The following is a 288358-nucleotide window of genomic DNA, read 5'->3' as shown; positions in this document are numbered from 1 at the left end:
AGTAGAGAAAGTATTCCAAATATAGCATACACTTTAAACTGATATATATATATATATATATATATATATATATATATATATATATATATATATATATATATATATATATATATATATATATATATATATATATATATATATATATATATATATATATAAAAAAAAAAAAAATAAAAAAAATATATATATATATATATATATATATATATATATATATATATATATATATATATATATATATATATATATTTTTTTTTTTTTTTTTTTTTTTTTTTAAAAGGTGGGCCTTTTTTTTAATGGCTGAAATATGTTTTGCTGCTGGCCCCATCCACAGCAGTGCAGAGCTGGTATTCCTGCCTGCTTAAATCTACTGCAGGTAAAACACAGAATATGTCATACAACCCTACTTTAAAAATCCAAGCTATCCCTTTAAATAGAGCTTAATTAACCTGTATGTGAGTATTATTCATGCAGAACTAAAAACATATTTTTACCTGTTCATAACCATTGGGGTCATTCCCATGTTGTTCTGAACCATGACCTTGTTGATGCCTTTCAAGGCAACCATCTTGGCTTTCATGATGGGGTCAGTGATGGCATCAAAATCTGAAAATGACACATCTTGTACTGTAAGAAATTGCACAAAAAGACTTAATTATCTCAAATAATTAACTTATATTGGCACAAAGGAGTTGTAGGTTATATAATTTACCAATGTTGGGGAAGAAGGTGTCACTGGAACGTTGTCGTATCATGGCTTGCATCTGTCTCTGCTGCTGTTGCTCCTGCCTCTCCTGGTCAAGGAGGTCCTGCAAAAGGAGTGGCTGCTCTTCTAGCAGAAGAGGACGGTGTTGCAGACCGTGCTGACTTAATGCCTGGTTCAACATTGCCTGTTGGGTCAGGGTCAGACTGCTCTGGTCCACTCCAGGGGCTAGCCCCACCTGCTGGTCTCCCCCAAAGCCAGTCATAGAAGCCTCTCCAGCAGAGGTGTCAGGTATTGTTTGGCTCATTGCAAGTCCGGATGTATGCTGAGTGTCAGTGACTTGGTTCTGCTGGGGCATGAGGTTACCGCCTTGATTGACAGATTCAACCATTGAATTTAATGACTGCTCTTCGGGCTGCTGCTTAATGAGTAAACTAGACAGGACTGGGGTGGAGTCAGAGAGAATTCCCTGCTGGTTTGAGGTTAAGGTGTTTACAGCGGCTTGCTGGTCTACCACCTCAGGGGGTTTCTGGCACTCTTTGACCTCTGTTTTAATTTCTTGCCTAGATGCCAAAGAAGCAGAATCCTGACTCCCAGGAGCTTCCAGTTTGATTTCAGCTGAAGCGTGCTCACCTGTAGCATCTGACTTATCCGACTTTGCCAGTATAGATGCTGAAGTAGAAGAAGCTTCAGTTCCAGCAGTGCTTGAGTTTTTGTTCATATCTGTGGTGTCCGTATTATCATCCATAGGATCACTGAGATCCAGCTCTTCATTGAACATGTCTTTCTTGATGTCATCTAGGTCAGGGTCTGTATAAGCAATGATGTCAAATTTTCCAGATGTTAGGAAGTCATCAAGGTGTAGGTCATTTGTCTCCAGATCAAGGTCTTTACCATCTTCAGGATCCAAATTCAGGTTTTCCAAGTCAGCATCCACCAAGTCTTTTACCTCTACATCTTCAAGATCTTTGACTGCTGATTCTTCTGCATCCAGTTTCTCCTCCACAGCTTCATTAGTGGCCACTGAGACAGTATCAGCCTGCCCAGCAGGGGGTGCAGTCAGTATCATTGATGCTGCCATGTTCTGGGTCTCATTTGTAGCAGGCTGACTCATGGATCTCATCAAAGGAGATTGTTTAAGCGTGTTGTTTCCTGACATTTGGGATTGCTGATGAAGATTGTCCATGCTGGCAGATAGTTGTACATGGCCAGTCTGGCTGGCCATGGGGTCTACCATCCTAGGCCCCTGATTAAATGGGAATCTGGAATCAAGTGGCCCTTGAAATCCTGGTAGCCTTTGAGCCTGTAAGTTGGGATCTATGTTGCATCCATGCATGGCACCAGGGGGGAATGGCATACGTGGCCTGTTTTCTGCTGCTCTGTGTCGTAGCTCAATGAAAGGCTGGCCCATTATGTTGTGCTGCTGCACTGGCATACCACGTGGTGGAAAGTGCTGGGGCAGCCCCATAGGGTTACCTACCATAGACTTTGACATTTCGGCAGACATGGACCGTCTCATTTGAGGAGGGACATCCTGCATTGGATGTTGTCCACGGGGAAAGAACTCCTGGGCCCCATGAGGTCCGAGAACACCAGGTGGAAATGCAAACCTAAAACAAAATTAAAACATGTAAATAGAGAGGAAGAGCATTTCTAGAAATGTGTAGTGCTGTGTTCAAATACAGCTTATTTGAAAACAAAAAAGTGTAATAAAAAGTATAATATTGAGGACAACACAAACCTTGGTCCCTGATGTCTCAAATTAGGATCCCCAGGATGTGGGCCCCGGGGGATTTGTCCCTCATTAGGGAAAGGGACACGCTGATCCCCTGGAAAAGGTCCAGGAAACCTCATTGGCCCTCTCATGGGTCCTTGTCCAGGATAAGGTGGGGGAGGCCGGCTGAACATTTCCCCCTGTTGCCCAGGGCCCTCCTGAGGCCAGGGTCGTGGTGTTCCAGGAGTCATGTTACCAACAGGTTCCTGAGGGCCCCTCTCCTGTCGAATGGCAATCCTCTGTTGCTGCTGCTTCAGGATTAGTTCTCTGATTCGTTGTCGCTAAAAACACAAGATTACAGAAATGTAAACTTTTTTAATGCTCCACCTATAGCTTACAATAGTGCTGCATTTTGAGCTGTTCCGTTAATTCCAGGCTATTAATTCTACATGTATAAGGTCAATTTATTTTACTGCCAATGATATTTTCAATTCTGCAAATGCACACAAGTACACCCATTTTTATTTCCTTTATCTCACATGTACTGACGTACTACTGCATAGTTGACAACACATACAATAAAATTCAAGACGTTAAAGATAGGAATACGATCTTAATCTGTTTTCATGTAATTAGTTGTATATATTTATCAATATCAAATATTAAGATATAGTTACAAAAAGGTAACCCATATCTTTATTGAATATGGGTGAATATTAGGAATTAAAGTAAAGCTCAGTTTCTTTGCAGCTTGCGCTATTTTTTAGTCATCATTTCTATCAGTAATGTAAACATTAAGCACACTAACATTTCTGTGATCTAGGAATGTGTTACCATTGCTAGAAAGGAATAAAACGTACAACGTAACAGGAATTTTTTTTAGAAAATAAAATGAAGGAAAACATAAGATTATTATCAAATCTAACGGTTGTAAGCGTCCATTTGAGTTTCTGGTTCACCTTTCACCTGTTCTACAGAATGAGGGATTCTACATAATATGGCTAAAATGGTGGTTTGTTTACAGCCTGTGTGACCATCTGACCAATTGTGTTCCTTGCTTGTTGAATTTCCAACGAATGCTTTGACATCTGATAGCAATAACGATCAAACTACAAAAATATGAACCGGGTTTTTAAAAAAATCTTTCAATATATTGTTGTGACTAAAAAAGCAGTGCACCACTGCACAAATACAGTTTCAACAGTAATTTATGAATTAAGAGATTATAGAACATAAACAACAGTATTCATGTACCTGTCTGAGTCTTTCCTCGCTCTCAGCAACAGCAACTCCCTGAGGCTCAGAGGACACACCAGGCATTTGTGGGTTGTTAGACAATTGGCCCAGGTCTTGAGGGGGAATTCCATTGTTACCCATACTTGACTGATCTTTAATTTCCATTTTCTCTGTTGACTGTGGACGTGGAGTCATGGGGGCTTGTTCAAATGGGTCATGGCTGGGTGTCTGATTGGGTCTTCTGGAGGGCGACTGAGTAAATCCATCTTCTGGCATATTATGATGTTTTGGTGTTTGTGCGCCTGGATGAGGGAATGGCTCATGAAGTCTGCCTTGAGGTGAGGAGAAGGGGTCCTGGTTTCCCATTGGTCCTGGCCTTGGCCCCTGTCTGTTGAGCCCATCAGGGCCAGGCCGTGGGGTCCCTGGAGGCTGGGCGTAGGGGTCATTAAGCATTGGTCTGGGGGTCCCAGGCTGGGAAAACATATCACTACCCCCTGGCCTTGATGTACCGGGTGTACTAGTAAATGGCTCAATTGGCCCCCTCTGGCTACCTGGTGACTTGGAAAACCTATCTGCCACAGAGGGCCGTGGAGTACCCGGCGGTTGAGCGTAAGGGTCCACTGAGTGGGAAGGTGACATCCGCTGTGCAGGGTGCGTCTGATGAGAAAATTGGTTCATCCCACTAGGGCGAGGAGTAGATGGAGCCTGTGAGTAAGGGTCTGAGGATGGGCTAGGGGTATTTGGTTGACCATAGTTGTCATGTGGACGTGGGGTGCCAGGAGGTCGGGCATAGGGCTCAAAAAATTGGCGAGGTTGAGCACCGGGTTCATTGATGGCTCTAGGGTTACCTGGAGACTGACAGAACAGGTCAGTAACTGCCTTGTTGGGACCAGATGGTTGAGCAAATGGGTCATATGTGAAGTGGTCGGGCCTTGGAGTGGAAGGCGCATGAGCGTAAGGATTTCTAGACATTTGAGTCATTGGTCCTGGCTGAGCAAATGAGTGTGTTTGAGGCTGATGTTGGACCATTCTAGGAGGACTGGTGAAGTTGTCATTTCCAGATGGTCTTGGGGTATGTGGGGGCTGTGCATAGGGGTCAGCCTGCTGATTCTGGGAGAACCTGTCAGTAGGATGTTGACTTGGTCGATTGAAGGGATCCTGAGCCTGAGGAGGGGGCATAGGTGTTTTGAACAGAGGGACCGAGCCAGACTCATTACTTCCAGGAATTGGTGTTAGTAAAGGCCTTGAGTAAGGGTCAGACAATATCATCCTGTTCTGGGCCATGCGCTGATAGGCCTCATTTCTTATCATTGGCCTGGAGTATGAATCTCTGCCTGGAGAACCCATTGGGGGCCTTCCTTGAGCAGCCTGACTTGCTCTGGGGGGACCCATTGGCTTCAGGAAAGGATCCATATCCCCAGCTGGTCTTGGGGTGTCAGGAGGTTTGGCATAAGGGTCACTGCTCATGGATGTTGGAGAGCCAAACGTTTCATGAGCAGGAGAAGGCCTCCCTTTGTCCTGCTGTTCCATCAAGGAGGTGGGGGATTTACCAGATTCCATAGGCATTCTACGACATGCATTTGGCCCAAGAGATGGTGGTCTTGGGGTCCCAACCATCTTGGCATATGGGTCCCATGGAGAAGAAGGTCTGGAACCAGAGGAGCCTGGTGAGAATACCTGTGGGGACTGAGGTTGAGAGGAAGGCCCAGATGGAGGAGGAGGAGGGGGCCGTAAGAACACATCCTCTGGAGGGCCCAGGGTGGGTGTCCCTGGTAGCGGCGGCCTGGTAAATCCATCTTTAGAGTTGAGTTGCTGCATTGGGGACATGCTGCCATTGCTAGGCTGCGAGGCTGGGCTCTGGTTACCACTGTTGTTGCCATCTCCATCTGATTGGCAGTTGGTCTGCTGCTGCTGCTGTTGCTGGAGTTGCTCATTCTTAACTTGCTCCAATTTCTGAGTGGCTTCAATTTTGGCTTGCTGTTTACTCTTCTGCCTCATTTGCTGTTGGAAGGGTAGAGTGAAAAGTGGGATTAGATGTCAAAAAGGATGCAGAAAGTATCAGTCTCATGCCAAAAATGAACTGGACCTACTAACCACCAATGTCATCAGGGTTAACGTGGAGGATAGTGCAGTTGTTTAGGGAGCTTTTACTAAACCTCCTGTTAGCTGTCTTAATATAAAGTGGACCTGCCGCTGCATTCCCTGACTTCATTGCATACACTCTTACCTGTCTAAACTTCCACTCTTGTTCATGCTCTGACTCTTTTGGTTTCAAAGGGTCTTTAAACAGCAGTTCTGTGTCTAGTGGTATGTTGGGATCAAACACCTCAGGGGGCTGTTGCTGTGGATGTTGCCTCTTCACGGTCTCATTTGACATCTGGACTTTGTTGATGCGCAGGGCAGCTCGGTTATCTCTTGCCTTTTGCTAAAGAGTAAATCAATCACAATGTCAAGGCAAAACAGATCAGACATACATACTTCATCAAACAAAAGATGCCAAAAAATAAATAAATAAAAATAAGTTACCTGTGCAACTGTAACTCTCAGAGTAAACAGGGAGAGTTCTTAATTGAGAAATCTCACTTATACTAATCCAAAACTGTGTATGTAACATTAAATTCTCTTACATAGCATTTGTTGCAATATCTCACAATATCTCAAAATGATTTACAGCTTTCATTAAATGTCATTAGAGCCCATATTTGTGCTGAAAACTGCATGATAAAAAAATAAAAAATAAAATGTTATTGCCTCCATATTACCTACATATATGCAGGGTGAGGATCAACCAGCATTAACAACCTAATTAAACAACCCAAAAGAAGGTCTAGCAAATCAAAGTGGTGGTAGAGTGAAACCTACAACTGACACATAGTGTTTATCATAGATATCATGGCTTTCAGTTTGATTTTAAATTTTATATTTTATTTTGATTGGGTAGGCCCTATAACAATGACATTTGTCATAGAATAGGTATTCTATGCTGCTGGATTGCTATTTAAACTCACACTTTATACCCAAACACATTGGTTTTTTGTTCCCTCTATATTCTGGATTCCCTATTGGACTCATTTACTGTAAATCACATGCAGTTATTTCCTGAGGCAAAAGTACATGTCTGACCATAACTGTAAAGTTTAAGTGAGATATTGAAAGAAATCACTATTAAAGAGAACCGTAAACATGTAACCAGTGGCAAATGCAAGATACATTTTTTAATCAAGACTAGGTATTTGAAACTGGCCTCTACAAGATAAAATTACTTCTAGTGAACTTAATTACTGAGACCATAGTGAGTTCTAACACTGATCAGGGCTTCCTATGTTAATTAGTTCATCTGTGAATGGCCGGATTTCAAATTGCATTGGCAAGAGGCAAGAGGCCAGATGCGATACAGGAGTCTGCGTTCTGCATACTAATATGTTGGTGTGACTAGTAGTGACAGTTTGATGTCTGGCATGCTTCAAAGTGTTTAGGTTTTGAGATATTTAAAGAAACTGGCAAATTCAAAAATATGAGTGATCTTACCACATATGGGGCCCTGTCTTGTGAACTAGCTTTCCTCCAAAGTTTTGCAATTTGCTTTACTCTGGTAGACCAATCTGTTGGAAGAATAAAAGGAGTTGTCATTCAAACAGTCTTACAGAGCATACTAGGTATTCTTTCAACTGTGTGAATGTGAGACAGTGCAGTGGCTACAACCAAAAGAGATAAGCAGAAATAAAAATGAGAACAAAATCACAAACACCACAAATGTGGACAAAGGGAAGTCATGTTTTAAGCTTTAGAGACATTTGCCAACCTGGGTATTCTTCTTTGAGGTTAGGGAAATTGACATTGGTATACAGGACAGGCGCTACAGTGGCTAGCTCTCCAAGTGTTTCTTCCTTCTCCCACTTGAGTGTACTCCTTTGGGCATTTGACATGGCTTCAGTTTCCCCCTCAGGCAGAGATCCAGGGGGTGTAGGGCCAGGGCCATGGGCAGGGGAGGGCCATGGACCAACTGCCTCTCTAGGCATCTGATTAAACTTCCTATCCCTGTAACAACAAAGGACAACTACTCTTGAAATATTCTTTAATCACCACGCTCTGGTTATATAGATTTAAAAAAAGAAAAAGAAAATTAATCTTGCAATATATAATAGTTTACAATAAGGTAGCAGTACATTACCTTGGATTGTCAGTGAAAGGCATACGGTTAAGGGGGGGGAAATTTTCTGGGATGCAGGGCCCTGCTCCTGGATTTGCAGGGAAGCGTTGGTTTGGTCCCATCATACCATTGATCACTGGCATCCTTGGAAACATGGGATTCCCTACACACAACATTTTACACTGCGTTAGATGCATGGATTTTCCAAAACAACAGAAGCCCAGCCCACACATGACAAAGTGACTAATGATTTACCTGTGTTGGGGTGAGGCATACTAGTGCCAGGTGTGGCAGGGAGGGACCCTGGACCCTGGGGATGAGGCACCTGTGGTGGTGGAGGTGGTTGGCTTGTGCTGGGGCTAAGGACTGCTGTAAAGAGATCCTCCACATCCTTGCCCTCCAGCTCTGTAACAGCATAATGTATGTATGTGTATATATAATACCCATTAAGGTAAGAGTATGAACACGTTAAAATTTCAGAATTCATTACCCATGTGCTCTAGACTGATGCCAAATTCTGTTTTGTTTTTCAAAATGATATGGCAATAAGTGAAATGGGCACTCAAGAATGAGCAAAAAAGTTAGCAAAAAAAGGAGTGACCATTTCAAAAGTTTTATTATTGTTATTGCTGTAACGACACTGCATTAGGAATTCACTTGTCATAATGAGCATAGATAAAAATGTATCCAAGACAGGAATAAATTACAAACCTGGAATTTTGTAGAGTTTGCTGAGAATTGATTCTGAAACAAGGAAAGAATAAGAAAAAAAAACAGATTATTTGTCTTGTATGAGGTTTTAAAATAATAGTGTAAAACAACTGCAAGTATCTTCATGACAACAACGGATATCAAGTCTCCCACACTGACCATCAGTGACCATCTTGTCTAGCTCTGGGCTGAGAATACCGTCCAGGGGTTCCTCTGGGAGGGTTCGAGGTGTCCTCTGGCCAGCCTGAGACTGGGTCGCCATCAGGGAATTGTCTGCCAGGGGCCCAATGTCCAGACCAGCTGTGGAAACACATACAGACATACAAAAACAAATCTTAACATGCATGCACACACACAGAGAGCAACCAACAAAAAAACTCAACCAAGAATGTGATCATAAATATAGACTTGAAGTGAGAACATGTATATTGTCTTAAGAGCCTGTGGAATGCAATCAAAACTGGACAGTATATGATTACAGCTCCTTGGGGTTCCTGTGTTGTGTAAAAGGAGTGTTTTGGGAACTGTGAAAAGACAGACAAGTCATACTAATTCTCTGTAAAGAAGCACAAACACTTGAAAGTTTGTGTTGCAAAATATTGCTCTAACCTACCAATTATATTGTTCCTTCTTCATAAACAACTATTAACCATGTTGAGAAGAACTATATAAAACCTTTGTCACATTATAAATCAATAATCCAATCCATCTTTAGGTTACTTGTGTAATCCTGGTTCTCTGAGTACATTTTACATTTATATTATGTCATTTGACAGATGCTTTAATACAAAGCAACTTACAAGCGAGGCAAGGCCATCACACTTAGTAGCAGAAGCATGAATGAGATATCTTACTTCTGGATAAGGCACAATTATCTCGTTATTACATTACTGATCAAACCTGCATTATGTTGGATTTTATTTTTGTTGTTAATGTCTAATGTAGTTTGCTTAACTACACGACTATAATTACAAACAACTGTTCCATACTATTGTAGTATATACTTTATTTTCCATTGTCTTTGACAAGAACATTTTTTATTGACATCAGGTTGGTAGCAACCATTACTACAACCAAAAGATCTGCATTAGAGTAAAATCATATTAGCCCATACAGCATTGAAGCTGAAGAAACTAGCAGTTACAATAAACGAAGGGCATGTACTGCAGAGCTTTTTGTTACCCAGCCACAGGACTTAGAAAAGAAGACCTTCACTGTCTTCAGGAACTGGAAGGACGTTTGCCAAGACCTCTTGTCCTGAAAATTGCTTAGTTCTAAACTGCTCATTTCATGAATGCCAGGCTGTCCTTGATGATTTGTTTCAGTCTTATCTTGAAGACCTCTCCTGATTATGTGGGTATGGATTTGTTCACTTTTTTCTTCAAAAAATATCACGTGTAAAAGGGTTTACAAGGCTCAAAAACAAAGATTGACACACCAAAGACATTTCAGTGAATACTGTGCACTGGGTTAGGTAAGCACTACACAGTGTGAGTGTTACAACAATCTGAAATGGTTGAGAAAAGTATGAAGCAGCTTGTATACATGCACACTCAAATAGACACACACTGTAAGAGAGGAAGAATGCACTAAAGCAAGGGGATTAGTAGGCCATAGCACCCTTACCAAAAGGAGGAGGTGAGCTGTCAACCTGGAAGGGGCAAAAATCAAGACCTACAAGAACCCAAAACCAGATAAAATGAGTGAAAAAATAGTGAAGACAGAACAAGCACAACACGCTTTGGACAATGCAAACAAAAAAAACCAAAGATGAACAACAAAGTATTGTTCAAGAATGTGACATTAAATAAATCTTCCAAGCGGTGAAAGTAAAATAAATTTGCTGTCTGAGGAAATTTCTGAACTGGGAAGAAAAGATTTAGTAAATCCACAGCTAGGTGAATAAATTCTTGTAGCTGTGACCATCTGTGAAATATATGACGCACCAGAGTCACTGCTTGGCTTTCCGAGCATTCCCAAGATGTCTGCATCAGTGTTCAGAACATCAGATAGATCAACTAATGGTTCCTCAGACGTCTCTGTAAATGGGAAAAAAGGAAGAAACAAAAAAGAAAGAAAACCAAAGAGTCACAAACCATAATTGATGGTGATGTTGAATGGACATGAGGTGGGACTTGGAACCATCTATTTAGTAGCCAGATGTAAAATTTGTAAACAACAGTTGAATTGACTGGCCCCTGAAAAAGCTAAAAGAAAAAACTTCCAACTCAGAACAGAAAAGCACCCAATGTTGTTTGCGTTTTTTCACATTGTCCAACTGAATTGAGAGGCAAGCCTGTTGTGGTGCTGACGATAACTAGTGGAGGCAATTACGGATAGCAAACGAGTAGTAGCTGTTGCTGGATGCATGGAGCTATGCCAACTGTAGATAACTATCTAAAAAAAAAAAAAATTATTAAAAAAAAAAGATCTGTGAATTTACTTCACAACGGTTAGACTAAGGACAGGTAATACAGTGGTTGCATAGCAACAAAGTAAAAAACAGTGTGATCGGGACATACACTGACTGTGACTGACTTACTGCTGAAGATATGAACCAGGGCTCTAAAGTGCGACCAATTTGGCACCATTTTCTAGTTTTTGATTGAGGTAAAATTAGATAACTGTGGGTCAGTAAAAATAAATAATTAACATTTTGAATCTTCAGTCTCTGAATTCTCCTCACTGAAGAATGGCACAACCAAGTACAACTGACATGTGAGCAAAAATGTATTGAATACTTCTATCCTGCACAGATTATCCACTCAAGATTTTCTATGGCCATAACATTACAATTATTGTCCAGTGCAGGAAAACTCAGTTTTCTTTATAAAGATATTTAGTTAAAAATTACATTATTGTCAGAGGGTCACAGTTGCCGAGGTTACAGGTTTTCATTCTTATAAATGCTATGGTTTATTTGCTATTTCTCAGTTTTTCAGATTCGCAACACACTATTTTCTGAACAGCAGAATCTGCTCCTTTCTAAGGAGTCGACAAGTGAAAATACTGCCCTGCCCATCTCCCCATTGCTGTTAAAATCTAAGCAATCACACATTTCTGTTTTTTCCTAATGCATGTTTCTAAGTCAAATATTGCACTAGGAATGGAAGCAATGATCTCTAGCAAAGATATTGTCCAAGTCAAATATCTGTCCTTTCCATCACTGTCAAGTACCACTCATGATACTATACTATGCTTGTTTATCAAAATAAATACAAAAATCACAGAACTGGTTACAAGATGGTATCTATCAAGATTATCAAATGTACTTCAGCTGTGATGTAAAAATAACCTTTTCTTTTATTTACTACTGACTAAAATAAGTTATACAAACTTAATATTCAAGAACTATATCTCTACCCACATAGAAATCTGCTTAAATGGAGTGCAGGTGGTCTACTATGAATAGATGTTTGGCAAAATATAAACATGTGGATTCATAGCAAACCATGTTAGAAATGGGTCCACCAGTCTATACTGTTACCATTCTGTTTCAGGTATTTGGCATTTTGTTTTCTGGCTGCACAAGTCGTCATTCAGGTCGGCACAAAGGGGCATTGCCATCTCGTGTAAAATTATGAGAAAGATCAAGAGAGCAATAGACAAAAAGTGCAAGAGGGGCAGGCGAGACAGAAGCGAGCTTGCAGAGAGAATGGAAACAAATATAAATGAGAACTAATATTTTGGAATTATGTGTTTGGTGCAACAGTAAAGTGGATGGGACAGTAGTCTCAAAATCAAGTATGAATGTTGTATGAATGTGAAATACTATTTGAAAGTCTTCAGTGAACCAGGGTAATACTCATTTCACCTGTTTGCAAAAGGTAACATGGAGTGAAGACACAAAAATGAAAAATAAAATAACCTGTTATCTTCCAAAATTAAAATAAACTCAAGATAGCCTCGTATCAGGATTTTACAGTTCCTGAAGCAATTCCCTTCCAGTAATCGAATTGTTTAGGTTGCTAAAAATAAATTGGTCCAATGCATTGCTTTGAATAAATCCAACATTACATCCCTTTTCGACTACTGAGGTAATAGTATACGTACGTGCCGCTGCTGGTCTGACAGGAAGGGATGCTGTTGAGGTGCTGAGCAGAGGATTTGATGAAGGGTCCAGGAAGCTGGTGGTGGGGTGCCTTCTCTCCACTTGGTTTTGCCCTTCTTCCAATAAGCCTGATTCCACCCTCTGCTGCCTGCTCTGCTTGCTTTTGTCCAGTAGGTCCTTTCCAAAGAACGCCTCCTGAACATGACAACACAAAACACTGGTCATTTCTCTGTGTTGACACTTTCCTTCAAGAACTGTCAGCTTACCTTTCCTAACATCATTCTTGGGAAATGCACCATGTCACATCGAAATTATTTAGACGTACATTGAAGGCTCATGGGAACTGACTGAAGTGAAACTGAAGCTCTGAAACTAACAGTCATGTTGTTGCAGACTTTACTTTTGTCAGCACCTACCTACCCAACCACTTATACCCACAAGTCATCTACTATCCTCAACGACATGTAACTGCAGCTCCCTGCTGCACAGAGACATTAAAAGCCCAACGTGTAGCTGTTTCAATAATTAATGAAATGTGCTTCACTGTGTCGGACCTTTAAATTAGCCCGAACACCTCCCTCTTCCCCCTACTGTGGTGGGATAAAGAGCAGCACTGACAGCTGCCTGTGGCTTAATGCACATCACATATCTATGTTTTGGCCAATACAAGGTGACACTGAGATACTGGCTTAAGATAAGGAGCCTTGAAGTCATATCCAGTTAAGCTTTTGTACATCAATTCAGAACCCAGACAGGAGCCATTTAAATAGCATGATCAGAGAGTTCCTTCAGGCTCTCACTCTTTCAAAAAAGCTCACAGAAGGGGCACCGTGCACCAAAGTTCTGTGAGTGGTTCCCAGGCAATGTACTTTGAATTCCCACCCTTCCCAAGGGTGAGATAAAACACATTTTATGAAGATATGGCATGACAAGACCAGACAATCTGTGCATATGAATGTGAAGCTTGCATAACAATAAAACAAAAATAGATTTGATGAAATCAACTGATGAAATACGGTATTTTAACGAGTGCAATGTTTATCCCTTATGAATGAATGTGTATTTTAGAATATGCAATACTTAAAATGAATATTCACTGGTAGAAAAATGTGGTTTCTTTGTTGGCAAACGAACCCTCACATGAAAAACTGTTTATTATAGCTGATTATTTTGGATCAACATTTACAAAACAGGGACAGGCTTTCTACTTAAATCAGTTACATTTTTGAACTACTAGGGCATCTGTAGTTATACTGGATACTGGAGATACATCAATATACACTGACAAAGTGTAATATTATATATCTATTTATTTACATTCTTACACAACGTTATTAGTTTACTGGGCATGTATGCTATCAAAGAAGGTGACAGACCTGCAGGTATGCAGGAAAGGCTTCCTCCAGTTTGGTTTTCTTCTTTCTGTAGCGTTTCTTTATTTTTTCCTGAACTTCTGGTCCAGGAGGTGTCTCATCCACAGGAGTATCAGGCAGCGCCTCTGTCCATCCTACTACAAAGTACAAACTTTTATTATAATCGAGTTTTGCTGTGTCTTCAAAAACGGTAAATATAAAGTACAAAACATAATAGGGAAATATCTATCAGAATTATTTATGTGCATTTTTAGTGGTATACAGACCATCGTCTTTTCCAATATGATTCTCTGATACAGAGCCAGAGGAATCCTTTCTGCAGAGGGATCGTTTGGCCTTGCCTGGACCTTGACCTGGACGGCTTCTCTGGCGCACCATGAAACCACCAATTCCTTAAAAGGAAAAGTTATTAATTTATTACTAACAAAATTAATATAAGAAAATCAATACATGAACCTATAATGAACCCCACATTAGTTATAGTCAAAGATGTGATATGATTTGAGGAATGCTGAGTTTTGGGTGTATTGTTCAATCAGTTGTCCACTGCATATAACATGAAGGCTCCAAAACACTAGATAGAGTCCTCTGTACATCAGAGGCCCTGAGATGGCAGTGCTTAGCTACAGCTACAGCTACAACGTCGGGCATGTACTGCACCATTTTACGCTTCAGAGGAGCTGTCTCCTTCAATCAGGTGCCCTACCCGGCCGGTACGGTTTCCTCTTCCTCTTCTTGCCGCCGTCGGCCCCCTTGGAATCGTCTTCTGCTGGCTCTCGCTCTAGGCTTGAGTCAGACTTTGCGTCACAATCTAGGAGCTCCGCCTCTGCAAGAGGGAGAGAGCATTGATGATGAGTGACAGCCCTGCGGCAGAGAACACCCCAGCCAGGCCCCTCTCCCTCACCACAGCGGTAAGGTCAATTCTATCTGAACTTCACTCAGTGGAAGGACATTAGCCTGATTGAAATTATGTTCCATTTCATTGGGCTGTTATTTCCGGTGTGACTTTTTCTTTTTTAAGCTCTTTCTTTTTTATGACCAGATACAGCTTTTTTCATGTCTCACATGAAGAAGGTAGAGCTGGACTTTGGATGTGGATAAGTCAATACCAACTAATTAGTGGTATTCAGATCCAGTGGGCTGGATCATACAGTAGCAGATCACAGTATTCTCTTCAATTGATCTGTATCCTTTATATAAAGCCCAAATGATTGCTGATACTTTCCTTAATTGAGACAATTGTGCTCAATATATGGCAGCTTTTTAATAATTAGAACACTGAATTGTGGTCGTAAAAGCACAGCACAGCGTGTCAGCAAATCACACAGTGGTGCTACACATTACATAAAAACTGGCTTAAATAATATTCACACTGCAAGCATCAGTGAGCGTAGTAAGAAGTTCCACATTTTACTCTGTTGTATTTTGTTCATGCTGCAGATAAAGAGGCTGTCCAAATCTTTTCCAAACCTATCTGCCACATCACTTATATCTCTAGATACAAAACACACGAAAACGCACAAAAATACAAAAACAATTTAAAAGAAATCTGTAATTCAGGCCACATTCTTTAAATGCACAGATAACTATCAAATGTATCTAAATTGCATCAGGTTTTAGTCATTTGAAGAGTGAACTGTGCAGTTGTATGAAGTTGAAAACATCAAAGCAGAGGGCTACAGAATTAAATAAGTCAAACTGGCAGAAAAAAACCCAGCCTGCAGTAAAAATTGGTGGTGGGAAAAAACACACAAACACCCAAAAAAGCCAATATTGATAGTCCAATTCCCAATTATACTGAAGGCCAATAAACAGTCAAAGATGAAAGAGGAAGCTTGTGTGAAAAGACAAGTACCTCTGTTGTCCTCTATGTCTTCATCACGAGAGTGTTCTGAGAGAGGGTCTACAGGGGCCTGAAGCACTGCCACACTGTTCTGGTTAATAATTTTCAGCTTCAGCTTCGGCTTGGATTTCCTCCGCCGTGACGCAGTAGCAGACAAGCTCTGGAGCTGGCAAAGCCCTGACTCTGTCAGACAAACACCATCCTGGGTATAGGTCCTTGACAGATCTGAAAAGACCAAATCAAAATGACAGCTTAATTGAGCAATAAAACCATCTTTAAGAAAGAACAAGAATAAGAGTCTACAGCTGTTCTAGTAGCTCTAGTAGCTCATGAGGCCATACATGCGCTAAATGGTAATATCTGCGTGCCAGCATAATTACAATGATAGTGCATGTTGAGGGTCAGCAGGTATATTGTTTATGATTTTCACCATCTTAGTTAGTACTTAGTACTGTATTAGCATGCTAACATTTGCCAATTAGCACTAAACATAAAGCACAGCTGAAGTTAACAGGAATATAACTGCAAAAATATGATTGTAAAAAAAGGTATTGGTCAAAAAATAAATTGTTTATTCGTCAATAAAACATGAAGTCACGCCAGTGGCATGACTAAAGTATTTCATTGACTGTTATTTACATTTCATCAATTTGTGAAACTGTGAAGCTCACCCATTTCTTTAGCCTTTGTGACAATCTGTGTCATGACTACAGGCTCAATGGCGTCTCTGGCCTTGGTCACAACTGCAGCATAGGACACACAGAAGCCAACAAAAACAAACAGGAGAACAAGAGGATCAAATGTTAAAGTTATGTCAATTCACACACGTTAAATCTATTCACGCAAAAAACACTGGAAAAAACACATTCAGAGTAACCTCTGTGCTCCCACCTTTAGTGGTTTTGAAAGTTCGGCACATTGTGCAATCAAAGCTGCTTTCTGCAGCTTTCTCTACATCTTCTTCTGAATGGAGACCCTGACAAGTGGCATGAAACCATCTGTAGACAGAAGAAAAAGTTTAGATGAGAGCCCATTATATTAAAAAAATTAGCAAGCCTCTTTTGTTGACAGGTTTTGTAGAAACACTGCATACCTGTCACATTGGCGACACTGCACGATAACGGTGCCTTCATTGTAGTCTACCAGGCAGATGGGGCATGTTGCAAGGCTGGCACAGGGGGCACATTGGGTGTAATTATTCTGCCAGTCACACCTTAGGCCTGGAGTGGTGGCGCCACACTGGGTACAGGACACACACCTGCAGGAGACAGAGAGGACAGAGGTCATTCTACCCAGGTTACTACAAAGAGGATAGATCAGATTAACTGTGCTGCAAAAATCCAGCCTACTCACTACACCTTCAACATGCTAAAAGTATGATGTTATTTCCTATTTGTCTGTAACTGTTAGAGTCATCTTCAGTTATCCCTTATTCATAATATTTAAGACATTCATGCCTTAATGGAACTGAATTGAGACCAATTTTAAAATGGCGGTGGCTTAAAAAGCATTATAAAGAGAGACACTTATTGATTAGAAATAGAATGTGGTAAATTGGCCAGAGTTGCTTGTACAGAATAGATAACAGCTACAGTGTAAAATAATATAAAATTGTTATATACTTTACACTAACTTAACACATATCAGCTGAATCTGACAAGAGACACCAGGTGTTATTTAAAAGCTGAAGCAACGTTTGAGAAAAATTACATTACAGAATTACTCACCATTTGCACTTCCAGCTGTCCTTGGGTACGTTCTGCAGTGGAGGGTCCAGGCAGTAGGTGTGATAACTGATGTCACAATCATCACACAACAGCAAGCGGCCAGGGTCTGTGGCCTGGCCACAGGCTTCGCACACTGTACACTCCAGACAACGCCAGCCTTTACTCAGCACCACCTTGGTGATCTGAGAAAAATAATGATACATTTGTTGGTGTGCTGTAGTGACGTACACCAATGCACGTGATAGGATGGTATTTCTCTTATGTACTCAAGTATATGTGCAGTGTACTCAATAATGAGCTTACCTTTATGCCTACACAGAATGGATGGTAGCACTGGCCACACTGAGCACATGCCAAAAGACGGCCTTCTGCACCTAGGCCAAAACTCCCACACACCACACACATGTCCTGAAGGAAAGAAAAGACACCATGAGATGCCCATCTCATGCAGGCAGTTCACTTTAGATGGTGAAATAAGGTATTGCTACAATAGTTCCCAGTCAATTTATTTTTTCCTATTTTCACAATTAAAACAATTTAACTTTCTGTGTTTAAAAACAAATAATCTGGTGTCATTTTGTCAAGAAGAAAAAAATCTGACAGCTGCTCAATCTTAAAATGAGTTTGCCTGTCAACACCCTATCACATGAGGATCAATATGTCCTGCATATTCATTTAATGCCACTGGCACTGTAAATAGCACTCTACCCTGAATGCTGACAGAAGGACATTAACTAAACCTGTTAGCTGTTGAGTAAGAACAGTGCAGCGGTGCTCTATCCTAAAACACAGATGTGCATAAAAGCATCTTGAAATGCAAGGTAAAAGTACTGCAGGACCATTTTGGCTCCTTTTTTAATTAGGATGAATGACAGAACAGTCTGTTCCCTTCTAGGCAATTCAACTGGTACAACACATATAGTATGAGATATGAGATATCACACTCCCACATGGCCCGACTGAACGCACCTCTTTTCACACTTTTAAGCCAGATGATCTGTGGTGATGTATTTGACGCCCCACATGCACATATATACATCCGTCACCAGAGTCATCCGTGAGTTCTTTCGCTTTTCACTTTGTGAACAACCCCTCTGCTAACTATAGCTAGTTGGCTCTGTTTCTTCAGTTGGCTACTACTTACTTGAAGGTAGCTTGAAGGTAACTTAATGGCCACTGTTGGTGTTAGCCACTGCTGCCTCTGTTGGTGAGTGTGGCTATCCGTAGAATGCTAATTTTATTCACAATTTTGTGTCTTGGAATGAGCAACAAGCCTAAAAATGTGAAGAAGTCGTCTTCTGTCTGCCACTGTCCTCAAGAGTGTGGCCTCTCTTTGCATGAAAAGGACTAGCACGAGGCATGTCCCGTCTGTCTATGTCCACGCCAGGAGAGCATTAACTTAGCCAAGTCCTGTGCGTTTTTTGTCAGCTCCAGCTCTCCACCACCAGAAATCAAGTGTGTTTATAGTTGTTCTAACCCTAACCCAATTGGTTCACTACGGAGGTAAGATTACAAAGCATATATTAATAATAGTGTTTATATAGTGCACCCTGTCAGCGTTATAGGTCGCTCGCTTGTCATTCTGACAGCAGTGACACAACAGGGTAACAAGGCTACCTTGGCTACGCTGGCTAGCTTACAGTCATGAGCATGGTTAGCTTCTGCGTTATGCAACCCACTGAATATGGGCAGTAGTGTTTCCCTCACTGGCCCCGCATGCAAGTTCTAACTCAGCCCATAGACTTTACATTGTGATGATGTCATGGATTTTTAAATCGATTTTCTCGGCTCAAGGAAAGTTTTACAAAGATATAAACTTGATAGATATTCTTGATTGCATTTTGAGACGTCTCGTCTACAATGGAGGTCTATGTGGAAAATGCTTTTTGGGTCACAGGGGGGTTTTTCTGAGTGGCGGCGGCCTATCTAGTTCTTGTAATACCTCCATGGTTCTATCGCACAGTCAACCACTGGGCTTTTCAGTGAATCTGCAGAAAAGTTTGCCAATCCCGAGTCAGCAGTTCTCTTTTCTTGGGTAGAAAAGTGGAGCATGTCCGTCAGAGCACAGAGTGGCTGCCTTTCCCCACCGTCTTGCTCAATTTCAGTTGGGACGCAAATTGTGTTTCTAGATGATTTTACACCTAAAAGGTATAATGACATCTACGTTTGCTGTGGTGCTGCTCAGGATATTAAAGATGCCCTTGTTTTAATGCTGGACTCAATCTCATTGGCTGTGTGCCCCAGGTCACCTCCAGAGGAGGCTAACAATAACCCCTTCTTGCATGTTGGCTCTCCTCCCTAGAGGAGGAGAACCGAATTTACTCTGCCGATATGTAGGGTGTCTTTGCACAAGGTGGGTCCATATGCCTCCCTGAGGGGGTGGGGGGCTCTGTGTGACAGTGCGGCAGTTAGAGGGGTCTGGATGTCAGAACAATGCAAGCTTCACATGAAAAACCAGGAGCTGCTAATGACTTTCTTAGCTCTAAAGCATTTTCGTCTGGTTCTAAGAGGCCAGTATGTTCTGTTCAGGATACAGTGTTTCCCATACATAGACCAATGTGTGGCGCGGCGCCACAGAATCAACACCGAGCGCCACGAATTGATTCTGGGTTTTTTTTTTTTTGTTAAACGCAATTTTGAAATATAAATATCATTCCACACACACACACACACACACACACACACACACACACACACACACACACACACACACACACACACACACACACACACACACACACACACACACACACACACACACACACACACACACACACACACACACACACACACACACACACACACACACACACACACACACTGAGAGTGACTGCGCGCGCGTGTGACTATCAATGCAGTGCTTGTGATAGCACAGTGTCATGATAGATCTGTGTTGCTGCTTATTAGACCAATCGCACCAAAGTCTTCTAAAGTGTAGGAGCAGTTCACACTACATAAAACTAGAAAGAGTGTGCTGCATCCTGCCGAGGTCGGCACGAAGCGTGCGTGCGCACGTATGCACGTGCACAAAAAAACGACTGGTTTACTATCGCTTTTGCGCGTCATATCAATGATATAATGTCACTGTGTGGATCATTAACCTTGTCGCAGTGTGCTCCCTGGTTATAGTTAGTGAACTATCAGCTTCTACCTGCTCAGATCAGTAGGAGATGAGGAGAGCAGCAGCTAGTAGCTATAGTAGTAGCCTAATGATGGTAAAAGTAAAACTGGTAACTACAAAAATAAACCATTTTTATTATTTATCTTTTATTTATTGTTCCAACAGCTCAGGTCGATTGAACAACAGAAAATATCTATTTTTGTATAGCATACAAGCATATGTATGTTATTTTGTTAAAACATTAACATGTAAATTATTATTTATAATTTAATATTATCGTTAGCTGCAGCCCCTAGTGTTGCTAGGTTACCGACACACAGCACCGCTGCTACAACGGCAACACCCCCTCCCCCTGGTCAGAGCCCCTGCCCCTCAAAAGGTCTGCTACCTGGTCTGTGGGAAACACTGGGATAGTCAATACAACGAGGGACCTGTTCACTTCACCCGTTCAGTGTCCTGCTCTCTGTGATGCAGCGTTAATGTTCTGTCTCTCAGAGCCACCCATGTCACAGGCTCGAGGCAGAGTCGAGGTTCAGGGGTAATGATGACACCTTCTCCACAACTGACTTTTGTGGAGAGGGTGCACTAGCAGGATCTGTCTCTGATCCTGGTGGCCCTTTGGTGGCTGGTGATGTCTTGTTATGCCGAGATAATCTGTCTGTCTGCTGGTATTAAGACCCAGGCAGCTTCCTCTCTGCAGGCACCTCCTTTCTCAGCCGGGAGGAGAGGTGATTCAACCACGCCCAGAACTGTGGCAGCTACATGCCTTTCTCTTGAGAGGTCCAATCTATTAGTGAAGGGTTTGCCCCCAAGTGGGGTGGCAATGATCTAAAGCGCAAGGGCATCATCTACCAGAGGCCTATATGCCTATAAATGATGGGCGTTTGAGCAGTGGTATGGACCATAATGTATTCCCATTTCAGTGCTCTACTTTGGATGTTTTGATGTTCCTTCATGAGCTGCTGGATAAGGTTTCTCCTTTTCCATGATTAAGATTTATTTGGCGATTATATCTGCCTGTCCTGCTGGCTTCGATGGAGTGACGCCAGGCACCCACCGTCTTGCCATGCATTTTTGAAGTCCTCTGGCTGAGGTCTGTGGTTGGTCCCCTCACAGGATTTGGCTGTGGTATTTGAGTCTCTTTGTGGTTCCCACATTTGAGCCCACCGAGTCTCCAAATATGAAATTTGTTTCATACAAGACTACTGCTTCTCGCTTTGACCTCTGCAAAGTGGATTGGTGACCTTCATGCTTTATCTGTGCATCCCTCTTGTGCCCAGTTTACTTTCAGATGTCTCCAAGGTTACACTGCACCCAAATGCGCTGTATTTGCCTAAAATTAATCCTGCAGCCTATAGCTCTATGGCTTCTGAATTCTTGAGCTTCTTCTCCTTGAGCATCTATGGAGCAGAGGAGTTTGTATGCCCCGTGTCTTGGGCGTGTGCTACGCACCTACATAGACTGCACTCAGAATGTGCATTTTTGTGAACAGTTGTTCATCTGTTTTGCTAATCTAGCCAGGGGCAAAACCCTGTCTAAACAGTGACTTTCTTACTGGATTGTGTAGGCTACCTCCCTGGCTTACAGCGACAGAGGTATTTTGTTGCCTCATGGTGTGAGGGCACAACTGACTAGAGGCTCCACTGCACATTTTTGTTCGGTTTTATTATTTGGATGTGATAGTACTTTGTGTGGCTCATTCTTTTCTTTTCTGCTGGAGGTTTGACTCTAACTTGGTGGCTGCTTTGAAGGGCGTGCATATATGTCCCACACTATGTGTGTTGTACTGGGTGAATCAGCTGAAAGCAAATGTTATGACTATAACTTCTGTTCCCTGAAGGTGAGGAACGAGGTACACCACTTTGTTGCTCTACTAAACAGCTGGGTTTGGTGAAGAGCGGCTATCGAACTGAGGGATGACCGTAGTGATTGATGTTTGTGCAGGTGGGGCCTCACATGTATCACCACAGATCACCAGCCTTAAAGAGGTGAATAGAAGTGTCTTTAGTCAGGCCACATTATAACAGGTTGATTTTTCACTTGCGCCATTCAGGGGTAAGTGCCATGATGAACAGCACCTCAGTGGTAATGTTTAATTGCTTAGTCTCTTTAAATAACCAGTTATTCTAAAAAATATTACAGAATTTTAATCTCCAAATAACTATCCCACAATGCTAACTTGATAGTTACTGTTGTTTAAGATATTGATGAATATTTGTCAGAGTCTGTCAGTAGTCACTTATTGTTAACAAAATTAAATCACAACATGAACATTATCTTGAGGATGGAAAGTAAGGCAATTCAATTTCAATATGTTCCTTTGTTATATAATGGACCTGAAGGCAGTTGGCATTACCTCCACAGGAATTAATGATCTCCAGACAGAGAACTCTTCAAACACAGATTTAATTTCAGGCCATCCAAGTGAATGAAGAGATTTGTGGGTGATGATTTAAAAAGGGAAATACAACAGGGCAACTCTTAAGTACTACAAAACAATCACCTGTTTTAGTGTGAAACTGTCATTGCTGGAGAATATGACCACTGTGTTATGCATGGCATTCTCTTCCTCATCCTTGATTGGGTATTGTGTTTCTATTGTGGTGATCTGTGAATCACAAAGGGAAAAAAAAAAAAAAACACAAAATAAACAAGTGCAACATAAGCAGAATCACTATCATCCTCTTTCACAATCCACCCTCGGGTGATACAATTTAATATAACTAAGCAAGACACACTATAGTGGATTAGTTACTACTGGCTATTCCGACATCTTTCATGAGTGCTACATCATCTTTACTATGAAACTAAACAAGCAAAAGGTCAACTCTGTCATTAACATAACTACTGCTTACTACCTGCCATTCATGTCTTAAGCCACAGGGAAAACAAACACTGCTTTGCATATAGTGTATATATTTCCAAATATGTTGAGATGTGATACAGTTGATAGTCCTTACCCCAGGGTTGATGCTAGGACTAGCTCCATTTTTGCCTCTGGCTCTGCCACGTCCAGCTCTACCTGACAGACCAGCCCCTCTGGGCCTCCTCCTACCTGGGAAGCCTGATCCCCGACCCTGTGGAGGCAAGACAATAATCAGAAAATTGAACTGTACCTAAGGGATAGATAGACACGCTGTAGAGGAATGTAGGGACAATGATCACTCTCCATGTTACAAGTTGAAATAAGAAAGCATGAGCTCTTATTGTTTGCAATTCCCTCTCGTACATGCTGGAACGTCATCATTTGCTCAGGGAATAGACCAGGATTTATAGGTTTGCCGTGGGGAAGCTTTCGTGCCACTCCCCACTTTAAGCTTTTAGGTCTGTAGTACATCTTTCTTGACAGTAAAGAGTGAAGGGGTCATGTTCATCCATTTCTAGAGGTAACGTAATTCTGTGGAATTGTTTGTATGGATTCATGCTGCCATTGTTCAGGAAATGAACTATTAAAATGTCAACAGTTAGGTTGATGGAATCATTTTTTCTCTACTTTGTTAACCACACTTGCATACAGGGAGTAAGGGATTTACCTGGTCGATTCAGGTGTTTTATGCTTGTGTTTGCCATGGCTTTAAAAATAACTGTTATATTCAAACATTGATAGAACATATTTCTGTAACCTTAACTTTTTGGAAATCTGTAACATCAAAAATAATATGCAAGTATGCTTATCAGAGAAAAAAATTATTCCATCAATCTGGTTCTTGATATTTTATTACTAATGTGTAATTGTAATTACTAATTACAAAATACTGTAATTTGAGAGGTGCACTACAATTTCTGCCAGCCAGCCAGCCAGTGAGAGGGTTAAGGAAAAGCCTCTGAGCTGTTGTTCTAGCTATGCGAGTTCACTGCGCCTTTGGCACATTTCCAACAGAAGGCCTAATCATGACTGTCACACTTCAGGCTAACTGAAACTTGCAGCACCTGCCCCAAAGTCTCTTTCCATTTACTCCACATTTGGCTCTGATCCCAAACCAAGGCACCACCCATCCACTGTGCCTCCTGATAGACTGTATGATGGTATTCAACCTGGGCTGGACCCCTGCTACAATGCACAAATTGACCCTTACCCAGCTTTGCAAAAAGTGATGACTCACCATGACAACTGACTGCAATGGCTATTTCTTAAAATCAGAATAAAAGAAAATAAATAAACACAGGAACAGGTTTTTCTAAAACAGAAAAGAAGAAAGCACAGCATTGCATGGCTGACAAATAGGAAATGGGGCTCACTCATTCATTAGTAAAAATCCCTTCCCAGATATTTTTGTAGATTGTGTTATGTCTTATTACACCATACCCTTGACCTCTAAATTCAACTGCAAAGGCAGCAAAAACCATTGTCAATATCATTCACTTGTACTAAGTGAAGTCATTCGCTCATTCATTGGCCTTTGAGTCTCCTCCTTTCATTAAAGTTGTAGTAATTGGTGTAGACTACGATATACATCACAGTGACGTTAAGGAACACTCAGGGAGTGTACGTCACTAGGTTAAACAGAGGTCTAACAAGGAAGCAGCTGCTGCCCTGCTGTCTCTGGTGAGCTACAGTATTTACCACTCTGATGCTCCAGCCGGGGCTGCCAGAGGACTGCCTGGTCTTTGGGACGTCCCACCCCTCTGGCTGGTCTGGAGACCAGGACAAGGGGGAGCTCACACTGCTATGGGGACTCCATGCACCCTAAGGTAAGGGGGGGTGGGTGAGAAAGTGAGAGAGAGGGAGGGAGGAGGACGACAAAATGCAGCAACTTAAAACAAAGCCAGCGAAGAAATAAAACATACCAAGAAAGATGTTAGCGAGATGTAGTGAGCCTCTACAGTAGCCGCTGGGAAACCACTCAGTACACACCCATCTATGCCGAGATTTGAGAGAGCATTTATCATATAAAATATGAACAGGTTAAGTTATTAAGTTGGGTTTTGTTTAAAAGCCAATCCTTGTAGTTCCATGCATATGAGTTGAAGAGGCATGTTTCTAATACACTCTTTGTAAATGCAGAGCAGTTAGTAGCATTTCACGCAGCAGAACTTGCCTGGGCATCATGACACTATACAGCAGCCTCTTGCTGTGACAACTGTGTATGTTTGGCATGTTGACAAAACAAGGGGAATTGCGTCAGCATGGCAGCACATAAGCGAATGAAACAAAAGCATGCTGGACTAAAAGGGAGCTGCAACATTCAAATTTCTGGAGTAGATTTCCCCAGGCCTTGTGTAAGAAATTAGTTTGAGCCATATAATGTTTATTTAAAAGATGGGATATATCTGGGGGAAAATAAACACATTTTGCAAACTAAATTAGTCTACCCTCACCAGCATCATTCATAATATATTATAGCCATGGGTGAGATTCAATTCCCATTATTATTTGTCTGAGAAAGTCTACATTGTCTACAGTCTACAGTGCCTGCAATAGCCTCTGTTATAATTCATTTGTTTTAATGACACTGATAACAGGAGATTAAAAGTTATTTCACAGTCACAAATAAGCCACTAAAGTTGATAATGTAATATGGAGATGACTAGGACATGGTAATGGATATGGTCATTGTTGTTGTATGAATGCTCAAGTCTCTATAGTCCAATAAGATCCTGAATGTTTGCAACATGGACATGAGATGAACAGAGTGATGACAATGATGGCACTGAGGTGGGATATGGGGAAGAGTCTCAGTAAATGTTTTAGCCAAATTCTTATGGGAAATAATTCATACTTCAACTGAGTTCCGCATTAACACGGTGAGTAACTAGTCATGTTTTGCACAAACATGTGAAAGGGGCACAGAGAGTGGAAGAAGAGCATCATTTGCCATGCTGTCCTGCTATCTGCTATTCTTGCAGAGTGTACTGCAAGCTACAACTTGTCTGAGAAAAAAATATTTAAAACATGTCCATACTGTGCAGGCTGTGTCAACCAACCCAGTGACACCACACAGACTAATCCACCTTCATAGAGCAGAGCCTAGAGGACATGTACCGTACCCACACTTCATATAAAAGAACAAAAGTTATAAATACAAATTTTTAGTCTACACGCCATCGACGTATTGGGCTGGGACAGTGAACAAGGCAGAATAAGCGGGACAGTGACACGAAACAGATCACTGGTCTTCTGTGACATGATGTCCAGGTTCCTACCTGTTTTACTCGTGGCCTCCCAGGAGAAAACTTCCTCTTAGTGATCGCTGGCTTTCCCATTCCAATCTTAGGGGTGAGTGGTATAAGGGTAGTGGTGGGCATTACACTGCTGTGGTCACCCAGTGTCAGGTGAATCTGAGTCTGGGGTGGTTCTCTGGGAGATGTACCTCGGGCCAGAGGTGAGGAGTGAGAAGGAGAAGTAACCATCTCGACCAACCTTTCAACAGTTGTCTTGAGTGGTTTCTCCTCTAAAGACAGACTGGGAAATGACAGATTAGGTTTGCTGTCTGGCGTAGTGTCCATCTCCTCTGATGTACTAGAGGCTGCAGGCTTAACAGTCTCTGCCAGATTCTTGTGAAAACTGCCCTCCCCTCTCTCCTTGTTAAGTTCTTTTGGAGCAGTTTCCATTAAAGAAGCCCTAACTACATCCATACTCGAAGGCTGGGATAGTGAGACTTCCATTGGTTGGTCCGTGAAAGGTACTGATGCAGTACTTGGTTCTTTGGTGGTTGAGATGATGGCCTTAAAAACCTTTGTGCTGGGGTTGGCCGTGCCCTCTTCAGGGCAGGCCTCTGTCTTTGCTGGCTTGATTTGTAATGTGGTATCCTGTGTCTGTAGTGCCTCCATAGAGAGCTGGGCTGGAAAAGACTCTGACTCCTGGCTGGGAGTCACTGTAGATGCAGGACTCTCTGTAGATGTGAGCTGGGTTGTTGCTGCTGGTTTTGTTTCTGGAGGAGCAAACAGAAAAGCGGTTACAACAGCTGATATGTATATTTTTAAATGACATAAAAAACTAGTAGAGAAAACCTCTGTTGATGTGACTCTAATGGTATTTCAAGTGACCAACATTGGGTGGCCTACAGGTGGCGCTGGTGTTAATTTCTTTGACCTTAGGAGGCGATACTGAAAGCTCTACGGATCAGCAGATCTAACCTGCTGGTGTTACATTTCCTTTTGTAAAAGCAGCACAAATTGGCATGTTTGGAACTGATGTATCACAGATGATCAACAGCACTTTTACTCCGCACTGCTCATATAGCTTGACTAGCAGCACACTGATCAGCTGTCATATTGTCATCATTTTATACCGCGAAATTTTGAGCCACAGAATATCACTGCAGCCTCTACCTCCAATATTTACAAAGACCATTACAAAGACAACATATTACTTGACAATGAGCACTGAAGTTTTTTTTTCATCTACAGTAGTGATGTCTGTTAAAAAAAATACATACTTTCCCAAAATAGCTATAGTTCTCCATTGACATTTTTTTTTCATTATGCTGCATTTGGTATAGTTAAAGTAACTAGTGATCACTGGAAAAATACACAGTGTGAGCAAATTAGCAAACCCCCTTCCAATCCCTTAATACATTGAGCAATGTGAAACCTTAAGTACAAATTCTGTAAATCCTCATTTAAAAGCAAGAATTTAAATAAAGGCTGAGTCTCAAATAGATGGGGGGTGTAGTCAGCACAAACAAAAGGCCAGTCTCTACTTAAGGACTAATAAAAAAATATTGAAGGGGTTGGAATGTAGTATACATCAGCTCACATTGTAAATTTAGTCAAATGTGTATTTCCATAGCACTAATTCCAGCAGTACAATACAGGCATGTTATACTAGCCACTCTGCTGCTCTCAGTTTATTCTGCTCTCTTTTAAAAGAAATAATGTTGTTGTTTTTTTTAAGGGAAGGCTGTAAAGGGTGGACTGCAAGACATGTAACTTGAAAAGTCTGGAGGAAGTCTTCTGTTTCATTCATGGTAGCTTAACATCATTTGGAGAAAGGCTGAAGTGGAACGACTGACATGACTCTTGCTATACTGATTGAATTAGTGCTGGGGAAATGGACCTTATACTGAATGTATCGACACAAAAGGTTAACATGGAGGAAAGAGGGGAAATTGGAAATAAAGGTCTGTCTCTGATATAAGCCTGTCCCAAATATAAGGTTCTATTTGTCACTGAGGTAAATAAAATCACGTCGCTATTTGAGTGATTTTTTAAGTATATGACACAAAGAACAGCAGGTCTCTACTTTGCACCTTTTAACTAATCACAAATAAAATTTGGATTTGGAAAGCTGACTGAGTCAGCAGCCTTGTCTAATGCTACCTAGAAACAATGTCTACTTGACATTTTAATCATGTGAATAGACTGTGAGCATAACATTTAGTACAATATTTACAATAGCAGTCACTGTTATATTAATGCAAATCAATATGAGTTTCAACAATGCAAATGAAGTAATAAATAAATAGGCTCTATACACAAACCTGGTTTGATTTCTGTCAGGATTTTGTTGACAGGTGGTTCAGTAACCTGCCTCTCAACAATGTCTGCTCCCACAGAGACTTCTAAAAGAGAGAAAAAAAATTAATAAAAAAGATTATATATAAAAAGGTATGGATGTTTGTGTATTACAAACGAGTCTGGAAAGACTGAACACATTAAGATGAAGTGGTAAGGGAATAAAATAAGTGGACCACAGGGAAATATTAGACTTAGATGCCTAGCAGTCAAACTGACTTCAACACAAAACATTTCTGCTTGCATGAATTCTAAACCACCCATCATCTAAAACTAATGGTAAAACAAACAAGATTTTACTATGATGTGAATCTTTAAGTTGTGGGAAGAATGTGAATGTCTTCTCCCTATAATTAAAGCAATGAACATTTTCTATACTAACACAGGCAATAGTTCTTTATGATCTCTGATTTAACACTTAAATTATTTTGTTGCAGATTAACAATTATCTTTTAAACCAAGGAATAGAAAGGGCAATTTTATAAAAATAATTAAAAACGACTATAGTTTAAATATAACTTATAGTATAGGATGTAATATTAATTTAATTGCTCAGATTTGATGACCAAGGAAGTGACAGAATTGTTAGTGGAATGGCTTTTGAATAACAATCAGTCACAATGCTTAAAAAGATAATGAGGCAAACCTATATGATAGACCACGTTTTGGTATTAATCTAGTGCTTCCTATCTTCTTTCTCTGTTTGGGTTTGTAGTGTCTCCTACCCTCTTTCTCTCTATTTGGTTTTGTATCAAAGACATCAATGCACTTGACCAGTCTGGTATGAATAGAACTAGTCATTCATGGCTATCACACATCCACACATCGAGCCAATATTCTGCCAGACAGTACAGATAGCCTAGTCTTAACGAAGCACCCACCATTTCAATCCACAAGTTCCCATGTCAGACTGATCCTGACACACACATGCACCTGCTAAGCATCTCTGCCAGGGAAGGGAGTAACCATGACAACCAACATCCCAGGGTCTGTGTGCTCTGGGCTCATGACTGTGCAGCTTGCAGGTGCTCATCCGGTGCCGATGCCAGAAAGTCAATTAGGAGATGGGCCTCCAACCATCTCCAGCCTTCAACTATTGACCGAGCTGAACACACATTCTCATTCATATTAACACCCTCCTTCCTATATCTCCTACAGTGAATGAGGTGATGGTTGAGATAAATACACAGCTTTGATTAATGCAGCAAAGGCCTCAAGTCAGGTCTAACTTAAGCTCCTGGAATGGATCTAACAGCGTCTGTCAGTTGAGTCACGGTAAGCCTGTTATTAAACCCTGAGTGGTGGAGAATCCTGGCAGGTGATAAACAGCTCTGGTTAATGACTTTAATTACATTACATGTGCAGGCGTTTGGCAGCACAGGCATGATCTCACATAATTGAAGCCAAAATTATTTTTTTTTAGTAAGGATAACAAATCAGCAAATATCTAAATTTCAGCACATCATAAATATAAACGTAACTTTGTAACCATTTGTCTGATTCAAACGGCTTCAATCCAAATCCAAAACAACTCCCAGGGGCAGAGATCATTATGACAAATGTATTGACATAACAGGTAAAGCTATACTGAAGTTTACTTTGAGGTGTTTAACATAAGCTCTTCTTAAATAAAAGACGGGTCACATGTACACTCAACATGTCTTAAAACCGCAGTGGGGGAGCCATTGCCTTGCCAGCTAAATCAAATGATGAAGCAGTTCATGATCACGTGGAAAAGCTAGTAAAATAGGGCCACATGTGTTTGGTGAGCAGAGGAAGTAAGCTGTGTGAGCAGTCATGAATGAGCCAGCGTAGCTCCAACGCAGGTTTGCAGTAGGGATATGCTGATCCAATACAGATGAAAATCACTGGTTAAGATATCGAGGGAAAAAGTATAATGTGATACAATCCATTACTCTAAACTATCATGTAAATGCTTAAATAAATTTGAGCTATGTGCCATAAAGACAGACATGTAATGACTAACATGGATTAGAAGCCTGTGTCATGTGAGTGGTAGCTAGAATGTGAGTGAGACCTGTCAGCAGTGCTGTCATCATGTCACCTGTGGGGAGTTATTTTAAGCTCAAAGAAAAAAAAGCAAAACAGCACGGTGCAAAGTGAGTGTTTCGAGGGGTTGCAGCATCGCTGGAAACTTCAGCACCATGAACTTGATTACTTGCACTCTTACACTTGCAGAACCATCAAGGAAATAAGTATACTTAATTTAAATGGGCAGCGTGAGAAATTCGCTCCAAACAGCAATAAAGCAAAGCTGATAATGGAGAAAGTCGATGAATTTATTTTGCCGGATGACCAACCCCTTTCTGTTGTTGAAATTGTGGGCTAAAGATCGCCAAACTGGCATTTCATCTCCAGAATGGCTATCCCAAGCAAGTGTACAAATTTATTTCGAAATGCTTGGAAAACGTTGCCGTGGTTAGTTACCCAGCTGACATCTGGAGCACTGATATGTGTCCAGTGTCATTATTAAGTCTGACAGCACAGAGGATAGACTCGAGTTTTACTTTGCAAAAAGCAGTGCTGCAGGCTAAGCAGTTTCGTGGCTCAAACACATGAGGGTTCATCACTACAGCAACGGGGGAAATATTAAAAGCATGGAAAATTAAGAAGAGGAAAGTCCATGTCATTAAAGAGACAATGTCTGTAACTTAATAAAAGCACTGGATCGGCTTGGTGTTGCCAGCTTGGGATAATTTGTGCACATCCTGCAACTTATTGTGCGACTGCTCGTACAGCACAGTTGAGATGATGGCTATAAACAGAAAAATTGTGGATCACTTTGGGCATTTGTCACTTGTGTATTCATGCTTGGAGGACATGCAAGTGGAGCTAAATATTCCCAAGTATCTGCAACAAGATGTATGAACGAAGTGGAACTGTACATATTACATGATCGAGGGCCTGAGAATCAGGTCCTGTGTGCAGAAACGCTGGAGTTTGACCTGCCACATTTACTGCAAACTAGTGGGGGTTGCTAAAGAAGACCGTCACAGCTCTAGCTCCTTTACAGGAGAGGGGTAGCTCTTCATATATATCTGATGTCATCCCTGTGTCAGTGTCTTTAAACATGTCCTCACTCGAGAAAACGAGGCAGACGAGGGAATTAAGACCATGAAAGGCACCCTCCTTGAGGCTGTGAACAGACGCTTCAGAGACATGGAATCTGAGCCATTATTCTTGGTTGCAATGCTACAGGATCCAGCATATAAAGACCGGCATGTGATGTCTCTGTTAACTTCATGTAATATGATTATCGTGTGTGAGAGAGCCGGAGTGGGGCAAAGAGAGAGAGAGAAACACACAAATCCCATAACTGTCAGTGTGTCTGTGAAATGTTCACTTTTTCACATCTAACAGTATTTCATATCGAGCATCAGCTTTCATAATGGCATTAATCACTTGATTATTTTAAATGTTAATTATGTGTATTTTTATCGTTCCAAGAACTTCACAAATGCAGAAACCTCAAGACTTGGAAAGGATGGATTAATGGCAGAGGTAAGAAAGATGGAAGAAGTGTTGTGGAAGACTACATCAGAATCCTCAGAGCCAGCAGAAAGGACTCCATCTGAATCAGCCGCCTCAGAAGCAGCAAAGAAGACTCCATGGATTGGAGGCTGCATGAAACAGCAGACTTGGAAGTGTTTTTGATGAAATCCCTGAGGAAAGCACAGTAGAACCTAGTCCAGAGTCAACCACCACAAGTGCAGCCCTACCTCAGCAAGCCAACTATTCAGTATTCAAACAATCCACCGCTGTACTAGACAGTCAACTGACCTAGACTGCCGTCCCTGGTAGTCATGGCAACTGAATTTCTTTGTGAAGCTTAAGCGTGGAGAGCGAGAGGCTCCTCAGCACAGCCTCCATTATTATTGATGAAAGGCGGAATAGGCTGACAGCTGAGAAGGCTGAAATGCTAACCTTTCTAAATAAGAATCTGCCTCTTATGTTAAAGTGAAACTTAAAGTCAAACATGTGCAAACAACAAAAAAAGATGAGCTTGCACTGTTTCTACCCTTAGATTAAGCTAAGTTGATATCAGATCAGATCCAAACAGTGTCGCTGACTGTGATGTCTTGCTAGCACAAGCGAATTGAAGAGTGTGTTCCGTTAGGTCTGCCTACCCTCTCTGGCGGATGGAAAACACATCATTAATAGTGTCACTCATGATTTGAATGCATAACGGTTAAGTCGCCAACGACACCCAGTTCGTAATAATCATAATCCTGCAAAAGCAAGAGCTTCCATCAGCAAGTCATAGGCTCAATCATTTTAAATCTAAATTATAGTTATTTAAGTTACACTCTACAATGCAAATTGTTTTTGCTATTGTGTCATTAAGGTATAGGCTACAATGAGTGCTGAGTTATATCCAGTATTATACACCGGAATTATGATTCCTTTGTTATTCTTTAAAGTTGCACTTTAAATGTCATTTTGAGTGTTTGAATGATGCTGATCAATCAAAAAGTTGTGTGTAAGAGTTTAAATAAAAAGAAGCAGCAGTATTGCATAACTGAGTCATGTTATGGGCTGTGTTTTTCTTCTTTTAAGGGAGGAGAATTTCAGTTTGAGCATGATTTTTTTCAGATGGCTAGGTTAAGCTAAGTGTAATTAACAGCGTAGTTGTTTAAGAGAGGAAATGGGATCGGATTGGTTTCAGCAGGCTCATGGTTGCGGTATCATTAATGAAAAAGTGGTATCGAGTCATTCCCAGTTTGCAGACAGGGGATCTGATATCATCACCATCATGCTACTGCAATCCATTCTTTTCTGCCATTGGAGGCTGCCGTCTAGACAGAGTGGGCAGCGTAGCTACAACTGGCATCCACAACTCACCATTTATTTCCTTGATACCGCACTCCACTGCTGGCAGACCTCACACAGACCAGAGTGGAGATGGAGCAATGCACTCCAAACAAACAGAAACCAGGATCATATCATTTGCAGTGTTGATACAGCCGCCATCACATAGAACCACAGAGGCAATGCAACCAGAACAGAAACAATAGACACATGTAATGACAGATGGGGTTAACTGGAGGGTGATCACTTGTGCTTCTAAATGGCCGCTAGCTAGAGATGTCCATGAGCCAATAAATATAAGTCCAGGTCAAGACTACAGTCTCGGAGTTAAGTTTGAGTCAAGTCTCAAGTCTCCATAATTATTTCGACTTGAAAACAATAAGATCATTTCAAGAAATTACACTGTAGGGGAGTTACGTCATATTTAATTGTTCTCTTAGGGTATGAAGGAGCCACAATTATAGTTCCTTTAAACACAGTTCTTCTGTTCAGCAAAAGGTCTTTGAAGTACCCGATTCCAAAAGCCACAACCTATAGTCTGATTCCTGTTGAAGCCTGTTGTGTTTTGATTTTAGCGTCACACACCTGTTGCTGGCAGACACATACATGGAAATATGAAAGACGATTGTTGCCTTAGCAACCTCTCCCTCTATTATAGGTACAATGTGTAGAATTTAGTGGCATTGAGCAGAACGGACTTGGTAGAAATGAAATATGAAATTCATAATTACATTCAAATTGGTATATAATCAGCTGAAAATAAGAATCATTGTGTTTTCGTTACCTAAAATGAGCCCTTTATCTCTACATAGGGAGAGGTTCCATGGAGCCTGCCATGTTTCTACAGTAGATCAGAACAGAAAAACCAAACAAAAACTCTAGAGGGCCTTTCACATCTTTTGTGAGTTTCCTGGCCATCGTAGGTTCTCTTACATGCTTGGAAGGGGAGGGAGAGGAGAAAGTGTATTCACTTGGTTGCAATCTGCACCCTCACTGCAAGATGCCACTAAGTCCTCCACACTGGTCCTTTAAGTATCATTAACAAGTCTGGCCTAGACTGAAGTCAATAAAGATGAACTGCAAGTCAACTGTCGAATGGATGTACAGTTGTGTGAGCATCCAACTTGCAACCTTAAGTTGCACTGTGTAATAATAATTATAAAAATTAAGAGCTTTCAAATATCAGTTCCTCATTCACACTAACAAGCAGCACATCCTAGATGCCCAGGGGACAGAAGGGAAAAACAAAGTACTTTTAATTTTCAAAAGACGTAATTACAAAGACAATGGAGTTGCTTTAATCTGCCGCTAGTAGGACACCATCTGGTTATTGGGGAGTCCTCAGAAAATCCTCCAAATAAAAGAGTGAGCACTTTTCTCTGGTCTTCATCCAAACAACTCTCTCCAATCCTTTCATCAGCCAGAACTACAACTTTCAAAACTTCATCACAGCTGACACTACAGCCCAATTTCGTGTTGCATGGCCAAAACTTTCAACTGCTTCTGCATGGCTACAGACTGAGAGAATAAACCCTCAAACTCTTTTTCATTTGTAGTCATATAACCTGGTGTTTGTAGATGATGCGTGTATGACTATGTAACGATCAAAAATTCCTAGGCTTGTCCTTGCAATACCAAGTTATGATTAATACGCTGATAAAAACAGATTCGATCCTCAAGAGGTGGGCATAAAGGAAAAGCACTTGAAGATTAAAAAAAGAGAAGGGAAAGGGATCAGAGCTGGATCATTTTTTGCAACATGGACCCACCAGGCTTTTGGGCTGACGTGGCCAGCTTCTCCTCCTGGACGGTAGCCTCAACAGGCTCTGGATCTGAGTGCAATGGAACAGCAAGTAATTCCGGTTTGGGGTCATTGTGCATTTCAGGAGGCAGCTGAGTGCCAGGTTCTAGGTCTGTGTGCTTTTGAGCCAGCTGTAGGCCAGTCTCAGAGTCTGTGTGCATGGAGGCTGGCTGAGGGCTGAGCTCTGGGCCGGTGTCCATATCCTCTGCCTGTAGCGTCTGCTCTGCAGCAGGAGACCTGCAGTTGGAACAAACATAGTCCTCTCTGGGGTGGATTTCTGCTTGGCCTGAGTTCTGACGCTCGCACTCTAGGTGTAGCCATCTGAAAGGAGTGCAAAGGAATTTCAAGGTTTGTTCAACGGGGATCTCTGTGCAATCATTAAATATGACATATTTATTTTTGTGGTTTCCTGATAGAGTGTCAATTTACCAAAGGAATAAAATAAGGAGGAAAAAAAACAAGATTGATCCATTTAAAAAATGTAGAGTAAAGCGCATCTTTACCTCTTACAACTGTGGCAGAGGATTAGGTCTTTGTGATGCTCAGGGTCCAGGATGCAGGCACACATAGGACAACACAGAGCAGGGTCCTGGTTTTGGACGCAGTTCTCACACAGCAGGCTGGTGTGGTGCCATTGCCCGCTGGTTCGTGTTCCACACTGGATGCATACTCTGCAGTTCTGAGGAGCGAAGGAAGCTTTTTTAGTAAATTAAGTTTAAAGCCATTCAGAAGCAGTGCAGTATGAGGTGTATTAGGCTTGTTCAATGTTTCTGCTTTATAGATTCAGCACTTCAGTCACTGAATGGAATACTAGTATGAAACTCGTCCATGCTGATCGTGAGCATGTGAAGCCTATATTCAAGACCATCACTGTTTTCCAGCTGGTAAAGCTTAGTTAATGGGGTAGAGCTGAGGACTATAACTAAAACATAACATCTCACTATTTCTAAGCCTTGATTATATTGGTTTACAGTGGATTTTTCTAATCAAAGGAATCATGCTGATTAACCAGTTTTTAATAGATTTAATTAGGGTTTACACATAACTGTGCTTACTGTACTTCAGTCAAAGTTGTGTAACAAATGGCTGAGACTTGAAATCAAAGCAGGCTGTCAGTAATCAAAACGTGAAGAACGTCTATTAACTTCATGATGTTTTTCTGGTTCCTCTTACATATTTGTGGATCTTTTTAAACAGATCTCAACTACATAACGCCCTTTCATTTTCCATCCTCTCCTTAGAGTAACCCATTGCACACTGGGTACACAGACAGTTTTGTTGAGCACAGAACCACAAAGTGGCACAAGCAAATAAATAGGAGCTAGACATTTAAATGAAATATCCACACTGACAGTGTACAAAAGCAAGCCGAGCTGCTTTGGCTTCTGCTCCAGGAGTGTTTCTCTTAAAAAGGTAGAGTCAGTTATTCTGGAGAAAGACTTTTTATTTGAACTAAAACACCCAAACAAATACACTCCGCCCTTCAAGCTCCTTCAGAAGCTCCAAACTCCTGCGCCAGCATGGTGGAATCTAGAGCAATGTGTCAGCTTTAGATTCACATCTGTTCCTCTAGGGGGAAAAAACCTCATGTAAGCACAACAATCCATCCACGCTCTCCACCTCTCTGCGGCCTCCCCACTTCTCATTCAACCTGCACACAGTGTCCACAGAAGCAGCTGTCTGTCAGCTGAGTGGACCGAGGCCGGACACACTGCATTCAACAGGTTGACTGATAGCAGAAATTTACTGAGCCAAAATAATTTCCACGTTGGCTCCTTAGGAAAAAATCAACATTGTTTGTATTTATTGATTAATTGATATGGCTAATAAATTCAAAACACTTACATAGCAGGACATTTGTGTGATTCGAATAGCTGCTTTCTCAGATTAAAAATCATTAAATGTGACAGAACTGTGATTATGAGGTGATATTCAACCAATTTGAGAAAAAGTGATTTGAAGGATATTTCTCCAGAATCACTGACTCTACCTTTAAAAGCTTCTGTTCACAATATTTGGACTTTTTGACAAAATCTCTCTGCCAGAACACTCACTGTAGAGACACTCCACTCAACACTCACAACATTGTAGGACAGAGTAAAAATTTAAAGAACCATTAAAAAGAACTATAAAATAAATCTTCGGTGTGAGCTATATTTTTCATTACGGATATTTTACTAACTTATTCAGCTATCAAACATAGTTAAAAGGGTTTATGAATTTTTAAGGTAGACTTACTTTAAGTTAAATGTACTCTGTGACGCTGTAATTTGAAAAATTGAGTTTTCAAGTATTATTTTGATATTTGAACTAATATCTGTTTCCTGTAAACTTCAACATGTGGTAAAATTGCATGTATTGCTTTTAGTTGTTTCCAAATGTATTCCTTGTTGAAATGGGCATAAAGCTTGTTAATAAAAAAGCATATAAGCACTGACCTTCTCGCAGCAATATGTTGACTTTGCAGTTTAGTTGACAAACTAGCCAGTCAATTTCTTTTTTCATGCACAGACGCTCAGTCTGCCATTCTGGTGCATATACAGACAATATCAGGAGGAACAGAGCAATAAAACTAAAGAGTGACATTTTTCATTGATATTTAGTTCAGCAAGACTACACTCAGAACAAAACTAACAAGCGACTGCGGACAGAGGTTGGGGGCGGGCACTCAGAAGAAGCGAGTGCCAAGGACGTGTGTGGGTAGTGTTCCTCCTATGCCGAGTCAGATAGAGAAGTCAAGTGTGAAGACCTTTCATCACTAGCTGCCTCTATTGCTGTGGCCTCTTTCAACCACTGCAGAAAATTGTGTGGTGTGTTAACCCGCCGTCCGAGTGACAAGCATGGCAGAGATGCACTGAGGCACACACATGTACACACAAATGGGAAGCGTTTAAAAGATCAAGTGGAAGTGTTTTAAAGATCATATGGTGTGATTTATTTCTTAACTACCAGAAGTGCAAATACAAACCACCAAAAAGTAATATTCTAATGAGGATATTTTTACTTAGTGAAAGAACAAATATTAATATCATGAATATCTTTTCACTGAATATTACACAGTATGGGGATTTTGTTGATGTTTGTGTCACAGTTTCCTGTAAAAATCATACCTGCTGGTGACAATCAACACCATACAATACATACCAGCCAGAATAACCCATATTTGATCTCGTCTTATATACAATAAACCCATGAGCACCATATGAGGTCTCTCCTACCTTACATCTCCATCCGTTGGTGGGAAGAGTCTCCATGGCAGGTTGCAGACAGAAGGTATGATAGCCTTTGTCACACATGTCACATACCAGCATTTTAGTGTCCTCTCCTGGGTTCCTACAGAGAGACAGATAAGGTTGTATGAAATGGGACAGCAAAGGATTTTGTAACAGTCTATAGTCTTATTAATTGTTGCTGCACGACAGCAAGAGGAACAGTTTCTTTGTTCAATTTGTTGTACTTGGCAGAACAACAAAAAAACGTTTTTTTAAAAAGAAAACTGTATGTGCACGGACTTAATGAGAATAGGTCGAAGAATGGTGAATACAGTAGATACATACATGCAAACAATACATGAAACAAGTGTCCAGTTGGCTTTTTTAGCACAGCAGTCCCACAATCACAAATGTTGACCTTTGCTGACGCAGAGATCATGGATTACACTCAACTGTGCACGACAAACTGCCCAAAGCTATGTAAGATTTAATGTGCAGTACAAAGGACTGCAGTCATGTGGATGATGATAACACTCCTGTTTCTCTTTCTCTGTCTTTAAGTCTCCCACTTCATTTTTTCTTTGAACTTCTCAGTGGAGGAGTTGCTTCCATTTAGTTTCAAAGCCTGGCTTAAGCACATTAAATGCTTTTAGACTTTACCATCATTCGTTTGAACTAATTTATGCTTTTATTAATATCTATAAAACAAACAGTTGTCCAGATATGTTCATTCCAAAATTGGAGAGGAGCAATCTCCTACTATGTGGGGAAAAAATAATACTGGGGTTTTTATATGTAAATACAGAACTCAAAGCTCAATGGACAGTGTTCACCTAGGGCAAACAGGCCTGTACACAAACAGGGCTCCTGCACTGTTTAAATAAGGTCAGAGGTTACAAGACTGAGCTTGAGGGTGCAACATCCAGTTAGCTCCTCACAAAGCACAGAGGTAAACAAACCAGCAGTGAGCACCATTGCTGGTGGCTATAGAAAAGATTATTAACAGGAAAAGTAAAAGAAAAGCTGGAGAGGACAAAAACATTTCATGATGGCACATCATTTAGGTGTGGTGGGGAGATGACTTACTTGCACGTCAGGCAGATTTTGCACTCAGGGCACTGCCAACCTGCCCTCCTTAGAGGGGTCACAGCCATGTCCAGGCACATCCCATGGTAATGTAGACCACAACTGGTGCAGAAGAGCTGGTCCAGTAGGTCCCCCGGGCTATCGCATAGCACGCAATTTACCTCATCTACAACTATGGATAAGAAAATTCAGTCCGAAAAATTAAGAGAGACAATTAAATCACCCAGTACTGTTGGTACAATGTCATTATGCCCAATCGTTCATTTTCACTAAAGTAAATGATTTTAGTGTAGCTTTTACACACAATGTATCACATTCTACTCAACTCACATTTGTTAATGGCCAATTCATTGTGTTCCGGGCAGAGGAGCGAGAGACTCCTGATATCCTGAAAGGTCCCAGCTGCCCCCGCACAGGGGTAATGGTAGAGTTGAGCACATCCTTCAGCACAGCACTTAATGGATGCTCCAAGGCGCTTACAGTATGCACAGTGCTGCAGGGAGAGAGATCACAAAATATGAATAAAATGTCTTCGCTCCCAAATAGGACATATACATTTGTTGAACAGCCAAGGAAATAACATCTCTGAAACATGTTCACAGCATTTTTTAGGACTGACTTAAAGTCCTTTATCCTTTAATGTCTCTTTGGGAAAAAAAAGAGTCATCAAGTTTCTGATCCCAGGATCGAGACCCTTGTTTAAACCCCGTTTAGCCCCCTGATAATCACATTCCTGACAGAACCTCACCCAGTCCCCATTTCTCTCAGTTCTATGAGTGTGCTCTAATATCAGCTCTGGAGATCAAGTGGAAGACTTGCTGATGAGCTACATGACCAATGGGCTGCAAACGCAATCGGAGAGCTGTGAGTTGTGGCATTGCTAATGCTAGGAGCTAAGCTGGCATGAGAACTCAGCCCTGTTGAGTGGCGTGACCTTTTCCATTTCACAGCTGAGAGATCCACGCTGCCGAGCCGACCTTTACCAGCCATTCTGATCCATCAGCTTTGCTGTGCCTCACTGAAGCAGTAGCTCACTGCTGCCCTAACACATTAAGATGGTGTTAGCACCTATTAGTCCATGGATGTTCTCCCCCAACTCACCTTTGTGCTCCCTGAGTCAATGGCTCTGTCCACATTAAGCAGAGATTGTCCCTCGCCCTCACAAACACCTTCGGACCACAAGGCACAACTCTTATGTGCCCAGCATTGCCCTGTTAAAACAAGACAAAGGGTTTGATTATGTACGAACAAAGACTTTTAAATTAAAAAAACAAGATATGATTCTGCATTGTGCAGAGGGGATTCATCAGGGCCCTCTAGGCCCCCAGAGAGGGCCTAAGATTTTCTAAAAGATAATACTAAAAAAGTAGTCAGCTCTAGTTATATTTTATTAATTCATAATTTCACAGTACACCTCTAAACAATGTTGGAATGTGAAGGGTTAAATAAAAGAAGCTTGTTTGTCTCCCTATCAGAATTTTGCTGCCTCTGCAATTGCTGGGAAGAAAATGCTCTAATGTCAGCTCTGTGATTGGTGGTGCAACTATAAATGTACAGAGGGCTGAGCAATAGTAATTCAATTACACTAATTTCCAAATGACAGTAATATTGACCAATCACATCTTTCCCCTAAATGGGTGGGCTTTGTTATCTCAAATTTTATGGCAATTTCTACCCGCTGTAGTGGACACGAATCACAAGCTAGCGGGAAATAAAACACAGATACACTAAAAGCCTGTTGGTTCACAATGGAAGCCATGAGTAACGTTACCGCTAGAGAGGAGGACATTGTTGCAAATGTATTATTATTTGTTACAATTAGTATTTTAATGAAATTTGAAATGAAAGTAATGCAATCATCAAAGGGTAAGTTAGTTAAAATCTAATAGGCCACCATACCAAATGATTTTATTCTGGCCGCCGCTGTTTTTTATTGGGGCCTCAGTTAAGGTTTATTAAGGAAAATGGTCTCTATGGAAAATCACTGGTCAATCTTTAAATTAACTGTACATTTACATATTGACTAGTAATTCAACATAATGACTACTTTCCTAAATAAATCATAAAATATACTGTATATTTAGTAGGCTACCGTGCCAATCTAATATTATTTATTAACAATATTGTTTGTCTGTGATGGTGGGTTCCAAAATGCCATGATCGCTGTTACCTGTCCATGGTTCTGAAGTGACTATTGCTAATGTTTTCTTGGCTGTGTACACGCTGTCATGATGTGTAGGCTTACATGAAATTTAGCTGGTTTTGTGTGGTAGGAGGGTGGCTGTCATGCATTTTGCACCCTTAAGTGCACACAGAGCTTGTGAGATAAGGCAATTATTTGGAAGGAGGATTTGCATTTTGCTGTAGAAATTAGCTGGGGGTTTTTTTGTTTTGGCCATAACTCTAACTCTGTCTGTGTGTTGTTTACTCGTTGCATTGCTAAGGAATAGTGTCATCATTTTTGTTTCAGAGCTGTAATTGTCATTGTACCTTTTGCAGTACTGTAGGAGAGGACACAGTAAGCTAGGCTGATGGTTTGCCCCCCCCCCACTAGAGTGCACTCTAGTCTAAATGCCAACTCTCCACTAGAAGGGCTAGCAATGCTTTGTAAAAAAGGAGTAAAAGGTTGAGTCTGTTGGTCTTACCCGACTCGAAGAGAGACTGGACGTTAAGATCTTGTGGAAGGCCGACATAAGAAAGCTCATCCCAAAATCGACTAGCTGGGTCTGGTTCTCCCTCGCAGCTTTCAGACCCGCTGGAACAAAAAGAGGTTTGCAGAAAAGCAGGTCAACACAGGTTTTGAAAAAAAAAGGAGCACAGCTGGAAGATATACTACGCAAGAGAAGGACAGTCAACTTAGGAATGAATCAAGAGTAGACATAAAGATAGAGAATGATGTGCAGTTTTTACAAAAGCAGAGAGATGAAGACAGAGAGAATGAGCCGGGGGAAAATGTTAGAGAGCAAATAAAAAGCTGTGGGGGAGGGGGGAGAGGAGGAGGAGGAGGAAGAGGGCCATCTTGTTTGGCGTGTGCACAAGAGGCTGGCTGTTCTGTCTCATAAAATCTGTTGAAAAGGATGTGTTTCTCAGAGTCCCTGGCTTGAACTAGTGAGCTGCATAGCATGCGGAAAATGTGGAGAGGGAGCATTAGCATTTAAAAAGGACCCAAGTTCCAGTAAACAAATCACAGGCCAAAATCAAGAGACCGGTTTCTGTAAGCATGATGGCACACTCATGACAAACAGCCTTAACACCTAATTGTTGGAGCCAAAGTTTCATCATCAATTACGAAACGATCTTTTCCCACCTCATCACGTTTCTACAGCTCTCTCCACCATCTCTGCTTCTCTGACAAATCAATAAACATTTGCTTCTCCTGCCCTGTGCCCCCTCCTCTGTCTCTGTGTGGCACAACCGAGGGTTGGACCCAATCACAGTCACAGCAGTGACACAACAGCTACTGGTTGACTTGGCATGCTGCCAGACCCATATTACTCCCACTGCCATTACGTCACTGGGAACCCAGAGAGACGCCCGATTGGTTCCAAAGGACCAAAATAAATTAGGCAGCTGTCCAAAAGAGTCCGACGAGGGTTCTTTGTTGGCACAGTATGCACGCATGCGCGTGTGCTTGTACACATTAACACACTTAAGGTTCATGCGTAACCTTCATCTGATGTGGCATCCCTGAGCCTCAGGGCCATCACAGACATTGTGCCTGCTAAGGCAAAGTGATAATTTAGCCTTCAAATGTAGAATGACAATAGAACCAGCTAACTGGAAGCCCTTTAGCCTGTGAGGTCTCTGTGTGTGTATGTGCTGGTTAGTATCGGTAAATGTGTGGACATAGGTTCCTTCCAACTTTTCCAAAAGAATTTCAAAAACACCAGAGCAAAGATTTTTGGTCACAATACAGAATTCAACACAACTTTGGTTATTTCCCAGTTTTGAACTTGTACTGGAACTCAAGACAACAAAGGCCCAATGAAGTGATGCCATGAGCAAATTTTGATTTCATGCAGCTCATTAATTTACTACAGGGACTCTTTATAAATGACTTTACTGCTCTGACCAACAATGACAGTCAAACCATTTGTGACAACGGTGTCAGTCAGGCCTACTTACTTCGTCTTTTCCCTCTGTCCTGAGGTGGTCTCTCCGGCCATTTTTGGCTGAGTGGTTTTATCACCATCACCGCTATCGCTTGTCGAGCCTCCTCCACCTTTTTGGCTGAAGAGTGCGTCAAGCTGAGGTGTGATGCTGAATGCTTGCAGCTCCCCCTGACCCAGTAGGCTACGGCCACCGCAGTAACAGAAGGCACAGAGACGCTCACTGAAACAAAGAAAATGGGTGGTAGGGGGTGTTTAATTATATATACCTACTGTGACTTAATACAGTGCCACATATGTCACCATGAATTAAGGCCTCCTTCTTCTGGAACTTACTGCGCCGCAACATACATATTAACACATAATGCCAACATTTGTGAGGCAGGCGCGCACAGTTTCCACACATACTTAAAGCTATAAAGGATGAACAATGGTGGGCAAGTAGCAGGCTAGTCTCATTGTTACTTGCACTTTAACCTTGAACCATTAAGGTGTGGGTGTAACAGGGGACATTTTTGCTACAATACTGGTCCTTCCTGGTTATAATATGATAACATACCCCAGTTTGATTTTAATGAATGAAGGCCCTGCCCCGCACTCTCTTCCCTTCTTCTGTTTTTTATTTCTTACATCCATGATGTCTTCTATTGATAAAAGCTGAAATGCCCCAAAAAACATTTGGATGCTGATACAAGAAAATTTCCTGGAATCTTATAACAAAGCTCTAATGGGAACCAAGTGGCGATAAAGGATACACTAAAGATGCTGTTTTTAGATGTGACGGTTTAAAAGAGAGTCAGTGAATAAATCTCAAAAGACTCTAAAGATCTCTAAAAAGGTTTTGTAAAGAATATTAAAAGACTTTGCACAGTTCTTTTTTTTTTTTTTTACTTGATAAACCTCAATCATTTACTTAACATCTTTTCCAACCTATGTTCTGGTATAAATCCTGAAAATGAGTTTATTACATAAAAAAACCTATGATATGATTTATCCCAGCTAACTTCTTTAAGTAAGAAAATAACTGTACATGAATACACCACTTTTCAAATCAATCTTCAAATCAAAGCACTGTAGACACATCAAAGAATGGCAACACTCATGTCATGTTGAAAGAAGCTCAATAAGAAATTCAGGTGTATATAATGAAAACAAAATCCATCACCTTACACAGATCATTTGGTATGTGGAAATCTTGAGAGGGTGGAGACAAAAAAAGTACCAAGAACGGGAAAGTTTAGAATTAAAAGGGGTGGTAAATATTGATCACATTTTTAAGGATTGCGATGAGCTTGTTAATAAGATCCCAGGAGATGCTGCTGCTCTGCCTTCCATCACTAACATCGATAGCCCAGACAGGCCAGAAGATTGATTACAACCTTTAAAAGAGTGGCACCTGGAAAGGCAGCACTGCCTCTGCCAGCTTATGACTACATTTAAATCCATCCATGTGTATGTACACAACATGGCACAATATGGTCATATTGTTGAATCCTAATGCACAGTTACATACAAATGCTGGCAGGCATACACATTTACACAAACAGCAATTGAAATGGGGGACATTCGTTCAGGCAAACTTTGGTGTTTCTAACCTGCTTTTGACTTCTCTACTCGCTGGGACAGATGGTCCTGCTGAATTCTCGGCTGGAGGGCTCTGGGCCAGAGGGGAAGAGGGCTTGTTCTCCTCTAGCACTTCAGTTGTCTCCACTTCCACGGTCTCCACTGGCTGGATTTGTGTTTCTGATGGTAACAAAAAAAAAAAGTCAGTCATTACACCCCTCCAGTGCATTTGTGAGCACTGCAGGCCATTCAACAATTGTCTCTATGCCATTAGCTGCTCTTCATTGCATTGCTAAATACGACTGTAAAATCATGAAGGCAGATTATGACAGATACAGCTTTCATAGGACAGGTTGAGTGCATTTTAGTCAGTTTCCTCCAGGTCAAAAACCCGGCCTTTATTAGTGAGATGGATGGTAAAATATGGGGACCATATGCTCAAGTTCTGATTACCGTAAACCCACTGAGAGAATTGAGCTCTTGTACAGAATAGCATTAACAATAGAGGCTGAGAAAAAAACAGCTGAAGCAGAATTACAGCAGAATGTCTGAGGATGTGGGGTTTAATATTAGAGGATGAAATTTTGCCGAAAATTAAAACTGAACTCTCAGTTTTGTAAATATCACAAGTAGGGATGCAGCGATTACCTGATTTCACTATTAACTACAATTGAAAACGTCACAGATTTGTAACCACAATGTGTTTCTGTTCTGACATTCAAAAAAAAGGGACATTATGGTAAATTCTTTTGCTGTGAGCAATGGTTATACTGTGAGTAAAATGTATCAAACTGAAACTAAAACAAACCTGGTGTACCAGCTTAAAATGCAGCAACAAGTTCAGGTTCACAAAGTTCCACATGCTGTCTCGAGAGTGACTCCCCTTGTTTATATTTGAGAGGGGCTACATTAGCTAAAAGAGACGAAAGGTGCTTTAGTAATGGCTGGGGGTCCCAACATTGTGGTCCATCAGTGTGGGAGGATTTAGGATATATAAAGAATGGTCTGGGGGTTGTTCAACAAGACTGATCTCAAATTTGTAAGAAAAGTCACTGCTAAAGGATTCAACACTTCAAACTTTCTGCACATTCAAGATCACCATCCAGCTATACTGCTCAGTGAAGGTAATACACTAAGTAATAACCAAGTTAAAAAAACAACAACATTACTTTAGTGGCAAGTTACTTAATGAAACATTTAGTTGGGGGAATTCAATATAGAAGTGTCACTTACAATCAACAAGGAAGCAGTGATTAAGAGTTGGGCTTTCAGTGCAACGTAAACCAACGACAACAAATCAGGAGAAGGGAACATTGCAATGTTTATAAATTAACGCTCACCGCAACTCAATTTAATGCACTCAAGGGCTTCCGTTCAACTATTTACATACTGCTGCTTCCTCTCATCTGTGTTGTGTAAAGGCTGGTATGGTAGGTAAATACTGCGATGTGTAAAACACTAACTTCACATTAGGATCTCGTACACTCCTAGCTCTATCCCATGGGACCTAATTCATTGCATTTCAGTGTTTGATACCACTATAATTTCTGTCTTTCACTTTTAATAAAACTACAACAAAAAGTAATATTAATAAGGAGATCAATAAAGTTCATATTCATCTTATAATAATAATAATAATAATAATAATAATAATAATAATAATAATAATATATTTTAAATAGTAGAGATCAACTTTGGCATGGACTATTTATTTTTCAGGGATTTTTTTAAATGTATTTTTTATTTCCTTGTAGCCTCAGATGGACTCTGGTACTGCTGCAGTTCACTGTTGCAGAATCTTTGGTAAAGTGCGTCTTATTCTCTCCCTTCAAAACAAACATGCTCGTGTAATTTTATCCATCTGTAGCATTGTGAAATAAATTAATGCATAATAATCATGGATCTAATTTATTATACAATCTGTTCAATGAGCATGAACATCTAAAAAAGCACCATTTCACCTGCTGTGTTTCCTGCATGTATAAAACAACCACAGTGTGTTTATTAAAAATGGTAATTTCAAAATATTCTTTAGTAATGAAAAAGAACCAGTAAGAGTAAAGATTAAGAACCAGGCCAACAAGAGTATGAATAAAGATAAAAGCCTAACATCCTACTGATTTTGGGAGGATGAGCAGGTTTTACATATTTATTACTTTGAGTTTGATCTTCAGTGATTCAGATTTATTCATTCATTTATTTATTTGTGTATTTATTTTTATTTATTTTTTTCATGTATTTATATATTTATTACCTTAGATGTTCAGATCAACAGCTATCCAGTTTCTAATAAAGTCAAAGACTGTACATGACAGTGTAAAGTTATTTCAGGGGGGAGGGAGCATGCAACATTTTTATTCACATTTCATTGAGATGTAATTAGGCTAATACCATAATGAATCAGTGTCATCCAACGGAATTACACAAGGGCAAATTCAAGCTCATTACCTCCTAATAGCCAAATGCACCTGCCAAAGACTACTCACAGTCTTGGGATATGAGTGATGCACGAAAAATTGCGTATCACCTTTTTTCCCTATGAAATATTTAAAAATAAGTTCTAGTGTGATTGTTGAGTTACATCCCATTGAGATAGGATTTATTATAATGAATATTTAATATGTCACCATACTAGCCTTTTAAAAAGGTAAATGTGTTCAAATATATGGTTAGAAGTAGTATGGAACGCATGAAAAATGTAGGTTATGCTACACAACTATAACAAAGCAAGGTTATGCTTACGATTAACAGGGGCATTATACTAACCTTTACAACACACACATATTACTTTGCTTGACTTCAGCTGCACACATATTACTTTAAAGACAGAACTGTATAGAATCACAGATTTCATTTTGCAAAGGCCTGGAGGCAGAGAGTCACTGAGGGAACCACCAGGGTTTTAGTGGACAGAGGAGTAGACTGAAAGGCAAAACCCAATTGAGTGTTTGGTTCTTTTCAAATGGAAAATCATATTGTAGGAATTTTAAAATTCAAAAAATTGCCTATTGGTTACATAAGGTAAACTACAATTAATAAAAGACAAGCTAGCCATTAGCAGAATCCCATTCCCCGATATCTCTAGCGTAGCAACAGGGCAGCACTGATATGTATGAGAATGGGAGGCACGGTCATGTGATGTGATGTACACACATAAAAAAGCACATAAATGGGTCTGGAGAGACTGATGGGATTTTAAAAAGCTTTTAGAGGGCATTAGCCTTGGGCTCTTTCCCACTGCACCTCAATGCCAATCTCAGAGCAGGAGGAGAGATGGAAGCAATAAGGGGAGAAAAAAAAATACACACCCACTGCAGCTACATAGCTCAAGCTAAACCCTTTCAATTATAGCCCTGAAGTAGAAGCATGGAGTGCCAAGAAAAAGCTCTCATCCATCCTTCTCCAGGAGAGGGAGTCTCCTCTACCGCTACTGAAATATCCTCTGAAGCACTCTCTGCACGAGGCTGTCTGGAAGTGCAAGTTCAAGTCTGATATCACTCCCAGTAGAACCAACATGTACATAATGGATCAAAGAAGGGGGATTGTGCAGTCTCACCTGTGTCCTGAGGGCCGATGGACTCTGTTATCTCAGTCCCATCCATGCTGTCCTCCTCATCCACAACAACCCTCCCTCTGGTGCGACCCCTAGGGTGAGGAAGAGACACAAACAAATAATCAGAGGCAGTGAAAAAGAACGAGACAAATGCCTGGGTTTTCCTCAGAAGGGGGGGCTGCCATTGCGGTCATGAATTAGTTAAATATAGTCACAGCTGTCACTGATTTTTAATGGAGGCACTCAAGCCGCTGGGCAAGGCGGAGAGGCGGTAGTGGGGGTGGGTGGGGGGAGTACAATACAGCCTGGTAGTATGTGTTGTTTAAAGATTGAGCCAGGAAAATCTGAACCGGATAGGGAATTAAAATAAAGTGCAATAGCCAAGAATTCAAGTAACATTGGCTACAAATAAATGAACGTGTCCTTGTAGGATGATTAAAACAAATCAAAATGAATTGATGCTCATACACCAGGACTAAGATGTGCATGTGGATTTTCAGTGCAACATGGGACAGATATCTTAACCATTAATACCTGGGACACAATGCCTCCCTCTACCTTGTGCATGTGATGTCCATACAGACAGTGTTGCAGCTGCGGCACCTTTTCTTTATACATAGAGTTTGACTTTGATAATGGCCATCAATAGAAAGGAAAAGGTAAAGAAGTGTGTGCTCAATTGTGACAAATAAATGATATGTGAGGCTAGAGCTGCCGCGGTTACCGCAGCACCATGCGAGGCAAGTTGAATGTTGCTTCACTGCTCAAGTGATGGGACATTAGTTTTTCTCTCAGGCATTCTTGACAAAGAATGACATGCCTGCCAAATGCTGACCAATATTCCTGCTATAAAGTTGGCTTTTTAATGACAACATTGGAATATACCACTACAGGAATAAATGTGTTAAAGACTGCATTGGCCTGAATATAAGAATTGTTTTACCCCCTGAGGAAATGTGTCTGAAATGTGACATATATTTGGGGTCAAGACAATTACGTCTTCAAAACATCAGATCTTCTTTTTAAATGGATAAAGTACTGGTGTAAAATCGACTCCTACACATAGTGTTGCATTATAGGTTGTTTGTATGCTTAATGTTGCTAAGCTAGCGAGTGTCTTAAAGTCTGTTTATGGTTAGTCAGCCCTAAAAATGTATGGTTAGTCCAGTTTAACCTGCAGGAGTTTCTGAGTTTCTGTGTAACGTGTTTTTCTACCACAGAGGAAATAGATTCATGATGAGTGAAAACGAGTCCAAACCGCCTTCCGACATCTCTACTGCAGAAAAAGAATATGTCAAGCTGCCAAATACCACTGTGCCTTGAGATAACTTTGTTGTGAATTGGCGCTATACAAATAAAGATTGATTGATTGATTGATTGACCGATGATGAGGAGCTCAAAAAGACTAACAGGTTGTCTTATAAATGCAAACTGAGAGAAAATCAATTTTGACTGCTTCCAAGAGGGAGATAGAAGAGAGTGAATCTGTAACTATACTATGACTTATATTATATTCAAAAGTTTTTTTCAAAATACAGGTGTTGGAAAAGGGGGGTCGACTTACACTCAGGGTTGACTTACATTCAGGCAAATTTAGTGTTTAGGAACCAATTATTTTATGACATCTCAGTGTTTCCCATACATAGACCAATGTGTGGCGCGGCGCCACAGAATCAACACCGAGCGCCACGAATTGATTCTGGGTTTTGTTTTTGTTTTTTTTGTTAAACGCGATTTTGAAATATAAATATCGTTCCGTTTATTCATCTCAGCATAGCACTTTCTCCCTGTTATTCTCGCACACACACACAACGAAAGTGTGTGCTGCATTCTGCCGAGGGCAGCACGAAGCGTGCATGCGCACGTGCACAAAAAACAATCGGTTTTCTATCGCTTTTGCGTGTCATATCAATGATATAATGTCACTGTGTGGATGATTAACCTTGTTGCAGTGTGCTCCCTCATTATAGTTAGTGAACTAACAGCTTCTACCTGCTCAGATCTCACAGTCAACAGTAGGAGATGAGGAGAGCAGCAGCTAGTAGCTAGTATGGAAGCCTAATGATGGTAAAAGTAAAACTGGTAACTACATAAATAAATCATTATTATTATTTATCTTTTATTTATTGTTCCAACAGCTCAGGTCGATTGAACAGAAAATTCCTTTTTTTGTGTAGCATACATGTGTATGTTTTTTTGTTAAAAGGTATCAGACATTAACATTTAGTTGTTTTGTTTAAATTATTATTTATAATTTAATATTACTTTAACAGCTCAGGGACGTCCAAGCAGCAACATGTTGTTTGAGCACTTTTTTGTTAGTTTAACTAATTTGTGCCGTTAGAAAAAAAGCAGCTCTGTGAGGTGAAAGCACCTTTCTTTCTGACGGGCATGGTGGGGTCTGGTTGGGAGTACTTCTGTCTCAGCTACATACAATCCTCACACAGGACAGGGTTGTTTTTTTAGTTTTTTTTTTTAATTGATTATATCGATTATTCCGCCTGTTTAAACCTCTGCTGTCACTGCTCCAAGCGAAGAAAATCCCTCCAGATTCCCCAAATGAGCCATATACAAACTAACTGTTAGGAGGGAAACAAACAACAAATAAGGAAAATAACAACAACAAATCATCCAGTGGAAGCAGGCAAAACTATTGGCAGGAGTCCTGGTTTGAACTAAAGTCACAGACAGTGAGCAGAATTCGAGAAAAGAAGTGCGTCACTGATTCCCCACCAGAGAGGCTGACTGCCCAGGCATGCACTGTGTAAACTGACCTGCAGTGACAACACTATATTTTTTTCATGGCTGTGACATATTCCACAGATAAAGATATTGAAACTATAGTAAAAGGTGTAATACTGCTGATATGATGTCAATATGAGTATCAACAGATCATTCTAACTTAGCAGAGAATCGCACATTATGCAGCTGAACCGCTAGATGGCGCTCTGCTGCAGCCGTTTATGTAACGCAAAATATGCGGCTCACGCGGGTTGCGCGGATGCTCTAATCTGTAAACATGGGCAATGAAATGAAATGCAAGAGGTTCTGCGAAACGCGTGCTGCTCACACATGTGTCCCAGGACTTAAAGTCCCTTGAGGGATGACAAATCATTAATGTCTAATGCTTGAGCCGAATTTTAAATCAAAACACTGGCATGAATTATTATGTGATAATAAGTCTGTAATTTAAGATAACACAGATATATAACCATGAATGTACATGAGTCATGATTGGTATCTTTAACAGACATATGCTTAGGGCTGTGATGTATATCAAATCCCAATAAAAAGGGCATTATTCATTGAAATACTGTGTTTCCAGTGTAAATTATTTCAGTTATATACAGTATTAGCTCCTACTGTACAGGATGTACACTAAACAGTATGTTTTAGTCCTTAATGTAATTGTTTTGAAATGAAAATGACATGATTTTGTGCAACCTTAAGTAAATGAAACAAAAACAAAGCAAAAAAAACGTTCAAAGTAAGTCCATGAAAAACAATTAAAAAGAGAATTATCCTTCTGTTTTTAATGATTTATAGTAGAAATAGAACGGTTGACACATACTTTTGGAAAATGTCTAAATACACTGACATGTCAGCCAATTAACAACAAAAAACACTGAAACTCCAAAAGTGATGTTACATGTTAGTAATGAAGTGATAGTTGTGCTTTCAGGACAGGAGGTGGGTGAAAAGGTCAATGCTCTAGTTAATTTTCCACTGACATAATTTGTCATCACATGCACCTGCAAGACCATCAAAAAAGTCATTTTGACAGGTCTAAGTGACATTAACCAAATTATTTACGGCTGCACCACGATTTTGTCAAAGACAATTCATTAGTGTCAGAAATATTTCACCCAGTAAAATGAACATCATTAAGGTTGTTGTATTACGTTTTCTAAGCAAAAACCAGAGGATGGTAAGAATTTGGATTTCTTGCACGTAATACTACTAGAAGCTAATCAATGTGTCCCTTTTTACATAAGTAATAATACTGCTTTACTTTAAATGAAAGTACACGGGGCGCGCAGGTGGTCGAGTGTTTAAGAGCGCATGCCACGTATGACCCTGGTTCAAATCCCGGCCAGAGGACCTTTGCTGCATGTCACACCCCCCTCTCTCTCCCATGATTTCCTGTCTATCCACTATCAATCAAGGAGTCTGTGCCTGATAAAAAAAAGGTAAATTGTAAATGAAAGTACACAAAAGAAAGTATGTAATCACATTACGGCTGAAATATACCGGGCATGGACACAACACGTCACTTGGCGGGATGGAGCAGGTTTTTTTGTTTTTACACCTGCTACACAAACTCCTTCTTTGTAGCATGTGGTTACGTGTCATTGAGTTTTACTAAGTGATAATTAAGTCGGCTATGCTGGGTCTGGAAGCGTAGACTATTTGAACTGGTACTGAAATAATTAAATCCATTTTTTTTAACTACAGGATCATAGATACACATTGATTTGTAGATTTATGTGCAATGGAAAAAGTCAAAAGTGTACACTTCTGTTGCCTCTGGTACAATGCGATTTATTTTAATAATTTTAAAGTAGTACTTGTTTTTCATACAGTTCTATTTAGTTTTTACCCATTGCCATGTAGCTCCACGTAAAGAGAGAGAGAAGAAGAAAAAAGCCACGTAAAAACAGAGATGAGCAGTGTGATACCCGCGTGAGTGTGCACAGATTCCATGGTCAGTAGCAGTTTCAGTTGATTTTAATGGACGTGCTCTGCTGTGGCAGACATGTCGATCCACGTCTGTGCCTGATGTATTTCTGCCATTAGATAACGTGAAGGCCCTGCCACGAAAAGCCCCTATTATTGTACAGGTCTGGTGAGCCGCCAGACCAACAAGAACATTTTATATGACAAAAATAAATCCAAATATTGATAAACTTGGAACTCAATGGCATTTGGGAGCCCCTGTGCAGGGCTGTTCTGAACGTGAGTCGACCTAGTGCCATTGCCTGGGAAACTCTTGGTAGCGAAGCTCCATTAAGGAATAGAGTAGGGCTGAAACGATTACTCAAGTAATTAGATTACAAAAAATAATCGAGGCAATTTTTATTGAATCGAAGCTTCGTTTAATTCATTTCATTGCATTATATGACATGCTCTGCTTGTGTTTTACACAGATGGTTATTACTGACGCACATCGCGTCACTCTGTATGTCATGGAGCAGTTTACTAGAGAGTGAAAACAATAAAGTGTGTGTGGCTTTAGTCGGGGGTGACACGGCGCACGCGCACACAAATACACTAGAAAATGATCGGTTTTCTATCGCTTATTTACACGTCATGTCTTCTTTTTATAACGTCACCGTGTGGGTCATTAATCTTGTTGTTCTAGTCTGAACTAACAGCTTCTACCTGCTGAGATCTCAGTCAGAAGTAGGGCCTGAGGTAGGAGGAGCGGGGGAATCTAGTGTACCTAATTTGCATGGTAGCCTAATGATGTAAAAGTTAAAAGTGCAATAAATGGGTTTAATTTAGATTTTTTGAATTGATTCGATTACTCGATTAATTGATGAAATAATCAGTGGAATAATAGATTACAAAAATAATCTATAGCTGCAGCCCTAGAATAGAGCAGTGTGTAACGTGTGTGAAATGAGTGAGTGGTTGAGTGAGTGGCAGAAAAGTCACGGTGGATGTGAATGGACGAAAAGGTCAATCTGGCAGTGAATGTACAGTACAGACTACAGTGTATCAGTTAATAAATGCTGCAGCTTCTCAAGACCAAGAAAAGTCATGTCTATTATTTTCCCCCCAAGTGCTGGAAAAGTGAAGAGGGTTAGCTCCAAAGCTAACCACAATGGCTTAGCTTAACCTGAAGACAATAAACAGAGAAATAGAGAATGGAGAAATGTGTGGCTGCTGAGTTCACGCTGTCCAATAACATCCAACAATTAAAAAAAAAAAACAACAAAAAAAAAAAACCCAAGACTCATCAAGATTTTCTTTGGTTGGCTACAGCACTACAAATGTGTAGCACCAAATATTAAACTGTTAAGTATTAAAAGCTGACATGTTTGGTCAGATTTGTAGTCTTATTCTTTCATCAGATAATTCTTGATGTAAATGAAAATTTTGCTAATGTTTTTACTTTCATTAAGGTAAATTTCTTGTCTAGCTGCTTGTGTTAAGACATATACAAAACACAAATACTCAATTTCTAAAGTCATTCACTTTTATTTGAGAACTCTTGATTCTTTTGTTACACTAAAAATGGTTTTCTATTTAAAAAAGTGTATATTTCTCAAAAGGGTATCAAAATTTTCAGTATCCATACCAAAACTCAGGTAATTTATTGGCACTAGTATCGAGGAAATTTCAAACAACATCCAGCCTTTTTCACAGTAACTGTTCAGTTATATAACACAGTTAGAGCAATAATGACCTTTTTCATTCAGTTTTAAAGTGTTTGACTGCCTTGTCCATCTGTTAAAACACTAAAATCTATTCCAAATGCAAAGTCAATTCCCGATATCGATATTGAATCAGCATGTCAACGGTGCAGAACAAGATTTTGTAATGTTTTTAAACGTTTCCTTACCTCTACTTTAGTGACATTTCTATGGAGCACTAATGCCACTTTAGTGCAGTTGGTTAAAAATTGCTTTTAAATTTCAATATTTGTTCATACTAGAAATAAACAGAGGCCGTCCAAATGTTGTGCAAACCTTCCTGCAACAGCAGCTACAGGCTGCCACTCCTTTCTTCCAGACGGTACACAAAAATTCTATAGGACACTATTCAAACACATCTACACATTAAAGTATCTATATCAGAGAAATGTAAATATTGGATCAGAACAATGTATTGGCAAATGCTCGTTAAGATGTTTATTGAAATCCTAAAACAAAAACATAAAAACAAACACATACAGTGATATCCCTTCTTATATGTCTACCTCCTGTTGAGGGACCCAAAAATATCTAATTTCTGGTTAATTTCTGTAGTGCCTGTAATCTTTAGTTAAGGGACCATAATCTGAAAAACTCCAACTGTAAAATAAGACAACCCAGTCAATATGGTGTGGGCCAGTTTGCTCTGTACTCTTATGATTCAACAAACCATTCAGATTTGACGTGCCCTTCTTACATCACTTGGGGCTTCCCTGAAATTGTACTGCTACCCATCCATATCTCTATCTGAGACTCCACCTACTGTATTTCCTAAGGTCCACCATTTTTTCTCTTGAACACTGGGTGGGACCCGGCTAAACTAAACTAAGCTAAGGGCAAAAAATATGTGCGTTTTACGTGGCTAGACTTGGGGAACAGAGCTACTGCTTGCCAAAAAACGACTGCTGGGAAGAGAGAGACGTTATTTTGAGTGTGGATGGAGCAGCTACATGGTTATCAGAGCTCTCATCGATCTGCACTCAATTAAAAGCATTTTAAAAGTCGTTTGCTTGTCATCTTGCAGTCAGACCTGACAAAGCATGGATTCAGACTTTTTACAAAGGCATAATAACGTATTATTTTGGCATCCATTTGATGTATTTATTGCAATTAAATCACAGTAAAAATGTAACTTTATTTTGGGTTCATTCAGGCTGAGCTTCATGAACTGTGCTGGTTAGGGACTAGTTGGTGCCTGCTGTTACTCGCTGGCTGTTTGGGGGCGAATAAACATTAATGATCCCGTAACGTAAGGCCTTTAGGGGTGTCTGCTGCACCATTTGTGAGCATTGCTAAGTTTTCTCCATCAGCCATGTTTCTCCAGGGTTCAGGCTCAACAGTTGCCATAGTAGCCGGCACACCTCGCAAAAGAGGGGGGGGGGGGGGGGGGGCCATTCTGAACAGGGCTGTTTAGACAGGATGAGAGGCCTGCTGTGGTCTCTGATCCTTGTGGTATTTTGACCAAAGTATGTCAGATACATTCTATTAAGACCCAAGGGAAGAGTGTTAATTTGTGGAAAAGGGGTACACAATGTGGCCACTTTAAATATACATTTTTTCCCTGTCATCACCTCTTTGAAGACGTCACTACTAACAAGGACCAAGGCAAGAAAAAAAGAAATTTTTAGTCATTATAAAGAAAGTATAACCCTTTCCACATCTTATAAAATGTGCCCTGTCAGCAAATCAGACAACCACATCTACATTTCCAAACGTACACCTGAGTGCCGACTCATACAGATGCGCACACACACAGCACATACACCCCTGTTTTACATACTGTATGGAGAGATCTGTCAGTGTCAGCATCCTCCAATGGGAGCTCTGTTAACCTAATCTTGGAAGCACCATGTGGAGGGGATAATTGTCATGGATACAAATTAAATAGCAACATCAATTGTTAGCATGCTAAGTGAGGAGAGCAAACACAGCCCAAATGAGAGCAGTGGGTCTCAGGGGTACTCAGGAGGATACAGGGGGTTGGAAGTGAGGGAGGAGATGGAGGGGTGAGGGGGGTGGGGTAATTTTCGGTGCCACTGGAGAGAGAAATCACAATTGGCTGGATGCCAAATCAACCCCTCCCTCTAAACGACTTCCATGTCAAGATAAGGAGCAACCCTATAACCCAAGAAGAGAAGAGAGCTCTAGCGAACCTTGGCTTAACTCACAATATCTGTAAGCTTGAATCAAACATAAATATCTTTATGTTCTGATTATATTGTATTTTAATAACTGTACAGCACTTTGGTTCAACTGAGGTTGTTTTTAAATGTGCTTTATAAATAAAGTTTGACTTGACTTGACTTGACTTTATAGAGTGAAAAATAAACAACATTTTTTTTCATTTTACAGATAGCTTAAAAAGGTGCACACAGTAATTGCTAAGCCAAAAATGGGCCACCTTTTTGTAGATTTGGATTATACCAACATTGAGATTTGACAGAGAGACTATGACAGAGTGTGAACTTGTGAACTCCCATTAGGAGAAATTATTTTCTGGCCCAATAACTTACGATTGAATGTGATATTTGAGAGGGAAAAAAACAGAGGAAAATTGACTGCAACACCTTATTTTTGTGTCACATTTGCACTGTTTAATATAGTCAGAGTATAATAAAGTGTATACTTATCTTAACACACATTTGTGTATGTCAAAATATACTATTCATCTCATTAAATAACATACATGTTGAGACAAGGAAAAATAATCAGAAAAGCCTATAGATATGTAATGAGTTACACACATGGGTCATAAGACATAAGTAAAATATCAGAGACATGTATAGCTAGGAGCAGCTACACACAAAGCATAGCGACCCAAGCTAACCTTGAGTAGGATAGCAGAATAAGTAAGCATTTTATCCAAAGATACAGAGTACAACCCCCCGCCTGTCTCACAGACTTCACCTCACATCTTCACTGAAAATCATTTTACCTTCTATAGCTAAATGACATTTAAGTAGTTTTCGAATCCAGAAAGAAAACCCCAAAGCAGAAATTAGCTGAGTGACATTTTCATCTGTGCCAACAATTTTATGTAGGTGAACAAACTAGTTGGTGATGACGTCTTCTAGTAGATTGCTAAATAACACACACACAGTCATCATACAGTAGACAGCTGCTCTAAAAAAGGCGTCAGATTGCAGAAATTTCAGCCCTGAGAAAGCTAGTTTTGAGCACTGACAAATGCTCAAGACTTATTCAACCCTATACCCTGCACAACGTATCCCCCCCACAGTCCCACCACAGGGAGAGGGAGAGAAAAAAAAAGGAAAAGGTGAAAATAATGCTGTGGTAAGTAGTCCCAGCTCAGAGGGCGCTGCCTGGAAAACCTGACAAGGATCATGCTGTTCTGGACTGGACTGACTGTGTGGACAAATCTAGTAAATTCCAACAACCAGGCTTACAAGAGCAATTTTATGACATATCCCCCTTTTGTCTCGGACTAATTCGTTTTAACACATGACACAGGTAATTTTAATATTTATACACACTGCTTATATCCACTACAAGAGGAAACCAGTTGATCTGAAGATAGCTCTGCGAATTTACGACTAAATGACTACTACGACTCTGTGCTGCCAAATACGTAGTTTTAAGCCATCAGCCTACTGTTGTTTAAATCAATGGTGTGATCAGAGTTTAGGGTGTAATAAATTGGCTGAAACCGTACAAGTGCTACAATGTGAGGGCCATCTACAAAGCTCTGATCCCTAACAGTTGGTATTGAGGAGGCTCTAAAGTATATAGGATGCTCTAAAAGCATTTGAATTCATTGTTGAACCTCCTGGAGAGGCGTTTAACTAAATTCTATGGAATCTGAGATGGGATAAGTGATTGCAACATCAATATTGAGCAAAATAACAATCATTTTAGCCATGATCTGCATCTTTATCACAAATCTGTTTTTATACAAGCAACTGCAATCTTCCTCCTGACCAATAAAACAAACAACTCGAACGCACATCTCTGCTGGTGGTTTGTTCTTGACCGTTTCATCAACATGAAGCAATTCAAGTCTGTCCCAGGTCATCCTTCCACTGTGGCATTAACCTATCGTCTGGATGCTTGCAGATTAAACGATCCATTGGGAGCAGGGTATTAAGATTGATTGAGAGGACAGACTAAGGAGAGAGTTAAGAACCTTGCAGGCATTATATTACAGAGCAGCTCTAAGCTGCATTATATGTTGCTATGGAAGTCACACAGAAGCCAGGCGCCTTGTACAATGCTTCATAACAATTCCTCTACTGGCATTACCTGAAATCATGCTGCTGTGGAACTATTAAAATCATTAAGACAAAACCCAGGGCATTTATTCAGAAAGAGCTAAAAGATGATCATTGTTTCTGTGATGTTAGATAAAAACATCAAAAAATATTTTGTATACGAGAAATATCACATTAGACATGTCATGTATAATTATTTGGTTACACCACTTGATTATTTGAGTTCTATTTGACTTTATTTGAAGTCTATACAATCTTTGCGTTCCAATGACCTGCAACCCTGTTAAAAAAACATCCTTTTAAAAATATTCTTCTTTGATGCATTTAGAAAAATGTTTCAAGCCCAAATTGTCTTCATCAGAAACAGAGGCATTCTTGCACACAGTCCAGCTGTCCAGCCCACAACTTAACCATTTTGGTTCACGCTCAAATAGCGTCATTTTCGGCTGCAGCTGTCTCAGCAAAAAAACAACAACAACTGTACACAGGGCTTAAAATTAACACCCGCCATTTGCTAAATGCGAGTAAAAATATCTTTTAACGAATAAAATAATTAGGTTGCTCGCCGTTGGCTGTCTGCTGAAATATGCCTGCTTCACTATATAACTTTCATCATTAATGCCATAGACAGTAAAACACACACAGACTACAGCTACAGCAGGTCTACTGATCTCGTTTCGAATTTCAACATTCGTTTTCGAACATTCGAAAACGTATCAGAAAGCGAACAGAGCTAGCTAGTAGTAAGGTTAAGTTAACAAGAATTTTTGGTGGTTGTTATCTCAAGTTTTCAAGTATGTAACGACACATTGTGAGTACAGCAACCAGCAAAGAGAAGAAATGAGGAGAGCTGTGGAAGTACCGCTACACCAAACAGAACATCTAATGAGAAATGGCGTTTCACTGACACAGGAGTGAGGAGAGATTGGCTTTTATACAACAGCAGTGCTAACACCATGAGTTGCAGCAACTGTGGTAGGACAAACCGAACATGTTCATTGTTGTTGTCAGAACAAGTACTATGAAAGTAGAATATATTAAAGACCACGAAAAATCAAAAAAATCAAACACCCACGTCAGCGCAGTCAAGATTTCCACGGCGGCAGTGGTATCAATAGCTTTAACATCAACTGTACAGGGACTCACCGCTATGAACAACCCGACTGCAGCGAAAATAAGAGACCTTTTCCGTACAGTCCATGCCTTGGCTAAGCGATCCAGACCTCCCTCAGACTTCGTGTGGATGTGTCAGTAAGTACTTTCATTTACTTATATCCGCATTAGACAGTTTTTGTTAACATGGCCCTTACCTTAGTAGTGATGTTTATCTCTGTTGGGCCACCTAGCATGACATTACTAAGCAGCTAATGTTAACATCATGTTAGCAATCGTTACCGTAGCGTTAGTGAGTCAACATAACAGTAAACATAGTTACATTAACAACGTATCCTGGTAAGGTTACCTAATCACTATTTGTATATCAGGCTGACAAGATGTTGTGTGTGTGTGTGTGTGTGTGTGTGTGTGTGTGTGTGTGTGTGTGTGTGTGTGTGTGTGTGTGTGTGTGTGTGTGTGTGTGTGTGTGTGTGTGTTTACACAATTTTAGTAGATGGGATAGCAACTAATCATGGATCATTTCCTTGTCACCTTTCCATATTTCTCAGATTGGATGAACAAAAGTGTGTTCAAGTGGGGGGATCATATCAGAATTCTGTCGAGGCAAGGGTGTTTCTGCACTACATTGCACAAATTGAAAGACTGGAGGTCAAGGCTGGATGCTGCCATTGCCATTGGCAGGTAGGTCAAAAAGTTAATTTTATACCCTGACTGTACAGTACCTAATCAACACCAAATGGCAAACTGGCACATTTAGCAAGTAGCTTATGAACATAGTCCTGCGTTTAGCAGCTAAGAAGGCAAAATACTTTCCCCTGGCAGTTGGTATAGACCAAAAACAGCTACATTTGTTGTTGTTACATGACTCACCGACACACAAGTGCAAATGAATGTTTCTTCATAATTGCTGCAACTGTTTGCCAAAACGTTATATATACACCATATTAACTTAAAATAGTGAAATGCCAATGTTGTTGGTTTACACTGGAAGTGGGCGGAAAACCCAACCCCTCCCAAAAAACAAAAACAAACAAAAAAACAGTTAATGCAGGTTGGAATTTCTGGTCATTAAAATGAACTGTAGATAACACGAAAAACACTGGAATTTTAGAAATGCAACAGCATTTAGATTAGAAAAACGTTTCAACCCAAGGGGAGTGTTTCCATGACTCAACTTATGAATGTGTCATGTCCAACTCCATCTCCAATGGTGCCCATTGCCTCACCCTATATCAAAGGACCACGTCATCCTCCATTCAGAACAACACAGATCACATCAGGGGGTCTATCTATTCATCCGACCCTACTTCACCAACCTCCTCTAGACCAGGGTTGAACGTGGGTGAGATGCTGCCCAGCAATGGTGAACTGGAAATAATCCAGTTACACCAATGTTTACATGTAATTTAACCAGCTAGCCAAAGGGAGAAAGAGACAGCAAATACTCCTTTTTACTGTTTTATTTTCTAACAGTAACAACTAGAGTGACAGCTGTCTCATGAATGGGTCCAATGGGTTATAATCATGGACTTGACACCTGGCTGCAAGACCATTGCTCAGGCCCAAAAGAGACATTTAATGCTTTTTGTGATTTTCTGTATTTTATACACTATTATGAAGTCAAAAATCTATGTCAACATGGTCAAGTTCCAAAATGTAAGATTAAATGCTCCCCACAAGTCAAAAGCCCAGGCTTCAAACTGCTCTGAACGCTACGTCTACGTAAAGTCTTTTTTTACCTTGCCGACAAGCTCACATCAGCTCATTGTTTATGACTATAAACAGCCATCTGTTCACCTCTGTCCTTTATCACTAAGATTTTTCCATGCATTGTTTGCGTTCTCCACTCCCATATTTCGGAAATTCATCTCAAAAATGAACAGATATATTTGGGAAGTTGACATTTCAAGTAAAGCACAAGAAAAAGCAGTGAAATTGGATTCTGTGCCATAAAGAGGAAGGAGCTAAAGAGTTTTGTACTGAAAATCATGCAAAAATCTCCAATTAGTGCCTCCAATTTAAAATATAGACGTGTAAATGTGTGTAATTTATAAAAATTCGAGAAAGCTGTAATCATCAAGATAGGTGCATTTCTTTGGAATATGAATAAATATTTCTTTATATTAGGTAAAAACATACTTCTTTCTGTTCTTGGATGTTGATGAGGGTGGCGCCTGGGGAAGGGTGGCGGCAGCATCCTTGCGCGGCCTGCCACGTGGTCGCTTGTCAGCGTGGGCAGGACTCCCTGTGGATGTGGCCCCTACACTGCTGGAGGATGGTGAGGGTCCCTGGTCAGAGGGCTCCACAGTCTTATCCTCTGATGACATTCTGAAATGAAAAATGAAGAGAATGAGACAATCGTAAAAAGGTGTTTCACTGCAGATAACCTCAGCTTGGAAAATGAATTATTTTCAGACAGAAGAAAATCAGGTACTCATTTTCAGCTCCTTGGATTTTAGATTGTTAACAAGCTTTCAGAGAGGGGAGGAAGGAGATGGTGTGATGGGAACATTCAAGTCCATAGTGTTTGAAGAACATGTCATGAACCTTTCTTCATTCATATATCCACAGAATGTTTAACCCTTTCTGAGACTTGGACAAACTGAAGTGTCAGGACAGAGTTGAGGGTTTTCCCATATCACATACAGGATGTGGTCGGTTCAATAGCTTATATGCAATTAAGCACATTTGAAATGTAATTGATTTTAGTACACTTATAACCAAACTGCATTTTTTCCTTGTGATCATGTGTCACTTTGCGGCACACCCTGTTAGTAGTGGAAAACACCTCGTTGTTTTTCTCAATCATATTCAATGCAGTTTATAGTATGTGCCAAAGGTGTTCTGCCATTTGTCCACCTCAAGCATTTCTTGCAGATTTAGTCGAAGCACCTAGAGTTAAAAAATATTTAAATCTGACCAGAGAAACGCTCATCAACTCAGCCTTTTCTTTCTCTCAAAGTATGACTCAAAGAGTGGCAGCAATCGTTTCTCTTTACTAGGGACGTATCAATGCACCGTGGCATGAGTTATCGCAATTAAAAAATATAACTATATTAAATCAAGTCAATTCAAATCATAATCTCCTGAGGATGTAGATGTAATTTACTGATGTTAACACAGAGGGCGCAGTCAAGCTCATTTCAGTTTGCTTGGCTGACCTGTTGTTGACTCGCTGACGCAAGGGCCGAGTTTTTGCAAGAAAATTAACGAGGATGTTAACATAAAAAGCATTCCGTCTAATTTTCAGTCAGTTGTATGGCATCAGATCTGTGGTTCCTGTACGTATGAGGATGTGAAGATATAACTTAAAAGAAGCCCTGCAGAAGACTGACAGAGTCACGATAACCACAGACTGCCAGACAGCAACATAACTATACCAGTCCACATCATCGACTGCCAGAGGGAAATGGTGAGTTTTGTTCTGCAATCAAACGCTGACCGAGATACTGCTGCGGTGTTGAAAGCGGCTGTTAATGAATGGGAGCTCACTGCCGTTGTTGCAGACAATGCTACAAACATGGAAGTAGCAGCGACGAGCGAGTCCGGGCTGGATCTGCATGTTAGGTGTTTAGTCCTCACTTTGAATGTCGCCACCCAGGCGGGACTGGGGGTTCCCCAAGTTAGCCGTATAACTGAGCTGTGTGAGAAGAGTTGCAGCTTTGTTTCACTGCCACCGTGACAATGGTGTCAAAACAAAAACTGCTCAGACTGCCACTGCATAAACTTATGATTGACATAAAACCCATGTCGTTCTGTGGGGCAGCCAACTCACATGTTTTTTTTAGGGTTTTTTTAATGGCTTTTTATGTAAAGTTTACGCTACACCTCATCTTTATGTTGTTTATACAGTTAAGATATTCTGATTTAGGCATGCTTATTTTTCAATTTAGTTTAAAGAGGGCAGATATCTACTTGTTTAAAAAGCAACATTTTTGAAGTATTTTAAGGTTTTTGATGTTATATTTTTGCATTTTGCACTGGAATTAAAAAGAATAAGGGAAAAAAAGTAAGAAACAAGGAAATCATTTCAGAATTGTTTTATGTAAATTGACATCCTGAAGAAGGAATAAATAAGAACTCTATTTGTTTATTTTCATTCTTTCATTGTGTAATATACTGTGAGCGTATCAAACACTGAGCTCTGTATCATCTAACAAACTGAATTGTGTGTTGACTGTATTGCTACATTCCTACTCTTTACAGAAAACATTGATCAATCATTTTAGTCATTGTTGCGACAAAAAATGCTAAAAAAAAAAAGTGCTCGATTCAGCTTCAAAAATAATTTATTGTATTTTCTGTCATTTGTGGTAGTAAACTGAAAACATCACTTTTGTCTCTGGGATATGGTCATTTTTCACTCATTTTCTGACATTTTATAGACAAAATGACTTAAAGAATAAGCAGTAGATTCATCGAATATGAAAATAATAATTAGTTGCAGCTCTAATCCCCATACAGTCTCTGTTTGAATTAAGCCATTGTGGGCAATGCTGCACATCAGTTAAAGAAAGGACTGCTTCATGGCAACATTGGATTTACAGGACTTATGCAAAAATGTGATGAAGCACCTTGACTTTTCACTGAAATGTTACATACAGGAAACAGTGATCCATGAGTTTCCCCACATCATCTAATCCTCATCCAAACTGAGGCAAAGATCGCATGGGTTGAAAATGAGAAAAACTCTGTTACTCTACTTCACAATTGTAAACAGACAGGAGCAACAAGGAGAGGGCCCTTTGGAAAATAAGAGTAAATAATTAGGCTCCTTGTAGGTTTGGTTATCAGTTTGTTTGAATGTGTGTGGAAGGCAAAAGCCAAATTATCTGCTGTCTGTTTGCGTTCAAAAATGCAAAAACACTTCAGCACTTAACTTACCACAAATATAACCAGAAGAAAAAAATATTTCTATTGTTTCCGAATAGTTTGGTCATTAGATATGACTGTGTTAGAGTTCACTTCAACACTTCAAAAACACCACTTGCTCCAAGCTCCAGGAAAACTCATGCAACTACGCATTTCTCTCACATATCCTGATGCAATCAGATGTCTAATACAGGGGCTGGCCTTTCTTCCATAACGTGTTTTGGATTCCAGCCTGTATTACTTAATTCAACTCAATGAAGTCTCCAAAGATCGCCAGGCACAACAACATAATGTTTACTGCTGGCCATCACCATAGCATACCACGGCATAGGTTTCTGCCCCTTTTAATGCAATGAAACCCAACTGTACAGAGCTCTACACTTAAAGTTAAGTCGCCACAATCCACCGGCAGTAGATATTCCAATAGATATTCCCCTTATCTACTGTTATGATGCTTATGGTGCAGAGCGTTGGCCAACACATTGGTTCAAAATCTCCCATAGGTGTTCAGTTGGGGTGAGATCTGGTGCCTGTTAAAGCCATATAATATGAACTTAATCATTTTAATACTCTAACCATTCAGTGACCCCCTCAGGCTCTCTACGTATGCATCTGCATTTTTATGTTTCTCATGTATTCAGATTTCTATGTTTTCCTGTGTTGTGCAAACTGCTTTAACATGTATGCCTTGTAACCATTAAGTCTTTCTCAACACAGAAATGCAGTGAGACCTTCTGTGCTGCAAGCAAGGCATGCAAATCAAGTGTTTTGTTCATCAGTGAGAGCTAACCTGTTGCTTGACAAGAGGTTTGTGGAGATTGTTTAGTTTTTTGCCGTTTCCAAGCTAACTGTATACTACCTGCCCACTGCCCAGCACGCAATGGAAAATGGGCACCCTGTTGATACTGAATGCATTTCTGCTTAGCTTTTTATTGTCCTGAACTGTTTTTAAGGTTCAAGTCCTTTTTCTTCCATCTTATGTGCAGAACTTTAATGATTGTGGCAGTGGACTACAAGCACTGGACTGTAAACGCTGTCAAAACGCTGAGTTCACAGCAGTGCTGAGTATCATCCAGAGTAGACAGACACGGACAAAGGTCTGCTGCTGCTGCTGCTGCTGCTGCTGTTGTTGTTGTTGTTGTTGTTGTGTTGCTTTAGCTACACAACACAAGTGGCGTATACAAGGACAAAGATAATAGGAGGTTGCAATAGCACAACTTTTACTTTTCTCAGGTATTCAGTAAGTCTCAATAGGATGTTCATATTGGTTTGTGTCTGTGTGGATGTGTAAGTACACAGCCGCTAACATATTAGCTATAACTGATTGATAAACCCATGATATATCAGGGCTATGTTTCTGTGAGTGGATTTTGGAGTAGTCAGATACATTTAACTCTACAACCTCATAGAATAACTTATGACCATTTCTAAAAAAGTAAACAAAGTAATACTACTCAATGGTAACAGTTTAATTTACACAGTGGCACTACTCATCCATCATTTCTATTTCATGATTGTATAGTGACATGAAAGGTTTTATGGTTAATTGAGTCTTGTGACCAGGCAGTGATGCAGTATTACAGATGTGAAAATATCATTACACCCTTGTAGAGCCTTGCTGTGCTTGGTTATAAATATGCTCTAAAAAATTGTTAATGATTGAAATTAAACCTAATTGATATAACACATTCATTTTTCACATGTTTACAGTTGTGTTCTTATTTTTTTTTTTTTAATATGAACCACCCCATGTGGCAAAAGAATAGACAAACAGGGTATATGTTTTTGCCCCGCATCAGTCATATAGTAAGTAAAGTACTTCAAAATACCACCAAAGCTTGTTTTTTTTGGTTTTTTTACCCCCAACAATATTAATTTTAACAGTTACTTTTGTCTTCTTAAAACACTGCAAACAAGGCATTTATCTTGTTTATCTGTGCCATAATGTATCAGACTAAATGATGACTAATCTTTAGTATGAGACAGAAAAAAAATAAACTTAGCTAGTTTTCTTTTTCAGTAAAGCAATCGACCATGGTTACTGGTTAGCCTTATTTGCCTCATTGCATTTTGTAACATTAGCAATACGACATTTGTACATTACAATGTCCGTGCTGAGGTGTTGCTGCCCCACATTACATGAATTTACTTCTTAACTAGCAATGTTACATTAAACCATTATTACTTAGACATCAATGCTTTTGGAGGTTAGGTGTAGTGGAACTGACACCATCTTTCACTGCCTATTCAGGGTAATTATCTTTTTCTCTTATGTCTATATTGGCCTCCACCTACCTCCAGGCTCTTTGGACAGATGGTGGTCCAATAACACAAGAAATATAAGTCATTAAAAGGGTTAGACGGTCAGTACAGTTATTCTGCCACTATGAATTTAATCTCAAATCCTTAAATAAGAAAAATGGACTTCCACTGTTCCCTGAAACACTGCAAGTGGTGGTGTAATTAATTGGATAAGGACAATTTTACTAACCAGCTTTACAACCAGGTTAGCATCAGCTGATAGTGATGAGGAAAAACGTTGATTGTTGGGGCATCTGAGGTTAGGATCCGGTGACTACTAGGCAGTCACGACCACCACGGGCACAATTGGAGAGATGCTAACGTTAGCTTTTGTTAACTCAAGCTTGGGCACAAAGCAGTTGCACACAGCTAACGATAGCTGCTGCTGCTAGCCTGTTGTGTTGAACTCTGTCGCCTTTCTTCGGCAACCACATACAAAAGTAACAAGAGGGGATCGCGTGAATGAGGCAGAAAAAAGGCAGAAAGAAATGACACCCGACGTTCATGTTTGTCTCACAATAGCAGCTTCGACTTGGCTTTGAGAGACATTAAGGCAGACAACTTTGAAAGTGCCCCACACAGCAAACAGGTTAACCTACCTATGGTTGCAGTTAGTTGGCCAACTCAGCGTACCAACTAACGCCTACGCCAAAACACCAAACATTGATGCTTCAGCCTTTTGTTTCCTCGCAGCTTGAGTTAAATGTTGCAGACTTGGGATGGTGGTCAACTTAACGGGGAACCACAACTACACTATCCGTGAGACAACTTCCAACTGGGGTACAGGGCAGTGGATGAGCATTAAAACACACACACACACACACACACACACACACACACACACACACACACACACACACACACACACACACACACACACACACACACACACACACACACACAAAGGCTCGGTCTATTCAATGAAACGGAACTGTGTTAGGGAACTACAATGCTACACAAAAAGTGAAAATGATACGCTACACAATGACGTAAGCTTTAGTTTAGGCTTTTCGTTGCCGTCTAATGTTAGTTGTGTGTGACTGTCGGTCGAGTATTTTGTGTTAGGAGGTGAAAATAGTTAACCACCGCCACACATCTCATTATATAGCATCCATGAGCCCCTCTATTGAATGCTCCGTTCTGTTGAATAGTCTGAGTCATGAAAACCAAGGCGGCGACAAACCCCCAACATCAGACTGGAGATGGATAATGTTGGCTCAGCTTTGGTTCAGAAAGGTGCATGCCAAACAACTCTAGCTTACATTAGAGACAATTAAACTTCTCATTTAAGGCTTACCTTCCAGCCCTATGAATAGCGAATTATCCTCTTCATGTCCAAAATACTGGAGGGGGGATGAAACGTCGCACTTTTATCAACCAGCTAGCTAGCGAGCTAATTTGAGCTAGCTAGCCTCTCTCCAATGAAGCAACACCGCAGTTCTCAAAAATGCATAACGCATATCATGATATTCCGACGTTGCAAGGTTATTCCCAACTTTGCCCATTTGATGGAAAAACAGCTGATGTAAATCCAACAGAAAACCGCTTCACTGGCACATGCATTTGTATGTGTATGTGTGTATGGAGAAGGGGGGGGGGTCACTTTCCTTTCTCCAATGACAGCTGTCGTCGCACGAGTTCGGGTTATATAGCTAGTTGGTGTTAGCCACCCAAGTCTACGGCCAACAATTTTACCATTAACATTTAAAAAACAAAGCCCCAAAAAATCCAAAGCCGTCGCAACAGTCAGCACTCCAAAACTGAAACTTTACGGTGGGAATCCACAAAAAATGTACAGCGACGCACAACGCAAATGTTGGGTGCCGACCGCTTGGTTTGGCAACTGGTCCTATTTTCTTCAGCTGCGACAAGCTGCGGGACCGAGCGCACAGTTAGGACTGCCACGCAGTAACCGCCGCCTCCCAGGACACGTAAAAACAAACATTAGCTTTCTAAAAAAAACAGCACTCCGCCTGCCACACTGACCGAACTGCGAGATGACTATGAAATATCACAAAATTAAGTTGAAGATGACGCTTCGGTGTACTCCATAACGGTGGCCATATCTAATGATAAGTGGCACCGAAGCACAGCCCCCTCTAGGCTCCTCAAAAAGTAGATCCACCTCCCCCTTCCACAACTACGACAGACAAACCCTCCTGGATCGGTGTGACTCGCCGCCAAGAAGACGTTTCGTGAATGCAGAAAATGTTGAATAACATCGATGAGAAGTAATGGCAAACACACAACGCAAACCATTTGTCAATTTCTTCAAAATACTCTCTGACCCTGCGGAGGGATATGGGCATTTAGTAAATAAAATAATGACTAGGAGGGCTCAAAAAGATGGAGCCTGGATTGAAGCCGGGTTGGATGGGGATTGCCAGCCCTTAATGCTACAGCTCATGCAAATCTTTGCCAGCAGAAGCAGCAGCAGCAGCAGCTGTAGTGACTCCAAACAGGCATCATCAGCCTTCTCCAGTGGAAAACACAGCGATAGATTAACTTTAATACGCGGCGTGGTGGTTCAGGGCTCGTCCTGATAGCACACACTCAAATAGCACACAACCAAATAGCAAGCTAGCCTATGACAACGTCTCCTCTCTCCCCCTTTTTTCTTTCTCAGACAAACACATGGGCGTAACACTGATGCAGGCATTGCAGACATTAGGTGTTTAGTGGAGGTGGTTTGCAAACTGGCAGACATACTGTACATGCAAGGGTTAAATTTCGGAAAAGCCCCCAGGGGTCGACTTCCAGCGGCTATACATAATATGTAAGAGCCAGTTGGTGTTGCGTATTTATTTGCATTAATGCTGTTTTGGGGCTTTTGTGCAGTTTTAACTTACTGAGTTTCTTCGAGTGTAGCGGTCATAATATTGACTAGAAATAAACACAGCCCTATTCCTTTAAATGGTAAGCCTTGGCACCTCTTACCTAGACTATGAGCGCCTCCTGCTGGACATTATGACACAAGACAAACAGTGTATGCAATTCATTATTATTTTTTAATTAATGTGAATAATGTGGAGACAAGCAAAGCAAATCATGTTGCAGAACTGATGGATGAGAAAAGAAAATCTGTATAAGTAAAACGAGTGGAGAAACCTGAATGGAGACGCCTCCAGCTATGTGGCTCAGTCAGCAGATATCAAACCAAATACACACCAAAGGGAGACCCTTACAGCCTTCACCATCGTCATCATCATACATCATACATCAATTGAGGGAATATCTTTTGGGAGAATCGTGATACTGGTCCAAGTTTCAGAGACTGCCCAACACGTACAATAATACGTTAGTCAGGGTTTCTTTTTTCTTTTTGTATTACAGTCTGTAATACATGTGTTATGTACAACATGCATTACAGACTGTAATAATAGAACAAGAAATAACATGAAGAATAAGGGGTCAAGGGTAGTAAACTAAACTATAACTACTGAAATGAAGGAAAGTAAAACAGAGAAAAGGAGGAGCAAAGGAGATTTTAAGTAAAGCCTACTAGTGTATAAAATATGTCATATGGGCAAAAAACACTGCAAGTATACTTCAGCAGCTCCTTTCAGTATGCTGTGGCCTTTCAGTAAAAGCAGGAAATACAATAGGAATTGGCCCATATATGTTACAGAATGAAGCAAAGTGCCTAAAACAATATGGTCTTTTTTCTTCTTTTTTCTTTGCTGTTCTGCATGGTTGAAAATGAGGGTTGGGAAATAAAGAAACCCAGCAATAGAACTTACTTATTTCAATAATAATTGGGTTATGCACAAAGACTGTTTATTTATCACATAATTCGTCAGCAATGTTTCATTAAGAGAAAAGAATAGGTTATTAACATCTATAAAGACTGTGTAGTCTTTATATATGTAGTCAATTATTTAATGAGACACTGTGTAGTATCATGGACAGCTTTGTGGCATCAAAAGTCACATTTCTGGTCAGCAGTGCTGCTTGACAACAGTGAAGCGTGAAACACTGCACATACAGTTGTCACTTTCTAAATTATGACCTTGGAGCTGGTGTACTTTTACACCACTAACCACCATTGACCTAATTACCTTGAAACACACAAAGCTGCTGTTAGGGTTGTGACCCTAATTGCGGCCCTTATTCCTACATGGCAAAGCTAATACAGACAGGTAAATATAGACTCAAGACTATTATTACTGCCAAATGTGACTCTATACTTGATATTGAGTTGAGAATTGATATTTTTGTAATAAATAATTTTATGTTGGAACTGGAACTCAATTTATAATACATAATTATAATATATTATTATTATTAATATCATTTATAATATATAAAACTCAATTTGTAAAGATTTGCCTTATACTATTATATGTTTATTTTATTCTCAATAGTCCAAATGGGCCTTTTTTCACAGCAGACATTTTGACTTGTCATAGTAAGGAATGCACAGATGTTACTAATAACATTAACAATGGCTGTGTCTATTGTGACAGTGAGCCACATGCACAATACCAGGACCCTGAAACTGAAACTGAAGCAGCTAAATAAACCTCAGCCATCATTATTTTTATTATTTGCACGTGTGCTTTTTCTTTTTATGTCAAAATGTCTCCCATGATAAAGGCCTTTTACAGCTAACCAACCCTTGGCTTATTTCATATTTATGCAACAATTAAACATGACAAACTCCAAAAATGGATTTGTATGTTACAAAAAGTTCCCATTTGTATTTCCGGGTATAGATTTATAAAACAGTCCTTTATATTATAAGTGACCTGTATAAATTACAATGTAAGACTTAACAACTTCTCATTTAAATCACAAAATCAACACATGAAAACAAAGACTAAACCAGCACTCTTTTCTGAAATAATATTAAAATGTTATTTGTTTGGGGTATATAGGAACAATTTTGGCATATTACAGACAGAGGGCAGTATGACTCTATTTTATAGAACACTTGGGTCACTTAAACACATGGAGTAATCAGATCAAATTGGCCATTATTATTCAACATGAAAAATGCAGTCAAACTGTTTTTCTCTCCCTATTCCTCTTTTTTTAAATCTCCTTTGCCAGGTTGAAAAGGCCAGTGGAGCAGCACTGAACCCAGTGAAAGAATACAAATTCAATAAGCCTATAAGTATGTCCTTATACTGAGCTTATGCAAGTACTAAGTTTAGTATTTATTGGTTGATGTTCAGTCATGAAGTGGAAGGTAAATCCATATGAACTTACTTCACCTATGTAAACATTTCTGAGACTTTCCCCACTTTTTGTGCTTAACACAATATTTATGATTTAAATTTATGATGTAGATTTATGTAATTATTAGCAGACAAATGTGTTTTAATACAATGAGTGATTTCAGCAAAATAAGACATAATTACATGCTGAGTGGATAAATGCTAAAGGAGCTCTTTCCTGGATGTTGAGCTTAATTGATGCCCTTTGGCTATCAGCATTAAGGACTAATTTCAAGAGAATACCAAGGCACTGTGACTGCAAGATAAAATAGGCTCTTTTGAGGGTAATGACCTATGCAACTACTAGCCATGCAAGCCATCATGTGGGTGTTAGTAAAGTCTTGAAATGCAGTGGTTCAGCTAGCTTGTCTCACAAATAATTGCTTTCTGTTGGTGGTTGTTTTGGATTTGGATTCATGCCATTCATGCAATATAATGAACATTATATAGAAATGCTGTGAATTGTCATGTAATGCATATGTGAAGCATGGGATAATGCACAACCCACATCTTTAAAAGATGTATACTGGCACTGAAAACTGATGTGAACAATGCAGTCAGACTCAAAATCGTCTGAAGAAATATCAGATCATTATTTTGCTCCTGTGACAAGAATAAAGTTGCTGATAACATCAGAGTTCCAGGTTAACAACCACCTTACTTTTCACTTTCCCTGTATATTTCTTACAGGAAGCTTTTAGTGACAAAGCACTGATGCTGCTCAGGGTAGGACAAAAAGCAGCTGTATTGGAAGTTGCAGAATAATAGGACAGACAGCTGGCAGGTGAGCAGATGGATCATATTAATATAATAGAGGAGAAACATGAAACCAGATGCTGGCTGGGCTCTTTGTCTGTAGAAGAACAGGTATTGTCTAATTCAGCTCATATTAATTCACTGCACAGCCAACTAATTATCTTCCATCGTTACACACAGAACACATTTCAAAACTTTAGTATGTTGTTAAAAAATTAGGCTCAGTGTGAGTGCTGAAAACCACAGAGAGTACACAAACTTCAAAAGGATTCAGGAAAGGGAATCTGTTTTAATCTTTAATTTCAAAGAGATAAAATGATAAATATTTCAGAGACGAATTTGCATCATAATTTCCTCTGACAACTGGGAGTTTAAACTCAGTGTGGAACGACTGTTACCTTTAAATAGAGAGTTTTTTTATGACAGTCTAATTAAAGAACAAAAATTTGAACTTTTAAGAATTAAACTTCTTGAAGGAGTTTATCTGATTGATGTACATTAAACATGTAAAACTGGATGAGTGGATGTGAGAAAAAGACAGAGAAAGACTGAGTGATATCGCAGAAATCAAAAGTCTTTGGTCTTGCAAAGCTTTGAGTAAAGTGGATAAAAGTGGAAAATTAAAGTTTTAGGTCTCAGCAAAATTAGCAAATGTACCCAATGTATTAGAAGTTATGAAGGTTTGGTTTTATTAAATTATTCAGTTACAATTAATAGGAATTCGGTACAGGCATACACTTCATTAATTGGATCAGCTGTCATCAACAACACAACAGATCCACATTAAATACATTCTCATCTTTATAAAATTCAGGTTCTCATCAGTGACCATTCAGTCTTTCATGGTGGGCTGCCAATTCAGCTTTTGTGCCAGTTCTGACCTCATGTCTTCTTTTATAGTGATATATAAGTGATATGATTTCATGCGGTGAAGTTAACAGATTCTAAATTTGAGAAAAATTGAGCACTGATTTGGGGTATCAACCCTGAATTGAGGAATCAGAGGAATAAACAAATTAATCAATGACTTGATGAGGAGACAGTGGTTGAAATGAGGGTCATTCACCTCATTTCAGTGGTGCCTGGCAGCTCTAAAATCCTGAAATGTATTCTTTTCTCTTTTTAACTAATTTAACACATTTATTCTTTAACACTATTGTATTCAATTACTTTGTTCTATATCAGTTTCTTCTGATATTGTGTGTGACTTTCAGTCAAAAGGTCAAGCTGACCTTTCTGTGTCCTTTTATAACACAGGGGGAAATTGATTGCGGCACAGAATTATTTTTGAACTGATAAAATATTGGAAAATTAATCAACGCTTTGCAAAAAAAAAAAAAAAAAAAATTGAAGCAAGGGGGATTTGCTATTCTTCTGACTTTTGCACAAGCTTTAATGTATAAAGGCTTCTGAGTGCAGTCCCTACTTGATGAAGAATTCTATTGCCCATGGCTGGAGGAGCTAATTAGAATCTATTTATAATCATAGGGGAATATATCCAAAGAGCTAAGAGAGTGAGAGGAAAGAGAGAAGGGGTAAAGGGGGGAGTTGGTGTCATAAAATCAGTCTGCATGCTGTGATATCAGAAACCAAGACGTTCACATCCAAGGAGCCAGCCAAAACCAAATTAACAGGTTCGCACAGACACAACAGAATTTCTATCTTTTCTTCAGAGTCTACAGGGAAAGGAGAGGGGCAGCAATTTGTGTTTGTGAGTGTGTGTATGTGCGCGTGTTTGTGGTGTGTGAGTGCATGTGTTTGATGGTTTGCACCTGCAGGATGACCAGATTTCCTGAATAAAACACTTGATATGAAGTGAAAATGATGCCATGAGCTGACAAATGCATGAAGCTTTGAAGCAGTCAGATGAAAAAACATGTATTTTTTGAAAGTGGAAGATTTTAAAGTGGTCAAATTGGACCATAATACAACGCAAGGGTTACATTTACAAGTTTTAGAAACTCCTCCTAACAGCCTTCAGTAGTCAAGTCTTATGTAAAGCTCTCTTGGGGCAGTACAGAGAAGCCTTTCTCACGAGGACAAGAAAAAGAGAAAATGAAAAAGCAAAGTGTTCAAACAATCACAACTAATTCATCAAATATAATATAATGATACTTTTGCATATTAATCAGAAAGATTTTAATTCTGCTCTGTGCATCTCTCTGCGCTCAGCAGTTGCATCATCAATGATTTTAACCAGGAGCAGGCTCTGCTTCACTACTCTGTGCAAAAAACATGACTGTGCTGTCAGCTCTTGTCTGTTGCCAGACACTTATGTTTATGCAATTCTATGACTGAGAGCAGATGCAAACCAACGAGTTCAATGTGCATCGCCCATCACCCACTTATATGAAGGCATTAATAGTCTGATTGGATTTTTGAATCACTAAAACAAGCATGCACATAAAAGTAGGACACCAGCATGAGCATACATGTCAATACTGGATACAATAAAATAGAAAACAACTTTGTTCATCAATATTTATTTAAAGGCATGGACACAAAAATAGTACAAAATGAAAAAGCCTCTGATCCACATATAACATCCCCATGTGCTCAACATTGATCAATCATTCATTGATGTGACAGGATGAAAACCAGCATATATGAGATGTTTTTGTCTGCCTGTATTTATTGAGCATGGGCTACTTGACATTCTTCTCTGACACATCATCTTTATGCTGTCATCTTTTTTTTTCCTTTACTCAAACTGTCCCTACGTTCCACAGAACAGAGATTTTGTCTCTCTCCACTTTTTTTTGGAAAAAGCAACAAAGAGCTGGTAGTGGGCTTCCTTACAGGCACACCCAAGAGGCCTTATTAAAGCCGAGGTTAAATCCCACTCTACTGTCTTACACTTCATACTAGTATCCACGCTACAAGTTCTCTAATATGCTGGACTCTCTCCTGCACTCTTACTCCTCACTCCTCAGAGACACTAGGTCCTCTGTACAGGATGGCACAGTAATCCTGCTGGTGTTAAAATGAGCCAAGATGCTTCTCTATGTTTCATCTGAATACCCTGAGGAAAAAGGAAACAAAAGGCCATTTCAAAATTATCTGGCTTGGGTCAGAGGTTATTCACTTCATTATTAGAAGTAGTTGTTTTTCCATTATATGTTGCTGTTTTTAAAAAGAGGGAGGCAAACAGTGTCGTTGAAATCCCAAGTGAGCCCTCAGCGTTGCCACCTCTCTTGCAGTCATTTGCTCGCTCATGAAAAACTGCAACAGAAAACTTCTATGTGAGCTGCTTTTGTTGCAGAATTATGCCCTTTATCTTGGAAGATTTAATTTGGTATTGTATGGCACCATAAAGCAGCCTGTTGCTGCATAAATCAGTTGCCTGACTCAGATAATGCCTTATGGAATTTCTCAAGCCTGCTGCAGCTGTAGAGGAGATGAATTCATAGGGCTCAAGTTCCTATATAAACCCGATAGAAAGGGTAGTGGGCCATGAGACACCAGAACTGATGCTCTGTCCTCAAGCCATATCGGAGAGTGAAGTGAATGTGACAGAGAAGATTGAGGCAGGCTTAACTTTAAGATCGCAGGCTTGTTGACGGTACAGTCCTCGGAGGAGAGAAGAGGGGGGTAAGCAAAGGGAGAGGGTGGGAATGGTGGGGGTTGATCAGGGCGCTGTACGTTATTTTACAGCTAAAATTTAGGAGTGTTGTTGCAAAATGAGACATTATTACAATATTAACCATTCATTAGGAGTAATATCTATTCTGTTAAAATAGATGAAATGAAACTAGAATAAATTATAAATGAGTCCTTGCGTGTTTATTTTTCATGATGGCAGGTTTACAGACTGTTAGAGTGAAGAGATTGTGTATGATGAACCTGAAGACATTTTTACAAATGGATTTCTGTGTTTTTTTTAATTTAACGTTTCACTTCATATATACACTTCATTGTAGGCTTCAATTTTTTTTTCTTCACTGTGTAATATTTCACTTGGATTGCTGCTGTATGTGAATCTCAAAGATGTGTTGCTGCTGTATGAGCCATTGCAGATTTAGTGACAAAATAATCTCAACTGAACTGCTATTTATTAGTTATTACATTCTTTCATTAATTAATTCTGTTTTTCTTTCCTTATCCTTATAATTTGTCCATTCTTTGACCTTTGAGTATAGGCGAGTTTGTCATACATATTGTTTTTTTAAAGGGCAAGAATGAACTTCTATGTCAAAAACGGCAGGCTTAATTTCAAAACTTTTGTTTTGATTAGTTTTGATAATTTAGCACACTGGGGCATCCATCTGACAAATCTGAAAGACATAATCAAATTATTCAAAAGAAAATTGTACACATTTTTGTTTACAGTGTCTGTTTTGACAGTGAGAGTCCACTGATGCTTATCAAACCTGTTGAAATAAACCTTCAACATTATACCACATATCACACTCACTCCAATATCAGTGTGCCAACAAATGTCAAACCATCGTTCAATTTGCCTCTGTTTTATTTATTGTTTGTCTCCCCAGAAATATGAATCCAGGTAATAAGCTTGTGCGGGAGAGAGAAATCTGTGACAGTTTGTTGCAAGTGTGATTCTGAGCACTAGACAGGAAATACAGCCACTCATACATTGTGTTATCAAGGTGTCATATTGTTTGTTTACATACCAATGTGTCACGATTCCTGCCTCAGTCCTGTGTCTCCCTACCTGTTGCAATTTTTCACACTCTCCCTTTCTTTCCCCGTGTGTGTGATTGTGTGAGTGGAGACAGGTGTGCTGGAGTCAGAGCAGAGCTGCAACCCATTCCAATCCAGCCCTGCCAGATTGTAGCCTCTGCTCAGTCTACGCTTCAAGGCATTTTCTCCTGCATTTATCAGTTTTCTTGTTGTTGCCTGTTTTCCCGAGCCTGACCTTGTCTCTTGTTGCCTGCAGTCCCGTCTGCTCTGGCTCCCATCCCCGTCTCCTGTCTCCTGTCTACTGTCCCTTGTCTTGTCAGCTCTGCTTCCCTGCCCTGGAACTCTGCTCTACCCAGCTTCCACAGATTCTGCTCTGGACCTGCTCCTCTTGCCCCAGCTTGCCTAAGCACCATGTTCCCAGCTTCGAGCCCAAGCCTCAGCCCCAGTTTCCCAGCTACCAGCCTGAGCACCAGTTATCAGTCAATCAATCAATCAATCAATCTTTATTTGTATAGCGCCAAATCACAACAAAGTTATCTCAAGGCACTTTACACATAGAGCAGGTTCTAAACCGAACTCTTCAGGTTTTAATTTTAAAGAGACCCAACATTCCCACATGAGCAAGCACTTAGCGACAATGGCAAGAAAAAACTCCCTTTTAACAGGAAGAAACCTCAGGCAGAACCAGGCTCAAAGTGGGCGGCCATCTGCCTCGACCGGTTGGGGTAGAGGGGAGAGAGAGCAAGAATAGGAGAGAGAGAGAAGCACATAGAAAATAAACATTGAAGCTAGAAGGTCCGGGACTGGGATCTGTCATCCGGACGTCTACAGGCCCAGATTACCTGTGAGACGAGAAAGCACAGACAACTCCGGGGAAGAAGTGTAGGTTACTGAATGCATTAATAGTACATGAATGTTATTGGATATAAGTAAGTCTAAGCTTTTCCAGGCCTGCATTCCCTCTTCCATGCCTTATAATAAATACTTTGTTCCTACCTTATTCCTGTCTCGTTGCTTGTTTCTGCACTTGGGTTCACCTGCTTCAGCCGCATGTAATGATAAAATGTGGATATTTCAGAAGTGATTTGCAGCCATCTACATTTCTCCTCATAACTTATCTAGACTGGGCACAACATCAAAAATCATAGAGAAACAATGAATAACTGCTAAATTAGATTGGGGAGAGAAAAACGTGGGTACTTAATATGCAGCACTAGTCAAAAGTTTGGACACCTTCCCATTCACTTAAATGAAAAAAGTGTGTACAAACTTTTAAACTTACAATAAGAGAAATTACTCTGTTCTATGTTCCTACACCTGATTCAGCATCATGTACCTGTTATCTGGATATTATTAAGGTGACTTAAGACAAATATATATGCACACATAAGACCCACATACCATATACATTTTCTGATTTAGGTAATATATAGACAATACGTTGTTGGCCAGCATTTTGTGGACAGGGAGGCCAGTAAAACAGGAAGATCTCAGTATCCATCCTTCCATTTGCTTATGGAGCAGCACACACCGGGAAAGAGATGGCATACCTGGGCTGGTTGCCAATCTACCACAGGGCTAACAAACATCTCGCTTGAGCCACTATTGTATATTTCAGTGATTCACCGAACCTCCACTGAGACTTGTAGCCACGGTTTTATAAAGGATGGCCCTTTCCATTTGAACAATCTGCAACTGTCCACCAAGCCTGTGCATAGATAGACCTCAAAGGGGGCTTGAGCATCTGTCTGTTTGGCCTCCAAGAGAGAAAGAGCCCCTTTTCTGGGTTATAAATACATTTCTGTTATTCCTGCTACATCCAGTGTGATACTCAGTACCTCATCATGTTTCTGAGTGTAGCTGACAGAGAATTCCTATTAGTATTAGTAGTTTACTGCGAGATAAAGTTACTGTAAGTGACGGAACTAATTGGCGCAGAAATGAAGTTCGGTGGGGGACTATTATTGGCATCGCACATCCCATGTAAAGTGGGTCCCGCCACACGTTTCTCCAAGTTGTTTATGTTAGTAATAAAGTTGTAAAAAGGCGTGCATCTTCATCCCCCACAAGCTACATGATAACGACGATATGATACACAAAATGAATGGCGTTTTCCTCCCTTCTGTAACAAGCAGCCAAAGAGGTGCGTTCAGTGTTTTCTAAGTTAATCTGTTTTTCTAGCATCAAACTGATCTGCGTTAACTCAGCTGTGGTGCTGTCAGTCATTGTGTTTGTGTTATTATTATCAGACATTGAAGTGACACATAATGTACGTTTATATGTACAGTACACATATTTCCTTTCTTTGTATTTTATGTTACATTTGTTCAACAGGTGTATGAGGACAGTGAATGCAGCTACATTTACATGAATGTTGAATGTTAACTGTTCACTAAATGTTTATGTATTTAGGCAAATAGTTGAAGTTCAAGCACTTTTTAAAAAATATTTTGGAGGGAAGGAGGGAAGGCATGAAGTAATATTTACCTGTTAAAGTCTTTTATAAACCAGTGTCTAATACACCTTATCTAAAACTCATGTGTTGCTTAAATGCATGATGTCTCCAAACTTCAGTATTATGATATATGTGTATTATATTAAACTAATTTGTTGGCACACAGTAATAGTATCTGAACCGTATAATATCAGCATCTTTTTCTTGCCTGTTATTACTAAAGCAATTATGCTTTCTATGGAGAGGTGGTAAGAGACAAATATGTAGGCGAGAGAGTCAGCCATGCAGCCACTGGAAGTGAATCTTTGTCAGCAGTATTAAGCCGAGCTTCTGCAAGTGAGGATGTCAGTCAGGGGGCTAACAGTAGGTGAGGATTGGGCTGATTAACATGAGAGGAGAATTTACTGAAATGTAATTCATTTCTTTGCATGTAACATTAAGTAATTAATCATCATGCAGTGTTTGAACCAACCTTAGTCATGGGTTTGTTTTAAATACATACATTTTAATATCCCTTTAAGGGTGTTGCAAAAATAGTAATTGCTCATTATTAAAAACATTTTTTAAATTGCCTTTTATGAATTTGGGCCTCTGCGCCCTCTAATATACTATGCATGTCCATGCTGTCTACACAGCTTTGGGTTCATTTTGTTATGTGATGAATGAACTAAATGGTTTTTCCCTTTTGTGTCTGTAAGAGAGATTTAGATGTGCAGTAATATTCTAATAAACTCTGCTGTGCCAAGTAATATCAGATCTCAACTTGAACTAGGAGCATTCAGCCAAGTTACAGTATGTAGTCAATAAAACTTCTCACAGTGTTGGGAGATGAATAAAACCAGCAAGGATACAACTCTAAAGTCCTATAAAGGCTTACATGTTACTATAAATCTCTATGTACAGCTTCTGTGCTGGCAGTGGAAAACAATGAACACTGGAAGGCACAGTTGATCCATGTTTCAATTGAATCAAGTTTTTTATACACTACAGGAAGTTCAATAAATAACTCCCCTTAGTTTTAAATCAAGGATTACTACACACACATTAAATACATGAAGGCAGAGGGCCTTGAATGCATCTAAGGAGTCCGTTATTCAAAATAATTCAGTTAAAGCATCCTGATTTGTTTTGGTTGTCTGAAGGTGATATTAGGTTGGCTTTTTTAATTATATTTTTGTTTTGACAAGCTTTCTAGAAGATTAGACACTGTTAATACTCTATCTTCTGTAATAAGACATTTCTGTCATGTAAATTTAATCTTTTGAAGTCCTCTCTTTTTAAATTTGTGAAATTGTCTATTACGATTTGTAAACTTGGTTGTTGATTCCGTCTCATGTGTGGGCTGGGAAAGTTAAATAAACCAGTCAATCAGTCATCTTATTATTGAAGGTATCTGTCAGTGAAATCAGTTCCTGCGGTCTTTGGTCGCACACAAACCTGTAGACCTCTCAGCCTTCCATGGTGTGACTCCTTGTCCTTCCTGCAGGTTGTTGATGACTTGATCAAAGGTTTAACAGGTGAGGTAGGAAAAGTAAGGAAAGACTTGAATTTGGAGGGCATATCCTTTTGTTTTTGATGCTCTATAGTTAGCCTGACCAGTTGTCTGGTTGCAGTTGTTTCCTGTTCCTGTTCAGCTGTGTGTCAGAGCAAACTGATGAGCCCAACTGACAAGTTGACAGTTGTAGGAACATTAAGGTTATTAGTGTTTGATAATGTTTTCATCAGTCTTCATCTTGTTAACTTTGCCTCTCCTGATTAAGAGCTCCAGATGGATTACTTCCAAGGGGAACAAAGCCACCTTTGAAAATAGGCCAGCTTTTGAACCAGTACGTGCATCTGTCCTAAATCTCTCAGCTGGCCATGAGGGTGTGGAGTCCATCTGTCAACAGTTAAGTAGGGACTCTTGGTAAATTATGTGTGCAGGTAGTAGGTTATTCATAGTAGAGTACTAGACACACATTTGGACACACTTTCCCATTCACTTTCATGATTAAGCATGTCCAAACTTTTGGTTGGTACTGTATATTCGTGTGTGGTCAAAAATGATTTAGTGGGTTCATTGAATTCTCATTCCTAGATGCAAAATGCTCTTGTTTTCATCTTTGTTGTTTTTGATGTCTGTAGCTTTGTTTCAAAGTTGGTCAGGGAGAGGGTGATGAGGTCAGCAGCCAAAGAAAAAAATCCTTATGAAAAGAAACAGCAGCTGCTTTACCATTACTGCTGGCTGAACAAAAATCAGAAATATGTGTCTGTCTGTCTGCTTGAAAAATAATATCTACATAAATCCTTGAAGATAACTGGAATTCATAAAGAGACTAATTAGGATAACATACAAGCTGTCTGAATTAGGTCACTTTGGGTTATTTGCACAACCGTTTGAAAAAACACCCAAAAGTCTATAGCACAAACCTTCATGTTCTCATGTATTTTAGAACAGGGTCTTTGACAGTCCAAGGGAAGATGCAGTGAACCAACATGAAATGGATGACAACTATCCCAACTTCAGGTGCTGGGCTGAATGTGAGGCTGCTGAATAAGTGATGCCATCCAAGTCCATTAGGGAATTGCCAGAATTCTCTTTGCTGGCTACCATGAGGCCACTTCAAAGTTTGATGAGGCAGACGATGAGATTGCACATGTCACCTGACCAAGGTTCTTCCAGGTGTTGTGAATGGAGATCACGTGTAAAGAAGTGCTGTGATTGTTTTCATTGATTTTTTTACCCAAGATATTGACTGACCAAGTTAATAAACAAGGTGTTTATATAGACAGCTGTAAGAGAGAGGGAAAGAGACAAAGAGACACAGAGAGAGAGAATGCTTCTCAGATTCTCCCATTAAGGTGCTTCGTATTGCTTGGAAGTAGCCAAGAAAAAGTCTTGCAGTTTGGCAGATCACAGGCTCTTTGAAATGTTAAATATAATCTCAGACGTAAAACACTAAAGGTCTTCTCTAATCCTCAGCCAAACAGAGTGGTTATCAGGCCAAAAGTAGTGTAAGAACAGTGTGGGAAGTAAATAGTCTGGGGCTAAGGCATATGCAAAACTGCAGGCAACAGATTCAGGTGAAACTTGAGCAATATAAATAAGAACTGGTTCCCAGATGTTTTGGCTCATTTTGGCCCCTTATAATAAAGCAATATCTACGTAAATACCTTGTCAGTGGTTGCAGAAGTCTGTGCCATGTTCAAACAACCATTGTTTTCATCAGACTTCTGAAGAAGCTTTTTTATGCTTGTTAAAAGAAGGGAGGGATTTAGAGAAAACCAACCATTAGTGAGAGGCATTCTGGATTGAGAGGTTTAAATTAGACTTGAAGCCATCTACTAGATTATATTTATTCTCAAAGAGCAGGATTTTTTTTTTTAGAACATCTTAGTTAAGGTTTATTTTTGTTGGAGTCAACTACAGATGAACTTTGAAATGAGTTGGTTATGCATGCATATTAGGAGTTGGCAGAGAGTTGGATGTACTGCAGTATGGAAGCTAAGTTTGTAAAATTAGCTTGAAAGAATACAGAATTTCTTGCCTTGTATTGAAAAATGAATATGTAACCCTTACATACTGTTCATGTGCGGATCCTTCACAGTATTCCTTCATAATTAGTTTCCATATCAAATTTCTGAGCTACAAATCTGTTCCTAAATACCTTATCAGTCATTAAAAAGTATTCTTTAGGTGTATGGAGAAAAAACATTCTCACACAAACATTCTCACCCTATGTTACATAAAAACAGGAGAACATTCCAGTAATATGAAGAATGTGAAGACTGCTAAATGTTTGATTGGTTATTTTTGAACTTATGAATAGATTGGGGTCAAATTTAACCCCTAACATAATGAAATATTTCCATTTTCTTTTATTCTGGGTCACTGTAGGAAAAATCTTAAAATTTCAGGCTGAGGTGTTTAGGGTCCTTTTACTGCTCTCAAATGAAAAACAGATCAAATTTTGTTCTTATTTATGGGTTTAAGATGAAAGGTTGTATTAGCTAGCGAATACTCTGAAAAGATGCTTGTAATGTGTTTTGTAGTTATATTCTCTCCAAATGTTTGTATCTACCAAGAGTATATATCGTATTGTGTAAAGAGTATTTGATAGGATATCGTCCTGATGAAGGCAAGATAGCAGAATAAATGTTCAGTGAAGAAAGCATATTGTGCTGGAGAGACGTTGTGCGATGGACTTGAATGGATAATAATAATAATAATAAGTTGAATTTATATAGCGCCTTTCACAAACCCAAGGACGCTTTACAGAGAAAAAAAAAATCTAACAAAACAGATCATAACAAGACTATGCAGAGGAGGATGAAGAGAAATGTTCTTTGAAAAGAAAAGTTTTTAACTCTGACTTGAATGTGGAAAAGGAAGGACATGTCGCGAAGGGATTGAGGGAGAGAATTCCAGAGCTTGGGGGCCATGGCAGACAATTTGGTGCGTGGGACGGTGAGGAGGTTGCAGGTGGAGGATCTGAGAGACCGAGAGGGAGACTAGGGAGTCAGGAGTTCGCGGGAGCCAGGTTTTGGAGGGCTTTAAAGGTGAGAAGTAGGATTTTGATCTTTATCCGGGACAAAACTGGTAGCCAGTGCAGTTGGGAGAGGATGGGGGTGATGTTGGCCGTGCGTGTAGTGTGAGTGAGGATTCTGGCTGCTGAGTTCTGGATGTGCTGAAGTTCTGGATTTTGCCGGGAGACCAATGAAAAGGGAATTACGGTAGTCAATGTGGGACATGATGAATGCGTGAAACAGGATCTGAGCATCAGAATTTGAGGGAAATGGACGGAGGTGAAAGAGGGATGTCTTGGTGAGCATCAAAGGTGAGAGTAGAGTCGAAAAGGATGCCAAGATTCCTGACTGCTGGTGTGGGGGTGAGAGATAGACTGCCAATGGTCAGAGTGGATGTCTTTAAATTTAAAATCAGTAAAGACAGTAGAATATATTCACATTCACAATATTCACAAGAAGCAAAGCAACAATGAAAGTATTTTTTTTAAAAGGTAAACGTGACTTTGTGTAGCAGTTATGTGTTTTTTTTTTTTAAATGTTACTACTTTCCACCTGTTAATCATTTTGCAACTACTAAGATTTTGTTACAGTACAGACAGGGAGACCCAATTCCAGTTCCAGTTCAGAGTTTTTATTTCTCAAAGTCAATCAACAGAAATCTTCAGCCAGTAGGGCAGTTCAAAAAGTCCACAACAAAAATCTTCACTCGTACGAGGAGTAATCAAAAAATGCAAAAACAGAAGCTTGGCAGGGCAGAAAAACAAGCAGAATCCAACAAGGTGAACAAAGGGGTCAATCTTACAATTCAGGGCTCCAACAGCACTCACAGAGAGAAGGACAGGACAATCTGACACAGAGCATGGAGTAAGCAGAGTTTAAGTAGGCCAATCAATTAGGCCAGCACAATCAGGGGCAGGTGGCAAACAATTAAGCAATCATGGGCAGCTCCAGCCAAAACCACATGGCCAGGCCGTACACAAAGGAACCACCAGAGGGCAGGCAAAAAGGTAAACAAAACATGACAGAAAGTGACAGCTTTATCTTGTGAAGCCACATAAGGTCCTGATCCTGATTAGAGTCCCATCAACCTTGATCACTCTTACAAAATGATTGTGATGGTGACTGTGGAGTAAAATGTGACAAGCTGTTGAACTGGTATGGCACTGCTAACCAGTTTTACTTAACTCAATAACAGTGTTATAGAGCTCCAATACTTTTCCCCAGTGGAATATTTACACATGCAGGGCAGGTTTGTTTTCCAAACACAACGAATCATAAATCATAACCCACAAATCACCACTGTCTTAAAGCCAAATATCCAGCAATGCTGACTGTGCCTGAATATGCTGAGGTATAGTACAGTGAAAATTCATACTGTCTCCCTCCATTCATAGTGATGAATGGTCCTCCTCGCTTTGTCAAAACAACAAAGCACGCAGAGACAAAAGGCTCTGATGATGAGTAATTGTTTTTGAGCTGGAATATGTAGACCTTTGTGTGTGCAGAGTTTTTCTGTCATCGTGAGATATTTGGCTCACATTTCCCTTTTATAATCCCGCTACGTAAAGAACATAAGGCTTAATGTGCTGCCAAGGTGATGCATAAGGGTCTGTAGAATAATGTGATGGAGCAACGTAGCGGTTGTTTCCTCTTGTGTGGATCTGATTGGAGTGCAGGTAACACCTTGACCTCTTGATGCCTGTAATTGAGAGCACTAAGCATTTCAGAGGTATTGTAGCTAAGGGAAATTACTGGGAATGTAGCTCAGATTGGAAATAGGAGAGATTTATCCATACTCTGTGTACCTTACATGACAGCCATTTACTCAGAGTGTATGTTCATAATGTTGTTTGCTTAGCTCTTCAGTGCAAAACACAATGTTGTGAGCCCACACAAATCTGTCCAAATCAAATCTCTTGCAGGCTTATTTTGTAGACTATCTGTCTCCTCTCATCCTTGTGTTGACAAATTCTGTAATAACACATGACAGTTTTTGCACAGACCGTGGAGGTTATTGAATTGTTGGCTTATTTTGAAGATTAATCTAGGCCAACACATTCCTTGTGGCATTGTGAAACAGCATTGCCAGTAATGGCATGATTTATCCCTCTAATACAGCCACAACACTGAGTGTGGGTTGGGAATCCTTACACCGATGTAAGATTGTCATATTACACACCATGTGATGAATGTTCACCCCACAGAGTATCCATGAAAACTCTGACAAAATCCCATAAACAATTTTGAGTGTGCCTTACAACAAATGGCTATATAGCACGCAGCTGTGCATCTCTAATATACCCAAGTGGCACAGTAACACTTCCACATTACGAAACACATTTATTTGTTGTTTTTTTGTGAGAATTTACAACTCTGGGCTGCTTCTAATACAGATGATAAGTGCTGATTTTAATACACACAGCCGCACTTTGTATATCTCAACAGCCAATCTTTTTCTTTCACTCTGCAATGAATAGCTTAGGAGAAGAGATTTCGCTATCTGCAAGGCGCCAGAGAAAGATGAAGATACACAATTCAAATTTAATACACAGGTATTATACAGAGCCTGCATGCAGTGTGCACGCAGTATTTCAGCTTAAATTATAAAAAAGCTGTATGTTTGCCTGTCGGGGTCAGTTATAATTACTGTATGGATGTCAGCAGAGTGGTAAAACAGGAGCTGTGTGGAACTGCATTGCTGAAAGGTAATACGACAGGAAGTGTACATGTCGCACTTGACCACAACCTAAGATTAAGTGGTTGGAAGTCTGAGACCTGCCCCTGAAAGCTGATGCAGGCTGTGGGTCTTTGTAAGCGAGTGGGTGTGTGTGAGCATGTGTGTTTGTGTGTTTGTACGTGTACCCATATGAGGATTAATTTGACTTTTAGACTTTGGGAATGAGGACATTTTTGCAAAGTGGGACATTTTAGCCAGTCCTCATTTCCTCAAAAGGTTGTTGTTTGAGGGTCAAAACTGATTTAAAATTTTAAGGATGGAAGTAGGTTTAGGTTAAGTGTAGGCTAAAGGTTGAGGTCAGACATTTAGCAATGACGGATAAGGTTAGTGGCTTGAGATATGTTTATTTTTTAGCCATGCTAGCGCTGTTTATCTAGGTATGGCAACATCTGTCTGTTGGATGGATTGCATTCATTCAGTCTTCGTGGCCTTCTCTAATGCTAATGTTTTCCTCTAATGCTACCATGAGGTTCAGATTATATTTTTAATCAAATGTCTCTACAACTATGAAATAGATTGCCATAGAATTTGGTATAGATATATTTGGTGGCCAGTAGATAAATCCTAAAGAATTAGGTGATTCCTGATTTTTATCTTGTACCACCAGCACGTCAAAGTTTCCACTCATTTGGTGAAATATTTTCAAGCAGTGCAATAAAGAGGTTTCACTGTTTTTGGTTTGAAATGAAATGTCTCAACAACTATTGGAAGGATTTCCATGAAATCTGTTACACACACCCCTCAGGATATGATTTTCCCTTCAGCCTCAGCTGCACATTGTCTTTAGTGCTCATTAACAACAGTTAGCATGTTAACACACTAAACCAAACATGCTCAATACTATACACGGTATAAACATCATGTATGTTAGTATTGTCATTGTAGCCACAATAGAAGCACCACCATCCCTATAAGCAGAGTGTCACAGAGCAGTTAGCATCTTTTCATCTTTTCTTCATTTTGTAATTAAAGCACATTTGAACTCCAATGATACCAACTTGGACCTTTACAGTAATAAATCTCACTCTCTCGCTTATATTTGTTCTACTTCTCTGTAACACTAGTAGGGTTTTTTGGAAAGTGGCTCGCCCTCTAAAGTGCTCTTCACCAAAATCAGCCACTACAAATGGATTTTAGAGCCATCATATGACCTGTGTTCCTGCAGGCAACCATGTTAAGTAATTCCAGGCAAAGTGGGAGAGTGGAAATAAATGTCAAATGCAGGGGGTATTGCTGCTGTCTGTATTCAGTCTTGTATCACTTCAGCCTGATGTCCTCCCTTCAGCAGCCCACACATCATTAAGTGGAGAAGCTTTTTAAGCTGGTAGTGCCGCTTCCCCTGGTCATTCAGGTGATTATCACTACAGGACTTGGCTTTCCACAGGCTTCCACTGTTCCCCACAAACGCACACTTCCGACCCCTGAGATCCTCACGCATTAAATCAGCGGTGCTCAGAACATAGATTTATTTATCACACAGCTGGGAGAAAATTTTGATTTTCTGCAAGAAGATGATTTATTCTGTGTTAAGATTGCTATTTCAGAGGTGGCGATGGAATAAATAAGTCATATGCAAATCAATGAAGCCCATTTTGAAATTAACTTGCTTTTGCAGACATTTTTTGCGACGTCATTATTAAAAACTGTAGAAACTAAATGCTTCTGTCAAGGGCTGAAATTCCAATATCTTGTAAAATCAAGTCAAATATTTTGTTATTTGTTAAACTTACTTCTTGAACGCATACAAAAGCAATGCCACTGCAGATCAAAAATGAAAATACTGAGGCTGGCCTCTATCCTGCTGTGCTGTATGACTTTTTTTCCCTGTAAATGTTGGAAGTTTATTTAGCTTCATCTAAATAAAGTGCTTTGACCACAGGGACTGAAACAAGATCTGAAAATGCAGCATGGGATTCACAGCCCTTATACCATCTGACAGGAAATACTTGATACTACTATTGATAACAGGAAAAGCTGCAGGAACACTGATACTTTGTAATGATCAGCTGATTTCCTGCCAAAACCTGTAATTCAGTACAGATAATCACTCAACTGACATGATGCCACAGGGCTAAGAGATGGCATGGTAATTGTAAATTAAGTCTTCAAAAGGGATGCAGTAATTATTATCATTATTGTCACAATTTATGCTCACTTTCTGAGAGTATGAAAACATTTACTCCAACCGTTACTCCAAAGTTAGACCATAAATCTAGTTTTTTCACATTTTATGTTGCCAAATTATAAACTTCAACTATAGATTACTGGATTTATTCTGAAAACGATCTTTTATGCTTCATTCATTCAAACTATGTTGTCTATTTGTTGGCAATAACACTGCAAAGCTGGTTCATAAACACAGAGGAGGTGAGACAACAAGACAAAAAGAGAGGAGCACCATGAAGCATTTTTGTTATGCAGATTCCCTTCTTCATCCTCCTCCACACTATTTCAGTTCTTGGTCTTGAACCTCTTCTCCACTTGAGCATTTCTACAACAGTATAACAACTGTAATTGGTCTCCTGTGGCTTTAGAGCCCCTTGTCTGTTCTTCCATTAACACCGCCACAGAGCTGCCTGGCTGCTGTCCATGGTGTTGATCTGTAAATGATGGCTTCATGATGAAGGGCGCTTCCATGCTGCTCAGCCCACTGTCACAAACACTTTAGACTTTCTAGTGTCTCACGTAGGATTGTTTCTTTGGAATACACACGTCAACTTGAAAAGTTATAAAATAGTGAATGCAAAATCCACCCGAAGGAGATTCACCAGCGTGGTCAGCAAGAAATATTGAGGGATGGTATTCACGTTTGAACCTAAAAAACAAACAAACACTGAAATCAGTTTTGAATCATTTTCGCCTACAATTTTAATTTAAATGGATTTTCAATGGGGGCTCGGGAGTTACCTGTGTCTCTGCACCGTGAGTGTCCAAGAAATAGGACACATTCCGCCTGGCTTTGCTGTTTCTTCTTTATTATCTGCCTTTTAAAAGGAGGAGATACTGTTTTGTGTTGCCTTGTTACTATTTCGCCAACGCAGCTCAGTTGGGAATTGTCATACCTAAACTGTGTGTCTTTGGGCATTATTCACTACATTTCTACTGTTCAATTATGTATGCGCCAACACCAGTGCAATGCGGCAAAAAAATTACAGGAAGAAAGAAAGTTAGAGTTACAGAAAACTTTTCCCCCCTTTCAACATGTCTTTAATTCTCCACAGAGAGCAGTATCAAGGTTGTATTTGTTGGCCACTAACTCTAATCAGTCATGTAACTCAGTGTGATCTCTGATTTGTGATCGCAACATCACACTGTTGGGTAGAAGAAAGAAATAATGACAGTGGTGGAAAAAAACAGCCCTGTCCCTCACAGGATTTACACAAATATCTTTAACTAAACATCAGTCATATTTTTTGTTAACAAAAGAAAATCTGTCCTTTGTTCTCTCTAATTATCTGCAGCTGACGTTAGAGAAAACTCCCTGGCCCCTGGATCATTAGTATTTGCAGTGAGCGCCGCCACTTAGCTCCCTGTGGTTTCACTAAATTCACACTTTACTCACTATAATGAACTCTTTTGCATCCTTTCCTCATTAGGCCAAAGGAAAAAATATGAGCCGCCAAGGGGCAAAAGGGTGACACAGTTTCTCCTTTGATCACCGCCCACCGCTAAAAAGCCTCTAATTGCTGAATCTATGCGGACGTTTCTGCCCTGAAGCAGCCACAGAGGGCAAAATACGCAGAGGGTCGCGCTGGTGCCTCCTAGATCAGCTGGTAACAGGATCTTAGAAAACAGCAATTTGTGGAGGGGTTTTGAGAAGCTTTGAGAAAGGAGAGTCAGATGACCGAACCTCTCCAGATAAACAGAAACAGTGGTTTATATTTTACCCCTTTGCCACACAAAAGCGCTCTAAACGTCTCACAATCCATCTTCAATATGTTCTGACAAGCTAGATTGGGCGAGAACATATTAAAAATGTGCAAATGAGGTGGCCAGCCAACTAAGTGGATTCAAACTATACAGTAAGCCGCAGACACTGAGGATTGCAGTGGCTCAACAACGGAAACGCATAAGCAATTTGCTGATAAAGCGTTAGCCTCTCTGCTCTGTTTTTTTCCGCTTTTGGTGCATATTCAAATTAGGAGCGCTGACACAGTCCTGGCCAAGTATCAGCTCATTTTAAGCAACACCTCAAGAAACTTCACTTGCTGACAGGAGATCGCGGTGACTTGTCACCGTGAGGAAACTTTCTGCTGATCATCTGGTTGCTGGCGGGCAGTCACAAAGCGCACACCGTACAGCTGGAGAGGGGATGCTCATAGCGCTTTGGTTTGCCATTGGACAACACTTAAAAAAAAAAATAGCGTTACTACAGGTGGGTGGTATTTAATCTGGTTCGTCTAGTTTGAGTTTAATGGCACGCAGTTATCAGCGAACGGGCGTCGCCATCTGAAGCTTTTCAATTTGCAGGTTTTAGTTGGGTAAAGCGCGGATATTCTGGTGGTTATTAGCTGTGGCGTACACTAGTGTGTGTGTGTGTGTGTGTGTGTGTGTGTGTGTGTGTGTGTGTGTGTGTGTGTGTGTGTGTGTGTGTGAGAGAGAGATTAAAGTTGATTGTTCAGTGTGCTTCAGGTGAATATTCTTGCATTGCAGACTACTGCTATATGGGACCATGAACTCATCAGCAGGTGCAGGAAACTACCGCAGGGGATCCGCCAAAGGAGAGAAGGTAATTTATATTTTTAAACCTACTCTTTCCACTTCTTCTTCCTTTTTTTATCAATAGGCTTAAAATCCACCGTCGCCTATTGTCACATTGCTGTTACAGTACTATTGAAAGCGCTCTAATGCGCAAGGAGACGATTTTATTTATTCTGCTGTGGACTCATCCTTCAGCAGTAAAAGAAGACGATCAGAGTCGTGTTACGTGTTGATGAAATGTTGAGCGTTGCTATCTTGTGGGTCATTTACCTATCAACTAGTTCTTCCAGATGAGATTCAGAGTTTTCTCTCTGTGTCAAAATGAGCATGTCTCACTGCACAATTGTTAGTTTTAGATGTCACTTCGGTATCATATTCAGTTATCCCTTTTCACTGCAGTCATTTAAATCAGTACACATTAAGTGCCACTGTTGTCAAACAGATCCCTCTGCTGGCATTAAGGCAAAGACACTATCTCAGTGATACTCTCCCAGTGGCTTTTAGAAGACTCAATATACCAAATCATTTGATGAGATACTTATTTGCAAAGTTTATGGCCTAAATTGAGTGTCTCTACTGCTTGACCATGTGTAGTCGAGCCAATTAGGTTGTCCTGATGAGAGTCTGTTTAATCTTTTTCATTTCCTCACAGCTCTGACTTGATGTTTTACCAACTTTTGCTCAGTACATCTGCCAGATTGTTTGCTACCTACTGAGTATAGCTGAATGGATTCCTTTTTTGGATGCTCTTACAAGGAATACAACATAAATCAACCCATAGGGAGAGAAAAAAAAACCCTATCTTTTTTTATCTAGTCTGCCCAGCGATGCCCCAGCATTAACACTCCCGTAATGCCATTTCCGAGCAGCACTCACATAAAAGATCCAAAGTTAACTTGAATCACACAGACGGACGCATTGATTGTGGCGTTCAATGAGGGACAAAAATATGTTCATGCATGAATCAGTTCTCTGTGTTCCTCTGAAGAGGAAACATTCAAAATCTCACAAATCTGATATTATATTATTTTAGATACCTCTGTAAGATGAATGAGGCCTGTGAAGCCACGAGTTCATCTTTAAGAGGATACTATTTTGAGATTTTCTGTAATAAACAACCCACATACTTGAAAAAAAAACCCAAACAACAGGATGTGGAAAGCTCCGTGTCTTACCCCATAAATTGACTGTGATTGCATATACACTCACTGCCCACTTCATTAGGTACACCTGTGTAATACAGTGCAATCCAATACAGCTGTGCCATAAATTGTGTCATTTACAAAGCTTTTATATTTTACGTTTTTGTTGACATTGGTGATGTAAACAGTAACTGAAAATGTAGAAGCTTTGTAAATGTAGGATTTGTGGCAGAGCTGTTGTATTGGATTGTATTAGATTGCACAGGTGTCCCTAATAAAGAGGCTGGGGAGTGTAGATTTCACAGTTCTACATGTTTTGCTTGATCAAATGTGTGCTTTAGTCCTGTGGAATGTATATGTGCTTATATGTGAGTTCTAATGGATTGTCATAGATTAGACCAACATTTTGGTTTGAATGACTCATGATTTAACCCATGTGTTCAGATCCACCCATACTGGAGTTAGTTTGCCCTCTGCTGGAGGCATGAAGTCACATACTGATTCAAGATCAAGATTCCCTGCCAGACGTTTGCAGTTTGTTGGCATGTCAGACAGATTTCTCTCCTATCAATTCTCCTCTACGTGCTTCCAGTCAGTTTCTTACAAACAAATCTCACAACTGCAATGAGAAGCTTTACCCCTCTACATGACATATTTCTGCTGCTGCCAAACCACGCACAGCCTGATGCTGTAAAAGTTTACACACAAAGGTCCTGAATATCAAAGTTTCTGTGACCAAAGTTTGACTCTTAATGACTCCCAGGCACAGCCTATTAAAGTCGGCCATAATCTGTGGTAAATATGCATAGAAAAGAAAGTAATTGGGACTAAATGCACACGTCTTCTCTAAGGCTCGTTACATCTGCTATAGTTGTTATGATCCTGTCCTAAGAACGGCAGAACTCTGATTTACCAAGCCTTAGCTGAATTTGCATGGATATGTTCATAATAATCATCTTCTTGTTCTTTTATTCTTTTCCTCCTCTAGTTCTGTGTTGAATAATTGCTTCATTAGGATGTTAAATGTATACAAGTCATATCCAGAATGAGACAAGACATGAAAATCGTACGTCATCAGTAACAGTATGATAATTCAAGCGTTTAATGACACCAGCTGTTTTATTGAGTCATTACATATCAGTTTTATCACGCTTTTTCAGTGAGGACATCTCAAGTTATTGTTTGGGAATCAGTAAAAAAGTGTGGTAATAGACAGTACTGTGAAAAAGTTTAAGGCACTAAAAATTAAGTGAGGATGCTTTCAAAAATAATGCCATGAATCAGGAGTTTTTAAAGTTTGAGACTGTGGGCCTCCCCTCAGACAAAGTTTGGAAAAAAGAACCCCACCCACCCCAGTTTACTTGCTCAGTTTCGCTCAATTCTTGGATGCCTGGGATCTGGGATCACGATTATGTCAATTGATCACATAGACATTCAACAATTGAGCCAAGATAGCCTAACATTGCTGTTTGATATATTTCAGACTACACCAAATACATAACAGTCTGTCTTAAGGCATTTATTAGTTTCCTACTCTGGAAAAGTGGGAAAAACAATAGCATTTCCAAAAAACAAACTATATCTCTGAACTAAGTCAAACACATTTAGAGTATTCTGTGTGATCTCCTTTTGATAACTAATGTAATAAATAATATAATACTTTTTCACTTCCAGTCACTGAGCCTCCCTGAAACTGTGCGGAGCCTCCCTGGGGAAACCTGCCTCTCACTTTGAAAACCTCTGCCATGAATAGTTTTTATTGATTATAATCTCATACAAAGTGCAGTTAACAGAAGAAACCTAAATCAAATCAATATTTGGTATTGGCCCCACGCTTTGACTTTAAATCAGCGCCAATTCCTTGGTACACTTGCATAGGATTTTACACGGTACTTGTTTGTTTTTTATTAACATCTTGGAGAATTTGCTGCAATACTTCTGTGGATTTAGGCGTCTCAGTTGCTTGTGTCTCTTCATTTAATCCCAAACTGACTTGGGGATGTTGAGATCTGCACTCTGTGGGGGTGACACCATCTGATGCAGGAGTCCTTGTTTTTCTTGTGAAGTTGCTGTGGATAGTTCTTTAAAACTCTGGGTGTATGTTTGAGCTAGTTGTCATTTAGCAGAACAAATTTAGGACCAATCAGATGCCTCTGTAAAGTGCCTAAAATGTTTACACATTATTGTTTATAGTCAAGAAGCTATATGTTTTGGTTGAGGACAAACTGAGAAGAACACATAATTATATACAATGCACAACACATAATTATTTCAACTCAAGTTTCACTACATTAGGGTGTGTTGTGAGTGTTCATGTCAGCAAAGCTTCTAGATATTAAGCTTTTTGAAGTATTTGTTGTGAGTTTGTAAGCTGCTGCTGCTTCTGCTGTGTTGAAAGTGTTTTTGATGTTTTCTGTGGAGATTATGTCCATGGCAGCTTTTATAATGAAATGTCACCCATGAGGATGCACAAATGTTTCCAACATCCAGTAGTGCTCTGTGGAAACTAGGCTGTTACACAGGCTTATATTTGCATTTTGCGATATCGTGTAGTATTCAGTCGTATTTTTCATAATTCATAATTCAAAAGCACAATTTTACGGTAAATGCATTTAAATCAGACACAAAGGTTACTCAGAATCATTTCATTATATTTATACACAGCCCATGTTTGAATCACCGGCATTCATTTTGCACCTCCTACACCACAGAGTAGCAAATACGCTTCATATTTATGCCTGACGGTGTCTCGTCTCATCTGTTGTTCTGGCTTCCTCTGGTGACGTCTGTTTCCTGTCGTTTTCTCCTGAGTTTAGATTTCCATTATTTGCATTTACTGAGAGCCAGTCAGCTAATAGCTCTCTCAGTTTCCAAGATACTAGTGGTTTGTTTCGTTAAAAAACATTCAAGTTGCAGTTGCTATCTCAAATGTTCACTCACAGAGTTGTTAAAGCATGTTTGATTGATTTGTCTGTGGGGTCATGTTACACATTATTATTGTGATAATTCTAGTGTTTTTTTGTGTCTTGGCGAGGCACATGATCGCAATAACTTTAATTTTTTTGATCAGGTTTTCAGTGAACCTGTATCAGAGCTGTTTGAAGGTGTATTAAGGATTTACTGGAACCCTGAGCTGAATGTTAAGGTTCCCCGGAGTAGAATCATACAGACAGACAAAACTTTCACTGAAATGATTTGTATGCAGCTGGAACATGAAATGCCTTTCAAAAGCATTCTGTATTCATCTAGTGAGTCCTCTGTATTTCTGCATTGAAGCATTGTACTTTGAATCACATGCTTAACATATTTGTATTGCTGCCCACAGCTCACTATTAGCTGTTACAAAATGACTATCATTTTCCTGATGCGCACATATGCACACATGCCACGTTGTCATGTTGATACCATCTGTTTATTTATCCATTGACCATATTGAGAGTGATAATGTGGTGGTGAACAATAGCACATTGTTCAATTAAATGAAATTTCGAGAGAGAGAGAAACAACCGGGGACACCCAGCAGCAAGGGACAGCACCATTCAACAGCAGTCATTTGTCACCACTAACTGCTTTGCCGGGGGTTCGGCTCTCCAGGGAAGGTTTCCTGTAGATGAGAACCATGTTTATGAAAGCTGTCTGGGTTTTGCAGCTCCTGCCCACCCTCAAGCACCTTAAGCTCTTCATCCGGGACCCAATCATGCTCTTGCATTGCTCCCTGGGGCACAGGGTTCATCTGCACCTGTCACCTGTAACAGATGACCTGATAGAGCTCCGTCTGTTGTGAACACGCTCGCATGTTGCTGATAAACACACACCAGAGCCCAATATGCACACGTTCCTATTCTGATAAACATTGTTTTGTTCTCTGTTCATATCTTTGCACCGCTGCCCTTCTCTGAGCTCAAAGAGGAGCTGGTCTGAGAAGCATACCAAGTACAACGGTATGAATCTTTGGGATCCACAGGGAGGAATGCTGGTGGAGGATGCTTGTGACTTTGACTCGATTAGCTAGGGTTAGGTACTGCGGTCTGGCTGAAGGTCAAGATGAGAGCTGGACTGAAGACATAAAGGTTTGACAGCACCATTGGACACAATTAAATTGGGTTTAGATTCTCATACTGCACAGTTGCACACATACACAGGCGCTAATGTACATATCTGCACACCTAAGCACATGCATATAGTCGCATAAATCCTGAAAATTCTCCATTTGGGTACTTTGGGGAGACCTTAGTCCTATAAGGTTGGTAATCTCTGTAGCAGTGCTGAAAGTGTGAAAAACAAATGCTGCTTTCTGGAAAAAAGCAATAGGAAAACACTATTAGGAATGATTTGTTCCTTGCAATTCACAAAGAGCTGCTTGGTATTTACCAGTCTTATTTATTGATCAGTTTATGATTTATCAATTTAATTCAGAAGCTGTAGACAACAGTTCAGCAGACACTCTTAGATAAGCCAAAACCTAAAGTGATGATTTCATTATCCTCAAGGTATCCAGTGATAAATCCTGCTTTCTCATTGGATCCAGACGCCCATAGGTACTTTAGGCGATTCTCCTAAAATTGCTCATATGTGTGATTAAAAAAACAAAAAAATAATTCTCATAACAGTATTTAAGATCCTAATAAAGCACCATGTCTCCTTCTGTTTGTCAAAGCTATAGATCATACCTTTATTAATGATTCTGTTTTGACATCAGCAATGGTTTAATGGCATCTTGCGTTTTGCAAACTCAGCAGGAATTGACAAATGGGTGGAAATGTGTAAATGAGTGTAAGCGGTGCTGTGCAGGGAAGTAAACAAGTAAAGAAATCCAAGCTGTGCATTGTTAATCTTCTGTCAGTGTGATAAAACACCACATCACCTCTGTGCACTACAGCAATAATGGCAGTGACCTTTTACACTAATTGCAATTACAATGACTTACTGTGAGCCAGCAACGTTCATAATCATAGCACTGTGTGTCATGGCTGTAAATGTGCGGATGACCAATCAGGCGCTTGTTTAAAGGACCCTGGGGAAATGTCAGGGCACAAAATCGGCTTGTTAACAACGATGGCTACAACTACAAGCACTACATCTTGTATTAACTCAAAGGACTTTATTATTCCCCGGTACAGTCACTACAGCAATTATTCTCTCAGATTAAACCTTTTTTCCTGTGGTGGGCATGCAAATATGAACTTTACAGTATCTCATCTTTATCCTCGGTGAATGTATGTTGGCCTGATTAACATAACCCGTGTGGAAACTTTAAATGCATATGTGTTCTTTTCTTTTGGTGTTCTCAAATGGAATACCAACTTTAATGGTCTTATGTTCTGCGATTATATTGCTTCCTTATAAAAAACATATATTTAAAAAATGCAGCTCTTTTTCAACTGCTGCTGTCATTGCTGGTTTGTTGCCTGTGTGCAAATCAAACGTGTAAAATAGGAACTGAAGCCCAGCAGCCATTAGTGATAAACTGCAGCAGCTGCAGGGGGGGAAAGACTCCTCTTTAAACGAGTCCATGAGTCACGCTCGAAGAAGAAATTCAACTGACTTTAAATATAAGTATTTATGAAGTGCTGTGAAATCTCCAACCAGCTACTGCCACAGGGTATAAAACATTCCTGTGTCCGTGAAGTGAGAAAATAGGAATCTCAACTTCATTTTATTCACTATTCCACTGAATTATTGGCAAGGTCATGTTGAAATAATGAACATTTTGCTCATGAATGTCAAATTAGATGCCAGCTTCCATAGCTCTGAAATGTGTAAAACTTGAGGCACTATTCTGCCATGTGACGGTGTCTTAATGACCTTGCGCCATATACAGTACATCTTCAATGTTCACACTGCCTCAGCATCTTGATTTCAAGTGCAATGCAAAATGCTGGGCAGGAGCATCAATATGAGCCATGATTAAGTCCCTCAGCCCATATCCGATCAGGCGATGGCTGTGGGTAACCTTGTGATTCACTGCTCTTGGAGCCTCTGTGCACCATTTTTAATAAATGAGTTATGAATGTTATGCTGTTTGCGCTGGTCTTCTCAAGGTACTGTGTTGCTTGCCTCCAGCTTTTGGCATATTCCACTGAGCAGATTAGATTAAGGCAGGAAACAGAGGGATTTGGATTTTCATTGAGAAATATCACTGCTCCTTGTTATAAAAGTCATTTCATTCCCTGTCTCTTATGGCTTCAGTTTAGTTGAATAAACTGGTTACTCAGTCTCAGCCCTGGGATTCAATACACAATGCACAAATGCTACATAAATAAAGCAGCGTCATGGCTCAAGCCAGGCTTCTGTCCTGTTAGCATGGCTTGATGGGTGTGTGAGTGAGTGAGTACGTGTGTGTGGGTGGTTGGGTTGTATTTTATGATGTGGAAGACAGGCAGCATAAATATTTTGTGTGCTTAATCACAACCAAGCTGCAAAGCCAACTGAATTGATCCATTTCTTGGTAATATGTGCGTACACTGCACAAGTAAAAACACACGCCTACATACACACACACACGCTTGAAGGTAAAAATGCCTAGCAGGCAGTATTGGTACTGATGTGTTGAGAACAATTTCTCTTTACTGCTCATATATACAGTGTATGGTGCTGTAAATGCCTGTGTGTCTCTAATTTACTTACACTATTGAATTCTCCACCGTCGCTGAGAAAAGTCTTGTTGGGAGAGTTTGTACGAGAGAGAGAGTGAGTGAGGCAGGCAGGCAGGGAGGGAGTAAGGACGGGAGAGATAAGTCGCATTTGGAGCAGCTTGAGCGAGGAGATGCACCCCCCTCCTATCCCACCCGCTCTCCCTCCTGTGGAGGCGATGCCAGTGTCTGTGTGATTGATTCACCCAGTGAGGAGAGAGGGCGGCGTTCTGGTAGGGCTCCTGGACCCCCGGGTCATCCTCCCTCTTTGCTGTAGGGGAGGGAGCGAGAGGAGGGGGTTGGGGGTGTGTGTGTGTTGGGGGTGTGTGTGTTTGGGGGGGGGGGGGGGGGGGGGGGGGTACTTCTCAGATACCTCCAGCAGCCCAACTTCACAGCACAAAGGTGCGAGCGCAGCGAGGGGAAAAGGCAAGTGGCACTTTTCACCATGTCTGTTCTCATAGCCACCCAGCTGAAGATAGACACCAGCACTCCTTCCAGAAGGGTAAGGGCCCTTTTAGCATGCATGGCACAGTGTGGAGGAATCTCTGTGTTTATGGGTGAGTCTCCTGCTCCTGACAGAAAAGGCTGCCGGCTGTTTTTGATAACAACTGGACAGGCTAGAAGGGAGTGGCAGGTCCCGACATCCCCTCTGAGGATCTTGATGGACAAGAGCTTCCCGTTTAATTTTCTTTCAAGAGCTGACTTCTAATGAGTCCTTCCACATGCTGTGAAGAATGTTTAGTACCTCATTGTTATTCTTTGTGATGTGTTGCCATCTGAATGACTTCAGTGGGAACTGGCCATCATAGGGAAAAGTTAGATGGAAGTATGTATGCATTGCTGCGTGAGATATTCTGATATTTTCTTATGTTTGTTTTGCATCCCTTGTTGGCACGTTCAAAACATTTTATTTTCTCTGTATTTATGTGAATATCATTCCCCTGGGGCCAAGATGATGGATATGAGGTCAGCTAATTGCTCCGTTTTGACTAAATGTTGCTCACTTTAAGGTGCCCTCATGTTTGCATGCAAATGATTTGCAAGGGAGCTTGATGAAGAGCAGAAGTTTGGGATAACTTGTGTTGTTCTTGAGCAATCAAAATGATGCAAAATGTAAAAATAGACACAATGTGAGGCTAATTATTGTTGTTAGATAAAAGAAGGGCTTGTGTCTCCATCACCAGCAGAACAACACTTCTGTGTATAAGGACGTTGGGATTATATAAGCATTTTTAAATTTCTCAGGGATTAAGTGGGTCTATGAGGCACTCCAGACTACAAGAATGCATAAATGTGGAGCCATTTGGACAAATAAATGACCAAAGGGGTGTTACACTGAATTGAGTGAATTGAGAGTGGTTTAGATTAGGTTTCACACTTCCCTTGTGATAACCTACTTCATTTCATTCATCGCAATCCCTATTCAGTCCATGTTTTGCTTCACACTGATATGCCCGCACATATAACAACACATTTCCGGTGACATGCTTTTGTTCAGCTTGCTTGGCTCCTCCGCTCCCTATCTACCTCCTTCTTCTTGCCTTCCTCTCCCTCCTCCTCATCTGCTGCTGCCACAATCCGCGAGGCAACTGTGGTCTGCTGCTCCCCTCGAATGTAGCCAAAGTGTATTCTACCACATCAGCCAGCATTAAACCCCATTTCCTCAGTGACTTATCTGCTGCCATTTCAATTTGGGCTCACTACATAGCTTCCCTTCATCCGTAATGTACTAGAAGATTCAGCACTTATTCACTGTAGAAGATAATGCTGGTTCCAGCGGGCAACGTGCTAGTTTCAATCCTGGAAAGCAGTTAACAAAGTCAAATTTTACACACATCTCAGTGGAAAGTGCGCTTAAAGCAAGATGAAATGACTTGAATATATATGTTCATGTGAATATATGGCAGGATTTGTAAGTTATTCACACAGAGGCTGCAATGCTATAATGAGATTCAGTGTATGTTTATGCTGCTTGTTTTAGCATATTATCAGGTTAATATGACCTGAACTGAATTTTGTATTCATGATTTGTGATTTTGGGAGGCTCCCTGTTTTTGTGCTGCGATTGTAATTAAGTGGTGTGACTTGCAGCGGGCACTAATAGAATTCACCATCGTTACATGGGCCAAAATGAGCCACGTGTTGTAGTGTAGTGTTGGGGTGTAATACAGTGATAAGAAACATATTCCTCTACACAGTATTATTGACTTTGGCCTTCAGTGAGACGTAATTACATTTTGATAAACACTGACAGAATAAGATGTTTCCACCCTGGGAGCAATGAGTGTTATGGGTCAATAGAACATTATGAACCTGATGGGAGAGGAGTAATATGACACACACACACACACGCACACACACACACACACACACACACACACACACACACACACACACACACACACACACACACACACACACACACACACACACACACACACAAGACACACACACACACAAGACACACACACAGAGGGGGTTTCTTTACCCATTTTTCATTTACTTGTAATAAAACAGCAAAGTATGAAAGTTGATGGTGAAGGAAACAGCCAGGAATCATCGTTGTTTGTCTATATTGTAATTACCATCTATCTGTACCTATTCTTACTTGAGTACTGGTTCTAATAATTGGGCAAATTTGATGTACACTTGTCAGTTTAAGTGGATTTCTAATGATTTTTTTTAAATAAACGAGTGAGTAAACTATTTACAGCGTGAAGAACTGTTCTGAAGACAGCCGTGAGATCAAATATATGTGTCCAAGCCACAGCAAAGCGGGGAGTGTACAGTAATCCGCCACATGCAGCTGGCGGGATGATAAAGGATAAAGAAACTTGTTGCTACGGTTGCCTCGGCTCAGCATCAAGGGAAATCATTAGTGTCCGGCTAATACCAAATGGAAAATGGTGTAAAAAATGTGATTATGGTGGGCTGTAACTGAATCCATTCTGTTACAGGCATGTAGAGAGGCGCAGTAATTCCCTTATTCAGCTGAGTGATGTTCAGAGGAAATTAGATATTACTGCCCTCGCACCAGACATTGACTGATTGATCTGTTTTCGCTTCCGTCCAATTAATTTGTATGTCATTCTGTTTCGGCGTGTAGCACGCTGATTGAAACACGTTGGCTTACAGTGGCTACTGCAAGCATATTAATGTTATGTGCATTGAAAGTGCATTATATTATACATGGTTTTAATGAATTATGTGAATTATGACTGTTTTGTGATACGACTACACATTAAGCTGTTCACCCTGCTTGACTAAATTTTTCATAGGTTCAAACATCAAGATACTAAATTGTAATTAAACATGGAAGTCTGAAAGAAACTGAATGGTAAACCATATAAATGAAAAATGTTACAAAGCATTATTCGCTACAATTTATACTCTACTCACTATTTTTTACGTCAGGCTGTATATTTCTCAAACTTCTTCGTTCAAGTTCAGTCTTTCTTTTTCATTCAATCCCCTCAGGTCAACAATGGGGGGAATGTGATTTCTTTCTGGCACTTGTATAATAAAATAACATCTGTGCATTTTCTAGCTAGTAAACCCTCTGGTCACTTTTGGGTGTAAATTCCTCTCTGGAATAAAAAGTAAACTCACCCAAGGGAGTTTATTACATAGCAGAGCCTCATAACTCTAACACTCATTGAATCATAAAGTGCACAGAAGTGAATCGTGTTAGTAAAATTAAAATGTATCTGTTAAGTACTTGAAAAATAATTACAACGTCCCATATCACACCTGGAGGAAGTTTTAGTTTGTGTTGGCTTCAACAGCACCATTAGCTGCCCACAGAGACATTAGGTATGCTGCAACTATCAGCATCATTATAGCTGTTATTACAGTTATTACAAGCCCTCCTATAATGCTGAACTTAATTGACTGCGTAGCTCCAGTCGGCTGCTGTATCTGCGAGAAGGCGATAGGGGAGTCAAGCTGAGCCCAGGCTCCCCAGCACGGTCCTGAGGGGCACGTTAAAGCAGCCAGGCAGTTCACAATGGCTACCCAACAAGGTGAGGGAGATTGAAAGGCATCTATCAGAGGGGCTGGGATGGATGTCAAGTGACTGGGAACTATTTCCTAAGAGTGCACAGACCCAGGAAAGGCATTTATAAACTGAAGAAACAAATGATGACAGGCACCAAGGCGAGCCGCTGTGGAAAAGGAGGCTACTGAGAGCACAGAGATGCTCAGTCCACAATATAAATCTTAGCTGAAACTCCAATTAAAATGCAGTCAAAAGCATCAAACGAAGATGTGATTCAATTAATTTATGAATCATACTTAAAGTCAGAAGAAAAATTGTCTCAAACTGAAGGGGAAGGCAGGGATAGGGAAGGACTGACTTTAATTAGGCAAAGGCATTAATGTTCTATATCCTTGTTTTTGAATGAATGTCCAAACCTTTGAAATCAATATTCTGCATTCCAGATACACATCCTATTATAGAGGTTACATTCATAATTCAAGCCATGAATCAATGAGCCTCCAGCAGTTATTTCAGAATTAGAGATGACTCTAGATTTGTTTAAGAAAAAAACATTTAATTGAAACTTCCTTTTTGTTCAAAGTTGAATATAGAATATTTTCATTTCTGCCGTTGGAGTCAGTACGCCTTGATTAATCCTTTGCAAGCTATTACGAAATGCGCTTGATATGACTAAATGGGAGATGCAAAGCAGTAGTATTCACCAGTGGAGCTGTTTTGAGCCATGCTTTAGTGCTGCTTTGAAGTCGTACCCATGTGAAGATGACCTATTTCCTAGAAATACAGCTCGGTCCTGGTGGAGAGATAGTTTGAGCTGTCACAGTGAGAGGCTGAGGGGCGTTCGCTTGTGGCATTCATGACAGGGGTGGCAGAGATTTTAACACTTTGCTCAAGAGCCCCCACGCTTCTTCACAACATGTACACCAATATTCTGCATTTACCAGAGAGCTGCATTGCTTTAGTCTGTGTGAGGCATGAAATACATGCAACATAGTGTATGCACGGAATAACTCTTCTGGATTTGAGCTCACTGAAAATGAAAGCAGAAGGAAAACTGCATAAATTAATGGAAGAAGAGACACTTTGATGGTTTGAAGTAGTATGCTACTGTAAGAGGGGGTTATACGAAAAACATTTTTAAAAATTCTGTAAGAGACAGATTCTTGGAAGTTATTTTAAAAAAACCTTGAGAATAAATTTCATTCACATTCCATTTTGTTGAAGGACTGAAGCTTTTTACTGCCTGAGAACGATTGTTAAGACTCGACTCTGGTTCTCTGTTAAAACGTGAACAAAAACAAGCATATTTGTAGTAAGACACTTGAATACACCTCAGAGGCGTGTGGTCAGCCTGCTCTAATGCAGTGCGCCACAGAGAGGCACTCGAGCTCCGCCCTGAGACCATGAGCACATTTTGGGCGAAAATTTCACGACCCTGTTCAATGTACTAATTAAGGACTTAGACTTAGCTAATCAGAGCTTTGAAATGAATGTAAATTCAGATCAGAGTTGTGCAGTGCTGGTGCATGTTCGTGCGTAAAGCAGCACACAGAGACGAGCTGTGTGACAGTAGCGCTACAGTAAGGCTGCTTTCACAGTGCTGGTCACTTCTCATGCAGAGCGCGTCTGCAGAGAGTACCGCCGGGCTCTCTGCGTCCGTCACTCTCTTCATGTGTGAGGACAGTCCGCCAAAAACATCCGAAAGTGTCGAAACATTATCTTTTTCTCTTTTGTTTTGTGGACAATTGCGCGTGGTCTTGGGAGAGGGGGATCGTATATCTGATCGGAAACTCAGAGCATCCGCCTGCTATCTGGCTGTGGGGAGGCATCAGGAAACTGAGGAGGGGAGGCAACGTGTTGTGAATACAGAAGAGAGCAACTATTGACACCTACAGCCCACCAGTCTGCTGTGCGTCTGGACAAAGCTAAAAGGAGATCGCTGCGAAGAAATCAGCTTTATATCGGTCTGTCACCTCAGCCGGCAAGTCATCCACTATCCATAGATGCTTATTGACTAGGGAAGTATCTTCACCTTATCTTTTTGCTCCACCCCGGAGGTGAAAACTGGCAGCCTGCCATCGGTTCCCCTCGAAGTGCACAGAGAACCAATAGATTTGCCCCGAAAAAAAACCAAAAAAACAACCCGACCAGGCGTGATCCATCTGTGTCTCTGACATGCTGTAAGTTGTTTTATCTGGACTGGACCTATTATGGCTTCGTTGTATCAGAGATTCACCGGGAAGATCAACACGACCAATTCCTTCCCGCACCCACCTGAGGCAAGCCACCTTCTCGGTGGACAGGTTGCAGACGAGGAAAACGCAGCGAAGAACCCTCAGTCCCTCGTCGATGGCAGACCTCATGTCCAGTACCGCAAGAAATGCTTGCGGGAGGATGAGGATGTAAGATACTTATCCTTTATTTGTCAGCATAAAACCCCTCCTCACCCCCACCTCCCATCACTTGTGCAAAAATCTTCAGATTGTGTAGTTTAGATGATTCCCCTTCAAAGAGGCACACACTCAGAAAGTATGCAGTCATAGGCCTGCCTATACTATTTATCCCTGATGATACAGAAACTGTAATTGACTGGTCAAGAAAGTTTTTAAAAGGTTGATTTTTATTCAGTGACACCTGCGCTCTTGTTTGCAATGTTTTTTTGTCAATCTTTCTTCTAATTCTGAATGTTTTTCACTAGAGAGGGCCTGGTGAAAGCTCAGTGTATGTGCCTTTTGTCAAACTGATAATCAAAGGTTGTCAATGCCTTTTAATATTTTTAAAAGCATCCGCATCACTGGCATGTTTATAACAGATAATTATGAAGCCGATGATGATGATGGCTTAATAGTCTCTGTCAACTGTCTGGATTTTCTGTGTCTGTCTGCAAAGAGAGACTGTGATTTCTTCTGACGCTGTCCGTGGTGCTGAAATGCAAAGCGCATCAAAAGGCTGTTTTGGTCTTTGTCTGTGGGAAATTATGATTGTAATGCTGTTTTTGAGTTATTATTTTTTAAGATTGGATTTGGGTTTTGATAATGGTTACCACCTTAGAAGTTACTGGAGCCACAGAATTTAAATTTGGTCAGAGAGGAGGAAGCAACAGTGGAAGGTTAGGACCTTGATGAGTAGTGAGATGTCTTTGAGTAGTGGCCTACTATTTCTTGTTATGCAGTTTATATTTTAAGAGATAAGTTGCACTTTTTGCAAAAAATGCATTAGGTGTTGTTTGTTGCAGATACGTCACAGCCATTTAACTGTTAAACATTTATTTTCAAGTGACTGAATTAAGTTTCTCTATATGAGGCCATAGATGACCTATAATTTGCAGATATAGCCGCATGTGTGTGCATAATGAAAGCTTTGCTTTTGTCCCGGTTGATCAATGTTTACCAAAGATTTGTGGCAGTTAGAGATGTTAAGGTTTCATTCTTTGTGCAGACCACTGCAAATATTTAAAATGTTTGGTCTATTTTTCCATCATCAGGTTGACATCTAAGTTTGTTTCTGGCTTCTTTATAGAAGTTTTCTTTCCAACCAAAGATCCCATAAGCTGTTTTGCCTTCCTTGAACTAAACAGTCTGTACAAGTAATTGAAATCAGCTGTTTTGAGATTTAACTCGCACACTTGTACACTCTGCCTGCACATTATATGGAGCGTCTGGTAAAATATCTTATTAATAGGTTTGTTGCTTGTTTGCACCAACACAAACCTACAACATACACAAGCACCACTCTGGCCTTTTATCTTTAAATGGATGCCAACACTGAGATGTTCCTCTGAATTATTGATGTCTGTCACATTGAGAATCAAGTGATAAGACTGCAAACAGGCTAAACACTGACACTGCTTGGGCTGTCAACAGCAACACCTCGGCAGGGTGAAGGGGTGAAGGCAATTTCTCAGTGCTCGCCATATTCCCTATTCCCTTATTTCCTTCAAAATGCCCCTGTGTTTATTTTAATGAGGTACCCCACTGCTGGCAATTTTCGAAATCAAGCTTTTCTCAAGCAATTAAACCTCAGGATTGCATTTTAGGACTGTGACCAGGAGCTGTTATTCTACTGCTAGATTTCCAACATATTTATTAGGTTTGCACTGTTAACCTTGGGGTCACCTTTAGTCCTGATGTCCCCCTGAGTAGTGCTGGAGCATGAAATTGCCTTTTGCCTCAGGAGATGGGGAGACCATTTCAAGGAGTGCTATTTCCATCCCCCCCCCCCCCCCCCCCCCACACCCCCACCCCCCCACCCCTCCAGTAAAAGTTTGAACGTGCTATTGTTGTTACCCTTTATTTTGCAGAGGGAAAAGGACAAAAATTGACTTGGAAATTGCATGAATTTAATTTCACTTATCTTCATATTTAGCTTTGTGATTGTCCACCAGCGTTCTAAAATCCCTCATTTCCAGATGCAGGTTTGAGGCAGTAGATTACTGTGAGCTGGTAAAAAAAAGAAAATAATTCAGGTTTTTTGTAAACAACTGTTTAATTTGTTTACTGCAGCGCACTCCTGAGCTCCCAAAATGCAGGCACTGCATCTTTGTTTGTAGGAGAGCTGTGTGTATCTTGTGTGTATGTGTGCGCGAGTGTGTGTGTGTGTGTGTGTGTGTTTGTGCGCGAGTGTGTGTGTGTGTACTGTGAGATTGATTAATTGCTGTGCTCTGTGTGTGAGTGTCACTATTTTGTAGTTGAGTTTGAGTCACAGAGGGAGATATCAGCAGGAGTTCTTCTCCTTCTCGCTACCCTTTACTGCAAATAGAAAACCTCGAGTGTCCTTAATTAATGATTGTTTTATGCAAAGGTGAAATATGGTGACATTTCACTATCAGACTGGTGACAGATTTGTGGCTTGGCCTGTAGTGATGTTTCCCTTATGTGCAAACAGTTAAAGAGAAAATGTAAACATTTCCTCTTTTTTTTCATCTAACGTTGTTATAATATAAGATGACACGTGTGCTGGAGTCACAATCCACATACATATGATTGGTGACAAATAAAAGGAAAAAACAACAAGTTTCTTAGTAAGGTGTTGGGCCACCACGTGCTGCCACCATGTGCTGCCAGCACAGCTTTGATTCACCTTGGCACTGATTCTACAAGCCTCTGAAATATACTGGAGGTCACCATTCTTCCAAAAGATATCCCCTAATTTGATGTGTTGATGATGTAATGGAGAGCACTCCTTAACATGTCAATCCAAAGTCTCCCATCAGTGTTAAACTGGGTTGAGATCTAGTGACTGTTATTCACATCATTTGCATACTCATCAAACATTCAGTAATCCCTCAGGCCCTATGTCATCATGGAAGAAACCACTCCCATCAGGATAGAAATGTTTCATCATAGGATAAAGGTGATCACTCAGAACAGCTTTGTGTTGATTTGACCCTTCCCTCTAAGAGAACCATTTTCTTGGTTAACACCACACATGGACTCTCCCACTTGAGAATATGGCGGAGATGACTCATTTGACCATATGGGTTTTGCACCACTTACTTTGTAATGAGGGTTTTATGCACTGCAACCCTGCTATAATATCCCTCCCTATGTAATTGTCGACAGACTGTTCTTGCTGACACAGCCTGATCTCGTCCTGCGTTGACATTCTCAGTAACCTGAGGGAGAGTTGCTCTTCTGTTTTTCCTCACATATCACACTAACGCACAAGCGTCACGGTCATCAAATGTGGGCTGTCGACCTCAATTTCCGATCCTGTTTATGTCTTTCCTGTAGATCTAAATGCATATGTCACTTCAGTCACTGTTACTTATTGAAACACCTGCAGCCTTTGTACCTGAAGCTCCTGCCCCAACAATGAACCTTCTTTCAAAGTCACTTAGATCTTTTCCTCTTGCCATCTTGATATAAAATCAGAATCGACTGGGCCTGCACAGCATTTTTTATATGTGCATGCATACAGCAATGCTTAATTGTACCATGTAGTGCAAGGTGCACCTGTGTGGAAGTGTCTGCACTTGTTATGTTTATCCACTAATTTCTTCTGGTTTTGCTTTAATTTGTCACCCGTCTGTATATCAAGTGACAGAGTAATTATTTATACAGTCTTTTCCAACACATAAAGACGATAACGCAACCCAAGACAACACCTTATAATAAATCTTTGAAGAACAGATAAAAGAACTAATGTGGGTGCATAGCTAATACAAATAAAATAATAAGACAGACTGTCATGAAAAAATACAAATGAAATGCAGCAAAATGGGGAAGCACATTTTCACCAAAATAAATACATAAATAAAAATGTAGGAATATTTACTTCTTGTTATGTTTTCTTTTTTTATATGAACTACAAAATTAGACCAGACTTCATAGTAGTTCCCTTGATCATTGTAAGTCGTCACAATCAGAGATTCAAAACAGGCGATGTCAGTTAAACAATCAAGAGACTCTTCCAGTGGCTGAGAACAATCCTTAAAGTGTCACTAAAATAGATTGATTCCTTGTTTTTCAGTCAAGCTTCTTTCATTTCAAAGCAACGCTCCTCATAATCCTTTTGTGGAGTCGTATATTTTAGGAGGCAAATTACTTTTATTACCTTTGCGTTTTCTAAAAGCATTAAACATTTTACTGATAATGGATGAGGCACATTGCAGGTTCCTGCCTCAAGCTGCTTGCTGCTTAAATCACAATTATATAGATATGATTATATTTTATCATACTGTGTAGATTTTTAGAAGATTTAGCATCACGAATATGTATATTTTTAAGTAAGACATTTTTACTCAAAAATGCTTGAGATAAAATATGTTATTAATGATTTGTGATGGCAACTGTGCATTCATGTATAGCTATAAGGTCTAGTGATTAGGAAAAAGCTTATCTCCCACATGGCAACCTTAATCTGAGGCTGGCATGCTGCTTTGAAATGCATTAGTATTTTTTTTTCTCCTACCAGGCTGCAGACTTTTGATTAAAAGTACACTGGAAATGTATTTTAATATGACTTTTAATGAGCTTCTCCTGCTTACATTTACTTAGCTTACAACAATGCCCTTAAAACAGGGAGAAGGTGGGAGATTCTCCCTGAGGAGGATGCTGCCAAAGAAGAAGTGGCTTTAAGACAGTATGGGTACATCTCTGGGGATGAACACAAAGAGCACAAAGAGATTACTGGGATGGTTTTTATAGTGTGCATTGTATTTCAGCGTGTATTCTTAGCTGGATATTGTTAGCCAGCTGCCTTTAAAGCATCATTATACCTGCATGATGGTCATTGGTTAATTCATTTGCTTATGTTTGAAGTCGGTGAACTCTACATTATCAAAGGTACATTTTCTGTACACATAATTTTGTTATCCTGTTTTGGATTGTAGCGAATTGGAGTTTAAAAGGAATGCATCATAAATTACCCTGACTGTCTAATTTAAGCGTAAAATTTATTTCACTGGATTCATTGGGTACAACTGCCCACGGCTTCCAATCACACACATACACACGCGCTGCTTGTCCTCATGTGCACTTCACTGTGCCTTCTACTTAGAGATACTCCAGATCTGAGTAAGTTGGTTTGGCCCTGTTCCCAACTCTTACTTTAGCTCTGTGCTCCCTTTGAGGTCCAGAGCTCAAATAAATCAGCCCGACAGAGCTCAACAAGAGCAGGCAGATAAAAGAAAGAGAGCAGCGAGATGTGATAAGCTGTCCTCATTATCTCTGTGGCCAGACTGTGTGCTTCAGGTGATGGCTGCTTACTGAGGGCTGCCACAGACTTCATTACCTGCTGCACTCATCCAAAATGATCATGTGCTGTGAGATGACCGCCTCTTACAACACAGATCTGTGCACAAAGCTGGATGGGGAGGTTGTCGGAAGAGAAGGATGTGCAACAAACATCCCTGTCCAGACTCCAGCTGGGGGATGTTATGGTTCATAGTCCACACTTAAAACCTTTTAAGCCACCAGGGCACCACTCTATGCTGTATCTTTATGGCCCAACTGATACTTTGTACTTCCGGTGCGACAGTTGTAAGTGAAGTGTCTGTGCTCATTTATAAATGTGACACAGTCTACATATAGGCTAACTGAACTGTCCATGTTATGGTCATTATTAATAATGTTGAAGGTCTATGGTTAATATTAACATAGACTGGAGATTCCTTAATGAAAAAAAGGAAATGTGTGAATGAAAATTTTTTTTTTTATTCTATTTTGTGTCAGAAAATGCTTTGATATCCTTTTTTTCTTCAAATAGAGTGACATAACATTTCTTTAAAAACGCAATAATTTTCCAATTACGTTTTAAAATAGGAAATCAATTGATATGAAGGCACATGAGTTTAACAACCTGCCTTGTAAATTCTGTATAATGTTCTGGACTTGGATTTGATTTCATATTGTAGCCTAAAGCTGTGGCTGAATAACTGCATATGACTGAGTTGTGTAGTTTATTGTCCTCTACCCACTATAGTGTCCGTAATGTCAGCATCTCTGCTATGAGTACTGATATCTGATCTGAAATTCTATATATGTTTTAATTCTTAATTCAGGAACGGTTACTCCAAATACACACTCTCCCTGGATCCTTTGATCAATCTTTATGAATCTGTGAATATGAATAGCATTCTTGTTGCAGATGAGATTTCTTTGACTATATATCCAGACTTCTATCTTGTTATTATTCAGTTTGCATAGATCAACTTCAGGTTCTGGGATTATCCATGATGGTATGACTGACCAACAGACTGAATTTATGCTTTTTTTCGAAAGTTTGTTTTTGCCTTTCTTGTTCTACTTCAGCTTTAACAGAGGCAATTGAATTTCTGTCTAATCAGCACTATCCAGCTGGGTATTGCATGATGTCAACTGGTTAGCGAGCATTGTTGAACTGGACATATCCACTGGGTGGCAGCCTATGGTGACAGGTGGTGTCTGGTAACCGGATAGGTGGTGTTTTGAATAATAATGCTCTCCAAAAGTGCTGTGTGTCACATTTTAACTCCTGCTTTATCTGACTATTTTCACATATGACAACTGTAATGTCACATGTAAAAATGTAACTTGGTCTTGTGAGGTTTTTCATGACTGCGTATGACATAATATGTATGTGTGGGGTGTCTTATTGAAAACAGTGGCTAGTTGAGACAACCTGTCTCACATACTAAACAGTATTCTGGCTCTTTTATCCTAAAGAGTACAAAAGTATAACCAGAACTTTGTATTTTTATTTTTGGAGCACTTTTGCACTTCTGTGAAGCCGTGTGAAGTTGAGCTAAATGCTAATGCCACTATGTTAACACACTCACAATGACAGCATGGACATTTTTAGTGGGTATAATATTTACCATTTTCACTATCTTAACTTAGCATGTTAGCTCTCATATTTGCTAATTGTACACATGAAGCTAATGGTAAATATCATTAGTTTAAACCAGTGTTGGGGCAAATTGAAATTTTGACCTGATGGTGGCCCTAGATGAAAAGTCACGAGATCACCATAGTGTGTAGTCTTCGTCTCATACGGACCATAAATGTACAAATTTTCCCAGCAAACCATCCCAAAAATTGCTGAGATATTTCAGAACCAAAGTGTCTGCTATCCCCAGAGACATGTCACGTGTGGATAAAAAACTTTACTCTCACCTTACCTTGCATGCGTACTCAAGGTCTCTGTTTAATTTTAAAGTAATTCTCAAAACACAAATTTAGGCTGAAGACTGCAAAATACAATTATCATAATGTTTGCTTTTAGCACTTCTCCAAACCTCTCAACCTCTCAAAATCCAGTGAAAAAAGTGCTCCACACATAAATACAAAACATTAAAATGGACTACATTCAAAACAAAAAAGAAGTCCAACAAAATTGACAATAAATAAAGAAAATACAGCTTCATGCATGCAGGATTTCTGATGATTCAAACCTGCATGCAGTAAAAGACACACAAGGAAAAATGTGCTGTCGCCCAGCGCAGCTCCTCCCCTCCCTCAGGACAGCGCAGCATCCTCAGCAGGACCTCTCGCTCAGCGTTGCCATGGTTGCAAAGGTGGAGAGGGTGAGGCTGTGAGCTCTGGGAACATACACACACACACACACACACACACACAAACATACACACACTGTTGCTCGCTGGTGACTCCAACAGCCATCTGGAGATGACGCAGCTCTCACATTGCACACTGAGAATCCTCTGCTTATGTCATGCAAAACGCTACGTCCACCCTAACAAGCATGACATGCATTATTCTCCTTTCATAATTGAAAACAGTTTTCCCCCTTTGGCTCCTAATAAATGAAAGCCTCTACGCCTATTTTTGTGTCTTGGTTGCCGTTGACAGTCATTCAGTATCGACCTGCTATTTTTTTTACGCCTCTATTCCCAGAGGGCATCTCAACAGGTCATCCATCCCACGCCCAGCACCTGAAAGCTCTAGTGACATGCTATGGATCATCCCTCACCACTCTACTGCCCACCCCCAACACCACCACCACCACCTCTATGGTCCTGTCAACAGCACGTCAGCAGGTCGCTGCCTCTTCCTCCCTGTGAGACTGTCCCTCTTCCTCCCAATGATTTACTGTATTATTACACAAGCTGACAGTGCATATTAGTCAGTGTTTAAATACAGCAGCTTTATTGCTCTGTGATGAGAAGGGGATCCTGAGCTTCGGTCTCCTGTGATAGATTTTCTGCTCTGAAAATCATATGAAGTAACAAAACACACCATCAGCTGTCATTAAGCCTCCATTTTATTCATATCACATCCTAAATCCCCTTCACTTTGAATATTATTTGTATTTTAACAGCAACTACAATCTATGGTTTAGCTGATTAAATATTCATGCTGTAAAAAAATAAAAATCACTCCTTTTGTCAGCCTCCATTTTTGATGTTCTGCTACTTGATGGAAGTCACCCCCCCCCCACCCCCCACCCCCCCCCCCCCCACCCCCCCTGCTTTTCACAGTAGATTAACTCCAAAAATGTAACTTCGCTGTGGATCTTTAAAAAAATCCTGCTGCTTTTTTTGTTTTTTTTGTAAGTCGGTGTGCAGCTAAATATAACTTCTTCTATAACGTCTTTTAACCCGGCTCGTTTCCATTTCTTTTTATTCTTTTGTTCTCTTTTTATTTATATATTCAAGATTATCTTTTTCAGTGTTTTCCTTTTGAGGAATAGCTTTATTAGTTTCTTTATTAGCTGTGCTGCTCTTTTTGAGAGAGAAAGAACTAGCATGAATTCTAGATCAAGTGTGAATTTACTCCAAGGTCTGCCATTTGTTTAAAGAACAAAGTTTTTATTCAGCAGACAGTTTTACTGTTGTTTTAGATGCTAAGCATTTTTATAACCTTTCCATGCACTGTGTCTCTTTTGCCACCAGAGACTGTTGTGTTCCAGTCAATGCACCAGTTTCCTCACTGTACTGTACTGTACTGTACTGTACTGTACTGTACTGTACACATCAACATACAGTGCAGTGTAGGATTTGGTTCAGGTGAACACAGACAGATTATATGCCACTGCCTTGTCATTATAGGACTTTACTGTCAGCACTGGCAGACCTAAAAATCCTTTCCAAACCTCAAAGTTGCTACAGGCTCCTGCACAACTTGTCAGCTGCCACAACTAATATCATATCATCCACATCCAAGATAAGGAAAATAATTTTACCTATCATTAGTACTGGTAAGCTTATACAGTCACCTGGCAAGAAAATGTTTGAGGAAATCCGTGGCATTGCTTTATTGTAAAATTGAATTCATGAGAGAGGGGAAAGATCAAATTATCATATTGGTTGAAGAAGGTGTTAGTGTGAAAAGAAAGCAGAGGGTAACATGTGCATTTTAGCTCCCAGAAGCCAAATTGTCCTTCAGCAAATGTGATCAAAAGACTTCAATCCTTTCTTCAAATCCTTACCTTTACTTTTGTTGCTGCTAAAACTGGAACGCTCATCTTCTGTTTCCTTCAAGGCTTAATTTCTGATAAAAGAATAAAATAACCAGATAAAGTAAAATCATCAATAATGAAGACAGAACTTTAAAGCAAGTGAAGGAAATTTCTTCTACAGCATTTCTGCCAGCTAGAATTAGAGCAGCGAAGCAGAGCTGCCATTTCTCCCGAGTCCTCTCACAGTCTTTTTTTCTGAGCTGAGACCAGGCAGCAGTAATCCGTTGTGTCACGCGGGCAGATTCGCTTATCGACCCCGCCATGATACAGCAGCGACACACCCCTGGGAGACGCATGAACGAAGACACATGCATGCTGGCACGTATAATTTCACTGGCGTATAAACACATGCGCACTCACAGAGAGAGAAAGGCAGCGCTGCAAAGTCAACAGGGTCGCAGTAAATCCTGCAGGGAGGTGACAACAGGAGCAACAAGTTTTGCTTTCATACATTTAATAGCAACAGTGTCACCGAGGAGGGAAAGTGATAGTATTGTTTGTGTTAGATCTCTGTGATGATGCTGTGAAGGTGTCAGCTCCATCATCATTTCTTTGGATGATATTTTCTTGTCTCAGTGATGCAGCAAGAGCTCGTCTTCAGTTGGTTCAAATTGCAGCAGTAAGACTTTGCACACTAAATGCAGACAACATACAGTATATCTCTCCAGTCCTTGCTAAAGTAGTTGTTCTCCGTTCATTTTAGAATTTATTTTAAAGTTTAAATCCTTATTCTGCATAATACCCCTGAGGTCAGCCAACCAAATGTTGTTAATAATTCATCAGTCCAGGTTGAACACAAAAGAGGATCATGCTTTTAGTATTTTTTCTCCAACATAGTAGTAGCAGTTTTGTTATTAAAAGTATTTCCTTAAGAACTAAGCTAACATACTCAAAACCACTGCAATGATTTTAAAATTGTGTGAAAAAGGACAAAAAAACACCTTGTTTTGTATTCAAGAAATCAAAACAGTAACATTTTCACAGCTGTATTCATTAAAGACTATTTTAACATATTTATATTATTACCAATGCAAATGTTTGCTGTATTTCATGTTATTATATTTAATGTAGACATGGTGCAACAAAGGTGCAAAAGTAATAAAGTTTATTTTATACAAATTTCCTGAAAATATGCTGAGAAATTAGCAGGTATTAGCACTGTTAATTTGATCAGTTCCGATTTATTACTGTATATTTGGGTTCATATGTAGCAGTTAGACTGCAGATATTATTAACAAATTAGACTACACACAATTCTTGGACTGACTTTGCATTAAATGTGTAATTTTGTGTTTCAAATATAAACATATTGGGTGACTTCTTTAAAACTCTAATGATAATAATGAACACATTTTCCATAGATTACCAAATGACATAACCCATTTAAACAAGAATGAACACTTACACAGTAGATACTTTTAGGAAATTACTGAAAAAAACCTAAAATGCTAATATATCATTTGACATGCAAAGCTACACACTGAAAACTAAGTATTTTCTGTCATATATTAAGATTTGCAAATGAACAACCACGTATGAACTGAACCAAACCAATTTAAAATTGCATCGTCCTCTCTGTAAAATGTCCAAAAACCTTTAAATACCTACTAAAATAGTATAAGTGAGGGACCCGTAAAAACACCCTTACTATGTCTATACACTGGTAGTGTTACTATAGATATACACTTCAGATATTTTGACTTGTCACAGCTGGAAAGGCACATGTGTAAGTAATAAAATGAATGTAATTAACATGCACAACACCAGAACACCTGAATAAAAGCTGTTTTTATGAATATAACACCTGTTTGACAAGCCAAGATGTTTGTAAGATCCGCTGTTGTTGGTTCACCTAAAAAATGATGCCATGACAACAGGCCCTCTCCTGCCTCCTGGCTCTGGTTTAGTCTTCTACTGAATAACACATGAGATTGGTTTTCACGTTGCATCCTGGCCAGACCTTTTAGGGCATTCTAGTCTTGCGAGGAGCAGCGGGAGAAAAAAGTTTTGTCCCTCCAGCCATGAAGGTGAGTATGTGGCTTTTTGCTTCTTCTAGAAACCTCAGTGTGGAGGTCAGATTCAGTGCAGAGTAACAAGTTGTTTGCTGCTCTGAATTGTATGTGAAAGCGTTTGTATAAAGCCGCTCACCTCTTGTGTACAAATGCATGTAGAACACTGTCATTGTGGAGAGCTTTTTTTCTCCTCCCTGTGCACCAACATCACATTCAGTCAGGCACATTTTGTATTGCAGAGCTTCTCCTGCATGTACATCATCACCTCGAGTCAATATTTCTCTCCTGTTCCCCTCAACCACAATTCAGGAGTCTGAATGAGACCCAGAGCTCCAGGGACGAGGGGAAAAAGATTGCTTTTCCCTCAGCTGGGAGTCGAGCGCTGACTTCTGGTGCTCACATGGAGCAGAACAGAGATGGGGGGAGATAATGATTGTTTGGTGTAGCAGAGGTGGAGAGAATGGGGAGTGCTACAGAGTGACTCGCTATTCCAGAGCTGGCAGTTTGTCAAATTGTACCCCACCAAAGACGGGAAAGCTGACTCCTGATGATTGATGTTCCTTCCCTCCTCATATTGCGTGGTGCATCATGGGAATATAGGGATTTTATAGGATGACATCTTGCTGCAGTGACATTATGTCTCATGTGTGGAGATATACAACTGAGAAAGTTAAGTCTGTCCGCTAGATATCTCAAAATCTATGAATGATATCCACAGTGTTTTATTGTCAGATAGATTTTAGTCTGAACAGCTGATTTGATTTTGGTGATGATCTGGATCTGATAATCCACCCTTTGACCTTTAAATGTCCCTTATTCACTCCTGTTTAGGACTTCATCAACTTCTGAGGGAAGTATCTGGCTCTTTAGCCTCTAAAAACTCCACAATGTCACCAGCAGGTTGCTCACTTTGTATGTGTGCTGTAGGGCTGCAGCTATTTTCATTATGGATTAATCTGTTTCTGTTTTCTCAACTAGTTTAGTCATTTGGTCTATAAAATGTCAGAAGATTGTGAAAAATGTCATGTACTGTTTAACAAAGCCCATTATGACATTCGCAAATGTCTTGTTTAGTCCCAAATAGACTAAACCAGAAAATATTCACATTGAAAAGCTGGAATGAGAGAACTTCCTAAAAAATGACTAAAAACTGATTGTCAAAATAATGTAATTTTCTGTTGATCGACTAAGCAATGAATCTACTAAGTGTTGCAGCTCTAGTGTGCTGTTTGTTGCTGGATAGGCAGTGCACAGTAGGTTTAACAGCTACTGGAAATTACACCAAAATACTAAAGTTGTGGGCCGTGAAAAAAAACAGCCAGTGAATGTAAAGATGCTAAAGGCTCTGTAGAGCTGAGGAGAACTGCAGAGGGATAATTCTTTGCGGAGTTGTCACTATGAGCAAACCCTTTTCCCATTACACACACAGTTTCATTGTTAATATAATATTAATCCGTGCTGGAGACGTTTGTGCTTATAGCAATTTCCCACCTGTACTAGCAGGAGAATTTGAGGCTACACTAAACATTCTTGAAAAGCCTTAAGGGCATGAATAGTACACTTGGTGACATGCTAGAGGTATTAGCTTCACTGAGTATTAGTTGTCATCCATTTGACCTCCCAACACCAACACAATCCTAACCTGCATAAGTCCAGGAGCCTGTAGCTGTATGAACAGCTTTTATCAATCCAGAAAAATGGTGTTGTGGGTAAATTGCTCCTGGGAGAAAAGTAGATGGGAGACAGGATAAACAGCCCGGGGTAAAAAGCACCATAAAGTAGCCCAGCTCTGTGTGTGGTGTGTAATGCTGATCTGTGCTGAACAGCAAGTTGCAGCTAATGGCCCAGGTAAGTGGTTCAGTGCTGATTGTTGTGAAGGGGCCGAGCGCTTTGGCTTCATCCTGCACTCTCCTGCAGGCTTGTGTTTCAGGGATTAGTGCGGTCGTCAGCAGCTGTAAGACACTCTGTTTCGTCTGATTCTCCCTTGGGACTCTGATGTGACCTCCTCTGGTGTGGCACAGCAGCGGTGTCGAGTTTTTGTTGGCATTCTGGGGTCCCCTTGATGACGTGCTCTACACTTGAGAAAGCAGGGCAGTGTTTCAGTTGGGAAAAGTCCATGCCAACATCCAAACCACTCACACACACCACCATACACCCACGTGGGCACGCTCACTCACTTCAGCTTAATGTGGGGAGTGTAGAACTTAGTGCTGAGATGCTGACTGTGGGATTATTCTCGGTGAGAGCTGAGGTGTGTCCGCTTTATGATCAGCTCTTTATTACTCTCCATGTGCATCCTCATCACTCCTCACTCTCTCTCTTTCTAACTCTGACGCTCCAAACGCAGCCGCGGCGTCAGAATGAAAACACGAAAGTTGTCCCGAGTGGAGAGACTGTGGAAGGTGAGTGTTTGAAGCTTTTTAGGCACATGTGTGACTTGTGTTTGTCTTGTGAGCCATTTTAGTGTCATTCTTCTTACTAAATACGCTTTTAATCAGTCTGTTATCGAGCACTTGAAGGACATTTCCAAAAGAAATGACAAGCTGTTTCTATGCATGAGGAGGCGTCAGAGCCGTGTAGTTATTTATTTAGCTTTCAAACAGTCTGATGATGTAATGAGCACCTCAGTTGACAGCTACTGATGTAAGTTGTTAGAATTTGCTGCAAAATCAGAGTCATTATATCGAAAAACATTTCAGATGGCAAATTTTAACGCCAGGCTGTCTGTGGGGAGATGCTTAAGGGCAATCTGGTGTTATAAACATTTATTAAGTCGCGCTTCATTACAGTTTATACAAAGTATTATGGAGTGAAATTTATTTCTGCATTACTAGCTGTGTGCGTCAGTGAAATTTAAAACATTTTCCATGACTGTCTTACTTGACTGCTGGAGTGAGATGTAAAAAATAAAACCAGACACGCAGGATCCAGTGTGGAAAATACCTTAATGCACTTTCCTTATAGACAAAACTTGTGATTAAGCAATTGCTGCACTGTAATGCACTGAGTGCTTCCCCCTCATGCATAACATAGATATTAAATATACAGCCTACCAGACAAGGACGGACCTCAATAGTGCTGACATTAATGGATAGATTGACAACTCTTCAGGTCTGTCTTAAGTGATGTCAAATAATGTCAAATGTGCAAAAATGTATTTAAAAGTTTATCTGAAGCTAATATGAAGCTTCGGCCCTCCAAATTAGTCAAATGAAGTGTATATCTTCCAGAGTTACAGACTTTTTTTGTGCTACAGTCCTTTTTGTTACTATACTTCCACTGCAGCTCAACAGATGTAAATGTGGAAGATATACACTTAATTAGATCATTTACATTATTACAGTATGAACAGGAGGGATTATTACAGTGAGGAAAACCTCTTTCATTGTTCATTTGGGTGCCTGACTTGTTTTAAGATAGAGATAGAAAAAAGTGAACTTCATTTTTAAGCATGAAACAACTGCTGTGGGATTTTAATTTACATTAAACTTTTCTTACAACTTTTCTTAAAATTGAAATTCTTAAAGCGTAAAGAGTTTCTTTTGTGATGCTGCTAACACATCTCTAGCTCAGAGCCCATTACTCCTGCATCTTTGTCTCCCTCATTTTCTTTTCTCTCTGTAATTAAGTTTTTAAAAATTCCAACCAAAAATGGCTTACATAAGTGAAAATGCCACCAGACTTGGTTTACAGCTGAAAGGTTTTAGCAGTGTAGTTATACAGTTTTGATGCATTTACTGATTAAATATTACTTAATTATAGACATGGTAATACATATTTCGTGGTGTTAGTAGAAACACTTTGGGGCTCAGCAGGGTGTGATGTTACACTTGATGCTATCAGCGTCACACAGGGAGCAGGAGGAACCAATGAGACACTGTCTGGCTTTGATAGACTCAGGCTACAGCTTAGCAGCTGATACTGATCTAGCAGGGCATCCTGGGGTTTTGTCCTTGTAGTTGTCCTCATGCCTGAAATATGCATTCGTTTGACATGATGTGAGTTTGACACAAGTTATTCAAAACTCCATCCAAATCCCCTGAGAGACTGATCTCTGACAGAGAGCTGACAGTGTACAAACTGTCACAGTATGTTCGTATTTTCTGTGTTCCAAGGTTACTGACACTACTATGACTTCTACTACTACTTCTAATAATAATAAAAATGCACTTATTTACAGGTATGCCTGGAGGGAAAAGTTAAAGGGTTAGTTCACCCAAATTACAAAAGCATCCCTCACTTAATAGTATCTAGTAATGCAGATAGATGCAGATTTTCAAACATTTAATATCTATTTAACTTAATATCTTGCAATTTTTCAGCTGTGAGCACCACAAATGAAATTTTGTTCATGCCCATTGTATTGGCCTGTAGACAGAAATCTCAACTCTTTGCATGGCTAGACAGCAGTAGATTTAAATGAGAGCAACATGTTTGTTTGTGTTTTGGTCATCATTCTTACAGCAGGGCTCTCAGGATGGAAAGGTCAGTGTCACTCTGTCTGTTTATCTGTCTATCCAGCACTTTTGTCCAAAAACTGTTGGATGGATTGCCATGACATTTTGTTTAGACCTTCATGGCCCCAAGAGAATAAATCATAATAACATTGGTGACACCTTAACCTTCCTTCTAGCACCACCGTGAGGTTGATCATTTTAGTTTTTAGGAAAATAACACAAGAAAATATTTTGATAGACTTTATTTAATTTGGTACAGATATTCAAGATCCCAATGATGTTCTAACAGGATGAATTGTAATAACTTTGATGATCCCTGTGCTTTGATCGAGCGCCATCATAAGGTCACAATTTAAATGTGCTCAATACTGCAGTTTATGATCAATTATATGCAAAGCTGATTACATTTCTACCAGATTCTGTACTTTGTGTTTATGCTTATTAGCAAAGATTAGCATGCTAACAGCTAAACTAAGAATGTGAGCGTGGTAAACATAAAACCTGCTAAATATCAGTAGCTTTGTGTTCATTGTGGGTCGGCAACTCTGGAGATCTTCTCTCTCTGTCTTGCTCTCTCTCTCTCTCTCTCTCTCTCTCTCTCTCTCTCTCTCTCTCTCTCTCTCTCTCTCTCTCTCTCTCTCTCTCTCTGTGTGTGTGTGTTAAATGCCTCATTTGGGTCTGAAGTGCTAATAAAGAAAGATAGAGGGAATAATTAAACATAAACTAGATTGGAAATTTTTTGTTAGTTGGCGGGGGTCCTTGGAGGCTTGGGGGAGCCTGATGATGAAAACCTTTTCAAACGTGTGGTGAATGGGTAACGATGAATCGCTATTCATTCAGATGCTTCTAATTTGCTTTTAATCACTCCCCTTGGTATCTCTGCTACTCCATTCTTAAAAAGAATAGAAGAGTACTGATATATTAATTATCCTATCCTTGTATGTGATTAATTATGATTTCTTTGCCCCACTGAATCACAGTTTTTACACTTATGACTTTTGTTTATTTGATGATTTGTACGCCCCTGATTTGAATACACCTCACACGTTGCTTCTAATTCCTTGTTTATTACCCTTGTGTCTGTGCTTTATCTCCAACACATTTCCAAAACAACTTGCCAAAATGCAGTGTTAATTTAAAACTTTTTTTCATTTTTTTCATTTTATGACCCTCTTGTAAGCCATTGATGATCATACATAAAGTTCATGAGGCTCGTAAGTCTGTTTTACGAGGACTGGATCAGCAGATGGGTTAATGCTCTATAAATGCATGCTGACTCACCCTGCTCATCTCCTTTTTGTATAAATGCCAGATGTTCATGTGCTATACTTAATGAACAACTTTACTGCTTTCTTGTTGACATTATGTTCTCGCTGTTGTGTTTTATAATCAGACTCATATCCAGCTAGTATGATTTGCACTCAACTCCTGTTGGCTTAATTTTGTCTTAGATCACAGTTGCGTAAAGGTGCCTTTGGGTGTTTTTGTAAATTACTGCCAACTTGAAAATGCTTTTTAATGGAATAAACTCCTGAAGGACACTGAGATGTTTTCTCCCAGTTGTTGTAACTTTCAACAAATAAGGTCAGGTTGATGTATACAATCCCATACACGTGAAAAGGCATTTAACTGATAACTGCATGTAACCACTTTCAAGCATTTCAAGTGTTCTTTAAAATGAAATATTGGACAAAGAACCTGTCTGTGTCATCTCTCTTCTATGCCCTTGCACAGTAGTTACCTTTCTAAAGTTCTTATCTTCCACACAAGAACTCCTTGAGCTGTGTAGGGGAAAATCCACCTCATTGCTTAGAAATACAGACCTTACCAACAATTGGACCAGCTGTTTCTTCAATCCCCGGGAATGTTGGCCAACAAGTGAGATATAAAAGATTCTGCAAACAGCAACGATCAGATAAAAAGCCCCTTTTTCTCCTCCTTAGCAACTAAACCAGAGCGCTGACACAAACCACCCTTGACCCATTAAGACTTTGAAGAGCCAGTCACCCACAAAAACTAACTGGCACCACCTTTAATCCTACTGTGAACTCTGCTGCCGTTTGCAGTCAGACCAAAGAGAACAAAGGACTGACAACCTATGAACATTTTGGCTAAGGATAATTAATATAGTCTGTGTGTGTGTGTGTGCGTGTGCGTGTGCGTGTGCGTGCGTGCGTGCATAACAGTATGCTTTAGTTAGACTTTTATTCACTGCCTTTAAGCTAAGATAATTCAATTCCATTATCTTTGATAACACTAACATTATATTTAGTACCACTCTGCTTGTTTCACTCTCAAAATGATATAACTGTTATCAAAAATGCTAAATTAGAAATTATGCAATGGTTATAAGTCTAACAATTTTAATTAAAATAGTGACAGCATTCAGGAGTTGAACCCGCCTGTCCATTGACAGAAGGGGACTGACGCTGCCCCCTCAGGACTCTACAATCCCTGTGATTGGCAAGGATGCATCTTCTTGGCAGGTAGACAGAAACTTTAAAATAATCTCTTAACTGAGAAACCAGACTTTTGCTTTTTGCTCTTGCTATGCAGTGCTTGTTCTTTGATTGTCTGAAGATGTGATTCGGAACAATAGGAGCCTCAAAATCTAGAATCATGAGTTAAGAATAAAAGCTTTCAAATCCAGACCGGCCAATTTACTCCAATGTCTCACCCAAGCACATCGAACTCTATTCTCCATGAGAAGCCACCCCAGGGAGCAAACAAGTATTTTCTACAAAACATTCATCAACTTGCTTAAACCCTGGTGCTTTCGTAATTTTAACTTCAATTGGCAATTCAGAACGAAGCTGTTGTACCATTGATTTGACTAACTGCTTCTCAGCAGTAATCTCATCTGTTTATCAGGTCTCTCATACCAACTACATAATAGATAACTCTGCATCATTCATTCTATTTGAATATATGTTTATATGCTTAGTTGTTCTCAACTCATCCCTATCAAGGGATAGTTCAATAAATATCTAGATTGTAGTTGTTGTATTTGTGTATTCCTTACAGAGAAGAACATCCCTATTTTCAGAGTTCACAGCTTCCAGATATAAGACTAGATTAATTTGGTTTAATTATTTCTCTTCAAATTGAAGAATGGTGCCCCCTATTATTTCATGAGTGAAATCCAAATGTAGTGATATTCCCTACAGCTGTCAACTGTCTTCTAACATGAATATTTTAAACACTACAACTTGGCAGTGTCTAGTTAGCAGGCTGCAGAGTCCTACATTAAAAGAGATTAGGTTCCAGCAGCCTTCAGGTGAGATTATAAGGTGATCAGAGCTGAATGTCACGCTAACAAAAAATGTCAGAAAACACTCCACTAACTGATTTAGACTGAGATTCACTGAGGAGGTCAAAGTGAGACCATTTCATGAGCATACATAATCGGCTACTTTAGTACTGTCTCCCTCACAGCTCTTTTCTCCATGTTATCTCATGGAAGAGTCATATTTTGGTCCCTAAGGCTGTCATTTTTGTCAGACAATGATGAGTATGGGTTTTTCATTTCTATTTCTGTTTAGGGACATTCACTGAAATATTTGCTGCTCCCCGCTGCTCTGTGGTGCGCTGTGTTGCGGAGGCGAGATTATCTTTTTCCTCAGGAGAGCAGCTCATGTCGAAAGTTGTGAGTGCAGGTAGAAAAGAAGTGATGGGATGTTGCTTTTTTGTGCTCACAGGAGCAAAACTGCATATGGAATTATTTTATGGAGCACACAGCAACACAGTAGAGTATGGAGCATAAAAAATAGGAGCTGGAGTCAGTCAGAGGAGGTGATTTGAAAAACTGCCATAATGCAAAAAAGCAACACATGAAATAAACCAATTTCATACTCAGTGGTCTTATTTTTCTACAGACATTATAATACGCTTTTCAAATAACTTCAGAATATTGACGAGAAATTATGCTTAACATTGAAAAAATATATTTTCCAAATCCATGTAACTTCTCTTAGGATGCCCCACTTCCTTGCAAGATTTGAAACTTTTTTATCATCAGATGAGAATCAAGTCGCTGTTGGAGGGTGTACAGTAGTTGCCTCATTCTCATCATATTGGATTTATTGCAAATGTCAGTAAAGCCAACAAGGGGAAAAAGAACATGTCAGCTTGCTAGAGTTAAATACAAGTTGGAAGCAATTAACAAATATGAAATCAACACTGTGCCATGTGCAGTTTTTAATGTGATGAAGCAACTAATGTAGGTTTAGAAATTGAATGGTATCAATTTATATAATGATTTAAATATAAATACCCATCTTTATATTTTGACAGCTGCCTAAAAATGAAGCCTAAACATCTGTATTGCCTCAGGTGGCTGGCTGCGGTATAGGTCATAAATCCCCCCCCTCCATGTTAGCGGATCGAAAGATACAAACTAAAACATTAAATAATATGTGGCATACATTTTTCCCAAAGATGTTTTTTGTCATTTTAGGTAGTTCTTATAACACTGATGTATGTTCAAGTGCTCATTTTTCTGATAAGCTGGTTTTTAATTAGCTATTTAAAAAAGGGCTTGTGATGTCATGATTGACAGCTGTGGCAGCTGCTCTCAAACCTGCATGTCCCACGTGTTGTCATTCGAGAAGGGTCTATCTATATAGGGTCTATAGTTTACAAATATAAAATCTCCATGGATCAGCAATTCATAATAGAAAGAGTCATAACTGACCTTGTTTGCAGTTTGAGGTGTCCTATCAGCAGTTTTACAGGTGTCCCTTTTACAATGGTGGTCTATTGGGAAAATGCTTTTTGGGCTGCAGGGGAATTATTCAGTGCAATACTATGAGTGGCCACTGGAAAAAATTGCTTACAAGGCTGAGTGGTGCAACCCTATCCAGCTCTTATAATACATTCATGGTTGAGACGCGTCGTCCATCTTTATATACAATCACTGGTCTTACTTAATGAGTAACTTGACCAGTGGGCCAGCCTTCCCAGAAAAACAATTAAGTGTTGATGAGGGTCAAGGAGTGAGGTTCAGAGGAGAGGGAATGATATAAAGTTAATGTAATTTTTTATTGTGCGTGTGTGTGTGTGTGTGTGCGTGTGCGTGTGCATGTGCGTGTGTGTGTGTATGTGTGTCTCCAAACAATCCAGACAAGGCAATGGTAGATTAATTGTTTCCCCCTGAAAGTCCTCTCTTGGTAAATTACCAATACTGAGTCTGATTAAAGGCTTGTGGACTTGTTAATTACCCCTCTGTAATGTCCAGACAGTGAAAAACTGCCTCTGCCTGCAGTCTGAAAACTTCTCTGCCTTTCATCACTCTGTGACTTATGGAGGTGTGTTTCCTCGGGGCCAAATGTGTGACCTTTAAGTACAGTAATGATCTGTGATGAGCTATGAAGCACTGGCTCTATACTTAACCTGTGATTTACAGCCGCTGCTCAGTGGACTGAGCAGAGATGCAAACAATAGTATTTACACTCAGAGATGCAGGTGTGCTGCCAGTTGGACAGCTGAAGGAGTCACAGCAGGCCAGAGGGCGAAGGGGACGTGACTGATGATTGAGTTGGCCTAGCTGACAGCTGGCACCATGGCTGAATGGAAGCAGCTTGTTCCTAAATCAGCAGCCCTTGTTGATTGATAGGGTTTTATTGACACTGTGAAAGAGAACAATTTATTTAAAATTACCGTCAGGCTTATTTATTGTCATTTGTTTTCTTTGCATGTTTTATTAAATAATTCAAAATTTCAATTCCATTTAAGGATGTGGGTCCATTTAAGGATGTGACCAATTTACATCAAAAACAAATTCAGAATGATTTGTGTTTGTCATATTTTATATATTCAAACTTCAGACTTCCCCACACTGCCAGGAATAAAAGGTTTTTTTGTTTTTTTTTAATATTGCGACTAAAAATATTGGAATCAGTCAATAATATCAACACCACATGTTAGTGTTTTTAATAGTGGCATATAGTTATCCTAGGTTGCAAAATTCCCAACCCCTCCAATTTCAATTAAATTCAATTTTATTTATATAGCGCCAAATCACAACAAAAGTTATCTCAAGGCACTTTTCACATAGTCTAGACCCTAGTATTTAATAAACAGACATAACATTCCTTCATCAACAACGACTTGGTGACAGAGGCGAGGAAACCTTTCCCTTTAACGTGAAGAAACCTCAAGCATAACTGGGCTCTGTTGCTCCGCCATCTGCCTTGACCAGTTGGGTTAAAAGAGAAAGAGGAACGCTGAGAGAGAAGAGAAAAAGAGAGAGGGAGACAGAGAGGCACAGTGACAACAACAATGATGATAATAATAATAATAGAAGTATGACTGATGATAATAACAGCATCATACATCGATGTCGATCAGGACAGTCCCTGGTCTCTGGCTTCTGCATTGACCTGTGAGATGAGAGAAATAAAAATAAAATAAATATATATATAAAAAAATACAAAGAAAAAGACCCCAGTAAAAATACACTAAATATTGCATGTGATAAAGTCAGATTTACACATACTTACTCTCAGTACACTATTTTGGCCATTAGCCCTATTCAAAAGTGTGGGTTACTGATTATTAATGTATAATAGTAATGTATATATAATAACAACAACACCACAACCTGCACAGTTGAATTAGAACCTCTCTGATACAAGTTAAGACTAAATCTGATCATTAAAGCTTTGCAAAGCTGTTGTATTATAATGCATTAGATTGCACAGGTGTTGATTATATTATGCCCCCCCCCCCCATCCCCTGTTCATCACCACAGTATTATGCTGTCTGTAGGCTGGGGAAAAAATCCTCAGGGATGCAAATACAAAAACATGGATAATGGTTCGCTGCCTTGCATTGTTGGTTTTATGTGGCTGTGCGAGGCTTTCTGCTCTGTTTGGTCTGTGGAGAGAGAGCAGCTGATAATGATCGCTTATCAAACAAAAGTGTCCTGGCCTTTGTTAGGCGTCCTTGTCTCTCACTCTCTCTTTCACACTTTCTCTTCAATTTAACAGACAAAGGCAAGGAGGTTCAGACTTTTATATCCTTAATCTACTAAAAGAGAACATATATTCTGCTGTTCATCAAATTAAATTATTTAAGTTAATGTCTATGTTTTTGTAATAAAATGAACACAAGCCCTTTAGTAAAAAACATTAAAAGAGGAATTCTCTTGTGAGAATTGTATTTCTTGACCAACATAAAGATGTCAGGCAACTAGTGATCACTTGGGGGAGCTAGCATGCAGTTGAAGACTTTCACACTGTTTGCTGACAGTTAAATAAATGGCTGTTATTCCCTGAGAAAGAAAAAGAACAAGACACTGCCAATAACTTCAACAACAATAATGTGTATTCAACGCTTGGTGCAAAGTACTTGAGAGTTTTTCTATGCAGGATTTATTTGACAGGTGCTGCCTGGAGGTGCTATCTCAGGTGGTGCATAAACCACTAAATGATAAAAACAGAAAAGGATAAAACAGAATATAAATGAAAATGATGTCAATTAGATGATGAAAATGCGGTTTAAAGGAGAGTGTGTGCTGTAAAAAACAAAGGCACTGTTGACATGTCTGCAGATTCTCTTTTGCTTCTCCAATTAAGCCTGATTGTCTCTCGTTTCTTTGGTAGGTAATTGTTGTCAGGATCCTACCCATAATATGTTGTGATGATGCTCAGTCTTTGTACCCCTCGCTGCGTTTGGGTTTCTCATCTTGTTTATTAGAGCTCAGCTGGTCTCTTAGGCTCCCCCTGTGTTTGCTCCTTGTTTAGTGCAGTATTTATCTTGTAAACGCTGGGCTTTCATTTCTCTTAAAACTTTGTTGAAAATTTTGTGCGGCTCATTGTCAGGAGTTTTGACAGCGAGGTGAGTTTAATCTTTCACTGAGCGACTGCAGAAATCACATGAATGAAAACAGATAATAGGATGAAGGGAAACGCTCTCAGACATTAGAGGATTGAACTGTTATCTTCTGTTGTGAAATTCATTTAATTCAATGCAGTTTCCTCATTTATTGCTCTATGTATGCAAAGCAGACCCAATTAGATGTGTGATGTAACTGAATTAGATTATATAAATGATTATATGACTGTATTTTGGTGGAGTGCACATGTTTTTTGCTCAAATGTCAGTGGAGCTGTCCATAGAGCTGGTGCTGAAAGAAGCTGCAGCAGGCAGAGAGCTGGACGTACAGCTCCCTCAGGCCATGTGTGGTGCTGTGCAGTCACAGCAGCGCCAAATGTTGTGTTTGCTATGGTGTACGGTTTTTTAAAGTCGACTATCAGAATCCTCCTGAAACCAGAATCTGTGTTCCATCTGCAGTGTTATGAAACATTAAATATGTTTCCAACTTTTTGTGGTGTGTCTATCTGTTTATTGTGTATCTACTTTTCCATTTTATCCCGACTGTAATGCTGAGAGGAAACAATGAGCAGGGTAAGGCTGCCAAGAGTTTTAACCTCTCTTGCAGTGATGTAATACGGTGCCCATGATGTTTTTTGGGATATTATTTACTCTCTATTATTGTGATTGTGCTGATTGACTTATCTTTTGTTGTTGCTGCTGTTCTGTATGTTTATTGCTTGTTTTTTGCTTCAAACGGTTTGTCCACACTTCAGTTTGCTTGTTATGAGCAGTATTACTCAACCTGAGAAAACAGTTGTGTGATGTCTTTTGTGACTCCGGATGGGAACTTTGTCTAGAAGATAATCCTTTTTATTTTAAATTACAAAAGAAAGTCTTTGTTACAAACCGGGTGTATTTGAAAGGGAAGTTGGCAAAACATGTGGCTATAATATACTGGTCTGTATGGGTCTGGGGAATGATGCTCTAGAGCCGCATTATGGGAAATATAGGATAAAGCATTTTTGAAGCATTAGGCACTCAAACCCAGGATATCTGTTGCTTTCTGCTTTTCCTTTTAAAAATATATCCTTTGTAAGTCCTCCAACTATTTGGAGGTCCAAAACTAAATAATTTGACCATCTCTTTAAAGTGTTTCTGTCACTTGTTAATTTCATTTAAAAAAAGAAAAATGATCTGTTTCGCAGTGTATACAAACTTAGATATCTGGCATGCAGATATAATTATAAATGGTCAACTAAACTCTAATCTCTAAATACACCTGATGCCTGTTAACTGGGAATATGATGATGATGATGATCAGGATATGAAAGCACAGAAAATTTGAACAGCAGAATAGTCACCTAGATTTTAGTCTCACATTCTGAACAAATCTTTGAAAAGATGAGGAAATAAATCCCCAAAATGTAATTATAGTTAAATGACTTAGTTTATAGTTTGCCCTGGGCTGTTAACACATTCTGTACTTTTTCCTAATATGACTGTATGATCTGGCAGCATGTCATTGATCTAGTGTAAATAAATTCTAAGCAAGTAATGAACAGAGATCTTACAACTCAGATTGAACATTTTAATTTCCAAGAGTCATTCGGGCAATCAGAGCATTTCATGATTTATTGTATCATTTATTGTAATCAACATGGAGTTTAACGATTTTATAATGAAAGGACAATCTCCTCTGAAGTTTGCTCTGTTGATTGTCATTCATTTATAGATACACAAATGCCTGAGAGACAATGCATCATCTCTATCTTGTTTTCAAAAACAATAATTACCCCTTAAGAAAAAACCCAACACTCATATGCATTATGCTGAAGACATTAACAATTTCTCTTCTCTGATTGTGGCTCACTGCATGGACTTTCTTACTGTTCTTATCTGAGATTGTTCAGTTTTATACTTTTCCTCCAACAGATGATTGGTTCAAAAGGCCAGGAGCTCTCTAGAGACTGTGCATGACTTCTGAAGCAACACCCTCCCCAGCACAAGAGCAGTGTGTTGTGTGTGTGTGTGTGTGTGTGTGTGTGTGTGTGTGTGTGTGTGTGTGTGTGTGTGTGTGTGTGTGTGTGTGTGTGTGTGTGTGTGTGTTTGTGTGTGTGTGCAGCACAAATAGGCAGGCGAGCTGTGCTAACAAGATTGTGTGTGCGCAGAGATGTGACATACGGTGAACGAGTTGCAGCACAAACAATGTTTTGTTAGGAACTGGAACTATTTCTGCTCTATGTGGGAGGATGGTTTCGCACTGCTTCTCAAGAGCTAGGCCGGCAGCAACCCTTTGTTTTATTGGCAGACAATAAAGCAGCATTGGCATATACAGTGGAGTGAATATGATTTTTATGGGTGTTCTGTAGACACACTATGCAAAATCTTTTTGTCTCCTACTGTACTTCCTAAAGTGCGGAACATTGTCAGTCAAGTATGTACCTCTAAATCCAGCAAGATAGGACTAGATCTCAAGAACTGCACTGATACCTGAAAGTATTTTGTTGTTGGTGCATTGATTCCCGTTTCCATTTCCTGTGTAATGGACTTGCCAGTAATGAGTGCCTACCGTGATCTGATCCAAACTGACAGGTCTCCATATTATCAGTCGATGTGAGCTCGGAGAACTGAGCAGTGGGAAGTGGAGTCTTGAGAACTTAATATAGGTCCAGTTGGAAGGACAAAACCTTGAGCTCTAGACGTAGAAATGGAAATGGCAAAGCCTTGCAGTTTCAGATTGGACTGCAGAGGAGGGTGAGAAGACTTTTACACTTTACCTGGAGCTGCTAAGTTTTGTAAATTAGGTTTCTTTTTGGCCTCATTTTCCTGTACTTTGACTTTGCTGTGAAAATAGTACAAACCTTCATACATACACCCAGCAGTATGCAGTTTCCTCTGATATTACTGCTGAAATGATCCTCCACTGTTTGCTCCATGATTCTTTATCTCTTCAAATAGACGCTTCTCCGTCTTAAATAGAGCCGATAAAAAACTAAATGCTGGAGAAATCAGGGATATGTTTGAGTTATAGGAATCCATTCAGCTGTGGGTGATGATGATACTGAAAAGGTAAACTGAACCTCCCACATAACGGCGGTCCACAGTTTGCTGCGTATCAGCTGAACCCTGCGCTGTCTGCACCCACGGTCTTCATTATTTTAGCAAATCACTGGATATCCTCGAACACGTCTCTCTCTTTCTCTCTCTCTCTCTCTCTCTCTCTCTCTCTCTCTCTCTCTCTCTCTCTCTCTCTCTCTCTCTCTCTCTCTCCCCCCCCCCCGGTCTGTGCGCCTCCTCTCTCCCCTTCATTATTCTGCAGCCTGTCAACAGCGGACGCCGGCGCGCTCTTTTGCTCCTTGCTTTCCTCTCCCCTCTCTTCTCTCCTTCGTATTTACCGTCATGACTTCTGCTAAAGACGCAAACGGCCCGGTGAAAGCTGCTCAGCAGCAGGATCAGGTAGGACTTCTATGTTTGTATTATTTCGTGCGTTATTTTCCTGAGCGTTTCGGCACTCGTTTTCTCTCATAAACCAAGCGCACAGATGTGAGCAGCAGCGGAAACAGATGATTTTTAAAAAAAACAACATCATCAAAATCTTCCACACAGCCTTTAGATGTTGCGTTGAGCATTTTAACACAGCCTCTGTTAGTCTTTTGGGTTTCCTGGCTGAAAATGTTAAAGTCCTGCAGAATGAATGTGTTGGCCAACAATGCACAACTTCTAAACTTCTGCCTTAATATTTAATAAACTCCTTTTGTGACCTCAGTCCACAGGAGTGGCCTTTGTGCCATAATAGCCGGTAGTGGTGTCCTGTTTTCATGAAAAACAATTTGAATCTATGAAAACAGCCTCTGCTCCAGTGATATACAGTATTTTGAATAGTTTAATTTCAGGGACAAAATCAATTTTTTGGGCTCGGAACCAAAGATAAAGAGCCAAAAAGGTAGAAAAAAAGTGTGTGCAAATATGAGAGAGAGAGAGGAGGAGGGAAAGAGGTAGAGCAAAAGACAGAGAGTGGGTGTTAATTGTTCTGTATTGTTCAGTCAACTCATTGAGTTTAAATTGTGCTGTGTATGAGGGCATAGGGAAAGCTGTGAAATGATGTAATGGCGTGTAGACACAATCCACTTTTGGGTTTACATAACTGAGCTTCTTGGCAGTGATATTATAATTTAGGTTGAAAGGTGCTTCAGCAAAATAAATACATGCTTGCTCATATGGAGTAGAACATCTTCACAATACATCTCATTGCATAACAGTGGTTGATTGCTGAGTATTTGGCTGTCGAGTGCATCTTCAAGGACTGCTGAGTGTAAAAGGGCTTTTTCATTATGAGGAGAAGGCTCTCCACTTACATGAATGTCCAGCATATAATTACGTTTGATATTTGTTACAAGTTTGCTGAAAAATTGAAAGAACTTCACCTGCATTTTCCTTTTTTTATTTGCTTGTGCACTTCTTGTGTCTTGAATGCAGTCAGTCAGAAGTCACTTTTGAATATTTCAAGTGTAAAGTGTTTATTTTTGCGCCCCATTCATACATTTATGAAGCGAGAGTGCAAAGTCGACAGCAGCAGAGTAGATCTTTAACCATGTTCAGATCAAAAAAAGAGGAGCGCAAGCTTTTTTTAAAGGTTGAGAGGAAATCGGGTGTCAGACTTGAAAAAGGAAGCTGGCAGTGAGCGAATGCACATATGTCAGTGCAACACAACAGAACAAACAGTCGCAATCATTACACATGAGCAGCAATCATTTCACCTAAGTTGAAAAGGAACAATACATCTTTATTTGCTCTGAGTGACTTTCATACGTGGCCGGCATCAACTTATTTTCTTATATTCGATGTAAACAGACACTTCCAGCCGGATGAGAGAGCTTGAAAAATGCACTCCCACATCACCCCTGATGCTACAGCTTCAACAATGACCTTGTTGTTGGTAATATTAGTTTCAAATCTGACTGCCAGCATGTGCATCCTTAATGATGCACAGACAGAGACAAATATATCATAGCACAGGAAATACCATGCAGCTAAGAGGCACATCTGAGATTTGAACTCCAGCCCTCTGGACTGCATCATCACAGCTGGTAGCAGTGGAGGTTTTAAAGCACTTTGTTGCTCTGCATTTAACTTAAATCTGAAATATAAGAATACAATATCTCAATAAACACATTAACAATTCAATTCATCTTATCTTCGTCTCCATGTAAAATGCTGCTATTTTCACAAAGGGAGTCATTACAGATAATGTAGTTCAGAAAATGCACATTCTTTATTTAGTAAACCATCACTCTCTTTTTATGCACTACTGTAAAAAGCCCTCACATTGCTGCTCATCGTGATGCTTTAAAAGCATAAAGAAACTGCCATCACAAAATGTTTAGTTGCTCTTTATACTCTGTTTGTTTATGATCATTGCTGTAGTAGCTGCTTATCAGTTTTAGGTCACTGCCACTTTCAAGGTAACATCCACATTTACTGTATAGCAGTCTAGTAATTGTATGGTTTCATTGCTGTCACCTAAAAACACAAGTACCCATCCAGACTGAGGGGATCAAAGGTGACTCATGCAGCAAAGAAGTGCTGTACAAAAAGACCCCTTCTAAAAAGGATGAGATGGGTACACCTCCAACCTCTAAATATCCTGCTGTGATTAACCACAATTTGAATGTTTTTGTGATTTTCATCACGCACAATCCATCTGGTCTGCACATAATTATTCTGAAAGGATAATAATGAAGGGCTCTTATCTTTCCTTTAACTCAAAATGGATTTTATTTTCAGGGACATTTTGAGTAAAACATTCAATTTGAAAAAAAAGAAAGAAAGAAAACAGTGAGGGTTGTTTCCAACTGATCCATTCTTCACTGATTCAACTTCAGTCAAATTGTTGTGCGCTCAGTACTTCTGATGATTAAAAGATACTCTGTGAGTTTTGCCCAGGGGCAGGTGATAATTAATATCCTCTGAGAAAACACGTTCTTTTTCTCAATCTTGCTTTTTCCCCGACGATACAGTCGGCAGGAGTTACCGTCGCTTCATTTTTGCTTTTCTCCTCTCTCTCCCAGTTTCACATGTTCAGTGCGGCACATTATTAATTCTTTCAAAGACCAATGAGCAAGATGGCGCTGTAGCTGGAAACCTCGCAGTACCACAGTGAGATTAAACATGGCAGAGACCTACCAGTTAGGAGTTTACCACTTGGATGGAGCTTGACAGCAGCGACAAACCAGCTGGGTAGAAGAGAGAGTGGAGGAAGAAGTGCTGGTGGTTGTGTTGGATCGGATGGTTTGTTTCTTTGATTTGGCAGACACTTTCTTGTTCGTTTTAGACAACACTTGCAGAGTGTAGGACAGAATCGAGTAGAAGACAGTACTGGGAATTCCATGAAGGAGGTGAAGAATTAAGGACGGGGAGTCTAGTAAATTTAATGCGAGAGAGAGCAAGGGAAGTGGGAGTGAAGCATTTGTTGATAGGCACGTCAATGTGCTGGCCACCTGTTTCACCACCTGATGCCGATCTTTCAGTATTAGACAAAATCAAGGATGCAGGTGGTCCGGTGACTTTAGTCAGTAGAATATATATGGATTTACAACAAGCTGCAATAGGGATGTGCATTCCCCAGGTTCAGATACAGAATGGTGAGCAGATGTGTCAGTTGGAGCTTGTGGCAATGTTGGTGGACTAAATTAGACCAGGAAAGATCTTTTGCTCCTATTCTAGTGAAGCAGTAATGGCACTGAAGGATGAAAAATGTACAGCCAGACTAGATGCAATAGTGGAAATGTTGATTGTGTTAAATCAAGTAACTGAGTTGGGGAATACTGTTGGGTGCTTTTGGGTGCCAGCTCTCATAAGAGAGTAATTAACAGGAAAGAAACCAATCTGGATGTAGGCGACCATATGGAAGGGTTGAATGTAAGAACATAATAAATCAAGGAAGACCAAAGTTATGGTGAAATGAATGGAAGGAGAAGACATAGACATTTTATTAGACACATTTTATTTATCAATACAACCAACACTGAAACACTTTGAAATGTAAGAATGGTCAGAAGGGACAAAGCTGTGATAAGTAAGATGAGACAGGGTCATTGTGCACTGAATTATGGACTGGCACTGCTTTGTAAACTGTGGAGAGGCAGAGACTGTGAACCATGTTGAGCGACAAAACGTATACATTTCCTCCACCGCACTGGACTCTACATAGGGATTCCATGAGTGGAAGAGTTGTGGACCTTTTGGACTCTGTTTCACTACTTCTTGCTGTCTAGAATTGTTGGTTTTGTCACTTTTTCCCATCAAATGGCAATTAAAACTGGGTAGGCTTTGATAAATAAGATTACATCACTATTTTCAATCCTTAAAAGTGTCTTCTCAGTTCAGTCAGGACCAAATCGCAACATTCATAGAGAAAAAACAAACGTTACAAAAAGGTTTCAAAACACTCACTACACAGATATTGACTCTATTGACTAAAATGTATCTTTCATTTCTTGGTTGTCTTTTTCCAAAGCTGTGATTATTTAGTATTCAGAGGATTACTGGAACAGGCAGGCGATGACCCTGAAAAGAAAATCAAGAGGTTCATGCAAACTAAAAATAGCCCCAGAAATAGTCAACAACGTTACCATCCTCTGTGTCCACTGCGTCAGATACAAAAAAGGAAATAATAACAACCACCGCAGGTCCTTCATAGTTAAATTTGAACTTTACAAGCACAAAGAGTTGGTGAAGAGCAAACGGAAAGAATTGAAAGGAACAAACTCAGACCTTAATGATCAGTTCCACCACAAGATCCTGAAAGACATAAAAATCTGTCAGATGACAGAAGGCCATTACTGGAGAAAGGAAAATGGGATGCACTTACTGTTGACAGACTATATGTAGATAGGCTGCTCTTAAGTCTAAGTGTAAGTCTGTCCTACTTGGTTGATCAGTCTCACTGAATGACCCCACCTGCCATTAAGATTTCACAAAAGCTACTACTGCACTGTCTAATGCAAAACAGCTGTGTTCTATGCTTTCAACCTTGGTGTGTTTATGCTTATTCAAATGTTTTTCCATGTATTTGTCCATGCATCTTACATTTTTATTTCTTCATTGTTACCGCCTCCTCCCCCTCTCTCACATCTCCTTAAAACAGTATACATCCCACAAAAGTCTCAACGCATCCATATCAATAGATCCATTTATATTCCTATAACCCTCTCTACACTTCCTGCTTCTGCATTACAGCACATTACACCTCACTTATGTTTCCAAAATGTCTGGCCATTCCACCTTATATTCTTTGTGACACAGTCTTTTATATCCAGCATACACATAAAGTCTGTATCCTACTTTGTGCATCCATTATAATTTTTTCCACACATATATGGCAACTCCATTATATATATGTATATAAATCAAAAAAGACCAATGAAACTCCATACAAATCCCAGAACATATTTACTCATATCTTGATGTTTAGCACTTTGTCTTTTTGTCATCACAGTCTCACTTTTGTTTTCTGCATTCTTTCAAACGATTAACTTCAGGAGGGGTCGCACAGGAAGTCAATGTACTTTCAATTATGGTCACAGACTAAGCCTCAGCATAGTTACTCTCTGGCACATACACTGAGACACTTTGTAATAGTTTCTTTTGTTGGAATAACAATAACAGATTGGAAAACAGAGACTCGGTATCCATGAGTCCATGTGCGTGTCTCTTGGGATTTTTGTTCATGCCAATATCTCAATGATCACTTCACCAGGCGGAGAGATTTAAAGCTTCTGAAACTTGCTTCTCTTGGAAGAGAAACTCTTCACCGTTACCCCCACCTGCTGCTTATCGTTGGAGGACAGTGCTGCTGCATGAATGAGCAACAGACTTTGGAGAACATTTTGTTTTCAAGTCTAAACAGGAAAAGACAGAGTAGTATTATTGTTAAATTGATTTGCATAATTCTGCATGGTCATATAACTAATTGTTTTTGTTGGCTCTCAGCTATGATTGCTGAATTATTATGAAAAAATTATCATTTTTAACATCTAGCAGAGGAAATCTCAGTGTTTACCTTTAACTTGGGATTGGTGCTGCGGTATTTGAAGCTCTTTTTATGTTGCACTGTATATTTGTTGTATGTGCAATTTGTGCAGTATGGGTTTTTATAATTTGTCAATGGTTTGTACATGTTAACATGCACAGTTACTACAAAAATATTCCTGTTTTAACTAAAAATAAACAACAAAAACATATCCCACTGGTTTCAAAATGAAATGTAGACAAGTACACACACAAACACCACACCACACCACACGAACACACACACACACACACACACACACACACACACACACACACACACGCACACACACACACAGAAGATGTCGATCAGATCCCTCGGAGCATCCCACATCATCTAGTAATGTATCCATTCTGATAATAAGATGAGTGCTGAGGTATGTTTAACTGCACACACACCGACTTGATGTAATTTAATTCAAGATTGTTAAGTGTCTAAAGCACGGAAGAGAAATCATCCCATCCCATCCCATCAGATGTTAGATGATTTATCCCCAAGTGAAATCTGCTAATTTAATATTATTTTGACTTGTTATTAAAGAACAACAACATGCATTTGTCTTCTTCTCACTTACCCCACCAATATATCCATTCTACTATTGGTAATATTATTGCCATCATTACTACAACCACCACCTCTACTACTACTGCTACTACTACCACTAGCACCACCACTACTACTACTACCACTACTACTACTACCATCACTACTACAACTATTACTACTACTACTACTACTACTAGCACCACCACTACTACTACTACCATCACTACTACAACTACTACTGCTACTACTACTACTACTACTACTACTACCACTACTACTACTACCATCACTACTACAACTACTACTACTACTACTACTAGCACCACTACTACTACTACCATCACTACTACAACTACTACTACTACTACTACTAGCACCACTACTACTACTACTACCATCACTACTACAACTATTACTACTACTACTACTACTACTAGCACCACCACTACTACTACTACCATCACTACTACAACTACTACTGCTACTACTACTACTACTACTACTACCACTACTACTACTACCATCACTACTACTACTACTACTAGCACCACCACTACTACTACTACCATCACTACTACTACTACCACTACTACTACTACCATCACTACTACAACTATTACTACTACTACTACTACTACTAGCACCACCACTACTACTACTACCATCACTACTACAACTACTACTGCTACTACTACTACTACTACTACTACAACTACTACTACTACGACCACCACTACTACTACTACTGCTGTTACTACTACCACTAGCACCACCACTACTACTACTACCACTACTACGACTACTACAACTACTACTGCTACTACTACTACTACTACTACTACTAGCACCACCACTACTACTACTATTACTTTTAAGCATTCTCCATATCAAATTAAAGATGATGATATATCAGGGTTGTATTTTCAGCTTTTTCTGCAGCTTTAAAGAAGAAAGAAACGAGAAAGAAATGTTAACCCATTAAACATTATGTTTTCCTACAATTCATTTTGATATGGCTAAAGTTGGATTCCACTCCCCGGCATCATAAATGTGCTAAATGTGGACCATTTTGTAATTATGGTTTTGTATTGCAGAGTCGCTCATAATCAGATTGGAGCTCTGTAGGAGGATTTTATGAGTACTTAGCTACTTGATAGTTATAATGGTACTGTAAAACAGAAATTATTTGTAGTATCACTTGCAGTTAATTACAAGTGTTCCTCAGCTTCTGAGTCAAGTTGAAGAACTTTATGTAACATTAGAGCAGAAACTACACACTGTCTCAACTCTTCTGATATACGTTTTCCATTTTCTTCAAATGCTCCACCACAATAAGTGACTCAGGTTACTGTCATTGTGCATAGAGGATAGGTCCCATAATATTATTATATTATTTTAACAATCTATTTACCATCTTACAGTACTATCCTCCATGTTATTTATTATTATTATTTTTTGATCAACTGTTTTTATTCGATTTTTCCACCATTTCATATAACAAAATGTTATTTTATATTACCTCCATGTTATTTTCAGATTTGTTCATCTATGTGGGTTTACTATAGGCCCCACAGAGTCTGTAGAGGTGACTTTATTCAAGCATGTTTATAATTCATTATTATTATCAAAGCTGATCTCTTATCAAAAGATCAGTCTAAAGGTCACAATATTGTGTCTAAAAAACATTTTTGTTTTCTTTGTCTGGCCTCAGTTGTGTGTTATGTTCACAGTCCACATTTTCCAAAGTGGACAAAAACAAGCTGGATACACAGAGAAAGGCTGATGTGCTACTATCCATGAACCAAAAGCCAGCTGGCATGAATTCTTAATCTCACTCATGAATGCCCATAATTTATTGATGCGGTTCTGGAGAAAAGTTTACCCCCATGTCCATAGGCAAGTGCTTCATTCTTGAGTTTGGCTCTTTTCAGACCCCGACTATGTTACAGTGGAGGGATATATCGTGTGTCAAGTGTCCAATGTCTTTAGACGGTTGAGGTTTGCTTTCGTTTCAAATGTCTATATTCCCATGTGTCTTATTTGAGAGTGACTTGTTTTCTGAGTCCTGGAGTTAATGTTGTAAGCCCCCGGGTCACATTACGTACACGACACTCAGCAGAAATATTAGTCCCCACTGTACTGTACGCCAGCCAGCACCATCTTCACTGCAAATCTGACTCAAATGACTCCCTTGGTTCCCTTGGAAACCAGGTGCTCAGAGATCAGGAAAGATCCATTTCACACTTCAGCAGCGAGCGGAAAGACAAAGAGACAGTTAGACGAAGGGAAAGTGGGAGGGAGAGAGGATTAGAAAGAGAGAGAGAGCGGAAGGAAGCTTGACCGTAAAAGATGCATTATTCTTATAACCCCTTTGTCTCGAAATAGAATGAAAATAGTAAAAAATGGATTGGAAAAAAATGTGTTGCTTCCACTCATGGGATTTTCTACCCTTCTGAGTAGTCAGTACCCAGATGCAGAGAAATGGCAAAATACATAGGGTTTGTTTGGATGTGGTATCTGAGGAGGAGAGGGCGAAAATGGCTGCAGTTCTCATTTATTGATGCAGCTTTTATTGTTATCACTTGTAAGGTATGCATGCATGCTCTTCACGCAGACTAAAAGAAGGAGATGGCTTTATGCAGACAGCCAGTAATACCTCACCATGTCTCAAAACACTGCCGAAGGTCAAGATTTCTTTTGGCACGCAGACACATTTTTGCCTCACCAGAAAGGTCAACATCCTGGGAATACTTTAAGTTTTACAGCTGCACAGTTTGTTTCAGTTCAACCTTAAGCTCACTGAACATTGGGGTAAATCGAATTATCCATCTGAAGTTAGATTTTGTATGTGTCTTTTGCGTTTTCATTTGCTGGAAGCAAAGGCAGTGTTTATCATTTTCATACAATTTATGCGTGTGAATTTTGCCTGAGTTTGGAGCTGCCTTTTCATTTGTAGTTGAGTAGGTGGGTGAAATGTTCCTCATTTCACACAGGGATACAACAGTCCGCTGGGATAAAGCAATCAGAACTAAGACACTTTAATAACATTAGATTGTATGAAAGAACAGTGCTATTTTAAAATACATGGTGCTGCCCCTGTGTTTTTATCCCAGGAGGATTGTAATTACTACCTTTGGTTTGAGTTTTAAATTTATTGATTCAGCATGGGAGAGGGTGGTTTTGGCTTTAAGAAGAATGATGATGAATAAACAAATACAATGAAATAAAATATAAGAAGCTTCTTACGAAATGCATGTACATAAAATGCTGTTTGTAAGGAAGTGTAGTTTTCCCTACAGCTTCCTAAAGAATGTTCTGATATCAATCTATTCATATTGCATTTTTTGTAAAATACAATATTTAATCTTATATCTTCAGTGGATAAAATTGGTTGAATTTCCACCTTTCAGAAAGTGTAAACCCACATGTGTCTACACATTGATGACTTTAGATAAATGCTAAAGTCAGCATGTTTCTACGTATTTTCTTTGTCAGGTTCAACAATGTCATTATGATTCGTTCTCTGGGTATCATGAAGGGTTGTTCAGCATTTCTTACCAATCCATCCAGAAATGGTTGATAGATTTCAGTGGCAACCAGCCAACAAACCATTACAGTCATCTCTATAGAGCCACGCTACAAGCAGGGCTAAAAATAGCAAATTCAACAAGTTTTACATCAGTAGATGAGCAGTTAAATTTTGATGGACCTGTGCTTAAGTACATTCTGGTCTGTACCTCACAGTAGGTGTGGTCTCAAAATTAAAAATGACATGAAAGTTGGTTTATAGCTTGCCATCAAAAAGCCATCTGTGCTAATCCCCTTATGCATCCAACAAAGCACTTAGATTTCTTCTCCATCATCGTCTCTATAGCTGTTTTAATGTTTGACAGACTGTGTTGTCTGCAGTGCAACTTGAAAAGAAAAACTACAACAACAAAGGCATGGCATTTTTTTTAAATGTCCAAATCAATTTAGACCAGCCTAATTTGTGTAGACAAATATGTTGCAGTTCAACAAGAGGACAGAGAAACTCTTTAAGAACTTATGAACATAAGAAACACTGGAAGCAACCTCAGGAAAGGCAATTAAAAGAGAGACAGCTGTGTGTCACTGTGTTCTTTGTATTTATATCTTCATCAGAACCAGATTACCTTAAAGCCGAGGCTTAACAATGGACACTGTCTCAGTTTGGAAAGAGCTTTACATTTAACTGAATTCCAGCCATAAATATTGGTTATTTTTCGTAAAGGAATACGTCAAGATCCAACACTCATTAAGACAACAAACTTCCTGGTGTGAACTTTTCTTCGCCTGTTGACGTAGGCGCTGCATCGTTGTACACGGCTGTTGTTAATTGAGTTGGTGGTTTAATAGCAGCGACAGCGGTCCTGACAGCTCTGTTGACTACTGCTTAGCTTGTCACAGGAAGTACAATAAAATCAATCACATCTCTCTCAAGATGGTGTAATCTATCTAGGAATATTGACAAAGGTGAAGGTTAATGGGTGTATCCATTTCAAAAGGATGCTGTTTTATTGAGAATTTTGCGTTGAAAAAGGCAAATGTCCAACAGTATTTGATTGTCTATTGATCTGATTTGTGGAAAAGCTCCCTGACCTCTGATTGAATAATGGGATGTCTGTTTACAGAAATGCCAACCACAGGAGCAAAGCTAATTGTACTCATCAAGTCATCTGCATCCTACATTTCCACAGCAAGAATTAGCTATGGGTGGGAAAAAAATCAATATCGCAACATATTTCCACTCGCGATTTTTTTGTTATCAATACATATCAATTCATTTCAGACAAAGGACCAATTAGAATTGATTCAGCTACTTTAGCTTACCACTACCAGAGCGCCATCACCCCCAGACTGATGATGGTCAGATGGAAGGCAAATGTAGGTGACAACGAAGAACAAATGCAAACAAAATGACCAGCTATGAACAGCTGCTGTCAGACTCTCTGTGTCCATGCTGGAGACATAGAAAGTCCACTGGAGTTTTGACAGTTACTAGAAACACATTCATGGCCCTTTGAAAAAGTTTCTGTTTGGTACCTTTGTTGTAGCGGAGCTAGTAGCTCTACACGAGGCTCACCAGTGTGTGTGCGTCTCTCTGCTGCAGTTTCAATACATAGCCATAGCCCTGCTGTTTATCATATTGATATTACTGTTCTTAGCCCTAAATATCTCCGAAAGCTCTGAATATAAGTTAGTAATCGGTGAGTCATGTGTTGTGTTTACTGCCACAGAAAAGGAATAAATCATTGGGTTATTAGCACAATGTTGCCTCTCAGTTGTCTCTTATCAGACTTGCTAATGCTACCAGCAGCTCTGTGATGGACACACTTTTTTTTCCTTCATTTTTTCAGTGTGCTGATATTTATACTTGGCTGTTAATCAACACTGTACGTTATCTATTTCATGCTCTTTGAAATATTTTTTTTATTTATTCTTCAGTCACAGATATCGTGATATAGCTTAGATTATTTCTCTTTAATATTTTGTCATACATTGTAATATATCTTTATTGTGGTAAGACTATTGTGATAGTATCATATTGAGTTCATCTGTGATTCCCACTCTGTGAATTAGCCCACAGGGCCTTATGGGAGATGTATTTAAAATTCAAAAAGTAGGCTGTCTGAAATTATTTTACCTTGTACCTCTTGAGCTTAGGCACAATGAGTATGCTTGATTTGTCATGGGTGGAGAAATGACTGGAACTGAATATTTACTCACATGGCTCCCAGCCTGGCATCAAAGTGTCTGGCATTATTCTGCCGAGAGACACTTTTCCTGTGTTATGTGGCACAGATCCAGCTGTCACATTTATAAATGTGTACCTCTCAGTCAGGTACAGGCTGCACTGAACTGGATACTGATTCTGGGGCACATTTAAATCACCTGCCTGCACTAATGGCTTGCCGTTTTCAGGATGCAGAAACAAGACCGTTATCTGAGTGCTTTTCAAAACATTGTATTGTTTTTTTATCTGGCTAGGTCAGAGGTCTGAAGTGATTGTTGATATATCAAAGACAACTTCAACAGTGTGTCTTTCCTCTTAGTGTATGATAACAGAAGGAGATGAATATCGTATGAATGCAGAATACAAGTAGGTACACCTTATCTTGAAAAGGTGTACAGTCTGCGGCAATAAATCAGCTTATTGATGTGCCTGCTGTTTTTCTATGTGTACTCACTGCCTTCAGTATTGATTCGCTCCACTGTGAGACGAACTGTGCAGAGACAGTAGAGGCACAGCCAGTGTAAATATATATACACACACACACACACACACACACACAGAGGTACTGTACATTTTAAACATTAAAACAGAAAAGAGCTTGCAGTGTAGTAATGTAAAGACTTAAAAAATATAAAAAGCATCATCTGTGCTCCAGGGTTGAGTTGTCTTTTTCGCCCTCACTTGTACTCAAACACACACACACACAGGGTACTTATGTAACTTTTGGGGGTATTTACACAGAGTTCATTTCCTGGAGACTTAACCTAACACTTACCCTATCTTAATCTTAATCTAACCCTAACCTTAACCACTGACCCAAAAATTACTGTTTTACCAATTGGGGAAACAGATTTTGTACCCAGTTGCATGAGCTGTCCCTAATCGTCTGGTCTTAACTCTGGTGTGTGTCCCTGAAAGTGAATTGAGTCATACCCACACATACACTCACAAGCACACACACACAAGCACACAAACGCACCCCTCATTAACTCGTGGATGGTTCACTGAGCTGCTGAATACTGTATTACCACTCACTGAAGGCAGACAGAGACCAGGTCTAATTGGATACAAGGATATCAACAGCTGGACTGATATGGGTGGCTAGAGCTGCTCACTTTCCTCACTGACTATGACCGAAGAGATTAATGTACGTGTGTGCATGTATGCATGTGTGTGTGTGTGTGTGTGTGTGTGTGTGTGTGTGTGTGTACGTACACATGCATGCATAGTTGAAGCCCATTAATTACATGAATGACACTTGACAGTAAGTGAGCCTGATTTCTGACCTTTCCCTTCAACTTCTTGGATATTTGCACATTTCACTCATTCATTAAATGTATCCTAAAACATCTGTAGTGACATTCACATGCCGAATGATGGCATTTCAGAGTAGCCAAACCTGTCCTAAAAATAACAATATATGCCATGTGTGGCTGAGACATGTAGTGACTATACCACAAGTCTAGAAATAAAGGGAGTTATAGACAGCACAGAGTTCATGAGGTTAACCTGCATCTGCTGTTATTTCAGAAAACTGTCTCTCCCTGCTTTGTTATGGACAGAATATCAAAGATGTGAAAGATCAAAGATATGTGTGTTTTTGGCAGGCCTACCAGTTAAATTGCACAGGAAAACCCTTAATGGAGCTTCTAGACCAAAATTGTTTAAGATCTATATGAGTGTTGGTTGGCCCTCAGAGGCCACCTGACTGCTGTCTACTGCAGTTAAAATGTTTTGTATGTCCTGTGGATTGTTGCAGTGTACATTTTCCAAATAGCGCTGATTAGCCATCTACCATCTGCTGGGCTGTGTGAGGAGAGCAGCTCATTATTCTGCCTGTTGTGTCTGTGTTAAAGCGTTAGCTCCACTCCAGCTATCAGGCAAAGCTGCAGGGACTCTTCATGGGCGAGCAGCAGGGAGCAGCTGGAGGATACAGTGTTATTGCACAGAAGTGGCTGAGTTGTATCTGGCATTTGTCTGACAGACAATGAGCTGTCCTCCGGCCAATTTCCGACTCCAACTGTGACAGTACAAAATACATCTGTCTTATGTATGACAAGATCATCTCTAAAACGCTGTGTATCCATTTTGAAATAGAACTCATTACATTTCAACCGCCTCCATAATGCAGTGGAAAGGATACAGCCTGAATCATCTTATTTGTTTCCTAGATGCTTAAAAGGTGCTACTTTGGCCTGTGCCTGTGTGTGCATCGGTGTAATGTAATGTGTGTTGTTGTTTGTCAGGACCTGGTGGGCAGTGCTCCACCGCAGAGGAACTGGAAGGGAATTGCCATCGCCCTGCTGGTCATCCTCATCATCTGTTCACTGATCGTCACCTCCGTCATCCTGCTGACTCCTCGTATGTACAGTACACACACAAACACACACACACACACACACACAAATATATATATAAGTAATCAGAGAGCGCATACCTCCACCATGGCTGCACAATCCTCTCAACTGATTATCTTACAATTAGAAAGAGTTTAGAACTTTGTAATCTGTATCTTGGTCTGCATCAAAATAACATAGTTGCAGGCTAGATTTTACAAAAAAACAACTTAAACTTTATTCAGCTTAAAAACCCAGCCCCTCATCAAACAATAATCATTGTTTGCTGGGCTAAACAATAGTTTAATGAACTGAAATCTTTTAGATATTTTGCCGATAAAAAGACGATCAAACAATATGCAGTATACATGTTTTCTACACACACTGAGTACAGCAAAACATTTTTCACACCTCAGATAAAACTCAGAGTGCATTTCTCTACCAAGGCCACACAATTTTAATAATGGAGAATGTTTAGAAAGGGTTTTTAGTGCATCAGAATACAAAGCATTAAAAAATCGCAGAATACAACCAGTGGTCTCACAATGATAAAAAAAAATCAATTCATCTCATCAACACTTTTTTGTTTCTTGGGCCATGGGCAAATGTTCCACCAAATTCCACTCAAATCTGTCTCAAAATAGAAATATGCTGCCAACTAAAAAACAAGTAGAGACACACACACACACACACACACACACCACACATACGCACACACACTTTGAGTAGTATTCTGCCTCTGTATACATGTATACAACAGAAAACCTTGACTATAAATAAAGAACAACAACAAAACATTTTACACTCCTCAAATGAAACTCAGAGACCACATCGACCAAGGCTGCACGGTCTTCTTAAATGATAATTTTTATAGTGCAACACAAACGAAAGGTGCTGGAAATTCATGGGACACAATGTGCCAGATGTCGCAGATGTTGCTAGATCTTTGTCAAAAAGCTATTCAATGTTCGTCCTATAAAGGCCTGATATTCCATCAAGATCCATTTAAAATCTGTGAAATCTTTAAAACTTCCTTGAACTTTAAACTACATAGAGTGGAAACAATTAGAGGTTTAATCGATTGGATTTTTTTCTGTCATTTTGTAAGGAAAAATACAAAACATCATATATTATCATTCCAGCTTCTTAAATGACGGTAAACTGAATATCTTAATGGTGTGGGCTGTTGGTCGAGACAAAACTAAAAATTTGAGGTTGCACCTTGGACTTGAGGAAACAGCGATCAACATTGTTCACCATCTTCTGAAATTGTATAGACCAAACGACAAATCAGTTACTAGAGAAAATAATTGATGGATTAATTGATAATGAAAATAATTGTTAGTTGAAGCGCTACTTTTACATATTCTACTCACAGGCTGCGCTTTAAATGTAGCAAAGCAAAACACACCTTAGATGTAGTATTGAATCTCAAACTGTTCAATATTAAATTAACAAAAACATTACAGTAATTAAAGAAATTATTCAAACTCATCACATTATTAGGAAATGTAATTACATAATTTGTTTTCATAATGACCAAATTTCATTGGATATCATTTTTGCTTTATTTCAAATGGGCTTTTTTCTCCACAATTACACCTTTTTTAAATTTTTTTATATCAAATTGTATTATTCATTGCCATTTTCATTCATGTCAAGTTTATTCTGTTAATCTCATAATAACCACAGACTGTATATAAGAAATGGACGTAACATCCTTGGTTTGTGGACTGCTGCTCGGAAGCCAATAGTTTCGGATCTGGGCAGCGCCAACTTGAAAAAATAAAAACACGGATTCTACTTATATGGGCATCAGGAGGGGCATGAGGAGCCTTCCTGAACCTGTGAACCAATCAACCTGTCAATCACGACGTAGCCACGCCCTAATGCATACCCTGCTTTATCGTCAAATATAAAATCCAGCTATTATAATACATCCATGATCAATGTTTTTCGAGTAGCAGTGAGACAGTTGATTCAGAATTACTTTGATAGTGTTGTTGTTCCAGTTAACAGGAGCTAACTGGATAAATCTGGTAGCAGTTATTGAGTTTGCTAGAGAAATGAAAAGGTGCAAGAGCAGGCTGTAAAAAAGTGACATAAGTGAAAAAGTAAAATACTGGTGAAAAATGACATTTTGAAATAGAATTTCATTATAGTTGAGCTTTAATGATTTCTTACATTATTTCACCAATTATTTTTCCATTTATACTTTGTGCAATGTATTCATGTGATTATTTATTTCATAGCCATTAGTTTTTTATTCTACACCATGCAGCCTCTTTCTTTATCCTCAGCAGGATGCTGCTTTTTCTCGCTGCACATGCAGGCAGCTATTTTAATTTGATTACCTTGTTTTAGTGGGCACAAGGTTTTACAGATGACATCGTTTCTCCAGTTGGTGATTGTGTACGGATTTTACAAAGAGGTGGGGTCATCCTCCGTCTAGTTAATGGGCCTTTTAATGGTTAATGCCATTCAGGCCTGTTTAATAGAGATGATTAGTAAGAGCTCCAGCCATTTGTCAGATTGTCACAGCATCAGAGAAACCATTTACAGCCTGATGGAAATTATCTTTCTCCCCTCACTCTACAGCTTCTTGCCAGACAAGAGAATTTCTCTGATTTTTCAAGTCGATAAACACTTTATGATTTGCACACACTCAGATCTCCCCTGCTCAGTCGCATCGTGAAGCCAGCTGAAGAATCTGTCAGCTTACTGATTTGTACAGTCACTCTGGGTTGTCAACCATTGTGACAACTCACGTCTAACGAAAGGATTGTTTTCCCAAGTCAAAGTGTGGGTGAAGACAATTAAAGGGCTCACACACCTGCTGTGCTTCTCCCTTCTCATCCATCCAAACCCATTTGTGTTCCCATGTCATCTGTTCCACCTGCAGTTCAGCTGTCAGCTTCAGATTTCATTTTGGGTTTTGCGGATGGAAGGAGTCATCCTCCCGCTGCTGAAAAACTTGTGAACTGATGCGCTCAGATCAGTAGAGCAATACCAAGGGCCCCTTTCTTGTTTGTACCTTCTTCTAAATTGCTCTGCCTATGGGGGGGGGGGGGGGGGGTAGTTATTGAAGGTGCTATCTCAGGAGATGGAAGAAGAGTATTTTATAGTGAGATGGTGACAGTCTCTGGATGAGGCTGCTGCCCCCTGAGCAACACACTGACGAAATCAAAAGTTTTCCTTTCTTTTTTTCTCTCTGAAGCTAGTAAACTCACTCCCTTGAAATGCTAATAAATCTCGCAAGACTGACTTGAAGTTTTCTACAAATTTATTTATCTAGATCATCCAGACACTTGTGAATTTAAGTATGAGCTGCTGTGCGTCATAGTTAATTTATGTTTGTTTATTTATCTTTTGGCGATGCACTTGACAGGTGAAGATGACAGTCTTGCCCTTAAGAAGAAAGTGACTATAGACGATGTCTTTGGTTCTGACCTTCACATCCATGACCCAGATGCCAAATGGCTCAGCGGTGAGTTAAAAATCTGTCTTTGACATTTAAAATCTGTCTCTCTTGTCAAAACACAAAACATACCCAGACAAATTATGACAGCTGCCATTGTTGTCCATTACTCAGAATATACCACTGGTTTTAAAACCAGACGTTCTTTCTTCGATATCGTACTTGTTGTTCATTGAGTCGTGCTGTCAGTTGCAGCCTGTTGCACATTGAAAGAAATATGTGTCTTCATACCCAAGCTCTACAAATGGATTAAGTTGCCTTCTTTATTGAAGGATATGAATGAATTAATGAATTAAATATTTCTAGCTTTAAGTCAAAGGTAAAACTTTGTTTAAACAGAGTTCATGTATAGATGTGTAGAATAATGGAAACTATTTTTTTGTGTCTAACCTTTTATTCACTTTTTTATCGCTGCAATTTGAACCTGTGTCACACAGCTGTTGTCTATTTGTGATGTTATGTGAGTCTATGTTGCCTGTTGTCTGGGGTACATCCTGTAAACATTTTTTTGATGACTTGTGATTCAGTCGTCTGTGTTTGGTGCGTGCATTGTAATATTTCTTCATGTCAGACAATGAACTCCTCTCCCCATCTGGTTGGATGGTTCATGGTCTGTGAAAACACAAGGGGCAATGAAGTCCAGGTCTTAATTATTCTATCCCTGAAAAAGATGTGGGTGTGTGTATATCAAAATATGTTGGAATATTGCCAAAACAGCAAAAATAAAATGAAAATAATAATAAAATCTCTTTCACATAAAAGGATTCATTCCTAAAACACAACTCAGTACTTCATCTAACAACAAGAATTCACCAGCGATTAGTGACATTTTTTCTAAAGTATGAATGATGAGCAATAAATGATGCTGATGATAAATTATGAGCAATAAAGCATAAAATGGACTCATCTGCAATAAATAACAAACACATCCTTTCATCACCAAGGAAACCATTAAACCTGCCTGTTTCCATAGCGAAAAGAAGTATACCTGAAAGTGCACACATAGATATATTTGACATTTGCTTAAACTCTTCATCACGTAAGTGCTACATTGTCCATATGAAATACATTGCAGTCACAGGAATCATTTGTATTATATTTACAGTCATCCTCTTTGAAGAAAAGCACACAGCATGCAAACATATTGTTGCTGTGATATTTTTCTCCATGAGTCTCCATGGCAAAGAGTCACCGGTTGTCGAGTACTACAAATTCGGCATGTTGTGCATTGAGCCCACGGTGACGTGGTCTAAATTGAACAGATGTACAGCAGAATGGGTTTGCCGTGGCCTCTGTAACCTTGACAAGGTAGTGAGTAGGAAGCTGGCAGCTGAGCTCGTGAATGTTGGATCAGCTGACTCAGTGCCCTCTGGTGTTCAACGGGAAATGTACTTGAGATATTTTTCAGCTATTTTGTGAGAAACTGAATGAGTGTCACTTTATTCTGAGATGGATTAGATGATTTTTTTTACCCTCTGAACTGAGTCTGAACCAGTGATTTTCTGGTAGTGGCCAACTACTACTATTTACTCTTTTTTTTTAACTTATTTTATTGCTTATTTTTAATACCTTTTTTTTTTTTTTTTTAACCAAAGAATTTGTATAATTTCTTACATTATAATGTGTTAGGAGGGCTTTAATTCAGCCCAGGAGTTAAAAAACAACAACAAAAAAAACAATATCTGGTGGGTGAACGGCAATCTCTGAAACTATTCTATGAATCTATAATGTGAGGGAAATTGTTGAATACATTTTGGTGATTTCTACAATAGTGTGGAGAGCAGTATACTCAGCAGGCAGGCCTTCTGGCTTTAACCTACAGGTTGTTTCAGGGTTCTTAGACATTGTCATTTTGTGTCATTTGATTGTCTTCTGAGTATTAATATTTTTAGTTTACCAATAACTCTCTCAACCCAAGGTCCATTTCATATATAAAGAAATAGAAGCTTTCAACCACAGTCTTCCACAGTGGATTGAATTAGCTTGGAGCAAAATGAACAAGCATGTGCTCTGGAGAAAGAATGATCCTTGAGTGTAGATTTGTTTTTGTCAAACGGCTATTTTCAAGGTTGTTGATGTGATGAATGCAGACAATACACAGCTGGTCATCTGACCTCTGGTGACACGAAATGGAAAGATAAGACTATGCAGCAAGCATTAATATTGGGATATTTCAACATTCCCTGTTGATCTGAATCACAAAAAGTTGCTCACTAATCACCTTTAAAGCTCTGTCCAGAAATTAAGCGAGCAACTGATTTTATATATTTTTTATTCCTATTGATTTCCCTTGAAGCAATAAACATTGTACACACAAATCAAAGTTTATAAAAGAGCTTTATCTATGCGTTGTAAAAATGTTATGCAGCACTAGCTATTTTGAGAAAAGTCGTAGTCTGTATAGTCATTATGATAATCAATGTTTGTTACCATTATAAAAAGTTGGTTGTGTTTAAAGACAACACTCAAACAGTCAAAAGAGAACAAAAGTTCAAACAGCTTCAACATCTCCCAACACAACCAGGTTGACACATTAATGTACTGTCAACTAAAGCATGAAAACACCTGGTGACTTGCTTTCTGTGCCGTATGTAAACTACTCATTATGACCTCACATCAGTCCTTTTGTTCTACCCGTGAAAAATGTTCTCCTGATTACTTACATTACCAGCTTATTAACATATAATTAGTTAAGTTGCTGTGTTTCTGTGCCCTTCAGTCATGACTGTGATGAAAACGTCCTCATCACTTGATGAAACCCCGGAAATCAATGGTGTGACATTGCATCTTGTCAGTTAACTTAATGCAATCAACTCCCATTTGGTGCTAATGACCTTCTGATAAGGAGTCCAATGGGACAACCTCACACTTCAGTAGTCCTCATCAATTTTTGTGGGCTTCATTCACAACACTGCGTAATTGATCCCCATTGCTCTTTGATCACTTCTTGCCTCAGTAGTCTTTGGACTCACCTCCGAGTTTCTCACTGACACAGATCCAAAGGCAAAGGATTCAACTTTCAAACTGATCTCTGAAACAAAGAGCTGCTGCTGCCCGTCTGACACATTCATATTTCTGAGAGCAGAATACGATATTGCCCAACAATGATAACAAGTTCAATGAGCAACATCTGTGGCTAAATCTACTTTGAAAACCGAAAAAACAAAAGCAGCGACTTTGGCAACTGCATCGCCATCACTTATTCTTTATGACTCCCAGCTCGGATCTTCTCATGAAACAGGTTTGACTTGATTACAGTTCCCATCCTGAATTCAGTATGCAGTCACATAATCAACTCTTGTTTGTGTCCCTCTTCCCAAAAGAAATGAGCATCAAAAGAAAAGAGAGCCACCTGTGCAGCTCTGAAAGAAGGACATTTTAACTGTTACAAACAGGTGTCACCAAATTAATCTGGCTAATGTGTCGTGGCCGGAGCCAGGCACTTTCACAGGCACATTTGTTGAGCATTTGTTGCTGCATTTTTTAAAGATGTGTTTGATCACATAATTGGGTCATGCTGAATAATTCAATCTGATGAGAAAAAATGTTTTTTTGTGTTCCAAAGAGGTAAAAACTGCCTATGTTTAAGCCCTGAATAACAGCAAAACATGCACAACAGATGTTGATTATTTAAGTGAAGCTTTAAGATAGACCAGAGGTTTTCAAACTGGGTTTTCAAGGGGATGTTCAGTGAGTGGAGTGGAAGTCAAAAAATATATATGCTTCAGGTCCTTCCACAGTATTTCTGTTGAGATTAAGGTCATGGACGGATATCTTGACATTTTCCTATAGAATTTTCTGCAGCACAAGCAGGCCCAAACCTTGATAATATCACTGCCATGTTTCACAGATGAGATGAGGTTCTTATGTTGGAATGCAGTGTTTTCTCATTGCCATTCAAACCAAAAAGTTAGATTTGGTCTAATCCATCCACAGAACATTTTTACAGTCACTTTCTGGCTCATCTACTGTACGTGGTCTTGAGCAAATTGAAGACAACAGCAATGTTCTTTTTGGAAAGTAGTGGCTCTTTGCAACTCTGTTACACACACCATACACACCATTGACATTCAATGTTCTCCTGATGTTGGACTCATGAACATTGACTGTAGCCACTGCAGTAAAGGCCTTTAGTTTCTCAGATGTTAGCCTGGAGTCCCTTGTGACCTCCCAAACTATTACATGCATTTCTCTTGGTGTGAGCTTTGCTGTCCAACCACTCCTGGGGAGGGTAACAGTGGTGTTGGATGTCTTCCATTTCTACACAATCTGCCTGATAGGTGACTGATGGTTTCCAAACTCTTTTGAAATGGTTTTGTAACCCTTTCCAGCCTGCTGAGTATCAGCATCTATTCTTCTAAAGTTGTCAGAAATCTTGTTTGAGCCATGACACACTTTCACCAACCTGTGTTGTGAAGCTCAGACTTTGACAGTGAAGACCCCGATTTCTCTTCTTTAAATAAATCAGGGCCTCCCTTACTCACACTTGATTGTCATCCCATTGATTGAAACACCTGACTCACCTGACGTTGGACAATTTTCCTCAATAAGTAAACAAACAAGTGTAAGATTTTCTAGTTTTACAACTTGGATGGAAATCTGATCACATTTTGGGTCATATTTATGGCGAAATAGAGCAAATTCTAAAGAGTTCGAAAACTTTCAAGCAGCACTGTGCATGAATGGGCAAATACAGCATTCATACACAGCATTTGCAAAGAGTCCACAGCAGCTCTCCACACAAGCATTATTATCAATGATCCTACATGTTTGGCAACAGTTCATGAGTGGTACCCCAAAAGACCTTCACCTTAGTTTAAAGTGTTTCAGCAGTTTTTACTTGTCAACCTTGTCTGTAGAATATTACCAAGACGGTCCGTCTTCCTTCAAAAAGCTTAAACCAAAATTCTTTTCCTTATATGTATGTTAATACGAATGGTTTTCTTAATATGAACTCAATGAACTTAAACACTCAAGGACATCTACTTCAGAGCTCTTCTGAACTCAACAAACCCCTACTCTCTAATGGTCTCTAATTCAGGACTCCTTACTATTAACACACAATATGATTACATGATATCTAATATTTAATATGAAATGAAGTTAAATTCATAATGACATTGTTGATGCTGAAAATACTTTTTTTTTTTAAATGTAAAATGTCTAAATAATAATGTGTTTGTCGTTATAATCGTTTAACATTATGTGCATATTCACGAGCAAAACATTAAACGTCAATTATATATACATTCAAAATGGATGCTATTGAATTAGGATTTGCAGGATTCACTTGAATGCCTGGAAATAACTTAGGATGTATGTTTGGATGTGTGTATTGTACTGTAACAAGATAAACAGAAAGATATGACATACTGGATCATGACTGATTATCTTACATTTAATGATTTGTTCACATTTAAGTCTTCATTTAACAAAAACTAATTCAAGGTAGAATTGTAATGTATTGTAATGTATATTTAACCCCAAAATATGGGCGTAATTAAGAAATATGAAAGTTTATTTAGCACGGACATCGAGGAAATACCATTGTTCACATATACTTTACTTACTATGTTATTGTGTGAAGCATCATGGGGGGATGGAAAGCTATTTGGATTATTTATAAGTGGTAATAGGGAAGAAGGAGGACAAAACATTATAAAAAGTAAACTTATAAAAGTAAACTGGGAGTATAAACAGTATACTAGTGTCATTTCTACTGCCTTCCTCCCTGATAGTTGTTTTTCTTTCTCATTTATAGACAATGAACTGCTGTATCGTACAAGGGACGGGGATGTTGTCAGGCTCAATGTTGACACAAAGGAGAAAATCGTTGTTGTGCCGAACCAGTTGTTAGTGAGTATCATCTTTCTTCTGCTTTGTTTTATTCCCCAATTTATTTCAAGAGCAGAAAGTATTCTGTCTACTGCTACTGCACTGGATGTGTTAGTACTGTGTTAATTGTACCAAGTGTGTTTTTGATCCTATCCAGGAGAGATCCAGAGCCGCCAAGTACCAAGTGTCCCCAGACATGCAGCATGTTTTGTTGGCCTTTGAAGTGAAACCGGTGAGAAAATCGTGGAAGTGCTCAGTACCACTTGCTGTATATTCTTCCAGAATTTGTCCTCCTTTGATTGTGATGTTGTTTGTCTCTGCAGATCTATCAACACTCCTATCTGGCCAAGTACATTATTTTCAGCCTTGTGACACAGTAAGACTCACCTCTGTGGCGTCTTCCTCTTTTTATCGCCTGTTGTTGCCTTTTCTGTCTGTTCTGTACCTCTCACAGATCCCTGACTGGACAATATGCCCTCAGCCTGACCTTATGTAGCCAGTCCACTGTCGTCAGCCCCATTTACCTGCTTTCACTTTGTGGGAATGCATTTAAGTCCCATTTCAATCCATGTGCTGCATTCAGCATGGCCTGTTTTTACCCTTTCATCCATCTATGTCCACTTATTTCCCCGCTGTTCCATATTTGTAGCGAGTCAAGCAAAGTCAGCTTGTGCTAAAAAAAGGACACGGATGATTGATGATTGAAGACTACATTTAGGAAGGAAGCCAATAAACACATGACTTCCTTGGTCTGACTGAGCATTTGTGTTAAGATATACAGCATGCACTGTGCATGGAGTGTACATACAGACACATATTGTACTCGGTCTTTAATGTGTTGTCTCCACAGGGATACTTGGCCTCTGACCCCTCCTGAAGTGCATGATGCTGTCCTGCAGTTTGCTGGATGGGGTCCCAGAAACCAGCAGCTGGTAAGTAGCCAGTACCCTCGAGATTACACTCACTAAACACTGGCACACTGGTGGAAATCTGTCAGAATTCGCCTGGCATTGCAGAGAAGGAACAGCAGTGATTTATAGTTTGTTACAGACGATCAGACAAATGTGGAGATAAGAAATGTTTGTGCAGTGAACTGTAATGGCCGCTTTAAGGGTCCTGGGGTGAGCTGTCTTTGCTTTGACATCAGTTAGTGTCACTGTGAAGCCTGAATGATTTTCACTTTCTCAACTTCATGACACGTGAGATGGTGAGAGCTACAGAGGCAGATGGCATCTCGGTGGCACAACCCGTGGTTTGGACAGTCTGGGGTTGCTGGGGGAGAGCACACACATGGCACTGACTTAAGTGTGTGTGTGTGTGTGTGTGTGTGTGTGTGTGTGTGTGTGTGTGTGTGTGTGTGTGTGTGTGTGTGTGTGTGTGTGTGTGTGTGTGTGTGTGTGTGTGTGTGTGTCCACATTCGGGGACAGATTTGTGAAATACACCAGATGATTGAAACAATTTGTCCAACTGGGCAAACAAAACTAGTGTCTTCATTCTGGTTTTGCATTTGGCATTTCCATTCATTCATGTTTTTTATTAATATGCACATTTTACAGAGTGAGAAAAAGGCTACATTACAAAAAGTTTTTTTATAGCTTACATGTGCAAACATATTTTCCTTAACACACTCTAGAGTGTGTTAAGGGCATCTGCATATCTATCTCAATAGTAACTTCTTTGTGTTTATTTTCAAACCTTAAACTCTGTGTACAGCCTGTGTCTGTAACGAGCTGCACAGAAAATGTAAAAAGACAGAAAAGTTCAAGCTATTATAAATTCAACTGTAGCAGTCGAGTGAACTATTTTGGGTCAATTCAATACAACATCATTTCACATTTTGAATAGACTTAAGTGAAGGCAACTTTCATGGTCTTCTTCTTCTACTTCTTTAATTCTTTCGACTCCAAAAACAACTTATTGTTACGTTTGAGACGCTATCTAGCAGCTGTAGTAATCATGCCTCTGAGAAATGATTATAAGGTGAGAAGGACGTGGGTTGGGTAGATGGCTAGGTGGATTGCAAATAGTGAACTTAGCTGTAGAGGACTGCTGTTTGCTTCCTGTCTCAAATCACTTGTCAGAACAGTTTTTTTTTTTAAACTGCAACTACAATTGTAGAGTGGTGTTTACTGTTGCCATGACAACAAAGATTGCCTCACGTTAAGGACGTAATTTTAACTCAAACTGATGATCTTTCTCTAACTCTAACCAAGATCTTTTTGTGCCTAAACCTAACCAAACTTTATCACTGCGTTGTCTCACCATAAAACATAAAAAAATCATAATACATTTTTAACAGTGATATGTAACAGTTTTGAAAGCATCATATTAGAGCGCATGGTACAATCGACTTTGTGTTGGCTGTGATTCATGATGAAGAAGCTTTACTGCTATGTTTTACAAGCATTCCTTATACACCTTTAACTGCATCAGAAAACATTATTGATTGGTTCAACTTTGATTGTTGTCCAATCTTATTCCGTGTATTAAAGGATGAGTAGATCAGTTCATTTGGGAGTAATGCAGATTCCTGTGTTTTACCTTTTGTTGGTGTGATGGCATATTTCACCTGAGATTGTTCTCCCAAGAACCCCAGCATCTGAGACTGTTTGAGCAAATGCCCATTAGTGACAAACACTCAGTGGCCACTGCTTGAGGCAAACCTGCTCATTATTCTAAATATCTAGTCTACTGTGGCAGCAACTCAAAGAATAAAAGGATGCAGACATGGTGAACAGGATGTCATCCTGCCAATATAGGCATCGGATTGTTATTCTTTATCTTACTGATTGTTTACAAATCTCATGAAAAGACCAAGACCATCAATTTATTTATCCTGTGAATCTATGAATTGTCTCTGTAGCCAAAGCCTCATATAACTAGCTTTTTTCTTTGTGACATGGAGCTCCTTTAATGAGCACATTAACGAGCCTCACTGGTGCACTGGGTGACATGTTTATTTCAATTACCATGAACAAAGCCTCTGTAGTTGAGTCATTCCCACATCAACCATCCTGCTGCAGCACATACTCATTAGAGCACCAAATGTGTATTAATCCGCAGCTGAAAATAGGTCTGCAACAAATGTGCTATTTACTCGTGTTTAAGAAACATTTGGTAAAAACTACAGAGACCAGCAGGTTAAGGCACTGACTAAGCCTGTTCAGAACAACACAATTTAATATTAAAGAGCTAAGAGCTACAGACAGGGTCAGGAAGTCAGAGAGTACTGAGAGATGACAAACACATTGTTGGATTTTGTTGTTTCACAGGATTTTGGTTAATAGTAAATAGTGGCAGCCTTATCCTATAAGATGTCATTGACTATATAAACATCCAAACAACTGATAATCTTTTTGTTCTATCCTTGCCTTATATAATAGTCCCCCTTTTTCCTTTGTTGACTTTAAATTAGTTTCTGTTTGGATTGCTTTTTTTAGACAAAAGGACAGTGCTGTGTTTCATGCGCTATTACTTACAAGCTTTTTCTCCCTCCATAATTGTTCTCATCATATCATTTGCTTAAATTACAGATATTAACATTTCAAGTGTGTGATGTGACTTTGCCTGCCAAGTGGAGACAGTAGATTCATTTGCATATGGTAATCGTGTACCTGGCTGTTCTTTTCGTAATGCTGTTTCATAATGCCAATGTTACTGTGGCTCCTTCTTTGATTTAATGAATGTGAGAAAAATGAGATGAGCTCTCGTCTTTGGTGTCCGTCTTACCTGACGATGTCGGATGGGTTTTCCTTTTTTTCCCTCCCTCACGGTTTTTGAATGTAATGATTTCCCATTAAGTTTATCAGAATTGGAGCAATTTATCATCAAGTGTTTCATCGATATGTAAAACTGAGAGCTGTATGTGTGTGCCTGAGTGTTTGTGGCAGTATGGCTGTGTGCAGTGAAGCATCAGATGTACAGTGAGGAGAACAGGGAGATCAATCCTGTAAGGCTCCGCTCATTAAACCACAAGCGATTACTCTACCGTGACAGAGCAATCAGTGAGGCCTGGTCAACACACACACACACACACACACACACACACACACACACACACACACACACACACACACACAAACACACACAGACACACACACACACACACACACACACACACACACACACACCTGGAAGAGAGGTGATATTGACACAAAAAGGAGGAGAAAGTCGAGAGAGTTTCAAAGAAGAGAAAAAAAAGACAAAATGACAAAATTAGGCAATAATTCACAAAAACAAACAAAACAAAAAACACTTGAAACACGCACTCAAACACAAATGGATATAGATACATATATATTTTATTGCCATTCCTGCTCCACAGGTAACTTTGATGTTACTTTCATCTCTCCACCCTTTTGAAAAGACTCCTTTCTAGCCTTTGCTTATTCACCATTTTCTCTCATCTAATCCCTTGAAGATTGAAAAATCACTGAATGAGTAAACACAAATCAAGAGATTGCCACCTGCTTTTCAGACCCCAGGATCATTTTCAACTAAATGCTGTAATTTGTTCTTAACAAGTCCCTCACTGTGGAGCATCTCTATTAATCATTTAAATGTTAATATTGTGAAATCAAACTGAGTTTGTGAGGTTGAATTTTGGCTAAAGGGTAATTCATAATAATTAGAATACTGAGAATTGAGCATAATGTTAGTTCAGGCAGGCCATCAAACACAGCCCACATCAGCTGATTGCCTTCTGTGCATTCAGTTCTCATACAGGACGCCTTATTTAAGCTGCTTTAGTCTACCTACTCTTGCTACTTCTTCAGCAAGCTGCCTTGCAAGCCGTCTCCACCCTAGCTCCTCCCTCCTGATGCTGTGTTTTACTTAATCAATGTCATTTCTGTTATTACTGTTACATGCTCTTTTTGGGGGCCTTTGCTGCTGCTCTCCCTGCCTATGGCTTTCCATGTATGCATGTGGAAGGTCAGTGAGGTCCCAGAACAGAGCCAGATTGCCAAATATAACTTACTGCAGAGGGCAATAAAACTTTTCTTTAATAAAGTGGTCCTGTCTGAAATTCAGTTTTTATGTAACTCTTTGAAAGCTGCCTACAATTTTCATTATGTCCTGTGGCGGTTTTGCAACATTCGCCAACCAACAGCTTCCTTTGCTTTACGTAGCACAGCATTGATCTGTTTTCCTCAGATGTTGATCCCACAATATAACATTTTCTCAACAGCAGCCATAGATCAGAGCAAGAGAGCCATGTCTTTCTCTTTCTGATTCTAGTGCCGGCTATTGGAGGCTTAGATTTAACTGGAGAGGTTTCAGCTGACAGCCCCGTCACGCCAACACAGCCTGAGCTTCAGATACCAATCAATCCCACATTCATTTCCCTCACGCTGGCACCAGTCGAAGCAGCGCAAACAGTGGAGTGGATTGACAGTGGGTTTTAAGTGTCACACACTTATCTGCCAGTGATGTGTCTTAATTCCTTCAAGCGATGCCATCGTTGACATCGAGGGCTCAAATCAGTAGTCTAACTTGCATTTTAGCTCAGCCATCTCCCGCCCCCAGCAGACAGCATAATGTCTCAATAAGCACAGAGGGAAAAAATAGTCTTCTTGTGTGCATCTTCAAGGGTGTGTGTGTGTGTGTGTGTGTGTGTGTGTGTGTGTGTGTGTGTGTGTGTGTGTGTGTGTGGTGTGTGTGTGTGTGTGTGTGTGTGTGTGTGTGTGTGTGTGTATGTGTGCCTACGGGGCCTCTGCCAGCTCCAACGCCTTGATTAGCAACAGAAAGGGTTTCATGCTGCTTTTGAGAGGGATCCAGCACGAACTGTAATGAGGCAAAGCAAATATCCGTTAATACAGCGCTTAAGGCAGGTGTTGACTGAGTCTTTATTAGCTTATAAGTGGCATCGAGTGGGTAGCCGTGTTTCTATCTGGATTAAGATAGTCATATTTTGATAAAGAGGCACAAGTAGGTTTTGGCGTAAGGCTCCAACTGAAGGTGGAAAGCAGTCCCAGCTTTGGACTGAAGGAAATTGAAGTTAAGGTGCAAGTCAGCAATACACATAACAAGTCTAGAAAGTCTAGACTTTGTACGATGATACAGAAACTAATTACTGCTCTTCATGTCTCTGTCCAGATCTTCATATTTGAAAACAACATCTACTACAGATCAACAGTAGAGAGTCGCTCGATCCGCCTGGTTTCCACCGGTAAAGAGGGAGTTGTCTTCAATGGCCTTCCTGACTGGCTCTATGAAGGTAAGACAACTAGCTGAAATACTGCAATGGCCAGAAAAATATCATTTCATTGTTGCAAACAGTGGACTTTTTTTGAATTTGAATTTCAAATTCAAATTCAAGTGTTGAATCCTGACTGAAGTGAAAACCTGAGGGGAGTGGGTGAAATTGGACCAAATTAAATAAATCATGCACATTTCCAGGTCTCTATTTTATTCTGAGGCTGTTTGTATGATTTACAGCTTTAAAAAAACACCTTGTGTATCTTATACTGACATTTTACGCAGCCCCTCAGTTCAGCCTTTGTCTGAAACAGGCCATTTTAGCTCCTAATAGTTTTGGAACATGGTTATGTTACATAGCGTCCAGCATTACAATAATATATAAATAACAGAAAATTACAAAAAGCATGTTATGTCTCCTTTAAGATTTCCCTTCAACCTGCTTTAACTGATTGTTAAAAAAAATGAGATGAGCTCTTCTAATTGTTTTGACCACTTGAGGACAGCATTGTTGTCTATTAACACATCCAGCAGACATGGAGCAGCATTAACATTCATTTGGGGTCATGTTACAGGCCATTTAATGAATGTAAGTGCAATAGTCATTTTCCTTCTTTATCTATTTTTAGTTTTCACTAGAAGGAAATATGTGGCTCCACTGTCTTCACCACCTAACCTAACCCAAAAGTCAAAACACAGGGATAAAGATGCTCCATAGAGCTGAGGGGAACTGCAAGACCAGGTGATAATTTTTTCTGTGGGTTCAAAACTGCAAGCGACCCCTTTTACATACAAGTGGTCAGGTCATTGATTGCTAATATAAAAATATTGATTACAGCAGCTGTAATTTAAGTGAGGGTGCCTAAATCAAACCATGAAAAACAGTCCAAACAAACAAAAGCCTGTCCATACATTTGACAGGGGGTGTCCACAAACTTTTGGGCATATTGAGTATTTAAGTAACTAAATTTGAAGATCATTTTAATCCAGTCCCCCACCTTGAGGTTTGGCAAGTGTTTGTGTGCATGATTCCATTTGAAGGAGCACAGCTGGCTGCGTTTCAGTGCCCCTCCTCTAGACTTCCCATAGCTTGTCTTTGTGTTCAGGCAGTTTTAATTAATTCATGTCTGTATCGCTGCAGTCTCAGCAGATGTTGAAAAGCCAGCATACTCGTTATATGATACGAGACGTTTTCTGATCACTGCATATGTGAGACTGACAGTCCAATTACAAAGCACTTGAGTATGGCTTTGTTTACAGATGCGCTGCCATATTTGAGACTAGTGTTCCCACTGTGCATTCATTTATAATAAAGGTTATACTTTTCATATTTAGTAAGTGAAGATTTGTGTTTCCGACAATGTTATGATTATTTATTTAGGATTTATTCAGAGGGCGGTTCATGAACTGCTTCAGGGTTGGCTGTGATCATTTTATTTTATTAATGGAATTATTTCTTTGTTGTAGACACAGATCATGACATCAAAGAAATAATCCATTTTCACTGCTAAAGAGGGATTTGCTTTGCTATGTTTTCCTGCTATGTTGAAAGGATTTATCACCAGATAACAGACAGATTCACAAAAACACAGATCATGCAGCTCACGGTTTTACACACATTGCTGATATTTAGAGTAGTTGTGATATATTGTTCAGGTGAGACAGTTTTTTTCATATATAGTTCAAGGTGCAGCTGTCTGGTCTCTCTAAGGTATTTAATGTTGTGCTATCAAACATTCCCATCCTCAAGTCAGAGATTTTTATCTTTATTGCTGGCAGCAAATGTTCCCATCACAGCATTGTTAGGAATCTAAGAGAGCTAAAACAGGTGATCTCAGGCGACTTCCAGTATCTATATCTGCACCACGTAGTTTAAACATCACAATCTTTAACACGATTTTTCCAGGGCTAAATTTCCCAAAAGGTCTGAATAAAGTTCTAATTCATCGCCCACTGAGCCTCTAAAACTATTTCCACATACTTCAAACTGTTTTCACATGTTCAAAAGTATACATGAATCTAAACCTGCTGGTTCCACAGTCCATTGAAGTTACATCTGTCTATGTATCGTGCTGTTATTGAATGAAATATTCAAAGAAAACGTATCATTTCTGTGGATGCACCTTTACATCAAATGGAATATTTCAAATGAGAGACTGACAGCAAACATGTGTATCTAATGATTCACATTTTTTCTCACGTTAGCTGCTATCGCTGGAATCATTCCGATTCTTGCTAAACTTAGAAGAAATATAGTCCTGTGGGTTTCAACAATGCTCGGTCAAAAATATAATTACCTGCGACTGCGAGGCTTTGATGTTGATTAGTGTTAACAATTACTCCTCAGTTGTCATAATGAAGCATCAACAAATCTGAGCTGCAACTTTGATCAAGAGATGAAAGTCGTGGTTTTGAAGTCCGGGAGAAATCTGAAATGTCTCCAGTAGAGCAGCCGTGATGAGAGAAATTGATTTTATTAGAGTGCCACATTTGGGTTTATACGTTTGCATGTGTTCTCGTCTGTACATTTGAGGACCTTTGTTTTGCTTCTTTGCTGGTTGTCATAGCCCTGGCTCAGAGAGCAAGACAAAGGGGGAGACCACACAAGTTTAAAGTAAATTAAACCGAACATTTATTTAAAGATACAACCCAAAAATCATTATGATAAAGAGATCTGTAATCTGTAAGGTCAGTAATGTATGCAATGATGTAAGTGAGTGGAGTGTGGTGATGTTTAAAACAAAACAAAGAAACACAAACACAAACCAAGCATGCAGCAAAGGTCAGAGAGAGAGAGAGAGAGAGAGAGATGCAGAGGCAACTAAATAACCTGGGCCCAGGCTGCCCAGGTGCATGTCATTTCATCTCAGCAGCTCCACCCATCTACCTGCAAGGAGCCTGCATCAAAACAATTAATGACAAACAAAACAGAGGGAGGGGTCGTCACACCCCCCCACATAAGAGCGGAGACCCACTAGGTACTCTGCCAATATGTCATAACTATTTACATATTTACAGAATGACACGACCTTAGACAGTGTGTTGGAGTAATGAAAACATTCATACCTTATACCTGCCTTATACCGATCCCTCAGGACTATCTTACCCCCTCCGCAACCTGGGTACCTACAGGAGCATATTTAAGAGAGAACTGGACAGCCCAAAAAGAAAACAGACAAAGGCAGAAATATGGTGACATTACAGTGTACTCCTAATACACAGCTAGAAGGCACGAGAAAGGGCATCAGCCATTACATTTTCGCTGCCTTTGATATGGCGAACATCCAAGTGATAAGGCTGCAAAAATAGTGCCCATCTCATTAAACGCTGGTTAGGATTTTGCAGGGAGCGTAAGAAGGTGAGGGGATTATGGTCGGTATACACTACAAGAGGAGTTCCTGAACCAGTATACACATCAAAATGCTGTAATCCCCAAATTAATGCCAGGGCCTCTTTCTCAATAACAGAATAGTTCAGCTGGTAAGAATTGAACTTTTTTGAGAAGAACCCAACTGGCCTCTCTACCCCCATACCATCAGACTGCAACAGGACCGCTCCAGCCCCCACGTGACTGGCATCAACCTGCAACATAAATGGCTTATCAAACTGTGGTGCTGTCAACACAGGAGAGGAACAGAGGAGAGCTTTAACATTTTGAAAAGCATCTTGAGCCTTATCTGACCATACAAACTTCACCTTCAACTTCAGAAGATCTGTAAGAGGTGCCACAACTGATGAGAAGTTCTTACAGAAACTTCTATAGTACCCCACCATGCCCAAGAAACGCATCAAGTCTTTCTTTGCTCTAGGAGGCGGAAAATTCTTAATGGCTTCCACTTTGGCCTCAACAGGGCGAACCTCCCCTTGTCCCACCACTTTACCTAAATAGGTAACTGTGGCTCTTGCAAAATCACATTTGGCCAAATTCACAGTCAACTGTGCCCATACCAGTCTATCAAACAATGCAGTGATCCTCTGCAGATGCTCCTCCCAAGTATCACTGTACACAACAACATCATCAAGGTACACAGCACAACCAACCAGCCCGTCTACCACAATATTCATGAGCCGTTGGAAAGTGGCTGGAGCATTACGTAACCCAAAGGGCATGACCTTATAGGAATACAAACCAGTAGGAGTTATGAACGCACTTATCTCCTGGGCCCGTGGAGACAGTGGGACCTGCCAGTATCCTTTTAACAGGTCAAATTTACTCACAAACTTGGCTGCACCTACTTGGTCCACACAATCCTCCATTCGTGGTAAAGGGAAAGAATCTGGCTTAGTGACACTGTTTACTTTCCTGAAATCAGTGCATGGTCGAAAAGTCGAATCAGGTTTTTTCACCAGTAAACACGGAGATGCCCAGCTAGAGTTGGAGGGCTCTGCGAGATCATTATCTAGCATGTACTGAACCTCTTTGTCCAGTTGTGTTTTCTTGTCTGGCGAAACACGATAAAAGCGCTGTTTAATTGGTTGAGCATCACCAACATCTATATCGTGTTCAATAAGATGTGTTTGCGAGGGCGTATCTGAAAACAGGGCTGGGTACCTATTTATCAATGAAATCAGTTCATTAAGTTTTCCCTCATCCAAGTGTCCAAGTACTGCTGGCAAAGACTTCAAGGTCTCAGAGTTTTTTAAACGTACATGCAGTACTCCCTCAGGTGTCGGCCATTCCCCCTCCCCCATAGCTGCCCCCCCAGTAGAAGACATCTCCGTGTCCACACACAAGGCAGGTTTCATAGATGGGGCATCCTGGGAGCAAGACGATGACGACCTACGGGCATAATAAGGCTTTAACAAATTTACATGACACAATCTAGATTTTCCATTTGGCATTGAAATCACATAGTTTTGTTCAGAAACTTGCTTTGTAACTGTGAACGGGCCAGCAAACCTCGCCTGAAATGGCGAACCTACCACTGGTAGCAGAAACATGACCTGTTCCCCGGGACTGAACTGCCGTTGTTTAGCTTTACGATCAAACACTGATTTCATCTTCTTTTGTGATTTTTCTAGCCTGTGTTTAGCCATTTTTCCCACGACATATAGTCTGTGTCGAAAACCATTAACATAATCAATCAAGTTTGATGGTGGTTCTGACATTTGGCAACCACTCTGCAAAAGTGCCACAGGACCACGCACAGAATGCCCAAAAACCAGGTCATTTGGACTAAAACCAGTGCTCACCTGCACCACCTCTCTTGCAGCCAGCAACAACCAAGGCAAACCCTCCTCCCAATCACGATCAAGCTCTGTGCAGTAAGCACGCAAGAGTGACTTCAGAGTTTGGTGAAAACGCTCTAAAGCACCTTGACTTTGAGGGTGATAAGCTGATGCCTGGTTATGTTTAATCCGAAGCTGCTGCAAAACCTGTGAAAACAGATGAGAGCGAAAGTTGGAACCTTGGTCAGTTTGAATCACTTTGGGAATGCCAAATACAGAAATAAACTGTGACAATGCCTTCAGTACAGACTTTGTTGTGATAGAACGCAATGGATACGCTGCTGGATACCTAGTAGCCTGGCACATCACCGTCAACAGATATTTGCTGCCAGATTTGGAAGGAGGCAGTGGACCAACACAGTCCATAATCAAATACTCAAACGGCTGATCTACTGCTGGTACAGGATACAGCGGTGCCGGACTTATAGTCTGATTAGGCTTACCTGTTAACTGGCAAGTGTGGCAAGTCTTGATGAAAGCAGATACATCCCTTTTCAACCTAGGCCAAAAAAAATGACGCAAGATCCGATGGTATGTTTTTTGAACCCCCATGTGTCCTGCTACATTATCATGGGAGGCTTTCATCACCATCTCTCTAAATTTGGCAGGTACCACAATTTGTACAATTGGTTTTCCCACACCATTGTCTGCTTGTGGACACCATTTTCGCACCAGGACATCATCTTTCATGAAATAACCCTTAACTGCAGTTTCCATGTCCCCCACAGGAGACGCCAACTCAAAAAGTGTCTTTAGAGAGGAATCAGACTTCTGTCCCTCAATTAACTCTCCATGAGAGATAGACTCAAGAGGCACAGGAATAACCACTGCTTTACATTTAACAACTTCCTGCCGTGCAGCGTCATCTCTTCTCTTCTCCATGGCTCGAGTTATTGCACAAACTGGGAACAACTCCATCTCAGGCACAACCTCAACTGTTTTTTTCACCTCTGTCTGTACTGGTGGTAGAACAGGAACCTTAGTGATAACATAAGGTGGCGGAACATTAGCCCAAACTCTACTTCCTGCCAGATCATTACCAAGAATCATATCAATGTCTTCCACAGGCAAGGCCGGACGCACCCCAACTGCCACCTCCCCAGTGACCAAACCACAAGACAACTCCATCTTATGTACTGGCACTGGAATAATCGTCATACCCATTCCTCGCATCAAAATGAAATCTCCCGTACTTGATTCTGAGGAGAAAGGAAGGACAGACTCACAGATAAAACTATGTTTTGCCCCAGTGTCTCTCAGGATTCTGACTGCCACTTCCTCTCCGAACAGTGAGACTTGACCATCTGAAATAAAAGGTGAAAAGTCATCCTCGTCCCTTTTTGATTCATCCACCGGACAGAGATCATCCAAGGGACTGAGAGTGTGAAGTGCCATCTGGGTTGAAACAGAGGCAGCCAAAGCAGCTGGTTTAAACTGTGTGCTACTTGAGAACTTTGATTTCCCTTTAAGCACAGGACAGTCATTTTTCCAGTGCCCTTTACATTGACAGTAGTTGCAAACCTTACTGGGATCACCTTTCTTCCAACTACGCTCAAACCTGGACGAACTTGACTCCCCATGTGGCAGAAAACCTTTACCTGCACGTGACGAAAAACTATTCGGTGCCACCCTGTCATCACAAAAAGTACTTCTATGTGTCAGAAAATATTCATCTGCCAGCACTGCTGCTTCCTGGGGCGTTTTAACTTTTCTCTCATTTAAATATGTAGCAATACTCTCTGGGACACAGTTTTTTAATTGTTCAAGCGCCACTAAATCGTAAAGTTGCTGAAAAGTATCCACTTCTGATGCCGAACACCAACGATTAAACTGGAGAACCATCTCCCTCACAAATTCCACATGAGTCTGGTGCTCCCTCTTTCTCAAACCCCTGAAACGTTGCCGATAGGCTTCGGGTACCAACTCATATGCTTTTAGCACAGCCGACTTCACTTTAACATAGATTCTGCTTTCTGCTGGACTTAAAGCAGAATATGCTTCCTGTGCTTTCCCAGTGAATACACATTGGAGCAACAAGGTACATTCAGTGTCTGTCCATGCACAACTTTCTGCAACCCGCTCAAACAAACAAAAGAATGTATCCGGATCCTTCTCACTGAAATTTGGCACCAACCTTAACTTTGTACTGAAATCACCTCTAGAAAAAGAATCACTAGACCCCGCACTTTCCCTGCCTGAACTGTCATTAATTTTGCCCTCCTTAATCAGACTCAGCTTATACTGTTCCAGCTCTAATTTGGTCTGTTCTGTTTTGAATTTCATTTTTTCAAGTTCCAATTGTATTTCAAGCTCCTTATGTTGTTTAAGTTTCTCATGTTCCAATTGCATTGTTAACAACTCTTTCTGTTGTTCAAAACTCAATGCTGCATTGATCACCTTGGGCTGAAACTCCTCCCTTTTAAGGACTCCAGAGTCCACCAAGTTTGCTTTCAAAATGGCTTTAATATTTTCTTTCAAACGTTTATCACCTACCTCAATATCATAATGGTCAGCTATTTTCAAAAGCTGATCCTTGGTGTACTGACTGAGAAGGTGATCAGAAGGAGAGTGAAAAAACTCATCCACTGACGCCATTATCAAACCCCTGATTTAAGGTATAGTTTAAGCAAACACAATACAATATATTTCCCCAATTTCTACATGCAAACTAGCACTTGGAGAAACCAAAGATTCACAAGGAGAGTTCCCCACTAACCTTACCTAACACACAAAAAAAAACTTACCTAACTAACTCAACCCTAGTCTTCTGGCAGTCACATGTGGGGGGTACTTATGCACGCTAACCAGTGGAGTGGAGAAAATAACCAGCAATTGGCCACCTTCCCACAGCCACTGAGATGCTCCCGAGCTTTGCTCTACCCACGTTCACCACCGGCCTAGAATGGAGCACGGTGAACCCTCTAAACAGGATTCATCCCTTTTCCTACCTGGGAAAAACTCCTGTAAACCATGGTTCTCCTTACCAGTTCACAGCAGAAAATCTGGAAAATATATAACACAACACAATGAATCAAAACAGTCAACAGAACCACAATTTCTCCCTCAACCAAATACCAAAAAAATCTCAAAATCAATCATACATGTGTGAATCTCCCACAAATGCACCAGTAACAAATCAGAGTGGCAACTTTGAACTCTACCACCCTGAACAATCCACAGTCCAAAATGGATAAACAACCTGGCACAAACCTACTGAAATCTACTAAATAGCAAGTCTAAATATAGGTCGACGAGCCCCCATTTTGTCATAGCCCTGGCTCAGAGAGCAAGACAAAGGGGGAGACCACACAAGTTTAAAGTAAATTAAACCGAACATTTATTTAAAGATACAACCCAAAAATCATTATGATAAAGAGATCTGTAATCTGTAAGGTCAGTAATGTATGCAATGATGTAAGTGAGTGGAGTGTGGTGATGTTTAAAACAAAACAAAGAAACACAAACACAAACCAAGCATGCAGCAAAGGTCAGAGAGAGAGAGAGAGAGAGAGAGATGCAGAGGCAACTAAATAACCTGGGCCCAGGCTGCCCAGGTGCATGTCATTTCATCTCAGCAGCTCCACCCATCTACCTGCAAGGAGCCTGCATCAAAACAATTAATGACAAACAAAACAGAGGGAGGGGTCGTCACACTGGTGCACATGCCTCTTCCCACGCTAATGGAGGTTTAGACAGCCGTGTGTTCGCCTCTGACAGCAGGGATTGTCACGCAAAGCAGACAAGTGTGTCACATGAACCTCACAGTCGATCTGATTCACCGTGGATGTGCGAGGGCAAGAAACACAAAACCATCCTGTCTGTCTGTGAAGACGTTGCATTACATATGAAGATTTGGTTACAGTTTGTTTCCGATGGTACATCTCAAATGTCAGCTAAGACAACATCTTATTTTAGGATGGATTTAAATGAATGGATAAAATAAATGTCACATTGTGCTCCTCCTGGGTTATAGAAAAGATGGAACAAGCCTTGAAAATCCTGCTGCACTGCAAAAAATGTAGTTGGCCCTTTAGAGCGATAACTCAATCAAATGATGAGAATATAACACTGAACTGAAACTGCCCTCTCTGGCTTTGTTACAACATACTTCACCATCTGCACCCACATTGATGTGAGAAAATAATTATAGTGTGTTGTTAGTGATAAGTGATAACTAAATCACCTCGACCTAATCAAGGTTGAGCTGATCTTTGCTGGGAAAAGGCTGTTATTTGAATATCCTCATTCTTTCATAGAGCTCTTCTGCCCCCTGCTGGATAAAAGTTACTCGTCAGACAACAGCTTACAAAAAATTAATAACAAACAACAGAAAATGCAGAACTTCTCAAAATATTAAGATTTATTTCTGCATTTTAAGTCTTTAAAAGCTGCTTTTCAAACATCAACAGCAGAATCTTAAATCCTCTCCCACTCAAAAATATGTTTTTATTCTTGTTCCCTCAGTGGGATGTGCGTGCAGAGTGATTTATGTGCAGAGTTTGACACTGAAGGCTGTTTTCACATTCATCTGCTGAAAGTGGAAAGTTTCTCTGTGCTCACTGAAAGTCAGTTTTTAAGCAGTAGACCTATGTATAGGATTTGTGACATCACAACTAGTTTTGAACCCAATCCTGGATCAATAATCAATTTACACAATAGTGATGTGGAAAGTTGAAGCCTCCAGTGCACAAACACTGAGAATAGACTTAAACGGTGAAGTAGGAGATGTCTTTTGTCCAGCAGTTAAACTTGAAATAGATTTACATATTTATAGATTAGTACATTTAGTACATCTAGATGATGTTTTAAGGATTTTAACATGATAATTATTCTTTTTATGTGGAAAGGAGAATAAACATTTTCCCTTTGACACTAAATGAGGCGTCATGATTTGTAACTGAAAAGATTATTAGTGCTCATTAGTAAATGATTCAGTTTCTCCTTGGCATGTAGTTTCAACGAGCACTTTAATCACAGATGAATATAACATCAAATACCTATCACACTGCCTGACTATAAAAGAACCAAGGTCACTTTGCTGTCGATCTTCATCAGAGCCTCTAATTACCATGAACTCTGTTTTGTTCTCATTTACAGCTGTGTCACCTCTGCTTTAATGGGCTTCAAGGTATTCAAGTTTTTTTCAAATGACAATGTCATCCATTGACATGAAAACATGAAGCCATTTATACTAAAAAGAAAAATATTTTCTATATCCTTGTTTAAGCCTTCTTATTACTGTGTCTACAAAAAGCGCACAAAGAAGAAGCATGAACTAGGAGACCCTTGTAGCACATTTATTGTGGATGTTACAATAGTGGATCCCAGAATGCTTGCTGTGACACTGTACATGGACATCAGGCCCTTAAACTCCCCCTCCACTCAAAAATATGCTTTTCTTCTTGTTCCTATTTTTTAATGTTTAAGCTTCACTGTGCAGAATAATGTTTGCACAGAGTTTGACACCTGAAGGCTGTTTTAACATTAATTTGCTAAAAGTGAAAAAATTCTCTGCAATCATTGAAAATACAATTTTAAGGATGAGGCCTATAGATTGGTGAGACTGGAAAGACTGTGGTTGGTGGCTTTCCCTCCTCATCCTCCCTGCTTAAAATGTCCTTTACCTTCCTTCTGCTGTATGCTCCACCAGTTATACATAATTTAATGCTGCATAAATCCATGATGTATAATGTGTGTTATCTGGATGTTGTGAATTTCATGATTCCTGGGAACGTTGTTTATGTACTCTGCAACTTACACAGATCTGAAAACTTGAAGCCTCCAGTGTGCATATATTGAGAATAGACTTTACAGTGAAGTAGGATACATCTTGTGTCCCACTTCTGAAGTGAAATATATATACATATTTATAGATTCTGGCATTTTTAATAAGGGAGAAGGTGTAGATGTCATTTAAGAATTGTGGTAAAAGTGGTAATTATGCTTTTTTTCTCTTTTTTTGGCAGTAAAACCATGTCAGACGCACATTATTGTTCCAAGCAGAGTACTTTTGTATTCTTTAATACATGTCTGGAGGGGGATCTTTAAGCATACTGATATGGTGCTGCAGCCTGAGCTTTTTCAAATTTTAAACATTTTTTCTCTTGGCACAGCATCATTTTGTTCAGAGATGTCTATATATTCAGTATTCAATAGAAATATATAAGCCTATTATTTAAGATGTAATCATCATTATTTTGACATGCTGTTAATCACACTTATGCAATGACAGATTTTACAGTTGGAAGAGATCCCTTTATTAAACCAGCACAGAAGATAGAGAGAAGATACAAAAGACAATGATTTTTGTTTAATGAATACTTTTCAGTGCGTTTTTTCCTGTTTTTGTTTTTTTACAGAGGAGATCCTGCAGAGCCACATAGCCCACTGGTGGTCCCCAGGCGGGCTGCGTCTGGCCTACATGACCGTCAACGACACACTGGTGCCAAAGATGGAAGTCCCCTTTTTTACAGGAACGCCCTACCCCAACAGCTTGGAGTATCACTACCCAAAAGCAAGTGTCCCGCCATTATCTCTCAGCTCTAACAGCTTAGAAAATTTAAATACTCAATCACACTGGTGTTTTTGTGCATGAAAGGCTGTCATAAGCCTTTTTTAACCCTGAAAACAACAGAAGGACATGTCTTTTGTGTCTCAGCTGAAATCCAAACTCACCTATCTCATTTCCTCATGGCTCACGCAGGCTGGGGAGGAAAACCCTGTAGTGTATCTGTCAGTGGTGAGCCTCAGTGGTCCGGTGCACACTGTGGTGATGAAGAAACCTGATGACCCCCGAATAGGGTGAGTGACAGCCCAAACATGTCAGACTGTGTCTGAAGTAACAAGCATCAAAATAGCCCCGGGGCATTTTCCTCAGGTAGAGGAGACAAAGGCTGTCAGTATTGGTGGTGATGTATTCTTACCTTCTGGTTTTCTAGGAGGGAATATTATATAACGATGGTGAAATGGGCCACCAGCACCAAACTGGCTGTCAACTGGCTGAACAGAGCCCAGAATAATTCCATACTGACACTGTGTGAGGCTACAACTGGTGTCTGCATTAAGGTGAAACATCTTCCTTGGCAAAGTGTGAAATCTGCTGTCACTGTGTGATTGTTAAAGGATCATTCTGTTTTTAACATTTAATGTACTGACAAGTATTGTTTGTGATAAATGGAATTACTTTAATTTTTATGTAATCTTTTAGGCTGAGAAAAGCTTTATCCAAATTTAAACCTTTCAAATAAATTATCAAATTTAGATTTGGATTTTTCTCTTGTTGTTTTCAGAAACATGAGGATGAGAGTGATAGCTGGTTGCACAGACAGGTAGGTGAAGAAAACAGCTTTGCATAGCAATTTGTTAAATAAAAAAAAAACCAACACATATATACACACACACATACATACTTACATAATATGAGATATGAAAGCCCTGCAGAGACTTATCACATCCAGATGTTTTTCTCTCCTTCCTGCAGAATGAAGCGCCGCTCTTTTCCCACGACGGACTCAAGTTCTTTTTCACCAGAGCAATTCCTCAGGGTGGGAGAGGAAAGTTTTTCCACATCTCTGTGTCCACCTCTATGGTAACTATAATGGACGAAATCATCCTTTCGAATATTTATCCTGAGAGGTTTAGTACGAAATGCTGAGCTGTCCATTGTGTTATTTTCTGTCAGCCTAACACCAGCACAGACACTCTTCTGTCTCTGACCTCTGGAGACTGGGACGTCACCAGCATCTTGGCCTACAATCATGAAAGGAACCTCATGTAAGATATATTTTGATATTTTTTACATGCACATTTTTAGCAGCCAGTGGTGCAGAGTCATGGGTGTTTTTTAATGTTTCCAGATACTTTCTGAGCACAGAAGATGACCCCAAAAGACGACACTTGTACAGGTGTGATTTTTTAAAATTTAATTTATTATCATATAAGTGCTTTTATTATTTTTATATTAAGAGCTACAGTGTGCTACCTCTCTATGAGTTCTGTATGTAACATAAAACCTCACTTGCCATCCTACAGTGCCGACACAATCCCTCCATTCAACCGCCGCTGCGTGTCTTGCGAGTTCAAGTGCAGCTACGTGGATGTCTCATTCAGCCATAACATGCGGTACTTCTTACTCAACTGTAAAGGTGAGTGACCTTGAATCTCTTAAGTCAAAGCTCTTTTTTTAACAGTAGAGAGCCTTACATCACAGCACTCATGGGAATGAAAGTTCTCTGGGGGAGCAGGAAGCCGTGATCGGGGGAAAGCATAATTAAATTAGAGCCCCATGTCAGGATGAGAGCTGATATCGAGCTGGATGTTAGTAGATAACCTCAAACCACTGCTGGCTCCCGCTGATTAGCCACAGAAATAAATGTCTTGTCTGACTACATGCCAACAGTCATGTGAGCACTATAACTGCTGGTAGACAGAGTGCGTGTCTCTGCTTTTAGTATTTAACAAATGGATAGAAGACTTTGTGTTGTTGTTTACTAGATATTCCTTGTGTTCCTCCTTAGAGACACTCTCATTGTTTTTTTTGCCCTTGTGGCTTCTGTGCTGGATCTCAACAACATGGTTTCCATGGAAGCTGATTTGTTTAGGGGGCTTACTCCAGAGAGCAAAAGCGCCAGTGGCTTTCTTCATTAATTGGATCTTTGGAGAGTAGCTCCATTGTGAAATAATAAGCTGGGATTCAACTGCTTTCTAATGGGACCGAAGTAGATTATAAGTGCAGCGCTGGCTGAGAGCACTGTTTTTGAAGTCTGTTTGAGATGAGACAGAGATGATTCTGTTACAGTAAAGGATTTGGTTGCAGCGTCTTGATTGTATGTCGGAGGCGTTTTGTCAGTGTCTTGTTATATAATTAATTGTTTTCTCTCTCCTTTAATTATTATTTGTAGGCCCTGATATACCAAGTGTGGCCATCTATAGCACCGAGGACAAAGAGAGTGAGTGTTGTCTCAGTATTTGCTGTCGTCAATAAACTCCACTGGATTTCTTGTGAATTAGTGTAACAGTTGTTTCATGTTTTCTTCTTAACTGCAGAGGTGTTTGAGGTGGAGATAAATGAAATGGTGAACAACACATACAACGACATGCAGATGCCCAGAGTGGAGTACGAGACCATCACCATAGACGACTACAGTATGTGTCCATGATGTTTATGTTAAATTAGCAAACAATTATCTGTTTATACACGCTCTTATAAAAATAATATAATAAAATATATTCTCAATAAACCCTTTCTGTCTGTTTCAGCCCTGACAATGCAGATTCTGAAGCCGGCTGGATTTATAGAAACAGCCAGTTACCCCTTACTGCTGCTAGTGTAAGTATGCATATGTTGACAGTTTTTAGTGAAAAAAGCAACTAAGCCACTAAAAATTACTTTTAGTATTGTTTAGTATTATTACTTTCCTAAATTAGGGGAACTCCAAACCCCCTAAACCCCCCCTGCTGTATCCCACATCTCCTATAATTAGACTCGGTTGTGTCTCTGGTTAAACCGTCCTTGCATGGTAAAATGCCTTCATCTTTCATACTCCTGCCCCTAGTTTGCAAGGCCATCCTTTTGGTTTAGAAAGCCCCAACTGAGACAACCATGACATCATCTGAAGTTATTTTTTTAAACTTTGGAAATCTCCCTCCAGAGCCACAGAAGACGATGTACAACTTTTTTCTCAAGCTGAGTAGCACTTTCCATGACGAGCAAACTGACCTTTATTTGTAAAATTGGTAGAGTTTCCCTTTAAATAGAGAAGCAACATTTTTTTACATTTGAGAAACCACAACCTGCAACCACTTTTTGTATTTTTTTTTTTTTTTGCTTCATAACGGAATAAATAATTAATCAGCTATTAAAATGGTTGATTATTCTGGCTTCTGGCTATTGATAAAGCACTAAAATATAATGTACTCCCATGCAAAAGCCTTGTACCTTGCACACTTTGTAAAAGATGAGTTGTTTTAACTCTGTTTGAGGTGGTGTTGTTAGATTTCATTATATCACAAGCTGTTGTTATTTTAAATACAGAAAATAAACATGACGTCCATGATATATTTATCCCCAAGAAATGTCCCACTCCTTTAAAAAACTAACATGGCCATGGTTTTGTCTGTATCTTTCACAGGGACGGTACGCCTGGTGGTCAGATGGTGACGGAGCAGTTCCAGGTGGACTGGGCCACCGTTCTGGTCAGCAGCTTCAGCACCATCGTCATCCGCTTCGATGGCCACGGCAGCGGCTTCCAAGGCACCAACTTGCTCCATAAAGTCAGGAGGAAGCTGGGGAAGTTAGAGGAGAGGGACCAGCTGGAGGCACTCAGGTCTGAATTCTACTAGAACCACAAGCAGCTCCTCAAAGTCCTGCAGTTTTTTACCTAGTTTTCCTTTCATTTTCAGGTTTATATCCAAAGAGCATTACATTGATAAGACTCGAATGGGCGTTTATGGAAAGGTAAATTGAAGAAATGCTCAAATGCTCCTCAGACGTGTATGTGTATATTTGTTTTTGATCTTCTTCTTAATGTATTTCTGTGTCTGTAGGCTTACGGAGGATATTTAGCCACGATGCTCCTGAGCTCTGAGGAGTTTACCCAACTTAAGTGTGGAACAGCAGTGTCCCCCATCACAGATTTCGAACTTTATGGTATAACTTTATTGATACACTTCTTCAACGGATGTCTTATACTGTAGATGTCATGTTTTTAGGACAGCATTGAAAGGCTCTCATTCTTTCTCTTTTTCTCTTTTCCAAATCGCAGCATCTGCATTTTCAGAACGATACCTGGGCTCAAAGACAGATTCCAGAGTATATACGGTATAGTTTCAATGTTTCAGCCTCAATAAAATCATACATTAAAATGTTTCGTTAAAATGACGAGGGTGGAGTTGGAAGTTGTTATTTAGAGGATCTTGACGCCTCTTTCTCATCCATGCAGATGGCAAATTTAGGACATAGAGCGGGTCAGCTTCCGGACAAGCAGTACTTGATAATTCACCCAACGGCTGACGGTAACAATGATGGCTAATATATAACTACTCAATTCTGCAAAGAGTGTTAACTATTTAATTTTGATTAGAGCATAATGTGTCTCTCCATTTTTATGTTCTCCACCACAGAAAAGGTTCACTTTCAGCACACGGCCAAATTTATTAATCATTTAATCAGCGAGAAGGCCAATTACACTCTACAGGTGAGCTGAAGACTCTCAAAAGTTTCTGTGACTGTCATGTTTACTGATATGCTCTCTAAGTTTAAAAACAGCACTCACACGACCATACACCATGTATGTTGAAAGTTTGCCAAGATACTTGTACCTTCGCTCCATACTGGCAATGAAGCCTATTATTTCTAATGTCCAGTGTAATTGACGGCCGACAAAATCCCTTGTTTTTGTCGGGCATCTTCCAAATGTAGTCTTTTTAGTATTAAAGTCCATATCAGTGTTTCCCTTGACACAGTGTCCTTGCTGAGAAAAGGGATATATTTTCATTCTAAAAGGCTGTAAATTTGGAAGACCCACTTTATTTAACTAACTCAGAGTGAACTTAAGATGCTTTTTTGTTAGGAACTAGCGTGTGATACGATCAAAAGTTTCAGTTGTGAGTTGTGAGATTATTTTGCCAGTTGCAGTTTCAGATCAAGAATGAACTTTCAGTGTCAATTAGGCCTGCAACTAACAATTATTTTATTATATTATCAAGATTATTTTCTTGATCAATGGATTAACAGTTTGGTTTATAAAAATGTCTATCCAGTTTCCCAGAGTCAAAGGTCTCTTCCAAAGTTTTGTTGACCTCAAAATACAGAGCCAAATAAATATTCAGTGTATAATGATGTGGAAAAAAAGAAAAACAGCAAGTTTTCGCATTCAAGAAACTGGAACCACCAAGTTTTGCATGAAAAAAATCACTAAATTATTCATTGATAATCAAAATTTCCCCTGATACATTCAGTCTCAATCAACTAGTCAAATTATTTCACCTTTAATCTTAGAAACTTGGAAAATATGAACTTATAAGTGAGGAAAAATTAAATCTCTTTGGGTTTCAGACTGTTGGTCACTTTTTGCTGTTTTACAACCAATAATAAAAGGCTTAATCTCTGTATTTATCCACAGATCTACCCAGACGAGGGCCACTTCCTTCACAGCGATGGGACAAAGAAGCACCTGAGCCAGTCACTGGTCAACTTCTTTGAAGAATGTTTCCGGGTGCCGGAGAAACTGAGAGACGACCAGAAGGAAGAGGATGAGGACGACAGTTAGACATGCCCCCTCTGAGCAGCCGCCCCACCCTCGACCAGCGATTACAGCACAATATGCAACAGGACTTTCTAACACAATCAACCCTCCACCTGCTGTTTGTCCAATCTGAATCCAGCTCTACTCTGAAGTGCAGAGCCTGCATGTGCAAAGGGGCCCCTGGCCTGCATCTGTGTTTCCTTACCTTGTGCTGGCTGCTGACACGGAAACCAGTCAGAAAGACATAAATAAATCTCGGATGTAAACAGTCATATCTCTCTCTGCTATTGGAATAAATGGACTTGGTGTTGAAGGAGCCGCCTCTCTAGTACACCCCCTGGTGGACCAATAGAGGATCAACATGACGTCCATAGAACAATGTGTCTCCTTTCCAAACTGAGCACATTAACAGAGCACTTTTCAGCACAAAATATCCCCTGTGAAGTTTGTCACATCAGTTTGTTCTATTGAGATTTCACTTTTTAAGAGGCTGCCCGTTTCCGATAACCTTGCCAACCAATTTACTGATTATTGTGTTCATGAGTATGATTACTGCTACTTGTTTCTCAGAATTTCTCTGTTGAGTGTCTTACAGTAGTACCGTGTCTATGAGTGGATGTCTGGTTGCATCAGTCCTTAGTTGCTTTACAAAATGACGGCACAATGTTGTTCTCCAAAAAACAAAGTGTCTGTACAAAAATGGTACAAAGTCATATTTATATTTTCCCTCCTCATATTTCTGAATTTAACTCTCGTTCTTTTAGTCACTGTGCCTTAATCTGGGTGAAATGTTTGTGTTTGGAGCCCACGTGACACTGAAAACGAGTAAACATGGATAGGCCTTGTCTCAATCATGCATTCCGTTGAAAACTCGAAGCCAAAATTTACTTTTTCCTCAAAAGATAATTTGTTATTAGTAATTGTAACAACACAAAGTATGGCACATTTATAGCAAAAATCTGGATAGAACTGAATACAGAATTATTGTATGTATGTATGCTTGAAAGATGGTATTACACTGACACAAAATGTAAAGAATATTTAGTTTGCAAATACATTTCTTGATGTTTACCTACCAAACTTGCATACTTGTGAGTTAACTATGCTGAAATTTTCATTATTTTTGTGAATTCCTTTGACTTGTGTGTTCAATGGCTTGACTCTCTTTCCCCTCATGTCACTTCTGTTAGTATTGTCAGTGGTTTCTAGTCAGCGGATGTACAAAGTGTATAAATCTTATATTGTTTAAGTCTTTATGTTGTATGTGCAACTTGTATATAAAGCATTTTCAAATGTATAGTTTGTTGGCTTCATTGATTGGTCTTTTACATCACATCTGTGTAAACCTTGGACTGTCACCTTGTGCTTCAGCAGTTTATGTTTCTTAAGCCATTGTGCCCTCTTGTGTTCCCTACAGGTGTTGCAGCATCATTGAGGGCCCAGACAAAACATTTTAAAACTCAAAAGAAGCTGCAGGAAAAAGGCCACACTGATTTAAATTTTCTACACAAGTGAATTCCTAACGGGCCTTTTTTCCACAGCAGATATTTTGACTTTGACAAAGAAGAAACAGCGCAGGTGTTACTTGTCAAATGAACAAAGTGCTGGTATATTTAAGAGTCCCAGTGAACCGTGGCAGAGCACGCAGGTGCAGCACCAGGATCAGATCAGTGGAATTCAGCCGTGTTAATTTTATTACTTTCACCTGTGCTTTTCCTCCTGTCACTTGTAAAAGGGTCTATTGTGAAATGCCACCGCTACTGAATACATAAGTTTTTTTTTTTCAGGCATAGACACCTTTATTAACAGTGGAGAGTCAGGAAATCATGGGAGAGAGGGGAGATGTGACATTCATTAAAGGTCCTCTGGCTGGGATTTGAACCAGGGTCAACTGTGTATGTGGCATGCGCTATAACCACTCGACCACCTGCACGCCAGAATACATTTGATATTTAACCACCAGATTTTATGGCATTAGAATTTTTAACTAACAGAATTAATGTGGTTTGATGGTCTCCTCTTTCAAACTTCCAGAAAGTTCTTTCAAGTGGTTCGATTTCACAGTTACGGATTCAGTTATTTAAGAGATTCAAATCAATATGATCCTGTGGTGCTTTCCTACGATATGGTGCAAGACAAACAAACATCAACATTTGCCATTGACAAAATTTATTTCCAGTGTTTCAGGAGTCTGTGCACTCCTCTCTCAATCAGAGGAACACAGCATTGGTACAAATGGTCCAGCTCAATGACGTGTCTCCTCATGCAGGGAGCAAACTGCCCACAACATCCACACAGGCCTCGTGAGCATCATCATCATCATCATCATCTCACAATACTGAACTTAATCCTGCAATCTGATGGAAATGAAAAGTAAAGCAGCTAAAACATGGCATTTATATGTACATTAAGTTACTTATTTTACAAGAAATATTTAAAATTCAAGTTCTGTTAAAATCAAAAATGAAAAACAGAAAAAAAAGTAAAGTATAAAACATGTTAAGACCAGAGTGGAATGCCTAAGGAATGGAAGCTCGGCATTTTGTTACAGAACCTGTCGAATGACTGAGAGTCAACAATAAAAATGTCATTCACAGTAACATCTTCGTGTATCTCAACAAAGACAATATTATATGGCACCCTTAACATTTCATTGTGAGGCACTTCCTATTGTGAAGAAACATGATTTTCTGATTTGATTACACATTTTCTTCTTCCAACTTTTTTTTTTACCCACTTTGCGATCTTTAACCAGTTACTAACAGATGTGTGAACCATAAACACTAAAACACAGCATTAACATTTGCATCAGAGGGACGTTGTTCACTGCTCTCTAAATCATGTAACTGGGATGAATAACAACTCTTTTTTTTCTTTCCTCCATTTGCATAAGTCCAGTGTCTCCTTGTCACCTTTGTACCTTTGGAGAAGCCCCTTTTGTAGGCAGTCCACACACACAGGCTGTGCCAAAAACAAAATTCAAGTACACAGAAAAATAGGGATATGTACACTTTAGAATGAAACACAAGCATCTAAAGCTTTTAGTCTGTATTACAGCAAGCATGTCTGTACATTCTTCATTTGGTTACTGAGAGACTCGCTGACTTCTGAACATCGTAACTTTCTTTACACAAAAATAGTTCCTCTGCAATACTAAAATTCTGTACTTTTTTTACTACTTCCTATTCATCCTACAAGTCAGTTCATCCTTAAAGCCTTCGCTAATCCTTTTAACAATCTTAACTCGAATTTTAAGGTCCACACTTCCTTGCACATACTGTACTTCACAGGCTCATGGTTTCACGAGCCGCAGGTCCTCTCAATCTTTAGCATAACGGGATCTGTATTAGGATGGAGGAATCCCCCTTCCTGAGGCATCCCAGAGTCATTTGTCATTAAAAAAAAGAAAGTGTATGAACAACTTTTGTTCCATGCCTTATACACAAGCAAGATCAACGATCCTGGTGTGCAGTAATTCTCTTTTCACAGGCACACACACCAGTTACAGACACACTCCAGATGTGTTTTTTGTACAACATGCTCATTCACTAACATTGGTCACACGACAGACATTACACTAACAGACTCCCAAGTACGTACACATCTCACAGACAGAGAACAAACAGTCACACACCTCCAACACATCTCACAGGTACTGATAGAAGCGCGAATGGACCACCTGGGAACTAGCGAGTTTATGTGGGTGAGCGGTGGCCGAAAGGCTCAGATTTTTACTCTGGGCGACGTCCCCATTTAACACCTCAGCTGGACGATGTGGCAGTTCAGAAGAGGATGAGGCTCCGAGGTTTGTGCTGCACAGCCCCCCCTGTTGTTCAGAGAAGTCCAGGCTAACCTCAGGGTTGCTGGTGCGATGGCGCTCGCGGGCAATCCAGTCCCCAATGGAGAAGTCCTGAGAGCTGCACTTGGGCTTCAGCCGGTCCACGGCTGACAGCTCAGACCGAGAACCTGAACCGATACCGCCCTGCTGCCAGTCTCCCAAAACAGACAGCTCGGCAAAATCCCTCTGGCCGCCCATCGTGTGTCTGCGTCTGATGTTCTTCTTCTTACTGCGGCCCTCAGGGGACCGGCTCCTCTGGCTGCCGACGCCGAACATGTCATCCACTGACGTTCGCAGACGTACCTTCAGCCGGTCTGTGATCTTCAGCTTCCACGCTGGCTCCGTCTTATCCAGCTCGCTACGAGACGAGGAGCTGAGGCTACCAGTGGAACGACCCTTAACCGACCCCAAAACACGTGACAGTCTGTTGGATTCTTTGTCACTGCGAGCGCCGTCCAGTGAAGACTCGCTGTCAGTTTTCTGTTGAGCAGCTTTCTTTCTTGACAGTGTATCACATTCGATGAGTCTGTGGGAGGGGAGGGGCCGTGGAGCCTCCTGCAGTTCTCGCTGCTCCGTTGCTCTGTCGTTCCCGACAGTGAACACCGACAGATCACTCTCACTGTCTGTCTCCATTGGCCTTCCCTCACTGATGAGCTCGCTGCGCTCGTCATCCGCATCATCTCCACCCCTGCTCTCGGCCACAGACTGCACTTCAGGACTGAGGGTGCTGAGCTCAGCTCCGGTCAGGAATGTCATGGATGATGTGGTGGAGTAGTCGGAGGTGATGGAGCAAACTTCTGCCCCCAGCCCGCTGGGGCCCGCTTCTGGTCCCAGGGCCACCGTCCTGCCACGCCTCACTCTGGGCACTGAAGCCTGAGAGCTGGTGCTGTTCATCGTACCGAGGTCTGACACTGTGTCGTCATAGTTGGAGGGCGGGTCTGATAGGGAAGACTGGTGAGTCATCGGCATGCGGTAGCTGAGGCTTGGGGAATGGGGAGGCGAGGCGTACGGGGAGCCGGACTGAAGGGTGGAGGAAAGGTGTTGGGGAGGCAGGGAGGGCTGTGACATTAGGCTACTAGAGAGGGACTCTTTCCCGTTGGTTTTGTTGAGCTGTTCCTCCGAGCTGTTCCGGTGCTTCTCTTTCTCACTGGCTTCACTGGTGTCCCCCTCCTCCTCGGTCCGGCTACCTGGAGACCACAAAGGCTGCTGCTGGCTCTCCTCTGGGAGCTCCTTCTTGGGGAACACAGCATCCAGGTCATCATCTGAGCTGCTGGGATGAACTTTGTCCTTGGGCTTCTTGCGTTTGCGGCTGACGAAGAAGGAGGAGCGCAGCATCTCTTTGCTACACTGATCCTTCCCTGACCCCCACAAGCCCTGCTGATATAGAACCAAAACAGGATTTATAGACTAAATGAAAGATGAAAGACCAAAGAGCATTCAAACGGCAAAAAACAGGAATGAAAACTTTGTGAGAAAGAAAATGAAACTTGCAGGACATTACCTTTGATTTGGAGGAGTCACTACATGCTGAATCTGTATCAAAGAGAGAAATGTCATTAGTAACCAACCGTCAGCCACCTGTGACATTCAGAAAACAGTCTACAAGAGAAAGCGAGAGAAGGCAGATTGAACGTTTGCTCAGAGTGAAACTGACAGACATGATGAGTACAATGAGAGCAGCTGGATGAAAGCAGATGACGCAGCTCAGAGTTAGAGAGATAGGAGGAGGACGACGAGTAACCACACTTAGCAGTACATGGAAACGTGACGAAAGCGGCAGAGGACGCCTTGAGATGAGGGATGAGAGGAAAGCAAGTGAAAACCCGGCAGTAAACCAAAACATACAAAGCAGCTCATGCTCATGTAACGATGGAATGACGGCACATCACGGACAAACACGCCAGTCACGGAGCATCACATGTAGCCACCAACCAGCTGTAGGCATTCTTTCCCAACTCAAAAGACATCACAGAGGAGAGGGAGTGATGAGCTCGCTCTGACTTTAAGGGGCCTGAGCTGAACAGATCAGTGAGTGTGTGTCGTGGTTGATACAGCTGGCGCAGGCAAGCCTTTGTATAACGGAAAGATTGCTCTTACTCCAAGCTAGATTAACTCCTGCGGTGCCCTTTAACATGTAGCCTGTCATTCCCAACATAAAAGGTAAAACAAAGAGTTCACAAAACTTTCTTATCTCACTGTTCAAAAAGGAGAAAACACGCAAACTACAGCTAACAAAGATAAGCAAAGTAAAGTAATAGTCCTTTCCCACCAAATGGTTCCAGGAACATCGGAGCTACAGGAAGTAAATTCAGTCACTAAAAGTCTCCTTTAAGCACTCCTGTTTATATTTCCATTGACTCTGTACAACCATATAAATTAGACAAATTAGACCAATGGGGTTTTTGTTTTGCCGTTGATATTTAAATGACGGTAATGAATGTAGGAGATCTGAAGAAGTGGATGTAGTCTGAAAACTCCAGAGCACCTGTCTCAAATGAAGACAATCTACCTAATATCTTATGGTTATACATTTCTGATTTACCGCATAACCATGGCGACACAATAAGCTAATTAGGTTTTGTTTCATTCATTTCTGCTCTCAGGCCATTATCTCTTGAGACAATATTACTTTTTTTTTTTCTTTTTTTTTAAAATGTCAAACATTAGAAGAAATGTCCGGCCCTCATCCTAATATTGTTGTATGCAAGTTGTACAAGCCGGAAGGTTGATCAACTAGTGACGTTCATCACTACAAATCTGGCTTCAATAGTTCCAGGGTCCACTTAAAGTCATCAGAAAGTGTCAAAAAAGCAAGGACTTTTTTGAGCACCAGAAACTACGGCAGAGCAAGTAATTATTGTCAGGTAGAGTTCCTGAAATGGTTCCTGAGTTCCTGATTAAGTTCCTGTGGTGGAAATGGGCTATTAAGTATCTAATTTTGGTTCAAACTGTGTGTATGTGTATATAGCAGGGTTCTGATGGGAAGCCAGGGTGAGGGACATGTTAGTGATTAATGTGGGTGTTTTACAGTATGTAACAGTAGGGAATGAGGGACTATGTGTCTGTAGTTGACAATGTGATGTTTTTAATGTTAAATAAAGACAGATTTTGAAATAGGGACATTACAAACAACAAAACAAACAAAAAGAACACAAGAGGAGGCACCTAAGGCAAAAAAAAAAAGAAACAAAAAACTACCTGTCGCAGCAAATTCCGCTACAACTACCTGCTTGGAGTCCCATCCACTGCTATTTAAGTACAAAAACATCTACATAAGGTACTTATCGGTTGTTTGTGTGGGTTTGTTTGTGTGTAAACAAATGTGTGCTGGGGGAACATCCAGCTCAGTCCCACCACTACGACCCCACCCTAAAACATCATGACAGATTATGCCACATGACCGGGAGAGAACCTGAGGTTGACCGTACCATGCTACTTGTCCTTGCGATCAGCTTAAGAGACAACAAGAGACAGCAGAAGGGCTTTCAGAGAAAGTACAGCAGCAACGCTCTGTATCCCCTCAATTTAGGGTATTGGTTTAAATATGAGACGTGCACACCACAGGAAAAATGACAAACATCGACTTCTCTTTCTTTCTTTTTTATCTTTTTTCCTCCTTTCGCCCAAATTTAAAAGAGCTGCGGGTTTCTGCAGACTAGGCAGCTACACTGGGCACAACACTCGTCCTTCTTCCTACAGTCCCAGCTGTCCATCACTGACAAAACAGAGTCCATCAGTGACATCATCGAGTGATAGACGCCGCCCACTTGGCCTGTGTCAAGATTAGGTCATGTGTGAGTGCTGGACAGGGATAAGGGAGAAAAACAACACACTACACACAGAAGGGCAGAGGTCAGAAGGGTTAACACTTCCATTGTTTCTTTTTGTTCGTTAGATTTTCTTTGGGAAAGAACATGCCGGGATTATGTGAGACGAGGAGGAGGGGAAGAAAAGAACTGAAAGAAAAGGAGTCGTCGTCTCAAAACAGGTAAAGCACAGGGAGTGAAAAAAAAATGACTTGAGCAAGAAAAAATAAAGAGTAAGGCAAAGAAATGAACGAAAATAAAACTTGAGGACAATTTTATCTATTTGGGCAAAAAAACATCAACAGCAAAACAAAACAGACTTTAATCCAAAAGTAAATAAATAAATATAAAAAAGGCTTGACATACTGCAAGGTATTTTTCAACAATTTTCCAATGGTCGATCCACAAAATGTATTCATTGAAAAATTACTGAAAAAGCTTGCGTTAACAGAAACATAAAATCGGTAGACTTGGTTTAGCTCATAGCATTTTAAATTATGGAAAACAGGCATGATGTTCTTTATCTTAACATTAATAGCTGAGACACTGCGTAAATCTTACAAACCACATATATTTCACACTTAAATCTACTGTAGTGATAGTAATGAAATATAATATTGCTGCCAGGGCAAAATATTAGCTGTGGTGATGCTTGAGTGCCGAGTCCCTGAGAGAGAAATCCCGGTGAGTTACCTGAGACTTCGCCCGGCGAGCATGTAGTCCGCCCGATGTTGGAGAGCAAGTGGTCAATATTGGGCACAGGCTGAGATTGCACTGTGCTTTCCTGCTCAGCTGTGGTCTGGAGCCGCGCGCAAGGAAAACAGATGTTGGAAGAGAAAAGACAGCAAATAGAAATTGTAAGTGAGTGAACACAGATGATACAGGGAAACAACCACAGCAACCGAAAAAAGGAAGCTTTCAAAAGTCAAAAAGATGGGGGAGTGCCACATACAACAGGGTCTTCATCACCGTCGTCTGTGAAAAACCAGTCATGCTGTTGGATCAGGTTTTCAACTATTTTGCACTGGTCTGGCATGTGATTAACCATGTTGGTCATGTTGTCCTCAGAAGTTCTCACCAGCGTTGGCCCAAAAACAATCGCCAGGTTACGAGGCTCCATCTAAACAGATAAAGTTAAGACAAATCCAATTAATTTGATGAATCCTTAAAAGGGAAACTGGATTGGAAGTTGCTTCTTAAATACATTAACACTGACTGATCCTGTCTGCTGTCCTACCTTGTTCTTTTCACAGTTGTCAGAAACCTTCTTGAGGTGAGCACAAAGGAATTTTAGAGTTTCAAAGTGATGATCAGGTAATTCCTGGATCTGCAAAAATGACCAAAAAAAGGACAGTTTCAATGTTACAGTAATACTACTGGTAATACTATTCACATACTTCTCTTAAGATTTAAGAAAGTGGTGCACAGGTTTTCACTCACCAGCCTCTTGAGCTCCTTTAGTCTCTCAATGGAGTCTTCTGTTCTGTTGGCTTCAATAAAATCGCCGTATTTTTCTGTTGAATACAACCCAAACTTTTTAACTTTGCTGTGAAAAAAGGAAGATTCATACATAAACTTCACTCCAGTTTATGTTTGGACTTTCAGTGCATTTACAAGATCTTACCATTTGTAAACAGAGGTTCTGGAAGTTTTCGGAAAAAGGACTTTAGTAAACTACTGATGACATTAAGGTCCCGCCATTTCTGCAGAGAAGTAAAAGATCAAGACAACATTATGTTAAAACAATCCTTTAAGTAAAAATGTAATCACTCAACAAAAAAACTAAAAAATCAACCAGTGTGTGAGTCACTCACATCTTCCTGGAGGTCGATGTCAGCCATGCCTTTGCTGTTGAGCTCCTCCTGCAAGCTGGAGATGGCAGCATTGTTCCCTGGGACCCTGTAGATCCCTGTGTACTCAAGACCTCTTTCCTCCACCACTTTGCAGCACAACTCCACGATCATAGGAACAAACTGCACAACATAAAGCAGGAAAACATTCGATAAGACAAATCATTGATTATTTTACATCTGAGAATTAAACACAGACCTGCCTACACACTGTGTAAATGAGCACAGCAGTTAGAGTTAGCCCAGCAGGAATTAGTGACCATCATGGCTGACAAGATGATGCAAAATCAATATTTTATGTGCATGGAAGCAAGATTTACTCACATATTCTGTTTTGTCTTATGTTTAACTACTTTTCTCTGAGAAACTTGAAGAGAGATTGAGACTTACTCTGTTAGTCTGTGCAGGTGGGCAGTCATCAAGCCGTACCCCAAATATGCCACTAGTTGGAGTCTTTTTTTCAAAGGGCTTCCTCATAATCCCAGCAATCCCAATTTTCCAAGCAGCTCTGTCCCTTGGTGGACTGGAGTCATCTGACATAGTATACACACATAAATATATAAATAAGCCATTTAACATTTTGGTTTTTATTTTTTTAAATGATACTGCACCAGAGTTGGAAATGTTCTTACCTTTCAGTGCCCTCCGCTCCTCTCCTGTTTTAGGTGAGTGAGGGCTGTGGATCCTGCTGTCTGTTTTACCCAGGAAGGCTTGTTTGATGCTGAGGGATTGACGGGAGGTTTTGGGGGAAGGTTCAGACCTGCTGCTGGGTGCACTGATCCAAATGAAAAGTTTTAAAAGCAAAAAAATTAAATTAGTTTGGCATATAGATACGATGGATTGATATGTGGCTGAGTACTGCGGATGAGCCCCAGGCGGCAATAAAGAGTACTTTATACCTCATCATGTTGTACTCTTTGATCTTTAGACTGATCAAGTCCTGACTTGTTACAGCAGCATTCTGAAATGACAGCAGAAGTACAGTAAGGACAGTATAAACACACAAAGAAAGGTTAAAACTTTCAGAAACTGTTAATGGGATTTGTTGGTGATTTCTTGTAATTCCAACAAAATCATTTTCTAAACAGGATGTTCTAAGTCAGCGATACATAAATGCAAATCCCTAAAATGTCATTTATAATAACAACAACTGCAAATCTAAAACTTTTACTATGTGGCAATCAAGAAGTAGTCAGATGACTAATAGGCTGAAGATGAAACACTGTAGGCAAACTGCAGGCAGATAAATAACTGATGAAATGACACAAATGACAACATTTTGCTTCATTGCTGAACCATATTCTGACCCAAAGAGTGAATGTAGAACAGCATCAATTTCACCATCAAGTCCAAAAAAGTGAAGTCTGCCATATAGCCTAAACACTCAAAGCTACAAGAAAATCTTTAAAAAATCTATCATGTTGTCAGCATACAGTTTGATAAGAGGTTAGCACAATATGATTTAAAAGCACAAAAACTATTACAGACAGAGAGAAAACTCTGCATTACAGATATATTCCACTGACTGATTTGATTCAAATGTTTTTGGTCAGTGATAAAAATGGTCTATGCAGATAGTAACTGAGCAGTCTCACTATAATACGTGACCCTACCTAATCATGTGCTGCCAGATACCAAAATGAATTATTACCAGAAGATACAGTTAACAAGGTCTTGCTGAAAGGCAATTTACTGACTGGTCCTCAGTTTGAAATGGAATTTTCCACTTACACCGTGAGAAATGCCATCTGTGTTTTTTTTTTTTTTGTTCTGCCCAGGTAAAACTAGTTTCCTGTGACACTTCCTTTTTTTGTATACATGTAGACTTTGGTAGAGTTTGTTGCTGATGAGTGTGTATTTTTTTATGGTGCAGTCTAGTTTAAACTGTCTTGTTGTTCCTCAACAACTGATCACTGGTGCTGCTCTGCCTTTATGAAATTTTACTGGAAGACATGATTGCAACACACACTGCCGTTGTCATTTTGGCAATTTCCTGACAAATGTGTGAACCACATCTAACTTGTCATGTGTCAGTCTTCTTAACTTGGCGACACAGTTAATAACACAACCTAACTCCTTCCAAAACTCACCTCTTCATCAAGGTTACTGTTTTCCTGAATGACTCTGATCCAGGTCAGCATGTCGTCCCGCCCTTCTGCCTGGAACAAGTACTTACAATCCGAGGTGGTTAGTCGTAGCACATTCTTGCGTCTTGTATCGCTGTAGGATATGTCAATCAGACAGGCCTTGATACTGATTCGCAGAGGGTCCTCGTCAGATTGCGAGGAAGCATGAGACAGAGCATCTTTCCTGTCTCTGTAGAAGGTCAGGGTGTGCCCTTGTAAAACTGCATACATCTGCTTCCATGATCTCATTCCTCCACCAACACGCTACAGAGGCAGAGAGATAAGACAGAAGAGGGCTTATTTAAATGCTTTGACACACCTAATATTTATGACTGTTCACTAAAAACACGAGTTTACTGGCATACCTTATTTTTTTCCGTATTAAGTTGCCTAAAGTTAAGGAAGCCCTCTTTGGACGAATCAGCAAAGATATCTGAAGAGGAGTCCCTTCGAGATCCAGAATCCGCAGCTGATTTATTACCATCCAGAGCCTGCAAGTGTGAATACATAACATGCCATTTATTTCCTTCATTAGATAAGTGACAGCAGAATGACAGGGAACATGGAGAGAGTGAGAGAAGGAGATGACTACATCCCAATGAAACATTTGTGCCTCAAAACACTTCCCAAGGATGCCAACAACATTTATGAAGCATCAAAGCCTGTTTGACTATAACTGACATGCCAAGTTATACATTTAGCCCTTATTTACCCTTTTTAAGTTATCTGTAACCACATTTTACAGTATAGAAGTAAGATGAATCCACACTAAGTTGACATGCATTATAAAAATGTGCCTTTGGCAGTGCCAGTGTAAAGCCCTGCTGGAGTTTTTCATTTATTATGTAATAGTGTTCACTCTCTCAGTCATGCTAAAAACAAAACTGGACCACATTTCTATTTCAGGCCGAGTGGTTGGCTCTATAAATTTAGAAAAAAAGACTCTTCATAAAGTATGGAAAAATATTTAAATGTGCAACTTTTGTGACAGTATGTACCAGGCCACAAAATAAAGGACTAATATCACATGATGTTTGGTGGTGTGTTGGGATTAATCCAATATTTACTCACCTTCCTCAGACCCCTGAGACTGGGCATATGCTTACTGGAAGAACGTCTAGTAAAAGAGAACAACAAGAGTGAGAAAAATGGAGAAAGATGAAGGAGCAGAAGGTCAGACTGATACATAAGCCGACACAAATAAGTGGAAAACAAGAGCAATGACGTATTAACAGTCTGCACTTACCCTCTTCCCTCCTCCTGGTAGTTATCTAGACCCTCGTCGTAGGATTTGGACCGCTCTGTTTGGCTGGCTGTTTCAGACTCCAGCAAAGCACTTCTTAGGGATTCTAAAAAATTGTTTAACACAATATGATGATGATTCACCTGTATTAACTGAGCATGTGAAGGTAGGCGTCCTGTGATAAGATGATTTTAAAGAGTAACTAAATACTCTAATAAATACTAAATAAATGAAAATCTGAGGAGCTAGAGTTAAAATTAATTGATATGATCTAAAGAAAATACGACAATCCTGATTAGTGGAGAATACAAGCTTTTAACAGCCAAGCCTTGACTGACAACCATAACCCAACAAACCCAGTGCCCTTTACCTTGGTCATGTGACAGCTGTCGACGAATGGGAGGGCATGGTGAGCCTGGACTGGAGGGACCTGTCGTTATTGATGGTGCAACAGATATCACAGCCGAAGGTGGAATAGGAGCCGCTTCCCGGTCGACACTGGGGCTAACTGGCTCATCTGTGATGAAAACAACACATTTAGTGTGAGCACAGAGTTTAAATCCAACTTTTTTTTCAAACTACGTGAATACTTAGGCAGGTCTGTTATGTGTATGTTATTTCATCAAACACATAACACACCATAATATTTATGTTCCATATCTTAGGATATCTTTATGAAACAAAAACAACTTCATCAACAATCATCTGTGGGATTCACGCAAAATTAAAAACACCTCTGTGACTCCCATCGCTAACATGTCAAAACACAGCTGAGAGTGGGAACAGATCACCTTTTGACAGGTTTTTCTGAGAAAGAAGGAAGTTCTTGACTCATGTGTACCGCCCACTCCGGGCACTTCAAGCCTGAAACAGCTCAGAGTACAAAGCTGCTCTCTGCAGCCGAGGGGCTTTTGGAGCTAAATTTAAAAGCAACTGTCCTAGTTCCAGCATGTACCCAACTTTGAAACGGGGCAAAGGAAAAAGGATGTCACCATGTAGAAGAAGCGGCCTGTTAAAAGGGAGCTAAAGTAAAATTCTGCCAACTTCAATCTTTCTTCTTTATTCTCTCCAAAATATCACATGATCATTCATTTCTAATCCATTCAGCATAAATCCAAGTCCATAACAAACCCAAAGGACCAACTTTTGTTGCAGTGAGTGCACTTTTGCATAAGACACAAAAATACATTGAAACAGGTCTGGTTTCTTCAGGTGCAGGTCTAACTCTCACACTCCAAACAGACCCTTCACCGGCCAGAGTAACACCACCGAGTTCAGAGTCCTACAGTCCAAACTTTCACCAGGACCATAATGAAAAGGTCAGGACAAGTTCACTGTCTGTCCCATCATCAACTACAGCAGACTCAATCATTCTCACTGTCTTTGATGGATCAGTACATTTCCTTCTAACGGGTCTTACATAAGGCAACTGAAAAAGGTTTCTAGAAGTTCACACTACAAAGGACGCTATTCATTGGACACATCTTCCAATGAAGACACACTAAAAAAAAGACTTTGTGGCCATGAGGTCAAATCTGAGCTCTGTGAAATGTATTCTAAGCAACAAGCAGGGTGTACTCTGTATACACAGCAAAATAAATGAACAGATATAAGATGTGTCTGTGGGCTAGATAAATAAAATGGTGTTTTGAGTAATTGGAGCAAAGGTTAATCCCACATGACTAAGACCTGGACCAGTGACCTTTCAAACAGGCCGATGATGATGACCCAGCGGTCTGCTCAATCAGGACACTGTTCTCCTGAGCCAGGGCACCACTCCCTGAAGGGTGGTGTTGCTTCACCATCACTGGCACTGCCTACTTTGCACCTGGCTTGTCAGGCCAACTCAACAACCAACAGTGCATGGACCACAACATTTATTCCCATGATTCAAAACCCGATCTTTAAGCAAGCATGTTTGAAGAGAGGACCAAATACCTAGAATTAAGATACGGTTCGACTTAAAATACTCAACAACTGACAAAATGAGCTCAGACAGGCTTGGGCCTACAGACACGTTTACTCACACTTGCACTAACCCACAGCTGAAGGCATTGCTCCAGCCTCCACACGCACAGGAACAACAGAACAAAACAAAACAAAAAAACACTTGAAAAAAAAAGAGAAAAAAAGGCTAGAAGCAGTAACAACATAAAACCATGTATTAAATAATTAAAATGATTAAAATATTAAAGATATGCTATGTCTTCAATATCTTCTGTATGGCCATGATGATGATAAGAAGCATCAACTCTTCATCATCTCTCACTCATCTGTCAAATGGAGTCTCCTGCTGCTTTAACTTTCAAAATCAATACTTGCACTTCCTGGATTAAACAGTGCACTTATGCCATTAGAGGCACATTATGTGGCTGATGGATATTTAATATTTGTCAATAATTAATTTGTTGGTGTTCCACGTTCAATACATTTGTAGATACTTTAAGGATGTCAAGTACTCCTAGGGGTAAAAAAGGTTTTCATACATTTATACTGAGTGTTATTGAGATGTCTAAGACTAGTTCAAGTAAAAAGGCCTCTGCAGATTTATCTCTAAATATTTGTGAATTCTGAAACTTATGCTAGATAGGCTTCAAAAAGACCCAAATTCAACTATGAAACAAACTCTTCTCCCATGGGTCAGACTAAATTCTTCTACCGCTGTCGCTGCCTTCGACCTAGTTCCTATATACAGTCTACCTGCAGAGTACAAAATGTTTCCTTATGTCCTTAAGTCATAAGCAGATCAGCCACCAGACAGACTTTACTTAAGTTAGAGCCACAAACAATGTGCTGACTTTCTTTTAACTTAAATTTGTTTCTCAGGGACTGACTGACCTTTTCTCTGTATGAACAGCTTAATCATAAAGAACTGACACTGAAACCTAAATCCAATCTAGCAAACAATAACTGAATAACAAATCTCTCTAACAGAGCCATTACTTTTGCATTTACTTTTCATCATGTGGTATCATAAAAATACTGGCTAAGACAGACAGATGGATAGACACACACACAAATATAAATAATACATATATAAAGAGAGACAGATGGACCGAATGAGACAGGGGGACAGACAATAGAGAGAAATATCTAAACAAAACATCTGACTGTAGATTTCAAGGTACATTTAAGAGGGTGCCAAATCTAGAAGGTCTTTCATATGCATATTCAGTGTTGCCTCTGGCAAAGTAACAACAGCAATGTTCCCATGAAGGCGGACCAATAAACACACGGAGTTCCTATTAATTATGAATATTTTCTCACTGCTGAACTGATTACGGCAGATTCTCTCCGACAAGACTAAATACAATGAAAATCTTGACTAGGAAATTCAGGCCAGTGTTTTGGTGTCATTTCCCAAATTTAATCCAAAAAGCTAAAAGTAAAACATTATGTATGTATGGGTTAAAACATTTTGGTAACTGCTATTCAGAGGCCTGAAAGCACTTGATACATGCATTGTTGAGCAGTTTTTCCGAGACGGCAAAATGCATTATGTGACTACTAAGCCAGCAGGCAATCAATTCTGGAAAGACAACATCCAAGAAAACAATGTATCAAGAGGAGAAATACAATATATTCCAAAAGGCTTAACCTATATTTCACTCCGTCCCAGTTAGGCCGAACATCCCACAAACCCACTCTGAATGCCACAAACCCTGATTAATAACATCTTCCGGGGAAGATTAATTTTTTTCTGTGAACATCTCCCCAGCATTATAATATATATATATATATATATATATATATATATATATATATATATATATATATATATATATATATATATATATATATATATATATATATATATATATAATAATGGTCTGTTAGTCTACAGGAGCTACATTCAACAGTTTTCCATCCATCTTTTTTAAACTGATTCCTATTACCATCTCTGGTGGAAGCCCTTTTACTGTCTGCCTCACGTTACTACTGCCTGCTGCCGTTGCTATGACAACCATGATCGAAAGGCTTACAACTGATTTTTCTCTTACCGATGAATGGAATAGAGTCCAGAGACTCATCCAGATTGCTGGAACAGGAAGTATGATGTTGTTCCCCAAGGCGGCGTATGTGTATTTCTCGACGTGCATCATTGGGAAGCCAGCAAGCCACCACATCTGCTGTGGAATCTGCTCCGTCGTCATTTACAGCTAGGATGTAGGAGGGATGCCGCAGAGGGCTGGGGTTCTTGCCAGAGGGGGGCTTTTCCCTTAAAACGACCTCGGTCTCCATAGGGCTCCGTCCATTCATCTGGCTCTGAGACTCTGGATAGGGTGGTTTGAGGATCATAGGTCTCTTAGGCATCTGTTTCGGGGTAGAGCATTCTGGCATTCTGCCAGTCTCAACAGCCTGCATGGTTTCAACTCGCATCCTGCCCAGGCCTTGTTGGGTAGCGTGTCCTGTGTGGTTACCTTTGACTAAAGCTCTTTGGTCAGTAATAGAATGTTCAGCACTTGTGCTCTTTCCAAAATGTGAAGCTCTGTCTGAGAGCATGGGTGAGGAGCGAGTCTGAAGAGAATCTGGTCCTTTAGTGTAGAGAGAAGGATTAGGTGGCCCCCTCATGCCACTGCTGTATCCAACAGGCCTATAGACCATAGCGTGTCTTGGGATAGACTGTCTGCTGGGCCTCGTACCTTGGTCTGCTCTTGCATATCCTCCTCTTCCCTCGATGGACCGTGACAGTTCTGCAGGGTCAACATAGTCCATGGAGTGTGCCTGGGCTTTGTGCATAAGGCCATCTTGAGACACACTGCGAGGTGGCCAGTTCCTGGATTGGCCCATCCTCTCTGAACCACTTATGCGGTCCTGTGAGGCACTGCGTGGGGCAATCTGAAAGTGTGGTGGGGGTCCTTGGTAAGACCGTTCATGGGATGTACTCCTCCGTCGTATCCCCTTCGGGCCCCAGTTTCCCCGGGGAATGTGATGAGTTGCTCCAAAGTTGTTTTGATTAGCAGCTCGCAGATTATCAAGCCTCTCCTGGATAGTCCGACTAGCATGAGAATGGATTCCTTTGTTATCAATGTACTCCCTGTACGTTTGGTAAGTGCGCCAATCAATATTTTGATGGTTGGATGGGAAGTGAGGTGGGGGACCTCCATATGGAACCATTCCTGGACCACGTGGATAGACGTCAGCCTTTCGAGGATGAGGATACTGGGCCAATGACCCAGGCCTCCCCCTGGCAAAGGCAGGGTCCATGTAATCTATTCTATGTGCTGGACCCATGCGCCCCATATGGGCCATATCAGGAGGAACCACCACAGTCCTCACACTGTCGTTGCGCATGCACACTGCCATCTGGCTTTTTGAATATGGCTGAGGAGGAGGGGATGGGGGCACAGTTATCTCCTTGCGGTACCCATGGTCTGGAGGTGCTGCTGGCCCTCTGCAAACCTGCCCCACTGAATCCGTTGCCTGGGCCATGCCCGTAGGCTTACAGTCTACTCTGGGGTAGCATACAGCGGGTGGATCAGGAATGTGACAGGCATTTCCACTGTAGCCGCTGTGGCCACGAAGGTAGGCATCCTGGGAGTAGGCCTAGGGACAAAGCAGCAAAGCAGTGTTACAATAGATATAGTACAAGCTGCACTCACAAGTGTGTGTAATATTCCACAGTGTGCTACTAGATGCTTACGGAGATGTCAAGTGTGATAATACAAATGCTACTGGATGCATGTGTGTGGGCAGTGCATGTTGCAGTATGAGTGAGCGGAGGCGTTAACAGTGCAGGAGTGTCAGTGGTCTTCATCTGCTCCTTATTTAGAATTCTCATGGTAATGTTAATACCAGGCACAGAGAAGGATGATAGTAAACTGCAATCTTATGATGATATTTCAGATTCAGATTTTTATTTTTTTTTTCAATACTATAGCAGTTTTTTCTCTAAAATGACTGCATGTCTTCTCAACACGACAATGGTTTGCAATTACCTCACAAATGATATTAATGATATAAATGGAAGGAAAAAAAGAAGAAGAAATTAAAATAAAACCTAACACAACTGCAAACACCAAACACTAAGAAATGACATGAGGATTAATAGTGTACTGACATTTTCAGATTGTATAACAATCAATATAAAGGCTAGAAAAGGCAATCAAGGTCTAACATTCAACATAATTCGACAAATATGAGAATAAATAAATATATGGACATAAATATCAACTAGTAACCAGTGTCTCCAATTATCCACCTTAGACTGACAGACTGTAACCTCAGACAGACGGGAGGTCCCCATCCCTCATTGTGAGAGTGCTATATTTAGCCTGCCTGATTATCCTCCAAGGTTTGGAAGCCTATACTATTTCACTGTGGATACTGTTTAAAACCTTTTCAACGAATAGAAAATTCTAGCTAAAGATTTTTTCAGTTTTTTAACTACAGGTAGGTGGACTAATAGCCTTTACCTTTTTTACTCATAACATACTGTACATGCAACAAGCGAAGAGACGTGTAAAAAGGTATGAGGACTTTGATCCAGCTACCTGGTGTTAAATTACAATCTTACATAATGATGTGTGTTGCCACAGCAATCAGTGCCAAGCTCTGTTCCTCCCCTTTGTAAGCATAAATATACAGGGGAGTTCAGAGGTCACTGGCCTTTTTCATACTAATGACATCTGGCATGAATGATGAAGAAGGGGCGAGGCTTCACTGAGATGCCAGCTGGACGCAAGCTTGAGTGCTCAATCTAACAGGTACTGCAGGCACAGTGCATCGGCCATTTCTACAGTCTAAACATCTGAATCACCAGCACAGAGCTGTCCATTAATGAGTCAACACAGGCAACTAAACAGCAATGATGTAAAAACTGAAGACCACATCCTGTAATGATGATGCTGACATGCATGACATATTAAAAAAAAATGAGACAGCAAGCACAACATGTCAATGTCAAGAAGCTCCCCAGACTGGTTTGCTTACCAGATTAGAGGTTTCCAGAGAAAAAGGCTGCCGTTACAGCACGTGAAAACGAGAGTGTTAAGAAATCAAGAGACAGAGGGTGGAAGAGAAAAAAGCTGCCAGCAGAGCAAAATGCACACATTGTAAAAAAACAGCAGATTGAAAGAGGAGAGAACGTGAAACAGCCAGGGCAATGCCTGGGCTTGACATGCTAAAAATACACTGGAGCTGCAGCAGCAGTACAGAAGGATGAAGAAGCGTAGATGTAGCAGGGGTTGCCACGTTACGACCTGCCTGTGCCAGCCTGTCCTAGGTGAGATGACAGGAGCAGAAGCTTGCCTGCCATGCTGCTGTTAAGTCTCCATGGTTCTTTCCATCTTCAGCCAGAATATTACGCTAACTGAACAAGGAGCCGCCGGTCTATTTCTTGCTCACTCCCTCCCTCTTCTATTGCTCACATGACAGAGGCAGCAGCTGCTGATTATACATTCAGCTCTGATGGTACAGCTCCCCCCCCCACTCTTCTCTCCTCTCCTCTTTTCCCTCAGCATCAACCTGTTCAAAACACAGGGCAGTCAGCTGATTTTATCCACTGGTTTCTTCATCATTCATGCTGTTCCCTCTTTTTTTTCGCCCTTCCTTGTTCTGTATAGCCTCTGGTTTCCTGGCGAAAAGCTCCCTCCCTTTTCTGCTCACTGGATCTAGACTCTCTCCTTCTCTTTGCTAAGCAACTGCTGCCTGTCTCCAAGCAGTCAGTGGGTACATCTCAAGTCTCTTATTTGATCATTTTTCGCTCCTCGATCTGCACTTTAACCGGAAGTCGTTCTGATCCACCATTTTGAAAACTGTCTCAAAGCTCTTAATCCTTCTCCAAGGAGCAAGGAAAGGGTTCTGAGGAGCGAGGATACACGAAAGCAGCCTTCGAGGAAGTCTTACTGGCCGACACACCCCTTTATTGGAAATCAATTATTGACTGGACGCTGCAGCTGATCAGACTGATCTGATACATCATAACATAGAGACAGATTACAGATTAAATTTCTGATTCACCATCCAGTTAAATATGTGTGTTAATTTATAGGTTTGACTAACAAAAGAACCATAAACAATTTTCTTCATTTTTAGAAAAAAATATTTTGTTTTCATAACTTTGATTATAGGTAAAATTAAAGTATGGGAGAGTCAGTCTTTCAGCAAGAAACACTTTTAAAACACATTTATATTTTACATTGTTACATGTTGAAAATTCATGAGTGTTGGGTTTAATATGAGTTATATAATTTGGGTTTTCCCTGAAACATTTAGACTAGTAAATCATTGTCGATGTTCAAAATACACCCTAACCATATTCTGGGTTATTAAGTAATTAATTAAAAATATCAATAAATACAGATAAAATAATAATATGAACGTATTCTGCCAGTACAAATTGTCCATGTGTCTCTGAGACACATTATGAATACAGAATACATGTTCTTATTCATGTGTAGGTGTTAAACAGGTAACAGACTAACAGCTGCTCTAGCAGTGATAACTGTGCACCTTTAATAGTATTAGGACAATGCACATGTGCGCAGACACAAATTCCATCCAAAGTCTCTACAGCTGTTAAAGCGGTCTGACAGCTGATCCAGATGTGATCAGCTGCCGCTTTCATCAGCAACGGACATCACTTCACATGAAACTTAAGAGGAAAGGATGTCTCATTTCTTTATAAACCTATTTCCTCATTCCCTCTCTCACATGGATTCCTTGTGTCCCTCCATGCATCCTCGGGGGAGGGACTAAGACGCAAGTGAGGGAAACATAGATGCAATTAAGAGATTTGAGATGAACCCAGTGTGTGCTGCCTGCTACGGTTTAACATCATCCTGCTAGCATCTCTTATAACCTTCTTGTTCTTATAAATAGGCCTCACCAGCCTGCCTGCCTGCCTACACTGACAGTTATTCTTTTGTGTGGCTGCTGGCCGTTTAATGTTAATACTGAAACCAACAGCATCACAACACACGTGAAAGATACAGCAGACTTTATCTGTAAACGTGTGTGGAAGGAAGAACAGAGGCAAGACAGAGGGAGGACCTAACAGGGAAGAGGGGTGGAGTAACAGTGGAGCTGAATTACCTATCAAGTTAATTACAAGAATTAAATCTGGCCATAATGAATCCACACAGGGAAGTTTCAGGTAAAGCAAAGAGCCATCATCTCTCATTAAGTAATTCATAAAAAGGCTGTCAGATAACAATACGCCTTGGCTTCTAAGCATCCTGACAAAGCACTTACAGATATGGAACAGATGAGTGCACCTTTGCTTTGCCCTGAATGTGCAGAATGCATAGTAGCTGCCAATAGCTGGCTGCAACATGCATAAAAGGTTAATGATGAGCCCTGCAGTTCACATGGGTATCAGGATTTTTTTTTCTCTGCATTTGAAATGGTTTCGTGGACATGCTAATTGCATCTGCAATTAAGACTTTCACAATAATCTTTTGAGATTAAGAGGAACAAAAGAAAAAGACAACATGTGAGAGCAAAATGGATTAGGGAAGGATTATAAAAAACTTATTTCAGTATTCATTTTCAGTGCATAAGATTGACTTTTATTAGTACAAGGTTAATATTTAACTACATTAATCAAAGAATATTATGATAATTTGAAAAAGCTTTAATGTGCACACTTTCACTTGATGACACAAAATGTTAGAGTAGTCAAAATAGAAAGTCTCCGCAGTCTACACACGACTGCTGAAGATATTCAATTCATATTTGAATTTGCACCACCCAATAATGTGATTTCGCCTTAAATTTAAATATGGGATAAATATTCAAATTCACATTTCCTGCACCAAAAACTCAACCTCAATACACTTTTTTCTTATCCATACTGAGGATCTCCTGCACCTGAAATAGTATTTTTCATGACATATCCACTTTTATTTCCTGAATATTCATTATAGTCATAATGGATATAACAAATCATACACCATCATCTTATGACACAAGCGTTGGTTACAAGAAAACTCTTTGTTTCACTTCATGTCCTTTTTTGTTTAAAATAACTTTCAGGTGGTTGATCAACATTAAATCGGTCTAATTGTCTCTTACTGCGTCTCTGAAAACCAACCTGATGAGTCTGAAGTACTGTCCTTGAGGGCTGCAGACCAACTACAACACTTCAGACAATATAATCTGACAATCTTCAGATTCTTTTGGTTCTTTTAAAAGTAGTTACAATCTACCACAGGTAACAAATTACTGGCTGTCAGCCCGTCACACGTAATTCAGGATGTGATCCGTATTGCCAGAACATGTCGAGGCCTAGGAGGTGCAGCCAAATTAATGACGCACAGAATCTTTTACACAGTTCAGCTGTTTAATGTAGGTCACTTCCATAGAGACTTCAGCTTGAATTCAATTTTTAAGAAAATACACTCTTACAGTGTATTTAGCAAGAGGAAACATTTCAGCTGCACAAATGCTGTTGTGTATGTTTATCCATGATAATACATCTATATGTGTATATTTGAGATAATGCTTGCTTAACCACTGCAATTAGGCCATTTTAGCAGCAACTTTGGAGGACAGAAAGGCCGCTGTGGCCTGATTAGGAGGCCTAGATAGAGAGCTCTGATGGGATAGGCATCTTATGACTGCTATCCCAACAGGAACACCTTAAACTAGAGCAGCACTGTGTGACCAGAAGTAGTGGAAAGTTGTGTCGAGGTAAAGGAAAAGAACATTTTCTGTTCTAAAAACTGAACAAACTGTTTCAAAACTTTTTTGTTTTAAAAGTGGTAAAATATGAAATGAACCCAATTTATAAAAGTATGTTGTAAAGAGAAACTTACCAGTTGCAGTATATCCTCATCTTTTGGCATAACACAAATTTCAAGAAAATCGCCACTGTGGGGGAACAAAAAGAAACTCAAAATAGGGAAACTATAGTAACTGTCCAACAATCAACTATTAGAATATATATATTTAATCTCACCTGTCTTGAATCAAGGATATGACCTCACAATAGGCTTTCCCAATAATGCTGGCTCCATTCACCTTCACTATGCGATCACCTAATAGGCAATAAAAAACAAACAGTAGTAACGACACCAGTAACAGACAGAAGTAAAGAAAAAGAGGACTGTAAGCTATTTGCCTTCAGAAAGCAGCAGACACACTCATAACAAAGAGGAAGTGTGCCTTCAGCCAGAGGGTGAAAAAGAAAGCAAATGGCCCAAAATGAGTCACCTGATGCAAGTTCACAGTAGCTGTACTGAAAGTTGTCTGTATTCACAAAAACATTAAAAATGGTTGATGTACATGATGCCCAGGCTAAAGTGTGTGCCTCACAGCAAGAATTATTTCAGGCCAGTACATAAAACTGCACTTCTTGCAAGTTTTCTTTTTAGCTTACAGCACTCTAAAACATTAATGCAATAGAGGGGAAGACATCTTCTGTTCTGGACAACATCACATTTACAGGCTTATGCCTTTTATGACCTCCACCGGTTACAACACCCCTATCTATAGTAGGTTTATGTTAATGAAGGAGAGTGATTGATTGATTATCACCTGTACAAAGCCCAGCTCCATGAGCGGGGCCTCCTTCTTTGACTTGCTTCACAAAGATGGTGTCCATCGGCTCTAGCCTATTCCTCGGTCTCCCTGATGTTAAAAGAACAGTGAAAATCCATCATACAAACAATCTGTAATGCAAATACATTGAAAATATAGTTAAACTTCAACCTGAGTTGAACCTGACCCAAGTCAGTTTGTGATATCTTACCTTTGAAAAAATACACTTTCACAAGAGTAAATAATAACATTTTAGACGGGTACATTGCATAGGTTTCCTTTTCTTACAACAATTAGAGCAACAAGATTAAAGCCAGAAAAAACAACTTTGTATTCTGATACAAGCAGCGCCTTACTGTAGCTTCACTTACAAACTTTCACAGGCACCAGGGCTGATAAAGGGTAAAAATACAAGACTACAAAACCAACCAATGAATATCAGACAGAGCAGTAAATTATTTCATGACATTAGGTGAGAAGAGAAAATGGTTGAGTGAGAATGGTTTCAGAGGCACCTGAATCAACATAGAATTGCAGAGAAGACAATTATTATTATTACTATTATCATTATTATTATTATTATTATTATTGCCAATGCATAACCGCATTACAACACTTTTGAATAGAAATTATAGTTAATTGGGTCTGAGGGGGAAAAAAACTCAATAGGGAGAAATTGTGTGGGTTTCAGAAGGTGGATAAAAGCGGCTACAGAGAGGAAAACCTGTTTGCTCATGCTGTTCTTGTCTCCTAGCAGCTGCATGGCTGCAGAAAAAAAAAGGAAAGAAAAGAAAGAGGGAGGGGTGTGAGAGACTAAGAGAAAGTGGAGTGACAGTGTGCTCAGCTGCACAACTCCCACTCTTTCCTTATAAACTGAGAAATAGCTCTGGGCACAGCCAAAGAGTGGCTCAAATCCTCTCTCAGTAGTTAAGATTCTGGTAGTGAGTCAGCACACAAACTACAGTGGATGAGGACCAGGTGTGATTGATAAAAAAATAATGTGCTACAAGTTGTTAAAAGAAATCCTGGAAGGTGTCTTCAATAAAGGGAGAGAAAAATAAGGAACCAATACGTGAATGAGAATTATGACCTTTGGCCCAGTGAAATTCCCAAAACTACCAGCTATTTTTGTTTGGTGTTTTAAAAAAAATGGAGACAGGTAAACTGGTGGATTAATATTACTTAATGGTCAATGAAACTTTGTAAACGGTATGAACACAGGCACAGTTGTGCCTCCATTTTTTCCTCTCTTCAGCACATCATTACATATGCATAATCACATCCTAGGGACTCACATTATGTAATACTCCAACAGGAGGTTCATACAACTATAGCACTGAGACACAGTCCCCCTGCTGGTATGCTACAGGACTGCACCTCCATTCACACAATGGGGCTGTTCATGAATTCACATATGAGCCTACATTAACATTTAAATGTATGGTGGTTTTAGCTGCTTTGCTGAACTGTGAAGGAGCTCACTGGTTTTGTCTTTGCCACCCTCAAGAACATGAAATAACATTTGAAAACAACATTTGTTTATTCATATTTTGTATTCTTCAAATTATATCAACTTAACAAACATAAAGTACACAATGGGTACAATAGTGCTTTGTTTTTAAAGTAATCAAGTTTGACTGCATTTATCTTTGTCCTACAGGACTGTCCTGGGCAATAAAAATGTCTTCATTTTACACACCCTGAGGCACCACCCAACCGTAGAAATTATAAACTCACCACTTCCCTAGTGATGCTGGCACCCACCCATTTCTAAAGAAACATTTTGGGAAATACACTTAGTTTGCCCTGTGAACAAAACTTAGACTATACAGACTCGGAGATTGCTGAGCCATGACGCAAATCTGTTATTGAGACTTCTGTTATTGGCAGGTACAAAATAATAAAGGATTCAGGTTGGGACTGGGGCCTAAAGAGCTTTATCAAGTGAACATAATTCCTAAAGAAGTAGCCTGTTCCAGTAAGACTTTTTCCAGTAAGAGGAAAAACTTCTAATGTAAAAAAATCTAGGTTTGACTCCTCTATTTTAATCATGTGAACAGAGAAAGACGAAAGAAGATGCATTCACTGTAGTATTTATACTCATTTAATATAAAGCTAATGAATTAATAAAAAATATTTTCCAGAAGGATTTGTGAGTAAAAACTAAACTGAACAAAGCCTTCATAAAAATATTCTTGCTTTCTCAAAATAATATAAACAACTATGCCCGTACACACAATGAGCACTTACACCAAATGACAGCCTAAATGACAGCTGTGATTGATGGAGAACACAGGGTTTCTCGACGTGAAAATGACTGAAGAGATGACAAGAGAACATTAGATCACAAGTGCACCCAAACTTGACCCCAGAGCTGTGACAGAAGAGCTTTATCTTAGGCGGCTGCAGACTAACAATCGATGGCGGCGCTGAAATGAGGAGGGACGACAGCGGCACTCATAACTCTGATGTAATGTTTTCGGTCATGATCATTGACGTAACGTATATTACCTTCATCAGATAACGCCACACTATTTGAATGATCAATGATGTCAAAGGGCAATTAACACGAAGATGTCATCTATATTAGTAAGCACTAGTCAAAGAAAATGCCTAAATATTGAGCTATTCAAAGTGTTTTTACTGTTTTTGGATCATAATAAGAATGTTCTACCCATTAATAAATTCATATGAAATAGGTCTGATTGTACACAAGAAAGTTTTATGGAATGAAAAGGTTCATCTTTTCTGACCTCTGATTTTGAAAAATGTTTAATTCTTGGAAAGCTTTTCAAAACTGATGAACTGCAGAGTTATTCCAATTTTTTTTCTTCTTATTTTCCACATCCTGCTATAATTTATAACAATCCCACCTCCCACCTGGACAGTTTAAGTGCTGCTTTTTACTCTTGAACCTCCTCAGCTATCATATGAAATAAATTCAGAGATATTACTTTTAGTGAAATCATTAGAAGTATTCTTTGAGAACATCTTATTACTCACCCTTGATATACACAGACATTGCACTCTTCTTAAAGCCTGGCCTTCTGACTCTACTGTGTCTAATTCTTGTCTTCTTCTCTTATCTTCTCTCTTAAGCCAATTTGGTTTTTAATTGCTCTCCAAAATTATTTTTATCTATAAAAATGTGGAGCATTAATGGATTTAATGTGGTTCCTTCATTGAAGTAGCAGACCCCTATGTCTGCCACTTTAAAAGTTTAAATGTGCCCACACATGATCAGCGGTAAATCTGCTCTGTGCGGACTTTGCCATTGTTTTCCTATGGGGAGAGCAGTGGAATCCAACTGGAAAAAGTGCTACACAAAATTTTCTCAAAACTGCCACCAAACTCTACGCTCAAAGTTCAGATTATTTCAACTGTGACCTTGGTTGCTGCTGACCTTTCCAAGCACAACCAAGTGTATGTGATGTAGCCAGAAGCAACACACACAAGCAGAGGAGGTAGAGAGTGATGCAAGAAAAAGCTCTTTGTTTTAGAGTTCCCCGAGCTCTGTAACACAACATTAAAATCACATCATGATCTTGCCAGGAAAAGTAATGCAGTTGCCGAGGCCTTCTTTTCAAATAAACTCAAATGCATCGTACACAAAACAGTCTGCCACTGCAAATGATGTCATCTGGAGAAATTGGTAGCAATGTAGTGTACTTGTTCATGCCTAAAAACGTGGTGAATAGCTACCTTTCACACTTGTCGATGACATATATACGTATTAGAGGTATGAGTGTGCAACTGTCTATTCTATTTGATATCTGCCTAATGAGAGCCACCATTTCTTTTTCTTTGGTGTGACACTGTGACTGGGCTTATTCTGTACTGAAATCTTCCCAGGTTGACTGTTTTTCCCCCTTCAGTTCTGGCTTGCTGCCTATAAGCTCCTGTGTCCTGCATTACGCAACTGTGTAGATTCTTAATATTCTCTGATGTACTCAGACTGAGACAGCATAGCTCCAGGCTCAAAGTTTTACATCCTCTATAGTGTTTTACGTTTTGGGTAAAACCTAAACCATGACTGCTTTAATAGAAACTGTCTCTCCTGCACTGTTACATGATATTTTAAAATTTGGACAATAACATGCCTTCTAGCTTTTCCCTGTTGTTGCAAAAATCCCAAAGTTGTCACAGAAATGGAGGTCAAAAATTAAAAACAAAAACAAACAAACAGAGACACCACAATACCATTTCATCATGTGGTTATGGATAGATGATATACATCACAATTCATAGCGGCAGTCAAATTCAAGCATGTACCAGCCAGTATGGGCAGATGAGCTGTGAGCACATATTGTATATTCTGCTTTCTAATGAGCAATGTCTCAACTTCATACTACACAAAAGCCTACATGGTCAGTTGCTCCATTAAGTTCAGTAATCCACAACTACACCTGTGTGACGGATCAATAGAATGATATGAGACTAGATATGATCTTAGATTTTAGCTCTTGTAATGTAGTGATGTCCATATCCGTTTGTCTGAACTTTCAGGTTGTTTTTAAGTCATGCAACACAAATATCAGAGCGTCACTATTCTAGCTGTGAGAAATCAATTATGAACGCTTCTACGTGTCAGGTCACTGTATCACATTACTAATGTTTGTCACTTCTCAGGATTTTCTTAAGTGAGAATATCTTCGGGTTCACCTTTTCTGACACCTGATTTTGAATTCTTGGAAAGCTTTTCAAAACTGATGAACTGCAGTTATTCCAATTTTTAGACTGTCAAATATTACTATTATTTTTGCTTTCCACATCCTACTATAATTTATAACAATCCCACCTTACCCACCCAGAATACCATCCTGTGGCTTAGAAAATATCTTCTAAAAACCAAAAATAGTCCTATAATAAAATAGTGTCAAAAGATATTGATATTGTGGTTTGAGGCTTAAAAAACAATATTGTGACACATAATTGTGTTAGTATTCCCGGCCACTATCACAAACACTTTAGCCAGTGTACATGACGAGGTCTGAGGAATTTTGAAAACAGACTTCTGGGGTTTCCCTGTGTGTGATGAGCACAAAGATTTCTTGCTCAGCTTATGAAAGATGAATTACAGTCATGGTTTCCTGTGCAATTATTTTCCTCTCCAAGGAATACAAATGTCTTGTGTTTTTGTTAAGAATAACAAAGACATTAAAATCAAAACATTTCTTATAAGGATTGGGGGGAAACGTCTGATAGTGATCTTCCTCAATATGAAAGGTATGTTGCTTTGTGGATAAACAGAGCTACACTAAATTGCAATTTTATGGGTTCAATGTGAAGCTTTGTCCCTTATATGAGGAGAGAGAACTAGAGTGGTATATATTGAGGGGAAAGAGGGTCAAACACATACAACCCAGTAAAATTGAGGTCATCCCTTTTCTGACAGGCTTTTTATGGCGAGGGAGAAAAGCAGCAAGAACAACAAAGTGAAACAATATGAAGAGGTAGGTCAGTGCAGGACAGAAACAGGTGCCGCTGACCAAACCTTTCATGCCTCCACAAAGGTCACTGACACACAGGAGCTACATTGTTCTCATCGCATAAGGAAGCAAACAGAGCCAAAGAGTGGATGGATTAAGAGTCATTAGAAGTCAGAGGCACTGCCCTGACTCAGCAGTGCTGAAGGGCAGGCATGAAGAGGAACAGACGAATGCTTCTGCTTACCTCTGCGGCCATGATCTTCCTCCTGTAAAAACACAGAAACGTACAAATGACTTTGTGGTTCACGGTCACAGAATTTAGCACTTGGGTATCAGATTTTTTGTTGACTCAGTGTTATCTTATGCAAACAATACCCAGGTGAATGAAACTCATGAACGTTTCTGACAAATTGAATCATAAATATAATTCTGATACATACAGAGAAGCAGTGTGTGGTTGACTCCGGTGGGTAAACAATGAAGTGCCGCAGGGTGAAGCCGAACCCTTGAGAAGTGCGGCGCAGATGTACAGTTTTAGGTCTCGGCCAGGAGAACGGCTCCTCCTCTGTTGAGTATTGCGCTGCAGGAGAATCCGCCAAGCTTCTCCACTCTGGAGAGTCATTCTGCACAAAGAGAAAGGTGGAGAAAGAAGTTATTATAACATCATGGGGCCCTTTCTTTAAACTTTGACATAAAGGAAGAGATCCAACAGATTTCTCCTGAAAATGTGGCGATGATTGTGAAATTCAACAAGTGCGAATGTTTTAAAACACCAGTGCTTTAATCCAAAAACACTTTAATGTAAGAACTACTAATTTGTTCTTAATGGCACATGAGTAATTAAAACAAACTGTATCTTACTTCACATCAGACCATTCCCTCTTTACTTCTGTCACAGTGTGTTGCAGAACTGATGACACAACTGTATTGTATTTTATAATGGTTTTATGATTACTGACACTATAAATGTGGTAGGCTATCTTCTGCTGATTTCCAGAAGCACTTTGCACTGATTTGTTTCTCCATTTACTCTTTGGTAACATTTCTGAGAATGAAACTGGCCCTAAAATTGAGTCAAACAGGTTAAAATCAGCCTTAATCAATTGTGTTCATGATCCAATGTCATGAATGACCTATTCATAATCAGGTGGTCTTCATTAAATTGAAACAACCAAGCCTGTCTGAAAAAAGTATATGAGATCTAGGAAAAGAATAAACCAAAAAGTAAAAGTCTACATCAATATCCAATTTACACAAGTTTAGTGCAGCTGCTATTAGGGGTGGAAAGGTTCATTCAAAAAATCCTTTCCGTTCGGTACGCTTGTCACGGTTCGGGGCACGTGTGTATTGTTCGGTTTGTTCGGTTCATGACGTGCAATGTAACCCTTGCCAGTAACCCAATGAAGTTTGGGTTTTTTTTCATTTGGCACGACGTGGAGGCGTTACATTATTATACGTGGGATCTATGGAGGATGGAGGCTTTTGCCCCGTGCCAAGCTTTCTAACGGTACGAACACCGGCATAGACTGGCCTGAGAAAGCGCACACCATCTCCAGATGCAGATTGATTAAAGGAAAGCAGCCAAACTACACAATAACACAAATGGTAGGCTACACAAACATGTGTAGACCCAAAATATCTCTACAAATTAAATATCTATAGCCTTTTATTATTAGCACAGCGGTTGATCGGTTACGAATACATGATCCCATATTATGTTGACGTGTGACCTTAATCTCCTAAAGAGATTATTATTATTATTAGGGCCCGAGCGGCGACTACAAGTCGCCTGGCGAAAGCCCTATTGAAATTGTAATGTTTATTAGGGCCCGAGCGGCGACTGCAAGTCAGCTGGCGAAAGCCCTATTGAAATTGTAATGTTTATTAGGGCCCGAGCGGCGACTGCAAGTCGCCTGGCGAAAGCCCTATTGAAATTCGTTCATGCCCCAACGTGCAAGTGACCCCAAAGTAATCAAGTAATCAAGTAATCATGTGGTATGGAAGACCCCCGGGGAAAAATGCTATATTGAAATTGTAATGTTTATTATTATTATTATTATTATTATTCTTCCGACATTTCGTGCCCCAATTTCGCCCCTTTCCCAAATGCGAAAATGCTTATACTTTTGCACGGACGTCCGGCCTCATCCGAAATTCAATATTTTTGGGTGGTCGCACATGGTCGACGCAGAATGGCGGAATAGCGCCCCCTACAAAGTCCAAAAATGCCCATAGGGAATTTTGCTAACTTTGTCCTATGCTCACAAAATTCGGTACACATATGTATTATACCCACATATGCAAAAAAGCCTCTTGACCTCATCCCAACAGGAAGTCGGCCATTTTGGTTTTGATTTTTCCCGCCTAAAATTAACTCCTCCCACAGCGTTCGCCCGATCAAGTTCAAATTAGGTACGCAACATCTCCAGACCTAGCTGAGCTTAAATTGTGCTCTGCGCATCCGTAGGTCAAAGGGCGTGTCTGCCAGGGCTCAACTAACTTTGGCGTGCTCGCCATGTACATACGAGTGGCTCTCACGCCCACATACTTCATCCAATCAGCTTCAAACTTGCTGGACATGATGATGGCTCCGCCCTGAACGTCCCGATATATTAACTTCCCATGTAACTCATAGCGCCCCCGGTGGTAACAGGAAGTGAACTTAAATTCATGAAAAATACATAGTTGACCCCATCAACTTCATTCCACTTCTAAAACATGCAGAACCAGTTGGTGAAGCTACATTATGAACACTGTGAAGCTACGAGTAATGGCGTCCCTGTGGGGACGTGGCTACCATCAATTCCTCGCCATGAAAATACGTTTGGCTTTTTGATGGCTTTATTGAACACGTATCATCATGAAAATTGTTACACAGGTCCAGGGTGGAGACCTCTTCCATCTGATAGGGGTGTCGCTCATGTCGCCCCCTAGTGGAAACAGGAAGTGCCATTTTTTGCATCAACATTGTCCGATTTCCAAGAAACTTCACATGTGTGATGAGGGACTGACCCTGAACACACCTGCATGCATCCCATTACTGCCCCCTGGTGGATGAACCATCAACTGCTCATAACTCCCTCATGCTTTGTCCCATTTCCATGAAACTTCACATGTGTGATGAGGGACTGACCCTGAACACACCTGCACGCATCCCATTACTGCCCCCTGGTGGATGAACCATAAAATGCTCATAACTCCCTCTTGCTTTGTCCGATTCACTCCAAACTTCACATGAGTGATGAGTGGCCGCCCTGAACACACCAGACCACACCAGACCATATGTGTAACTACCTGTGACTGCCCCCTACTGGATGAACGAAACATTGCATTTTTGGCCTCCTTCCAGGTTTTTTCTCACTTTCTGCTTCACGCCACAGCCCCGCCATGCCTCAGGCCCCGCGGTGGCATGGGTGAGCGAGGGCCCGCCATCGCCGCTTGCGGCTTTAATGTTTATTATTATTATTATTATTATTATTATTATTATTCTTCCGACATTTCGTGCCCCAATTTCGCCCCTTTCCCAAATGCGAAAATGCTTATACTTTTGCACGGACGTCCGGCCTCATCCGAAATTCAATATTTTTGGGTGGTCGCACATGGTCGACGCAGAATGGCGGAATAGCGCCCCCTACAAAGTCCAAAAATGCCCATAGGGAATTTTGCTAACTTTGTGCTATGCTCACAAAATTCGGTACACATATGTATTATACCCACATATGCAAAAAAGCCTCTTGACCTCATGACCTCAACCCAACAGGAAGTCGGCCATTTTGGTTTTGATTTTTCCCGCCTAAAATTAACTCCTCCCACAGCGTTCGCCCGATCAAGTTCAAATTAGGTACGCAACATCTCCAGACCTAGCTGAGCTTAAGTTGTGCTCTGCGCATCCGTAGATCAAAGGGCATGTCTGCCAGGGCTCAACTAACTTTGGCGTGCTCGCCATGTACATACGAGTGGCTCTCACGCCCACATACTTCATCCAATCAGCTTCAAACTTGCTGGACATGATGATGGCTCCGCCCTGAACGTCCCGATATATTAACTTCCCACGTAACTCATAGCGCCCCCCGGTGGTAACATGAAGTTAACTAAGATTCATTAAAATTACATACTTTGCCCCATCAACTTCATTCAGAACCAGTTGGTGAAGCTACATTATGAAGACTGTGAAGCTACGAGTAATGGCGTCCGTGTGGCGACGCGGCGACCATCAATTCCTCGGCATGAAAATACGTTTGGCTTTTTGATGGCTTTATTGAACTTGTATCATCATGAAAATTGGTACACAGGTCCAGGGTGCCGACCTCAACGTCTCCATTCGCTCATAGGCGATCTCACTCGTGTCGTCCCCTAGTGGAAACAGGAAGTGCCATATTTTACATCATCATTGTGCGATTTCCACAAAACTTCACGTGTGTAATCACTGTCCCACCCTGAACGCAACCGCCTGTGTTTTGTTACACTCTACTGCCCCCTGGTGGATGAACCATCAACCTCTCATGGCGTGCACCGATTTTCATTTTTCGAACACCGCTTTGAGGACTTTATGTTCACAGAATCATGAAACCTGCCACGTAGGTTTCAAATCATGAGCTCTTTCATCTGATACCACATTTGCCCAACATTTTGCCCCAACAGCTCAGTAGCGCCCCCTAATGCGTTTTCCCACATAGGATGTACTGACAAACTCTAAAACTCACCAAATTGGACACACTCGTCAAGACTCACGAATATTATTTTTTGGTATGACCGCAACCTTTTAAGTGCCAAAATGACTCTACAGCGCCCCCTAGAACATTAAAAGTTAAAGCCCCGCCTTCTACATGCACGTACATGAACGAAATTTAGGATTCATATATATCATGACCAGACGCACAAAAAAGCCTCTTGGACCCATACCCTAAGTCCAACAGGAAGTCGGCCATCTTGGATCACAGGTGCATTTTCGTCGCCATTTTCCCCATTTCCAGGCCTCGTACTTTAACAAACTCCTCCTGCACTTTTGACTCCACAGACTTCAGATTGGAACTGTATCATCCTCAGACCTTGATTATGTAAACTTGATGACAGATTTTACCTACGTTATACCAGGTGGGCGTGGCAGTCGTTTGTTTGTATAAACAAACAACTCCTTATAACTCCTCCATACATTGTCGGATGTTAATACATGCACTGCGTAAAATGTCACACCTGTTGAAGCCATTTCAATTTCAACATCATTGGGGGTGGGTGTGGCAAGGGGTCTCCATAGCGCCCCCTAACAGCAGGTCATGTGACCACAAACTTTGTCTGATCTTCGTGAAATTTACAGGACTCATAGCACTCATGGATAAACCCCCAAATTATTTTTCAAAGTTTTCGCTCTAACAGGAAGTGAGTTATTGTGCATTTTCTGCGTCAATTTTCCGTTTTTCCCTCTGCGTTTAGAGGACTTTCCCGTCTTCACAGAATCACCAAATTGCCCACATAGGTTCACACTCAGGCGCACTTTAATTTGAGACCATAACTGCCCCTGGGCATGGCACAACAGCTCAATAGCGCCCCCTAAGGCCTTTATCCATTTTGTACATTTTCACAAACTCCTACACTCACCAAATTGTACACATACGTCAACAGTCACACATATTGACTACTGACAAAGTTTGGGATTTTTAAGTGAGAAGATGACTCCACAGCGCCCCCTGGAAGATTTCAAAATTTAAGCCCCGCCTTCCACATTGACATAGAAAAATGAAATCCACAAGGCCTATGTATCATGTCCAGACGCACAAAAAAGCCTCTTGGACCCATACCCTAAGTCCAACAGGAAGTCGGCCATCCAGGCTAAAATGTTCAATCTGGATGATTTTTATTATTATTATAGTTTTACGCCTTTTTGACAGCCTAAACATGCCCCAAAACTCACCAAAACTTGCAATCATGTCCAATCCGGCGAAAAATTTGACAAAACATCAAGCCCCTCCACTCAGATTGACGTAGATAAACCAAATTCGGGAAACACATGTATCGTGTAAAGACGCACAAAAAAGCCTCTTGGACCCATAGCCTAAGTCCAACAGGAAGTCTGCCATCCAGGCAAAAATGCTCAATCTTGATGCTTTTTTGGCCCTTCACCCACATTCCTTTGTGCTGAGAAGTCACCCAGACTCATTTGTGGTCTTAGTTTGCCATCTAGTGGAGACATTAACCCCATCACACAATGTTCACTTAAAGGCACAGGAGCAAAGACATATACATGCCAGTTTTGACAGCCCTGCGACCGTCGCACACACGGACTTGCACGTACAGTGTTACAATTGGGAGGGTAAACGGGGGGGTGCGAGGGCCCTTCGACACTGCTTGCAGTTTTAATTATTATTACTATTATTATTATTATTCCACGTGCCACAGGCAGAAACACAGCTTCCTTCTGTGTTTTTCTCTTTTATCCTGCAATGTGCGTATTGAAATAGGCTATATAATGTAGCCAGGGATAAGTCACGTTTAATTTTAGAGTTGGCTTGTTGTATGTTAGCATTGTGAGGCAAATTGGTCCGTTTGAACAGGAGACGTGCAGCGGCTGTAAATAAATCAATGTGCATATTTTTAAAAAACTGGACGCAGAAAAACTTAATCAAACTAATGAATGTATTATGGTGCATGCCTGCACGATGGTCTTCATGTGACAGCTCTTTATATTATTATGATCTTTTCCTCCTTCAGTTAGGGCCGGTCAGTTGGGAATCCCTCCTGATAACGTGTTTGTCCGGGGGGAATACCGGACCCCAGCCTGTGTGCACGCCCTAATCAGTACGTGTAAAATAATGTTAATTCGTCTGAGGCACTAATTTAAAAGTTTTCTTGACACATGACTGTTGGTTAGTGTTAAACTACTATGGATTTTTTTTTTATTAATCTGTATTGCGCTCTTGCCTTGATGACGTCATCCAGTCTAAAAATATGAGAAATTAAGTGTAAAATCTCCCCAGAAAATAACAACATAAACCAAACCGAACCAAACCAAAAACCGTGACCCCAAAACCGTGATATGAACCGAACCGTGGATTTTGTGAACCGTTCCAACCCTAGCTGCTATATATAAACAATAAGTGTTAGTCAATCATTGAAGTTGGACAGGGTTTAGAGGAGAATGGGCTCTTGAACAACACTACTAGCTGTTCAGTGTGAGGGTGTCCCATTTTCACAGCTGGAGAGTAGAGCATGTCAGGCTTCAGTTCAGGACTTCGGACATCCACCCCTGTGTTTACTGACTATTTATAGCCTCACACCTTTGTGGTATCATGTGTTCAGCAACACCTCCCTTACTCAGTTCTTCCCATATCATATTCCCTGTTGTAGTGTAAATTTCAGGCACTCCACTGTTCAAATAGTCCAGTATTTCCACTCGAAATTTTTTTTTTTTTCCCCTCGTCCTGTCTCAAACAAACCCTCCCCCTCCCTCCCTGAAACATAGACTTTCCCCCACAATGTGAGGAATTTGATGAGCTTGCATTCATGCTATCTCTGCCTGGCCAGATATGTTGAGTAAAATGTCCGGTAATCTGAATGATTTACCTGAATATTAACACACAACCAGTACTGAACTACGATAAACAAAGAATTTGAAAAGTTTGTCTACCTTTGACCACTGCAAAACTAAACATACAAATTCTGCATATCTGATCTGGATGTTTGGATTAAAATAAATCTTAACAGCTCTCGTACTTGACGCAGCTAGAATGAGTGAATGAGCCAAAACACATTTAAAAAAACAAACAAGAGCAACAGCTTGTTTACACCACTTTAAAAACCTCCCTTTCAATTGCTCTGGATCACCGGATGAAGATTCAGCCTTATGCTCATTGGCTCGTTATAAACATAAGTGTGCCTGGAGTAAAGCACCAAGTTAAAGCATGTTTCAGTGTGTGAGAGATTTACCTCTTCTCAACAACCAAGTTTTCTGGTTTTAAATTATACATTTCTGAAACATGCAGTAACATAAACAAACAAAGAGTATTTTAAATGGCAACCGGAGCTGTCGGGCATACAGTATATAAAGAGTTCAAACATGTGTGGAAGGACCCAGACCACATTGTGGCTGGCTGAGAAACAGTGCTGCAGGTGCAGCTGACACCCATGTATTTTGATTAAACTAGCCAAACAGGTTTTACTGTGTATAAGCAAGCTTTGGCTGCTCTGTGATAACAGCTCTTCCAAGTTGAAGTCAGTGCCTGTATGAGCACTGGGTGCTTTCACGCCACAAAAAAAGAGAAAAAAAAGAAAAACCACATTCAAATCCATAACCGGAGAGGCACTTGTGGTGATATGACAACAGATCAACTGGATGTTTGAAATGCCTGCTTTACTCCCTTCTGTCTCCAGGGCCAAGCCGATCCCAGTTTACTGGATCTGATTTAGCAGGCAGTGCATGGGGCAATTTCAAGGGCTCTGATCTTTAGATGTGGATGACAGAAGGGGGTGTGGGCCTCAGACAGACACATGCCAAGCAGTGTTATCATAGCCACTTGCATGGTTAAGACTGTTGTGACATTCCAGGTCAATAAATTCCAGACCCACATATTTCCCACATGGTTTCTCTTTCCTCTTACTAAATCAAAACTGCAGCTATTATTAATGATAGGGCACAGAGTCAGACTTCAGTGTAAACCTGATAGACCAGATTAATTTGCATTTGTTCATTTGGTTTTCAAATGAATGAATGGACGAGGAGAGGGAATCCAGATTAAAAAAAGGAGACATTTATGAGATTACTTGACAAAAAGGGGGCCACAAAGAAAAAAAAGCACATGATGAAAGGAACAGCTACATTAAAATACACACCTATCCTCTACAAACCACAAATGAATGCCTCTCACCCATTTATGAATCACCAGAATGCCAGGCTGATATTTGCACTGGGTGAGGCAGCTGGGAGAGCGATTTCAGGAAGCATTTGTTCTTCTGCTGGATATCTCTTGGATCTGAGCAGTGACCAGGCCTGAGTCTCAGAGCAGGGGCAATGATTTCCAGATCACCGCCTGATCCTGGTTAGTCTGCTGGTATATTTTCTTTATTGTCAACAAATCCCATGAAAACACCACAACAAACAAACAATGAACTGATCCACCTAACCAGTACTGCTTGAGTAGCAAATGCCTGAAATAGCCTAATCCTCTGTGCCATACACCTCTATTGTTTTCCAAAAAAACTATTAACACATCACATGTTCCGTCATTACAACCAACATGAATATGGTTGTTGTCACCCTGCTGTACATAAACACTCATTGGAGCACCACATGTTTATGAAAACAGACCACAAGAAATGCACCATTTACTCATGTTTTGGTTACACTTACTAAAAACTACAACACCCTGCTGTTTAAGGAAGTTACAAAGCCCTTTTGTTAAAAAAAATAAAAAAAAAAGTGAAAATGCATATACGTGACCTATATTTAAAGAATCCCATCTTCAGTATGAATGAATGGGCTCCGGCTGTGAGCCACAGACCGGCTGGAAAAGACTAACAAACTTTTGGTTTTGGTCTTTTCCTGAGATCTATTGAGCCGTATCCCTTAAAAATCCCATCCAATAAACACATAATGGCATCAGTACACCACTGTCAATGGCTACGGTTTCTACTGTTTCTTCTCTTTAACATACACTCAACTGTCATTTTGTTACATATGACAGTACAGTTATGTTGACGGCGCTATGGCAACCAGCCCAGATTATCTGTAAATAACTGTGATGCTCTTTAAAAGTCTCCTCCTGCCTGACAAAAAGTCCACTGTTTGTATGGGTGTACGAGTGACGTGCTAAATCCAGAGTACTCTACATGTGGTCATTTTCAGAGTGATTGTAACGTGACTACATAAGAGGTTTCACTACCAGAGAGATTAGTGGGCAGTACCACCCACTAACATCAGAGATTTTAGGGGAATCATTTTTTGTGTAACAGCTGTTTACACAAAAATACACCACTAAAAGTTAGACATGTGAAGGCTGAGTACACACTGAAAAAGAAACCTTTCCACCGTGGTCATTTTCTACAAATGTTATAAGAATAATAACAATAATAATAATAATAATAATAATAATAATAATAATGAAAAACAAGCAGTGTGTCCTGTGTGTTTAAAAACCTCTGCTGACATCACCGCATGACACATTACGAGCACCGCATGACATCAGCTCGGAAAACATCAGACGAGTACACAGCCTTAAAATGTGAAGGAACCTAGATCTCTGTGGGCTGCTAAATTCAACACCACATCCCGTCCAAACCAAGCACTTAACTGTGAAAAGCCAAAGATAATGATACAGGGGGCACTGGTGAGCGCTGGGCGTTCCAGCTTTGTAGAGTTGGACAAGGTTAGGGAGTATTATTACTCATCCTATGAGGACACGTGGTTAACTTTGTGCATGCCACACTTCTAGTTTTAACATACATATGGGACACACAACAGTCCTGTGGGCCGATTTTCATTCAGGGTGTCTTTCTACAATGCGGGCACTGTTTTATTACAGCATTTATATTGTTAAGCATAATCAGTGGTTCTGTAACAGCAGGGAACTGACATGTTTTTACCAGAGTTAGGCAAAACAATAATTTCACACTAAAACTGATATTACATTCATAGTTTGTGTTTCATAAATGTTGTTACAGGCAGATCTAAATAAATGCAGTGAATGCACAAAATAATATGAACACATGTACAATATAATGCAATCTCATCCATTAGCCCTGAAATATTATATTTATGGCACTTAATATAAAATAATAATATAAAATGATAATTGTAAACATGATTTAGCGCTACAGCTAATTTTGAGGTTGTACTTTATGGTGTACTGGACAGAGAGGCACCCTCAAACTGTCCATCCAAATAAAGCCCATTAGAGGCAAATACAGAAAGCAAAACTGTGTTCCAGTATATAAACAAATTGAGTTATTATTTTATTACAATTAACAAAATATGTATTGCCATATTTCCCAGAATACGCAGGAATAAAACAAACCAGAAGTGAAGCATTAAACATATGGACGACACACCACATCTGCTGCAGATAGTAACACTGAATTAATTCAGACTGTCTGTCATCCTTTTGTGAGTTTAAATGTTTTTTTTAAAAATGGGAATAAAGGCCTATTGCTTATATCAATTAGCGTTATAGTGACACGTCCACTGTCCACGGCTGCATGTAGAAATAAGACTGGACTGCTGATGCATCTGGTTCTCATTCATGGGATGAAATCACTGATGTCTTTGGTTTCCTGAGGAGAGGAGTTTCTAAAACAGCTGATAGTAATTTTTTCTCCTCAAAGCTTTGTCAAAGTTGTTCATTAAATGCTTACTTTTTAAATCAGAATATGGTTAATATAAAAGCCTGTAAGAAATATTGTTGTTATTCAATGATTTTTGACCAAAGAGTTTTTTTCCCCAGCACCACATGTCTTTAATCATTTAAACTGTAAAGAATCGATTTAACAAGCAGCATTTCTGACAAAAGAAAAACATCTGCCATCTTTATAAAATATAACCTTCTGTTTTATGCATCTCCAGTGATTCACTATTCAAACTAAGTGGGCTATTAGAAAAAAAGACAGAAAAATTCCCAGGCTTTTCCATCCAAGATGACATGGATGTTTTTGCTACACAGAAACTGCAATGAGGGAAAAACTGAATCATATATCCCATCTCTGTGATTTCCCCCTGAGACACAACCATAAGGCAACAGGAAGTAACAGACTTCTTCTATCCAATTGATGGTCAATTTTCCCCTTCCGATTGCCATCAGTTAGCCATACAATGCCTGCGCAGAGGGCTCTGTAAAAGGCAGCCAGTCTAAATGAGATAAACACTGAGCTTTAATGAGGCCAAGATTGTGGGGACAGGGGCGGGTCTGTTTGTCAATACCCCCTCCTACATTGCTAAATATGGATCATGCTTCATCCTCCTAAACAATAATCTATTTCACTCCAATCTCGTTTCTGCCATTCAGCTGGAGTATAACAAGCTGACAAGCAGGTATTATGATTCATGCAAAAAAGACTACTCATGACACAATGATGTGGTTTGATACAATGGGACCCTCGGCTAATATAGAAAAGACTACCAGAGACATTTCAGACAAAAGTGCACCAATGATCAAGATCTGTTTTGCAAACTCAGTATCTGACCGGAGAAATCTAAGTAAAGGAAGGAGACATAAAGCCCACTCTGTCGAAATGTGGATTCAGTATTCAGCTGCAGTGTTTGAATATGATGCACTATTCAGCTGATAAAGCAGACAAACACTCCAGTGTAAAAGGGAGGACTAATTAAAACCAGCAGCAAAAGCCACACATTAAATCTCAGATCAATAGACAAATTATTTCTCCATAAAGTTATCTAGTTATTTCCAGTTTGGTTTTTATGTACAAGTGCTATTTACCGGGCCAATGCTCATTATAACTGAACTGCATGACTGGAGAAGCAGTATGAAGATGAGTGTTGTCTGATAAGTATTTGAGAGTGGCAGATAAAACACAAGCTACATTAAATGTGTTTGTTTTAAATAGAAAATAAAAATAGACTTAATACTACTAAATATTTCCTATAATATTTCAGTTTATTTTCTATTTCTATTCCTTTTAACAAAGTTAATTGCTGAGCGTCTCTAAATGGGTTTCAACATGTCTGGGACTGTGACCCATCCACTTCTCATAATCCCAGCTGCTTGTTTACAGCACCATCAGGGCCATGCTTTTTCTTGCGCTTTCTGAATGAAAACAAAGGCACACCCATTTATCATCTAAATCTTCCAACTAATTACTCTTAACTGTGTCGTTTTATTGCAATTTTTTTTTTAAATAACCTTCCCTTAAGGTAGTAAAATGTGTAAATCTCAAAATCCAGTGTCATCGTTTTCAGAAAATCCCAGGACCAGAAACTCCAGGGGGTTTCCAGCTCAAAATTAGCACATGAATTGGTTTGTGTGGTAGCCTTATTAGAGGGACTGGTAAAAGAAGACTGGCTGTACTGAACTGAGGTTTTACTTCACACTATACTGAAATGTGTGGCAAAAAACCCTCTAAAACATGTTTCATATGTATTATGTAAAAGATTTTTTAAATGCAACAATGTGTGTCAATGAAATTGTATACAATAAATATCGGCACCAGTTTATTACCAGGAGTTTCTGATGATCTCTGTATATTTCAGAATTAAATTAATTTAACTCATTAAGTTTAGATGGTAAGAACATCACTTTTTGAATGAGTGTCATTGTGTGTTAATAGTTATGCTATGTATAAATATAACAGTGCATGTTTCTTTCTTATGAACATGTTTTTATTTTCGTTTATTGCTCTTAGACTTCCCCAAATATAATTGTCAAGGTTCTGAAAAAACACACGATTTACTAGATTAAAAAATCTAACAGCACTAATTTCTTTAAATACCTTGTTGATTATTGAGGGATACTTTGTTCTCCTGTTACTTGACCAGTGATTAGTGATCAAATTCAGCACATCTAACGAGTTAGAAGTTACAACAAGAGGAGCTTTACGTCCCTCATTTACAGACTATGCACATGGAAGCAAGGAGGCTTAAATGAAGAGTTGAATATTAGATTAAAGGTGATATGGGAAATGAAAGAAAACTACAGTTTCTATAAATAGTCAGTCTTCCATTTCAAAGTATGGGCTGGTACCTATTTTACCATGAAGGTCCTCATTCAGACGACAAGCTTTCAGAGGAGCAGATGGTGTCCTGTCTGGTATTAGAGGGGCCACAGCTTAAAAATCTGAAAGACAGCTTGAATAAACTCCTTCAACCCTATATATTGTCTCCTTCCACTTCCACCAGAGATGAGTTTGATTAAAATTTCAAATCTCATTACAAACTACTCCGCAACCAAAACCTGACTTTTCTTCTTTTCATCCACAATAATTAGCGCCAATTGTCACAAGAAAAAAAAACTTTCAGAAAAACTTGTGACTTAATTCCACACCAAAGGATTTAAATAATCCAAACCAAACCAAAACAGTGAAGCTTTGGTGACGTAAAGAGCAAAACAACCGGACAGGAAGTGTAACATGCACCAACAGCTGGGCCAAAGTGTCGAGCCCATTACTCCCCCACACAAAACTGAACAGAGGGACGACACTAGAACCAGTGAATGAGCTGGTCAAAAAAAATTAACTTTCATGAGCACTATTTGAATAATCAAATTCAATATTTTATGAATATTATTGTCTAAGAGTCACAAAGTCTGAGGTTTAGGGCTTGTGTTGTATTTACCTCACAGAAAGAGGATCGTGCTTGTTGTCTCTCATCATCCTCACAAGAAGGAACCCAACGCGATGCCATCATTCAACTTCACTTAAAATCCTGTTATCTCTCAACGCCCACATCGAAAAAGGTATGTCCAGGAGGATTTTAGAAAGTATGTTCCACTCGGTCCAATCTACACCTTCATTCTTGCTTGATTTCTTAATCCATCTGTTTGAGAGAGAAAGGGGGGATACAAGATTTGGGTTAATAATGTGTTTAGATTTGTTGAATCAAAAGCAGATTTGTGAGTTATTGGCTCAAGTGTGACTTCTCACACTTCTCAAAGGGTCTGTAAAACAACACGAGGGAATACCTCAGTTATTAAAGGCACGTAATAGTGGACCATCCGTGCCCAATTCAGAACTATCAACATTATGCAACAACCCTAACCTAACACAATTTTCAACCTGATGTTTTAACTTTATAAAGTTTCAGGGTTCAAATCAGTTCACAAACTTGCCTACTGGTTGAAAAGTGCTACAAGAAAAAAAAACACATGTGTACCTATTTAAGTATCACTTTACGTTTCAAGGAAAAGTTGTAGACAGTGGTGTGACAACAAACCACATCATCACCACATTATTCACGCAACAAGTATTAGGGCTTGTTGTCATCAACTGGGAGCACAACAACGTGGAGAGTCAACACTGCGTAATGAATGGCCAGCAACAAGTGAACAGACGGAGGCAGGGCGAAATAAATGTCCGTCACATTTGAAATTAAGTTACAGAAAACCCATAAACCGAGAGTATGAGTATAAATCACTTAAGTACACTATACTGCCTGGATCGTACTACTAAAACTGTGTGATTTAATGGAGGTGAATTTGATTTTTTTTTTTTTTTTTTTTGGGGGGGGGGGGGGGTTGGGAGATCGATGGTCAAAGGAGGCACGAACAGAGCGTGTCGGGCTGTTGTTCTCAATCGACCAAACTAAAGGAGCGTCTCCTTTGTTACTTTTAATAAAACACCACCACAAAAATGTAGTTAAGAGACGCCGTAGCCATTTTCCATGATGAATACTTTATGGACGCTAGTTGTAAAGCTTGTAAATTATGTTTTTAAAAAATAACGCAACAACCAAAAAACCAACTGGGGCAACAGGCTGCTAGTGCTACGGTTAGCATCCATGCTAACGGAGTTTAAACAAAGTTACCTGTGTAGTTGAGAGGCGTCATTACAGGCGGGCAACGGCGGTGGCGGCTGTCCATAAAAGCGAGGAAACGAAGTAAAACCATAGCGTGGGAGCTCCAAGATGGTCAGGCGTTGTCATAATTTAATATATCTTGAGTACAAACTGCTTCCCGGTGATTATTTCAACCCCACTCAGGGGAGGCGCATGGTGCAGCTCTGTAACTGGAATTTTTTCTGCTTCCAGCCTTTCCAACTCTCTGGGAGTCCACCTTCGGTCAACAGGACATTCTGAGCCAATCAGGAGCGGCGTTACATCTGATCCGACCAATCCCGTGCGAGCATACAAAAAGTCACCGCTGCGCTGCTAAAAGGTTGTGTTTTTCAACCGTTCCAGCCAACGGAGTACAACCGAGCCGAGAGAGCCCACTCACTACTTCTCCCTCTCTCTCTCTCTCAGGGGTAAATTATAAGAAACACTCTCAAGCTGTTCATTAAGTCCACAGTTCAGTTACTGCTTTTCACAATGCTGTCCGGTTTCATTTAATTTTGAACAACAAGGCTGTGGACGAGGAGTCACATGCCCTGGTTCAAAGTGAGGTCGAGCAGGGCTGGCATGTGGATGGCAGTGGATGAGGAATGTGAGTTCACACATTCCTCACTGCAAATAATCTTTGCTCTCATCGTGCTGCCATTAGCAGATAATTCAAATTAAATGTTTAAAACGGACACTCCCTTTGCTATAAGCAATATGCAGCAGGAGAGTTGCAAAAAGTCCTCAAATTCTGGGGGCCCCGGACAAATGTCCCTTGTATTCCTCTTGAACATAAGGGGCCACCTGTTCTTGGGATTGGCAGCTTTTGTTGCAGAGGTCAGTTTAGGGAGGAGACTTTCACAAAGCCGTCCTGTCCAGCCAGTTTAACTTCCAGTGGATTTACTGTGGATATAAACCTGCAAAATAACTTTTCAATTTCAGGCCAATTTCAGACAAGTCATCTTTGATTACTCTCATAAAAAGTGTTTATGTATTTAGACAAACACTCAAGAATTTGAGTACTATTTTGATGTTTGCTTCCATCAATACTTCTACTCTATTTCAGAGGGAAATGTACTTTGGACTCCACTGCATTTATTTAACATCAAAAAGCAGGTTGAGATTTTGTCAGCTATGACAGTACATCAGTACGAATCATCCAGTACCATTCAGAGCCTTTTTCTTCTACATACTACTGCTTTAAAACTTTACATACATTTTTCTAATACCCGTGTGTCTTTACTTAACACTTTGAATGCAGAACTTGTAACTGAGTATTTTTAGTGTGTGCTTTTACTCAAGGATCTGTATACTTCTTCCTCTAAGACCTAGGATAGTTGTTTTCTCATACTATTTGACTGCTTCGCCAAGACATTATCCTCAGAACTAAATTCTGTTAAAAGGTCAGGCAGTCAATTCACTGTAATCCCCAGCAGACCTTAGTATACTGAGAGAAAAACGGTCTTGTTGTAGCACTTGGTGTCCCCTGCCTAGAGACCGGAGTCATATGTCAGGTGTAAGGACACAGCAGCTCTACACAATGGCCTCTTTTTTGTTCCTTTTACTAATTCGTCTGAGGGTAACCTATTTTTTCATTCATGAATGGTAGCCTGATGTGTATCAAGCTTGCCATGTTTCAGGATGCACGTTGGCCAGTCTTGAAATTTAAAAAGAAACAAGCAGAACAAAGAGTTTACGAAGGGAACTGACAATCCTATAAAAGAGTTCGTTTTCTGTCAAATTGTGATCATCAGTTAAAAAAAATACCACCAGCTTAATAACATAAAACACATACTGTAAGGACTGTATAAAGTTAAGTTATTAAACTACATTCAACAAGATGTTTTGATGACTCAAGTTCATCCTTTGTAAATTGTTTGTGTGTTTATTGTTTGTTTATTAGGATCCCCATTAGCAATTGCGCTGGGCAAATGTTAATAGTGTAGTGACACATTACATCAGGTCACAGAAATGTTGAAATATACTTTATGTGTTAAATTACTACTCCACTGCACCTCAAACACTGAAAAAACCAAAAGAGGTAGTTATCGCTTTTAGTGTTTACAGAACTACTTTGAAAAATTAGAAAAGGTAATGTAGAAGAGAAGAAAATACCACATCATAACACTAAATGGCAAATTCCTCGTAATAATAACAGTGCAACTCAAAAGAAGCTGACACTGAGTTCCTCATCACATTCACACACGTCATGATTATCAAGTCCTTTACATTGCATACAAGGAGAATTACATTACATGTAAACTACAAACAGTAGCATTAAACATTGTCCATGTTAATCATAATTTGTAAACATGAAGAATTAAGTTGCTCCTTTAAAACATGGTAAAAACATGAAATATTTAGCTAAAATTATCAGTTAAATATCCGTCTACTGTAAAAAAAAAAATTAAAAAAAATTTAAAAAAAGTTTCCTAGAAGGAATGTTGTAACAAAACAGGGATGCTAGAGATCAAGTGTCATGATAGCAGCTGTAAGTGAATGGCATCTCAAGGAAAACTTTCCGGCTTGCTGTGAGATGACATCTGTGTGACAGTCGCCTCTTTTGCCGTCCTTCATTTTAAATCTTATATTTTGTCTTCCCACTTTCGCTGATCACACAGATATGCTGAAAATAAATGGAGAAAAAAACAACAAGGGTCAGAATGCAGAATATGGGCAAGTTCAACAACACCCATCATGATCTTTTATAGTATATAACTGTCATATGACGTATTGCATGACTGGCAGTGTTATCAGTCCCTCATCATGAGCGATTTAACACAATAGTGATCCTGTTTACGAGGAAGACCTCGTAAACAGGATCACTATTGTGTTAAATCGGGAAAAAGGTTCTCACTTACATTCAAGTCTCTGAAATACTCATTGTAGTCTAAGGCATATCCAACCACAAACCGATTAGGTATCTCAAAGCCAACATCTGAAATCAAAGACAACATTAATTAGAAGTAGGACCGTAAAGCACTGACTCACTGGCTTCAACTGTTTTAAATGTGAAGGAACCACTGACTCATAAAAACATAACAGGGTTGATCAGATACATACAGTCGGGAAGGCATGCTGTGTTATGTGGCACTCTCTTCACTAACAATCTGGTGGGGAAAAATGAAAGCAGACATTATGACAGAATATCTCCTCCTACCTGTTGCATAGGTCGTCAAGGGGCAGAATTCATTTTGAAACCGTTACCATCTGAAACCTGCATCCCTTATTCTTTCTTTGTCTCTCTCACTGTCTAGACTGAAAGGCGGATATTCAGTGATTCACAAAGCAGTTCCAACTGGGCTGGTATTGTTTAAGGTCTATACAGCCATAACTTACCCTGCTACTTTGATCATTTTGGGCCTGAAGGCTTCAACATGCTTTAGGAGAGTCTTCATTGTCTTTCCTGTGCCTACTATGGCCTGTAAAATGCAAGATAGAAAAACTGGATTGAGAAGGTGTGAGATTGCAAATGAGGAAATTCAATCCAAAAAGAGGGTTTCATTTCACACTGCGGTTAAAGTGAAAAAGAAGAAGTAAGTCACACTGGTACTGGTTTTACATTTAAAGTATGAGCTTCTCTAGAAAAATGACTTCTACTGAAAAAGAGAATTTAAAAATAAACACGTGATGTTTTGCACAAGTGCACATCTAACCACTTGCATTATTAGGAAGAGGGGAAAGTAGTGTAGGAATGTAGCCACTGAAGTATGTTTTGTTATGTAAATGTATGGCAGCATGTCCTACATATAGAATGAATTGCCTATACACACTTACACTCAACATTTTTCAATAGTGACTGGACTGAGCAGAGAGTAAAAACAAGAGGAAAGAGCAACAGAGTGACCTGTTACTCATGTAGAAATGCATTTTTTCCACTTGATTACTCAAGAACTATGAAGGAATATCATAATAACTAATTTAACTCATATCAGAGAAACAGTAATTTTATTTTATTCAAATTTTATTCAAATTTTTATTTTGGTTTTCATTGTGTTTTTCAAAACAAATTCTATTGTGTTTATTTTTGCCTTATGTGAAGTACTTTAAATTACCTGCAAAGTTGCATTATACTGTATATGATCACCACTGAGGAACCAGTTAGTCATATATTGTAACTATTACAGTATCAGTAGACTCCACTTTATAACTCTATGAAATACAGTGCTGCTCTGTTGTTGTTTCACATACAAAAGCTTTTTCTTCATGTTGTTCTCTGAGAGGAAAAAAAGTAAAATGGCAAATCATCCAGACTGTGATGTGTACCTGTTGCCCATTCAACTATAGATAAGTGTACTACTCCCATCCAAAGTAAAACAGCTGAAACTAAAAAGTCCAGGTACATGAAAAGGTTACTAAATTACAGTAACTCAAGTATTGAAACCTGTAATAATGTTCTGGCCAATTGAAGGTAGCACACCAAACTGGAAAGACAGCAGTGGCATATCATTATAAAGTTTATTTGGCTAATGTGTTGCCTATTTACACATCTAGTAGACCCAGAGCAACCTTAGCATTACCTTGGAATCGTGTCTCTGTCACCTGATGAATGCAAGTCCAATGATTACCCTCCTTAAGTGCTGTTTTGGTTTCCACTAACTCGTGAAGGTAATATCAGGCTCTTTACCTGCTAAAAGGGTCAGACCAGTGAGTCACTAAGTTTATTTGTTTGCAGTATTGTGCTGGGCAGGTAGTGTACAGTGGGTTCATCAGAGCTTTACTGAAAACAGCCACCTCCTGCTGCTGCTTGAAACCATAATGGGGAGAGTGGAACATAACTGGGAAGTTGAAGGCTGTAATAATAAAACAGGGAGCTCTAAGATGCAGCAAAGCTCTGATAAGCTGCGGTGAACTGCAGCGTCGGACAATGATTCTCTGTGGGTTCACCACTATGAGCCACAACTTCCCCATTATAAATAGTAATTCCATCCATCGTTAACATAAAATTATTGATTAGAGCAGCTTTATATGTGTCAATCTTTTAAAAACTGCAATATCTAAAAGACACTTGTGATACTTAAGAACCAAATAAAACATGAATAAAAAAAAAAAAAGGATTACGCTGAAAAACTACAATAGTAAAAATGCAATTACATGACAATAGTAGTCGCAGTCAATGAATGACTACAAGGGCATATTCAAAGATGTTTGAGCACTGACTAATGACTGCAGTTTCATTGTTTGATCATGCAATCTCAACATAAAGGAATCAGTCATAATTGAATAACCACATTCATTTCTTGATGGTAAATGTCATTACTTCACAGTGCATCGATCCCCACTGCAGGACTCAATTATTGTGCTAACGAGAGAAAGTTTGCTGTAGGATGATGTTTGAAAAACAACTCAGATTTCTCAAATATAGGGCAGCTAGTTAAAACGTTTTTTTCCATGTTAAACTGAGGTCCTGAACTAAAAAGAAAACTTTAAATGGCTTATCTTGACCTGAATAGCCAACAACAGCAAGAAAGACAAAAGGCCCATTTGGTGAAGAGGAAAAATGGAGAGGCAAATAAACATGGTTGACTCACCTCCACAATCAGTACGTTCTTATGAGAGCATGTTGCGGAGGGAAGGGAGGGAGAGAAGCAAACAAGTATTCTTGGTTAGGAACTGATAACAAGCTGCTGATCAATCATACAAACATTCTAAGATAATACAGACAAATGTTTAAAAAAAACTACACAGATAGTCATCTAAACAACAACAAATGATTCATTTGTGGTAAAAATTCAAGTGAAAATGAATACATATTAACCTGTGCTGCAAGTTTTGTTACATACAAATACATCTAAAGGAAATGATCATCTATAGGCATCTCATTCTGGAAACGTGGAGGAAGAAGTGTTGAAACATGGGATATCAGCTGAGCCCTTTCACATTCATTAAATTAAGCGCTGTATCAGTAAGAGTTTTATTACATTTTATTATACCAATGATAATGCAGGTTATATGACCTCCCCGGAAAAACGTCAGCCTCGTCCTGATTGGAAATCTGTGTTGCCGCAGTCCTTCTTTGAATGCCGCAGTGAAATTGCTGAAATCCTGCAAATGTTTGTCTAATCAACTGGAGACAACTGGGCACTATTTATATTAAGAGTCGTGATCTGAGCTTCACTTGAGCTTAGCTAGGTCAAGATAACAAAACAAACTCTTTAACTGCCAAATATATGCCATGTACTCTACTTTTCAAACAAAGGATTCACTCATGTATGCAGTCATGCTTTGTTTGGGCCTCATTACTCATACAGATTTACGTAGAGGGCGGTAAACCCGGGAGAAATATATTATTAAAGTTCATGCAGAAAGGGGAAGCTACTGTCTGCTACTGTGGAAAGGTGAAGAATTAACTACGCTACGTGTTCCTTGTCACACACAAACACACATTAGTTCACTTCTTCCAGCAAAACATCGCAGCATTCAGTTACAAACGGAAGACTACATTTAGTTGAGCTCAGGCATTTCACAAGCACACTTAAAATACAGTGTGAAAAGCAGCCGACAATGACTCAAGCTTACTACCTCATATCCTATTCATGTTTCAGGCATCTATGACACGCCTGGCTAAAGGGGGATTTACTGTGCGTGTGTGCGTGCGTGTGTGCGAGAGTGCATTCTCAGCTAAAGGGGTGTGTATGACTGTGAGTGTTCAGATCAGCTGATTTATGTTACCTCTGAATACTCTCGCTGACTTATGACTCCTGTAGTACGCTGAGTCATTTTATCACATGCGAATACACACACACACAGACAGATATGTACAGATGTGCAAAGAGAAAAAACAACAAGCTACAGCCACTCTGTGAGACTTTACTAGAGGCACAGTTGTACTGTGAGCTAAATGCTACAGTTAGCATTGCTCACAGTGACAATGCTAACTTGTTTATGTTTAGCTGGTATAATGTAAACTAGCGTGTTACCATGCAAATATGTTCTATTTAGCACTAAACACCAAGCCATTTGATTATAAACCAAAGTATAGCACAAATTAAACTGCAAGAGGAGATGTCAATAACTGTAACAATGTACTGTTGTCGTGTTCTATGTGCCTTGTAAGGTGTCCTTGAGTGCTTTGAAAGGTGCCTTTAAATATAATGCATTATTATTATTATTATTATTAATAATGTTATCACAGTTCTTCCTACGGAGGAAATGAATGTCTGAAGCAAATCTCATGACATTTTATCCAATCAAAACCACAAATGGCAGCAAAGAGCACAAGATCACCAAATTAATTGTGATTGATCTTCTGGGAATCACAAATGTCTTTACAAACTTTCATGGCAATTTTTTAAGTATTTCTTTTGATATTTCAGTCTGTATCAAACTGGGGGGCCAACCATCCTTACAGCCACACTGCTAGCACTGCTACAACTGTAAAGTTCATGTAAACAAGCTGCAGACATGTTAGCACTTATAGACACACCAAATAATTTCTTGTCCATATTAGCTGAAGAAATACATGGACACAAATCGTAAATCTGATCTAGTCTAAAAATTTTGGCACATATCATGACACGTTCAATTCTAACTAGAGCCCAGCCGATATTTCAGTCGGCAGATATTGGATTATCACAGATATATCAGTATTAGCATTGTTGTCTTTTTTTAAATATTAGTTATATAGTTAGGCTATATATTTACATTACTTATATAGTTTTGTATAAGTCATATAGGCAGAAATTTCTGTATATTTTATCAATCCAAGTTTAATATATACGTACATGTTTTGTTTTTTGTTATACGTTAATGTTTTTTAATTAGTAATAGTTCTTTCATAGTTATTTATAATTATTAAATTCCCAGTAAAGTTTACTGTTTCAGTGCACTGGTGTCATTTTATACAATAAAGTTCATTGTTTAACTATAAAATATCATGTCTTCATTACATATCTGTGTTTGATAAACAAATTTGAGGGATCACCTAAAAAAATGGTGTATATATTCTGTATATATAATATTATCTGCTAATATATCGATATCAGCATGAGTAAAATTATACAGTGTTTTCCACTTTTCCAAGAAAAGTTTGAAAAATAAAAGTAATTTTTGCTTTTTCTTATTTACAAACCCAGAAATTCTTTTGCAACCACTGCAATTCATCTTGTAACATCTTATAAGGGTCTTGTCTACAAGGTTGAGAATTGCTGGTCTATATTGTCTAATCAAGACCCCTCAGTAAATATTACACACTCTTTCAGAGCTCAGCAACAGTCAGAAGAAACACACACACACACACACACACACACTTAGACACATTCTGCTTCACTGAGCAGTTGATTTTGATAACATGATAACAACAACCCGACATGAACAGTGAGTCTGTGTCATTCTCCTGATCTGCTGTGATACCCATCAACATATCCTCCCATTTACACTGCGATGCAACATTTTGCCTCCACTGAGATAAAGCAGGAAAAGCCTTTTAACAATTAAATGTGGCCCAAGAGAACAAAACAGTTGGTATCTGATCATTGCTGGGTTTGTCACAAACTGCCATCTTCGATCTCCTTTACGGAAGCACTCAACCATTTCCTCAGGATAGAGAGGGAGATGGCAGATTAGAGGGAAGGCTGCCCTCTTGAGGCTGCCATCCATCAATACTCTCCCATCTCAATGCCACTTGTCTGTGTCTTATTGTAACTGGGCTCATTATAGTGTCTCGCTGGAGTTTATAAATAAGCTGTTTTCAAAGATGATGAGAATATTACCTTTCCCTTTAAAAAAGATAGATCCTCTGCTCCAAGTATGTGAAGATCCTCCGTTGACTGATCATTCTGTGAAAGTAAAAACCCAAGAGATACATTTTTAGACACTGCTGATAGTAGCAATGAAAAATATGTTACAATGAAAATTGTAAACACATTCCCCATTTAAACGAAGTGACTGCTCTTCTGATATCATGTCTATCAGTAAAGTAAAGTACTTAGTTTGATAATGAGACTACATTATTGTGCAATATATTGGTCATTTTCATATAGATAGGAACATTTATGGAGTCATCTTTGAACTTGAATTAAATGATGAGATGCATTTGAGGCCAAAGTGTATTTTACAGAAAAACACAATCCCATAGTGCTCATTTAAAAGTCTGTGGTCTTTTTATCCTTTGCGTAGGCTGTTGTGACCACATGGAAACATGACGATCAAGGCAATGTTACACAAAGATGCCACTGTCATAATGTTGTATAAAGTATAATATCCTCTGACTGAGTCACAGGACTCACAACCATCATGACTGATAATCTTAAGCATGAAAAGTGCCTCTCCACTCTCCCACACCCCACTTAAGCCGAACTGCCAGCGTCTGAGTGCCTTCGGTCATGCAGTGTACACAGACTCACCAGGTAGCTCTTGAGGCGGATGAAGTGGACCCTCATGGGGATCGTGCGGTCGGAATTGCGGCTGAGTGCCTTGATCCTGTCCACCAGGTCGGCACAGAACTGGTAGCCTCCTTTCAGCACGCACAGTACCACGATGTCATGGTCACCCAGGTCATCCATGATGTTTCGAGCAAGACGTTCTGTTCTGAAAACAACGTGGAAAGAGAGTTTCTTCAGCTGCATATGAGGACACTGGGCTCTCTAGGCTAATGATACAAGTAATACATGTTCATTTCCCTCTAAAGAAAAGCTGTACTCTTGTAATAGAGGCCTTTAGCTCAGAGCTGTGGGTGATCCAGGTTTGTAGGCTAATATAACCCCCCAGCTGTTCTCTCAAGGATCAAGGACAGCATAGTGGCATTTACAGTACACCCACCATGTTTGTAGCTCTGCTTGTTATTTGTAAATTAGCTGAATATCGAAAATATCATTAAAAAATATTACAATAACAAGTAAATAGCCTATGTATGTATATAGCTTTCTAAACAATGTCTTAAAGTTGCAAAACAGGGCATTTTTGACAAGAAATTGTAGTTTTTCTCCTTTATTGAGAATCACATGGTTCTCATTTTGATATGATGAAGACAAAAACGTAAAAACTGAGTGTAAGATGATCTACAGTGAATACAGTTTATTATTCTTTCTTACTACCTGATTTTGTGCCATAGACCCTCGTAAAAAAAAAACAGCCATTGTTGCATTCTATAGCATATTCATATACACTATGCTGCTGCTATTTATATAGTCAATAGTTAATACTCACAAGAACACTAAATGTGTATTAATCTCACTGAAAACTGCCTCAAACAAACACACTATTTGCACTTGTTTGTGCTATAAACTACAGTGCCAAACTGTTTTAAAATAAATTACTGAAGTTTTTTATTTAATGCAACTATATATTAGTAACCAGTATTTATAGATTCACGTCTCCAGCAGGAATGACTGAGTTAGGGCTGGGTAACAAAGACTTTTGTTTAGGCCTTCTTATGAGATTTGTACAATAATATAATATCTCCAGTCTTACCCTTTAATTTCAATGAACAAAACAGAATATACTATATCACTGTCACCAACACTAAAGAATCATTCTTTCTTTAAGAGACAATTTACTTAACTTACTTTATGTATAGTGTGCATGTGTTTGCCTGAGTGCATGTTCACTAATATGTTGGATAGGAGCCATTACAGAAGGCAGAGAGAGGCTGAGCCATAAAAGGAGGATGTCTGCTGGCAGTCACTAACCTTGGTTGACTTTCAGTTATTTTATCACAGAAGTGACCGTGATTACCGTCGTGCCACCGACGATGCCTTCATGTGATGGTGGAGACTGTGCTCTCTCATAAACTCCACAATAAAAAATGCTGATGTATGATCATGCCGTATTACATGTCATATATTTAAAGAATTCTGTGTATCTAATGAATGACTGAGTACATTTGAATTAAAAAGCAGGAAAATGTCATTTAAATTCGTTTTTAAATGTTAACAGTTTTGTCTGATGATGCAAATAACAGTAAGCAAGTGCTTGCACTGTTACTACTCATTTTGAAAACATTTGCCATTTTGTGATACTGTACATTTCTTTAAAAACAAACAAACAAAAACTACACTCTACTCACTGAATAAAACATACTGACACAAGTGTTACTATTACTGAGTAATCTGGCAAAAATCAAGAATCAGATCTAGTTTTTTAAGCATCAAAATTACAGTATACTGTGTATGTATAGAAGGTTAGAAAGAAGGTTGTTTTTTTAGAAAACACCGAACAGTTTCACCCCACATTGTAAAGCCTAGAATAAGTGATATATCTACTAAAACTTCCCCATGTGCCAAAAGCCACGTAATGTAGCTTTAATGCAACCTGAGTAACCGCAGCAGACACATCTGGACAGCTCATGTAGCCTCTTCAACACAGTATTAGTCAGGCAGAGAGAAATATCTTAGTTCAGTGTTGTTGTACCTGTCCATAATAACTCCATGTGGGACGATGACACAGTCTAAGTCTCCGGAGTAGTGAGCAGGATAGCTGAACAGATCTAAACTGTAGCCTGGCCAGTCATCGTTAATCTGGGACGAAAAATGAACACAAATATAATATAGCAGTCACCACACAGACAATGTTTGACTCCTGCTACAAAGGTGAAGACACGCTTGGCGCAGCTTCAGAGACACATGTGGATCCAAAATAAAAGAAATGTGCAAGGTACGCAAAGATGTCTGCAGTCAAGCTCGTGTGTGAGTGTGCATCAATGAATGACTAAACTTTTTCCTGCCGGTTTTTCTTATTAAATTACCACAATCCCGCCGCTTCTTCCCTCGGATTGGACGGCGACGTTTGCCATGTTGTTTTCCACCGACACACAGAGAGGCCCTTGTCTCAAGAAAGTGGTGGTGCAAAGCTTTTAGGAGTGTTTTGCACCGCGGGGAGGGGAGAGGAGGAGCATCGGGGTGATGGAATGTTTTCAGCTTGTTTCTGGTCACTGGAACTTTTTTTTCTTTCTTTTTCCTCGCACCCCCTTTGTGTTGTGTTGTGCAGCGCTGCGGCCAACAGGGGCGCTCTAACACAACACATGTCGGAGATCCCACCACCCCCATCTTCCATTCCCCATCTCCATCTACTGTCAATGTGTGGCTGTTCATCAATAGCCATAATATGATCAATAAGAGGGGGGAGGATGGTCAGGAGGTTTAACACACAATCTGATGACAAAGGAAGTACTCATAGACCTGCTTTAGTAAAAGTAGCAATGCCACAATGTACAAGTACTTTAGGTAAAAGACCTGTACTCAAAATGTAAAAGTGAATTTAAATACATAAATTAAGTAACAAAAGATGCAGAATGATCCATTACAGAGTTTTACTATTAGCCTAGACATTATATTATAGAAGTATGATTGTTGCATTGATGTAACACCAAAATGTGTAACACGAAAACATCACTACACATATTATTATTTTCTAATGCAAAATGTGAAATAACATGTACAGCCTACATATTGTTTTATCCGTCACAGTCGAATATATATGTAGGCAGGCTGTATATACTGTACATAACCACATGCTTTATGTACAGTATAAAGTAACTAATCATTACACTGTCCATTCAGTATTTATTTCAGCACTCTTATACACCTTTGCACTACTTGTAGACTTCAACATCCATTTTTCTTTGTCTACGTGTAGCCTATATATCTATTTTTTCATCTGCTTGCTTGTACATATGTGATAAGTTTATGTTTACTTATATTTGTTCATCTTTGTTGTCCTTGTTTCAGCTGTATGTTCATGTGTGTCTGGCCACTTGAAACTGGAGTCAAATCACTTGTATGTGTAATCATACTTGGCCAATAAAGCTGATTCAGATTCTGACGGTGAAGCTGTGTTATAATGTTGCAGCTGGTGAAGGTGGAGCTAATTTAAACTACTTTATGTATTGTTGGGTAGTTAAATCCATAACAATGCATCATACTTTACAAGCTGGTCAGATTGTTAAGTGTTGTATACTAACTACTAAGTGAACCACTTCACAACCACTTCAAATGTAGTGGAGTAAAAGTATCAATTGGACATGGAAATACTCAGTAAAAGTGAAATGTAACAGTATCTGAGTACCTGAATGTAACTTTCTACTGGCTACTCTACACTACACAGTTGACCAGAGCACTCACATATTCTGTATTTTCTGAGAATTTGGGACAATTAGCTTCTTTAAAGTCAGACACAGACTCTGAAAGCACTTTGAAGAAGTAACAGAGTAACAAACAGAGTGAAACATGGAGATCAGCAGATGACTATGTCATCACCCTGGGGACATAACAAATAGTTTCAGAGTTATGCAAGGGAAACCGAAAGAAACAAAGTGAAAAGAAGAATATTTGCTAAATCATTTCAGTTGAGTAAATGTATTTTTTATTTATAACGACCACAGAATCTCCAGATGGTTATAGTCCAGCTTTTCACTTAGATTTACAGTAAAAAAGCACATTATTAAAATAGGCTTTTAAACAAATGTGTTAACATCGCCATCTTGTGGAGAGAGAAGAGACTCTTATTCTTTACCTATAGGTTTATGTCTCAGCTGGTTTTTGTGTTCCTATCAAACCAGTTTGTCCCTAATCTAATTTAATGTGACCAATTTTTCTATCTCGTATGCTCCTTTAACCATCGTCACGTCTCGTCCTTGCGAAACAAGTGATAAACAAAGTCTTTTGGGCCTGTAATTTAAGAGATCTAGATGTCACACCCAGTCTCTTATGCATAGTATAATCTCAGTCTATGTGACAGTGTGTGAATGAGTGAATTTTGGATGTACCACCCAAGGACTCATGTGGTCAGTTAGTTCAGCAGCAGCAGGGTCAGGGCTGTTGTGTCACAGCATATTAGAGCAGTCTGTTGGGCTCTGTTGAGAGGGTGAGACAAGGTGTCTGGGCCACCCACCCATGCTCCTCCGCAGCAGCTGTAATTATAAACAGTGGTACAATGACAGCTGGGGAGGCAGATGTCAACAGCAACATTAGATTTCAATCAGCCTGCACAGTACCACCTCTGAGGAATGAGGAGGTGTTAAAACCACGCGGTATGACAAAACCCCTTAAACACGAGAGCAAAAAAGACAAAACCAAAAAGAAAACACAGTCATCATCCTCTACACAATTTATTGCACAAGATGTTTTTGTTTCAGACGATAATGCAGCAAGCTTGATGCTGCGATCATTGCAAACAGACACAAGCCCATGAGTGTGCAGCGCTGAGCGATGCTGCACAAGCCGGGAGATGTTTTTGGATGAAGTCTTGTCAGATTGTTTTTGATGCCCACTCTGTTGGTGAGATCAGGCCGGCTCCTTCGCTCCCCTCAGGGCGCAGGGGAGCAGTCTGGCCTTGGCATTTCACACTCGCTCAGCAGTCAAGGCCTGTGACCGTCTACAGACTTTACCGCCAACTGCTCCCTTATACCCTCACCCCTGTGTTTGGCCAATTATGAATATTCAGTTGCTATGAAAGTAATTCTGTCAGACATGCAACTGTCTAGCTAGATAATGTCAGCTGTGTTGTTTGTAGCATTTGAGGGGAGAATCTCACAAGGACGTGACTATTCTTCTCCTTTACTTTCAGATTTTGATATGATGATGAAGACAAAAATGTAAAAACTGAGTGTAAGATGATCTACAGTGAATACAGTTTATTTTCTTTCTTTCTAACTAACTGATTTTGTGCCATAAACCCTTGTAAAAAACAGCCATTGTTGCATTCTATAGCATATTCATATACACTATGCTGCTGCTATTTATATAGTCAATAGTTAATACTCACAAGAACACTAAATGTGTATTAATCTCACTGAAAACGGCCTCAAACAAACACACTATTTGCACTTGTTTGTGCTATGAACTACAGTGCCAAACTGTTTTTAAAAGAATTACTGAAGTTTTTTATTTAATGCAACTATATATTAGTAACCAGTATTTATAGATTCACGTCTCCAGCAGGAATGACTGAGTTAGGGCTGGGTAACAAAGACTTTTGTTTAGGCCTTCTTATGAGTTTTGTACAATAATATAAATATAGAATATCTCCAGTCTTACCCTTTAATTTTAATGCACAAAACATATACTATATATACATATACTATATCACTATCATCAACACTAAAGAATCATTCTTTAAGAGACAATTTACTTAACTTACTTTATGTATAGTGTGCTTGCCTGAGTGCATGTGCACTAATATGTTGGATAGGAGCCATTACAGAAGGCAGAGAGAGGCTGAGCCATAAAAGGAGGATGTCTGCTGGCAGTCACTAACCTTGGTTGACTTTCAGTTATTGTATCACAGAAGTGACCGTGATTACCGTCGTGCCACCGACGCTGCCTTCATGTGATGGTGGAGACTTTGCTCTCTCATAAACTCCACAATAAAAAATGCTGATGTATGATCATGCCGTATTACATATCATTTTTTAATGTGTTGAAAACCCTTTCCAACAAAGCAAGTCAAGCACAATGGTGCACATAAACACATGTTGAAAGTTCATGAGCTAATTCACGAGAGTAGGAAAGCAAAAAAGTAATAGCCTACATTAAGCATAACAATAAAAATAAAACAAAATACAAAAACAAATAGGCCACACAACATAAAAAGTGTCTATAAACAAGGTTAGACTGTTCAGAAAACACATTATTTGACATAATGACTTGTCCCTTCTTTAGTGCGTAATGGTTAACATTTACAATGTTGATACACTTTTTGATGCTGAAAGAACTCAGTCTGATAGTACTTGAGACAAGCATAAATTCAAATGTTTATATTTGTTTTGGTGTCAATCCTAGGGTTACTAAAGCAGTACCAGCAGAATAATATGTTCACTGCATATTGAAAATGATTCATACGTAAATAAACGCCCAGAAAAGGACACCATCCAACAAAATGTGGGAAGTAACATTATTTGTACATCGAAAAATGTCCTCGGAAGAGCTGAGCAGCAGGTGCAGGTACATCCAGATGCTTCTTTCATGTTCAGTAGCTCCATGCTGCATCTCTGGACCTGTGCTGTAGATTCAAGAGCAAGGATCCACCGTGTAAGCACGTAAAACTCTATTAACGTAATGACTTCCCTGTTTAAGTGGATTGTGGTTCATGTATTGAAAAACAAACTCAGTTACAGATGTCCTTGATAAACTTTCTTTTCTGTAGAAAGTGATATTTCTTTTCATATTTCTTTCAATGGGGCAGCATTATTCGCTTGATTGTAGCACCAGATCTAGCTAAAAAACGGGGAATTTAAATAGTTACAAAAAGAGATGATGCAACATATTCAGGATGCATGTATATAGTCATAATCTGATGAAAGACTACATTAAAACTGGTGTCATGATGACACACCTTTCTTGACAGTTTTGTTTTTTGGTTACGTCAGCATTTTGGCATCAAACACCTGGTGGTGGAGAACAGTGAAAACATCATGAAGGATTCAAATAAATTAAAATTTTATTCCTCACTGTCTAGCATCGATCAACAGAAAAAGATAAAACTAGTGTTTTTCTTACAACATAAGTGAATCTTGCATTTTTGCAACTGCTCTTTACTGTCACTCCACCAATATGCTGCAGAACCAAAACCAACAGAGTGAAAACAAATGGCTTTAGCTTGATTTATCCTCCATCTTAATGAATGATGTCAAGCTTGTCCGATTTGATGACAAGTATTTATTTATTGTTTTACAGATAACATACTTCACAGGGTTACCTTAGAGGTAAAATCTCCAGACAGAACTCTGTTTTAACTTGTCGGAGACAAGAGGGGAAGATGAACATACTTTATCAAGCACACATTGTAAACAACTGAGCAATATTTAAGTCTAAAATGGCGTACCATAGAATAGGTGAGAGACAACAAAATGTAAGTAAGAAGATGTGCCTCTTGCTTGCAAAGACAAAAGTTTCATTTTTACAAAACAAATAATGGTCACTGACATTTTTTTTCTACTTTCTTCTTTTAGTGGCTGAGAGGTAGAATGACGTATTTTCGGTTAAAACCAATGGTTGGATTTATTTACTTTATCATATCATTTCATCATGATGAGTGAAAACAATACAAGTGAATAAGTAACCCCAGCCCTCTGAATATAATGTGAAATCTGTACAAACTTCTCCATTGACTGCAGTGTTGTTTTGCTTTTTATTGTGAAACTTGTTGTTTGTATCCCAAATGTCCAAAGTTAGAAGCAGAGGAAATATGTTTTGTTTTTTTTCTGGTTAGGATTTCACAGTACATCTCCAAACTGTGTGACGGTGAATTCCTTTAGTTTAATACTGTGGATAGCAAGGTCAGTTCATGTTTTTTTATGGATGAGGTCTAGAGATGGATAGATTCAGTTGGAAGTATCCGAATGAACGCTTCCAGGTCCTTCTGTGGGTGATGTCACTGACGAAGGAGTCGGAGCATCTTGCCAGCCACCATTTGTCTGTGGAGATACGAGAGGAAATAGTTAACTTATTGCTAACAGAGAGTACTGTATGATGCAGTGTGGGTATGTGAGCATCTGTAAGGATAAGGTTGGCACTATTCAACATTTTTGTTGCCATCAACAGATCACATAAAAAGACTAAAACCAATTTGATTAGAAGCATTGCCTGATTAGCTTAGCTTATTCCTCTGCGCATTACCTCCATTGTTATCACAAACTGTAAGTAACAAATAAATGAGCTCAACAATTGCACACCATACGCAGCAGTTCCTTCATTACACTAACATGGTGTATTCTGAGTCATCCCACAGACAACGTGCTGCCATAAATACTCACTAAAGCAACATAAGTGCATTAATTCACTGCAAAAATAGTCCACCAAAAATGCACCTTTTGCTCCTGTTTAAGAAATGTTAGCTAAGAACAATAAAGCACAGCTGTTTTATGACAATACAAAGTTTTTTAAACATGTAGAAAACATCACCAGCCGTATGTTTTAATTAAAGGAATAATTTGACATTTTTGGAAATATATTAAATGCTCTCTTTCTGAGCGTTACAAAAAGAAGATTACCACCATTCTCATATCTGTCCATTCAATATGAAGCTTGAGCAGGGAGACAGTAATCGTTAGCATAGAGACTTAAAACAGGGCAAAACAGCTAGCAAATTTGAAGCTCACTAATTAACACTTAGTTTAATCTCCAGGAAATCCCTACCTCCAGCCAATAATTAGTCAGACACTCTACCCCTGTAAAACTGCCACTTCTTACCTTCACTCTTAAACAAAGTTTTAGTGAGCTTTCGAGGTTCTGGCAGGTGGATTTTGTTACCTTTGGACAATCCAACTCAACTGTTCCAGCCTCATATTTGATGGACATGTATGAGAGAGGTCTTAGATCTTCTTGTCTAACTCTCAGCAACAAATAGGGATAGAAATTAACGAAACTGAAAATACTGTATCACTATGGTAACGCGTAACGCTTAGTGAATTGCTTCATAAAAATATTAAAAATGTAGAAAAAGAGCTTTCATTTAATATAGAAGGGGTTTTGAGTTGGTTTATCCTGTGCTAAAAGCAAAAAATAAATACATTCAAATGCAAATATGAAAACCACCAAGCTTCTTCTCCAACAGCGGTGATGTTTGTCCGACTGCTTCTTGACAGTCAAAACTGAAAACTGACAAACACTGTTTTTAAGAGACTCTTCATCAAAAATATTCTTGCACCACTTCCCTCATCCAAACGTCTGATATAATGTGAGATAAACAGAAGAGATGAAACACACAATACGAAGACCTTTCATATATCTCAGAATATACTCCTGAGATGGTTGATAAAAGAATAAATTATCACAATAAAAAAATAGCTCTTTAAAATGGAAGCCTTCTAAAATCATGATAAAAGGTTGACTAAAGACCATTAAGGACATTAATTGCAATTTCCATGCTATTAGTGAGAGCTGGGAATGTGCTTTGGCAGCCTCTTATTTCCAAACCCTGTTATTTTGTGTAAAGACTGTCTGTCATCTTATTCAGAAGCGAGAGGGAGAGAAAAAAAGAGAGAATGAGAAAAAAACATTTCCAGTATCTGGGAGAGGCAACACCCACCAGCAATTTGAGGGATGTAATTGCTGTTCAAGGATAAAGAAGGAGATGTGAACCACGAGAGTTCAGTCAGTAGATCTCAGAGAGAGAAAAAATAACATCGGAGCTAAATAAACAAATACAAGCACCGACACTTCATTCACAACTTGTCCAGAAGCACTGCAATTTTTAGTTTTTATAAAGTGAATTCATTATAAAAAGCACTAAGACCCTCATATTGTCACCACTAATAGAATAGAATGTCATTCTCCCAAAATAAGTATTTCTTCTAGGTCTGCATGATATGACTTCAGTCTATATCACGACATATTAGCTCTATAACAATAATTGTAATTATGTGTTTAATACATGACTGCTCTTATATTTCAGTAACTCATGTTGGCTCCTTTCTTTGATATGTTTACCCTGATTATTACAATAAAACCATTGAGACACTGGACTGGACGGTGTGCTGATTGACTGTTTGAACTCCTGGTTGTCTTTGTTTAATTTTACAGCATTCAAACAGTCTCTCTGTTGAAAACTCACAATGTGAGTTAATACAGACGGTAGAGAAATTCATAAGCTCCACTTTGTGCCTCGCATGTTTTACTGTTAGATTTGAGTCACAGAGCTTTAAGGTATACCATGCACGATTTGTCAGTTGGTGTTTGTGAACAGCATTCAAAGTAAGGCCCTCCTCCCGAGCGAGACAGTGAGCAGCCATGGTCATGCGAGCTAGAGAGTGAATTAAGAGAGCGAGCCAGCGAGCGGTGCTGGAGAAAACAAAGTTGTGAATCAGATCAGTAAAACATTACGTCCTAAAGCACAAATAAACAACAAATCCACACCACCCTTTATATCTTCCAGTGACAAGCAAGAAGTTGGGTGTTGTTCATCCTAAAGTTACAATTAGCCTGCCCGTAGCCTACTTTTGGTTTTTGTACAACAGATACTTTTAATTTAAGTTCTTATTTAAATTCTACACAAAGATCACATGCTATCACACTTTTAAGCTCACTTTGTGACTTCTGCATGAACTGATCTTTCAGCCTCTGTTCAACAGTTACATTTCAACCAGTGGATGTTGTTACACTTTTGTCAGAGCCAGAGGTAAGACAAACTACAGCCATCCAGTATCTGACTGACTTACAAGAACCATAGCGACGCATATAAACCCAAAGCCTGCCACAGAAGCCAGAGTGGACATAGAAGTGGTTATCTTCCCAGCTCCCTATATACCATTAGCCATTATAATTCTTAATGACCCTCAGTCAGAGTTTAAAGCAGTGGACAATCTCAAGCTAGGTATATATATTATTTTAAACCTGGTGCTTAGTTCTTTGATTTGCAAGTAATGGTGTTACGTGAGATGCACAAGCTGTGGTTAAAGATTCATAATCCGAATCCACATTCCTACTACAACTTTAGTACGGAGGAGAGTTTTGATTTTGACATTTCGCACAAAGACTTTGTTTTTGCTTTCATTCACCTAACACACCCGGACAGTATATTGAACACATATTTCCAGTTGAGCCTGTTGCATGTTGTAGCGAGCTAGATGCATCCACGTTCTTATTTTAGCACGGGGCGTGTTGCAGACTTGGCTGTCAGTGTCGCTGTTCCTGTGGATGAATGATCTGACCAATGTGCTTGGACTGTTAGCCCAAAGCCCCGCTCTTTCTGTCCCTGTGACTGTCGTATTGATTCTGTTCAGCCCTGCGCAGCCTGTCGCTATGGATCTACATGCTAACACACTGCCTCCAGTGTTGCCTGTACCGCCCTGCCCAGCCCAGACCCAGACCTAGAAAACTGGCCCGGCCTTGACAGGCTAGTTAAAGAGTTATTTTAAGAATTAGCGACTGGGAACTTTTTTTTGTGAGGCCAGCTTGAAAGGGAAGGGAGGTATGACTTGTCCTATGGTGCCAATGTGAGAGCAGCGTTGGAAGCTAGGATGACACCTGTGTCCTTGTTCCTGTCGACTGCAGGTGCCTCGCTAACGCTAATATCCTCCGACAGACTAGGAGCGTGTCCAGCTACTCAGCCTGGTGGCTGCCTCATTGCCTGCCACCCAGGGCACGACTGGAGCAGGGGGGGCAACTGGCTGGACAACAGCCCAATCCCGGCAAACTCTACTAAGTGCCATCCCAGCATGCACGTGGAATTACACTACAGTATATGCAGCTGGGGAATCACTGCAAAGTGAAACAACAAAGAAATGTTGAGAAGGACAGAAGGAGATTGTTTACAGGTCTTACGTTGATGCCTTGTGGACTGTACATCTGGCTGGCTGCGAGGCTGTCACTGTATCCTCCGGTCTGGCTGATAACATGGCGAAGGGTATCCACCTGGAACAACAGGGACACACAGACAAAAGACCTGGTCAGACAAAAGATCCGGATAACAAAGACAGCCATGCACAAGGAAAGGTCAGTCTGATAGTAAAAGGGTACCATAAACAGGAAAAGGTTACAAACAGAGAATAAGAATGATTTGGCTGCTATTACAAGCTTGATAACAGACATTGCAAAAGGACAAAACTATAAAAAACACAGCATGAAGTAAAACAATTATGAATATATTTGTAGTCGTGGTTAAATAACACATCACACATTGTTTATTGTAAACGCAGACACATAGACCTGTTTCTTTTTTTAATCCACTGAGCTAAATACCTTAACGAAGCTTTGCATCGAAATTTACCTGACGTGGCCAATCAAAATATAACTGACATCACATCACTTTATTTTGTTGTAGGTTTTATTGGAGTCATGCCATATCTATGTTATTCACATATTCACTGGAAGCTACTTTGCAGTTTTTGGCAGAGCAGCCAGCCAGGTTTTGCATGACAACACACCTGCCATCTGGATTTCACAACAAATCTCACTACTCTACTCAGGAGGCCAATTTAGACAAAGTTGTTCTTTCTTTTTTTCCTCCCTTTCATTTAATTGTATAGCTCAGGGAGCAAGGCCATTCTGACATATTCAGAAAAATAACCCCTTAGAAGGAACATGAGTTTCAGTAATTAAGGGGCCATCCCCGAAGACCACTTTACCTCCTATAAGGGTCATTCCTTTTGCATATTCATGAACGACCTAAAGCTATTGGAAAGCTGATCTGAATCGAAAAACGGGGGAAGGAGAGATCGAGAAGTGATGCCCAAAGCAGTGAAAACAAATGAGAGTATCACCTCGGGTGGTGATTCCTTAATCTATGGTGAGAGTTGTAACACTCAGAAAAACTGTGCTGGTCATCACTGTCCACTGGGGCAAGGTCAGGGAGCTACAGTGCACCAGTGGCTATGTGAACCCTTGTCAGGAGTGCTGATGAGTGTTGCACCATTTCCAAAACTGTCTGCCATCGTCTACTCAACTGTGGGTTGACAATGGATTCTACATTAATGTAACGCTTAAGGCTACGTATGACCTGTGTTTCTCTGTGTGGGTCAAGTTATTGTGTTGATCTACACTCTCGGACCGGTCAGTGGTTGAACATTTTCACTTGATCTCAAGAGCTTTTGAGCTTTCGGTCATGTCAGACACTGAGCTTGGAGAAACGCCTACCTGGGATTGTATGTTGGCCCCAACCTGCCCCCCTTGGTATGAGTCCCCATTGAGGGACTGCACACTCATGAACAAGTCTCCGGAGTTTGACATGTTAAAAGAGCCAGCAGAACCTGAGAATACACAGAGTCAGAGAAGAAGAGAGCAAGAGAGCAAGACAACAAATAGCAGAAAAGAGAGAAAAAGTAGCAGAGAGGAAGAGAGGGACAGAAAAAGGAGTTAAAATGATCATGCATAAGCAAAAGTGCATTGGGTGGGTTATGGTAGTTTAGAAGGGCGGCAGCTATTGTGAAAAAGGTTATTTCTATAAACCTGCACACTACAGACGCAGGAGGCGCACATTAAAATATCTCCTCACCATAATTTAAAAGTAAACGAGAACCATGAGACAGATAATCGTCATTAAACTGTTTAAGTCCAGTTAAAGCGGCCCTTATGGATTATATTATTGTTAAATGCCCATGCTGCTAGTGTTTCATTAAGGAAGTAATAATTGATCTGCAGGAAGACCCAAAGAATTGTCTTCGTCCTTTAATGGACCCCAGCTCCCCAGATGTAAAGAGACCATCGCGTAACTTGATTTCAACACCCGGTCCTAATCCAATACAGTTGCGAAATCTCTATATGACAAAAGACTCCGCTTGCCCTTTGAACAGCTTAATGGCATGCACGAGGTCAACCGGACAAGAGGCAGGAAAAATTAACGTCCGCAAGACCAAGAGGTCAATAACAGAGAGAGAGAAAGAGAGAGAGAGAGAGAGAGAGAGAGAGAGAGAGAGAGAGAGAGAGAGAGAGAGAGAGAGAGAGAGAGAGAGAGAGAGAGAGAGAGAAAATGAGGGAGAGAGTAAGTCAGCAAAGGCAGAGAGAAGAGAAAAAACGGAACAAGAAGAGCAAGAAAGCGATACCACATTACTGTGTTAAGAAAAGGTTTCTGTTAGTCAAAATGAAACCATACCAGAGACAGAATTCTTGAGTTGGGGCTTAGGTATGAGCACATTATAGTTCTCCACTATGCATCTATCTGCTCTGGTGTAAAGATAAAATCTTTGCTGATTCTTCTAATATCTACAGAGCTCCTGGTGATGTAAGCTGGTGAGTCTGAAGCTCACCTGCTGAATTAGGAGTTGATGGGGAGTTTGCCTGGCTGCCGTGAGCAGACACACTGGTTGCATTGACTGCGGTCCTCGCTGCGTACATATTGGCCTCTTCTTGGAACTTGCCGATGTTTTTCTTGTATCGGATTCTCTTGTTCCCAAACCAGTTTGATACCTATAAAAAAAAAAAAAGGAGTGACAAGATACAGTGGCTTGATTATTGTTTAATAAATGTTAGTTATTATCTAACAAAGCATACATACAGAATAGAGAAATAAAATCTGGTAACACTTCATTTGGAGCGTTTAAAATGAATACTTGCTGGAATTGTGGTTCCTGCGCCAGTTACACACCACATATCTAAAACAGGCTTTAGTGGCTGCTTTGTAATAGCTGTGGCTTCCACTTGGATTTTTTTTTAATCACCATTTTTATTACTAATCCACAAATCTGGCACCTTCAAAATGAAAAAAGACACCACAGGCATGTTAGCCTGCTCAAATATTCCAAAGAATAAAATAAAAATGCTACTTATTACTTAGTCTTAGTCTGTTTTTGATGGTCATGAATCTGACCTATGTGCTTTATAGTATATGCCTGTAGATCAGGCATGTCCAAACTATTCCATAAAGGGCAGTGCGCCTGCAGGTTTTCGTTTCAACCAATCAAGAGCACACAATCCGACCAATCAACTGTCTGAAGACTGATATCAGTGATTAAATGAGTCAAGCCTGGTGTGCTCCTGCTTGGCTGGAATAAAAAACCTGCAGCCACATGGCCCTCTATGGAATAGTTTGGACATCCCTGCTGTAGTTGGACTTGCAGTGACAATGATTAACTTGTTTGTCAACGGTCATTAGTTTATGAGGACACAGTTAACCTTTCTTATCATTTCATCTTACTGACTTTCATCTCTGTGAGGATGAAAATGATTACAAATATACAGCAGACTTTCACTGCAGATTGAACTGCATGCATACTGAACTCAAACTTGCAAAATAAAGATCTGCCATAAATTTAGTGAGTGAAAATTCACAACTTATTAAAACAATGAATCTTATTGAACCCTGCATAAACTACTGAGTACACGCTGCATAGTTTTACATGAGACAATGTTGTTATTTTAATCATTAATTGTCAATAATAATTAGCATCAGCTTGATGCCATGAGCTATAAAGTACGCCGGACATTTAGCAACCATAACTACAGTATTGTTTACACACATTATTTTTTACTTACCGTAGCAAGTGTTAAAATTGATTTTTTGACCAGCTGATTTACCATGTCTATGTACATTTGTTTGTTTATTGTGGTTACCTGTGAAACTGTGATGCTGCATTTTTTGGCCAGCTCTTCTTTGGCCTCCTCGCTGGGATAGGGGTTACTGAGGTGGGAGTAAAAGTACTCGTTTAGAATCTCTGTCGCCTGTTTGTTGAAGTTCCTCCTCTTTCGTCTGGACAGAAAGATGCAAAGAGAAGCACAGAATGGTAATTATATAAACACTAAGATCACAAATATATTATGTAAGTAGATTTCTTTCACTGAGTTTTTAGTTTGTCAGGACAGTGCTTTAATTATTAAAAACGGTCAAAACAACAGAACAAAGACAACATAAACCAAAAATGAAGAAAGAGAGATGCACTTTTATCTGACAATGGCAACAGAAACAAAAATAAAAAATCTTTTGATTAAAAAAACCAAGAGAAGGAACACTTTGAAGGAAAGTGCATTAAATCATAAGGATAGGTTTTGTTGCACGCAGTCACATGGACATACACACACACACACACACAGACCTGGCGTCGAGAAAGCGTGAGCGCAGGATCATGACAGCCTCGCAGGTGCTCTGTTTCAGCTGCATCTGGATGGAGCTGAATTTGCGGTGGATGATGCTGACCATGCGCTCGATCTCTTTGGGCGAGATGGGTCGTGTTCGAGACTGCTCCCTCAGCAGGTTCATCACATGGGTGGTGAACTCATTGCACGCCTGGATGCACAGACAGAAAGGATTCATAAAAAGAATAACTATCACGGAGGCTCGACAGCTTCAGACAGAACAAAAGGATGAAATTGGATTCTGGAGGGACTGCGCCTTCAGTAGTAGGCCTTGGCCTCAGCTGATGCAGTGCTGACAGTATTACAGGAGTAGCGTAAGAGGTAGTAAGAATAGTCTAAATTAAAGCAGCAGACACAGCGCGAGGTTTCACGCCAAACAAATGTGGCAGTGGAGTCATACAGTGGAGGCAGCGAGACTCGCGATGCTCTGAATATTAAAAAGACTTCTCTTCAATGGAAGCGAAAATGTGACAAGTGAAGAGAAATCTAAAATGACAGCAGGCTTTCAGTCCCGTTCACGTTCAAGAGGTTTAAACTGTCTCCCTCTCTTTTCACTCCATCTTTCAGTCTACCTCGTTCTCTCTCTGTCTGAATCAGTCACTGGATATGACTGCATTCAGAGTCAAGGTGTCTGTTGCTTGTCAACACCAGGGTTACGTCAGTCAAAGTGATGCACCGAGGAGCCGTTCTGCTTGCACACACACGCCAGACACTACTCACTCATACGCGCGCACGGTGTACGTAGCATGGTGACACAAAAATGCTCAGGTGTATATTGACTGTGACAGTTAGCGATGACTAGCCTTCCTCAGCGAAGATGACAAACCCAGAACGCTTTGACTTCCGAGGGAATGACAAGACGTTACACTCTTTGGAAAAGAGCTGGTGTGTGACTGATATAATGGCTGCTTGCCTGCTGAAGATAACATCTCTGAAAGCGTGGCTTGTCACGGGCTGGTCTGCGAGAGCTGATTTCAAGAGCTTAGTCAAAAATGCTCAGGAAGATATATCTCATCCATAATTTATACAGACTTATTCCTATTTAGGCTCACAGATGGAGCTTTTTTCCAGCAGGCGTTGGACAAAGGGCAAAGAAATGTCCTGGACACATCACCAGACTTTGCTAAAAGCCAAACATTTACTCTCACATTCACAACTATGGGCAATTAAGAGTCTTCAAATCATCTCAGCTACATGTCTTCTTTGTCATAGAAGGAGGCACAGAGGAACTTCAGAGAGAGCATGAAAAGTCTGTACAGACACATGCAAACCTTTTCTTTTTTTTTCATTAATTGATTCTATTTCTGGTATCCCCCCAAAAAAGAGCTACATTTCCTCACTCTTCTCCAAGAGGAGAGGTCAGAGTCAACTATTGAACATTGCCCCTGGAAGTGGAATGAATCTAATTTCAGTAGGTCAAGTCTACAGTGTAATACAAAAGCTGGAGTCTACATAATTTATCACTACATGTTTTGTCCCATTGAGGGACACGAGAACAGTTTTGTAATTCATAGTCAAGCCACATATTTGTGCACGTCAATATTTTATCTAAAAAATAATCTTTACACTAAAATAGCTTATATATTTATAAAGGTTTTACCTTGCCATCAGTCAAGACAATGTTTGCATCTGCTGTGAGCATCTAAACAGCAATAAATAGAAAATCAGAGTTAAATAGGTGGCTAGATTTGGCACCTGGCAGACTCTGTCGGTTCAATATAAACTTTCTGTAGTGATATAATGAAACAGTTCGTTGATGAGGCGCTTTGGTGGCGTCGGGGTCAGTCATGAACCACAGTGTTGCGGGTTCTCGTCCAGCCTGAGAGCTTTGTTGCTTCATTCCCCATCCCGCTATCCATTCATTTCCTGTCATCTCTCCAATAAAATCATACAAATGCCCCAAAATACTTCAGACACTTGTTCCCATAGAGGGGGGTCAACACACTTAGTTACAGTACTGCAGAGGATTCTCCTGAGTGTTTCATTGTGAAGGGACATAAAATATTCAAAGATCCTGAGACTGTCTTTCTTATGGATACCTTAACAGGATAGATACTTCCTATCAAGTGGACTTTAAGGCTTTCCAGGTGATAGAAAAGTAATGCTGGCCAAAACATGTGGCAGGCTGGAATCCTAACAATGCATTTAGGTATTCACAGATGGAATAAAATATATTACTTATAAAAAGCCAAAAATGAATATCAGATGGAAGAGAAGGGACAGAGCTAAATTGGATGTGATATACTTTAGCTGGAGAAATGCTGGAAGAGATTTGTTGTTGTTATACAAACAAGATTCTTCTTCCCCACCTGTTCATACTTCTCCAGCTCCGTGTGGTAAATTTGTCGGATCTGCGACAGCTTTGCCCGATAGTCGGAGTGTTCTGCTGAGTTGTCGGCACCGACACCACCGGTGGCTGCTGCTGCGGCTGCTGCAGCTGCCGACCCGCCGCCCTTCTCTGGCCCGGCCACGCCCTCCGCCAGCAGCATGTTGTCCAGTCGCATCAGCTGGGGATCTGGAGGTTCCTCCTCCTGGGCACCACGGATACTGAGCACTGTGGAGAACAGGAGAAGATACAGTAGCATCAGCACAATGACACTAAACAGCTTGATTTGTGTTCAAAATAGCTCAACAAATGACTAAACAGCAAGGCAGAGGAATTATTCTATGACTGAGAGAGAGTTTTAGCTATTCCGCCTGCTTCAGCCTACCAAGTGAACCCTTTGAAATATGGCCGTCGTTTTAATAGTTCAAGTCTGTGCCATAAAAACCTGCAGCCTCACAGAGGCTGGCAGCTAGGCAAGACCATAAAACTATCATTTCATCGATTCTTACTATCATTTCATGTAAAAAATTAACACAGCCTTCCACCAGAGTTCATCTTTCATTGCTCTCCTTATGCTCAGACTATGTTTAGTTTCTGGCTGATGGCTTTATTATCTTGTCAGATGTTATCTGAAAAGAAAAAACAAACTAATAACACAAGTCAGACGCAGTATATTAACGCAAAGACACCTGGCTCAAATAAATCAGTTCAGGAGATTACAGAACTCGAGCTAAATCAAACAGCTTCAATACTAGATGAAGATACACAATTTGATGGCCACAAGATAGTCCTTGTTCAAAAGGTAAAATGCTCAAAATTCACTGTCACTATTAATTATTTTAACACTCTGCTATTAGTAAAACATTGATCAGTGATAAACACCATTTCTCAATTTTGGATTGTTTTCCTCATATCATATCATATATAAAAAAAATATGAAATCAGCCATCTCACACCACACCTGGAACACCAGCACCATATTTACAATGTTGTCATTTGAATTTAGCCTTTACCACTGAGGCTGAGATCCTTTTACACTCTTGTTGAGCTGAGAGAGTGTTTGAACCTGCACTGAGGCTTCACACACCTACAGCTCTCAGCTGACACTCGGCTCCCATAGTGTGAAGAGTGAAGTGTAAACACAACAGAGACAGGCCTGCTGAGATGGACATGCACAAACAATGTACAACACACGCAATATCAACCTAATATAGACATGCACATATCCAGATATTCAGAGACATGTATACAATACGGGCTCAACTAAAAAAAAAACTGTACTCTTGGATCAAACTTTTATATATACTAACTTTTATATTTACTATAGATTAAGGTATAAAACATACAGGTGTCACTGTGAGCTGTGATTTTTTTTCTTAAATCTAAGGATGAACCGTATTGCCTTGCCTCTTTCTGCCACTAGAAGGCTCCCTCGGTAAAGGAGCAGAGTGTCCTGATTCTCTCAGAGGTGCTGAAAACAGCCGACCAGGTGCAGCCCTCCATTCCATCCACTGTCTTCAAGGACAAAGACAAAGATCACGCCGCCACAACATCCTTCATGTGTACTTTAATCTTCGCATCTATCAAAATATTTCAGGAGGACGATCTAATACTACATACTGTATGTCTCTTCCATGATGACAGTAGACAGTGAGGGTAAATGACAGGTTGTGTGAAAGGGCACTAAGCCGTATTGTGCCCCTCCGATGGTCACAGCGGTGGCTCTTTTGTAATGAGGATGTAAGGTTGAGTCGCCCTGTGACCTTTCTGGCGAGCAGGGGGTCCAGATGGATTCTCAGGGCCGTGTGGGGAGCATGTCTACCCTGGTCCCCACTATTGTCACCCCTTCCCTGCCCCCCCCCCCCCCCCCCCCCCCCCCCCCTTCTCCTTTTCTCCTCAAGCAATAACATCATCCATTCCCATCAGCTCAAACACGTGAGCAAGCTCAGCTCAAGAGGCAAATGTCAATGGCTATCAGACGGCTGGAAAAGGTCAGGAGTTCAGATGGGGAGCAGACGCATGCGTGTGTGGGCGCATGTGTGCCGGTAGGGCGTGTGCCAGATGAATATGTGGATATTTTTTCATGTGAATCACACCAGCGGGAAATTATAACACTCGGCAATTTGATTCTGACAAAATAGTGGCACATCCCAACCAGAGGGGGAATCTAATGAGCCTAAGAGTGATTTATTCATTCCCTCCAAGTCCCTGAGAGCACAACTAAAAGCATGAAATGGATTAAATAAATACAATTAATAAGGAAAATCAAACAATTCACTGTGCTGTAGCATAATTACCCTAACCACAGCCATGAGCTTTATTAATTTCTGTTCAGTAATAGCAATGAAATCGATTAGACCTCAATGTTGGTCAGAGTGCTCGTTGTGAACTCTGCAACCATGGACTATATGTTCACATAATCACCTAATCACCTGCATAATAACACCAAAAACTTTTTATACACACTTTCATGTGAAAGACATGAGGGCCATACTGCGCTGCGATCCCTTTCCTTCATGGACAGTCACAGATTAGTATCTATAAAAGGAAGATGGCCATCATCTCATCTTGATCATTACCGACAGACTTAATTGAACAATGAGAGGACACAATTCCCCTCTCTGTCGCTTCCTCCCTCCCTCCCTCCCTCCCTCCCTCCTTCCTCCTCTTTCTTCTTCTCTCCTTCCCTTTGTGCATGCTCTTGTATAATTCCCTCCCTGAGATGTGGGGCAATAAACCCAAAAAGGCAAAGCATTAAAAATGAATACGTATCATAAACAATTCTCGAGCTGTTTCCTGAATAATGAATGGAATTCTAAGAATAAGCTTTTGTTTTGGTTATTGACAAAATTAATTTCTGCTGTTTTACTTCCTTAAGAGCTGGCTCGTACCCATCGCCACACTGCCTGCTGTTTGCAGACAACAGGAGTGTAAATAAACATGACGATTAAGCCGCCCACTCGTACAGGGAGAATCAAGGTGCACGCACACACATACACACGCACACACACATTGTGCACAAATGTAAGCACTCGTATAGGCACACAGGCAGGAAAAATACACAGCTATGCACATTGGCAGACGACCCTGAGCACCCAGTCTGGTGCCCTGTGAGTGCTTTTAAATGAAAACATGTTTAATTAATGATGTTGAAGTATTCTGTCACAATTAGGAAGATTTACGGTCAAACAAGGCAGCAGTGATGTCCCTGACAGCCATGATGAAAGTTTACCCTTCGTGTGTCTGACTGGCAGCTAACAGCCAACGCTGGACTGGATCCATTTCCCATCAATACAGTAATGCAATACACTCCACAGCACAGTAGGGTATGCATGTGTATGTGTATGTGTGTGTGTGTGTGTGTGTGTGTGTGTGTCCTTCCTTGTCTAGCTCTTGTCCACATCACATGACCCCAGAGAGGACCAGGCAGTGGCTGTGCTCTCTATTGATTGTGTGGGCACACGTCATCTAGGGTTTCAGCAGTTAATAAATCAGGCCTGCTCCTGACACAGCCGTGTGTGTGTGTGTGTGTGTGTGTGTGTGTGGGCCTGTCACAGACCAGTCAGCAGGAGTGAAAGCGACAGCCACATGATAATGTAACATCACCACCATTCATCCCTGCCACACAGCATTCTGAGACAAAACAACAACCTAGGAACCTGGAAAAAGCAGCGTGATTTACAGCAGACATGACAAGTATCACTAATACAAATCCTCCCCTCCCTGCTCCTTGAAGGAGTTCAGCATCCTCTCATCTGCATTTAATACAAGCAGTCTTCATGAGATGCAACATTGTGCCATTTTTTGTACTGACCCACACTGCAGCTAAACTACAGCACTAAGCAATGCTATTATCATTACTGAGAACACTACATTAATAATATGTGAAGTAATATCCAATTTACCGTGTACATAACTATTTTTACTGAACTGAATCTGAGTTTTAATGAAGAAAGGACCATCATTATGAAATCATAAATTATATATCACAACTAATTTAAGTCTATGCCATGAAAGTGACTGTATTTTCTACGTATTGTTGTTAATTAAAATGTTTTGTACTAGCCAGAAAATTAAGAAATGTAAGATGTGGGCAGCGATTTAGAGGTCTTGAACCATGCTAGTTTTGTACCATATTATACTGAAAGATACAGACTTGTAGTCTGTTCATGAAGTCATGAGAAACTTTCTCAAGCCAAAAATAAACTGTTAAATGTTAGCTAAATGCAAGTAATTCCAAAAGATCTTTGTTTAAAAAGACAACATTGGGATTTAAATCAGAAACTGTTGAGTGGATGAATAAGTCAAGATAACTTGGGCTAACTATTAATTTCATTATCAATGAAATAAATGTCATAAAATGTTGAAAAATGTCCATAATAATTACCTAATGGCAGAGGTGATGTCTTGAAATATCTTATTTTGTCCAAATAACAGTCCAAAACAGCCAATTTACTATAATACAAGACAAAGAAAAGCAGCAAATCCTTAAAAAGGTTACTTTTAAGGTTGAAAATTGAAAATTGACACACACAACTAACAAAATACTTACCAATTAATTTTCTGTCAACTGACTAATCAATTAATCTGATATTTTGTTCCAGCGCTTAAGAAGAGTTGGGTTTTTTTTAATGAGCTTTCAGTGTTGAGCAGTTTTCCAAAGTGTGTTTTGGACACATTTCAGTTGTTACCAAAAAAATGTATTAAGCTTCAATATCTCCTCCTACCAACAATGCAATCATCATAAAATGCAGCACTGTGCCATTTTTCACACTGACCCACACACTGGAGGTAAACCACAGTGCTTAGCAATGTTATCATCATTACTGAGAACGGTAAATGAATATTGCGCTGCATTACATACAATTTACTGTATATGTGGCCATTTCTACTGAATTAAATCTGCGCTTTAATAAAGAATGGACGATTGTTGTGAAATGTCTAATCATAGCTCACAATAAAGTCTATGGCATGAATGCCCCTGCTATATTCTCAGCGTTGTGTTGTTTAAATAGTCTTTAAATGTTCTGTGCTGTAAGGCTGAAAGCTAGATTTGTGGTCTATCCGTGAACTCATGGGAAACTTTTTCAGGCCCAAAATGTTCCCTCCATCACCAGATAATGGGAAGCTGTACAGCCTCAGTACACAAGGGCATAGTCATAAAGTACCTCTAAAACAGCTTTATGTTTTATCAGCCATCTCGAGTATCATGTGCAGAAAGGGGGCAGAGCTGGAGTGTTGTATCTGACACTGGGTTGGGGGATGGGGGATACCAAGGACAAGGAAAAACGGCAAAGAAATACTGGAAGGACAGGGAGAGACGAGGAGATGTGGATGGTACAGGCAAGGAGGAAAGCGAGTGATGGAGGGAGAATGAAAGGCGAAAAATAGAAATGGAATAGGAAAGCGAGGTGTCAATTAAAAAAATGAACCCCAGTGCATTTGGGAGGTGACAGCTGGTGGGAGACGAGCTGACAGGCGTCACATTAGGCGGATTTGGTGGCCGCTCCCCTCATCCCCTCCTTTTTTTTTCTCCTCTCCCTCTCTCTCTCTCTCTCTCTCTCTCTCTCTCTCTCTCCCTCTCTGGCTTTCTCCACTGGCGATCGGTAGTTTCTCATGCGGCAGTAGTGGCGGCGGCGGCAAGCGAGGCAAGAACTCAGCTTGGTGTTTTTCAGAACAAGTTCCCCCTGCAGCTACTCCTAATAACGGTAATTATCGTCATCATCTGAGGCTTAAGCAGGCCAGTTTGAGGCCTGAGGGTCTGGCCTGATAATGAGGCAGCCAGCGCCAGAGGAGAAGACCATTCAGAGCACCGCCCTGCCACCAACGCAGAGCACTCCCATTTAAAAACCTTCATTAAAATAATTCATTATTCAAAATAGGCAATACATTAGCCCCCCGGCTGTCAGTCTTTCTTACGGTGTCTTAAAATATATATATCTTCTTGATTGAATCAAACTCATGCTCAGCCCATGCAGTTTCAACAGCTCCAGGCTGCACGGGAAACCGCTGTGGCTGAATAGCTGAGGAGAAGTCACAAGCTTGTGGAGCAGCGAGCAGCACAGTCAGCCTGCTCACAGAGAGACAAAGACATCTCTATGGAAAGAGGCCACACACAGGAAAACACAAAGTGCACAAATAAGTGATCACACTACCTTTTGGATATAGCTTAGGCAGGACTTGACAGACTTTAAGGACTTATTTTCAGGCATTTTGCCTTTATTTGACAGCAGACAGTGGAGAGGAAACAGGAAGTGAAGGGACAAACGGAAGGCATGACAACAGGCGATAACGAACCAGACAAGTTGATCAGCTTCTTTGAACCCTTTGAAGGCCACAATTTATTTTTTATTTAACTATAACTGCCGAGACTCTCAGTGCAGTGTTGCTTAATTTTGTCTTTTGTGTCAAGCAAAATCATCTTATGCACAGTAGTTGCATTTTGCCAAAAGAAAACCATAATAAAACTCAGTAAAGTTATTATTTAGATCAGGAAATATTTGAGTGAAGAATCAGTCAAGGCATTTTTATTCCTAATACTTGACAGATTTTAATACTTGACTTTACAAACACATTTTGGTTGGCACTTGGAAGGTTAGTATTGTAAGTGTCAATTTGTAATAAAAATGTCCCAAATTACAGCAGACAATCTTAGCGAGATTCGCTTAATTTATCACATTTGTCTTACTTTTTTCCACACATAAATGCAGCCTCTAATCAAATGTCAGCCAGGGCAGTGATGCCATCCCAGGCAACAGTTGGTGAGGAGGTGACGTGTGAAGCATTCAGAGCTAGGAGGAGATGGTCCATGACAGTTAGCGTCCTGCCCTCCCTACAAGCCCTCCCAATGCACCAGGACAAGACATGAAACAAGAGGTCCGGTAACACAATCCTCCTAAAGTCCCGGCGGTGTGTGTTCCTGTGCATGGCACATTTCATAAGGCTCCGCTCTTTGACTGGTGATGAGTTTATGCGAAGGTAATTAACAGTAATTAATCCTTAATTACAGCAATTAGCAGAGTCGCAGTAAATTAAGCGACATCTGGAGGCATGGAACAGGGTAGGGGTGGGCTTTTTTTTACAAGGGGTAGACGCAAAGTCCACGTGAATGAGATTGTTTAGGTCTACCTGGTATTCCTGGGTTGCCATCCCTGCCCTAAGCGATCTGTCGGGACCCGTGATACACTGCGTGCCTCTCAGAGGTGGGTGATGAGGTAGGGTCTGATGAACACAGCAGGCTGAGAGAGGAGGTTCATTTCTGAACAAAATTGTTTCATCTCAGGGAGAAAGGCTCCCTTAAGCTACGACGCAAGGACACCCACCATATGGCCGCTCATAGACAATAGGGCTTGCGGTTCTGCTTCGCTGTGCTCGGCTTCACACGACAACATGTGAACATGCATTTTACACAACGACACTAGAAAGCAAACCTGTCTTGCAGTGTGCCTCTCTGGAAGCGGCACAAACCATTCACACAGAGAACAGAACCTGGCACAAACACTCAGAGGAGCCACTGGTGCATTATTATCATCCTGAGACTATTCAGAGTCACATGGCTAAGTCTGTAATATCCTCTACTATTAAGAAAGATTCCAAGTGGTTACTTAGATTATCCCATGATGCATTTCATCTCCACTGGGAGCAATAACTTCCATGATGACAATGCTCCTCTCCATAAAGCACAAGTGGTCACTGAGTGCTTTGAATGGCATGATAATGATGTTAGCCATATGCCTCTTCTGTAAATAGATATGATCATGTTGTCTTTTCTAAATATAGATCTGTTCCAAACTGAGCATCTACGCATATATATTTGTGTATCTCAGGTCAAGCAAGAGTTAGAGAAAGTAAATATTTTTCACAGGAGGATCCGGATATAATATGGATTGACAGGTAATGTTGCTTATGATAAATTCGGATCTTGTGTTCCTCTCAGCTGCTCGGGAGTTGCCGTAGTGCTTTCAGTTGCACCTCAGTTTAAAGATTTTATGGGTTAAATCATTGGCAGCCCTTTTAGCTTCTCTCATTTCAAAGCTGTCATATAACAGAAGCCCCAAAGCCCTCCACAAGTTCAGATCACACAACCACAAAACTACAAAGGACACTTTTGTTGTCCCATGACAAACCATGGCAAAGCTAAAAATATCAATATACAGTCAGTGTGGTGGGTCTTGCAGAATGACATTCCAGGAGAGAAATTAAGGCTGCAATGAATGGCTGCTTTCATTACTGAATAATCTTACAATATCTTGAAAGACCTCAGACGGACCCGAATCCCCAGCTACGCTGCAGTTCATGGCCAGTTACATATTATATTTTCAAATAATCAATTAATTTTTTAGGGTAGGGCTGCAACTAATAAATGTTTTCATTATTGATCAATCTGCCATTTGATCATTTGGCTATAGAAATGACAGAAAATTGTGAAAAATGCTCATTAAAATTTCCCAAAGAAAGAGTTGATTAATTGAAATAGTTTGTTTTACTCAAAAACAGTCGAACAGCTAAAATGTTTTCAGTTTTCAGTCAGAAGAAAAGAAACCAAAGCTTATAACTGAGAAGGTGATGAATAATGTAAGTTACTGATGTTACATCAGTTACACTGATGAATTTGTTTTAAGCCAAAGTGACTCATTGTCACTCATAAACACAAGTTAAAAGTGCATCTATCTTGCGTACAAATTTGTAGCATAGAATCTGGCAGGTGGACTGATGCTGTCCAGATGTTTGATAGGGGATGAGGTGCCATTGATACTGTACCAATTGAAGGATTCGCTCCTGCAGGAAACAGAGTCTCTCGCTGCATTTATCAGGGAGCTTCCCATCACAGCAGAATAAGTCAAACCGGCTTTTTTTAGCTGTGTGTGCAGTTTGTTTGGATGCTGTCACAACTACTGAAATCCCAGTGAGGTTTACTGTTTTTATCTGGCCTGGTGCTCAAAAGACTAGTGATGCTAAGTCTACTCCTCACTGTCAGGAGAGAAAAACAATGTGAGGGATCACTGTCCATTAGTGAGACCAAGTCCATTTCATACCACAAATTTCAACCAAAAAAACAGCACCACAAATTTTTCATACACACAAAAAAGGATCCTTAAAACTCAACACCATCAGAAATGTCCTGAAGCAGAAATTATAATAATATTTGCTATGAGGAGCAAACAAATGCAAAAGCAAATACTCCAAGTTCATAGCATTGCTATGCAAATTCATACATTGGTGTGTATGTGTGTGTAGAGGGGGTCAACTTAGGACAAAGGTTTAGAGCTGTAACAATGAATATGACGATGTGAAGCCTGCAGGCAGAGAAAGAGAGAGAGAGACATAGAGAAACACAGAGGCAGATAGAGAGAGAGAGTGTGTGTTTACAGCAGAGGTAGTGGTCCAGGCAGTCTAAGTGGCCCGGCTGGCAGGCCTACCACACTACTAGCGGATAAAGCCTAGTCATTAATCACAGGCCTGTGGGATCGTCCCACTGTAGCAGAATACTGGGTCAGAGGGAGCTCCTGCTGTCAGTCAGCAGTGAAATGTGTGTGTGAGTCTGAGCGTTGTGGGGCTATAGCAGGACAGTGTGTTTTTTGATGAGAATGTGTCATTTTGCCTGCAGCTACAGAAAAGCATATAGTACTTAGGAATTAATGCATTAATGCAAACACCAGTGTGCAAGTGCTAGACGTCATTTATATGAAAAGCATATCGGCTCATCCACTGGGAATGAAAGCAGCATTTTCTGCCCTAAATGCTGAGGCTTGATTTTAAAATAAAGGCAAATTTATTACACATACACACGCCAGAAACACTAATACACCATTCAAATGAGAGAAATGTGTGTGATGAGAGTCGACTGAATGCATGCTCAGCCGATGTTTGACCCATTTTTAGCAGACAGCTGTCACTGTTCACAGGCACTTCCATTGATTTTACTACAGAAAAACACATGCTGACCAATTCAAATCAAAAAACAATGACAGTTTAAGGCACTGTGTGAGTCTAAAAGGGGCACACTTGACAGTCATTGAAAGGAAGAGAATATGCGTGAACTCGGAAAAACACACAATAACCCACATTTTCTGTATCATCGAACACTAATGTGAACAGATTTATTTTAATAAATTCTGCAAGCTCAAATTCAAATGATAGCTGCAGCTTCAGGGGGTTGAACCTGTGCAGATGGGACCGAGATACTGAAAAAAAAAGGTAGTAAGAAGGACTGGTACAGTTAAGAGTCAACGTCTGCAGGAGAACAGTCAACAGTCAGTCAGCTGTAACCATGGAAACAGCGTCAAACGCTCCACCATGATTACAACCTCGACCAATTCATACAGCTGGTACTAAAGACTGCTCAGGTACTGTGTGTCAAAAATAATGATCCACCTGTGTTTAGATGATTCACAATCATTTTTCTAATCTTTAGATAATAGAAATACTTCAATTTTTTTGTCTCTCTCTTTCTGAGTGCTTTCTCTTAAAACAATACTTGACCTTCACATGTCTGTCTCACCATTATTGTGGACTTTGTTTTCAAAATTGAAATGATTTAAGCTAAATTTAAGTATCTCCAATTAAAAAAACACCAACAACCTAAATAATTATTTTCATTTTCAGACTTTTTAAGCCCACAGATCAGATCCTTTACTCTTCCGCTTGTACATCACTGCATCTCTTCACCTGTACTTTATGTAGAGTTTTTTCTTTGTTTACCACTAGAGTTCAGTCTTACTTTGGTGTTTTATGTATTTAAAGAAAAAAACAAAGTTAATATTTCAATTATTATATGTAATAATATTATGTGGGAACAATAAAGCATCCTATGATTAATTGTGAAGCCCAAATATAGCAAATATGCATCCAGAGGTCACAAAAAGTCACTGTTTTTTCTTCTTCTTATATTATTATTATACTTTACAAATCTGACTTATTGTTGTATTAAAGTTGAATTTCTCTTCTTCCCGATCTGGATGGAGATGCAGCTCCACAGCCTCCCTTCCCTCCAGCCCCCTGGGTGAGACAGCAGTCGTATTCTGTCGGTCAGCCTCTACACACCTGCATCCCCAGCTGGACCTCTAATTCCCCCCCTTTCCTCTCTCTACCCGCACCCCCTTCCCCCCACCCCCCCTCCCTCCTTGCTCTACAGTGCTCTACTCCCAGCTGCCTGGGCTATTTATAGGCCCTGTTTCATTTCCACACCTGCAGGGAGGCAGAGTTGTCACAGTGGGCCCACAGAGCCTCTCTGGAATACTGCATGGGAATGAAAATGCACCTTGCTGATGCAGGAACTTCTTCTTGTCACTCTCTCCCCACGGACTCGCATGATACTATTTTGTTGTGGATGTGCGGTGCAGTATGCGGTGCAAAGATAACACGTTAAAAAGGAATCCGTGTAAATAAGATTCCCCTGTGAGGAGTGTGAGGTGAGCTTGGATTAAATTTGTCTTGAATAATCACCTATGTGCAGACACACACACACACACACACACACACACACACACACACACACACACACACACACACACACACACACACACACACACACACACACACACACACACACACACACACACACACACACACACACACACACACACACACACAAGCTGGATGTGATACCAGTCCTCACAATAGACTGCATGGACATTACTCCAACTTGATTAACAAGAGCCAGCGAGGTATCGCTAAGTAAGTACAACAACACGTAAAAGTTCCTATTTTACTCCTACATTTCCGTTTTTTTCCTGTCATGCTTTTCTCTCTAGATGTAGTGGGCTGAGGATCCAGTCAGCGGATTACATTATCAGTCTGACCTAGTTGCCAGCTATCTCCTGAGACCTGAGGAGCCAGGCTTTCTGCACAGCCTTCCGCTGCTACAACACGCACACTGTGTAACTTTAATTTATCAGGGGGAAGAGGAGGGAGAAATGTGACAGGTTGACAGTTCTCTTTGCCTGCCACTCTGAGCACTCTCTCTCCCTGCAGTGTGCCGGTTAAGGGTCCTCGCTGTAGAACAGTGCATTACCGAGAGTGACTTTTATTCAGCACTCTGGAAACTCATCAGCAAGGTTGCAACCCTCTTATTAACGAGAACATTTAAGGCGAATCTTGCAGAGAATTATGTGATTCAAAATGAGGGCAAGGAGCTGGATTTCAGTATTTCTTTCCTGATTGAAACACCACAAACAAACAGATGTTCACTGCAGAATGAAATATCTAGCCGAATAATGTTAAAGAGTTTACAATAAAGGATTGGTCCAGCATTTTTTCTTCATATTTTCTTAAGTATATTGCCTTTATCCTGAACAACTAGTGTACTAATAAATTAATAAAATCAATCATGTAGTAATTAGTCGAGGAAAGGCATAATTTAGGTATTCAAAAGAGAAGTACAAAGGACCCAAAATCACAAAGCAGTTTGCAGTAGCAGAATTAAAATCATGACACACTCAGTCATGTGAAAGGCAGTGTGATGGTAATATACTCCGAGAACAAAAGACTGAACTAATCAGCCAGCAGATTAAAAAAAAGAAGAAAATGGAGTTGGCGACAAAAGAGGCACCGATGTCCAAGGAATGAAAAGGTGAGTGTATAACTGATTCAACTAAACTCAAATGAAACCTTGAGAGACGGAAGGAGAATAAAGTGAGAAGAGGGAACGTCACATGAATGTGTGCTGATAGACAATTGGCCAAAAATACAAAACTAGCTGCACTAATTTACACTTGTTAACTTTCACTCAACTCGTTAAACTTCTATCATCTAGTATTTAGGCTGAGCTGATAAAATACATGCAAAGCAGAGATCTAGGTGAAACACTTCAGTCTTTTTGGGTCATGACTGTATCCAACTGTTGAGAAGAAAAAAAATAGCCAATTTCCTGTGAAAATGTTAGAGGGGTGGAGGTGGGGAGAGATGTGCTGCTGCCAGATTAGGCTACAGCCTGTGCCAAGGTTATAAACAGGCTGTTATCAGGTTTCCAAACAGAATAATCCTCCCTGTATCAGCGCCCAAACATATGGGGCCGCACAAAGCACCAGCAGCCCCTGACAGACACCCCCTTTTAATTACACAGAGGAGGGGGGCAGGACCTTTCTCCCCGTGCCTTTCCCTTTTCTCCTTTCGTTTCTCTCTGTCTGTCTGGGAGACATAATTTTTTCAAGACGGAAACTCATACTGTTCGTAGTGTCAAATGAGGCTTAAAACTAAATCTTAGCGACCGTGTATCACATAAGCATTTTCAATATTTTAGATTAGAGCTGAAATGAGTGGTTGAATAACCGATTAGTCGATAGATGGGAAAACAATTGCAGCTATTTTGGTCATCGATTAATTATTTTAGTCGCTTTTCAAGCAAAAATGATACATTTATGGGTTTTGGATGGTTGCACTTGCCACTTTTCCCAATTTTCTGACATTTTATAGACAACATGATTAATCTAGAAAATAATTAACAGATAAGTCGATTATAAAGAAAATGTTTAGTTCAGTCGCCATTTACAAATTATTTGCTCCAACAAAACCACGTCAATCTGTTCCAGTCAGAGTCTCCGCTGTCGGAGTCTCTCCCCCCATCTGAAAGAAATAAATTCCTCGATCTTTTATATACTGCCTACAGATTTTAAAGTCTTGTTCAATAAACTTTAAATGTCACAGAGGTGTAATAACAGGGATCATATAAACGCGGGGTTTGGAAAAGCTATGCAAAAATGGTGGCGTCCCTTTCCGCTCGTGCAGTAAAGTTTTATTTGGCTGAATCGGCCAATAAAAGTGGGCTTTGAAGGTTGTCAATGGGGAGTAATTGGTCTGTTTTACAGGAGTGATCATATTTCTCAGGAGCTTTTTTTTCCATACAGTGTGAATGAATCTTGACAGGGACACAAGGGGAATCTTCTTGTTAGGGATGTGAACCCCACCCCCCTATGCCCCCCATCAACCTTCAACTAAAACAGAAGGGCAAATAAAAAAGGAGGCACAAAAAAACCCCCCAAACATCTGGAGAAGCGCTACAGTGCAGGTTAATGATACTGCAAGATGAACATGCAGCTGTGGTCGTCTGTGCTGCAAGACTTTCTTTGAGATTTCCTTGAGATTTCACATGAACGATGGAGATACACAATTACAGCTCATGCTTTTGGCAGCATCAGAAACCATTTCACACATCTCCAGACAGCGGAAAGAGTGTAGACCTTAATGACGTCCAATCTTCTCTGTCACGCCGGGCTGGAAGCTCACCGGGGCAAAAATCGACCGACAGCTCAAAGTGCTGTTAACTGGTTTTGAGGATTGCACAAAGCACACCTTTATTTCTAACGCAGGTCGCAAAAAGCATGCCATCACTTTCTTTCCCCCCAATTAAAGTTTACAGATTCATGCTCCATATAGGAAGGCAAATATAGATTTCCAAATATTCATCCACATTGTTGGTCTCGAAATAAAAGAAATTTGGTGTAAAGTCAGTTTCTCTTTGAAAATATCCTGAGGTTTTTTTCTGTTTATGTTTTTCACTGTACCTGGTACGCCATAAACGACAAGCACTGTAATGATTTGTAAACTAAACAAACACCGACCAAAGGCGGCGATAACCTCGAAGAAAATAAAAGGAGGTGTCAGAGATTATTTTGCCTTAGACGATCACTTTGAGATCTGAAGGCCTTTTTTTCCTACGTGCTTCTCAGACTATCTGTGTGAAGTCAACTTCTCTTTTGATTAAGACTTGAGTTTTGAACTATAAAGATATGTGTTGCATTCTAGCTAGTAACATAAAATGTATGATGACAACTGTGATCCTTTTAATTAACTTCAGTCAACCTTGATAAAAAACAAAGTAGCAGTCACTTTCAAACACTCGAAGGCTTTGAAATGTTTTTAATCCTTATGTTTAAAATGACAGTATTTTTGGGACAAATCACTGACTCAATTAAAGAACTCGATTAAATAATAATCAACAGAGTTTTGTTTTTTGGCATCAGATCTAGGCTAGCTCTTTGATTTGATTTCAGAGCTGGAGAAGACATTTGGTAAGGAAATATTTGAGTGCAGCTGTAAGCCAGAGTGTCAGGGTCTATCCATCCCGGTAAGAAAGGCCCAAAATAATAATCAAACACTCTTGCCTCTATGGAGCGACGCTGCCAGCGCCACAGAAAACAGACAGACAAACACAATGAGTGTCTCCACATCCCTGCTCTGACAGGAGACGCTGGCAAGTCGGGGTAAACGGACGGCGCGGTGCGGCACGGCAGCCCCCTAATGATCTCCCCTCTGTTTCAGCGGACTGAGAAAAGCCATTACCTCCCGCCACATTACCCTGCCATCCCTCACATGGTGGATGGCTCCTCTCTCCCATGAGCACCTTGCTCCAGTCATGGCTGGCAGTGCTCACCTCCTTACCACCTCCTCCTCAACCCGTCCACCCTCCTCCCTCTGAAACCCCCAGCTCTATACATCACATTTAACACTTTGACACTAACAGTCTATAATGTTTCTATTCCACAAAATCACTCTGCCAACTCCAGGATAGCAGAGCAGAGTCTGAGGAAAATAAATACCACTTTCAGCCGCTGGCAGTAAATTCTAAAAGGAAAAAGAAAAGTACAAAAAGAGCCTCTTATATACTCTGCCTCCTCGCCCGGCATCTGAGAGGTCCTCTGGCTGCAGTGGAAGTGCGGGATAATTTCAATCGATACACATTACAGCTTCTACTGACAGCAACAGCTCACACTTTACATGGAGGATTGTCCGAGCCGTATAAAGAATCCATTTAACCATATTTTCAGAGATGTCAACATTCCTTGTGAGCACTTTATAGCTGTATAGAAGAAACATTTCACTGCATTAAATTATTAAAATGGCATGAATAAATAAAACCAGCCTGAATAAGTGATTTGACAAGACAGACTTGAGGCATGACCTTTGAAAGTGTCTCAATGTGTCATCAGACAAAAAGAGCGGGACGTACTTTAAGTATGTGGCAAAAAAAAAGGGAATGAAATAATAAAGAAAAAAGAGGATGAATTGAAGAAAGAGAAAAAAAAGGTTGAAAAAAGAACATATAATAAGGCCATAAATGAAACACGTCAGGAAAGATTAGTCTACTCAAAAACAAAGAAGAAACAATAAACATAGAAAGCACCCACACCTCATTACATTACAATGTGTTTCTTTTGTCTCTTTCTTTAATATAAGTGTTTACTTGGGCAAAATCCAATCATTTCATTCTCTCTGAGCGTATTTCATGTATATAAACAAACATTTGCTCGACCTCACTGGAGTATTAGCTTTAATGTATCGTCAGCAAGCCTGGCTTTGAGAGGGCATTAATTTCAATTCACCGATTTAAACACTCCAGTTTGTCGCAATCCTTCATCGCAGTACGCCACCAAGTCAACACACACAATGGGCCTATTTTTCAATCTAATGGTGAAGCTTACTTGCCATTAGTGAAAAAAAAACTGCTTTTGCCTTTGAACAAGCCACTCAAAATGTAACGCACATTTCAAAATGAATTTGAATAATTAATTAGGAGTTAAAACAGACATGAACCCCGAGAAACAAGCTGGGGGAGCTGGAATTTTTTTTTTTTTTCTGCCCCGAGGCCAGAAGATCTCTCATCTTAGAAAGCTGGAGAATCTAGTCTTTGAGGATAGAGTGTGTAATCTCCAGTGAATCTAATGAAACAAAGTAAAAGATAATGCCACATTTCATCACGTCAGAGACAGAGTGCTTCCTCTGGCCTGCCCTTAAGGTGGCAGGAATCCATAATCTGAGGAAATCATTCTTTTTATGTAGTTGAGGTGTCACAAGCCCCTGTCTGACCCAACTCTCAAGACAATTGATTTATGAGCAGATCCGAGACTTGAAGCCAAAAGTCTGCACCTCTCCCTCAAATGATTTTTTCTTCTTTATTTTTTTTACAACAGGCTTTCTGGACAGGAATATAACCACTGTCACAAAGCAATTTAGATGGAATATGACCTCTTATTTTACCTGTAAATGACCCCTCATTTAATAGATAGTATAAAAATAGTGACCCGGTTTCTATAAATAAAGCTACATATGTATATTTTCATGAGATATTTTGTGGCATGAATATTTACAGCAATGCATTCACATATATGTCAAAATCAGACATTTAGAGAGGCCACCTTCCCTTATGACTTGTCCTTGGCCCATTCCTTTGCAGTGAGCTTGTCTTTATTATTTAATTAAGCCACTACGGCCGTTACATTAATAATTGAGTGTGAGAGGAGACCCAGGGCAGCCGCAGGCTCTGGTGCATCGGGCTTCCTGGTGAGGAGTGTATTAAAAATGTGTGTGTTTATGTCCCCAGGGCGTCTGTCCCGGCTGCATAAAATTGAATTGGTTATATCTAATATATCATCCCCTAAGGGTGGGTGTGTGGGTGGTGGGAGGGGTGGGTGTATGTGTGTGTGTGTGGTGGGGGGGGTGTAGAGATGGTCTCATCCTGCCAGCAGGGAATGAGTCCAGTCTTAGAGATTCAGAGAGACGCATGAGGCCGTGACGTTAACGTCCCTCAGAATCAAATAGATGGCCGTCCAAATTCTCAATGTGCATGGCCTTAAGCTAGGAGCACAAGACAAGCCCAGAACCAGATTAAACCCACTCGTTACTGCAGTCTTTGTTCACTTCTGGTGTCTGGTGATGCATTCTGTGCATCAACGAGAATAGGTGGAGGATTTCCTATGAAGACGGATTACAACCAGATACCAAATACAGGCAAAAAAAAAAAGCTTATGGCATTCATATAGATACTAAGAGGATGAATGCTGGTGACAATGTGAGTGTCTGAATGTAGAAGCAGGAAAAACATCACTCATGATCCCTCTTTTCACAGACTGAGGGGCTGACTGCAAATACACTCTCTCTGTGTCTTCCTCCACCTCTCCTCTTATCTGCTTTTCCCACCATCCCCCATTCCACCTCCACATCCAGCCACAGCTCCATGGCTTTATCCAACTCTGCACCTTTAAGGCCTCCAGACTCCTGAGGAATGAGCATTTTAACACCACCATTAAGGTCAGGGCCTAAATTATTGATCTGCCACCTCTATCAGCATAACGGTCACGTAGCCAGTATCACAATCTAACCCTGCCGCCCTCGGCCAGCTCGCTGCAGCTCCCTCAATTAGAGAGAGACTCTCATTACAAAGAGAGACAGCGAGAGCTGGAGTGAAAGAGAGCAAGGTAGAGGGAAAAAAGAGGGAGAGAGAGAGAGAGTGAGAGAGGTCCATTTCAGAAGGGGGGGAAAAAAAAGGGGGACAGCAGGCATTCTTTACACCCACCCGCTCCCTCCTCCCTCCTTCCCATCCACCTCCTCCTCCCCCTTGAAGTCTCCCATCATCTCCCCAGACAAGACCGAAAGATGACAGGTCTTATCCTCACCAAAATGCGGGCGATAAGGCAGCTGTAAAAGAATAATAAAAGAATAATGCATGGAGGATGAAAGAGGACGGCAGACAGGGAGTGAGGGAGAGAAAGAGAGAAAGAGAGAAAGACAGAAAGAGAGAAAGAGAGAAAGAGAGAAAGAGAGAGAGGCAGGCCAGGGATGGGGCAGCAACATAAATAAAGATGCGGCACAGTTGGGCTGGATCTCCTCTAATGAATTCGGAAGGTCCTGGATCAATAACATCAGCGCACTGACGACACATCACAAATGCCAAAGGAGCTCTCCGCTTTAAGCCCAGCTCGAAGAAAAACAGGCATTTACTGCATGCTTCTGCTCTACAATGTTAATAGCGAAAATGACCGAAAAACAGCTGGAAGGTGCAAGAAATCGCCTTTGCACATTGAGTGAAAACGACAACTGTGTTTGTGTGTGATGCTGCAACGAGGAGCATCAGGAAGCAGGAAGCAGCATTAATGCTTGGTAATGGGGAAGATTTCCACCTAGAAGATGCCGTGATAGTGGCCGTGCTATCAGTGTTATTAGTGATGCTGATGACAGATGGTTTCTTTGTCTCTACTCAGATTTATTTTCGCAGCTGTCAAAGAAAAAACACACACTGAGTACATCATTACCAAGTACAAATAGCCTGAAATGAAACAACCCCTGACATGACAGTCAAACTGTTTGCCGCGCTGCACGTGAACGAACAAATCTACGAGTGAAAAAGAGAAAATGTTTTGGCAAAGACTGCAAGAAGTGGATCAAAGCAGACATTGACTTGGGTCTCTGAAAACGTGCCCTCTCTCCCCATTCGCTCATACACAATCATGGCCTAATGGCATTCCATTAACATAATTGCCAACATAACTAGTGTTCCGTGTCTGAGAGCCATTCCCCGACTACACGGGGAAAAAAACAGAAAGATGAGAGGAGATGAAATCGAGCCAAACTGGGACCATCCCCAAAAACATATTGTGGGTGTTCGAGCTGGATCCCCCCCCCCCCTCCTCACCAGCTTTTCAAAGCTACAGCGCTTTGTGAAGACCCCCTGGGAAGGTTCTGGCATCTCAAGGAATGTGATGCCAGAGAGCATGTGTGTGTGTGTGTATGTGCGTGTGTGTGTATGTCTGAGGGCACACATGTTTGTATGCAGCGCAGATAGTGAGTGGAAGAGCAGAGCTTCCTTCACATGTTGGGAGCTGCCTCGGCGTTCAAAGATTGGGCCCCGACGCACGCTTCACACCAAACACAACCTGCCAGGCGAAATGAAATTCCCATTATTTTTAATTAATCCCTAATTAAAATATATTACTCCACAGATTCCACAAATCTCTCTTAATATGCAAATGTGGCCAATTCAAGGATATTTACATATCATTAATTAAGGCAAGCACATTCTCTTAGTCTAATGAGCTGTGGCCTGGGTCTGCCAAGGAAAACTAAACGCCGGGCTCAGGAGTGAGTAAGCACAGCCACGGGGGGGATGATGACTCTTTGTTGAGTCAGGACTATCAACCGTTAACGCCGGGGTGAAGTAGACAACAACAACTCCTGTAGTGCTCAAAGGAAAAACCACCCTGAAACACTTTAACATCGTTAAAACCTGCTGCGGGCAATGAAGCTTGCATGTTTGTGCCTCTTTAGACGAGTGGTGTGTTTTTCTCGTTGCTGGGGATCACTGACCAAAAGAAGAGGATGTGACATCATGGTGAGATACTTCCAGCGGAGCTGAGACAGAGTCTGATATGTTATCACTGTCACTATCACTAGTAATCTGTCCTACATACAGTGAATGCAACAAGTTCATGCCCTTCTCTCTGGAGACCATTGAAAGGACTTATATTAAAGGCCCCAAGAAATGAAAAATACATTTCTCAGTTTTAATATCGTGCCTCTGTGGTAAGTGTTTATTTATTTCTTGTTAGAGGGCAAATATATTTCACAAATCTATATCAGAATATTTTTACATCAAAATCCCTGTCTTTTCTCCTCTTGTAAAACTTTCAAATGTTTTATGACTCATTGTGCACTGAGGGGCGTTTGGAAAAGTTGGAAATCAAATGTGACTTTGGACAAGTAGCTAGCCACACTGCTCATATAAAACTGCACTTTGCCCTTTGTGGGTCATAGTGCCTAACAGAAAAATATGGAGAAAGAAAGGAAGAGATGTGTGTTTGGATATCAGGCGGCAAAAACTTTTTATTTCCAAAACAATGTGGCTACTGAAATCTGATTTACACATCTCTCCTTCGTCCTCCTCCTGGTCTAACAAGAGGTGAGGAGGTGTGTGTAGAGCCAACAATCCTCTGTAGCTCCGTTTCTCTCTGCAGCTCCATGTCAAGCTAATCATTAAGCACCACCCACGTTTTAAGCGGTCCAAACAAATGAGATGAGATGAAATTGGATTTAAATCCCTCTTGTAACTGTACATTGCTCATATATTCTGTTCCTGTATGAAATATATCACAGTACAGAAGCTAAAGATGCTTTAATTTCCATTTCATGGGGCCTTTAAACGAACAAACTGAAACAAAGAGGTAAGCTTCGGTTAAAACCTTAAAATATGCAAATATTTCCCCAAATTTTGCCTGACATATTTAGTATCTTTTGAAACTTGGGGACCTCCTCTGAAAGTTAAAATAAAGGTTTTATGGGTTTGAATAATGGCTGCACAGTGTGAGTGTGTCATAACTGGGCCACTGGCAGCTCAGTGAGGGTATTTTTTTTAATTGGATACACATCATATATATATTTTTAAAAGTGTTTAGTTAAGTACTGTTCTTCTACGTTACTTGTACATCACTTGAGCATTTCAATATTATACTACTGAATTTCCATTTCACTGCAATTTGATTGATTGTGCTTTTTACTGCCTTTTTACAGTATATTAAAATATATAAATACATTTTCTATAGCATACTACATAAAATAAATTAAATTAGCTATAACATTAAAATGCTGCTTAATCCTTCAATAATCAATCAATCAATAATATTATTATAAACACTAACAGGACATAATGCATTTACTTTTGAACCTTCAAGTGAATTTTACTGACAATAGTACTGATATTACTGATAGTTCTGATATTTTTCTTATACTGCAGGACATTACATTTACATGTAATCAAGTATATTTACATTGTGATTTTGCCATTTTTCTTAACGAAACCCTTGAACCTTGAATAATATTTCCATACTGATACATAACAGTGTGACAACAAGTGCCTGAGGGTGGATTTTACCTTTAACTGTATTTTCAGTGCGCACCACTGTATGAGTAACATTTTATTAACTGCAGTACCATCTCCCTAATCATTAAAGTGAATAAGGGAAGCGCATTCAACAATTTTTGCAGAGTTGTTACATGGATACTATTCATGAATATCATGTTGTATTAGGAGATTTGAAGGAGAGTAAGAAAATGAGGTGAGGTGAGATGTACCTTGCCCATCTCCTTGTTCTCCCCTTATCCAGCTGCTCTAATTTGACACCTTGAGCATTGCAGGGGGGTAGGGTTAACTAGGTGGGGGAGTGCAAAGACACAGTGGAATTCATTAAGAATAGCAACCCCTCTCTCCCCTCAACCTCCCTCCAACGCTAATGACATCAGAGATTAGCAGGGAGCAGACTAGCCGAGAGACGGGAGGAGAGGAACAAGAAGAGAGAAAGACGGAGGGAGAAACCAAGAGGGAGGGGTGGTGCATGAACTGAGAAATATTAAAAATAACTGTATTTTTAATGGAAACAAATAAAAAGGTGAATGGCATGAAAAGGTGCAGCTGGAACACATGCAGTACTCTGAGTGAACAATCATACAGAGGCCTTGTTTGCCTGGTTTGGTGTGAGTGTATTTCTGCATCCTTTTAACATTCACATGAAATGAAAGGTTTCAAAAATTGCCATTTTGCCTCTGACAGTCCTAACACACTATGATGACAACCAACAACCGACTGCAGACCTTTAAAAACCCATTTATGCCGCACTTTGTAGGTTGGATGGACTGCAATCAGACCTTTTTCAACATTGTGATTACCACGTACTGGCACAGTAATCTGTGGCTGAAGAATTGGCTGGCTAATGGCAGTTTCACATCAGCCATCTATAGGGACCTTCCAGACAGGTAAAGTGGTAGTTGCAAGATATTGAAATGGCCAATGCCACCTGGGATGAAAAGACTTTAAAAAAAAAAAAAAAAGTATTAAGAACTTATTTTTTTCTCTCTCCAGAAGCAACAGCACTGTTTGTAAGATGAGCAGCTTTATCTTTGCAGTCACTTAAAACATCAAACACCTTGCTTTTCTCTCACAGCCACTCTGAAGCTGGTGCGTGATGTTAGAGCTGGAGGAAAAATGATTGAGGGGCAAGAAAAAAAAAAGTTTCCAAGCTGGGCTGAAATCCTTGCTGAAACGGTGTCCCGAGACCTTTCAAATGCTCATTTCCATTTATCTACCAGTGACATTTTTCATGACGTACTCTCTGGCAAACTATCTGACTCATAAATCCAATTCAAGCCTATTACTGAAGAACTTTTAAAGCTACCCTTCATTAATGTTAATGGGGTTTTTTAGTGGAGGCCAGTGGTGGTTAGGACTACATGGCTGCTTTCCCAAGCTTGTTTAACAGGCTCCGGACAGAGATGGATGCTTCTAGCAGTCCGATAGGCTCTCTGAGCCATCTATCATCCAGAGGACCCACCCACAGAGCTGGCGTTCCATAACAAAGGGCAGGCAGGAAAGCTCCTGATTGACAGCTTTATGTGTGTGGTGGCTAGTCAGACAGCAGAGAGGAGACATGGTATCTGTTTCTGGCTTTAGCACTGGCCCTCGTTCTGAAAATGAGTTGTGAAGAACAAAACAAAATAATGAGTGAGCGGGGGAATCAATCAATATGCCGACACATGAGATAAATGAGAGAATCAAACACACACAAAAAAACATCCCTAATGCTGCTGAGTAGGTACAAAACTAATCAGGCAAATGAAGCTGCCCAAGCAATGTAAACTGTTAATGGAGAGTGGTGTTAAGGCATAAACTGTTATTATCGTAAAGATTATTACCCTTACACCTCTAGACTTACTAATTAGCGCAATAAACAGCCATATTCTAAAATGTATGGCTGGGACTTGCAATAAACCCCCCACTACATGTCAATACAGATACTGCACAAATAAAGAGGAAAAACACTGTGCGACAGTCACTAAATTCCAGCTCAAAATATTAAAATCTATAATAATGTAACACATGTACAAGAAAATGCAAGCATAAAGTGCTTTGCTGCTGCCACAGCTGTAATCACTTTACGAGAGGCCACAGTTCCTCTCAGGGCTGTATATATTCTTGAAATGCGGACAAAAAGGAAAGGAGGGGTGTTTCAGAAGAGACACACTAAATTTGGACAGTAAGTAGTATCACCCCGTCGGCGCGGTACACCGCACATTCGCAACGCCCCATTTAACCGCACACAGCGCTTCCCTCTACTGCCTTCATTTGCATACTTCAGCGGGGCCCTGACGGATGAAGACGGATGGGGCAAAATCAGCCTCACTGAAACAACTGTTTTATCAAGGTTAAACTATCCAAGAAGCTCTTAACCCTCGCGCCTTTATCACACTACAGCTCTCCCAATATCAATCTATCAATATGATCTTCGGCGGGGAGGGGTGAGGGGGGTTGGGGGGGTGGGTGAAGACACTCTTCATAAACTCAAGTAATAGGAACATAAAGGAATTTTATGTGTTTAGGGGAGGAGACTGCTAAACATGGTGCTGAAGGACATGTCCAATAAAACCGGCTACAAGGTGGTGCCAGCAAGCCAAATAAAAAATAATAGAAGAAGAGGAGCAGCTCGCCTCGAGGCGTACGTGGAGTCACGGGGTCGTTGGTTCGTTCAAACCTTGTGAACGACTGGTTGAAAGCATGAATAAGAAATCGTCCGCACTCATTTAGCAACAAGGCTCAAAGTGAACTTGAACATGATACTGACACCCCCCTTTCTATAAAAAACAGACAAAACAGAGATGAGACAATGACATTTAGCAAGAATAAAAACACTGAGAAGATGCTTTGGAGAGGGTCCACATTATCTAAATAACCCCTCACAACATGACGCCATCCAGAGTAACTACAAAAGGGCTGAAAACTATACTAATAAAATCCATAGTGTTATCCTTATTTTATGACTTAAGCACAAACAATCAGCATATCAATAAATGATTAACAATACTGAGCTGTATCGCATTTTTGCTCTAACTGATTTTACATCTGTATATAAACAACCAATTCAAAAATGTTTTATGACAGGATACTGCTACTATAATCACAGACTGTTCCACTAAAATGACAAATTGTCGAGAATGCGCATTTGTGCACATAAAACCACATGTAAATACAAACCATAACAGCAAACTGCCTCCTAACTTTTGATCTTTGAAGGGTAAAAACTCTGTTAGAAGTGGCTTGGTAATAAATGAACAGAAGTATATAATTTGCTGATTATGCTCAAGTAGGGAAAAAAAAGAAAATGACAGCAATTAACATAATTTCAGTAGGAGTTAACTGTCCAGAACTAACACCGCCAAAGGCAAGCTGGCAGACAGAAGGCACAGAGGAAACCCACAGCTTACACTCTTTGGGTTGGGATAAGGATATCGACAGTACAGGGACCCGGCAAGGAGGCATCGTTGCATTATTAATCTTCATTGCTGTTACTGTGAGAGACTGTTTATGTATTTTATCTCGTTAGAAATCAGAGCTGAAACTGCACATTTTAAGGTGTGGCTACTTTTCACACTGAAAAAATAAAATAGTCTAGCTATTTTTTTTAAAACAGATTTTCTAAAAGTAACAAGTCATCCAATAGTAACAACAAGTTAAACCAGCTGGTAGTTGAGGAAATATAAAATTTCACTTTAATGGATTTTTATGAAGCACAATGCAATAATGTAAAATCAAAGAGATTTTTCAAAACAATTGATTTAGAGCAAGAAGATTTTTTATTTTTATTTTTTTTTTACAGTACATTAATGCATCACTACAGACAACACAAACATGATCCTTCTCTTTATTCATACATACTGAGGACCCTCTTTTAGAAAGAGCTTACAATACTTCAGAAGCGGATTTAAGGGCCCTTATCAGGTTCTCCAAGATGGTCTTTCCACTGCCAGGCAGCCAGGCCAAGTGTAGACCTCTGCTAACACTCGTGCTCTCACCCCACTGTGCTAAACGCTACCTGTGGTGTCACATCTGCCCTGGGAAGTGATCCAAAACTGCAGCACCCTGTGTCTCTATAGGCCCCATGGAATTAGCAGCAACAATCCCCAGAGACTGCCTGCCTGCCTATTTCTGCCCCTCCACACACACTCTAACACACGAGCAGGAAAAGTAGATACCACACACCACACTGAAGATTGCCAGCATGAGGCTGTTTGATTTTGCAGCCACAAAACAACTCTTTGTGTGGCTAAATTTATCATCTCTCTCCGCTACAGTATTTGTGTCTTTCTCTACAGTTCAATATCTCTTCTCTCTTTTCTGTGTGTGTGTGTGTGTGTCTGCATTGTTCTTTGTCTGTGCCTTTCCTTCCAGTGTAGGTGCCGAGGTTACCAAGGCTCATCTGTGTCCCCTTTGTCTCACGGCAACGGCAAGGTTTATTAACATAAATTAGAATAGCTCACCGAGAGACTACCTTGTCGCTATGCGTTACCCACGGCAACCTCTCCTCCACTCTCAATCCACCTGAGCATGAGCGTGAGTATGTGTGTGTGTGTGTGTGTGGACACGTGTGTGTTTGTGTGTGAAATAAAGAAAGAGAGAGAAAGAGAGCACACTCCCCTGCATCTAAATGTGAAACTACTCTGAAACGAGAGACACATCCACACCCATCTCTCCCCTGCCCTGATTAAAATAAATGGTGCTATCTGCACTGCATGACTCACTACACCATGGCATTACTATCAGTAATTGAAACATCCAATCACTACTAAGCCATCAGCCTCGCTGCTCTTCCCCATCTGACTCCGTGGCACCTGATTGAACACCTCACTGTATGGGAAGTAATACAGGATATGCCTGCTAGTTTATATGGAGAGATGCCGAAGAGGGACACATACACTATATGTGTCTGGCTGCATGTACAGTATATATTAAAATATGTGTGTGTGTGTGTGTGTGTGTGTGTGTGTGTGTGTGTGTGTGTGTGTGTGTGTGTGTGTGTGTGTGTGTGTGTGTGTGTGTGTGTGTGTGTGTGTCCCACTCGACATCATAAGCAGATATCCAGGGAGAGTCGGGTAGCCTCATTGATTGGTGTTGATTCCATCTGGGCAGCGAGCAGCGACTGACAGTGGATCTAAGCCGCTGCGAAAGGCAACCATTAATCTTGGTCCTGTTTAAGCAGCATGTATTAATTTATGTCATTTTTACTAAGTCAACCAGGGAAGAGAGCTTGCCATTTTACGTTTGACTGTTCATCGAAGTCGAGGGTGGGTGGGGGAGGGTGTGGAGGGTGGGGGGGTGGGGGGGTTCCTTTGTACAACCCCAGCATGCTGCCAACACGCCACTTACATCGTAGTGGCAGGGTGCCAGAGAAATGAGATCCCACACCTCGAATTAAAGGTTATCAACTGCCACGGCAACCATCTCCATCAAAGTGCCCATAAAAATCTGAATGTGTGAGTTAGATTTTTGATACAGGGAAGGATATGCCTCTTCAATCTAGCAGTGAGCAACAGCTGATGTGCCATGTGCATGCAACAAAAACAGATTTGTTTGGTCATAAAGAATGAGAAAGTAAACTGTATAATTCAGAGGTAGTTTGAGTACACAGTTGGAACCGAATGAACATATCAGTAATAAGATCTGCAGGTGTTTCAGCTCCAACAATATGAGGATATACACATCCAACACCGGCCTTACTGCGTGAGGCAATTCCACGAGACTGTGGAAAATCCAATCAAATCGAAGCAGCACCAATAAGAAAAACAATGGCTGAGGCAATTGCAACTGCAATAATGTCACCGAAGCTGTTTTGTAGACACTAAAAGCTGCTCCAGAGACAAACATCTGATAAAAAAGAAACTCCACTCCGCCATAGAGCAAATTTCCTCTCTAAAGCAATTTTATATTCGATAAGTGGGAAGGCATTCTTCGCGTAATGGATCTGAATATGATCTCTGTCAGAAAACTAAGAACACAGCCCTGTATAAAAGCCCAGTGTGCAAAATGGCCAGGACTGTTGCATCAGATAACTAAATTGAGAAGTGCAGGAAACAAAGTATAGATAGAGCAATACATCCATGTTTCTGTTGAATAGGTGAATTGATTTTACTTAGGGGCGAAAAGATGCGCTGTAAAACACGTATGAGGAGGGAAACATACTTATCTGTCCACTGACACACGCTTACTTGAATGCATGCAAAGACAGCAAACCCGAGGGAAATGCAAATTAAAAACATATTTATTTAATTTTTGTTTACGACAGAAAAAGATGTAGAAAATTGCGTCCATAACTACTAAAAAACAATAAAAAACACACACGCAATAGTAAACACACGCGCACGCCATACGTCGACACACAGAATATGACCATTCTACAGCCAGATCTGTTATCACGGCTAATTACTACTCCCACCTCAGATATACAGGGCTGTAATTAGCCTCTTAAAACATGATTAACATGTCTCAATTAAGCCAGTCAACATTTGCATAATATATTAGCTGTCCTAATTGCAAGTGAGTTTATATCAGAGGACAGGGAACAGCAAAAACACTTGCTGTTGTTTCTGAAGTGTGTATACACCGATAATGTGGAGAATATAAATATGAATATAGCGGAAATGTCAGTGTGTAAAAGAGAATCCAGCCTATTTATGTATGATATAACTCACTTTAAAAGCAAAGATAAACTTAAAAACATCCCTGCTCAGACCACTTACAAAAATATATCACTTGTTTATTATTATTCACTTAGATGAACATTTCTGGTAAGTGGTGGAAGAGTTTCTTGTAAACTCGCAAATCAAAGACCAGCAAACGTTTTCTCAGGAAAACTTCGCACTGGTTCTGAAGTTATTTATTTTAAGTTATTTATGAGAGAACAGACAGGGTCCTGTTCAGCCTTATTTCCGTGGAAACTAAAACATGGGGGGATAAACTGCTGCTTCGGCACTTCCAAGCCGGGGACAGATATACAGTCTCCCAGCTAGTGCGGGGAAACCAAGGACATAGCCATTAGTTTCAGGACAGCGCCACATTGGAGACTAATGCCTCCATCTGTCACTGGAGATGAGAGGAGAGTAACAAAGAGAGGCAACACTAACCCCTGAACTCATCATGGACAGCCATGTCAATTAAATACTGAAAAACAGCAGCACTGGGAGCCATAGTGACCAGTCACTCCACTGTTTCATGGGAGCAAAACTAGTACCTCCATCACCATTTGATGTTAATGTTACAGAAAATACCACTGCACTGTAATTTAACATTTTATCATGACAAACCTTTTTTTCATTTCAAACCTGCCAGCCAGGCCTGAAACAAGTACTAAATTAATTGTCAGAAAATCATCAACTAGTTTCAATGATTAGAAAATAGTTTTCACTGGTTCTAGCTTTTCCAGTGTGAATGTGTTTGCTGCTATTCTCATTGCAAATTGAATATATTTGGGTTTGGCACATAACAGATGCTTACAGACAACAACTTTGGGCTCCGAGAAATTGCCATTTCATACACTAAACAATAACAGCTAACAGCAAATTAATGGAGGAAGTAATCATCAGACTAATCAATGATGAAAATAATCGTTAGTTGCAGCCCTTGGACCAACACAGCACTTGTCAAATGAAATTCCTTTGATAGAAACTACTTCTCCCAGCTTTCATGCGTCCTGCCACATCAGGGACCTTGAAAGTGACATGATCAACAGTGCTGTGAATATCTAAAATGTGTGTACATGTCTAATTAGCAGCGCACACTTTGGGGGGGGGGGGGGCTGCAGTTAGTTGGACCGACTGATTCAGCAGGTCTCCAGCTTTGATAAGTTCAAGCGGTGTAATGCATTATCCGTCTGATCACATTAGTCATGCAGGAGCTCTCCATCTGACCCGAGCCTGCGTGGGGGTAATGTGAGGCTGCTGACACAGAGTGGCCTGACGAAACAGTCCCAGGCCCAACAGATAGAGAGTCACAGAAACAGAAAGAGAGGAAGAGAGAGAGAGAGCAAGAGAGAGAGAGAGAGAGAGAGAGAGAGAGAGAGAGAGAGAGAGAGAGAGAGAGAGAGAAGGCCTGAAATCTGACACCCAGAAACACTGACTTGGTGTCTGGCTTCTCTTACTTAGTCAACCTGTACGTGCCAGCTTCCCCTGCCGTAATGGTTCCACACAAACAAAGACGCTCTCCAACTCTCTTCACAGGATGTGAAGCAAGAACAGGAAAACAAATTGTAAGTGCTCTCAGGAACTGTAAGAACAATGATGATAGTTAAAGAACAAAAAAAAAAGAAACAAGTGAAGAGAGGCTCGTAGTCAAGGCTCGTAGTCAAGGCATTTCATGAAATACAACACTGGTGGTCAAAAGGAACGTCTGGAAGTGGTAACATGAACCTCCGCCGCTGGTTTTCCATAAACCAATGTGCGAACCTGAGCTTGTTTAAGCTTGCTAAATACTCTCCCACCATGACACGAGCCCGACCCCAGCGCAAATATACAGCGAGTGGTGGGGTGGGGTCATCAGTTAAGGCCTGCTCTATCTGCTATTGGCATGTGCTCCCGCCTTGTTTGTCAGCTGCTCGCCAGTGGACACCTCACTGCTGCAATGTCTCATATTGCTGCTGTCAACACTCACCCGCCACTAATATGCCATGAGGAAGAGGTGAGTGCAATACATATATGTATAACTACATGCAACAAATGATTTATGTTACAAAGCAGGAGGCAAAAGGTCGAGGAAACAGGGCTTCTTTAAATCTGAACTGCTGCTCGTCTCCCTCTGCTTGCACTTCTCCTTCCTCAAAGACACTCTGACTGCAACAATGTAAAAAGCAAGGAGAAGCTGACTCTTTATAAAGAATATAAAAAAGACCTGACAAATTACAGGCTGTATTCCGCTCGCATACACTGCACTCAGCACATTTGGCTGTAAATGCCATGGTGAAGGTTTGAGTCATTTTCTCTGTCACTGCAGTGAAAGGATTTTCAGTTTCGTCTGCACAAACCTCCTATGGGCGAAGATGAGCCGCAGCTCAGCAGCTCAGCCCTTCAAATGTAGATGGGGGGGTGGCGGGGGTGCACAGTGAGGTGGCCATTAAGTCTTGATTCTCTATAATGTGTCTTGGGTTATTCTAAACTTTTAAATGTTATGCTGTCCTCATAAAAAACAATGTTATTTAGAGCTTTTTGATTTGTGGTTTGGAGAGCATGTTTCCCGGCCCATAAATGATTCAATAGAACTGTAAATTTTAATATAAAAAAAGAAAAACAGAAAAGAAAATATAAACCATGGTGAAATATGCTCATTTCCAAACTTGGTCCTAAACAGAGGGGGAGAGAATTAGCAGGCCGAGGAGAGGCTCTCTCATCAGAAGCCCTCTGAAATCCTGGTTGCCAAGAAGGGTGGGAAGAAAGGAGAGGCAGGGGTAAAAGCCAGGAAAAGGTCCAAGTCACTTTGTTCTTCTTTTTGGAAACGAACTCTGGTTGAACCCACGGAGACGCCAGACAGTTTACAAAGAGCCAGGCATTACTCTCTCACTCTTCCAAGCCTTGCAATTTAGAAACAGGGGCCCAACCTACTATAGCTTCCTCCTCACAACCGCTCTCTTTAACCTTATAAATCTGTTGAAAATCCCAAAGTGTCTGCTAGCTCCTTCTCCCTTTTTTTTGTACAAACCTGTGCCAAACTCTGACTCATAAGAATGAAATGTCAGTGAATAACAGTTAATGTTAAATGAAGGAAAATGGTATTGCCTCCATACTAGACCTGTGTTTATTTTCAGCTGTCTTACAAGGCTGTGAATGCAACAACACCAGCAGACAAAGTGACAAGGCTCTCACAATAAACTCAAAGACAGCTCCAAAGTTGTGTTCACAGATAAGGTCATATTGGATATTTTGTTCTATTTCCTCCCTTGAAAAGCCGTCTCTTAAACAGCGCTCTGCCATATCCCTCAAGAGAATAATCACAGGCTTTCATCATGTGAGCCGCTCTTCTTTTAATCTGCTGTTAAGCGAGTAATAATTCACACATTCCTTGTCTTGACTTTGACCCTCCTTGCAAACATAAACAGAAAAAATCCCTCTGACCTGCCTCTGCATGTAACAGCTCACTTAGCAAACGCCATCAAACTCGGCCAAGGAAAACACACAGAGAGGAGTGAGAAAGCCCAGCCCAGAGAGGCCCAAATGTCGGCATGAAAACACTCCTGTACGCTGACAGCAACTCATCCGGGGCCAGTACTGCTCACATGCACGGTGTGTGAGATTTGACAGGGAAAACATGGTGCAAATCATTTGAAAATATATGTTTTATGCCATTGAAATTTACAATGCTAAGAGAAGAACGTCTCCATGACTGTGACCAGTGCTTTGTAGAATTATTACATTTAAATAATTAAAGAGAGGCTTAAAATATTATAGAGAAAAGTGATACTCAGGCACTAAGAATACACCCTTAAATCATAAAATGGACAATATAGTAACAAAAACCAAAGAAATCCAGCAAACAAAAGAAACTGTAAAACAGAACGTACCTGTTTTCTCCTTTATTTCACACAACACGTTGAAGAGAGCAGGTTTCATTCTGTGGCAGTTCAGTGCATGTTTCCTAAAAAAGGGACAGGAAACCACTTTCCAGATCAATATTCAAACAAGTGGCAACAGTCACAAAGCTGCTTAAAAGAACAGAGCATCCTGAAATCACCAAATATCATCATCAAGACTCAATTCACCCCAGCTGGTTTTTGCTGTAAGATGCAGAATCCAGAAAACATTCCAAGAGCCAAAGCAAAACAAATTTTAATAATACCCACATAAATTTATACCTTTTTAATGTATCTAATTTTTTGACTTAAATACACAATAGAGGATCAAAACATTTAGAAAATCCACATTTTCCTTATTTACAACGTACAAAATCCGCCCTGTAAAGATGATGTGTTTTGCATCATCTCTTGTGTTATCATTAATAGTTCAATGGGTCAAAACTATAAGAGAGGATCTGCAACATGTTATTATAGCACAGGATTACTATCTAAGCTCCTTTGAAACAAGGTAGAGGAGTCTCAGTGAAACTGAAGTGGCAACTGCTCCACAGTTTATAAGAAAAACCTCTGAAGAAATCACCGTAATCTTCAATAATCACACACTAATTAATAGTTTTGATAAAAAAATGTGACAGAAGTTTAATGGGAAATTCAAATACGAATCGTGACAAGTTCTTTTTTGTCGCTTTCACAGCACTTCAGTGGGCGTAATTGCTTTCATTTAGAGGCAGTCACCATACAAACCACAGTGTTATTATTTCGCCCTCCATCCCCGACAACATTGCCCAATATTTCCACGCTCCTATTAATAATATAAGTGTTGTTGTTTTGTTTTGTGTGTGTGCGTGTGTGTGTGGCCTCACCTCGCCTGTGCTTCGTCTAAGCTTTGGTCTGTGATGGTCATTATTTGCTGTAATATGTCTCCGATGTCCTGCTTCCTTCCCTCTCCGTCCGTCCCCGCCGTGCCATCCTGCATATGCTGCGCCAGGCCGGGGTGTCCGGCCATGCCTACCCCATGCGAGTGCATCAACCGCGGCTGCTCGTCCATCCTTGACCACGGTCCCTGCTGCCTCGCCTCCAACTTTTAAATTTCAATAGCAAGAAGAGAAAAAAAAAATCAGAGAAAAAATTATCCTCGGAAATTCCTCTGGATTCCTCTGCGTCTCTCTCAGCTCCGACACTCCTCCTTTTCCTTGGTAAGCTTTTCTGGATTTGGGAGGAGGGAGACTGACAAATCCCCTCTCTCTCTCTCTCTCTCTCTCTCTCTCTCTCTCTCTCTCTCTCTCTCTCTCTCTCTCTCTCTCTCTCTCTCTCTCTCTCTCTCTCTCTCTCTCTCTCTCTCTCTCTCTCTCTCTCTCTCTCTCTCT

At 40.1% G+C, this 288358-nt stretch overlaps 5 protein-coding genes across 19 annotated transcripts in view; 1 reads left to right on the top strand and 4 right to left on the bottom strand.

Moving 5' to 3' along the window:
* kmt2cb (lysine (K)-specific methyltransferase 2Cb) overlaps positions 1-70274 on the bottom strand; it is an 86706-nt gene extending 16432 nt beyond the window's left edge. For 3 of the 14 annotated variants that reach the window (XM_062429773.1, XM_062429778.1, XM_062429777.1), the window contains exons 1-40: positions 69475-70274; positions 63144-63332; positions 49244-49332; positions 45720-45867; positions 44141-44347; positions 42661-42770; positions 41117-41226; positions 40346-40508; positions 40016-40187; positions 38936-39050; positions 36221-36396; positions 35686-36038; positions 29053-29133; positions 26774-27501; positions 25194-25316; positions 23590-23706; positions 23133-23237; positions 17812-17916; positions 17509-17690; positions 16875-17039; positions 16673-16779; positions 16453-16524; positions 15794-16006; positions 14645-14764; positions 14205-14330; positions 13942-14075; positions 12568-12760; positions 10461-10553; positions 10141-10188; positions 8674-8814; positions 8515-8547; positions 8059-8208; positions 7825-7966; positions 7456-7691; positions 7182-7255; positions 5881-6078; positions 3672-5654; positions 2445-2758; positions 713-2313; positions 495-627 (exon numbers count right to left, since the gene is read on the bottom strand). In XM_062429773.1, coding sequence (XP_062285757.1) covers positions 495-627; positions 713-2313; positions 2445-2758; positions 3672-5654; positions 5881-6078; positions 7182-7255; positions 7456-7691; positions 7825-7966; positions 8059-8208; positions 8515-8547; positions 8674-8814; positions 10141-10188; positions 10461-10553; positions 12568-12760; positions 13942-14075; positions 14205-14330; positions 14645-14764; positions 15794-16006; positions 16453-16524; positions 16673-16779; positions 16875-17039; positions 17509-17690; positions 17812-17916; positions 23133-23237; positions 23590-23706; positions 25194-25316; positions 26774-27501; positions 29053-29133; positions 35686-36038; positions 36221-36396; positions 38936-39050; positions 40016-40187; positions 40346-40508; positions 41117-41226; positions 42661-42770; positions 44141-44347; positions 45720-45867; positions 49244-49332; positions 63144-63331 — 9548 coding nt within the window. In that variant the 5' untranslated portion in view covers position 63332; positions 69475-70274. Of the gene's footprint in view, positions 1-494; positions 628-712; positions 2314-2444; positions 2759-3671; positions 5655-5880; positions 6079-7181; positions 7256-7455; positions 7692-7824; positions 7967-8058; positions 8209-8514; positions 8548-8673; positions 8815-10140; positions 10189-10460; positions 10554-12567; positions 12761-13941; positions 14076-14204; positions 14331-14644; positions 14765-15793; positions 16007-16452; positions 16525-16672; positions 16780-16874; positions 17040-17508; positions 17691-17811; positions 17917-23132; positions 23238-23589; positions 23707-25193; positions 25317-26773; positions 27502-29052; positions 29134-35685; positions 36039-36220; positions 36397-38935; positions 39051-40015; positions 40188-40345; positions 40509-41116; positions 41227-42660; positions 42771-44140; positions 44348-45719; positions 45868-49243; positions 49333-63143; positions 63333-68367; positions 68480-69474 lie in introns of those variants that run through there. The other 11 variants (XM_062429786.1, XM_062429787.1, XM_062429784.1 and 8 more) reach the window with 10 other exon arrangements.
* A 36875-nt stretch (positions 70275-107149) lies between these two features.
* On the top strand, positions 107150-181864 carry dpp6b (dipeptidyl-peptidase 6b). Its single transcript, XM_062428725.1, has 26 exons — positions 107150-107365; positions 148766-148880; positions 152244-152342; positions 158095-158189; positions 158326-158400; positions 158492-158544; positions 159019-159100; positions 164265-164385; positions 175955-176109; positions 176299-176396; positions 176534-176660; positions 176885-176923; positions 177076-177183; positions 177277-177368; positions 177452-177499; positions 177627-177739; positions 178496-178543; positions 178641-178739; positions 178854-178923; positions 179726-179920; positions 179997-180051; positions 180141-180243; positions 180359-180414; positions 180536-180608; positions 180717-180790; positions 181718-181864. Exons 1-26 carry the CDS (start codon positions 107174-107176, stop codon positions 181862-181864), a joined length of 2532 nt encoding a protein of 843 aa, XP_062284709.1. The 5' UTR covers positions 107150-107173.
* A 2128-nt stretch (positions 181865-183992) lies between these two features.
* arhgap21b (Rho GTPase activating protein 21b) lies at positions 183993-227312 on the bottom strand. Of its 2 annotated transcripts, none has more exons than XM_062428480.1 (24): positions 227074-227312; positions 225886-226086; positions 212057-212239; positions 211861-211882; positions 206185-206277; positions 205607-205685; positions 205464-205518; positions 198705-200250; positions 195074-195220; positions 194707-194809; positions 194532-194577; positions 193826-193951; positions 193425-193724; positions 192234-192295; positions 191967-192109; positions 191725-191867; positions 191299-191457; positions 191109-191187; positions 190925-190998; positions 190722-190811; positions 190437-190604; positions 190178-190283; positions 187180-187211; positions 183993-187055 (listed from the first exon to the last, which is right to left on the bottom strand). In XM_062428480.1, the coding sequence occupies exons 2-24, from the start codon at positions 225955-225957 to the stop codon at positions 185487-185489; spliced, it is 5397 nt and encodes a 1798-aa protein (XP_062284464.1). In that variant the 5' UTR covers positions 225958-226086; positions 227074-227312; the 3' UTR covers positions 183993-185486. The 2 variants fall into 2 exon arrangements, with proteins under 2 accessions (XP_062284464.1, XP_062284465.1); XM_062428481.1 differs by having other exon boundaries at positions 183993-187052.
* A 2295-nt stretch (positions 227313-229607) lies between these two features.
* prtfdc1b (phosphoribosyl transferase domain containing 1b) lies at positions 229608-238813 on the bottom strand. Its single transcript, XM_062428872.1, has 9 exons — positions 238766-238813; positions 238432-238538; positions 236427-236610; positions 235794-235859; positions 232614-232631; positions 230422-230504; positions 230146-230192; positions 229944-230020; positions 229608-229708 (listed from the first exon to the last, which is right to left on the bottom strand). Exons 1-9 carry the CDS (start codon positions 238811-238813, stop codon positions 229661-229663), a joined length of 678 nt encoding a protein of 225 aa, XP_062284856.1. The 3' UTR covers positions 229608-229660.
* A 4846-nt stretch (positions 238814-243659) lies between these two features.
* pbx1a (pre-B-cell leukemia homeobox 1a) lies at positions 243660-288157 on the bottom strand. The gene is made up of 9 exons (XM_062428671.1): positions 287855-288157; positions 286980-287053; positions 254831-255075; positions 252482-252672; positions 252003-252138; positions 250700-250859; positions 249591-249703; positions 248280-248369; positions 243660-244432 (listed from the first exon to the last, which is right to left on the bottom strand). The coding sequence occupies exons 1-9, from the start codon at positions 288037-288039 to the stop codon at positions 244340-244342; spliced, it is 1287 nt and encodes a 428-aa protein (XP_062284655.1). The 5' UTR covers positions 288040-288157; the 3' UTR covers positions 243660-244339.
* Positions 288158-288358: the final 201 nt, after the last annotated feature.

This window comes from Scomber scombrus, chromosome 11, assembly GCF_963691925.1.
Source record: "Scomber scombrus chromosome 11, fScoSco1.1, whole genome shotgun sequence".
In the NCBI taxonomy this organism is placed as follows: Eukaryota; Metazoa; Chordata; class Actinopteri; order Scombriformes; family Scombridae; genus Scomber; species Scomber scombrus.
Note: the sequence above shows the minus strand (reverse complement) of the source record. Positions and strands in the feature narration are given on the sequence as shown.

Bases quoted from the DNA above. Each gene is read 5' to 3' on its own strand.
- dpp6b (XM_062428725.1), top strand. From the start codon at position 107,174: ATGGCTTCGTTGTATCAGAGATTCACCGGGAAGATCAACACGACCAAT. The intron at 158,401-158,491 runs GTGAGAAAATCG...TTGTCTCTGCAG, and splicing joins TGGCCTTTGAAGTGAAACCG to ATCTATCAACACTCCTATCT. The intron at 176,924-177,075 runs GTAGGTGAAGAA...TCCTTCCTGCAG, and splicing joins ATAGCTGGTTGCACAGACAG to AATGAAGCGCCGCTCTTTTC.
- arhgap21b (XM_062428480.1), bottom strand. From the start codon at position 225,957: ATGATGGCATCGCGTTGGGTTCCTTCTTGTGAGGATGATGAGAGACAA. The intron at 206,278-211,860 runs GTAAGCAGAAGC...TTTTAACATCAG, and splicing joins GGAAGATCATGGCCGCAGAG to GGAGACCGAGGAATAGGCTA. The intron at 205,686-206,184 runs GTGATAATCAAT...ATTGCCTATTAG, and splicing joins TGGAGCTGGGCTTTGTACAG to GTGATCGCATAGTGAAGGTG.
- prtfdc1b (XM_062428872.1), bottom strand. From the start codon at position 238,813: ATGGCAAACGTCGCCGTCCAATCCGAGGGAAGAAGCGGCGGGATTGTG. The intron at 238,539-238,765 runs GTAATTTAATAA...TTTTCGTCCCAG, and splicing joins GAAGAAGCGGCGGGATTGTG to ATTAACGATGACTGGCCAGG. The intron at 230,021-230,145 runs GTATGTATCTGA...CTTTGATTTCAG, and splicing joins CACAGCATGCCTTCCCGACT to ATGTTGGCTTTGAGATACCT.
- pbx1a (XM_062428671.1), bottom strand. From the start codon at position 288,039: ATGGACGAGCAGCCGCGGTTGATGCACTCGCATGGGGTAGGCATGGCC. The intron at 252,673-254,830 runs GTGGGGAAGAAG...CTGTGCATCCAG, and splicing joins AGCTGGAGAAGTATGAACAG to GCGTGCAATGAGTTCACCAC. The intron at 244,433-248,279 runs GTAAGACCTGTA...GTATCTCCACAG, and splicing joins ACAGTCCACAAGGCATCAAC to ACAAATGGTGGCTGGCAAGA.